This window comes from Triturus cristatus, chromosome 2_2 (assembly GCF_964204655.1).
Source record: "Triturus cristatus chromosome 2_2, aTriCri1.1, whole genome shotgun sequence".
Taxonomy (NCBI): Eukaryota; Metazoa; Chordata; class Amphibia; order Caudata; family Salamandridae; genus Triturus; species Triturus cristatus.
The window spans coordinates 1,143,191,884-1,143,480,241 of NC_140582.1; the positions used below are offsets into that span (position 1 = coordinate 1,143,191,884).

Consider the following 288,358-nt stretch of genomic DNA (forward strand, 5'->3'; position numbering starts at 1 on the left):
GACTATTAAAGTGTATGCTACCAAAATATTGAGTTTTAAATATTGTGCTACAAAAGAATCACAGCAAGAATATCAACTATAAAGATATTTTGAAATATATATACGGCAGTGTGGAGTCACTATACATAACTCCACACATATAAACCTTGACAGTATATACTTTTAAGGTATGCAGTCAACAAAAGTAAATCTATACTTTCTTACATATACTTGTCTTCACCCTATTCTGACAATATTTTAGCATGCAACCCCTTCAAGGCCCCTAACCTCACCAGCCCTAATCTTGACGTCAAGCAAAATACCAGCACAAGAGTATTATAAAGAGAAGCAAACAAGTCAAGAACAGGCAGTACTCCACAATTCACAAGTTTCCGGAAGAGATCTGTCATAAGGGAAATTTCCATGGAGCATCGGACCACTTGGCTAATTCAATGGAATGTATGATGCTTTGATTGACAACAGGGGCCATTTGACAGAATACGCCATGCTCCCTTTGTTTGCGCCAGTTCCCCCTCTCAAAAGATGTACCCTGCACAGACAAGGAGAGTGTAGCCTATTATATTGAATGTCCTGCCCCCAGGGCACTCCCCTATGAGGGTATGTCTGGGAGTCCATAGAACCCCCTTTCCATGCACCTCCTGACAGCTTGGTTGCCTCTGCACCCGCATCTATAATACGTTGTGGGCTCAGAGGCAAAGAGGTTTCCACATTTGCATGGGGCCACGCCCCCATGCAAATGAGAGAGCCCACTCTGGTGAAAGCGCCAACGCTATATTTGTGCCAGCACTATCTGTATTACAGAAAGGGCTGCACAAGCGTCAGCTGCCCTTTCTGTAATACCAAAGTTCCCCAGGGGCGTACCAAGCAGGTGCACATGCCCATTGCGCCCCTGGGGCACTTGCCATAATACGAACCTTGCTGACTCTCTGCCCAATACAAAAGGACTCTGGTCATTTGAGACAGGGAAGAAAAATGTGTTCTCTCGCTGATGGCCAATAGAGCTTTTCATAGCCAAACTGTCTGTCCTCACCAGAAGAGGAGGTCATTTAAGTTTCAGTGCAAAAGCATGAGTTATGATCCAAACTGCTTGCAACAATCTATAATTGAAAGACTGCCTAGCGTCCAGGAGAGACCACAGGTTCTGGGATGCAGAACTGCCCAAGGATGCTGCCCAAATATTCTTGCTGGTAATAGAATGGGAAGATGATGATCCACTACATGGTAGAATAATCACAGGAGTTATACCCATAGACCCAACTGAGATTGGGTAAATACTTGTAAATGCAACAATATCTCAGCAGGATATACTGAAATTATTTAAGAGGTATGTACAAGACATTACAAGGAAAAAAGAGAGGAAACTCAAAGTTATTTTTTCAGAAGCGCCAATTGGCGTCATATATTATAAATAGATCAGCAGAGCACAACAAGGTATAAAATACTCTGGCAACCCTCGTGAAAAAAGTGTACAAAGTGCTCGTGTAAGTGAAATAACGGCGCTAGTGACAACGTGGAAAAAACATCAACAGCCGGCGCAGGGAGGCAATTTGTGCAATACAAGGTTCAATTAACAATTTTCTGAGTAGTGAGATTGGTAATTTCTCTTTTTCAAATGAACCAAGTTCGTGTGCGCCAAGAGTGTTTAGGCTGATGGGTAATGGTCAACGGCGTTTCGATCCTGCCAATTTGAGGATCATCATCAGGACCTGGGTTGCTTACTTTGGGAGTGCTCTGAAAAGGAAGAATTAACGAATCAGAGCGGTGGTCACGAGATGTAAAAGGTGGGAGGGGAAAAGGGGAAGAGGGGAGGTGGGGGTAATTTGGGGAAAAGAGCGTGGGTAAATAATGCCAGGAGAGATGAGGCGAGTGAGGAAAGGAGGGCGGGGGTATTTAAGGGAACGAGCGTCGGCAAAAAATGCCAGGAGGGATGAGGCGAGTGAGGAAAGCGGGGGTGGAAAAAGAAAAAGGGGAAGGGGGGTGGGGTAGAAGGGAGAACAGGGGAAGAGGAAGGAAACAAGGCAGAAAAAGGAAAAAGATGCAAGGAAAAATGAACGGGTAGGGGCTGGGAGCCTACCTTGTGCCAGGGGAGAGGGCTAGTTGTACCTCAACCAGTGAATGGTGGGGTACAGAGTGCGGGGAGGAAAAATTCCTCGTGAAGCTGTGAAGATAGAAAAGTGCGAGGGATTAGGGAGAGAACGTGCCATTATTGAGGGAATGCCGGCGGCACTGAACGGTAGACTCACCGAGGTAATTAGAACTTCGCAGGAAAAAGCAACCGATGTGGGGCGAAGATCAGGCGGCGGCCTAAGAGAGGGACATAACGTTACCGGCTGTATGGAGGGGATAGGACTGGGAATGGTAAATTAACTATTAGAAGCATACCTGAGGCTGAGTGGAACAGCAGTCGAGGTTCTGGTCGCGTGTGCGAGTCAGCGATCCCAAGTCAGACCGGAGTGAATCCAGCGCGGGAGTAAGGATTAGAGGAGCCAATTACATGTGCACCATCTAGGTCGATTAGTGACAATGAGACGAGCAACGGAGCTGCCTTCATTTAGGCAGCTCCGTTGCTCGTCTCATTGTCACTAATCGACCTAGATGGTGCACATGTAATTGGCTCCTCTAATCCTTACTCCCGCGCTGGATTCACTCCGGTCTGACTTGGGATCGCTGACTCGCACACGCGACCAGAACCTCGACTGCTGTTCCACTCAGCCTCAGGTATGCTTCTAATAGTTAATTTACCATTCCCAGTCCTATCCCCTCCATACAGCCGGTAACGTTATGTCCCTCTCTTAGGCCGCCGCCTGATCTTCGCCCCACATCGGTTGCTTTTTCCTGCGAAGTTCTAATTACCTCGGTGAGTCTACCGTTCAGTGCCGCCGGCATTCCCTCAATAATGGCACGTTCTCTCCCTAATCTCTCGCACTTTTCTATCTTCACAGCTTCACGAGGAATTTTTCCTCCCCGCACTCTGTACCCCACCATTCACTGGTTGAGGTACAACTAGCCCTCTCCCCTGGCACAAGGTAGGCTCCCAGCCCCTACCCGTTCATTTTTCCTTGCATCTTTTTCCTTTTTCTGCCTTGTTTCCTTCCTCTTCCCCTGTTCTCCCTTCTACCCCACCCCCCTTCCCCTTTTTCTTTTTCCACCCCCGCTTTCCTCACTCGCCTCATCCCTCCTGGCATTTTTTGCCGACGCTCGTTCCCTTAAATACCCCCGCCCTCCTTTCCTCACTCGCCTCATCTCTCCTGGCATTATTTACCCACGCTCTTTTCCCCAAATTACCCCCACCTCCCCTCTTCCCCTTTTCCCCTCCCACCTTTTACATCTCGTGACCACCGCTCTGATTCGTTAATTCTTCCTTTTCAGAGCACTCCCAAAGTAAGCAACCCAGGTCCTGATGATGATCCTCAAATTGGCAGGATCGAAACGCCGTTGACCATTACCCATCAGCCTAAACACTCTTGGCGCACACGAACTTGGTTCATTTGAAAAAGAGAAATTACCAATCTCACTACTCAGAAAATTGTTAATTGAACCTTGTATTGCACAAATTGCCTCCCTGCGCCGGCTGTTGATGTTTTTTCCACGTTGTCACTAGCGCCGTTATTTCACTTACACGAGCACTTTGTACACTTTTTTCACGAGGGTTGCCAGAGTATTTTATACCTTGTTGTGCTCTGCTGATCTATTTATAATATATGACGCCAATTGGCGCTTCTGAAAAAATAACTTTGAGTTTCCTCTCTTTTTTCCTTGTAATGTCTTGTACATACCTCTTAAATAATTTCAATCGATCCACTACATGGGGCAGAGGATTTCTTCTCCAAACATCACTGAACGTCTATGATACCCTGTCCTCCTTGGCACTGTTTCAAATATTCCAGCACTAAGGGTTTCAGGTGTAGCCAGAACCAACGAACCACAAAGACACAGGCCTACATGTTCCCCTGTGACCTCTCAGAGTCAGAATCCATCTTCAACAGAGTTGTATTGAACTGGTCCTATGAACTAAACAGTCTGACATGCAATAAGTTAGGAATTCTTCTTGGTCCGAATACACCCAAAATCCTGGAGCAAGGGATAAACCAAATCTGTACTACTCTGAACCAAGTGGCATGAAGAAGTATGAGTTAGATTGTCATCCAGAAAATAGTTTTTAGGGGTCAGGAAGGGGGAGGGAGTTGGGGCTGTTTTCAGGGCTCGGGTTGTTTTTAGGGCTTAGGGGGAGAAGGGTGGTCTGGTAGTTTCTAGGGCTCATGGGGGGGGGGGTCAGGTAGTTTTTAGGGGTCAGGAGGGGGATGGGGTAGTTTTTAGGGCTCAAGGTAGTGTTTAGGGCTCGGGAGGGTCAGGGTAATTTTTAGGGCTCGGGGGGGGGCAGGGTCGTTTTTGGGGCTCGGAGTAGTGTTTAGGGCTCAGGGGTGGGGGCTGGTGTGTGATTTTTACCACACATGCCTTTACCACAAAATTGCGTGGTATAGGCATGCGTTGTTCAGATGCATTAGTTGCTCGGGCAGTGTTGTAGAGGCACCTATGGTTTAGCCATGCATGCCTCTGTCATACAACCGTGGCCATATCATAGGATCCAGCACAGTTGTGAATACCTTCTAGCTAAATCCAAGCCAAAGAGCAGGACTCAGAATTGGTACTACAAAGTGCAGCAAGTGCTAATGAAGAGGAGTCATAGGGACATGAACGTAGGGATATTTCAGATTTATGGAGGTCAAGAATTCACCTAAGATTTCACCTAGAGCCTCCACCTCAGATATAATTCAGATTGGGCCCCTTCTGACATAAGGACATAAGAACCAACTCTGTTTTAAGTAGGCTACGACTCTATTTTCTTTATTTTTGCAGACTCATCCACATGTCTGTCTTTGACAAAGATGTGTTTCCTTATCTTTCCGAGAATCGGTGAAAGTGTGAAGTTATTTAGCTAAAGACACCAACAAGACACCTGATGTGACATCAGTTTAGAACAAGTGCCTTGTTATCTCAATTTCACGGTCAAACCAGAATAGCCAAAACAACGTAGTCTCAATTGTCATATTTTATTTATTTTATTTTTATGTTTAGAAGAATGTTTCTTAGATTAGCATCTTGACGCTCCTTGGTTATATCAAACGCTCCTAAAGTGATGTTGGAAATTCCATATTAGATCAGATATTGCATAAAATGACTGTTACTTGTCAGGAGAGGTCCTTCGGCCTCAGATTATCGAGAGCAAGACACTGCCAGAGACAACCTCACCTGCCAAAGATGCACCTGTATCGCACTTTCTACTGAAAGCGTATATCGAGCCTGTGTCCGGGAGTTGCTGATGCGACGAGTGTTTTCCTCGAGTCTCGATAATTACAGCACTTTGCTGTAAATAGGTATGCAGTCGGTTCAGCTTTCCTAAGAAAATCTAGATGCAAATTACTCTACCCAATGCTTTCTGAGCATAGCACTAGGTTTTAGAGTTTTACATTTTTATTGGATTACATTTTAACTAGGGGTAGACAGTAAACTCCGCTCCGGCGGCAGAGTTCACAGAAGTTTGCCTATTGGAGTTCCAGGAAAACCCTGCAAACTGCTGCATGGCAGAGTTTTACTTGCATGTGGCTCGCCAACATTAAGTTGCAGAGTGCGAGTGAGAAACATTAAGAGCAATAGCGAGTCCCAGTATGATTTCTCATCGCGGGCGGTCGTGGTAGGTCTCTACCGTTCGCATTAAGAATGCTGCCTCTATAGTAGAAAATCTACTCAAGTGCAAGAAAGAAGCAGCACCTTCTGGTGTGGCACGTGGTGCTATTCATGCTCTTTTTATTGCATGGAACAAGCTCCCAGTGCTGAAAATCAGCTGAGCAGCGCGATGTGCCGAAATTTCGCCGCTCACTGAACTCCACAGAGTTTTTATGTAATTCAGCGAGTTCCACCCATCCCTAATTTTAAGCATGGTAGAAATGTTCATTTTATTCTCGTTATTCGCAACATGCAATTGTACTGTTGATAGGATCCTGCGTGGTTATTTTAGATGTGCTGAGGCAACTTTGAAATAAACATGCTTTTCGGTTAATGCGCCCTTTTCTTAGTGCAGTTTTGTGTGTGAGGTATTGAACAGAATGAAAAAGATTTGTTTTTAATCACCACGGTGTCACTGGATCTCTGCTTAGGGACTGGTAGTAACCCAAAAGCATTGGTGGCACTTCAACTATGTACTGGGTGGAGTTCTGCAGGGCTACAAAAACCTGTCTATCACATTCACTCGGCTCATCCATATGTATGAAAACAAACCTTGTAGGGTTGTGCCTGGGACTCAGTTTACACAACACTACTGGGGTTACCAACCAATCAAAATTACTGCGTACCTTGGAATCATGACCATACAGTCCTAATATAATCTATGCAGCAACAATCTTAAAAAGCCTGTGCTTCTGCCTCATGTTCACAGTGCTAGTAGCATTGCAAATCCTGCTGGATAAAAATACAAAGACCCAAAATATTATTTTCAAGCTCTCAAAAAACCTCTTACCTCCTGGTGCTGAAAGTACTGCTGCTTCTGAACTTGATTTCAATGACTGAAAGATTGCTCATCAATCTCCCTTTTAGTCTCCACGCCTCATTAAAGAAGTTAGCTACCCATACAGTCACATCTCGCTAATTACCTGTCATGACCTTGGGCTGCGGCTCTAGGGGCACCACCAACATGCGAAAAGTTCCAGGCAGGTGTATACATCGGTTCTGTGGCAAGATGCATTATTCCATCCCACCATTGGCCCGTTATTGGTGGTTATGTTTTCGATCTGCCCATCCTAGGAAATGTCGCTGAATGCTGCTGTGAGTTGCGCTCCCAGAGACTATGGCGCATCAGAGACTTGTGCAAAAACAACAGTTGATGGACAGAATGCAGAACAATGTCATACATTCACCCCAGTACAGAGATATTGGCCTAAATCCATCTTGTTTTGCTCACCATGCCATTCCAGTTTGAACCCAGCCATATGCAAATCTGTCTTGACCCTGTGCCTCATGGGAACAGTCCAGCCCGAACTGCCAAGTCAGGTCCTCCCTGGACTGGAAACAAGCATCCTAGGACCGGTTTCGGGGTTTCACCCCTCTTCAGCCAGGATAGCTTGATTCTAGTGGCATGGAGAGCACGGGACCCACGTCTGGGCATACCCGTCCCACTCGGGGTGACAAATGCAAAAACAACAGTTGATGGACAGAATGCAGAACAATGTCATACATTCACCCCAGTACAGAGATCTGGGCCTAAATCCATCGTTTTTTTGCTCACCTTGCCATTCCAGTTTAAACCCAGCCATTTGCAAATCCGTCTTGACCCTGTGCCTCATGGGAACAGTCCAGCCCGAACTGCCAAGCCAGGTCCTCCCTGGACTGGAAACAAGCATCCTATTACAAAGACATTTGGTTCAGGACTATGGCAGGCAGAAGTATCACCAATATGTATAATTAACAGACATAGCATCACTTAGAATGCTGAAGCTATATGTTCGAACTGCTCCTTGTTATGCTCTCAATAGTGAGCTGTTATGTTTAAAAGCTCATTATGTTTCCTCCTTTTTGTGTCCTTATTTTCTGTGAAACTGTAGAAACATTGCCGGTTTTGTTTTGGTCACGCCCCATACAACGCCACGCACCCAAGAATGTTTCTGACAACGTGGCATCCATCTTGGGCGGGTCTCCCCTATAAAAGGAGACCACGCCCTGAACTACGCGCTCGTTATTCTCCAGCCTTACCGGAGCGAGGAGTTTGTTGCTGTCTCGGCGACTTCCTGGGTTCCGATTGGGATTGCCCCAGCGGTGAGCGGAGTTCAGTGCAAGCGCAGCAAGGCAGCTAAAGGGACGTTCCCAACTGAATATGGGTAAGAGCATCCTTTACTGCATTTCAGGAATCAAAACGCTTAGTTATTCTTGGGAGCCTTATGGTCACGATGATCTTTGAACTCTGGGCAGTAAAAAATCTAGTGCTTACCTGATTATTGGTTTATCCGGATTAATGAGGATAATATTGGGACAAATTCAGTTTTTGAACTATTGGAACAAAGAAAGACATTCATGTAAAAAGCTCCATAGCAGGTCCCGCATGTCATTTCATTATTAGAGACAAGCCAACTGAGAAAATCACTAAAAAGACTCTAAGGAAGTATCATTAAAATTCCTCTCTAAACTATTAAAATAGAACACACTATTCTATTAATTCAGTGTGCTTAAAGTTCTTATGTGTTCTGTTCATAGCTTAAAATACAATCTTCCTGGCTGAGCAGTAGGGACGGAACAGGTGAATATGTATATATAGATCTATCCAAGTGAAATCAAAGCATATAGGTGTTATCAGTAAACCAGTCTTAACATATTTTATATTCTTGGAAACAAAGAACAGTGGATAAGCTATAAGGACCTGCACATCAACCTCGGTTTTAGAACATAATTATGGTAAAGTTAGTATGGCAAAGAGTATAGGGTGCTAAACAGTGTTAAATACTTATCCACCAGAAGTATCACAAGTGTTGGGATCACCATTGACTCCCAATCAACAATATCAAAACAAAAAACACTGTAGCACACCACACTAGATTGTAGATTTAGTGTAACCAACTTAATTTGATTCACGTCGAGTTGGTAACAATTGGCTTTTATTCCTTGTTCATAAAGATATAATCATTTTCAATTCACAGCCAGCCGACGCGCGTTTCGCCCAATGGGCTTTCTCAAGGCTGCAAAGATCATATATAACAGTCAGCATTTAATGATTCATATAACATATGCAAATCAGTTAAAAATGCATTCATTAATACATATTTGTCTCTATACAAATTCATACAAAACCACATTTTTGCAAGAGAATATAAACGTAGAGTTATAGACGATACTATGTACAAGCAGTATCACAGTGATATATATTATACCACAAACATGAAAACACAGATATTAACACAACAATATCCTAAAATGCCGGAAATAGACACCACCAGAAAGAAAAATTAGTCAAACACCATTACAGTAAACCTTAACAACATTTCTCCTTAGGTGATGAATAAATATTGATTCAGTGAACCTAGTGTGTCACCCATTGCATTTCTTTTTAACCGAAAAGGGTGAAAGAATTATAGAAATTATATCCATGAGGGCAAGTATGTCTCACCTCCAATACGAAACAGTACTACTTCTAAAAGGATTTCTTCACACATCCACGTTTAAAAAATATAAGTAATAGTGATTCTGCAGGAAAAGTTAAAGGAGTATTTATATTAGAATATTCACTGGGCAGAAAGCCATGGAAAAATATATGGCACTGCCGTACGTCCAAAGATATATAATAAACCGGTACCTATCCGTTCTGAATATGTGATATAGTCGAGTATCCAGTAAATCCCAAATCAAGTAATTGTAAGAAGAGTCTTCTTGTCAAAAATAGACTGCAGAAGTCACATTCGGTCCATGATAAGTCCAAGCTGTTGGGGGAATATAGCAATATCTCCATTTGTCTCTGAATGATAATAAAATCCCATCTAGGTTAGCCATTATAAGTTGGAACATCATACAGTATGATATTAACATCCTAGCGCATATTTTACGCAATTTATGTCCTTCACCAAGTATTGATAGAATTTGAAAAGGATATGTGATATTATCTTGATAAAAACGATAAGCGTATAGCGTGACCGTATTCAAATTGGTCACCATGGATTAGTAAGACCTTGTCCAGGTTAACCATTATGAGTGAAAGCCTCGACAGGCACACGATTATTAAAAGGCCACTCTTATTATCTAACTCATGGACTTAAAGTGTAACACACTCATACCAAGGATGCAATCATAATACAATTTCGAGGATGTTAGTAATACCGTTCTAAATAGAAGATGAATGCGCGTAATCATATCGTATCACCGTCCCTCATTTTGGGTTGTCAGAAAATTATTTATGTGATAAGAGTAAAATTCAGCTTATACTATCGTCTATCTTTTAAAAAGGATTTTAAATCTCACACTTCATATTATGAAGGGAATTTCAACTATCCAGAATGATGCAGGACACAAAACCTCTGTTTTAGACTTGAAATACAAGTCATATCGATAGAGTATCTCTTACCTTACGTATCAAGTCAAAGTCGTGTTGTTTCCGGGTTGTTGCGAGTTGGCGTTCTGATCTCGCGCCATTTAACAAATAGCAGCCATTCCCAAACCCCGAGAGGGAAAAGGGACTGAGGACTCAGTTTTGGAAAAAGAATCCGTTTTTGGTGGCCATCTTGAAGCGTGCAGAGTGAACAGGTTAAGCAATTATGAGCATATGAGTTGCACCATATTGCTGAGAATAAATGGCAAGAGTTGCGAAACCCGAGCCCAAAAAGAATTTTAAGCGAAAAAATATTTCAAATCGGAAGCTGGTAGAACGCATTGTTTAATATATCCAACATATACAGAACCAATCTTAATAGTATTTGCTACAAGCGAGAATAAACAGAAACCACCCGGCCGGTCAGAAGTATAGTAACCAAGCGTATCTGCTTGTTGATACAAAAACGCCAAAAAACCTCATGGTCCTTTCATTGGTAATTTATGCCAATACATCAATATATAGATATCGGGATGTAATTAATACCTCATATATCATGCACAAATAATGTGCATGAACAGAATCACCTGCAAAGTACTCTAGTTGGCGCATGGAACGCGTAATGGATTCAGTCGTAAACGATATTCCTTGAAAAGAGTAGCAAAGACATAGATTGATTAGTCACTAGATAATCATTTGAAGTGAATAGAGATGCCCTGTATATGAATATATGTTTTTTATGAATGTAGTAGGGATGCAGCATGCAATAGACAACATTTGTGCACGTGGAATTATCCAATAGGCAAGTTCACTTGATAAAACATATAGATGTAATAAATCCCACAGTATAGTTACAAGTTGACATCATAAAAATTCAAACATTTCCTTGTCGATGTTAATTCCCTGTTCCACCGCTCTCAAATTAATTATCCATTTGCTTAACATTTGCCGTAATTTATTAGTTCTACTACCCCCTCTCTTATTGGCAGACACGGATTCTAAGCCATGGAAACCCAGTTTGATCATTTCTGTCTGATTATGCATAGTATTGAAATGTGACGCTAGGGGATACTGCCTGTTGTTATTGCGTATCGCCCTTATGTGTTCTTGTATTCTTTCCTTTAGTGTCCTGATAGTGCTGCCTATATAGATCTTATTACAAATACATTTAATACAGTAAATTACATATTTTGTATTACAATTTATAAATTAATTCACTGTATACGTTTTTCCTGTGTTGTATTTGAAAGTTTTGGTTTTGTTCATTGCAAAACAACAAACACAGCAGGAGCCACATTTATAAAAACCTTTTGGTTTCACAGATAACCAGGTATTGGTCGTGTTCATTGGAATAAAACTAGGACATAATGTTTGTCTCAGAGTTGTTCCTCTTTCAAACGTGATGTTCGGTTTGTGCCCAATTACGTCTAGAATGTCTTTATCATCCGTAAGTAATTGCCAGTGTTTGTTGAGTATTTTGAAAAGATCCGTACTAGCTGTTGAGTACGGTGTAATAAATCTAATTTTTCTACTGGTCTGTGTTTTAGTTCTTTTAGTTGTGTTGCCCTTTAAGAGAACTTTTCTATCAAGTTTGTCAATTTTGTTACGTGCCCTTTTGATATCCACATTACTGTAACCTCTGTTTACAAATCTCTTTTCTACAGCATTTAGTTCTTCAAACAACTTTTCTGTGTCACTGCAGTTTCGTTTGATTCTTATCATTTCACCCATCGGAATTGATTTTATCTGTGATGGAGGGTGTGCACTGGCCGCATGAAGTGTTGCATTACAAGCAGTCTTTTTTCTAAAAGGTATCGACTGCAATTTGCCCTTCTCTACTACTATTGTTATGTCTAAGAAATCGATCCTGGATGTACTTTGTTCTTTTGTGAAACTTAAATTGAATGGATTATCATTGATATAACAGAAAAATTCTTCCAATTCAACCCTTGTTCCTGACCAGAACATCTATATAATGACACTCCAACCATCCCTTGTATATATGGTTTACTTAAAATGCAACACAACTAAAAGAACTAAAACACAGACCAGTAGAAAAATTAGATTTATTACACCGTACTCAACAGCTAGTATGGATCTTTTCAAAATACTCAACAAACACTGGCAATTACTTACAGATGATAAAGACATTCTAGACGTAATTGGGCACAAACCGAACATCACGTTTGAAAGAGGAACAACTCTGAGACAAACATTGTGTCCTAGTTTTATTCCAATGAACACGACCAATACCTGGTTATCTGTGAAACCAAAAGGTTTTTATAAATGTGGCTCCTGCTGTGTTTGTTGTTTTGCAATGAACAAAACCAAAACTTTCAAATACAACACAGGAAGAACGTATACAGTGAATGAATTTATAAATTGTAATACAAAATATGTAATTTACTGTATTAAATGTATTTGTAATAAGATCTATATAGGCAGCACTATCAGGACACTAAAGGAAAGAATACAAGAACACATCAGGGCGATACGCAATAACAACATGCAGTATCCCCTAGCGTCACATTTCAATACTATGCATAATCAGACAGAAATGATCAAACTGGGTTTCCATGGCTTAGAATCCGTGTCTGCCAATAAGAGAGGGGGTAGTAGAACTAATAAATTACGGCAAATGGAAAGCAAATGGATAATTAATTTGAGAGCGGTGGAACAGGGAATTAACATCGACAAGGAAATGTTTGAATTTTTATGATGTCAACTTGTAACTATACTGTGGGATTTATTACATCTATATGTTTTATCAAGTGAACTTGCCTATTGGATAATTCCACGTGCACGAATTTTGTCTATTGCATGCTGCATCCCTACTACATTCATAAAAAACATATATTCATATACAGGGCATCTCTATTCACTTCAAATGATTATCTGGTGACTAATCAATCTATGTCTTTGCTACTCTTTTCAAGGAATATTGTTTACGACTGAATCCATTACGCGTTCCATGCGCCAACTAGAGTACTTTGCAGGTGATTCTGTTCATGCACATTATTTGTGCATGATACATGAGGTATTATTTACATCCCGATATCTATATATTGATGTATTGGCATAAATTACCAATGAAAGGACCATGAGGTTTTTTGGCGTTTTTGTATCAACAAGCAGATACGCTTGGTTACTATACTTCTGACTGGCCGGGTGGTTTCTGTGTATTCTCGCTTGTAGCAAATACTATTAAGATTGGTTCTGTATATGTTGGATATATTAAACAATGCGTTCTACCAGCTTCCGATTTGAAATATTTTTTCGCTTAACATTCTTTTTGGGCTCGGGTTTCGCAACTCTTGCCATTTATTCTCAGCAATATGGTGCAACTCATATGCTCATAATTGCTTAACCTGTTCACTCTGCACGCATCAAGATGGCCACCAAAAACGGATTCTTTTTCCAAAACTGAGTCCTCAGTCCCTTTTCCCTCTCGGGGTTTGGGAATGGCTGCTATTTGTTAAATGGCGCGAGATCAAAACGCCAACTCGCAACAACCCGTAAACAACACAACTTTGACTTGATACGTAAGGTAAGAGATACTCTATCGATATGACTTGTATTTCAAGTCTAAAACAGAGTTTTTGTGTCCTGCATCATTCTGGATAGTTAAAATTCCCTTTATAATATGGAGTGTGAGATTGAAAATCCTTTTTAAAAGATAGACGATAGTATAAGCTGAATTTTACTCTTATCACATAAAAATTTTTCTGACAACCCAAAATGAGGGACGGTGATACGATATGATTACGCGCATTCATCTTCTATTTAGAACGGTATTACTAACATCCTCGAAATTGTATTATTATGCCATCCTTGGTATGAGTGTGTTACACTTTAAGTCCATGAGTTAGATAATAAGAGTGGCCTTTTAATAATCGTGTGCCTGTCGAGGCTTTCACTCATAATGGTTAACCTGGACAAGGTCTTACTAATGCATGGTGACCAATTTGAATACGGTCACGCTATACGCTTATCGTTTTTATCAAGATAATATCACATATCCTTTTCAAATTCTATCAATACTTGGTGACGGACATAAATTGCATAAAATATGGCAATGGATGTTAATATCATACTGTATGATGTTCCAACTTATAATGGCTAACCTAGATGGGATTTTATTATCATTCAGAGACAAATGGAGATATTGTTATATTCCCCCAACAGCTTGGACTTATCATGGTCCGAATGTGACTTCTGCAGTCTATTTTTGACAATAAGACTCTTCTTACAATTACTTGATTTGGGATTTACTGGATACTCGACTATATCACATATTCAGAACGGATAAGGTACCAGTTTATTTTATATCTTTGGACGTACGGCAGTGCCATATATTTTTCCGTGGCTTTCTGCCCAGTGATTATTCTAATATAAATACTCCTTTAACTTTTCCTGCAGAATCACTATGACTTATATTTTTTAAACGTGGATGTGTGAAGAAATCCTTTTAGAAGTAGTACTGTTTCGTATTGGAGGTGAGACATACTTGCCCTCATGGATATAATTTCTATAATTCTTTCACCCTTTTCGGTTCAAAAGAAATGCAATGGGTGACACACTAGGTTCACTGAATCAATATGTATTCATCACCTAAGGAGAAATGTTGTTAAGGTTTACTGTAATGGTGTTTGACTAATTTTTCTTTCTGATGGTGGTCTATTTCCGGAATATTAGGATATTGTTGTGTTAATATCTGTGTTTTCATGTTTGTGGTATAATATATATCACTGTGATACTGCTTGTACATAGTATCGTCTATAACTCTACGTTTATATTCTCTTGCAAAAATGTGGTTTTATATGAATTTGTATAGAGACAAATATGTATTAATGAATGCATTTTTAACTGATTTGCATATGTTATATGAAGCATTAAATGCTGACTGTTATATATGATCTTTGCAGCCTTGAGAAAGCCCATTGGGCGAAACGCGCGTCGGCTGGCTGTGAATTGAAAATGATTATATCTTTATGAACAAGGAATAAAAGCCAATTGTTACCAACTCGACGTGAATCAAATTAAGTTGGTTACACTAGATCTACAATCTAGTGTGGTGTGCTACAGTATTTTTTTGGTTTGATATTTTATATTCTTATTACAGGTCTCCTTCCCCGCAGTTCCTTTCCCAACACCCTTTCCCCCACCTGGCCACTCTAATGCTCTGTGTGATAATCATAAACAGAGATTGGAGCTGCCTGGAGGTGGACCCTTCTAGCATCGTGCAAGCCCTGAGGAACATCGTCCTGACATTGCCATAGACTTGTAATAAAATTGCTTCTTCAGTCTTTTCTTTGTTCCAGCTCCTTTAAGCATGTTCTTTAGTTTGCATTATTTTTGGGCCTAGTGTAATGGGCATAAAGGGATTAAAGGCCAGGGGCCGTATTACAGAAAGTGCCCCGGGGAAGCAATAGGTAGGTGCGCCTGCTTTGTGCACCCTTGGGGCACTTTGGTATTACAGAAGAGGCAGCAGACACTTGTGCGGCCCCTTCTGCAATTCAGATGGTGCTGAAGCACATGTAGTGCCAAGGTGATCTCAAAAGGGCATTCCCTCATTTGCATGGGGTTGAGGCCCCATGCAAATGAGGGAATCTCTTTGCCTCTGCCCCCGCAAACAGGCAAAGAAGCTCTCAGGAGATGCACTAAAAGTGCACCACAAAAAGTTGGTGCACTGTTAGTGCAGCCCCTGAAGGCAGCCTTCTAGAGGGAGGAAAGGGATTTCCATGGTCCCCCCAGACACCCCATTGCAGGCAGGTGCAGTTACTCACTGCAACCGCCTGTAAAAGGTTCTCTAATCCTGGTTGCCACCTGCATAGTAATAAAACACTGAGTGGCTTTGAAGCAGCTGCTCCGTATTTCACATGGGCAGCACAAGCTCAATGCTGCCCTAGGGGCAGTGCATTCACTATAATAGGACTCACTTTTCCTGTTTGCACACGGCGCACCTAGTTGAAGGTGCAAACAGGGAAAACTCACAGTGGATGTGATAAGGCCTCAGATGTACAAAGCATTTTCGTGGTTGCAAGTGCTCCAACTCAGTTACGACTTGTAAAATATTTTTTTTGCAATTTACTAAACCCATTTTGTGATCCAGTAACAGGTTACTAAACTACAAAATGGGTTTAGAAAGGCATAATTGATATTTGGAAGGGGGATGTTTAGGGCTTCCCTTCCAAATAGTGATTCATTATAGTATGCATCAGTGTTTTGAAACTGAAATTCAGTAACAAAAACATTACAATTTTAACGACTTTTAACATGGGGGGTAAGTCATTCACAAACTGTAAAAATACTTTGTAGCGCAGTAAGCAGTGGTCCACGGGACCATTTTCAACTCTCAAACGACATACCCAATAAAGGCACTGTCCATCCCAGTACTTAAAAAACAGAAAGTACTTTAATCACACGGTTTTATACAAACCTACACTCTCCAATAGTCATATACTTAATTATTATTTCTGGGGTCTAATTCCCTCAGGCACTACAGCCACCTGCTCCTCCCTTGCCCTCCAAGGGTTCGCACCAAGTAGTGGGTCCCCTATGCTTTAAGTGTGATTAGGAGTAGAATAAATTAAGCTCAGTTGCTGTCCCAATCACAGACAGTTCCCTAGATACACTGCCTAACCTCTTCACTGCCACGGTGGTCTGGATCGTTGCGATCCCAGTCGCAACAGGTGTAGACCAGAGCTCAGCGATTCACAGTCCTTAAATGGTACAGTCTCGACCAGGTCGTAGGTAGGCACAGTCCCAGTGGGTACTCCTCAATCTGCAGCTGTAGCACACATCCAGGTCACACTATTCCTCAGACTGCACCGTCAGTATTGCTCTGATATTCAATAATTCAGCAGTTGCAGCCCCGACTAAGCCTTCAGCAATCACACAATTGTGGTATTGCAATTCCTGCCTGGATTGTCATGCAAGCGCGCTGATCAAGATGGCCACCTCCCGCTGAGCTGCAGCGGAGTGTGCCCGTTTTCGACGATCATGCTGTAATTAAGGCTTGCTTTACAAGTTTAAAGAAAGAAAGAGATTTCTTATCGCGAGTTCTCTCTGGACATTACCTTTTTGTGCCTTTTCTAGAAGTTTTTCTGGATCAATGTGAGGTGAGCTGCTCTCTGGTGTCTTAGGAGCTGGTACTGCAGAATTTCCTGTCAGGAGGGCGGAGTGACCTCCAGGCAAGGGCGCGGCTGAGGCCTAGCCAATTTCCACAGTTGATTTTAGCTGCTGCACAGTCCTTATTTAGACAGTATTTTACTCCTGTCTACCTATTACTCACGTCATATTGCATGTAGCTTGCTCCTTTATTTTCACATATATTTAATATTTGAATATGGATGGCAAGAATTTGGCCAAGAACTACCAGTGGTGACTCCCAGATCGGCAGATAACATTATTTGAATACTGTATAATAGGGAATATTAAAATGGGGGGGGGGGGTCACAGAGAACTTAGCATGGGCTCAAAAGAGCTGAGGGGGCCCGGGACCAAGGCTTGATATTCGTATGCTATCAGCACTGGGTGGGGGGACCTCGGGGGGGCGGGAGGACATCGCTCTTCATCAAAGTGAGCACATGTCCCGTCACTACCTGAACTTTGGCCAATAGTTACAGCCTCACGTGACTGCACAGTTTGGATGTGGGAAGAGACTCTCACTTGTCCTTGGGAGGGGAAGTTGGGGTGCGTATAAAATTTTAAGTTGGGGACACCGCTGGCAGTCAGAGATGGAATCGATAATAGTTAGTGATAGTCGCATCGGTCTGCATCAATTCTTGGAGGACCGTGGTGATGAGATAGATAGGAAGAAGGGGAAATAAGTAGCAATAATTAAAATAATGGCATATAACCGGTTATCTTGGAATGTCCGGGGCATGCACTACATGCACAAGCGTTACAAAATATTTTCACACCTAAACAGACGTGGGATTCACATTGCAATGCTGCAGGAGACCCGCCTCTGAGGGCGCTACACTACACCAGAGATGGAGAGGACAGGCATTTTATACCTCGTTCTCGGCAATCGCGAGGGGGGTGCTAATCTAGGTACAGGCAGGGGTTCCTTTCCATTACACAGGACACAAGGTTGACCCTGAGAGCAGATACTTGATAGTTACAGGTAGGTTGGATGGTCAGGATGTGACACTGATCAATATATATGGACCGAACACTGACCAAGTTGCCTTCCTGGAGAAGATGTCTGGTGTTTTAGCACCTCACATGACTGGCTCGATCGTCATGGGGGCGAGACTTTAACTGCGTAGCGAATCGGGAATTAGACCAATCCCACCCACCGATCCGGGATTCCCCAGTACATAGAACACCTAGGGCCTTTAGAGAATGGCAAGCCACACGGGGTTGGTGGACACGTGGAGGCGCACACATCCACTAAACAAAGAATACTCCCACCTCTCACATGCCCATGAACTACACGTACGACTGGACACCTTCCTATGTTCGCCTGACATGCACGCCATGATACAGGGAGTGGAGTACCCGACACATACAATATTGGACCACAATCCAATCCTGACGAGACAACAGTGGGGAGCACAGCACTAACCCATCCCTACTTGGTGCCTCACACCCGAAGCACTGGAGGATCAGGTGTTCCTCCAAGAGATCAAGGGACATATCACATCCTATTTTACTGACCATGCCCACTTCACTGACTCCATGTTGACGGAATAGGAAGCCTTTAAGGCTGTGATCAGGGGAAGGTGCATGGCAACATCTATTGGGGTACGGCAGACATTACTTACGGACGAGGAAAGGGCAGACCAAGCCTTAAGGGAGATAGAGGTACGACGCCCTGAACAACCCGAGCTCCGACAGGAACTCCTGGATGCGAAAGAGGAAGAAGCAGTTCAGGAGGAGCGGTTGAGGCGCTTCGACTATAAAACGTACATGGACCGGATTCATGCGGAAAGGGATTAGGCAGGCAGATTGCTGGCGTGGCTTGCCAACCTGACCCATAGAGGGAATAATATCATAGAGATAGCTGACCAGACGGGATACCCCCTGTCTATGCAGGCTGAAATAAACAACAGATTCCACAACTGTATAAGAGCTCTGGGCCCCAGGGGGAGGGGGAGATAATGGAATACCTGCCTGAGCACCCCCTCCATACACTGTCAGAGGAGGAGGCAGACCAATTAGGAGCGGACATCTCGGAGCGAGAGATCAGAGTAGCCATTAAAGAATTAGTGAGCGGGAAGACCCTGGGCACAGATGGACACCCTAAGGAGTTCTACGTTTCTTATGTGGAGGAGCTGGCTCCTAGGCTAGTAGTGTTATATGCAGCGGCCAGGGAGGAGGGAATCCTGCCAAAGACAACCTGAGAAGCAGTGGTGATTCCGCTACTTAAACCTGATAAGCGCAAAATTACTAGTACGTGGAAGGCACCATACGGCCCTAGCATCCATAGATGGAGAGAAATGGGTGGTCTGCGAGGGCAGAGTCTTGCTCAGGAACGCGAGACGGGGCCTGGGTAAAACTGAGAGAGCTCAGGCGTGGGAGGCACTGTTGGAAGAGATGAAACGTAATGACCAGGGATCCGGATCCACCACCCCTAAATTGCCCTCACGACAGGGGAGCCCCTTGAGAAATGGCCAAGAGGGGGGGAATAGAACAAGAACGTGAGGAGGCAGGTGGGGGGGAGTTCGGTAAACTTGGGGAGGGTAGTTGCCTGCATGCATGATCCAGCAGAAATGAACCAGAATAAAGCATGTACACAGATGTATGTAACATACAAGAAACATGTAAAACAATGTGAATTGATGAAATGCAATGTATAGATATGATAAAAGGCTGGTAATGAAGTAAATTAAAGGAAATAAAATATGTTTCTAAAAATATGGATGGCAAGAATTCCTGAACTAGGTCTACTAAACGAAAACAAAATATTTCTCCTCCACCAGTAAAGTCTAAATTGGTGGATATTAACTCCTTCGGTGCTCATGACGGCTCCCGGCCGTCATGAGTCACAGTAGAAGTGTGCTCATGACGGCCGGGTGCCGTCAGAACGTTGCCGCTCCGCCCACGCGTGGTTAATTCCCCGCGGGAGAATTATTCAGTTGGCAGGGTTCTGACGGCTCCCGGCCGTCATGAGCACACGCCCACCATGATTTATGACAGCCGGGAGCCGTCATGAGTACCTGAGCGCCACTCCCAACTCCGCCCTTCGCACCGCAGCGAAATTCGCGCTGCGGTGAAGGGGTTAATGAGCCTTGATTATACACTTTGTGGAGGAGTTACAAGCTGTACATTCAAACACAGACAATACTGAAGCGGAGCTTAAAAATCTACGTAAAGATATGGCTGGTCTTTCCATTAAAATCTCTGACAATGCTATTAAAATTCAGGACAACAAACCTAAAATTGACCATCTTAAACCTATTGCAGCTAACATAGCACCAATGAATAACTTCCTCCTGGATTTGGAAAATCGCAATCTACAATAGAATCTGCAAATTTTGTATTTACCGGAAGAAGTCGAAGACAATGGCTGCAGGTTATATTTATAAAACGTAATATCTAGTCTTTTACGCATAAAATTTCCTGAAAAATTTGAGATGGATATGGTGCAAAGACTCTCTACTCACCGCAACCGAAGAAAAGATAAGCATCGTCAAATGATATTAAAAGTTTTACGTCATCACCATTTCGTTTTGATACGCACGGCTGCCAGAGACATTCCTTTTTTAATGGTCTTTGGGAATACAATTTTTATTCTTCATAACTTTGTTAAAGATACTGTCAACATTCACCAGGAATTTGCAGATCTTCGTCCCAGGCTGAGAATTGCTGATTATACATATGGTTTATTTGATGCGTCCACTATGCGAATCTGGAAAGATAGGTCTTCTAAGTCTTTTCAACACCTGAGGATCTTTGTTGCTTTTTGAATCTACAGTCACAGTCTTCCATAGAAACAAATGCGACGGCTACCAGACCTTAATGACATTTGAATTTCTGTTGTTAGCATTTTGATTAGAGTATCTTATAAGGGCATGATGAGCAAGGTCATTCTTGGCATGCATGTATGGATTCAAGAGTACTTTATAAATTTCTATGTTGTTTAGTCGTTATTTTTGGTGTCAGTTTGTGTCCTTTGGTTCTTTTCTGTCTTGGTGTTAGAGCTACAATTCTTTTCTCATTCTAACTCATCTATCCTTTTAACTATCTTTAACTTTTTTTCAGAATGTCGAGCGTTAACAGTATTAAAATAGTTTCATTTAATGTTAAAGGTTTGCGGCACCCTGTTAAACGCACTAAGGTTTTAGATCATTTAGCTAGGCATAAAGCAGATATATGCTTACTTCAGGAAACTCATATAGATGATAAAGTTTTATCCTACATGAATAAACAAGCATTTTCAATGCAATAGGTCTTGCATTATTAAAGTTTGAGCTGTTGGCATTGCTAATAATAATGCAACACCAATAGCAGCTCAAAGATTCAGTAATGTGAGACCTATTGCATTGCAATTGTTTTTTTTTTTAATAGCACGAACTTGAGTGAAAGGTGTGTATTTATGTTGCATTGAGTACAGTGTAATTATGTGTTGTGTTATTATGTGGCACAGAGTGGTATTGTGTGGAGTGTATTTATCTTGCATTAAGTAGAGAGTAATTATGTGACGTGCAATTATGTAGTACTGAGTGGTATGTGTAGTGTATTTATGTTGTATTGAATACAGTGTAATTATGTGATGTGTAATCACACAACCACACTCACACACAACCACACACACAAGCACACAACCACACACAACCACACACACAACCACACACACCTCATTATCCATTCCTACCTTTTTGGAAGAAGATGTTGCACTCAAATGATGTACTTGACGATCGTTTAATTAATTCTCCCTTCCCTTATTTTATTCCCTTAAGATTAAATGAAAAGAAAATTGTTGTTTGTTCATTGTACAGTGCATTAACCCCATTTCACAGGTTGAGTGACACTATATAAAATGTAAAATAAAAAAAATTGCACTGGCTGACTACTACTAGTTTTTGGCTCCCCAAACGCCAAAAGCAGCCTGGTCTTCATGTGATTTACAGAAAGGTAATTCCCTTGAGATTATGTGTTTAGAGTCGGTACAGACTTCCTTGAGTAAGCCTGACGCGACATTAAAAAAAAAAAAAGCATAGTGCAATTATTAGGCACGCATTGTTTACCTTGAAACAGCGTAAATATTTGACGCACATTTTCATTTTCTTTACCTTGTAACTGCCTTCATTTATTTTACCTTGTAAAGAAGTAAATATTTGCCGCGCATTTTCATTTACTTTGCCTTGTAACCGCTATTTTACCTTGTAACCGCGTAAAGATTAGCCACACATTCCTCCCAATTAAGCAACAAACTGTATTGCAGCCGCAAAGCCACAAATAAAGTGATCGCAAAACTGAAAGCAAAGCCACAAGATGTATTTGTTTTACTGTCTGTTTCTTCTCTCATAGTGTATTCATCTTTCTCTTAGTTTGTGCGTTTCTATCTCTCTCTCAGTCTATCTGTGTCTCTGTCTTTGTATATGCTCCTCTGTGCCCGTCATGCTCCACTATATGTGTCTACCTATTTGTGTACACTGTATTTGCGTGTATATATCAAACTCTATATGTGCCTTTTAGTGTTTATAAGTTTCTGTCTTTATCTCTGCCTCTGTTCCTCTTTGTCTATCTGTCTCAGTTTCTAGCTTTGTGTATGTGCCTTTGTTTCTGTATATCTCTTTTCTCGTTAATCTCCTTTTCTATATGTGGGTATGTCTGTTTTCCTGTACCTAGGTCTAGCTTTGTGTATTTCTGTCTATAACTCCATTTGTAAGCAAGCGCCATTTTAGATTAGGGGAATCGGGTAACGGAAAGAGAAAGAACTCTATCCAAAATCACACGTTTTCAGTCCAGTCAGAAAGTATGACTTAGCCCCAAACGAGTCCTTGTTTTGGAGCTAAGCAGATACAGTCAATTATTTCAGTAAGCCTGACGCGACATTAGAAAAAGAGAAGTATAGTGCAATTATTAGGCACGCATTGTTTACCTTGTAACCGTGTAAATATTTGCCGCGCATTTTTCATTGTTTTTACCTTGTAACCGTCTTCATTTATTTTAGCTTGTAACGAAGTAAATATTTGCCGCACATTTTCATTTACTTTGCCTTGCAACCGCCTTCATTTATTTTACCTTGTAACCGCGTAAAGATTAGCCACGCATTCCTCTCAATTAAGCAATAAACTGTATTGCAGCCGCAAAGCCACAAGTAAAGTAATTGCAAAACTGAAAGCAAAGCCACAAGTAAAGAGATTGCGAAACCGAAAGCAATCGCTTTTGGAAGCAGAGACAGCCGCCAATGGTGCGCGCGAGTGCCACAGCCAGCCATATGCTTTCAATTATCGCACCTGTGTCTGGGCACGATAATTGAAACCAGACAGGCTTTAGTGCGCGTAACAAACATCAATAGGCCGTGGGCGGAGCGATGCGCCCGCCTTTGGCCTATTGCGTGCTCTGTCTAAAAAATACAGCCACTAAAAGCCCAATAATAGAAGACAAAACAAAAAACACACGCATGAGCGTGTACGATTCCAGGGTCCATTTCTGAACCCTGGACAAAAGGACTCTCGCTGCGTGAGCACTGCTACGCAGTGCAACGCTAGGCGCGAGACCTAAAAATGGGTAGGGGCTATTATTTAATCTCTGGATCTCAATAGGAAAAATGGGGGGCGATTCTTTTAGCAAAACAATTACATGTTAAGGTTTTACATAAACGTTCTGATTCAGAGGGTCTCTTCCTTATAACCAATATTAAAATCGACAATAAGGTTTTCCACCTAATCAATGTATATGGGTCTAAAAATGAAGATCCTGATTTTTGGCCCAGATTTACTTCAGAGGTTCTAAAATTGGGTAGTGTTTCTCTGATCATTGGAGGAAAATGTAATCATCTTTCTGATCCATTGCTAAAAAGAATCTCCCAATCTGAATTTCATCCTCCAAAAGCGTTTTTCTCTCTCAAATCCTTCTTTAAAACTACCAAAATGGTAGATGTCTGAGCCTACAGATAAACAGTTTACTTTTTTCTCTAACCCTCATAATTCCTATTCTCGATTGGATTATTTCTTAATTTCTCGAAGTCTAATATCCTCAATTTCTAATCCCACTATTCAGAAAATAGATATTTTTGACCAAGCTCTAATATGCATGTTATCTGACGACCCCTGGCAACATGGTCAAGGTCGCTGGCGCATGAATACCAATATTGTTCTTAATGACAAAAATAAACCAAAACTTTTGTCTGCAATTCAGGAGTAGTTTTCATTCAATCCTGAAGACTAATCGATGGGACGCATTTGAAGCATATATTAGAGGAGAAACTATTTCCATTATAGCGCATGAAAATAAGTTATTTAATACTAAAATTTAAGATTTGGATAAACCGAAAGCTAAATTTGAACGTCTATATATCACCTCTAAAAACCTCCAATACAAGTTAAAATTACAGAAACTTCGTTATGAACTGAATTCTATTTTAAGCAATAGAGCTGACATTCAAATCTCTAAAAACAAATCTAAATTTTGTTTAAGTGCCAATAGATCTAGAAGACTTTTAGCTAACTATCTCAATATAAAAAAAGATAAAAATCAAATTAATGCTATTAACTCTCCAAATGGTTCAATTGATTTATCTCCCGATTATATAATTAAGGAATTTATTAAACATTATTCGGAGTTATATAAGAAATCCCCCTCTAATGATACAGTACATATTGATACATTTTTGGAAGGCTGTGGTTTACCTAAAATCTCACAAGCTGATAAGATCTAAATTGGATCTTCCTATTACTTTAGAGGAAATAATTTCAGCTATGAAAGGTGGAACAACCGACTTGTCTTCCATGGACTGACCACTCACTTGTCCCTTTTACATGGTCTGTTCACAAGTCACCTCTTCCATCTCTCAGTGTAAAGACCGCTAGAAATTGGGCTAGACTCCCAGTAGAGTCTTGGGCTAATAGTCTTATCACTTCTCGCCCCCTCCCCAACGTGGATCCCTGCACGGTCAATCAGGAATATGTAGACTGGATTTCGAAATTTTTGGAGGCTGCACTTCCTCTCCGTAAAATCACCACGAAGCGCCCACAAAAAACTGCTCCCTGGTTCTCTAAGGAACTCAGGGATTTAAAACGGCATTGCAGGAGAATAGAAAGACGGTGGCGTCTGGATTACTCCCCAGACGACAACATCCATTATAGAGAAGCCATTAGGGCATATAAAGAGGAGATAAAAGCTGCCCAAACCACCTACTTCTCCTCACAAATCATGCAGGCCAAATCGAAACCCAAAGAAATTTTTCAAATTGTAAAATCTACTCTTCGTTTTCTACCTTGGATCCCCGCCCCACCACCCCTACATGGCCAGGCCCGGGGCCGACTTCCCCCCAACCCACGGTAATTCTGGATCATTTTCCCCCGCTAGAACCAGATTCTCTGGAAACCCTGGCTCGGCTAGTAAAATCAGGTTCCCCATGTGACCCAGCTCCACCAGAGGTAATTTTCTCGGTAAGGCAGGCTATTCTCCCCGTTATTTGTAACCTTCTTAATGCCTCCATTACCTCTGGCATAGTCCCACTCCCCTGGAAGCAGGCTATGGTGCGTGCTTTACTGAAGAAACCCAATCTTGATCCCGGTGACTTCTGTAGCTACCGCCCCATTTCCCTGCTCCCCTGGGTGTCCAAAATCCTGGAGAAGCATATCAACACTCACCTGGTGGACTTTCTGGAAAACAACCAGCTGTTGGATACAACTCAAACGGGCTTTAGACCGAAACACGGGACGGAGACTGCCTTATTAGCCGTCACCGAGGAAGCCAGGAGAATCCTGGATCGAGGGGGATCAGTGGCAGTGGTCCTCCTCGATCTGAGTGCAGCGTTCGACACGGTCTGTCACGATACGCTGTTAAGCCGCTTTTCGGACGTCGGAATCTCGGGTAGGGCAATACTCTGGCTCAAATCTTTTTTGAGCAACAGGTCCGTCCAGATTTTCGAGGGAAATACGGTCTCCTCCAGTAAACCTCTGAGCTGTGGGGTTCCGCAGGGCTCTTCTTTAAGCCCTGCGTTATTCAACATCTATATGAGACCACTGGCTGAGGTTGTTAGTCCGTTTGGCATTAAGGTCATCTCTTATGCGGACGATACCCAGCTAGTGGTCTCCTTGGCACAGGAGGATGGTCAATCTGCACAAACAGGCCTGAGGAACTGTTTTGAGGAAGTAAAAAGCTGGATGACGACATCCTCCCTTAAGCTTAACGGGGACAAAACTGAGCTGATGCTCATGGGCCCCGCAGCTCCCATGTTTTTTGACCCCTTGCCTAGGTACCCCTCCAGTTCCCAAGGATAATATCAAAAGCTTGGGGGTGTGGCTGGACAGATCCCTAACCTTTGACTCCCAAGCCATCAGGCTCTCTGCAACCTTCTTAGGATGCTGAAAAAAGTGCTCCCACTCCTACCCATGGAGGCCAAGCAGGAGGCTGTTCAATGTCTGATCCAGTCTCAACTGGATTTTAACAACGCCCTTTATCTTGGTGCCCCCATTATACACTGCGCAAGCTGCAGATCGTCCAAAACTGTGCGGCTCGCGCATTGCTCCAGCTGCCTCGGAGAGTCTCAGCCAAACCGGGGCTGAGTAGTCTCCACTGGCTCCCGGTTCGGCAAAGAATTGCCTTCAAGGCACTGTGCATAACCCACCAAGCCTTCTGGCACACAGGTCCGGTTATTAGCCGTGACCTTATTTCACAGTACCTTCCTAGGAGACACCTTCGCTCCAGCCAGTCCTTTCTAGTCACAGTTCCCAGAATCAGGAGAGCCAGGGCGGGGGGGTAGGATGTTCTCCTACAATGCCGCCAAGACTTGGAACCTCCTCCCCCTTCAACTCAGGTCGAACCCTAATCTGCTTTCCTTCCGCAAGCAATTAAAGACGTTTCTTTTCAACGTCCATGACCAAACCCTTGGCTGACCGCCTCTGACTAATTACTATACTCTCTAGGCAGCGCTTGGACGCCCCAGGGCAGCAATTCGCGCTTTATAATTTCACGTTTCATTTCATTTCATGAAATCACTGAAGTTAAACAAATCTCCAGGCCCAGATGGCATTTCTTCGGAATTTTATAAGGAATTTTCATATCACCTTTCATCGCACCTGCTTTCTTTGTTTTCTTATTTTAGTAATACAGGGTCTACTTCAGGGTTGTTCACTGAAGCTCTGATTATTGTCCTCCCGAAACCGGATAAAGACCCTTTTCTGGTTACAAATAAATGTCCTATTACTTTAATAAATCAAGTATGTAAACTGTATGCTAAAATTATTGCGACTAGATTAGCTTATATTATGTGGACCAGTCTGGCTTTATGATAAATAGACATTCGACAATTAATACTAGACTATTATTTCCTGCAATTGATGCTGGATCATTATTGCTGTTTCCAGCTGGAGTTCTAGCATTAGATGCAGAAAAGGCTTTTGATAAAATTTGTTGGCAATACCTTTTTCGCACCTTGTCTACTTTCAATTTTGGTTCTTTGCTTTTAAGATTTCAGCTCTCTACTCTAGTCCATCTGCCGAAGTTTTTATTAATGGTACTCTCCCCCAGAGGTTTCTCCTTTTTTAGAGGAACTAGGCAAGGCTGCCCATTGTCTCCCTTACTTTTTCTTATTGCAATCGAACACCTATTAAATACTATTGGAAATTGCATAGAAATTGAAGGCCTTCAGTTAAACAAAATGGCCGCTCGTTGAGTGCGCTCCGCTGGCTGGGTTGTGAATCCTGAAATTATCCTGCTAATACGTGTGCTGCCGGGCCCAGGACCGACACCCCTAGTTTGTTGACGTATGGCGGAATTGAATGATGCCAAGCTCGGCTGAAACGGAAGCTCTGAGGCGGACCGCTGCGACGGCCTGCCACCGCTGATCCTGTTCCCTGGGAGGGTCCGGGGCTGAGGACCTGCAAATCGAGACCACGGCTGTGGTGTGCATCCCAGGTCGCGTCCCGCCCACATACACAGACTCGCACCGCGAGGACAAATATAGCAGCCGGAGGCACGGCTGTCACTTTGAGGTGCGGAGCGGCTTGTGGGACCTGAATGGGGGACTCGACCCGCCGATCTACATCTAGTGCGGCATCGGGAGTGGAATTCCACTGAGCGCGCACGGAGGACGGCCGGCGCCATTTTGAGGCCCTGGCCCGCTGTGCTCCCGGAGCGGGTTGCGGGGCGGCTCGGAGTCTCGGCGCTTCGATCCTGCGTCCCACCACTGCACACGCTTGGAACCTTTCTGACAAGCTGAAGCTGAACATGAGGGGGTGAGTCGGTGGTGTGTTCTCGCACCCAGATATACCTGCTACAATGAGGGCGGTGCGGTTGTGGCTGCTGGCGGGGCGGCCCCGACGAGACCTTGCGGGGGTGAGTGCCATCTGTGGGGGAGAAGGAGGACGGGGGTGAGTGCCATCTGTGGGGGAGAAGGAGGACGCCCCCTGTGAGTCCTGACAGAGGCAGCTGGATGTCACTGATCGCCCCTGAGGAGGTGTGGAGGCTGATTTCCTTAACGCCCAGCTCTTCACATTGCTGGCGTGGATTGGGATGCATTTCTGACACTCTGTGGGGGCTTGAAGGAGTTGTGGCTTGTTGCTGAGGGGACCTAACACCATCGATTGTGCACCTGGCGATCTGTGCTAGCTCAAGGCTCGCTGTGCCGGATTGTTGCCCTCCTTCTATTTGACTGCAAATGCGCTGCTGACTGGAGCTGGGCGCTACCTATTGTAGAAGGTGAGACTGATATCTGTGATGCTGGGCTCCACTGGATAATACACTGCTACTGGCGCTGGTGCCTGCTGGGTGCTTGAGCAGACCTCGGAGCTGTGGTGGGACGAAGGCGCAAACTTGTGGGCGGTGAAGCTTGTATCGCTCTTTTTACCCTACATGTGGCGCTGCTCCTGCTCTTTCGCACGGCTGCCCCTGGGTGTTCACTCCTTACCTGGGTATTGATTACTCTCTGGCAGCGTGCTTCCCGGTGTCGCTGTTGAGGAGGGTTGCCAGCCGTGAGAGTTCCACGCGGGAGGAGAAGCGGTGAGCAACGCTTATGAGGTAGATTGTGGTGGGTCTACACTGTGCTGGGTGGCTTGCAAGAAGGCGGCAGCATAGCTACTTTTGCTAGTTGAGGGGGCGGCCTTGGCACTAGCGGAGCGGAGAAACTGGGTACCTTGTTCTGCTTCTCCCCAGTAGAATATATAGATCTGTTGTCTCTACATCATGAGCAAGCGGGATGCGAAGCAGGCAAAGATTACTTCTGATAAACGTTCCACTCGCCAAAATGAACCTCCTTCAAATGCCCACTCGGTGGACCATCAGGACTCGCAGGCGGAGGATCAGGGTGAGGATCTACGCACCCTCATGTTGGAAATGCGCTCAAGTTTACGCACCATTGATTCGAAGCTGGATAACCTGTCTGCGCAACTGGATTCAGTCAAAACTCAAGTGACAGTGCACGAAACTCGCTTAGACGTCTTAGAAAACCGACAAACTGAATTTCAGGTGGAAACCAAAGAACAGTTATTGCATATGGATAAACTCTTGGGGGTCATTAGGGACAAGAACGATGACTTAGAGGTGAGGTCACGTAGGAACAATCTGCACATGACGGGCATTCCGGAAACAACTGCTATGGCCAAAATGGAGGCCTTTGTAACAGACTTACTCCACGAGCTGTTTGATCCTCATTTATCACCTGTATTCGTAGTTGAAAGAGCGCACAGATCCTTGGGCCCCAGACCTCCGGTGGGGGGCGCCGCCCCGGCCGATCTTGGCCAAGCTGTTGAACTACCAAGATCGAGATACTATCCTGCGTGTGGCGAGGGAAAAGGGGCAGGTGACACACAAAGGTAACACCATTTCATTCTATCTGGACTTCACGCCGGCGGTGCAGGCGAGAATTCCTGCCGGCCAAGCGTCTCCTTCTACAGGCGCAAATTCCTTATTCCCTGCTCTACCCTGCCAAACTGAAAGTTTCGCATGATGGAACTGCGCACTATTTTACTGATGCGAAATCTGCTTTGAAATTTGCTAAACATGTCGGTGGGAGGAAGAATAGGGACTCTCGAGGAGCCGTATCAGTGATAATGATTAACTTGGCCGTCATTAAGCCCGCAGCGCCTTGAGACGGTGACGTCGTGATGTGCACTCCGGGGGTAGCCTATGCACATGCTGTTGTGGGCTTTGATATATGTAACACTTTGGCGTCAGGTTAATTGGGGTTGTTGGGATGGGCCTGTAATGCATGCTGCATAACTCCCAGCCACCCTGTGAGAGCAGGGGTAATTGCTGGTGCCACTACGCCCTCATGGGGAGTTCCCCTTTTTCATATGGACGATTGTTATGCTTTATGCTGTTTTGGGGGGGTATTCTGCAACCTGATTGGGGGGTTGGAGTGGGGTGGTGGGTAGGGGTTATTTTGTTTCATGCCGGTATGATCACAGTACACTTGTACGCATTCACAGCTTATGTTAGGGAGTCATTGGGCTTCGGACGTCCACACAACACTAATTGGTACATTACAGACAGATTCACGCTGCAATCTTAAACTTTTTAACATGGAACATTAGAGGGTTGAATGATGGCAGGAAGGCCCGACTTGTGCATGCTTACCTATCTAGACATAATATCGATGTATGTTTCTTGCAAGAGACACACTTAAATGTGGTACCGTCGCAGAGGTTAAAACATAGTAGGTGGGGACATGTATACTCGGCTATCTATTCCAATTATGCTAGAGGGGTGGCTGTGTTGGTCAGGAAAGGGTTGAATTGGCATGAGGGTGGGATGTATAGGGATTCCGAGGGACGCTTTGTTATATTACATGGGGTCTGGGGGGGGGATCTCCTTGGTACTGGTGGCCATTTACGGTCCAAATACTGACTCTCCCGATTTTTTCCAGGATATATGGTCTAGAATTGTAATGACTGGCTCCGACACAATATTGTGGGGTGGGGATTTTAATGCAATCCTAGATGATGTTATGGACAGAAAAGGTGCAGCCCGTTCGTTACACCCGACTGCTACTGCTGCTCTGAAGAATATTATTGTGGAGGGTCAGTTGGTGGACATTTGGCGCAACAGGCACCCCCTGGTGCGGGAAGGTACCTGTATATCCGACCACCACAGTGCTTGGTCCCGCTTGGACTACTGGCTGTGGCTGCATGGACTGCGGGGATTTCTCACTTGCCGCGTACCTTATCAGATCATGCCCCTTGCTTACTGCGGTTGTCCCTCCCGGGGTCACTCCCTCGGGCGTTTGTGTGGCGCCTTCCGCCGCATGCCCTGATGGATGACGCCTTCAGCGAGGAGATCAGGGCGTACATTGTTGACTATTTTGGTAATAATACGGGCTCGGTGACCACTGAAGCCTCCCTTTGGGAGGTATTTAAAGTGGTGATTAGAGGCCAATGTATCGCTCCCCAAGCGGGAGTGTTGAAAGCTCTCCGGGGCACGCTGCTAACACTGGAATCCCAAATCAAACAGCTTGAGGAACAATTTTGCTCCACAAATGAGCCCCGCATTACCAAAACCCTGAAAGATAAACTGTTGGGAGTTTGCGGAAGAGGGCCAAAGAGAGGTAACATTTTTGGGAAAGTATGCGGAGGCGCGGAGGTATGGTGAAGGGGATAGACCAGGGTGTACATTGGCTGGGATGCTTAGGCCGTCTAGATCGGCCACATTTATCCATGCCATACGGACCCCGCAGGGAGAACTTGTTAGGGGTCAGGACTCAGGACAATGTCTTGACTGAGTTTATTGCATATTATTCCAGTTTATATACTACACGGCAAGGATCACACACTGAGGAGCTGAAGGGCTTCCTTGAATCATTGGCTCTTGTCTGGTTTAACAATAATCATAGAACATATATGGACCTTTCGTATACAGTGGCAGATGTAGCACAAGTAATTAAAAGCTTGCCCCTGGGTAAAGCCCCGGGTCCGGACGGCCTAACTACGGCCTTTTATAAAGCCTATGTTGAAGAAATGGCACCCAGACTGCTAGTGGTCTACGGAGAGGCATTGGAGGAGGCGATATTACCTCCATCCATGAGGGAAGCAATTATTATTACTCTCCTTAAGCCCGGGAAGTCAGAGGAGGAATTGGACTCCTATCGGCCGTTGTCCATGATAAACGTGGATGTCAAGATCCTTGCCAAGTTAATTGCTAATCAATTGCAACCTCTGCTGCCGATGGTAGCACTTCCAGATCAATCGGGATTTATTCCGGGGAGGTCCACTTCCCATAATTTAAGGACAATTTTCTCGGTGTTACACTACTTACACCCTGACGTGAGAGCTGCGGTTGTCTTTTTAGACGCCACTAAGGCGTTCGATACGCTTGAATGGCCGTATCTATTCTCGATTTTGGGGAGTATGGGATTTAGCCCGTTATTAATACAGAGCGTACGGCTGCTATACACATTGCCTAGTGCACGAATACAGGTAAATGGCCTGCTTTCTGATCCGTTCCCAATTTCGCGGGGCACAAGACAGGGGTGCCTGCTGTCCTCTTCGCAATTGCGATGGAGCCACTGGCGGCCCGCATCCGGCAACACCATACTGCAAGGGGCATTGGATTCAGCTCTAGAAGCTTACTTATTGCGTTATACGCAGATGATGTCACCCTTTATATTACTAACCCAGAGGAGAACCTAGACCCCCTTTTGAGAGAATTCATCTGGTTTGGTGGACTGTCTGGTGTTTTTATCAATTGGGCCAAATCAGTGGTTTTTCCGCTGACAGATGGCACCCCACTCGTGACATCGGAATTCCCTGTGAGGTGGGAGGCTGATGAGGTTAAATACCTAGGGATTTTGGATAAGTCGTGACACGCAGGAAGTGTGGAGATTAAACTACGGGCGAGCGGTCACAGTGTAAGAAGATAAGGTTAAAGTGTGGTCTAAGCTGCCACTGTCGTTGGCTGGCAGGATTGCTCTGACCAAAATGGTAATCTTACCAAAATTCCTGTATCTATTTGTGAATATTCCGATCCCCCTCACTCTGCAATTTTTCAAATCCCTGAAGTCTCTGCTGGTCTCTTTGGCATGGGAGGGTGGCCAGGCTAGAGCCTCCTGGCACCTGCTGACCCTTCCGCTAAAGCAGGGTGGCCTGGGCGCACCGGACATGCAGCTGTACGCGCTTTGTGCGCAGGCACAATTCTTGCATTTCTGGGAGCACCCGACCCCCTTCCAGCAACACGTGGCGGTAGAGACCGCTGCCATGGCCCCCATCCCACTTAAAGTGGCACTATACCAAGCAGCCAGCCGCCCCCGAGGTGACATAGATTCTGCTGGAGCACTGTGTTGGGCGTGGGAGGAGCAAAAATACCGGTGCTGTTTGCTCCCTCGATTCCTTTGATGCATAATCCTATGCTACCATGCATACGAGACAGTATTAGTAGATCGGGGGCTCAGGAGATGAACCTTATAACCTTTGCTGATTTATACCCTGGGGATGAATTTAGACCTCCTCCCGAGGCGACTGAGGGTAAGCCGGTGACAGTTGCGGAACTTTTTCTGTACCACAGAGTGCGTGCAGCATGTCGGTCCTTATGGGATGGCTTCCCAAGGGTGCCGCCGCAGCTACCTGCAATGGAGAACCTACTGAAAACTCTGTCTCCTCGTAAACTCATTACATGCTTGTACACACGCATGCAAGAAACTGCCCCACTGGTGGTTCCTCTGTCCCTCAAAAACTGGAATGCAGAACTTGGGACACCCCTGAATGCTGCGCAGTGGGATTTCTGCTGTCGGCAACTAACGGAACTCTCACCAAACTACAAACTGAGGCTGATTCATTTTAAGTATTTGCATAGGTTTTATAGAACACCAGTTAGCCTCTATCGAATGGGTCTACGTGACACTGATAATTGCTGGCGTTGCGGTCGCAATTCGGCTGCATTTTTGCATATAGTATGGGACTGCCCCAGGATTGCCGGGTTTTGGGCGTTAGTCTTTGATACCATAAATTCTATCCTGAATGTATCGCTGGCCCCCTCCCCTGTCCTGGGACTCTTGGGATATGTCAAAGACACACCACCTAAATTGCGCAAGCTGCTTGCACTTCTGCTATTGTTCGCAAAAAGACAAGTTGCGATCCATTGGGGCAGAAGACGAGTGCCTGACATTAAAGAGTGGATTTGTGATGTCACATATGGGCATACACAACTGGGTATATTCTGGGAATTGATGCCGCTGTCTTCCAGACCCCGAGATATATGGGAGCCATTTCTGGCATGGCTCCAAAGACAGCAGGAGCTGACTGTTGAGGTGGCCGAAGTAGACACTCAGGGTGTGACACTGCCGGATGGTGGTCGTGCCCCGCTGACGCCTCCAAGCCCCACCCATGAGGCGTAGACACTAAGTGACAAAGATGGGAAAGGTCTGCACGGGTTGCGTATTCGGCCCTCTCTGAGATATTGTAATGAAGCCTGCTCTTACTATCGTTGTAATTGTTATTTACAACCCTGTCTGAGCAAAGGTTGCATGCTGATTCCTTTGTTGGGGGTGGGCTACTGAAGCATATGTCTTTATTATGATTTGCGTATTTGTAAGACTGTGAATTTTTTTTTAGCTCCTATATTGATCTCTCTCTGCTGGCTGTTTGTATTGTATGGTGTTTTTGTTGTTTTGAAAATGCCAATCCAAAAAACAAAGATCCCATTAAAACATCCGCCTATGCTGAAGATATTCTTTTATATATTGCTAACGCAGACTCTTCCATAGCTCCATTATTGAATTTAATTGATGTGTACGCTAAGATTTCAGGTTACATGCTTAAAACTACCAAAACTGAATTTTTCTTTTAAATATTCATTGTTCACCTGATATGCTCACTAATAAAGATATTGTTTTGCAAAAAGATAAACTTAAATATCTAGGCATATTATTTACTAAACATAAAACAATCGCTGACTTTGAATTTTGATTCTACTTTGGCTTATATTAAAGATAAACTTCAAAAGTGGTCCTCCTTGTGTTTATCTTGGTGTGGAAGATTGGATGCAGTTAAAATGATTATGGCTCCTAAACTGTTTTATCTTTTTTCAATGATAACTATTCAACACCCTCTTAAATGTTATAAGACCATTGACAAATATTTTTCAAAATGTATTGGATACAAGCCCCTCAGTAAACCAGTTTGGCAACTGGTTTCCCCTCTCTGCTTCCTGTGCCAACCTATCTCAACAATGGGTTAAGCTCTCCTCCTTGGTGTTACACAGTTTCCCTTCAAAGGTAGCTTCACCTTTGAAGCCTGCCTTTTGGGGCCAACACCAGAGTGGTTTCCTGCAGAAGGGAGATGACCCCTCCCTGGCCGGCAATCCCTCATTGCTCTTCTTCCTGAGAGTCATTGGCACATCTTTTCAGGAGGGCAGAAAGCGGTCTAGTGGAGCAGTCTAACAGGCAACAGAGCAGCAGCTTTGCTAAAACTGCACACCTCAACAAGTTACATTAATTTCGACTTGAGATACAAGTTAGGCTTAATGTAATGAGTTGCTTGATACCTTGGAGTACACACTTTGGTAGCATCGTTAAGGAGTCAGTTCAGCTGAGCAGTCAGCAAGCAACCCCGTATTCGCCAATTGAGCAACCAAACCTTTCCACTGTAAAAATTGTTGTTTTGCGTGCTTTACTGTCATGACAGGCAACGTACATGTCCTGCACCCTGCATTTAGGGCTCTGTAGACCTGCTGAGGGGTGGCTGTCACAAATGTCCATGGGGAAGTGGTGACTTTGCCATTACTTTCAATGGCAAAGTTGGGCTAGCAGTGTACGACTGCTCTACCAGTATGCAGTCTGCAGTGGTGGACTGGAGGACTTGTTTTAACTGGGGGACCTCCAGGGTGGCACATACAGTCCTGCAAGCCCTGGGGTACCCTTCTAACTTAATTGCCCTGGGTACCAGAGTACCATTTACAAGGGACTTACAGGTAAGTTAGGCATTTTCAATTGGGTACCACCAATTCACCATAAACTCTGGAGTCAGGCCACTGGCACTGAGGTCTGGTAAGCAGGACTCAGTGCACTCACAGAGTCAAAAACCAGCAGCATCAGTCGAAAAACCTGGGGGTGACCTAACAAAAAGAGGCATTTCATTACAAATAGCAACTATCCTCGGGGCAACCCCCTCTAGTATAGGGTGCATCATGGCCTTAGGACAGTCATGCCTCCCACTATGTACATTTCATACAATGCAGTCCTAACTCTGCTATATGATCATACCAAGTGTTGCAAAATTATTATTCCTTGCACAGAGGTTGAGAATGACTAAACAGATAAATATTGATATCGCATATTCAGTTCACCTGCACTATGGTGAACAAGACATAGAAAGGCAGTCAGGAGAAATAGAGTGGAACACAACTGTTTCTAAATGCCTCAACATATACAATGGACACCATTCAATGCAGTATTATATTATTTTCGCAGTTACGAACTTTCTGAATTATCTACATATGTCCAACTCGGACTGCACTCCAGGATAAGGTTTCTGAGAGTACTATTGAACAGGATTTTATCAGATAAAAAGAAAACAATAATTGTAACCAGAAGACACACAGTTGTGCTATTAAAAGTGCTGTCAATGGTTAATACAGCGATACCAAAGGAGATGATGGACGGAGTGTTGAACAATGCAAACACTCAGCCCCAGTCAACTGATCTGGGTTTAATCCATCATCATTCTTTAGCTCACTCCACCACCCCAGTTCAGATATGGCCATATGCAAATCAGTCTGACCCTGTGCCTCATGGGAACAGTCCAGCCCGAATTGCCAAGCCATGTCTTCCCTGGACCGAAAACAAGCATCCTGGGACCGGTTTTCGGGTTCATATCCCTCATCAGCCAGGCTATCTTGAATCCAGTGGCAAAGTGAGCAAGGGACCCACGTCTGGGCATAACCTGCCAACTTAGGGCGAACAAAGCGATACCAAAGGGGATGATGGGCAGAGCGTTTGAGCAAATTAAACACTCACCCCCAGTCAACTGATCTGGGTTTAATCCATCATCATTCTTTAGCTCACTCCACCACCCCAGTTCAGACATGGCCATATGCAAATCAGTCTGACCCTGTGCCTCATGGGAACAGTCCAGCCCGAACTGCCAAGCCATGTCTTCCCTGGACCGGAAACAAGCATCCTGGGACCGGTTTCTGGCTAATCAGCCGTCATCAGCCAGGCTAGCTAGCAGTTCGGGCTGGACTGTTCCCATGAGGCACAGGGTCAGACTGATTCGCATATGGCCATGTCTGAATTGGGGTGGCGGAGTGAGCTAAAGAATGATGATGGACTAAACCCAGATCAGTTGACTGGGGGGTGAGTGCTTGCAATGTTCAACACTCTGTCCATCATCCCCTTTGGTTTTGCTTTGTTCGCCCTAAGTTGGCAGGGTATGCCCAGACATGGGTCCCTTGCTCACTTTGCCACTGAATTCAAGCTAGCCTGGCTGATGACGGCTGATTAGCCAGAAACCAGTCCCAGGATGCTTGTTTCCGGTCCAGGGAAGACATGGCTTGGCAGTATGGGCTGGACTGTTCCCATGAGGCACAGGGTCAGACTGATATGCATATGGCCATGTCTGAACTGGGGTGGCGGAGTGAGCTAAGGAATGATGATGGATTAAACCCATATCAGTTGACTGGGGGTGAGTGCTTGCAATGTTCAACACTCCGTCCATCATCCCCTTTGGTTTTGCTTTGTTCGCCCTAAGTTGGCAGGGTATGCCCAGAAGTGGATCCCTTGCTCACTTTGCCACTGGATTCAAGCTAGCCTGGCTGATGACGGCTGATTAGCCAGAAACCGGTCCCAGGATGCTTGTTTCCGGTCCGGGGAAGACATGGCTTGGCAGTTAGGGCCGGACTGTTCCATGAGGCACAGGGTCAGACTGATTTGCATATGACCATGTCTGAACTGGGGTGGTGGAGTGAGCTAAAGAATGATGATGGATTAAACCCAGATCAGTTGACTGGGGGTGAGTACTTGCAATGTTCAACACTCCGTCCATTATTCCCTTTGGTTTTGCAACGGTTAATACAGGACATGGATAATTTTGCTAATTTTAGTATTGCAGTATACCATGGACATCTGGAGCTTCACAAACTACCACCTAAGCAAGGTTGTGATACTGCCCAATTGTTTCTAGCAAACTAGGAGTTCTGTTTTGACTTCTTTGAGGAAGGCGCCAAGTCTGCCATCCTACTCATGCCTCGTATGTTGGCACATTCCACTCTCATTGTTGTGGTCAAATTGTCAAGACAGCTACCAGTGGTGTGGATAGCACATCTTGTTTATGAACCCACAACATTGATCCTAATGCCCTGAACTACTTTGGCATTGGTGCCCCTTCCTTTGCCATGATTACATTTTGCGGTACAAAAGGGGGTGGTGATGGACGGAGCATCAGAACCAATCAAACACTCACACCCAGTCAACAGATCTGGGTTTGATCCATCACCGTTCTTTAGCCCACTCTGCCACCCCAGTTCAGGCATGGCCATATGCAGATCAGTCTGACCCTGTGCCTCATGGGAACAGTCCAGCCCGAACTGCCAAGCCATGCTTTTCCTGGACCGGAAACAAGCTTCCTAGGACCGGTTTCTGGCATTTCAGCAGTCTTCAGCCAAGCTTGCTTGAATCCAGTGGCAAAGTGAGCAAGGGACTCACGTCTGAGCATACCCTGCCAACTTATGGCGAACAAAGCGGTACAAAAGGGGGTGGTGATGGACGGAGCATCAGAACCAATCAAACACTCACACCCAGTCAACAGATCTGGGTTTGATCCATCACCGTTCTTTAGCCCACTCTGCCACCCCAGTTCAGGCATGGCCATATGCAGATCAGTCTGACCCTGTGCCTCATGGGAACAGTCCAGCCCGAACTGCCAAGCCATGCTTTCCCTGGACCGGAAACAAGCTTCCTAGGACCGGTTTCTGGCATTTCAGCCGTCTTCAGCCAAGCTTGCTTGAATCCAGTGGCAAAGTGAGCAAGGGACTCACGTCTGAGCATACCCTGCCAACTTATGGCGAACAAAGCGGTACAAAAGGGGGTGGTGATGGACGGAGCATCAGAACCAATCAAACACTCACACCCAGTCAACAGATCTGGGTTTGATCCATCACCGTTCTTTAGCCCACTCTGCCACCCCAGTTCAGGCATGGCCATATGCAGATCAGTCTGACCCTGTGCCTCATGGGAACAGTCCAGCCCGAACTGCCAAGCCATGCTTTCCCTGGACCGGAAACAAGCTTCCTAGGACCGGTTTCTGGCATTTCAGCCGTCTTCAGCCAAGCTTGCTTGAATCCAGTGGCAAAGTGAGCAAGGGACTCACGTCTGAGCATACCCTGCCAACTTATGGCGAACAAAGCGGTACAAAAGGGGGTGGTGATGGACGGAGCATCAGAACCAATCAAACACTCACACCCAGTCAACAGATCTGGGTTTGATCCATCACCGTTCTTTAGCCCACTCTGCCACCCCAGTTCAGGCATGGCCATATGCAGATCAGTCTGACCCTGTGCCTCATGGGAACAGTCCAGCCCGAACTGCCAAGACATGCTTTCCCTGGACCGGAAACAAGCTTCCTAGGACCGGTTTCTGGCATTTCAGCCGTCTTCAGCCAAGCTTGCTTGAATCCAGTGGCAAAGTGAGCAAGGGACTCACGTCTGAGCATACCCTGCCAACTTATGGCGAACAAAGCGGTACAAAAGGGGGTGGTGATGCACGGAGCATCAGAACCAATCAAACACTCACACCCAGTCAACAGATCTGGGTTTGATCCATCACCATTCTTTAGCCCACTCTGCCACCCCAGTTCAGGCATGGCCATATGCAGATCAGTCTGACCCTGTGCCTCATGGGAACAGTCCAGCCCGAACTGCCAAGCCATGCTTTCCCTGGACCGGAAACAAGCTTCCTAGGACCGGTTTCTGGCATTTCAGCCGTCTTCAGCCAAGCTTGCTTGAATCCAGTGGCAAAGTGAGCAAGGGACTCACGTCTGAGCATACCCTGCCAACTTATGGCGAACAAAGCGGTACAAAAGGGGGTGGTGATGGACGGAGCATCAGAACCAATCAAACACTCACACCCAGTCAACAGATCTGGGTTTGATCCATCACCGTTCTTTAGCCCACTCTGCCACCCCAGTTCAGGCATGGCCATATGCAGATCAGTCTGACCCTGTGCCTTATGGGAACAGTCCAGCCCGAACTGCCAAGCCATGCTTTCCCTGGACCGGAAACAAGCTTCCTAGGACCGGTTTCTGGCATTTCAGCCGTCTTCAGCCAAGCTTGCTTGAATCCAGTGGCAAAGTGAGCAAGGGACTCACGTCTGAGCATACCCTGCCAACTTATGACGAACAAAGCGGTACAAAAGGGGGTGGTGATGGACGGAGCATCAGAACCAATCAAACACTCACACCCAGTCAACAGATCTGGGTTTGATCCATCACCGCTCTTTAGCCCACTCTGCCACCCCAGTTCAGGCATGGCCATATGCAGATCAGTCTGACCCTGTGCCTTATGGGAACAGTCCAGCCCGAACTGCCAAGCCATGCTTTCCCTGGACCGGAAACAAGCTTCCTAGGACCGGTTTCTGGCATTTCAGCCGTCTTCAGCCAAGCTTGCTTGAATCCAGTGGCAAAGTGAGCAAGGGACTCACGTCTGAGCATACCCTGCCAACTTATGGCGAACAAAGCGGTACAAAAGGGGGTGGTGATGGACGGAGCATCAGAACCAATCAAACACTCACACCCAGTCAACAGATCTGGGTTTGATCCATCACCGTTCTTTAGCCCACTCTGCCACCCCAGTTCAGGCATGGCCATATGCAGATCAGTCTGACCCTGTGCCTTATGGGAACAGTCCAGCCCGAACTGCCAAGCCATGCTTTCCCTGGACCGGAAACAAGCTTCCTAGGACCGGTTTCTGGCATTTCAGCCGTCTTCAGCCAAGCTTGCTTGAATCCAGTGGCAAAGTGAGCAAGGGACTCACGTCTGAGCATACCCTGCCAACTTATGACGAACAAAGCGGTACAAAAGGGGGTGGTGATGGACGGAGCATCAGAACCAATCAAACACTCACACCCAGTCAACAGATCTGGGTTTGATCCATCACCGCTCTTTAGCCCACTCTGCCACCCCAGTTCAGGCATGGCCATATGCAGATCAGTCTGACCCTGTGCCTTATGGGAACAGTCCAGCCCGAACTGCCAAGCCATGCTTTCCCTGGACCGGAAACAAGCTTCCTAGGACCGGTTTCTGGCATTTCAGCCGTCTTCAGCCAAGCTTGCTTGAATCCAGTGGCAAAGTGAGCAAGGGACTCACGTCTGAGCATACCCTGCCAACTTATGGCGAACAAAGCGGTACAAAAGGGGGTGGTGATGGACGGAGCATCAGAACCAATCAAACACTCACACCCAGTCAACAGATCTGGGTTTGATCCATCACCGCTCTTTAGCCCACTCTGCCACCCCAGTTCAGGCATGGCCATATGCAGATCAGTCTGACCCTGTGCCTCATGGAACAGTCCAGCCCGAACTGCCAAGCCATGCTTTCCCTGGACCGGAAACAAGCTTCCTAGGACCGGTTTCTGGCATTTCAGCCGTCTTCAGCCAAGCTTGCTTGAATCCAGTGGCAAAGTGAGCAAGGGACTCACGTCTGAGCATACCCTGCCAACTTATGGCGAACAAAGCGGTACAAAAGGGGGTGGTGATGGACGGAGCATCAGAACCAATCAAACACTCACACCCAGTCAACAGATCTGGGTTTGATCCATCCCCGTTCTTTAGCCCACTCTGCCACCCCAGTTCAGGCATGGCCATATGCAGATCAGTCTGACCCTGTGCCTCATGGGAACAGTCCAGCCCGAACTGCCAAGCCATGCTTTCCCTGGACCGGAAACAAGCTTCCTAGGACCGGTATCTGGCATTTCAGCCGTCTTCAGCCAAGCTTGCTTGAATCCAGTGGCAAAGTGAGCAAGGGACTCACGTCTGAGCATACCCTGCCAACTTATGGCGAACAAAGCGGTACAAAAGGGGGTGGTGATGGACGGAGCATCAGAACCAATCAAACACTCACACCCAGTCAACAGATCTGGGTTTGATCCATCACCGTTCTTTAGCCCACTCTGCCACCCCAGTTCAGGCATGGCCATATGCAGATCAGTCTGACCCTGTGCCTCATGGGAACAGTCCAGCCCAAACTGCCAAGCCATGCTTTCCCTGGACCGGAAACAAGCTTCCTAGGACCGGTATCTGGCATTTCAGCCGTCTTCAGCCAAGCTTGCTTGAATCCAGTGGCAAAGTGAGCAAGGGACTCACATCTGAGCATACCCTGCCAACTTATGGCGAACAAAGCGGTACAAAAGGGGGTGGTGATGGACGGAGCATCAGAGCCAATCAAACACTCACACCCAGTCAACAGATCTGGGTTTGATCCATCACCGTTCTTTAGCCCACTCTGCCACCCCAGTTCAGGCATGGCCATATGCAGATCAGTCTGACCCTGTGCCTCATGGGAACAGTCCAGCCCGAACTGCCAAGCCATGCTTTCCCTGGACCGGAAACAAGCTTCCTAGGACCGGTTTCTGGCATTTCAGCCGTCTTCAGCCAAGCTTGCTTGAATCCAGTGGCAAAGTGACCAAGGGACTCACGTCTGAGCATACCCTGCCAACTTATGGCGAACAAAGCGGTACAAAAGGGGGTGGTGATGGACGGAGCATCAGAACCAATCAAACACTCACACCCAGTCAACAGATCTGGGTTTGATCCATCACCGTTCTTTAGCCCACTCTGCCACCCCAGTTCAGGCATGGCCATATGCAGATCAGTCTGACCCTGTGCCTCATGGGAACAGTCCAGCCCGAACTGCCAAGCCATGCTTTCCCTGGACCGGAAACAAGCTTCCTAGGACCGGTGGGCTAAAGAACGGTGATGGATCAAACCCAGATCTGTTGACTGGGTGTGAGTGTTTGATTGGCTCTGATGCTCCGTCCATCACCACCCCCTTTTGTACCGCTTTCTTCGCCATTAGTTGGCAGGGTATGCTCAGACGTTGAGTCCCTTGCTCACTTTGCCACTGGATTCAAGCAAACCTGGCTGAAGACGGCTGAAATGCCAGAAACCGGTCCTAGGAAGCTTGTTTCCCGTCCAGGGAAGGCATGGCTTGGCAGTTCGGGCTGGACTGTTCCCATGAGGCACAGGGTCAGACTGATTTGCATATGGCCATGTCTGAACTGGGGTGGCAGAGTGGGCTAAAGAACGGTGATGGATCAAACCCAGATCTGTTGACTGGGTGTGAGTGTTTGATTGGCTCTGATGCTCCGTCCATCACCACCCCCTTTTGTACCGCTTTCTTCGCCATTAGTTGGCAGGGTATGCTCAGACGTTGAGTCCCTTGCTCACTTTGCCACTGGATTCAAGCAAACCTGGCTGAAGACGGCTGAAATGCCAGAAACCGGTCCTAGGAAGCTTGTTTCCCGTCCAGGGAAGGCATGGCTTGGCAGTTCGGGCTGGACTGTTCCCATGAGGCACAGGGTCAGACTGATTTGCATATGGCCATGTCTGAACTGGGGTGGCAGAGTGGGCTAAAGAATGGTGATGGATCAAACCCAGATCTGTTGACTGGGTGTGAGTGTTTGATTGGCTCTGATGCTCCGTCCATCACCACCCCCTTTTGTAATGATTACATTTTGAGCATAAGGTGCATCAGACATCTTGGGAGAGGAGCAGGGAGTGTAGCAAGGAATAATAAAACGTGTGTTTGTATCACTTCACTTCTTGGGGTATCTTTGCACCTGATGACAGATGTTTATTGCTATCCAAATGAAAGGTTCTCATTTTGTTGGCCTCTTAATGGTGAATGGCTTAGTGGATCAGTCGAGATTTGAACCTGTGACAGTGAAGCCAAATACAGATCCCTGGAGTGGATTCATTAGTCCACTGAGCCACCAGACCCAGCATCTCCAGCTGTTTGCATCTAGTGGAAGTGGAACTGGGGCAGCTAGAGTGAAGGCTTGTATGTTGGGGTGACTTATTCCATAACAGCCTATGGTGTGCTAGCCTGTCAGCTATTTTGCCAGAATGAGCAAGGTTGAGCATGCAAATTCAAATGAATGACATATTGTGATACATATTGTACATGCACCTTTAATATTAATGACTTGGAGTGATGCACGTTATATGCCTTGATTAACAAATATATGAGTTGCAGCTCGCTCCTACGAGCTGAACTGTGTTGAGGTCATAGACACGTGGATCGTATTGTTGACTAATGACGCCTGGACATATGGTGGTAGACAGACATGTTCGTAGCACAAATGATGAAGGTATGGTATCAGTAACCAGTAAAAGGGTGGCCAAGCTCATCGTGTGTGTTGATTAAAAGGGCGGACTGGGACAGAAAATAGGCCTGGACACCAAAATAAAAGTGGCCCCAATTAGTGAATTAGAAAGCTAAAAAAGTGGCCCATGTTTGCAAACTGGGGAAGTTTTGAACTTGCTAATACAAGCTGTACAAGTGTTTTGCAAGGTATGGAAAACTGCATGGATTTGAGCTTAATGCAAACTATGTTGGTTGAATATCACGAAAATCAACAGTATAAACCTGCCCAGCAGACTATAAAACAGGCTGGCGAACACCCAAAAACTTGCCCCACACAGTAGCCTGCAAGACCAGCCAGTTGGGCACTGTGTAATTGCCCCATGGGCCAGTCTCAACCTGGTTGGCTGGCTGTGCAATTGATTATTTTGGACAAATGTTCACCTTTTCTACGCTATGCATTACTGCACCGACCAGTGTGCTACCCACCAGTCACTGAGGACGGATGAGACCATTTGTGACGTGAACCTTCATCTTTATTGGCGTTCCTTCATTTGATTGCTCTCTTTAAGTATGATGTTCCCGCCATACCACCTATTCTGTCCTACATCATATGTGGGCGATGTCCTGAAAACTCACTTGTGTCTGGATACAGAACTGACTGAATGCTTCCCGGGTGTCCCTTTTGTGTGCATCGAAACGCAAGCCCTCTCTCTCAGTGTGGAATACTGGAAATACATGACCTGTGACAGGTCCTTTCTAGGACGCGTTTCAGTGGAACACCCGAAAAAACGTGACGTGACAGGCAATTTCTTGCTAACAATGCTGTACACCGAAAAAGCAGCGGAGACTTCAACCAGTAAAACAAGACCATGTCAAATTATCAGAAAGAGGAAACGTGTTTTGTTTATTTTCCATCAATCCGTTCTGGTCTTGGGTGATTCCAACAGCCAACTCCGGCTTATAAAGGGTGGTATATTAGAACAGCTGGCATGTGAAATTATTTGTTTATTTGGCAACTCCCTAAAGCCCTCATACATTCCAGAGTTACTTAGTGACAGGAAGGAGAATAACGAGGTAATACTGCTAGAGTAAAATCACTGAAGGTTAAGACCAGAGGCAGATTTTGAGGAGTTTTCAGATGTCATGTGGAGCTAGAAGGGTGTGGAATTCCACACAGTAGGGCAGGTGCACCAAGGACATTGGGACAAAAACTTGTTGTCCAGAAATCAATACTGCTGCTATTGACCCAGAATCTCATGTTTATCTGCGCTAAGTTCGATTCAACACCTACCCACCCAGTCTCTCTCCTCAATTAAGCACCGTTTGAAGATACGGGCAGGAGAACCGATCTCCCGCGCCCCCCACTCAAATTAGAGGGGTTCTGGTTGCTACCTGCTTGTTTGAGGAGTGTGGTTGGATCTAGGCATTAAAAAGGTGTGGTGAGAGACCCGAGTGGCACCACAACTTGCAGGATATGTGCACAGTTTAAACCAGGGCACCGGCAGGGTACGCTCCGCCAGAAATTAGCAGACTGCGTTTATCCCAAGACTCTGCTGCCAGCAATAATACCTTATGGCCGACTGTGCCAAATGCAGCAGAAATGAAAGATGTGCTGCTCTTCGCCGAGCTGCAGAGTGGGCCAAAAACTCGGTAGATGAATGTTAAATGAACTGCTGTTTTCTTTTTTTTAAAGAAAATTGTATTTCTAATGATTTGGTTTTCATATACAGCTTAATACCACGTGCCTGTATTTATGTCCCAAGCGTACCTAACAGGTGACATTTCCCTTGCCACGACTCAAAATCATAACCTCCGGCTCATAGGAGATGCATTTAACTCCGAGTCATCTTGCCAGCCGTGATCACCACTCACACTTCAGAGGAGACCTTCTTTGAAACTCGGCTCCCAGTACAGACAATTCATGATCAGACGACAATTATTGATGCAGTGCATGTTTTGTATGCATTTGTTTCTAATTTGTGTCAAACATGCTTTGAAAGTTAATCCTACATTTAGCTCCAGGGTTTGGAATGTGAGAAATTGAATGATAAAAACACCACCTTCGACGAAAAACTAACGAATAGCATAGTATGGTCGCTAAACATGTAATCTATGACTTTGCCACTAGAGGGCACTGTACACAGTACCAAATGTATGTAAAGTCTGAGTGTCTTCAAAAGTATCACCGGACTGTTAAGGAAATAAACGCGAACTCTATAAATGCAAACTTTAAGTCAGATTAAATTTAAGAACAGAACTGTGATACTCTGTTATCCGATTCTGTTTATCCACATGGACAGACAATGTGTGTATAAAACTGGTATTTGTCACGTCGAAGCATTAAACAAAGTGGTGGAACAGCTGAATCGAGACTTTATTTTATGAAAAAGCATGAATCATTATACCTATTTCCAGAGTAACGATATTTAAGAAAGTATTTCTTGTTCGCGGCTAAGCAAAATTATGATGCAAAAGCTGCAGCAGCGATTTAAAAATATGAATTGTCATCCTATATTATAAGGTTGTTCATAATGTAACTAGTCAGTAAAAGTTGGTAGGTAAATTCTGGTGAGAAATTACACGTGACAAATTTTCCTTGTAACATTTTTGCACTCTCTGTTAATTGAGTTCAGTTAAAAGCATTTGTGCTGCAAAACTGAGTGGACTAGAATGCAAATGAAGGGTTTATGCCCGTCTATATGTAGTATTTGTAGTGAACAGACCTAGAAAAAGAGACAGCGGAGCATTGTACAGGGTTAAAGGTAAAGGTAGTCAATGGGTGAGTAGAGGGAAAGCCGCACTCAGAGTGGAGGTCGTCGGTAATAGGCTTGAGATAAAGGGGTACATGCATCAAGCACCTTACTGATCACAAACGGGCCGATTTTCCCGTTTGCGACTTGAAAAATGCCTTTTCCGATGCATGTACCTTTTTGCATTCGCAAAATAGGTATTCGCAATTTTTTGCGATTGCCTAAATTGCGAATGCTTTTAGGGAATCGCAATTTGCGATTCCCTATTTGAGATGCACATAGCATTTCCTAAATGCGAGTGTGCATTTAGGAAACGTTAATTACCATCAACTTGTAGTTGATGATAATTTGTGCTTGCATTGGAAAATGCAAAAAAAATAGGCATTTTTTCAATGCGCTATGTAGCACACAGGTGCCCTTAGGGCATGTATGTGCTACACATTAGCATACTTACCTTTTTTGGGGGGTGTCTCAGGGGGGCCTTAGGCCCCCCAGGCACTCTTGGTTTTGCATTTGCAAATTGCGAATACCAATTGGGTAATCGCAAATTGCGAATGCATTCTCATTCATTCCTATGGGCCCATAGGAATGAATGGGAGTGTATTCCCTAATAGCGATTTATAATTTGCAAATCGCTATTAGGAAATGTTAAGGATTTGCAAGATTAATTGCAAATCCTTCATGCAAAAGTCATTTCCGATTACCAAATGGCCTAGTCCTCAAAATTCCCCATTTGGTAATCACAATTGATTACCTTGATGCATGTGCCTAATATTGTTATTTAAAAAGGTGCGTCTTCAGCTCTTTCCTAAAATGCCCCGAAAGTTGGGGCAGTTTCATGGGTACATGGATGCTGTTTCTGATTCTAGTTGCGTAGGGGGAGAAGAGTTGGCCTAATGGCTAGGGCGGTCAACCTCAAAACTGGGAAACCGGTTTCGTATCTCGGCAAGGACGTTCAACATCCTGTGATTCTGGGCAAATCACCTAATCTCCCCGTGCCTAACAAAAATGAATGTGTCCGCATGTAACTTAACCAGTGCACACGTAAAGCGCTCTGATACCAGATACCTTCGGGTCAAGTATGCGCTATATAAAACTCTGTTTAAAAAGAAAAACGGAGAAGGCCTTGTTTTTTTCTTTTTTGAACTTCTCCAGTTCGATGGTGGCTTGCCTGCTGATGTGCCAAGAGTCACCAGAGGTGTGGAGTTTGACAGCTAGATACGTATACAAATAAGTATTGGATGAAATGTGTGAGTTAATCTCAGCCACTGGTAATTACTCGAGACAGCATCCTAACCCATCGTAATTTTACATCCACCATGCCACCTCGGTTCGGTTCCAGCCAAATGCAAACCAGTCTTGCCCTGTTCCAATAGGAACAATCCAACCTAAACTGCCAGGCCAGGTCCTCTCTGAACTATAACACAAGCAACTCAGAACTGTGTGTGCACTGATTGAGGCTCCTCAGTCAAGCATAGCTTGGCTCCAGTGGCCCATTGAGCACGGGACCCACATCTGGGCATACCTGTCGCACTTAGGACGTCATAGTTAAACATACAAAAATTGATGGATGGGATGCTTTCATTAATCTAGGCCAATGGAAATTGCTCAAGCTGCATCCTAATTCATTACTATTTTGCAGATCTTGCCACCTTGGTTTGGACCCTGCCACATAAAAATCAGTCTCAACCCTGCTCCACTAGGAAGATTCCAGCCCAAACTGTCACGTCAGGGGCTCCCTGAAACCAGAACACAAGCAACCCAAGATCGGTAAACTAAACTATTACAAAACAAATGATGAAAAAAAAGGTGAATGAAACACTCCCATAGAGGAAGCAACATGGAGAGCTGGATAGGCAGAGCGGAAGAAACTTAAAGGGAGGACAGTACAAAGGATAGAGAGAAAGAAAAAAAAAAGTAGCTCCCCGAATGTAAACAAGGTCAGCAATGGAAGGATGCTGGTCAACCAATCAGAACACTAAGACCGAAATTCTCCTGGACGGGATATGCACATGAATAGGGAAGAAAGGCATCCAATCATGATGAAGAGGCTTACCCAAAACCCCTTATATGTATATTGGAAACAACAGGTCTGGCCAATAGAGAGCTACAATTGCCTGTAACTGACCTAAAAAGGTTGGCAAATTGTTTGTTAGCACTGATATTCATGGCACAAGAGCTTAAGGAAGTACAGGCAGAAACATTTGTAATGAGAATAACATTTAAGGCAGAAGTCACAGCACTAGAACTTGGGTCTCCTGCTTCCATAGAACTCCAAGCCAAGGTAGAATGATAATATGGTCTTTTATATGGTTCATGTTCCTCCATTGTTGTGAAGTTTTATACTTTTGATGGGCTGTCACATAGCAGGATCCGACAACCTGCTGGCGGGGAGATAGTAAAATCCAAGTAACCTGAATAACATTTTCTATTGTGATAGTTAAATGTATGCGATTAACTAGCTGAAGGAAACTGAGCAATTCTGCACATTTTGGGTCCAACCAAAGTCTCCTTCCAGTCTTATTTACATATATTGTATGGAAAGAAGTGCCTTTGAAGGGAATGCGTCAATGATACACACATTGGAAGCTGAAGGTCTCTGCCAACCTGCTAATAAGTACATATTGAGTTGTATGGATTTGCCCGCTATGCATCTGCGTGAGCCGGTCACGGCTCATGCCACCGGCTGCGTCTCCGCTCGGGTATCAGGCGTGAGGTTGATCAGGCTGTTGCTTGCTTGGGCCAGCTCAGTGATGGAGACTCGGCCTCTCTGCCGGATGAACTGAGCCACTGCAGTCAGCTCCTCCGGCGTGATGTAGATGAACTTCCCCCGGTCATCAATGACACCTGCAAAGACATGGGTCAGTGAGCCAAACACGTTAACAATGAAAAATTACCCTTCTGGTATGCATGACAAGTTCTTACTATGCTTTTGTACATCTCGCTATCCGGGAACCAGTCTTCCGCGTGTAAGTTGGACTGTCTCCTTGAATCTGGTGTTTGCATTTTCACCTTCAATGCCTCTCGCCTGCATGGTAACACCCACAGTGGACTAAACAGTCACCTGACAGCCTCAGACCCCACCCCTCATGAAAGTGCTCTTCATGTCTCCAACCCTCCTGTGACTATTCCCATGATTCACACCTGTGCACCTAGGAGTCAAATCTCATCCCTTCACCCCCTACATGATACCAAGCCCTTGGGCCCCAGCTGTCTTACCTCACAACACTGACCCCTTCTCTCTGGTCTGGACCGGTGACTACAACTCGCGCCTGTGACCCTAACCCATGAGTCTGCTGCCTGGTGAGCCGGCCCTTGCCACTTACCATACCAAATTAACCACCTCACAGCGGGTCTACAGTTTTACATCAACTGAAACACCCTCCAGCCCTGCTTGAGATTTCCAATCCAAAAGAAAAACTCAAAAACAACACAGACTGATTGCACCACTGGCAACACGGTTTTCTCCCCAGGATTGAAGTTCCATGGTGTTTTGTCTTGTCCTCTCTCACTCCTTAACGTACCATGAAATGTTGCGGGCCTCACCGGCTCCAACATTTGAGCAGTATTCTATTTCAGATGCTAAAGCAAACAACCACTGCTATACAATATAGCTTTTTTTTTTTAATGTAATGTCATACATGCTATTTCCAATTTACATAGGCCGTTCTACTCTTTTCATCATCCTCTATCTCTAGTGGCTCTCAATCCATAAACCTAGCTTTCCACAGGTGCTTGCCTTAATTGTTAGACGTGCCCAGGACTCTCCCATCCAGCAACTCATCCCTGACATTTACCATGGCACAAACACAGTTACTACCACCAGGATTAAGATTCTCAGACTTCTCAGTTCCTTCTGGACAACCCTTCACTTGACATCTAGACCACGAGATTTGGTACACTCACAAAGACTTCAAACACCACATCCTCTAACATGAAAGCATCACAATGAACCCGGCCTTACCCTGAACATCAGTGTCACACAGTAGGACGTATTGTCCTAACTTCACATTATTTGAAACACACTCTGTCTTGTTAGCATCCACTGTCTTATCACCCATGAACGTTATGGTGGAAGAGTTGTGTGGGATGCAGCAGTAACCAAACCAAGTCATACATTGTGCACGTTTCTGCTGTACTACGGACGTTTTTGAATCTTTTATGACCCAAATGATCATTTCACCAATCCTAATCACCTCAGTGGGATCCCTGACCGGTCATTGCCAGATTCTAGGCCATCATCTGCTGATTTCCCTCCGGCTTTCCATTCTAATGGTCTTTCGTTGTACTTAACATACCTGTTAATGTACCATCAGCGAGCAGGTCCTGTATCCTGTTAATAGCGTCCTGTTGAATCAAGAAGATTAAAAATGATGATGTCACTTATTAACTAGTGCAGGCTACTCAAAAGCACGCACAAATATACATCCACAATGCGCACTTGCTGTCTTGTTCAGCACCCACTCTCCGACGCCCCCAACACTCCTGCTGCAAACAATAACAAGAAAAAAACACTCCTTTTCCTAATGATCTTGATTAGGTTCCTAAAGGAACTTCAAACTAGAGGTGCCTGAATGGGTTGTTTTGATGGTGCGCTAAGAAGAGGGACGCCTCCGCCATTGTTACGTGCCAATCGAGACTCCTACTGCTAGTTGAAATCTAGTGTGCCAGGCAACTTCCCAAAGTAACAACTCACTCTTTGCTGCCTGAACTCTCCAAAATTCAACTGGCACTATAGAACCCGCGAGCTACATACAGAACCCCATAGAATCTTACTCTTAAACATCTTTAAAATAAAATGATTTCCCCAAAAGATTGAAAACAAGATAGAGAAGTCATCTCTGGGGACAGAAAACTTTGCAAAAGACAGAGACCTCAATAACTATAGTCCTCTCACCGGCTGCTTCATTGGTGGCGAAGACCATCAACAGCTACATAGCAAATCAACTGTATAAGCTCATCATGAAAACAACCACTTTGGGGAATACACTTCTGTCTTCAGCACCAAAAAATGTCCATGTAATTAAAATAAAGGCTCTGACAGGTATGCTATCAAAGTTTACCATCAAAATCTACTTGTATGAGGATCACATTCTGCATCAAAATATCAGCTGAACAAATTCACAGGGAAAAAAAATTAAAATAGACACTCTCACTTCAAATTCATTTCAGAAAAAAACATAGGAGCTGATTGTGGTGGCGATCCGCCTGCCATCGTAACCTGATTTACCCACTATCAGATTACAATGGCAGTGGGTAACGCGGTGGACAGAAAGTCCGTCCATAGCTTTTCCGCCGGTCGCCAATTGCTATGATTGCGGGCGGGCGGAGCTGGGGCACATATATGGTGGCGGTGCCTGGCAGGCACCGCCATCCATATTATGATGTTTGGCTTTTAAGGCCTTTCCATGACAGCGATGCCGCCATGGAAAGGCTGGCGGGGATTTGCTTTGGGGGCCCATTGCAGGCCCCCTGGGGGGAGGGGACTGCACCTAGGGAGTAGCTATGGTACCCCCCTATATTGCCATGCACAAGGTGGCAGGCACCGCGCGGTAGCACCCGCCAGCAGCACCCGCCGCAATGTTAAAATGCCTGATGGGACCGCCACGGTGGCAGTGTCATCATAATTGGGGTGGCGGGACCGCCCGTCTGCCACGCTAGGGTGGCGGGCGGACTTAAGTCCACCCATCATTCTAATCACCCCCATAGACTTTGCTTCTTGCATCAATGAACTCTAAAACAAAAGTATAATATCCCCTGATGGCAGTCATTACACAGCTCAAGGGCCTCCCTCTGGCAAACCATGGCTCAACCATATTACTTGAGCTTAAACAGAGCAACACTGGCTGCCAGGCGATGCAGGGCACATTTGGAAAAAGTATTTCTTGACAAGCACCACCATCCGCCTGGAAACCTCCAAATACCAGCAAGAAAAAGTACAATCTCAGCTGCCACTCGGGCACTTTCCAGAAAAGAACTAATCTTGGAAACCTCTTCATCAAGAAAGAATAGATCATCATTCAAACTTTCTTAGGCAGCGCCCATAAATTTGGAACACTTCTCTTCTACCCTTTAAAGAGCCCCATACTCCATTATTTACAAAATATCTCATTGACCTGAAGCTCTAAAAGATACCTCACTCATGACCTATAACTTGGCCAATATACTGACCAAATACTTCAGCCATGTTTTTATCTGTGCTCACGCTCCATGGCCTTGCAGCCTCTCTGCACAGGCCATTCCATGGGCACTACTAACAAAAGGGCCATATTAAACTCCTGACAGTAACCGTTAGAAACCTCAACTCTAGAGAGTAATGCATATGGACTACCACCAGCAATCCCTACTGTTACGAGGGTTCTATTAGATCTTTAACAAAGAAAGGAGTAAGTAGGATTAGTGCGATTGTGAAAGAAATTAATTAACACAAAATAGACGCGAGTGCAGGAGAAGAAAAACATAGAATATGTAGTGCGAATAAGGCGTGGAGAATTGTGGGAAAAGAAAATCTTTAAGAGCAAAGCTAATCATTTGTAAGCATGTGAATATTAGTATGAAAAGTGAAATCATGGGCCAAAACAGACGCAAGGGGGCACAATAAAGAGCGGGGGAAGGAGTAGCATGGTGCAGTCTCATAAACCTCTGCAGAAGGACAAGAATGTGATTGGAAGGAAATCTAAGAGTCCATAAAGACACTCAGCAAATAAATAAAAAATTGCATCACCAGCGGTTTGTTTGGTCTAAACTTTATAGGTTTACCTGTGCCCTTAATCCAAAATGTGAACCCAAGTCCTCCAGAAGAACGACCTTTGTGTTCTGAAAAAACAACAAATAAATAAACAAATAAGTACATGTCCGGCTATAAAATGGAAGCTTTGCAAAAACGTCACATGGCTCTGAAACACAAATGCCTGAAATGAATGAGTACCTGTGAGTCATGAGCCTAAAAGTGTCACTATAGTGTATGTCATAAGGGTAATGGCTATTGCAGGTGTGTGTTTTCCTTTAAAAGACTGTGTACTAGCATAGAGTTGTGTGTAGCAGGAGAAGAAATGTTGTATTCTTTACAATGTTATTGTTGCCACCAGCGTCTCCACCGACAGCTTGGATTCTCAGGGTAGGCATGCGGACGCCTGCATACCTGCTGTGGCTGGACTGTGGCCGGGAGAACTACCCAGCCCGGCCCAAGAGCTATCTCTGCCATCTTCATTCCCACCCTCCCCATTCACAAACCTGGAGACAAGCAATAATGAACGTTAAAAGGAAGACATAAATAGAGAGTGAACAATACAGAGGTAATGTTGGAAAGGAGATAAGGCAAAAGAGTTTCAGAGGTAATTAGGAGACCTCAAAGACATGCATAAGGAAGAAAGAAAACAAAGGTGAAGGACCTCAGAGACACAAATAAGAAAGAGAAAAACGGGAATGGAAGAGAGATCACCAAGACACAGATATGAGATAAAGTGAGGTAACAGACTTGGAAGACAGATTTCAAATATGTATCAGAGACAGAAGCAGAGATAAAAGAGATCTCAGGGACATAAACGAGAGAATGAGAGGAAACAGATGAGAGACAAATAGAGAAAAGAGAGGAGAGAATCAAATACATATAAAAGAGACAGCAAAGACACATATGAAAGAAAGCGACAAAACAGAGATCCAAGAAAGACTGCTAAGTTATTAAATCATGAGAAAGAGAGAGAATATGATCAGGACGAAAGGACACATGAGAACCTGCACAATGGCTTGAGCTTAAACCTTCTAGTAAGGAATACAAGGCAACACTCGGAAGAAGAGCTAGACCACAGAGCCAGATGCCACACAATCCCTTTGTGAATTCCTGGCAGGCAGGAAAACTACATTTATGACCAAATTCATCTATGTGAATATGCCCCATATATTTCAAATTAATAGCAATGCAGGATAAACACCCCACCTCGCTCCCCTTCCGCCACTCCACAAAGTCATCTTCAAGACTATTCCAGAGATATGGGCGAAATAGTTAGATAATCAACACTGAAAAGTGCTTCTACTTTTGTAATTGTTTAAGAGTTTTACAAAGTGATGCATGCTTCTTTTAGTCACCTCATATATTAGGTAATAGGCTTTGGAGTTGGAAAGTTTGTAGTGTTCATCAATCATGAAACAATCGGTGTTTTCTAGTCGGATAAAGCAACCAACTTATTTAGGACAACTTTATAAACCAAGCAGCCAGTTTTGAACTCCCACCACACCCTGGGAAAGGAAGGGAGTGAAGCTTGCACACGGTGGGATAAATATGATGATTATCTTCATGTGCCCGTGTAAATGTGCTACCATGTGACATGCTGCTCCCAGAAGGCACCAGAAAGTCTGTGGAAGAAACTCAAAATTAGACGGCACCAATTAATAAATGACCTTGTTGAACTCCGATGGAGGGGTCAAATTATTTAGCAATTTTGTGTTGGTCTCCAAAGGTCCTTAAAAAAAGCAGCGAAAAAGTGTCAGACTCGTGCATAAGTTAAAACAGTTAGCGATTGAGACAGAAGTCACTAGTTCAATAAATTGCATTTTATTACGTATCTCAGATTATGTAATGAGCCTTTAGCTCATGTAGAAAGAAGTCACCACCATAGTGACCCCTGCATTGGTTGATCTCATTCCCCCTTCTTTCCAGATCAGTGGGATGTCTAAACTAGCAGGCCATGTCACAGAGATATTTCTGGCCTGAGCAAAATTGAATTAAGACTATTGAACCCCAAGCACACACATAGCTTCATCACACCCAGGCCTTGCCTCCCAGTAGAAACGTTAGCACAGCGTGCGGCTAGTGCTTATGTGCAACTCCACTCCCCATTTCCAGACTCATGGGATAACTAGTAGTATCTCCACCTGACCCGGGAAGAAGAAAAGCAATCACACTCTCTCCAACCGGCCACTGCATGTAAAACACAACCACATCCACGCTTCATACAGGGCCGGCTTTAGCGCTGGTGTCACCCTGTGCGACAATGTCTCTTGGCGCCCCCCAATGACCACCTCTGCCACGGATTCCCTCACTAGCACCCTTTAACAGTGCCTCTCAAGTCTCCATAACCACTGTCACTCAGATTAATTTAGTTTTATAGCACCACTCATACCAGTGTAAGGTGTGAGAGCACTTTACATCACACACACATTGCACAGAGACAATCATATGTGTGTAAATCAGTGTATAGGAAATGTTACAGCAGACAGTACTACAAGGGGTTGTGTAGGAGTGACATGTCATCGATACTGGTAGTTCTTATTCAGGAAAGGCACGAATTCAGAATTTAAAATGTAATATCATTCTTAAGGGTTCTTTTTCATAATAAGAATGGTTTTCTACCCAAATGAACCCTTTTCACAAGATTAGGATAATGAAAGACTGGGAAAAAAAACATATAGCTCTAAAATATACCTTGCAGTTTGCAGCAGCTCTAGGGCGACAGTTAACAGCTCAATGTTCTATATTAGGATTTTGACTTCTAAAGGACAAGGGACAAAAGGAGCTCTCTCACAAAAGCAGTAACCCACTGACCTATTTACATTATATGCAATCGTTATCTGCATGGTACACGTTCTTAGCAGCAGGCATTTTAACCCTCTGCGCTACCTTAGGATGAATCAAAACTTCCACTAGACAAACCTCTGGTCTCTTTCCAGGAAGACGATTTATCAAGGGACTTCTCTTGACATTTTAATTGATGTCTGAAAGTTGCTGGAGGAGGGAACAAGGTAGCAGGTGCTTATAAAACGATAATACACATTTTCCGAAATGCTGCCCCGCCCCAAGTCAACGCCCGGTGCGGTCGCAGCGATCGCACCGCCCTAGAGCTGGCCCTGCTTCAGTAATACATTGCATGAGGTGTCAATACTATTGGTTATCCAGTAAAACAATGTGGAATTGAGATTAGGATAGAGATTTCATACCTCTGACTGTGGGCCCAATCAATCCTGCCTGGGATAGCCAACTGTCGGACTCAAGGGAGAGGGGCTGCTTGTTATGAGGGAAGAGAGCAGAGAAGTGTAAATCCAAGAGTGCATTGAGGAGGAAGGACTTCAGGGGGAGTGCTAGAGGGGCAGAATTAGATCCCCAAAAGAAAATGTTTCTGTTCCAGGAAGTAGAGAAGCCTTACCATGTACAAGGAGAAACAAAACACTCCTCCCAGATATTGTGCAGGCTGACAAGCAGGGAGTCACATCCTGGAACAGACCAGATCCTTCAGGAGGTGTGCGAAGACCCAAGTCAAAGATGGAAAAACACGTGATGCCCATGGGGGGGACCGGAGTACTGAGGGTCTTGCTCAGAGAATATAGCCATATTTTGTGATGAGCAGAACATTATTATTATTATTATATATGAATTTGTTAAGCGCGCAGCTACCCAAGGGTTTCCCGGCGCTGGAAGCACAGAAGTAAGGAGAGCGAGCAAAAGTGCAAAGAGCAGGTTACAAGGAGAACAGCCAGGTTTTTACTCCTTTGCGGAACTTAAGATAGCATGTTTCAGACCGCAAAAGTGAAGGGAAGCGAATTCCAGAGCGAGGGCGCCAAATAAGCAAAGGAGCGCCCACCAACTCTAGCACGCTTAAAACGGGGAACAGAGAATCTGCACTGAGAGGAGGATCTGAGAGTGCGGGAGGGACAATACTGATGAACTAAGGTGGATAAGTAGTGAGGGGATTTTCCAGCTTTAATACGGTGCATAAAGCATAAGGCTATGAATTTGGACCTAGATTCTATGCGTAGCCAATGCAGGCTGCGCAGAGAGGAGGAAACAGACGTGGTTCTAGGCAAATTACATAGTAAGCGGGCAGCCATATTCTGGACCACTTGAAGCTTATGGGAGACCTCCTTGCCGGCACCCAGGAGTAAAACATTACCATAGTCCAACCGCGATGTCGCTAAGGCATGGACCACTGACTTCTGGGTGTCGAGAGGAAGCATCCATGTGATCTTTCTCAGCCACCTGATGATAGTAGTACAGGTGGCTGCGACTTTCACCACATGTTGCCTCATAGATAACTGATTGTCAAAGAGGACCCCGAGATTACGTGCTGTAGTTACTGGGACCGGCAAAGGTCCCATTTGCTGAGGCCAATGTTTCGGGCCCCACAGAGTGGAGTCTGGCCCGAACAGGAGCAGCTCCGTTTTGTCGCCATTTAGCTTCAATTTGTGAGTCAGCATCCAAATGGCGATGTCAGTGAGCCCAGCACGAAGAGAGGAAGAAGGAGAATGCTGATTGGAAGAAAGGGAAAAGATGATTTGAGTATCATCTGCGTATGAGAAGATAGATAGTCCAGATTGTTCAGCAAGGAAAGCAAGGGGTCTGACGTAAAGATTAAAAAACAGAGGACTAAGAATAGAACCCTGGGGGACACCATACGGGGCGTTATGCACAGTGGACACCGAAGAAGGGGAGTAAACCTGAAAAGTGCGATCCGAAAGAAAATTAGAAATCCAAGCAAGTGCGGAACCACAGATCCCGACAGACCTCAAGGCAGAAAGAAGAATGGTATGGGAGACGGAGTCAAAAGCCGCGCTCAAATCCAAAAGGATGAGTGCCACCGTCTCCCCCCTATCCACCTGATGTCTGACTGTCTCCGTGACTCCCAGAAGGGTAGACTCAGTAGAAAAGCCCGCACGAAAACGTGATTGGGAAGGGTGGAAAACATTTGCTGATTCCATGTGAGTAGTTAGGTGACGATTAACATGCTTCTCTAACACCTTCGAGAGGCAAGGAAGTAAGGAGATGGGTCGAAAATTGGCTGGGTTGCTGAGGTCAGCATTAGCTTTTTTCAAGAGTGGGACAACCATCGCATGCTTCCAAACGTTGGGAACAGTTGCCTCAATGAGAGAAGCATTCAGGAGAGTCAAGATATAATCAAGTGGAATGGGGGCTAACGTACAAAGAATCTGTGAGGGCATGGGGTCCAAAGGAGAGCCAGATTTAATCTCTGCCACCAGTTTTTGGAAGGTGGGCATAGAAATGAGTTCCCACTTATCTAAAAGGGGAGATGGGGACTGAACAGGATCACACTGAGGGGGTAGTTGGTCATGATTCTGTACGGATAAGCTAGATAGAGCAAATGATGCAACTCCAAAGCCCACATAGATGTTGTTGATTTTCTGCGTAAAGAAGTCCGCCAAGGAATTACATTGAGTGCTATCCAGACAAGGGGCTTTGGGAGCACAAGACATACCCGATAATTCCTGAACTGCTTTAAAAAGAGCTTTGGGGGGATTCTGAGCTTTCAGTATCGTGTTGTTGACATGATTAGCCCTGGCAGTATTGCATAGAGCGTGATATTTATGTAATGCAAGTTTATAGTTTTCTTTTTCTGCAGGAGAATAATTTAACCTCCAGGTACGCTCCAGTTTTTTGCAGCGGGACGTCTCTATTTTTAATTGTTCAGTAAACCAAGGGGCAGGGGGTGAAGAAAATGTTGCTTACATTTATAGACTGGGAGGCAAAGGTCAATTGCAGAAGTAAGCCAGGTGCTCATTGTCCCAACATCGTCCGTAGAAATGCTAGAAGGATGAGGCATGGTCTTTTCAAGAAGGTTATTGAGGCGCTCCACATTGAGTCTTTGCCAATTTCTACGGATTCTAAGGGAATGAGGGTTGTCAAAAGGGCAGGTTGCATCCGCCATCTTAATGAGGAATTCTACAATGAAATGGTCGGACCAAATAATCAGTCTGGGGGGTAGGCAGGTTACAGTATTCAAACTAGTAAAAATTGGATCTAATAGATTGCCGCCTTTATGAGTTGGACCGATGTTCAGAAGGCTTAAATTAAGGGCGGCAAAATCCTGTATAAGATGAGCGCTAGTAGAGCATAGGGTGTCGTTAAGATGGATATTCAAATCACCTAGTAACAGGAAATTATTAGATTCCAACAAAAGAGGAGCAATGAGCTCAGGAAGAGCAGCTGCCCATGCACTAGCCGCCCCAGGTGGGCGATACAAAAAGGCACCGGACAATGTAAAATTAGGGGATAGTAACAATTTAAAACTACCTGCTTCACAGTTAGGGATACTAAGATATTCCCACTTACAGGAGTAACACCTCTTGTAAATAATAGCAATGCCCCCTCCATCCCTGAGAGTTCTGTTCCGTCCCACAAATGTGTATTCATCGGGGAGTGCAGTGGCAATGTCTGGTCCAGAGCAGTCCTTAAGCCAAGTCTCAGTTAGAAACAAGGCCGATGGCCTGGACGATGTAAGGAGGTCAAATACATCCCTTTTGTGCTTAGGCAAAGATCTACAATGTAAGCTAATAAAGCTAAGGTCAGGAAGAAGGTCGGAAGGGTGAGCAGTCATAGGGGGGGGGATGATATTCCAAAAGGAGGAAGAGGAGATGCACAGCTCCGAGGGGAGGGATATAGGAGTCAGAGCAGATAAAGGGCAGGACACAGGGGCGTCATAGCAGCACAAACGGGAACAATGACTACCAAGTGACGGCCGTAGGCTATATAGAAAAGAGCGGGAATAAGTCAGTCTGGGGATCGTGGAATCAGAAACAGGGGGGGTGGCCCTAGGTCCCGTCTGGGCGCGGACGGGCGCAGACGGGCTTGCCTTTGGCGCGCCTATGGCGCGCCGCCGGCGCGCCCGCTGCGCGTTCGCACCATGCCCCTCTTTAGTAGCGTGAGGGAAGCAGAGACTAGACTGCACCCTGCACTACCACCAAAATGGCGGTCGGGCGAGCGGGAAGGAACGTGGAGCGAGGGACAAGAGTAGCAGAAGGTGAGTGCACAATAATACCACAAGTAATTTTAAAAGCTATGTTAGAATACGAGCGTTATTGCGGGAACACAGTACAGTACAATTATAAAAGAAATAAAAGGCAAATTTAAGAGCAAGTTTTAAATCATGTAACCACACTTAAAAAACTCAGCAGCTCACGATACTGAATAGCGCAAAACGACTGACTCCCGGCTCAAGCCTCAGGAGTATACGCCGCCACCATCAGTAAGTAAGTAAGTAAAGGGTTTTAAAGCACACGAATGCCGGGGCGTCTTGGCGCTAGAGGAAGCAAGAAAGAGCAGAGGTCGAGAGTCAGGAGAAGCTCGATAACTATGAGGGGAGAAAAAGCCATGTTTTGACCCGTCTCCTGAACTGAGACCTGGATGGGATTAGCCTAATGTTGAAGGGAAGTTTGTTCCAGAGCTTAGATGCCATGAATCAGATACATCTGCCTCCCCTTCTGGTTTTATTCACTCTAGGAACATGGGCCAAGGATTTGTTGGCGGATCTTAACATCCGACGGGGGCCATGCCATTGGAATAATTTGTGGTATTCAATAGGCCCACCCCCAAATAGGGCTTTGTGAACCAGGCGGAGTGCCTTGAATTCAGTTCTCTGTTTGACTGGGAGCCAGTGTAGAGTTCTAATGGCACCAGAAATGTGACTATATTTAGGAATGTTTAACAGAGTTCGTGCCGCTGCTTTCTGTAGGGATTAGAGTTTCGAGAGCTGGCGTTTGTCAATGCCTAGGTACAGAGCATTACAGTAATCTAGGCGGGAAAGAACAAGGGCCACTATGACTGTTTTCCTCAAGTCCACTGGTAAAAAAGGTAGGATTTTACATAGCAGCTTTAAAAGGAAATAGCAGGCAGATGTAAGCTGATTGATCTGACCTGAGAAATTGAGCTGGGCGATGCATAGAAAGCCGAGGATTCTTACTTTAGTAGCAGGGGTAGGACAAAGTCCTGTTGCTGCTGGCCACCAAGCTTGGTACCAGATTGGTGGGCCACTCACTATCTGCCTGACTGGACATCACATAAGTATTGGCAAAGGGAGCTGCATACACCAATGTGTGATGCTTTGTTCTATGACACACTTACTAGATGGCATATTTTGATAAATCAATGTTGTGCACGGTGCCAGAAAAGGGGCCAGAGACATCAATTAGCTGATACTGGTTTCTGTTTGTAACTAGCCCTAAAGAGTTCTGGTTTGGGATGGTGTCTTGAAAGCCTATCCAAAAAGAGCAGTTCGTTTCGGCTGAGATTACATCCCTTGCTAATTTTGTACCTGTAGATTTAGGCACCTCCCTTGCAGATCTGAAAGGACTGGGGGGATCTAAAAGATGGACAGATGGAGAGGACGGTTCTCTATCCCTGCCACCGAATGCTTACTTCTGAGGCTGAACTAAATTTGATTCCATCAAACCTGCTCAATTGATGTTAAACATTTCAAAACTTTTGTTTTAAATTTACCTTCATTACGTCAACTATTGCACACAAACAACGCTTATGATAAAGAAACAAACCATGTACCGTACCATTTATACATTGCACGTGGATACATCAGGAAAATATTGCCGACAATAAGGATGCAGAAATATGAGATACAGTGAAATTACGATACCAAATGAACAAAATAAATAACACCTTAGAGAAAAAAACACAAAAATTATCAAAATGTGATCAAATATCCAAAATATAAGTTAAGATCGCGTGTAAAATATTTTTGCTACATTTCACTTACTGTTGAATCTCAGAAATTAAATGTTTTAGATTAAAGTCAAGGAAACTTGAGCTGTTCAGTAGATTATCTTGTCACCACAAAGATTTACAAACCAACAACAATATTTGCATATAGATTAAATGTTTTACTCACATACTGGGTATACGACTTCTGCAGAGAACATATGTCCATTATATAGGATTCTGTGTCGACATATACAACAATTTAGTTTAGAATAGCCTTTGATATTAAACCTCTTGACACAGTTCCGCTGTGGAAATAACCTAACCATTCCATTCATGTTACTTCACTTTGTATGAATACAGTTTTTACTAAAAAGATGAATAAGTGTCATAATTTCTCACTTGGGACTAACAACACCCACATAATTCCTCTCAGTAGGACATGATCTACGCTACTAGTGACCTTTGAGATATAAAAAAAGGGCTCTTAATCAGGAGGAACTAATTACAGATTTCATCCGTACAATCTGAGATAGGCTTTGAAGTGGTCAGGCCATTATACCAACAGTGGTAACATGCGCTCAAATCTCAGGGCCAATCGTGTTCACAAGCGAGTGACACTGGATCCGACACAGGAGCTGGAGAGACATTGATGCTTGGTCAGTAAGGACTTGCTGGTTGTGCCGGTAGAAGCAGCCAAGCTGGAGAACTGACAACTATGGACCGAAGACATGAGGAAAAACCAGTCCATGGAATTCAGTTCTCTGAGCCGGGAAATGCTATAGATCGGTCCTCGTTGGAACGCGCAGTGAAATCGGAGAACTAGGTTTAGGAAACCTTGAACTGTGATCTTCAACATGATGGGAAAATAATTCCGTTAGAGCCTTGTTTGTCAGCAAATCATGTGCGGGTTTGTCCTTTGTTTGGTTTACACTGGAAGACTGGGAATGGTCCAGTTTGATACATACCAATTGAGTACCTTCTCCGAAATTGATCAAGCCTAGGCTTAGCTTCTAATTCAGGTTGTAGGCTCAGTTGGCCCAGCACCAATGTCCCACCTTCAACAATCTATTCCTTCTAACAGACCCTAAGGTGGAGTAGACCCCAAAACTCATCAAGTACCATGAATTGAGAGAAGACTTTTCTCATTTATCCCAATTCCTAGCAGCTGCCCGGATATATTTAGCTGTTGCTTAGCTGTCCAATCCTGGGTGACTTTTCCCTCTCTGGACCATAATATCAACAACACTGAAGGTTTCTGCCACTCTTATGGGACTACCATGCTATCATGTGTTACTAAGACTAAGGAATACATAATTTCTTTCCAACATGGTACTCCTAGCTCCCCGAGAATTATGATGTACCGCCATTGTTCTGAGACTAATGCATATTTACAATTGTTCTCTTCTTTATGCCGCTGTGCAAAATGGTGGCTCGAATCTTGCTCTGTATCATGTACGGTTACGAAAGCCCATGATGGTCAATCACACCTCAAATGTCCGTGTTACTTTGTCATGCACTTTCTGCTTGATCTGGATCTCTAAAGAGTTCTTACAACCTCTGGGGTTAGTAGCACCATATCATAAACTTGACATACATAAATAAGTCAAAATAAATACATAACTACTTTTGGTCTTCAAGTGTACCATTGACCAGTGTGGGGTTCTTTGGATTTCCTGGGGACTCTGAAGTTTCAGGGCTCTTGTGACTAAGGTCCTGTAGCATGACATGAAAGCCATTTCTGTCCTTTTTGCGTTCTCACCGCAGACAGGGCAGCTCGTATATGATATTCCATACAGCCAGCCCTTGCTGAAGGCTGCATGGCTCTCATAGCAGTCCCAGTTGCTTTCCTCTCGTTTTGTGTTACAGCAGCCCACAGGAGCTTTTTGGTTTTGCGTTGGTAGATCTGTAATTCTTTCAGCTCCGAATGCAGCATCGCAAACAGAGCCACGTTTTAAACACCAGCAGTTTGCTGCCTTTCAGTCACTAGAAAACTGCAGCTGACATGTGGAGGATAAATTGACCTTGTAAGACTAATATTAACAAGCACTGGCAACACCAATTGTTCTTGCTTGTACGTGAAAGGTACGCAAGACTGATTAGCATTGCCAACGGTTGTTGGAAATGCTGTGGCAATATCTCTTCTGGGCATTACAACACAATTTAGTAAATCTCCTTGCTGACCATCTTGAATCCATATGGCTCTAGTGGGATTATGGTCCTGTGGTGTGCCAGGATAAAAGGGACACTTACTTTTTTGAGATGCAAGCAAGGACTCTGGTTACATGCAGACATAACTGCATTTCAGGGCAAATCTCACTAAAGGGGAGAGAGTTGGTCCCTTGCCTCATATTCTCTCATGTTTCCGAGGTGGAGTGTTCCACTGTGGCTACAAAGGTACAAGGGTGAAGGAGAATTGCAGACATGTATCTTGAGGAGTATAAAAAGAATATGCACCAGGTCTCCCTCCAAAAGGTAAGTGCCTCTTACCTTCATTGAGGCCTCTGAAAAGGGGTGGGTGGGGAACCAGATTCAGCCACATTGTGAATAGAGGGTCAGGTGAGAGAAGTGAACTGCAGAGTGGCCAGAAAAAGAAAGGCAATTAAGACCCACTGGCGAGAAGAAACTCATGCAAGATATGGTATGGAGGGAGTAAGACATTCCCTTAGGGATAAAGAAAGGCATGCGGAGCTTGACGCACTGGGAGAGGGAAAGCAGTGAGGGACTTAAGCCCAGATACAAGGATGGGAGAGATTGTGAAAAACAGTGGAGTCGACTGGGAGACCTGGAGAGAGAGCGCGCAAGAGAGATAGAGAGAGAGAGAAGAGCAAAGAAGAAAGAGGAAGAGAAAGAAAGGGAGACAGTAAGTCCAGAAGAAAAAAAAAAAGGTGACAGGAGAAGGGCAAAGATGGTGTACTAATGGTGTACTAATATGGTTAATAATATGGTGTTTAAAGTCAGAGTTTAATGGCACTGCATACCACTTCTGCAGTGACTTTAAGGAGTGCTTATCTTTTTATACCCTGGTGTTATCTTATATTCTAGAACAAAGGGTCATAACATGAGGCTAGATGAATAGGTGTGGACTGGCGAAGAGTGGCATATGCGCATCTGCTTCATGAAACACTTAGTAAAGGTTACCAAGAGCAGAGGAGACAAATAAAAACTAGTTTTAGGCACATAAGTGAGCAATATAAACTGTAAAATAAAGAAGGACAGGTGATAAAGTATACCTTAATCTAGGTGACTGAAGGACATCTTTTCAGGGATGCAAAAATAAACCCAGGAATGTTCATGCTGCAACATTTGTGCATGTAGACTTTTCACTAGGTTCATTCAACTTTTTAATGACTGACCAACTACTTTTGCAGGTAAGCTCACCAAACGTGGTCCCAAAACTTTCTCTTTTACTAATGTGTACATTTTGAAATTCTTTCAAAATGGCAGAATTTCTCCATTTGCGAATGCTCAGCACACATACAATTCCATCCGCGCTGTTTCCTTGATATATGAAGTTGACACTAAACACGCAAAGCAAAAATTCTGTTTATCAATCTATGTTAAACGTAGGTGCACACAATTTTTGTGACTCATGGCTCCTTTGATTACATATATATTTAGCTTCCTGAAATGCTATTATAATAAAATGTTTTTGAAAGCGGATGTTGTGGTGCTTTAATGCTAAACGTGGCCGTTAGCTGGTCATGGCAAAATGTACTGTGCTTGGAAGAGAAGCGCACTGGAGAGTCACACTTTCTGTACTCACTACACGTTCTGAGGTACGTGGGCTGCAACCTATTGCACATACTGTTCCATCCTCCCACCAAACTCACTAAATAAGGGTCCCGCCTCCATGTGATTACTGAGAACAGGAGTTGTCATGCAAGTGCAAAGCACAAGAATGACTTTTTGATATAAGGATAATGTATATGTGGTTTAAATGTTGACATTTAGCTAGAATTCTACTTTGAGCGTGTGAATTAATGTACACATATCACTCATTGGTATACTGCAATGTTATCCATCGGAGCTGTATTTCATTCATCTATTTCGTGTTCTTAAACTCTGTAGGCCCCTCTGAAACCCACATGGTTACGTCCAGGCTATTCAGAACAAGAATACATCAAATAAATTGAGAGGTACTGATGAGAGGGCAATCTCGGCACGTGCAGTGGCACACCGCGTGTGGCTGTCAGAGGAGATGTACACAACTCCACACCAATCTGCACATGAGAAATAACTTTAAATGAAATTCAGAATTTTGCATTAACGCTGGCTGATGGCACAGCTGTATACAAGGCATAGCATTAAAAAATTATTTAAAATATAGATAGGGAAGGGTTTGACTCCACCCAGATATTTCTCTCTCTCAATTCATGCTTTTAAGTATGAAGGACTGTTTTAAAATCTGAAAAGTACACTCAATCATCAAGATGCACGTCACATTCAATTCGTTATCTCCTACTCACACTTTATACAGAAACCAATTCTTTTTAGCTTCTTTTTGCCAGCATTGCCAAGCTAATATGACAAGCTTTAAAGTCATAGGCAGGACTCATGCATGCAACTCATGTACTAGCATTTGTGAATGCCTGCATTTATATGCTTTGGCATATAAAAGCCAGACATTGTCTTTTCCAATGCTTGTTTTGTAGGTACTACACATCGTGCAGAAGCTGCTTCAGTGCTCATAGAACTTTAGGGTGCACCACAGTTGGTGCACAGCAGTCGACAGGCCACCAGTCGGGGTACATGCGGGTAGAAAGCGTCCATCCACTATTTTCAAAGAGTTGACGCCGTCCATCCTGCCAAGATGTTGGGCCCCACTAAAATATGCTGACCTGACTCGGTGTCATTTTATTCAGCAGCTCCTGCAAGTTGTCTGCTTTCGTTTCCAAGCAGCAAACTTGCAGGTAGTGAGAGGGCTTTGTTATTTTAAATTTGAGCTGGGACCAAAACAAAGGCCAAAGTTAAGGGGCTATCAGGCTCCTTTTGTTAAGAGTATCCTGCCTGGGAGCAGTCTAGAGCATCACACCTAGGTGTAAAATGCAGTGGAGGGGAAACAAAGGTATACAGCTGGTTATTACTTCACAAGTACCTAAGAGAGCCATGGTTTTGACTTTGTTCAGTACCCGTTTACGAGATGGGTATGCACTGTAAGGAAGTGCGATGTGTTGGTCAATCCCAGTATTTACATAAATAATTTAAATGTCATTATTTTGTGTTATTTATTTTATAGTGTTACTCATCCCAATGCAGGGTGTAAGAGTGCTTCACATCACGCATACACATTATACATTGACAATGAATCATATAAGTGTGCAAATCGATATGCAAGATGTGTTACATAATAGAGTACATATTACAAGGTGTGGGAGTAACACGTCCTTCCTAGCTCACTGTGCTATATTAGAAGGATTACAATTTATGAACTGCATGTAACAAAGGGATTTATGTGTTGAAAACACTAACTTGAGAAGAAGGTTCCCTTTTGTGTAACTTTCTTAAGTGGAGTATAAGTTTGCTAATAAGGAGGCTAAGAAGATGCACTAGGCACTGATGTGAACATTTGAATAGCCCTGTCTAAATATTGTTTAAAAACTGAACATTTTCTTAATGTGTACAGAGAAATGACTGCTTTTATTTTATACAATCAAATGTTATACAATCGTTAAAATCATACATGTATTAAAAAATATATTACACACATTTTCATCATAATTATTAGATTTCTTGAAAAAAACTTTTTATACTCACACAAATCAATACATCTTTTATAATATAACTTATATGTTTAATAATATTGTGTCCTGAAGAAGCCGGGTGAACCAATCCAAGTACCACCAAAACGCCACATCAACAGTAATTTTCTTGATCAAATGTTATGCTGGTACTTTTTTTAACCAAATGTTTTTATGAACTGTTTTTTATGAATAATTTTAAATAGTGTCTGCATGTGTTTTAATTGTTGGGCAAGAAGAGATGTATTGATTTGTGTGAGTCTAAAAGGTTTTTACAAGAAATATATTACTAACAGTGAAAATGTGTGTAACAGATTTTTAAATACATATGTATCAGTGCCTGATGCATCTTCATAGCCTCTTGATTAGGAAATGTATACTCCGCTAGAGTAAGTTGCACAAAAGGGAACCCTCTTCTGAGATTCATGTCTACTCTGTCTCTTTGGGCAGTTAAGGGTGACTCTCCTTGTTTTGTGAAGTTCAAAACAGTAACCCACTTACCTAGCTACACAAAATAGAAATCTGTCATCTGTATGTTAGATGATGTGCTTCGCAGGAAACACATTAACTCTCTGTGCTACTTTTCAAAACTGAGATTAGACAAAACACAAATCTCTCCAGTGAAAGCATTAACATCCAGTGTTTATCTTACCATTATTATTGTTCCCGGACATTAACTGGGCACACAAAGCTCTTTGCAGCGGGTGCCTTAACCCCATGAGATGTTTTGAAGTGCACACTTTGTAACCAATCAAGCAAAACAGATTTACTGCCACGTTACTACTTAGTTACTCCTTAATGGCAATTTCTTTATGACAGAGTTTTAAAAACATAAATGTACAAATTGAGGCCCAGATTTGGCATCTTAGCTGCATCCATTTTTGACACAACCCTGAACCAAAATTGCATTTGTAAAATCTCGTAATGCACTCAAACGTACTCATTATAGACCTACTAAACATGTGAGGTGTTCAGATCTGATGTCACTTCTTGTGAATTCACTTTATGCGAGATCATGGGTAGTGATGCCACTTTCTGTGATTTCACTGTGATGCCGTGCTGTGATGTCACACAAAATAAGGTCATTTGCCTACCATCTAACTTGGTTAGTCCCCCTCACTTCTTTTGTTAGGACCTGTGCCCTGAGAGTCAATGAGCACACCACATAAACTGAGCGGCTAATTTCTGAATGGACGTGTACTTTACTCTGCTGGTCAGTCAACGTATTTAGAGGAACAAGAATCAAAAACATCAGACGGGATCTAAACCTGGGTGGGATCAGCATATTGAAACTAAAGTTTCGCTGAACAACCATGTACACTAGATCTAGACAAGAGAGCATCATTTCCCATAAAATCCAGAAGAGGTACACCAGGGTCGTGCGTGCAGTGCCTATTTTCCTGAGAGCTTTTGACAATTATATTTAAAGGGATCTCAGCAGTCAGACAGGGAAATACTGGTACAGCAGCTAAAAACCATGCTTCATGCCTACCCCAAAAAGACTAAATTGCATGCAGGATTCAAAAAATTTTGTAAGTGGTATTAATGTGAGCATAAAAAATCACTTCGATTCACAGGGACCAGGAGTGGTGTAAAGGTTTAACTATAAATGCAGAAAATCCACTGACCTGGAGTGCTGGCCACAAATGCTAGCTTAAGGTTAGGGATGAGACTTTTTATGTTTCCCCTGACGTACAGTGACGTACTCTAACACACAAGTGTGAGGGTATACAGATACTTCTTGCATGTGGAAACTCGGGTCAATTTCTTCCTCTAAAAAGGCTTATTCATTGCTTACTCAAGGTGAGAAAGTGAAGGACACCCTTTCACAAGTGGTTGTAGGGGAATGAGTTTCTTCATGAGAAATAACGTGTGCATAATGTATGGATCAATACGTATGTGGAATTTCCCACTTGATGGACAGTCTGCATGTGTTAAATGATACTCTGTGAATATTTCAGGGTATCTACAACGGCCATGGATTTACAGGTGTGTTCCTGGGACATTGTGAGTATTTAAAAAGTTGAAACTCTGCTCCAAACATTTTGCTTTGTAAATTCTTGTTTTGCAATACTTTCCATATTTTGCCATCATACCTTAAAAATTAATGAGCGTTATTATGTGTTTAAGTGTTAGTACACAATATCGACGACCATGTAAACAAAGGCTACCTGGGCGCTACTGCTCATATAAATTTAGTGCCAGCTATTATCCACTTAACGTACATTCTGAGCCATAAGCTATACTTCTGTTTATTGACATCAGGGTGCGAAATATTTACTCTTTTAAGAAATATGTCCGGCCTCCTTTAGTGGATTTCCCCTTCATTCCCACCACCTTCCTGCTGTTGAATGCAGCTTTGTCCTTCTGGCCCAAAGGAGGAAATGCCCTTAATATCAAGCTGTGCCCTCAGACTTTACAAATCGAGCTTGATAAGAGGATCTCAGGTCCCGGGGGAGAGAAATCTCTCGAGCTCACAATCAAGATTATCTAAAGGGAAAAAAATCTGTACGTTTTATGGCCAACTTGTGCCAAAATGAGCAACATTTCCCTTATATTGATAGACTATCGTGCCAGCAGATAAGAAGAGAATTACTAAGATTAAGAACTATGTTAACCCTTGCTATGCAACCAACGGGGTAAAAAAAGCAATTATTGACAGAAAAGGGAAATGTGTTTGTATTCTGGGAACTACGTGTGATATATTACATATTTTATTGGACAGTCAGGTGTTGGATATACGGAAAGTGTTTTTATGCCCAATTTTCAAAAAGTATGGTATTAAAAATAGGGTACAAGCAGTGGATCTTCTAACTGAAATGCGTGATTTAGAGATAGCTTGTGCTATGAGGATGTTCATCCAAAAAGTTACAAAAATTCTTAAATATGAACAGAACTGAAATACTTGTTTAAAAAAATATTAACAGATATACAGTACTTTGTACGGAATGATGGAAAGATTAATGAATTTTAAATGTTTGAATTCTATGATAGATTTTATTCAAGATATGAGATTTTAAAAGTCTGTATTTATGGAGATTTTAAATGTTTAAGGACTAACTAGTCCAAATAAACTTTTGTTTTGACAGACTTATCTTAATATCTTCTATACGGTGGGTGCGGAAGGCCGCTTTCTTCTGCAGAGCCATGCAGACTGAGGATCTAACAACCATACTTGTTCCAAAATAATGTAGACCTGTTCAGAGCATGTCCTCAAAGTTTTTTAAAGGGGAGAAGAGTAAGACCCTAACCTCCACTTTTTCCACAGTGCAGTAGATTAGACAAAGTCCTGACCCAGTTCTCCTCCGAGTCTGTAGGGAAGGTGGCTTCCCGCTTATTCCATGTGAGGCTGACAGCCCATGGATTTTGGTATTCAAACCTTGCAGTTTGGCAGAATGCAACATTACTTTTTGGCTGCAACAAAGCCAATGGGAAATTATTCTTTTAAAATATACAAACCTCACAAATAAATCTTTGGAGGAAAACACTTATTTACTATTGGGCTATGCAATTATAACGCTTACAATGACTTGATATGAAACGAAATTATACAATTATAATTCCTTAAAAAATAAAAAAAATAATAATGTGAAATCTCTTACCTTTATGTAATTGATAAATTCTGTAAGGAAGCTTCGGGACTAGAGAAGGCAAATGAAAAAAAAAGGAAAACTATCAACACACATCCCAAAAATATTTTACTCACTAAAAGAGCAGCACTGGTCCAGTTCCGTTTTAATATACCCCAAATGAGTGAAACATCAAAACATCAACAAGACTCAATGTCTGAGCTAAGCATAACAGACATTTCTCAAGTGTCATCTCTTCTAAATACTTCACATCAATTTTAAGGGTTTAGCACCGAGGCCATACACTTTAATAACGCAGGGATGGACACAAATGGCTGTTCTGGATTTCAAGGCTGGTTCCGGGGTGTACTCTAGTCACACCTATAGATGATTACTGTGCATACTGGCCACTGTTTTAGATTCACATGTATTATGCATTACTGCCCTCTGCTCAGGGTATTAACAGTGAATGGAGTTCACTGAGGTTAATTTCCCACTGCACAAGCCAAGAAGGGGGCACATAATGGGAGTAAAGGTAGAGCATAGTTTAACCTGACAGCATGTAGGCATAAGCCATTAGTCACTATGCCCCTATCTCTTGCAATATTAGCAAATAAAAACACTGCCTGCTTGATGCCCATGCTACTGGACCTAGTGTGCAGGCAAACTAGTAGCTAGTTGCTGCTTTCTAAGCAATGTGACTGCTTGAAATTAAAAAATTTCAAACATGCATATTATTTTGATGTATACACACAATATATATATAGATATATATATGTGTGTGTATATATATATATATATATATATATATATTTCTATATTTTTTATTGAAGAAAACATGTGTATTAATCATCCATTTAATTTCTTTATTAGTTTAGGAAAGGTGAATTTTCCTTCAAATGATATGAGACGTATGAATTATGGGAAATATTACAAATATTACACTGTGAACCCCTAGTTTCTGTGAAATACAAATACATATACATACGTTTCCAAACAAACACATTTCTTTTGTTTTGGAAAGATGAATTTTCCTGCAAATATATACATATGTATATTTACTTGTACTTCACTGAAAAAAGGGCTTCAAGGTGTAATATTTGTTACAGATATAGAATAGATTATGTTATTAGTACCTTAAAATACTGCTTTCTATTTAACATTTTACTAATAATACACATTGTTGCATGGCAACATATTTTAACTATTATCAAAATGATATATTCTCCAACAAAAACACACATTTCATAAAACATGGGCCGGCACGCCTGCATCCTCAGGCAAGCAATGAAAAATAAAAAGGAAATGGAGGATGGCACATACATTCCACAAATGTTTCTGCAGGGTCTGTAGAGTTCTAAAATAATTTAATAAAACGTGTAATATAAAAATACATACATAACTAAAATTAAAATATATGATATGGTCCTATGTTCCCATATCCGGTTCAGGCAAACTTTTTAAACCACTCGTCCCCAGAGCCCCTAAATGAGCGAATAAAACAACTGTTAGTTACACAGTTAGCCGTTATGTACCCTAATTTTATTGGCAGATGTGTAAAGTGTACTACTGTATTGTCGAATGTAAGGAGGGCAGTGGCTCGAGAGGGGCAAAGCCACGTCCCTCCCTCTACAATAGTGATAAATAGCACGTTAATAATCTGCATATATGGTTTATGATATGGCATTTTCCTGCCTTTTGTTTTAACAAAAAGGTACCCAACTAAAACCACGGTTTAAGGGGTAACATTTGCGTGGTGAGATAAAAAGCACATTGCAGAATCTTCCTGACTATTCGAGAAGCAGGTTCCATAGGCACAGACATTGTTGCATGCAATCTTTGGAGCAATAAACAGTCTTTTTCTCACGTCAGTTTTGCTTTAGGGTGCACAGCAGTAATAAATACATAAATGTATGTTTATTAGTACAGTATAAATGCATTATACTATACATTGATACTACCATAGCTATGGTGAGGATTTTTCAAAACAACATTTTTTTTCGGTTTGTACCATTTGATAATTTTGCATGAACTTTCCATTCAGATTGTGCAAATCTCAGGGTTTCTGCCGCCGAACTTTATGCAGATCCGTCCCAAGGGAAGACCGCAAAGAAAGCGGGTGGAGAGTAACTGGGGGGAGTTTCAAAATGTTTATTTTTCAAATGCACTGTCCTCCGATGAACAGCGACGATACACAGGTCTCCCACGAACTAACCCTTTAAAGCCCTCGGGCAGCTCTGTGCAACGTTTATTTCTCAAAAATAACTGAACGATTGCACCCCTCTAGGGAAAGTTAAAGTTTCATTACGAATTTTGGTAAATTTCATTCCGTGATTTTTGTTGTAGCAGAGAACCAAGTTTCCAATGGAAATTATCGGTGAAAATACAAAAATGCTGATCCACTCTCACACCTCTCTCTCGGATGAAAGCACAAATCCAGGCACGCTGAAAAATGGTTAATTATAAACATTGAATAGTTTGAAACGAATACGGATTTACTATAGCAGAATATTCTAGCCATAATTACACAGTGGCTATTGCCATTACAACTATAAAACTGCTACAACTAAAAATAAAAACTCTCAAATTTGGATTACGCACTTTGAAATCCCACAACGTATTAATGTTTTGGGGATTCACGAGTTCTACGGAAGTCGTAGATTTCTTTGCACCCGCATAATGGTAAAGTATATACAACTGCCAGTTTATAGTTTAGATTATAGTACAAATGCTCTTTTTTTGTGGAAATAACTTTCCATATGGAGATTTTTCTTAATATATTTTACTGAAGGTTTCAAAAATACTTGGCATATGTGTAGACTTACTGACACATTTTTTGCCATCCAGGCCCTCACTTAGGAGCATGTTGGAAGGGTAAAATAGTTATAGAATATGTGCGGGAAGTACATCGAGTGATATTATTGTATCAAAAAGTTCGTATTACCACTTCACTCCATGTGAAATCTGTCCCGGGAGCCCCTGCAGAAACCTGTGGCTCACTTCGCCCTTTAAATATGAAACAACCTGAAAGCAACGTACGATGGCAACGAGTCTGGCCCACTATCAATGTAAGCCTAACAGGACGAGCGAAAAATGTGTGGGGGAAAAAAATGTGGGAATTATTTTAAGAAAGGGAAACATTTTATCTTCCACTCTACTGAAGTCCCTTCTCTCATACCTGGAAGAACCACTGCTCATAGACCCCTCCCTAAAAGTAAGACCACAGAAAATCCACACCCTAGCGGATGTGATCTGTGGACCTAAATACACACAAATCCCGCATTTACACCGCACCCGCCTGTCAAGCAGGACTTCTCCCGTGCCTACAGTAAGATAGACAAAGGATTCAAGGACAGCGATAGTCTTCTCATACTAGTAAACATTTGGCAGTTCCCAAATCACTCAGGCGCAGGTGGCCCTGGAACACCCTCCTAATCACGCACATAACTCAAACAGGACCATCTTCCCCTGAATTTTGGGCAACAACGATGCAAATTCATTGTGAAGCATTTTGCACAAAAAGTAACGCAGCAAACTTATTTTGCAGAGTGACAGAGTAATAATCTCATGTTCTAAGGTTAAATGCGTTAAAGAAATTCACTTTTATATTTTATTTTGAAGACACCTTATCATATTGTAATATTTGTTGCATTATTTACATGCCAAACATTTTTAAAAATCGTCTCGTGCACGCGCTTTTAGATAAAGACAAGACCCTTGCTCGATAACGCATTACCGCCCCCACCTCTATCAGAAGCAGACAACATCTGGCGGCAGCTGGAGCAGGCCTACCTCCTCCTCGGTCAGGCCCTCGTCGAGGCCCTCCTCCTCCACCACAAAGCCCTCCTTCAGCTTGAGGTACTCCTCGTGCTCGCGCTGCGCCTTCTCCTCGCGCGCCGCCTCCTCGTCCTCCTCCTGCAGAAGCAAAGCACATTGTCATTCCTGCCATAAACCGGTTGAAACACATACATTCATATTGTTTTTTGGGCCGTGATTCTAAATAAGGAGAAAAAAACACAACGTCATTGCTTCTGAAACGCCAGGAGAGCCCACTCGGGAAGCTGCCGGTGAGACTGCTGCCCCACGGAGAGAGTGCACCTCAGTGACTGCAGCCCGCACAGAGAGGGAGCTTCTTATATAGGAAGCTGCTGCCCCGCTCTGACCACAGACCCGTTCATCGAAAGTAGCGCTCAGCGCTTCAAGGGCATTTCTGACAAGAAGTCCGCAGACTTCAAAACATGGCCTGGCGCACGTGCTGTGCGCAGTTGTACACTAACTCGCTAAAACGCAGCCCACCAGAAACTAAAACTTATTTAAAACCCCAACCTGCAGCAGTACCAGTTAGCGCCGAGCGGTCAGATTCTGCCGGCACACTGGCTTGTAAAGAAGTCACAAGGTCAAAAGGGTTCAGCTGGTCATGGCCCGCGCACATAGATGCTTAAATTACACCCATGAAGTAACGTACACCCTTCCCACAAGGACATACAGAGCAACACTCACTGCATCACGCTTAGAGACACTAACTCATACAGAGCACCATGCATGCAGTCACCCAGGCGCAGACACACAACAGGTCTACTGGCAGCGCTACAGACGGCAGATAGAAGATGCAAGCTCAATGCACACACAGCATCACACTTACAAACACCTACACACACAGAGCACCATGCATGCAGTCACCCACGCGTAGACACACAACAGGCCTACTGGCAGCGCTACGGACGGCAGATAGAAGATGCAAGCTCAATGCACACACAGCATCACACTTACAAACACCTACACACACAGAGCACCATGCATGCAGTCACCCACGCGTAGACACACAACAGGCCTACTGGCAGCGCTACGGACGGCAGATAGAAGATGCAAGCTCAATGCACACAGCATCATACTTACAAACACCTACACACACAGAGCACCATGCATGCAGTCACCCACGCGTAGACACACAACAGGCCTACTGGCAGCGCTACGGACGGCAGATAGAAGATGCAAGCTCAATGCACACAGCATCATACTTACAAACACCTACACACACAGAGCACCATGCATGCAGTCACCCAGGCGCAGACACAGAACAGGCCTACTGGCAGCGCTACGGACGGCAGATAGAAGATGCAAGCTCAGTGCGCACACAGCATCACACTTACAAACACCGACACACACAGAGCACCATGCATGCAATCACCCACACGTAGACACACAACAGGCCTACGGGTAGAGCCACAGATGACACACATAAGATGGAAGCTCAATGCACACACATAACGTTAAAATTAGAGACACCTACACATACAGAGTACCATGCATGCAATCACCCACGCGTGGACACACAATAGGCCTACGGGCAGAGCTACAGACGGCAGACATAAGATGCAAGCTCAGTGTAGACACACATTACACTCAGAGGCATCAACACAAACAGAGCACTCCTACGTCGCAGCAAAGGCCTGGAACAAGCTCCCAGTCAACATCAGACGCTCCCCCACTCTGCATACCTTCAGGAAGAGCCTCAAGACCTGGCTCTTCAACTGATCCGGAGCTGCACCTCCCCCCGCTCCCTCCCCCAGCGCCTTGGGACACTCACGGGTGAGTAGCGCGCTTTAAAAAACCCGATTGATTGATTGAGTGCACCATGTTTGCAGTTACCCATAGATAGACACACAACAGGACAGCAGGCAGAGCTACAGATGGCAGACAGAAGATGCAAGCTCAATGCACACGCAGCATCACACTTACAGACACCTTCACATACAAAGCATTATAGGTGCAATCACCCAGGCATACACACACAGCAGACAAGCAGGCAGAGTTACAGACTCCATCAATACACAGCATCACACTTAGAGACACCAACGCAAACTGAGCACCATACACGCAGTCACCCAAAGGGACATGGGGAACTGTAACCCCAAACTTCAGACAGAAATGCAACACCTTACCAATCAGGCCACAAGTCACCGTGTGTTGTCTTTCACATGTGAGTACTTTGGGAACATTTGGGTGTAGCAGGATCCCAGGAGTAGATTGCATTTTTTAGGGAATTCCTCAATAGTCAATTTCACACAAGCATAGGTGTATGACTATGGGGGTTATTCAAAAATTTTGCAGTGTGTTTGGTACTACTACAATAATATTTCAACAAGTACTGCAAAATGCTATTCACAAACCTACATGCCTCTCCTGTTTTTGGTATGCAGAGATCTCCATCCCGGGTAGTGGAGGTCTCCGCACATGTAGGTGTACATTTTAGTAGTAAATGTAGGAGGAACCGGGTCAGTGGCTGCTTGGAGTAAGTCCAGCACCACACATGGCTTCTCATAAGCAATCCAACACATTACCGTAGAAAATAATAGAGACCGGGAAGATAACACTCTTGTAGAATGTAATGTTGCAAAAAATATATATATATATAAATTACACATGTGAATACTTTTTAATAGTTAAAAATGAAATCACTTTGCAATCGTTTTTAAATTAAATAAAATATACAATTTGTTTAAAATGTATTAAAAAACTTTTAGACTTCAAAAATAAAATTCATTTAATTAGAAATAAAGAAATGTTTTAATAAAATTTGCTACATGAAAACGAAATACAATTACAGTTAAGGTTGGTTTTTAAAACAACATTTTAAATAATGATTATAAATTAAATAAATATATTTGATTAATTTGATTATTTACTAAACAATTAATTTGACAGGTTAATGTGCTGAAACATTTAATTTTTTTTCATTCTAGGTTAATAATTATTTAAAGTTTCCTTATAATTTTATTCTACAGTTAACATTTTTAAATATTATTATTATAATTATTACATTCTATTATTTTTCCACTGTAATTTACCATAGGGAAATCGCTGCACCAGTGGCGGAGACCTCTGCCCATGTGTGAAAAGTTACTAGTACCAACTTTAAACTTGTATTTCCTGTTCTAGTAGGACCCATGCCCAGTTTTGAGGGTATGGAAACAAGTTCACATGTGAAAATTTAAGTTAGTGAATAGGCCTCCATATATGCAAGTTTTTGTCATTCAACCCAGCTGTTTTCTGAATTGGGTCCACAGAGGATAATTTGCAAAACCTTCTACAGCTGCAAAGTTTGGAGGGATTCCAGGTCCTTAAAGAGTATAAGCCAGTTGCACTAGTGCGAGAAATTGGGCTGTTGGTTGACTGAGGTGTGAGCCCTTCTCAGGCAACAGCCACATTCCTTGTCAGGGTGAATCACAAAATTAATTAAATTCACCTGTGCGTAACCCTCCGGTAGCCTGGCACAAAAGCAGTCAGGCTTAAGTTAGAGAAAATGTGTAAAGTATTTATGCAGCACACAAACAGTAATAAAGTAAAAAAATAGCACAAGAAAAATACCCCACCAATTTAGAAAAATAGAGTAAAATTTTATAAATTATTTGACACCAAAATGACAAAAATCCAATCAGTAGAACCAGAAATATGAAATTTTAAAGGTTTTGAAGAAAAGTAGTGCTTAGAAGCAAGAAGCGCCAATAGCGTTTATCTGTTTGCGGTGGACCAGATCCAAGTAACAAGTTTAGGCTGACTGTGAACGAGTGTGGGCCAGATATATTACTGAGTTCAGCCCACTGACAAAAGTGCCGTTTGTACTGGGTGTCAAGATGCGAAGTCATGCATTGGCCTGCGCTATGTTGGTGTTGAGAAGCCATTGACGGGAGCTGCAATGCAAGGTCAGATGTTGAGATGCATCGAGCTGAGTCGGTGCCCATGACACCACCGAACAAGACCTGTGATGTCGGATTCGATATGAGTCGCATAGCATCGAGGTTGATGAAGCGGCTGGAGCTGCGAGGACTTGTGTTGGCATGTGACAAGCAGGGCCGTTTGTTACCGTCTGGATGAGTCTTACTGTGTCAGTGCTTGCGAGGCCGCCAAACAGATGCTTTGATGCGCGCTCCGATGTCAAGATCTTTTGAGAGGTTTAGAGCTGGGCCAGTTGTCAGCGTCGAGATGCATCACGCTGGGTCGGTGCTTGCGGAGCTGCCGAACCGAAGCTGCGATGTGTAGTCCTGTGTCAAGTTGCATTGGAGCCTGCGGTGTCCCTGTAAGCTCAAACCAGAAGGTCAATAGACTGACCCTTGGAGACACTATAGAGGTTCTGGGTCCAAATAGACAGGCTGGCCTCCGCAGAGTAGTCCACAGCTGTAGAAGAGTCATTGAGCAGCAAAGCAGGCCTTAGGCAGCAGAGCAGTCCTTCGTAAGCAAGGCTGACTTCACACAGCTGGGCAGTCCTTTTTCTGTGGAGTTCTCAGATCAAGAAGTGATATGGACAGTGGGTCTGAGGATCCCCTGCGTATACCTGTTGCCCACTTTGAAGTGGAAGAAGCTTCTGGAGTTTCCCCTTACAGAGGTCTTTGGAATATCTTGCCTCCCTGCCTTGGTAACAGTCTGGGGGCACAATAGACTAATGAGGAGTCCTTTGTGTGTGAGCTGAGCCAGTGCCTTTGTGGTAGGTGAAAGCCCCCTCCCCATCCTTCTAGAGATGGCCCATACAGGCACACCTAGTCTGTCTATTGCAACACTCTCTAGGAACAATACACAAAGGGCAACTACCAACCACACCTAGTCATATGACCCAGGGTCAGACTGTTAGCACCAAATTATTAGAACAAGGAAATTATAACTTTCTAAAAGTAAAGTAAACAAAAGTGTGATGGATGGAATGCTTGAATTGATCTCAGCCACTGGTAATTACTCGGGCAGCATCCCAATCTATCGTTATTTCGCACACCATGTCACCTCGGTGTGGACCCAGCAATATGCAAATCAGTCTTCTGCTCTAATCGGACCAGATCAGCCGATCTGCCAAACCAGATCTTCCCTAAACCGGAACACAAGCAACCCTGGACCGGTTTCGCCCTCATTTGTTAACAGCTGGGTCCAAATTGAAGTGGCATAGTGTGCAAAATAATGATGGTTTGGCAGTGGCTGAGATTAATTCAAGCATTCCTTCCATCACTGTTTTGTATGCTTATTGTGTCACCCTAAGTGGTATCGGTATGCCCAGACGCGGTTCTTGTGCAGACTGTCACTGGAACCAAGCTGTACCCGGCTGATAAGCCCATACCTAGGATGAAACCGGTCCTGGGTTGCGTGTGTTCCAGTTCCGGGAGGACCTGGCTTGGCAGTTCAGGCAGACTGTTCCTACTGGAGCAGGGCCAAAACTGTTTGCATATAGCTGGGTCTAAACTGAGGGGGCATAGTGTGCAAAATAACGATGGATTGAGATGCAGCTTGAGTTATTACCATTGGCTGAGATTAATTCAAGCATTCCATCCTTCACTGTTTTGTTTACTTAACTTTCTAAAAGTGGCATTTTCAGAATTGTGACTTAAAATCCAACTTTGAAGTCAAAGAAGTGTTTAAATTACAATTCCTCAGATACCAACCATGACTTTCCTGTTTGCTCCTAATCGAAAGTTAGCACTTAGTAAATGTAATAAGGTAACCCAATGTTATCCAATGAGAGAGGTAGGCCTTACAATAGTGAAAAACAAATTTGAGGATGTTTCCCTACCAGGATGTGTAAAACTTAAAAATGCAAGCCCAACTTTTGAATACATTGCACCCTGACCTACTGGCTGTTTAGGGCCTACCCTATGGGCGACTTGTACATATTAAAAAGAAGGGGTTAAGCCTGGCAAAAGGTTAATCTAGCCAGGTCGAAATGGCAGTTTAAAACTGCACACATAGGCTGCAGTAGTAGGCCTGCGACAGGTTTAAAAGGGCACTTAAGTGGGTAGCACACTCAATGCTGCAGGCCCACTAGTAGCATTTAATTTACAGGGCCTGGGTGCATGAAGTACCATTTTATCCAGGTTTTACAGGCACATTAAATGGGCCAATTGGGTGTAAGCCATTTTCACCATGTTCAAAGGCGAGAGCACAAGCACCTTAGCACTCGTTGGCAGTTGTTAGGTACACAGAGTCCTAATGCCAAAAAAAACGAATTCAGGAAAAACAGGAGGAGTAAGGCAAAATGTTTGAGGGAAGATCACCATAAGCTTGAACGGTCTAACAACTAGTGGGTAAGGTCATCAACTGCACAGCTTGTTTGCAGAAGTACTTCATTCTGCATTACCTAAAATCTAATGTGCTCTATTTTCAACATGATCCTCTCATTTTAAATTTCTTAAATATGACTTCTAGTGATTCAAGTTTATTTTCACTGTTTCTGTTTTTAAGTCTGGAGTTAGGTTACATATTTTACCTTTTAATAAAAGTATTGAGTATACATACTGACACGGGTTTTCAGTCAGCGCTCTTCGTCCATTGTTCGGTTGTAGTGTTAATCATATTTTCCGTACGGCCAAAATAGAATACAGCTTGAGATACAGGGTCAGTCCACTCCAGCCATAGGCATACCTGATTGGGAGCGACATCTTTCTGCTATTGCACAGCATTCACATGCGACTATAAGAACCTCCATTCAGTGCAGGGACTAATGGTGCAATGTATGCTTTTACATAAAAATAACAGCTATAACTTGGCTCTTAAACAATATTTGTTTTTATACAGTGTTTGCATTCATACAAAAACCGCTCACAAAAAGAAATGATGGCAAAGCCAAAAGTTCAGCAGTCAACATTAAACCTATTGGCTGTGCCAATGCTTGTTTTAATTTGCTGAAAATGTAACTGTTGCATCCTGCTTCGATTGCACTTAAATTAAACACTTGTTTCATTGCTGCTGGGTTAATTAACTTACACGCAGCAGTCCACAGTAGTACTATACACACGTAGAAGAAGCGTGGTATAGAAGGATCATAGATACAAAAAGTAATAGGTTTTAGCACAATCTGGATTGCTTTAAAGCTCTTAGATGTCGGTGAACTTGTTACACGTTCAAAAGTAAACATATTATGAGCCTTACAAAGGCTGGCTCGCAATTTAAGCTCACAGATAGTGACTTATGAGATTTCTTTGCAGCTTTAGGATGGTGGCTTTTTTTCTGAAGGTTGTGCCAAGATGGACAGAAGTAATACATGTATAACATCTTTTAAAAAACATTACCCACAATAATTGAATGTTTTGTAGGAAAGAACGTTAGAATGCTTCATAGGAAAAAGAAACCCTTTATTTTAAGATGCCACATCAAGCAGGAATGAAACCCCATTCATGGCCCTACTGTCAAGTGTCGCACAAAAAGAGGACAAAAAAAGAGCCCCCCCCCCCCCCCTTCTGGATTCCACGTCGGTGGTATCGTCTCAATCAACGGGCAGTTATCATAAGAAGGAACTGTAGATGCTGGAAGTCGAGAGGGTTGGAGGGATTTTATAAGCTGGTATCTCTGTATGTCTCACGAACTCTTCATTGTCTCCAAAACAAAAGATACGTCAATACAGTGATGACGCGGTAATGACGTGTAAGGCGGAACATCTTCCTTTGCCTACTCCACTCAGCCCCGTCCTCACAACACTTGTTTTGCTGGGAACCACATATAAAGGGACCGATATAAATAATTAACAGTTGTGCATTTTTAGGCTTCGTAAACTCAAGAAAGACTGTCGTGCTATGTTAGGAGGACGTCTTGCTAGTTTCTGTCCAGTCATTTCAGAACCAGTGGTAGAACTAGTTACTAGAGCTTTTAGTCACTACCAGCTGGGCATTGCTTAAAAGAGATACACTTTCCGTGAGTGGACAGCAGCTCAAAACCAGAGAGGTGGGAAGATCTGTCATTCTCCATTGCTATTTCTCCACACTGAACCAACACATTAAAAACAAGGTCTCCTAGTGAAGGAGCCCGAAGAGAACTACACCAAGGATGAAGAACGCAACAGACGTGGCCTTCTGTCCCCGCTGCCTTGTGTGGGCAGCCACATCATACCGCTGCTACCAGTAAAACCTCAGTTTCAGACTCCTCCTCTGAATACTTTAGCAACATGTGCTGTGCCCACCCCCAACAGCAAAGGTCGAGTCTAAACAAACCCATGCACAACAAGCATTTGCAATGCAATAGGTCTCGCATTTATAAGAGTTTGAGCTATTGGCATTGTAAAATTACAATGCCTTTTATTTACGCTTTGGCTTTAAAACAAATAAAAGGCATTGTCATTTACAATGTCAGTAGCATAAACTTGCATAAAAGCAGTGTGTGGAGTGCAGCAGTGTGCGGCGTGCAGCAGTGTGAGGCGTGCAGCAGTGTGAGGCGTGCAGCAGTGTGAGGCGTGCAGCAGTGTTTCGTGTAGCAGTGAGCGGCGTGCAGCAGTGTGTAATGCAGCAGTGTGCGCAGCAGTGTGTGGCGTGTGGTAGTGTGCGGCGTGCAGCAGTGTGCGGCGTGCAGCAGTGTGTGGCGTGCAGCAGTGTGTGGCGTGGTTTGTAAACAACAAGAAAAGCGGACATCAAAGAAAGGGTGGGAGGAAACGAGCATATGGGGTGTGAGTTATAACGAAAGTTAATTGTTGTAAGAGGGGATGCAGGAAGTGAGGCCGAGCGCGTGCTGGCGAAAGCAGTCTGCTGCTTTCAAGTCCGATGCCAGATGCCAGCTTCGCGCTTGAATGCCTCACATGCACTGGCCATAAACCGCATTCCTAAGGTCGTGTGCCCCTTACTAAATCTCTCTGAATGTGTGAGGCGGCGCACGCGCAGGAAGTAGCTAGTGGCAAATGGAATGCGCGTGGTTGTGCGTGTAACCGCCACCCGATCCGCCTGGGAAGCCTTTGGGAGCATTTTTTGAAGCCCCTACATAAGTCTCGCTGGGCGATCGCTTACGCGATAGCCAGGCGAGACCTAAAAACGGAAAAAGACACAGGAAGGTATATCTTGTGGCCCATTAGAGGCTCATGTCTGACCAGGTCAATGACCCGGTATACCATCCCACTGCAACGTGCAGGATATTTAATGTCCTTCAAGAAAGAGACGAGTTTGAGCACTACCCCTACTGAAGATCCCATTCTAAAGACCAACAACGACCTTTTTAACCAGCTAGATCACGGTATGTGACAGTTTTACAAGTCACTTCTTTGGCATGCCCTCAGGTCAGGAAATAGTAACAGAAGTGGAATACACCTAATGCAGGCAGGCAGGTGTTTATTTGGTGCAATATTGTGGAACAAAAGGACAAAAAAATGTGCGCATAAAATTCTAGTATAACAAGAAAATTAGCCTACTTAATTCACCTGGACTTAAAATAACAATGGGCCAGTGGATAAAAGGTAACTTTTCTGAATGATCCCCACCACTGACAATTCTTCCACATTCATTTAACAACAACACAGCACATAATGGTGCCCAATGAGTGCCCTGGGATCTTTGATGTTCATGTATGTTACCCTTGAAGGAATGCTGCTGTTTGGTACCGATTAGACATGGACTGTTCACCCAAGGGCGTCCAGTGAACCAACTACAAGTCTGGCCTCAGCACCCATCTACAGCAGATTAAATCATAGCAGAAACAAGCTTGGATTGTAGTTCATCTTAAATCATGATTGTACATTAATAATTCTATTCTATCATTACCAATGCATAAAGCCATTTGTACCGGAAGGTCCCTTTATTTATTTACCAGCACAAAGTAGGCACAAAAGGCGATCTTGCAATCGTAAGCCCATTTATTGATGCAGATAATCACCAGATACTGGTGTAATACGGCACATGAGTAAATCCTGCGCCATAGGTGGAGAAGCGGTTTTCCAGAGCTGAGATTCCCTGGAAAGTTTGAGAGCACCCACATATTCAACGGTATGTTGGGATACACAGTCCTTTTTCAACTCATTGCCAACCCAAACAATTGGAGTCGGTATAGGGGAAGAGTTTTGTCATGGGAAAAAAAATATTTTCCCCATCGTGGAAAAGTTTAGGGAAACACATTTCTTAATGTGCAAGACTACACTATATACAATGGCACACACAAACATGCCTCCACATAGTCTAAAGTTGGGACTGACAAACGTATTCGGGCAGTACGCTTGGATACCTGTGGCTGACCAGGAGAACATGTTGAAAGGTTTTCAATTAATGCATCCTGGTGCCCTAGCTCCCAACAGATGTCGGCGACTAATCTGAGAACAACGGATGTGCATGACTACTTTGAGTTTAGTTGAGCTCAGTACTGCAGCTCTCAGCCATAGTGTTTTGATTGCTAATAAAGATCTGAACGTCAGAAAATTTGAATTCCGTTTCTTTAATTATTAGTGATAAAAAGCAGGAACAGCATTTGTCCATCTCTAAAGCTTCTGTGGCTAATAAGAGTGTTAACAAGGGGGAATATTTTCTATTAAGAGTGGCATCAGAAGTTACAAATATACTTCCCGCATGGTTGGTTAGGGGCGACATACCTGGGAAACCCACAAGATACTGTCATAACTGGCCTTCAACCACAGATAATGTTTAGCGCAGTTGAAATTATTCTCAAAATGTTGAGGATTGGTTAAAAAATAAAAAAATCATATAGTGACCACTGCCTTTTCACCACAAGACTGGATTCGTGGGCCTCCCTGCCGAGAATCTGACAGTAGCAGAAGGGTTCATGTAGGTTGTAAAGAGTTGAGTGGTAAACAGTAGCGGCGTGTATGACTTGGGGTAGTTTAGAAATAGCTGTTAAACAGATGTAGTATGTGAACGATCAAAACAGAGGCTGGTTTTGTGAGCTTCAGGGACGTATTATGTTGGCAGACACGGAAGGCAGCACTTCCATATGGTTAAGCTTGGCCAATCTTCAAACGAACTCAGACATGGCAATTATTTTTACAGTGGTGGTACATGGCATGGGACGTAGTCCAAAAGAGTACTTCAAAGATCACCTCAGAGGAAGCGTCCTGGACTCAACAGCGGGATCTACCTTGCCTCAACAGCAGGAGCATGTATATCTTTCAAAGCAGGGAAGCTCTGGACAGAGTGACATTTCAGTGTAGACTGTTATCAAACAACACAGGCACTAGAAATCATATTTTATAGAGAACATACAAAGCACCTCACAACTATCATATTAGTGACTCGACTAGCTGCACTCCAGAGTTTGGAGTCCTCTGAACATGCAATTATGGTTATTACAACCTGTGAAAAAAATGGTTAAAAAAAAGACGCAAAGAAATTTACCTGATTAATAGTAAAAGTTAACTTTTGGAAGATAAAAAGGGTGTGTTCAAAGAATTATATAATTCTCTTGATACACAAGTCGGGTCCTGGCGGAAGACGGTAACCCCGTCTGTGCACATGTCTGTGACGCCTGTACGCCAGAGAGGGGCAATTCTGACTGCTGGTGTTGTTGCCTGGACGATCCATTGGTACCGTTGCCCGTGACCACCAGATGCCAGGAGGGGGCTACTAGGACAGTTGGGGCCCTCGCCCATATCGGAGGAGTTCCTCTGACCAGAAGTGGAACTCAGGAGCAATACCAGAAGGTGCCCTGCAGCATCACTGGTGCTTCACCACCTTACGGTAAGTTTGTGAGCGTGAGTGAAATTTGGCATTTCTAAGCTCGTTTTCCGGTCACTAAGAGGACATCCAGTGAGATTTCTCCAACGCTGGCAGTCGCGACTATTCGCAGTCATAAAAGCTGCTTCTCGATTCGAAAATCAACTTGAGCGACAGCAAGATCAACTTGAGTAGCTATCCCCCTCTGGCCCACAAAGTGGTGCAGTTTGCGCCTATTATTCAGTGCGAAACGGGCCCCTGGCGCTAAATCACGATGCAAGCAGCATAACATGCCTATTTCCGCACACTGCCGGAACTCCACGGAATCTCGCAGAGTTTTATGTAAAATTCTCCAAGTTATGCCCACACCTAAGGTACCGAGCCTAACTACTCAAGGCCCGCAGTAAGACAAGCCACGGGAGAAGAGGAGTAAAACCCCCACAACCCTAACGGTTGGGCCCATAACCCCTGCTTGCCTCATGGCCGTCCAAAAGGGGTCGTCACAATGCTATTTACAAAAAATATTGTGTGCTTTCTATTTTCATTGGATACCATTTTCTATGCAAGATCTCTCCTTTATCTACACTAACTGAGAAACTTGGAACTTCAGTGGACTTTTCATACAGTTATTGAAATACTTAGACATCATTTAAGTGTACTTTTAAAAGTGCCTATAAGTACAGAAAAAGCTAAGTATTTCCTGAGCCCCACCAAACACTCCCACAGAACAGCCACAACTACACGATTAGGTGCCGCTAATGTTGCTAAATATTAGTTTGTAAACTCTTAAAAACAACATGAAAACCTTTCCCTATCAGCCAGCCCAAGGAGGAGAGAGGTCAACATAATTTATCAGTTAAGTTACTCATAGTGACAGTGGCATAAATGTAGCTTGCCTGTCTTGCAAAATGTATACATTAATGGAACACAAATGCCTTCTACTCCTCGGCCTAGTTCCCTGTAGTTCTGTTGGTCGCAAACATCTCTGTTTAGGACATTTGGATGCCGCCTTCAGATCACCTCTCAGGAGCAGCGACAGCATTTAGGTCACTCTTTGCCATGGAAGAGTGTAGATTAAGATTGCGTTAACAAGACTAGAAGCAATGACTGGGATGTCCGCTTGATATGCAATGTTCCCAACAGAAATAATCAATAGCAAGAAATACTGTGAAAGACTATTTAATATTCGACAAGGCTATTAGGATATGAATAATTAGTTCATAACAGGAATATTGTGGCTGTCACTAAGCCTTTCCATAAGCCACAATATATCCAATACAAATATGGCACACAAGAATTCTGTATCAGGACAAATAATGTATTTGCCAAATAGCTTCCACCAGGAATCTTGTGTATAGAAGAATAATGCAATCATGGAGTCAGTGACATAAAAAAAGAATGCTCACACTGATGGAGCTAGGTGCACACTGGACAGAGAGCTTGTGTGGAGAGAGAGAGAGAGAGAGAGAGAGAGAGAGAGAGAGAGAGAGAGAGAGAGAGAGAGAGAGAGAGAGAGAGAGAGCGAGAGAGAGAGAGAGAGAGAGCGAGAGAGAGAGAGCGAGAGAGTGAGAGACATGGTCACAGGAAAGGAGGAGAGATAGGAGTGTTAACAGGGCAGAGCGGCTTTAGCACGAGTATTTTAGGAGCTCAAGCACATTGACGCTGAGATGTGACACTTCAGCAGTAATCCTGTTAGTCCTCTTTTAAAAGCCGCACGAGAAGTTGGCAAGGAGATGTGGGAGCACACCCTAAGGGGGAGCGAGATAGGGTTTAGTCTTTCTTAGTATACTCATACAGCCTCCCATCCTTCTGCAAACTATGACAGCACCTCTGGTGGGACAAGAATTGGTTCTTCCACTCTGGTCAAACTCGGATTTGCTCACCTAGCTTGCCATGCAGTGTAGTAGCACGGGTGCCACACGCTGCTCTGCTGCTGGCCAAGCCCCTGTGCAGCAGGCGAACACCCACAACCGTACTCCTGTCCTCTTTCCTTTGGTATCCATCACAGTTCTTCTGTGGTAGCAAGGGATAGTTGCCTGACACAGTTCTTCTGTAGCCCACAGCCGCTGCTGCTCTATGGTAGGCTGCAAGCCGGAAGGACTAAACTACTGACTCACTTCCTTCCAAAATCCCTGCGTATTCATGAATAGAAATAAGTATTTTAAGAGAGCAAAGCCTGCTTCAGTTTACTCACCCACATAACGCTGCTTGGTTCTGCTGAGCGTTTACTTTGTAAATTGTAACCCCATACCCTCTTTGATTAGTGTCCATCCCTTCACTCCTTTACATGTTCAAGCGAGAACTAAAAACCCTCCTGTTCAAACAACACATTATTTCCATAACTGCCCACTCATGTTCATGGTGATGCTTACTCTCACTGCTCTCACTGTAGTATTTCAATTGTTCCCTCTCCCCTTCCCTATACACGTTTGCACTATTTGACAAAAATAGGTTTTTTGTAAATATTGTAAAGACTGCCTTTATTCTTTAGATGAGGAAACCTCCTACTTTACCACGCATTTTTAAGGTGTGGCCTTTGAAAACATTTTAGCTGTGTAACCAGATTCATGGCTTGCTAAAATTATATACTCATAAATGTATAGGAAGAAATATAGTAAGGCTTAGGGTCAGAGGTCTTCATCAATTCCCGGTTAAATTGTCATTCATATTTAGCTTTCCTCCTCACCGCATGCACGGCCAATGGGTGAGCCACGTATGCCACTGGCTCCCCTCCCTGAGAGCGACTGCGATGTACCTGGGCACATTTGCCTTCAAAGCAGTCCCCATTCACAGCTAGGGCTGGTGGGTGGGTCAATGTGATCTTTTGTAAAAGAAAAAAATATTTTGTTTTTACAAACCTTATGTTTTTATTTTGTTGCGAGGGCGCCTTCAGCACTCCACACTGTCAGTGAACCACTCGCCTACCTCTGCATCCTGCACAGGTTGCTTTTATACTTCATAAGTATTTACACTTACAAAATGGGGCTGGCCATCTGGGAATGGTAAAACAATGAAGTATGATAAAAAAACATTCAAAGATGGCAACCCATGCAAAAGCGTGCACAGGCAGCCATCCTTCAACATTTTCTTTAAAATATATTGTTCTTTACTGTATCAAGATGGTCAAAACATTGCTTTCAACAAGTTGCCTATTGTAAAACTAATAATAAAGTAGGGCCACAAAAACCATTCTAAGATGGCTGCCTGTGCACCTGCATGGCCATCTTCGAACATTGATTGCATACTTCATGAATCTTTAACATTCTAGGTTGATTGACACGTTGCTTCCAAATCGGCCAACCATCATGGAAAGTTAAACTATAATAAAATATGCCTAAAACATTCCAATATGGTCACCTGAGGGTGTGCGCACACTGGGATGTTTGGCATCTAGGAATGGTTGTTGCCATATTTTTTATTTGATTACCGTTCCAAGAACCCATCAGTCATCTTAAAAGAGTAAACTAATAACATAGTAAGTCCAGCAAAACAAGCATTGGTAAAGCTGTTAAGTCTGTGACATGCCATTGAAGGACAGACCTATTGTCTTTAGTTCTGATTCTTACAGTATAAAATTGTTCATTTTCATCTTAACCTCAATCCTAGCCTACACCTTTTCTTAATTATGTTTTTGCAAATAAGTGATACTATGTTTGTTTTAATCTACGTACATTGACTTCTGGCACAATTTTAAGTGGTACAGGAACATGCATAAAATCGACTTCACATCCATGCTGATGTTAAAGTGACATTTGGTAAGTCTGTCAATCGCTCTGCGGTCAGGTTCTAAATAGTGCGATACAGTTTGACACTTCCTCTCAGAAGAGCTTAAGATGGGATGGACCGCTTAAAAAATTAAAAACCTTAGCGCTGCACTTTCTGATTGGCTGGTCTCCTCTGCATAGCAATGCTCTGGGGATTTCCCTTTTGCTTCAGGAGTTTTCTGATGGGGAAATGGTTCACCAACTGACACCTTATCAGTGAGAGAGAACTTCCTCTTGCATTGCAAAATAGAGAGCTTAACATCGTTGCATGCAGGCCCGCTGAATATAGCATACATAGGTCTTGCTGTGCACAGGGCCTAGACATTATTTCGAGGACAAATTTGTTTTGATTTTCCTCAATTTTCCATACAAGTATTCTATAGCTAGAGTAGTGTTTATTCGCCATATACAAATAAAAACAAAAGGATTAATATTTAAGCCTGCAGACAATTCGGTCTAGCATACAACTGCATTAGAAATGCCTTTTTTCTCTTGCACAAACTTTAATTTTGTTATCAGGCGAACCAGGAGACAGACTAAAAAGATATTTTTTATAAACACAGAATAACGAATTTGATGATTCTTTAGTAACAATTTTAAACCAAATCCTTCTAGGCACACTATATAAAAATAAACAAAGTAAAAAGAGATCAACAAAGTACTTCCCTTTGCGCCTGAATTTCCAACATCTCATACAAGTCTTCTAGTCTCTGTAGGAACCTTACCAGTTAACCTCCAAGAGGAAATAAAACTGAACAGTAAGCACCAGATTATGTATAACTATTTAAAGTTAAAATATCTTGCTAGGTAATGTTTTAGGAGTGAATGCAAATGAGGTCTGTTGACATCTGGGAAACTTAAAAAAAAAAACCTTGATAAAACTAAAAATGCAAGATACTTAAAAATGTAAAAGTTTAGGAAGTATTATATTCTATCTTAGCTCATATATGGTATGATAAAACAATCAGTAACTTAAACGGCACATATCTATGTGCAGTCGTTTTACAAAAATAAAACACCATGGTTAACAGAACTGACATCTATGAAACTGCGGTTTCACCGATTCCTGAACATGAATCCAAATGTCTGACAAATAGATTTCACTGAAAATACATACACACAGTTAATCAAGAACTCTAAGCTGCTGCTGTTGCAATTGCACCTTGAATATGACGTCGGGAGATGAGATAATTAAGAAGCAACAGAATACAGAGAGTAAATGTTCTATAACATTTTGGAAATGTTTCTGTACTTTGAAGGTTGACTAGTTAATAAAAAAAGGAGGATAGTGATCATTCGAGTTCTAGATCTAACAAGTTCTGTCTTTAGATAATTTAACTTTGTAGCCATGCATTTCATTTTAGAAGCAATGATGTGGGAAGATTTATTACACAGCAAATAAAATGCAAAGTATTATCCATCCAACGTAATAGTAGCTTCTTGCTGGATTTACCCTACTTCTACATGTAGAATTCTGGTAAAGTAGATGGAAATATGGAATTTTATGAGAAACGATCTTGAAAAGGTACTTGGGGCTTTCTGGATGTATACACAAAAAATATCAGAGGATGGAAAAGGAACAGAGGCAGAACCTAAATCAGACGGGTTGGGGTGGTATAGCAGCAGGACCCTCCAGTTAGTTAATTTAAGTTAATTTATGATGTACGGAGCTGGATTTGGTCAGGGAATTGATGTGGGACTACTAGATAATTCAAGAGGTTGAGCTGGTGAAAGAAGCGTGAAAAGGTGGCCTTTCGTGCTGCAGCTGTGAATGCTCTCCGCACAACAGGATCCTCTCTACTCACTTGTGGCACGCATTCTGGAGGAGCACCTGCATGCCACTTCATTACCTGCCTTAATAGAAAGAAGAGATCTAATTCGTTTTATCACTTCTTATAATTTCTGCAAATGCTGCGGGTAAATTTGATACCAAACAGCACCCTACCTTAGATATATTCGTACACACTCTAGCAATTGGCTCTTCTAGGTGGTTTAGAAGTTTGGCTTTCCTTCCCAGGCACTGTATTCCCTTAAGGTTTCTGTACACTGCTCCTCCACTAGCAGTATGCTCTTGTTCTCTGCTTAGGAAGTTCTTCATCACTGGGAACACAGCTTCTAATCGGTTTTCTTCACGGAATCCCACGCCTGAATTTAAGTGCATTACTGAGTTCGATATTACTCTGGAGCTAATGCTATAACTGGCAAAATACTATTTATGGAAAACATATGTTAGATATTCCTGAAGAAGGCTCAAAGCCTCTGACGAGCCTTTTAAGTCTCTGCTACAGTTCACAGGTGGAATTTCACTTTTCCATGCCATTGGTGTATTTCCAGCACAATATATTATGGACTTACTAGGAGGCTAAATATGTTAATTTCGGAAGCAGACTACAAAGGCTTTGCCCATTCATCCTTTCATGATGTACGTGCTTTTGAAGGAATGGAAGGATCCTGACCACATTCTGATACCTCGCTTTTCAAGAAATTGAAGGATCCTGACCACATTCTGTAGCCTCGCTTCATGTCAAAACTGTACCATTTGCGAGACATGGAGGATACCATTCTGGAGTCTGTTCATGTTGACCCGATTGTGGCCAGTCTGGTGGGACGTCCAACCATGGCTGAAGATAATGTCCTGAATGATGGTGCGAATAAGAAGATTGATTCTTCTTTGAAGAAGGTCTATGCAGGACCACATCTCGCCATCTGTTCTTGATTGTATGGTGCATAAGTTGCCCAATCTTTCTATCTGATTCCAAGACTTTGTTCTCCAATATGCAGGAAGGTAGTCAATGTCCTGAATTGTTGGAATCCATGGAATATCAGGCTGAGTTCCTCTCTGATATTGCATTTGACTCTGTCCATGCTTCAGTTCTGTCCTGTGGTGCCTCCATTGCTGCGAGGCGAAATGTATTGCTGAAGGGTTGGAACACTGATGCGGCCCAAAGAGCCATGGCTTTGCGATTAACATTTACTGGTCCTCGTCTTTTTGGTAAAGACCTTGAGGAGAAGTTGCACAGGATGTTCAAGGAACTGAAGCATTCCTTGGCTTTTCGACATCAGCAGCATCGTACGGCATCATTCTTTCTACGGCTAAGTCTTATTGGCAACCTTCTCTTCGGCACAGGAATTCATTCAGGAACCAGAAGGGCTCTGGGAAGGTTTTACAGCAGAAGTTTCAGAAGAAACCTCCTCCCGATGCGGGTTCTGGGAATCAGCATTACACCGCCTTCCAGCTTGGTCCTGCTGGGGGATGCCAGAGGTTGGTGGGAGGTTATATGGCATGATGTCTCTCGACGATGGACCAGTGGGTCCTGGATCGGAGTTACCAAATCTAGTTAAATTCCCCTCCTCTTGCATCAGGCAGGGTGCAGACTCTGCTTCCAAAGGAGGAATCGCGACGGCGTGCCCTGTTGGCCGGGGTTCAGCTTGTATTTCGGAAAAAGGCCTGCTCCTTGGTCGAAGTGGGGTCAGGGGAATTATTCGGTCATCTTTCTGGTGCCGAAGGTCACAGGGGGCTTCTGGAATGTGATCAATCTCAGTCCCCTGAAAAGGTTTGTCAAAAAAATGTCCTTCAAGATGGAGACCCTGCAGCATGTGATCCCATTGATTCAGGTCGGCTGGGTGATGTCTACCTTAGATCTTCAGGATGCTTATCTGCATGTTCCTGTGGCCTTGGGGTTCCAGCGGTTTCTGCAGTTTTACCTGAGGGGTTATCATTGGCAGTGTTGTGTTCTTCCTTTCGGACTGCGTTCCTCTCCCAGGGTCTTTACCAAGGTGGTGACTCCCTGTTAGAAATGGGGGTCTCTAGTTGGCACCTTTGTAAAAATAGGGACCCTTGCTTCTAGTCAGGGTAAAGGGATACACTCTTAAAATAACCACTTCTCACCCCCTTGGTAGCTTGGCACAAGCAGGCAGGCTTATATCAGAGGCAGTGTGTAAAGCATTTGGGAACACATACAGCAATACAATGATAACACTACAAATGGACACCACAACAGTTTAGAAAAATAGTAAATCTTTATCTAAACCAACAAGACCAAATACGATAAAAATCCAACATACAATACTCTTGGAAAAATAGTACTAGTGCAAAATAACCTTTAAATTGCAGAAAAACCAATAAAACCCAGTTCTTTCGACTCGGTAACTCCTCCTGGGGCTACCACGATACTGAATATGACAGAGTCTAACAATTGTAGCCGACCGCCTCGATACGGCCCAGCTAAAGTGTCGACAGACTCAGACACCGTACCTTTCTTGTTGCGACCAACAAGTCAGTGCGAGTCGGGCGGGGCAAACGTCACGATCGCGTTGTGAAACTGAGCATTGCAGCCGACGATGTCCTCACGATTCGGTGCAGGCAGCAGCTCGTTGACGGAGTCGGTGAGACCAGGGCTTGCGTTGAAGGGGTTGACGATGCTCGTTGCGGTGCAGGCAGGTCACGGTGCGGCGACGGAGCCTGTTCGGGTCGGGCAGTGACTGAGTCGGTGACGTCCTTGCAGCATGTAGTGAAGCGTTGCGGAGTGCATGCCCACAGTGTGCAGTGTAATCAGCGGCTCGTTGACGGAGTTGGTGAGACCAGGTTTGCGTTGCGAAGCGAGGTGTTGCTCTCGGCGGTGCTTTCAGGACACGGAATGCTGTGACGGACTCGATGACAGAGTCAGTTATCCTTTTCTTCTGCGGAGATGATCAGAGACTGTGCCCACAGACACAGAGAGGTCTTTGCTGTTCCTGAGACCTCTAGAATAGGAGGCAAGCTCAGTTCAAACCCTTGGAGATCTTTTCTTCACGCAGGGGGACAATGCAAGCAGCAAAGTCCTTTTCTCCTTTCCTTGGCAGCAAGTAGCCACTGCAGGCCAACCCCATACAGCACACAGCACCAGGGCAGTATTCCGCCTCATCTTCTCCGGCTCTTCTCCTTGGCAAAGGTTCCTCTTGATTTTCCAGAAGTGATATAAATATTAGGGCCCAGACCCCAGAACTTTAGACCACAAAATCCTTTGTTCTCTCAAGGCAGAGAGTGTCTGTACCCAGCCAAAACCAGTTCTGTCTTCACTGGTACAGCTTCCTGGCAGGAGGTGGAGACAGCATTGTTTAAGGCAAACCAGGCCCATGCAGGTGAAAGGAAATCTCCTCCCCCTACTCTAAATGTGGCCCAGGTCTATTCAGCCCAGACCGACTGATAAGACTTCTGGAGCCAAAGCCCTCTCCAGCCCCCTGTCATTTAAAAGCCAGACATTCAATGCACAAACCTAGTAGAGGCACACTGGGTGGTTAGGCAAGAAAATACCTACTTTCTAAAAGAGGTTTTTTCAAACACAGAATGTAAAAATCACCCTCACTAAAGGATGCATTTTAACTTTCTTCAGGCATACTAAACTTTATTTTTCTACCTTGTTCCCAGAGCCAGTTATTTTATTTAAATATATTTTTATTGGCAATTTAAAAGTATATACAGAATCCATCAAGACCTGTATTCATGAGACATGCTATCAAACATATTTCTTAATCCAACGTATACCAAATAATATTCTTTGCCTACAAAGAAACAATTATCCAATTCACATGACAGCGTGCAATCTCATTACATTATATCGCCATATTCTGTTACAGCCTGGATAACAAAAAGAATACAGTAAACAATAAACAACTCCCCCCCACCCTTCCTTCTCTTCATGCAAATCAATGCAAGTCGGCTCGCTGAGATCACCAGTAGTTCTAACATACTTATGTTAATCCGTTAAGGGCTTGCCTGTCTGGGCGTCCGCCTGTGTTATCCTCCTGGGTGCTGTCCCCCCCGCCCCTATGCTGGTTGGACTGTCACTGACCTGTTTGTATGTCTGTTATCATGGATGCCCAAGCTAGTCTATCATCCTCTGCCTTTTCATCCTTCCTCACGAATCTCATCCGGACCAGCTCTGCATTCGTTCCCAGGGCCAGTTATGTTTATAAGATGTTATTAACAAACTCTCCATTCTGTCCTATGGGAACAGGTAGCCTTGCAATAGTGAAAAACGAAATTGGCAGTATTTCACGATCAGGACATGCCACACACATCAGGGCCTGACCTACCTTTCACATACAATGCACCCTGCCCACAGGTGCCCCTTGGGCCTACCTTAGGGGTGACTAATATGTAGAAAAGGGAAGGTTTAGGGACTGGCAAGTGTGTGCATTTGCCAAGTCGACATGGCAGTTGCACAGGCTCTGCAATGGCAGGCCAGAGTTACATTTTACGGGCTGCTTCTGTGGGTGGCACAACCAGTGCTGCAGTCTTTGATTTACAGGCCCTGGGCATACACAGTGCACTGTACCAGGGTCTGACAAGTAAATCAAATATGCCAATCCTGGAATCACTAATCCATAACATCAATTTACAGTGGGAGCACATGGCGGTACAAAAGGGGGTGGTGATGGACGGAGCATCAGAACCAATCAAACACTCACACCCAGTCAACAGATCTGGGTTTGATCCATCACCGTTCTTTAGCCCACTCTGCCACCCCAGTTCAGACATGGCCATATGCAAATCAGTCTGACCCTGTGCCTCATGGGAACAATCCAGCCCGAACTGCCAAGCCATGCCTTCCCTGGACCGGAAACAAGCTTCCTGGGACCGGTTTCTGGAATTTCAGCCGTCTTCAGCCAGGCTTGCTTGAATCCAGTGGCAAAGTGAGCAAGGGGCTCACGTCTGAGCATACCCTGCCAACTTATGGCGAACAAAGCGGTACAAAAGGGGGTGGTGATGGACGGAGCATCAGAACCAATCAAACACTCACACCCAGTCAACAGATCTTGGCAGTTCGGGCTGGACTGTTCCCATGAGGCACAGGGTCAAGACTGATTTGCATATGGCTGGGTTCAAACTGTAACGGCATGGTGAGCAAAAAAACGATGGATTTAGGCCCAGATCTCTGTACTGGGGTGAATGTATGACATTGTTCTGCATTCTGTCCATCAATTGTTGTTTTTGCATTTGTCACCCCGAGTGGGAAGGGTATGCCCAGACGTGAGTCCCTTGCTCTCCATGCCACTGGAATCAAGCTATCCTGGCTGAAGAGGGGTGAAACCCCGAAACCGGTCCTAGGATGCTTGTTTCCAGTCCAGGGAGGACCTGGCTTGGCAGCTCGGGCTGGACTGTTCCCATGAGGCACAGGGTCAAGACTGATTTGCATATGGCTGGGTTCAAACTGGAACGGCATGGTGAGCAAAAAAACGATGGATTTAGGCCCAGATCTCTGTACTGGGGTGAGTGTATGACATTGTTCTGCATTCTGTCCATCAATTGTTGTTTTTGCATTTGTCACCCCGAGTGGGAAGGGTATGCCCAGACGTGGGTCCCTTGCTCTCCATGCCACTGGAATCAAGCTATCCTGGCTGAAGAGGGGTGAAACCCCGACACCGGTCCTAGGATGCTTGTTTCCAGTCCAGGGAGGACCTGGCTTGGCAGTTCGGGCTGGACTGTTCCCATGAGGCACAGGGTCAAGACTGATTTGCATATGGCTAGGTTCAAACTGGAACGGCATGGTGAGCAAAAAAACGATGGATTTAGGCCCAGATCTCTGTACTGGGGTGAATGTATGACATTGTTCTGCATTCTGTCCATCAATTGTTGTTTTTGCATTTGTCACCCCGAGTGGGAAGGGTATGCCCAGACGTGGGTCCCTTGCTCTCCATGCCACTGGAATCAAGCTATCCTGGCTGAAGAGGGGTGAAACCCCGAAACCGGTCCTAGGATGTTTGTTTCCAGTCCAGGGAGGACCTGGCTTGGCAGTTCGGGCTGGACTGTTCACATGAGGCACAAGGTCAAGACTGATTTGCATATGGTTGGGTTCAAACTGGAACGGCATGGTGAGCAAAAAAACGATGGATTTAGGCCCAGATCTCTCTACTGGGGTGAATGTATGACATTGTTCTGTATTCTGTCCATCAATTGTTGTTTTTGCATTTGTCACTCCGAGTGGGAAGGGTATGCCCAGACGTGGGTCCCTTGCTCTCCATGCCACTGGAATCAAGCTATCCTGGCTGAAGAGGGGTGAAACCCCGAAACCGGTCCTAGGATGCTTGTTTCCAGTCCAGGGAGGACCTGCCTTGGCAGTTCGGGCTGAACTGTTCCCATGAGGCACAGGGTCAAGACTGATTTGCATATGGCTGGGTTCAAACTGGAACGGCATGGTGAGCAAAAAAACGATGGATTTAGGCCCATATCTCTGTACTGGGGTGAATGTATGACATTGTTCTGCATTCTGTCCATCAATTGTTGTTTTTGCATTTGTCACCCCGAGTGGGAAGGGTATGCCCAGACGTGGGTCCCTTGCTCTCCATGCCACTGGAATCAAGCTATCCTGGCTGAAGAGGGGTGAAACCCCGAAACCGGTCCTAGGATGCTTGTTTCCAGTCCAGGGAGGACCTGGCTTGGCAGTTCGGGCTGGACTGTTCCCATGAGGCACAGGGTCAAGACTGATTTGCATATGGCTGGGTTCAAACTGGAACGGCATGGTGAGCAAAAAAACGATGGATTTAGGCCCAGATCTCTGTACTGGGGTGAATGTATGACATTGTTCTGCATTCTGTCCATCAGTTGTTGTTTTTGCAGTGGGAGCACATGCACTTTGGCACTGAACAGCAGTGGCAAAGTGCCCAAAGCATCTAGACCAGCAAAACGGAGTCTAACACACAGCAAAAACACAGGAGGCAAAAGAATGCAGGGGAGACCCACGCCAACGGTGCCAGGTCTAAAACAATGCTTGAGGCTCACCATCACCTCCTGGGGGTGTCTGTGTTTCCCTACCTGGATGACTGGCTTCTGCAGGCACCCTCTGCCCTGGTGATGTCTCAGCATCTGGATTTGACCATTTGTACGCTAGAAAGCCACAGGTTTCTCCTAAATGTGTCAGAATGCCATCTTCATCCTGCCACTGGAGGTCTTTTATAGGGGCAGAATTTGATTCTGTTTTGGGCAAGGTGTTCCTGCCTCCTTCAAGGACCCTGCTTCTACAGCCGTTGTTGGGGAGACTTATCTAAAACTCCCCTGCTTCAGTGGTTGGAGGTGCAGAGTCACACAGCAGCCTCGGTGTTCACTCTCCCGTTGGCCAGGTTGCATCTTCACAAAGGTTCCCAGGTCCAGTTAGCTAAGGGGGTTGTTCAGCTGAGAACTGAGTGTATTTTTACGCGCAACAGGGGATTCCCTTTTTAGGACGGTTCCCCTCACACACCAGAGGTGTCATGCTTCATCATAGGGGTGCCTCCTCACTTGAGAGACCTAGTCTCATTAATAATATCACAACAAAGGTTCCCGGGTCCAGTTAGCTAAGGGGGTTGTTCAGCGGAGAGCTGAGTGTACTTTTAAGCGCAACAGGGGATTTCCTTTTTAGGACGGTTCCCCTCACACACCAGATGTGTCATGCTTCATCATAGGGGTGCCTCCTCACTTGAGAGACCTAGTCTCTACGTGGGCTACAACCCCCTCGCTGCGAGGGAGGAGCTCAGGAATGTTTTATTACGAAGTCAGCAGGTGTACTAACACCCTATGTGAGCCTGGTGTGTTGTGAGATCGTGCAGTGCTGTAATGTGAGTGATTTAAAACTAACTACAGGATTAGCTCTGCTGCAACTTTTATTCCGCTACCCGGTGTCAGGATTAAAAACAGAATCTTGCTGGTAACACAGGTGCCGACATTAGAAGCTTCTGTGTTGTATCAAGACCAACATGTTTCAGCCTACAGACCTATACAAAGTGTCGCGGCCTTCTTCAGGGTCAATGATATAGCTATCTGCCAATAGAAACGTGTGAGCTACGTGAAAAAAACTAGAAAAACACGTGCAACAAATAATGGTGTAATACTGAACAAGTAAGTTTTAGCCTGTTCAGTATGTTCAACGCACAACCTATGATGGATACATAAAACACATCATATCAAGAATTGTGTACCGTTATTAAACAATCAAAACGGGCTGATAATCAAGCACGAGCACAATTTACATGGATACTCCCCATCAAGTACTACATTGAGACACATTCCCATTTTAGACCAATGCGTAAGGTAATGAGATGAGCGACTCACCAATTTTGATTGTGCAGTTCACCACCTCTGGCCCGGCTTATTAGCCAAAAGGTACATGCGCCAAAACCTAATGGAAAAGGTTTGAGGCATTAGGAAATTAAGAAATCCCAAGGGAGGGAAAACACGCCATAGTTCAAAGTGTCAACGTCAGGCAAAAGAGGGGGGAAAAGGGATGCAGGATGCCAACTGATTTGTCGTCAAAGAACTGGAGTCTAGAAGGGTGTGCGACATGGGCTCCACAGTGATAGTGCGCAAGGATGAGGGCCAGCTGCTGTCAAGTGTCCTCCTGTAAATGACTAGGGAGCTATGGCAGTTAGGAGGGCAGCATGAGAGATAGAGCTCTGTTTAGGCAAACCCCAGGGGAGAGAAGATGAGGTCCGCTCCGTTGTGTTAATGGAGTTGGAGCCGGGCGGGCGATAGTGCGTGCTGCTGGAGAACGTACGGGGGACATCGCCAGCTACGTGGTCTGTCCTGGTGGGAGAGCAGTCTGGAGCTGGACATATGCCTGAAAGCACGTTGCAAGCAGGCAAACGGCTGTGGGCTGATGTTCATGAGATACGTGAGGGGGAGAAAGACCGCCAGCTGCGTGGTCTTTGCTAAGTGAAAAGCTGAGGGCCTGGTAGAAGAGCAGTCTAGACCTGGATATGTGCCAGGAAGCGTGCTGCAAGCAGGCAAACGGCTGTGGGCTGATGTCTGTGGGATTTATCAGCAGGTAACAGCATGAATGTGAGGGGGAGGAAGACCGCCAGTTGCGTGGTCTTTGCAAGGTGAAAAGCTAAGGGCCTGCGGGGCACCATGTGGGGTGCCGGCGGGTATGCAGGTGGTGAGTGCAGGCAACTGGCATGCTGCCGGAGCCGGCCTAGATACAGCAAAAAGGCAGAGCAGTCACTTACCGCAGGCGGTGGGGTCCGGAACCTCCCGGCGCTCGTCCAGGGGCAGGATAAAAATAGGATCACAAACCCTAGCCTTAAATACAGTGGCTCATGGGTTAGAGGAGAGCCAAATGCAGCGCATCTGGAGCTTCTGCGACCAGAACAGGAAACGGTGTCGCGATGAGAGTTGTAGTTCTGGCGCGACCAGGTGGAACTAGAAAAATGCCCGTCGTGCCAGAAGGGAAATTGCAGTTATGCGGGTAAATGTTGGGAACATACAAAGGCAATCTCTGTCAAGAGTCAGTGATGGAACCCCATGAATCCCTGTGCTGCCCCGCAAGGTGAGGGGCGTGTGGCCAGCAGTGGGTAATGTCGTAGGGACCGGAGAAGGTCCAAAGGTGTGCGAGGATGTGTCTCTGCATGTGTCCCCGGGTGGCCCGCAAGTGTGGACTGGGACATGAACATAATCTGACCGGTGCGTGCAACTCGTGGGGAGGTCGAGTTGATGGGGGGCAGGGCCGACAAGAGGAAGAAGCCCCATGGGTGGGCATCAGCAGGAAGAATGGCTACACATGCCAGGACCAGGAAGACCAAGCGGTCCTCTCCTGAAATATGGCGCTGAGTAGAGGCAGTGGAGCCTGGTGGGTCTCAGGAGAGCGCCAGCCACGGGATGTCATCATTAAGCCCCATGTTTGCAGTGTCCTGCCTGTACACCCATCTCTGCTCCAGCCTGAGAAGTTTCACAGTCAGTCCAGGAGTGATTGCCGTGAGATTGGGTTTGTCAAGAACGGTCCAACTGAGGGAGTCAGCGCTGTGTTTCATGTCAAAAAAATGTTTTGTTAATTTCGTGATCTGTTTTGCACACCTAATTGTGCTTTTATGTTCGAGAATCCTTGTGCGTACCTTTCTAGTGGTCACCCCTACATATCTGAGGCCACAAGGGCAAGTAATGAGGTAGACCACCCTCTCGCTGTTGCAGTTAGTGTGTTCTGTTAAGACCCAGGGTCTGGAGGTGCCTAGATCTATGCTTTTGTGTTCTCACTTGTGTTTGCGCAGACAGCATATGAACCGCAAGGTTAGTGGCCCTGGACATTGGGTAAATCCCATAGGGTGTTGGGTCTGGGTGTATTTGTGACTGGGGGTCTAGTATGGATGAGGGTGCCTTTCAAGTTCCGACCCCTTTTAAATGCAAACAGTGGTTTCTCCAAGGTAAGTTTCCCTTATTCAATACATTCCAATAGTGTAATGTGGTCTTTTTCACTACATTAGATAGTGTGCTAAAAGAGTTGACTCACACCAATTTGGACGGCGATTGTTTGGCACAAGGCTGTTAAAGTGACACTTATCTGTTATTGTTCAAAGCCCGTTTGGACGATTTTCTAATGAAGTTGGATGGACAGTGTCTGTCTCGGAGGTTACTCTGTAGTTGGGCAGCATGCTTGTTGTACTGGTCTATGCTGGAACAGTTGGGTCGTAATTGCAAGAACTGCCTGTATGGCAGATTGTCCCGCAACGATTTGGGATGGTAACTCTCATATTGGAGTAAGGCGTTGCGGGCCATAAGATAGAGTTTGATTTCCAAAGTTCCACCGGCTGGGTAGATCGAAAGGTCAAGGAACGCCAATTTCTCCTTGCTATATTCGCATGTAAGTAGTAGATGGTAGTTTCTACTGTTCAGCCATTCGTGCAAGAGGTGAATCGTGTCGTCTCCTCGCCAGACTCACATAGGGTGTCACATAGGCTCATATAGGGTGTTAGTACACCTGCTGACCTCGTAATAAAACCAGGCTCACATAGGGTGTTAGTACACCTGCTGACCTCGTAATAAAACATCCCTGAGCTCCTCCCTCGCAGCGAGGGGTTTGTAGCCTGCGTAGAGACTAGGTCTCTCAAGTGAGGAGGCACCCCTATGATGAAGCATGACACCCCTGGTGTGTGAGGGGAACCGTCCTAAAAAGGAAATCCCCTGTTGCGCGTAAAAGTACACTCAGCTCTCCGCTGAACAACCCCCTTAGCTAACTGGACCCGGGAACCTTTGTTGTGATATTATTAATGAGTGGGGAGCCGGTTCCCGCTGGTCCTTAAACCTCCTCAAGCCCCCTTTGTGTGACTTACAGGTTGCATCTTCGCCTCTTGCTTTGGCATCTTCACTCCTTGGAAGTACCTGTGTGTCGGAGGCGGTGCACAGTCTGCAGCGGTGGATGGGCTCTTCTAATCTCTCCCACGGTGTGTGGTTGCATCCCGCTCTGCCTGTGGTGCTGACAACGGATGCCAGGGCGTTGGGTTGGGGTGCAACTCGGAGTCACGAATAACTTGCCTATTTTTAAAATATTTTTAAAATCTTGCACTTACTTTTGTTCCTGGCACCTCCAGGTCTTGTCCCTTGGGCCGACCGCACAGCGGATTTAACGCTGCAGTGGAATCACCTACAACTACAAACAATTCCTGCCGCCATTGACGGCGAGCTGCGAGGCCACGCCCACTCTGAGGCCACGCCCCCCGTCCTTTCTCCCCCTTCATAACATGTGCATTCACCGGACGCGCAGCGGACGGGCGCAGCGGGCGCGCCGTTTGCGCGCCGAAGGGGCGCATAAGGCAAGCCCGTCTTCGCCCGTCATCGCCAGGACATCGCCTCTCGCCAGTCCCCCTGGCCGACCCTCACAGGAATCCTGTCTTTACGACAGAGATCACCTCATTGCCTTGAACCCTGGGCGGAGCTGTGCGGACATTACAGGTACTCTTGGTCATACGCGCCTCCAATGTAAGTCCTGCCTCTTCACTACAGCTAGCCCCCGCCCTACTCGACGAGATCGTGACTCGCCACAACCTACCCCCCTCACGATCTTCCAACTCAATGTTAAGTCACTCACTAAACACCACCTCGAGGTCAACTCTCTCATTCTGGATGAAAACCCCGACATCCTCTTCCTTTGTGAAACATGGCTACGTGATGGTACTTCTGCCATACCCAACCTCACACTTCCAGACGATTTCCATATGTCGACTTTGAATCGAGATACGCGAGGTGGAGGCATCGCTGTAATCTACAAAAAATAATTTTCTTGCACTTTCACTAAGGAAGATCTTCCGGGAAGTGAATGTGCACTTTGCGCTGACAGGCCTCTATATCTATCGCCCACCTGGATCGGCATCTAAATTTATTGAAGCCCTTCTTGAAACAGCAAACTCACTAGTGACTAAATCCGCTAACTTCACCATATTGGGTGACCTCAACCTTCATCTTGATATATCCAGCGATACCACTATCAAAAACTTCCTCACAGACCTTTCGGCCCTACAACTTAACTCTCTTATCCAGGCCCCAACACACTCAGCTGGCCATACTCTTGATCCGGTATTTACTAATATCCAGGAAATCACGTCTGAGATGCCTGTACCGATAGGATGGACAGACCACTACCTTATTAAACTGACTATACCAGTCATTGAACTAGCGCATAAAACCCAACCAACCCGCCGCCTAAAAAGACCGTGGCATAAGCTATCCACTAGTGACTTCCACGCTACCCTCGGTGAATTCCATCAGGAGGCCGACCAGGACATTAACATGACCTATGGCGCTTTCAACGACTGGATCACGGGAGGACTAGACTCTCTCATTCCTGCCAAATGGACTAAAGGGCGCACCTCACCCTCCAATCCATGGTACAACAACACCCTTAAACTCATGCGTAAGGACTGTAAAAAAGCAGAACGCCTCTGGAGAAAGGAATACAACAATGGGGAAAAATCCAACTATCAAAACTAAAAATATACCATAAAGCCATTCGCGCAGCACGCGCCGCCTTTTACACAGACCAAATTAACTCGAGCCCCAACCCAGCCAAAATAGTTTTCAAACTGGTTCAAGAACTGCAGAGCAGCAGGTCTCCTTCCCCCAGCATCTCGTCCGCGCAACAATGCGAAGACCTCGCCACGTACTTTGTAGAGAAGGTTCAAAAAATCTACAGATCTTTCCCTCAACACTCCCCCAATCCTACCAACCCCATTAATCCCACCTCCAACTGTACCACCTTAACTTACATCCCAGAAATCTCTTACGATGAACTTACAAAATTGTGTAGAAAGGTTAAATCTGGCTCCCCTGCAGATCCCATGAGGCCCACTCAATTTCTGGACTCACTCAACTTTTTCCTGCCTTCCATAGCTGCCATATTAAATCTTTCCTTCTCCTCTGCTAGGGTCCCGACTGCCTGGAAACAAGCCTGGGTCTCACCCATTATCAAAAAACTCACCCTGGACACTTCTAAACCGGAATATTTCCGACCTATCTCTCTGCTCCCATTGCTATCTAAACTTGCAGAGGCCATGTAAATAGCGTCCTAACCAAACACATGGACCAAAATAATATCCTGGACCCATCGCAAAATGGGTTCAGACCAGGCCACAGCACGGAGTCTGCTCTCCTGGCAACATCCGAACATCTCTGGACGATTTTAGATTCCGGTCAAAGTGCTGCGCTGATTCTCCTTGATCTCAGCGCAGCCTTTGACACGGTATCCCACGACATCCTTCTTAATCGTCTGGAGACGGTTGGAGTCTCCGGCCTTGCTCTGACATGGTTCGGCTCCTTCCTCAAAGACAGATCCTTCCGAGTGTCAGCCCCCCCATTCTTATCCAAACCTCACTCCATCGCTCAGGGAGTTCCACAAGGCTCTGCACTAAGCCCTTCCCTCTTCAACCTTTATGTGCAACCACTTGCAGCAGTGGGCAAAGAGTGGGGCCTGACACTAGTGTCGTACGCCGACGACACACAGCTGGCCATCACCCTTACGGAAGGTCCTTCCATCTTGGCCTTTAGATTCAGGGATGGTCTTGCTACAGTGGCCCGTTGGATGACGGATAACTGCCTACAGCTTAACGCCGGGAAAACGGAAGTGCTACTCCTGGGCAAAAACACCAGCCACTGGAATGAGCACTGGTGGCCTTCATCCTTAGGCTCCATTCCTCCTCCCAAGTCCCTAGTAAAAAATCTGGGTGTCTGGATGGATGCCTCACTATCAGACCCACACTAAGAAAGTGGCCGCCACCTGTATTGGCTTGCTGAGGAGTCTCAGCCCCATACTTGGCTTTTTCGATGCTAAAGTCCGCCAACTCATCATCCAAGCGACAATCCTCTCTCGCTTGGACTACGCCAATGTTCTCCTCCTAGGCGCTAACAAAAGTGAAATAGCAAGACTGCAACGCGTGCAAAACGTTGCGGCAAGAGCCCTGGTCGGCCTCCCCCGCAGATACTCGGCCTGAGCCACTATCTGCAAATTGCACTGGCTACCCGTCGACTCCAGAATTCAGTTCAAGACACTTATCATGACCTTCAAAATCCTCAAACTTGGAAGCCCTCTACTGCTACGTCCTCTTCTCACCCCCTATGTTCCGCGACGCGATCTTCGATCTTCTAACCAGCACTTACTGAGCGTTCCCCGCTCAAAGCTTTGTCACGTTGGCGGCCGCTCCTTTAGGGTTTTAGGAGCCAAGCTCTGGATGCCTTACCTCTAAACATCCGTTCCCTAGAAAACCTTTCCACTTTCCGGAAGGCCATTAAAACTCACCTGTTCCCCTCTCTCTAGCTCTCCTCTCTCCCCGACTACCTAGCTCTGGTAGGGCTTCTGTGGCTTCTATAGCGCCGGGACGCCTCTTCGCTGGGGCAGCTGTTTGCGCTCTACCAAAACCTTAGAATAGAATAGTCAGTGAACCGTACAGGCTCATTGGCAAGGCTCGGAGTCCCACTGGTCCTCCAACTGGAAAGAACGGTCTGCTGTGGAGCAGGCCCATCGGTACTTACAGGGTCGTCTGTTGAGTTGCAATGTTTCTGGTGAGGTCCAAGAAACACTGACTGTCACTTACATAAATCATCAGGGCAGTACTCACAGTCAGTCTTTGAATCTTGTGGCCTGTGCTATTGCAGGTTGGGCAGAGTTTCATCTTCAGGCCATTTCAGCTCAGCACATCTCGGGCTTGGACAATGTGATGGCAGGTGCACTGAGTCGCAGGTTTCCGTCCTCTCTGGCTTTTCGGTCCATCTCCCAGAGTGTTCTGGTTGATTTGTTCGGGACTCCCAAAGTGGATTTGTTTGCTTCCAGGCCCAATGCTTTCCTGCCCCCATTTTGTTCCTGGACTTGGGAGCGGGGGCATGGGGTGTGGAGGCCTTGTCCCTGACGTGGCCCACTTGGTTACTGGATGCCTTCCCTCCTTTTCCCCTCATCCCTTGCCTTTCTGTTGAAGGTTCAGAATGTGGGGGCTCAGGTGGTGGCTTTGTTGCCTTAATGGCCCAGGAGGACTTGGTTCCTGTTGTTGTTGAGTCTGGCGGTGGGTCCTTCATGGAACCTGCCATGGTGCCCATCTTCCCTGAGATCTTTCAATCCTCTCCTGCTGGTCCCCCGCACCTTAGCAGTCTGGAGGTTGAACAGCAGTCTCAAGGTGGCCGGGGTTTGCAGGACCAAATTATTTCTGTGATGCAGGCCTCCCGTAGGATGTCTACTTTGTCCTCTTATTCAAAACATTGGTCTTCTTTCAACTCCTGGTTTTCTGGTCATGGGCTGTCCTCTACTTCTTGTTCTGTCTCTGAGATCATGCAGTTCTTTTTGGATGGGTTCCATAAGAGTTATGCTTTGTCTACCCTGAAGGACCAGTGGGCGGCTGTCCAGGCTTTCAGAGATCTGGGTTCCTTGTCCTCATCAGATGTTGGTGTCCCAGTTGTTCCGGAGCTTTCCTCTCTCCTCTCCTGTTGTTTGTTCTTCGGTGTCTGCATGGGATCTTTCTCTGGTCCCGCAAGCTCTACAGTCCTCTCCATTTGAGCCTTGGTCATCTGTTGATCTCAAATTCTTGTCTTTTAAGGTGGCTTTTCTGGTCGCTATCACCTCGACTTGGAGGTTGGGGGAGCTTTCTGCTTTGCGTGGTTCTCCCCACTTTTTTGAGGTTTGTGGACAATGCTGTGATTTTACATTTGGATCCTGATTTTCTGCAGAAAGTGCGTTCTAAATTTCATGCTTCTCAGGAGTTGGTCTTGCCTTCTTCCTATCCTTTCCCTGATGATCAGTCGTTGCACACTCTGGATGTTAAGCGTGCTTTTACCATGTACGTGGACAGGTTGGCTGCTTTTCGCTCTTCTGGCAGTCGGTTTGTGACTTTTGGGCTGGCTGGTCGTGGGAAGGTTGCCTCTTGGCTTACCCTGGGTCTTTGGATCAAGTCCGTTATCGCCTTGGCTTATCAGGGCTCTGGTCTCTCTTGTCCTTCGGGTGTGCAGGCTTGTTCCACGAGAGGTGTCTCAGCTTCTTGGGCTGCCTTTCATGCGGTGTCTTTGGAGGAGATCTGTCATGCGGGGACTTGGGCTTCTGAGTCTACCTTTATTAAGCAATACAGGATGAATTGCCCTCTGACTGACCATTTGAATTTTGGGTGTGGTGTTTTGGTGCTATGGAGCCTGTTGCTCCTCGTCGATTCTTTCATTATACCATTAAACATTTCACTGTGGTGCGCTTCTCTCCTGTGTGCTGTCTGGTTTGTTTTTCGACCAGTGTTCCAAAGGCCTTCCCTTGGGGGTTTGCTTTGGTATACCTCATATGTAATGACTGGGTCGAGGCCGAGGGACGTTGAGGTAATGTTATGATTACTTACCGGTAATCCTCATTACTCTTAGTCCTTCTCGCCCTCGACCCAGTCATATTTCCCACCCACCCTCCCTGTGTCAGGCCTTTGTTGTGCTTGGTATGTCAGGAAGTGCTTTGTGCTGGCTATGGTATTATAGCCCCGGCAGGATGCTGGGTGGAGCCATAAAGCATTTCCTGCTTTGTTTCCTGTCAAGTGGAATATAACCTCATGTGTAATGACTTGGTCGAGGACGAGTAGGACAAAGAATAATGAGGATTACCAGTAAGCAATCATAACAGTATTTAGCATTCAGGCTAAATGGGAGTATATACCAGGATTCAGTAGATGAAACCAAGAAAGGCCTGCAAATTAGTGTTTTTGTTGAGAGTTTAGGGAACTCCAAGAGAAACAGATAAGTGGTGCACGGATGACGATCAGGTGTATGCCATGCAAATGATGGCTGCTGCTGATGATTATGCCATGCAAATGATGGCTGCTGCCGATGATGGCTGCTGCTTTAAAGAACACATTATGAATCACAGAATGCATAGGGAGTGAACGCATAAAGAGGCTGCCGTGGACAATCTGTTGAGCAGCCATGCTGCTGCATTCTGGGCCAGTCGGCAGCGTTGCTTCCTCTTCAGGAGCAGTTGAGTCCACGCCCTGCCACCTGAGGTCTGCGACAGTCACAGTAAAACATGAGCAATAAATGCTCCATATTTACTATAGGCCGAGTCTGTGCTGCAACTTTGTTGTTCTGTAGTGCACGAAAATAGCCCACCTCTTCCTTGCACTGCTCAGTGAGCGAGTGTATTTCAGGCTGGGCAAATATTTAGGCATGGCCAAAAACACATGTGCACTTTGAAATCTGTGAACTGGCACTGTACAGGTATACTGTCATGGCAGCCCCCATTCTAATACAAAGCCCTATGCGTAGCTCATAGGGCACTCCAAACAAAAGGCCCTACTATCCTCAGAGCTCTGGTAACCCATTATACAGCAAATAGATTCCTCTGCTCCATCAAAGCCCGCCTGCTCACCGTTCCATTTATAAAAAGAGCAAGAAGTGGAGGGTGGTCCTTTGGATACACGCTGGCCAAATTATGGCACACCCTCGCCCTTACAATGAGACTTACTGACAATGAACTCAATTTCTAGAAACTTCTAAAAATGTGGCTATTTGATGACTAATCTGCCCCGTTCACTTTGGTGGGCTCTGTGTCGCGTTGCCAGCATTGGGATGCCTACGGGTCACTGTGCGCATAGACTAGAATATACTGATTCTAATGTTTTTTTTGCAAAAACTTCTAATTGCTTTTCAGTACACATTCTACCTTTATTCTTCTGCAATGAACATGAAAGAACAAAACACCAAAGACTTAAGCAGTCTGTGGGAAGGGTGATGGTATGATTAATTCCATGTAATCCATAAATACCTTCTGCTGTACATTAAAATGATACTGCAGTCAACTCGCAGTCAAATTATATTTTTAAAGAACTTGGCCTTTGGCCTTGCTCCTATACATTGTCATGGAACTCCTCTGACTTGCAATATCCTTATAATATAAAGCAGGGGCACTTTATCACATATATTACATTGACTTGCTGCTTTTCCCAAATGGATCAAAACCCACAAGCTTAAGTAATCGGAGATGGCATGATGAGCAAAACAAAAGCGATGGGTTGGAATGCTACCATGAGGGATTCCAGTAGGTAGACAAATTGCAAAAATTTCTCCTTTCAACTTTTGTGTTTTTGATGTAAAGTTCTAAGTGGTTATGGTTATACCCAGACAGGGTATAACCTTAGCCAGAAGTCCTGTGATCACACCCCCACAGGAACCAAGCCTCAACTAACTGAAGAGGCCCAAGTAGACTGAAACAGGTCATGGGTTGCTTGTGTTCTTGTTCACAGAGGACCTGGCTTGGCTGCTACGGATGGACTGTTTCTACTCGAGGCGCACCATGGCCGGTTTGCATATGGCATCATGGGCCAAACAAAAGGTGGGTTGGGAAGCTACCCTAGCGATTGCCAGTGGTTAGAAAAATTACAAACACTCCTCCCATCACCTCTTGTGTGTTTTGATGTTGACCACCGACAAGACTGAGATACGCAAGAGGCAACCAGGCTACTGATCAAATTCCCTTCTCACCACTGGACTCTGGATCTTGTCCTCCTGTGACAACTCATGTTTACATTTCTGCCAGACATCTCTGTTCATTGGATGCAATCTCTCTTATCAAACTTCATTTTTGCTGCAGTCGTTTTGGAGGATTTGCTTTTTATGTTCAAGCTCCTCGCCTATAAAATCTCCTTCATTGGATCCAATGTCTGTCCTATTGTATAACTTTCAGGAAAGCTATTAGGACAGGGTTGTATTCTTAACCTGCAGTACTATGTCTCCTGGCTAACAGTTGGGGAGAAGTGGCCTAATTAGGAGGAAATGTGGCGAAATGGCTAGAGCAGCTGACCTTGCAACAGGGGAGCTAGGCTCAATTCCCACCCCGGCGTTATATCCTGTGATTCTGAACAAATCATTTAATCTACCCGTGCTCCCCAAAAACAAAAAAACTTAATGTAATCTGGTGCTCGTATAAAGTACTCTAATGCCCTTGGGTCAAACTCCTGCCATATAAAACTATAAAAAGAAGTTTAAATCCTAGCGCTAAGAGACCTACTGGTGGTAGTGCACTCGATGAAATTTAATCTGCACCATCACCTAACAGTGTAGCAATTCTGGTAAACTCCGCAGGTAAGCAGTCAGACAAAACTTCTAAAAATGGTGGGTTAAGCCTAATTAGGCCAGAAATGAAAATAATCTGATATCACTGATACATACTGAAATTCCTAAATAAATCCATAAATATATTTTGTAATCTTGCTGAACAGAGAAATGCAATTTGCCTTTTTTATCACAAACATTCATGCTACAACTCCACCACCACTAAAGCTGCAAAAGGGTATCATGAAATATAACTATTTTGGGACAGTCTGATAGTTTGAAAAGCAAACCAAGGATCACTTTTTAAATTGAGGAGGCTTTGCATAAATAGGTTCCTAAGAGTCAAGTGGAAGGATTAATCATCACTTGCAATTTCAAAGGGATCAGAGCAGACATGACATTTTGGTTAAGCACAAGATAGCAGGCTGTGGAGGTGGGACAAAACCACAAAAATGGTCTAGTCAGAAGGAGTGGGCAAGAAAGCTACAGAGACACTGCAGTAACAGAATGCGTTGGTGGCATGTTTGATGACACATAGCAGGTGAGGCTTGGATGTTGCATGGGCACTGTACAATTAAATGGGGCTCATGTACAGAAATGAATCACTGCTGGCATGTTCGCAGTACGGACTGATTGCCAAGTATGTTAATGGTTTCCAGATCATCCTGCGTATACCCGAGGATTGCAAAGGAATGTAATCAAGCTCAGATGATGCACAGGATATAGGTCTCAATTATGTCAAGTGGTCAGGACTTTGCTTGGTACACTCTTACGCTACCATTTCCTCTTAATAATGATGGGACAGGCTTGTTTTCCTTGCTCTTTGACCCGAGGTCTTGCCTGTGAGAGGGCATGCGCTCTCCCTTGCGAGAGATATTGTATGCTAGAAGGGGCTTGGAGCCTGCCCATTGCTTACCATTTGTGGTAAGCTTCATTGTCACTTTCATTTGCTGCCTCCAAATTTGGCAGAGTTTGCCAGCTTCACTTACTCTTCTTCCGTCTGGAGCATGGACCAAGTACTGATGGCTTCATCTTGATTTTGTCCTTCCCTGTTATCCATGTTGCTTCTTTACTCTCATCCCTCAAGCCACCTTGTCAGTGTTGCTTCTTCTCTTCCATTCCCACCCCCGTCGTCCATGTTGCCTCTTCACTTCCACCCTCATCCTACCGTTATTTGTGGTGCTTCTTCCCTCACACCCTACCAGTGTCTGTATTGGACCCCTTCCATCCCACCCCCACCACCCCCTCTCACATAAGGTGAGAACTAACTTTGCCAATGCTTTTTGTTGCCTGCAGCACTTCAGAGCTTGGTGTATTTTCTTTATCAGCAGGAAGCACTATTGAGTCTACAAGCAGATATAGAAAATGTGGGTACTTGTGTCATTTGTACTGGAAATAGGGAGGGCTTGGGGATCTGTGAACTTATACAGAGGAGCGGTTTTTACCGGTTGTTCTAGTTATGTCAGAACACCACCCATCTTAAATTTCCTTATTGTGCACTATGCATATAATGGCAAGTCACAATTTCTTCTTCTACAATGATGCAGTCTTTAGTTTTTGTGCGTTTTGCTTGTATGTTACACAGCACTGAGCACAAAGACACTCTCTTATTACACCCTAGATGATCAATTTTTGCCTTGAAGGACTGATCAAAACAGCTGGTATGCCCAATTGTGCAAAAAGATGGTTTCCTCCTACGAAATAGACAGGACTCAATTTTAACTGAAAGTACGTCCTCGCAGTTTAACATATCTTCTGCTGGGTCCCACGGGCATCTGCAATCACATAACTGCTTCTCAATTTTCATCTGTTCTTACACAACATCTTACTTTAAGAGGCAAAGTCTTCAATCACTGTACTGATGACTGGCTTTACTACACTACTACCTGGCACTTAAACAACAATTTTAAAAAAATGAGGGCCTCAGTCAACACGGTTATCCCTAGCAGTCATTGCAACTTTATTCATTCAACATTATCAGTAAGCTGTTATTTGGACTAAGAATTCATGTATGCAGTTGCATTCATGCCGCTATTAAAAAGGATTCAGAAATACCACAAAGATTACTAGAGTACTCCCTCTGTCAGATAATTTAAGTGTCAGAAGTGTCCATTCATTGTCTGACTTTGGCAATTCCCAAAACTTCCAGGTCGCCGTGGACCACAACGGATGCATGCTACTTGGCAGCATGTATGAATGCTGTTGGAAAAATGTCACTATGGGATGAGCCATGCGCAGCTGAGCTAAGTGAACTGCAGTGCCATGGTGCTACCTCCTCTGGCATCAGAAGCTAAGGTAGAAGTGCTGCAGGAGCTTCCTATGCAGTAAGGTGCAACATGCATCCCAGCCCCACCTTTCTAGTTCCAGGTGATAACTCTGTGGTGATGACTAACAGTCGTGCCTGGCCACCTAATGCCCCATGAAGGTGCCCGCTATAGAAGCCAAATGGGTGCCTGCTGTTTTTTTTCACAAGACTCTTGATCAAATTGTGAATACACTAGAGGGGAGAGAAAGGAATGCATCAACATTGCATCTACTAATGGAACAGGTCTAAAGGTGAAGGTACAGTTCTTCAGGCTCTGTGGTAGGGCAGTACCTCAGAAGATAATATTTTGAGGAGCTATGTGGAGGTAACTTAAAATACAGTGAGATGTGGTGCTCCATTCGCAGGTCTCCCACTACTAACTGCTCTCTGCATACCTCCCACACTACCTTGAAGGACACCTGTCTGGAAATCTTGTCCTGATTGAAAAGTAACATTTCAGACCGATGTGGTGAAGAATGACAAAAGGTCCCGGGCATAAAAGAACAAGTGCTCCAGCATTTGGTTCCACCCGAAAGGAGTGCTAAAGTTTTTGCAGAATGTTATGGTTTTTCTTACACCTGTAGTTACAGGTATGTTCTTTTTGGATCTTGAACTGTACAAATATGTTTTTCAAGTACTAGGCCTGTTCCTCACTTAGCAATTCTATGGCAAGACATAGCCTTCTACTTGTCCTGTTTGCTGCTCTTAGGCATATATCCTACCCACCCTAAACCAATGAACCCACCTTTTAACCCATGCATAAATAACTCCTACCTGAACCTGTGTGCTGCCTGCCAACCACTAATCCCGTATGCTAACTGCCAATCCCGAGCATCAGAAGCGAGTGCCCGTCCCCGAGCCTGTCCACAGCCCACCTCTGATACTGTGTGCTACCACCCTACCCTACCCTACGCCTGCATGCTATCACTCCACCTGTAATCTTATGTGCTACCCCTCTATCCCTGAGCTTGTGTGCCACTGGCCCACCGCTAATGATTGGCAGCCCACCTCCCTGAGTGCTAACATCTCACCACCGAGCCTGTGTCCTGCCATCCCACCTAGAGTCTTTGTGCTAACTGGCTGTTCTGGAGCCAGTATGCTACTCTTTCACCACCATGGGCTACTTGGTCATCTTATACCATTAAAATATTTAGTTTCATTAAGTTACCTAGTCCTGGCCCATTGCCCGCTTGCATTTGCACTCATGATCAGTTTAATCCAATTGTAATACATTTTAACTGTTGTATCTATTCTGTTGGTGAAAAACTTCATAACTAAGCCAAAGAAAACAAACCTTCACTTGATCCTCTCCCATCCACAATTCAAATCCAGAGTGCACTGAACCCCTCTTAAGAACATTCTGAAAATAAAGTCCTTCCATCAATTTACAGTCTTATAAAATAGGATGCCCGTTTCCAAAATCCAAAAGCCCCATCTGGTAGCAAATTAGCGTCCCTTCTAGGCCTTATAAAATGGAACACCTGCTCTCTGTAAGTTAGGGGTAAAGACAGCCCAACTTTAAGAAAACACTTTAAACCATTCTATTTGAAAACCTCATCCCTTCATAATAAATTTTTGTACAGACTTATTTTTTGGGGCCATACGCTTAAGGGCTTTGATGCTCAAGGGTTTAGTAGAACTTTAGAAATTATAGATCTATAACTTTGTAAACTTTTAAGGTCTAAACTTTTCATACAGCAGTTCCTTGACTGCACACATTGTGCCCTTGTGCTAAGCCCTAAATAAGGGATGCACATTTGCAGGGTATAAAGGCAAACAAAGGAATAACACCTGTCTGGACTGATATGTTTTTTCCATGCTTTCCGCCCACTAACATTAAACAACGATGGTGGGGGGCGCTAGAGGGCGCACTGTGGAATGGGTGCACGCTAGTGCTGCTCCGCCGGTCGGGGACACGATCCTGCAAAAGACTGCTGCATTTGGTGAATCCTGCTGCGCAATAAACAAAACATTGCAAATCGGAACCACTGCACACCATAATACTGGCATCGAATGTACATGATATTGTGCCATCGCTGAATAATTCGACTCGAAAGGTGAGCCCCCCTGCCTCTTTGACTTAAACAAGACGACGGAGACGTGCACCGCGGCATAGGCGAAAGTGAAAGTAATCTGCGGCTTCATTGTAAGCGAGATAACAGAGCCATTACGAATTGTCCGGCGCGCTCCTATCGCTGAAGAAAGACGGTTTGGAGGTGAGCCTATGACTGCGATCCTGCTACAGTTCATAAACCTGGGTACACGCATTGGCAGAAAGTGGCGGCGGCCTGTGGCGTTGAGGGGCAGTAACGACCTGCCACGCCACTGCTTTGGGGAACGTTATATTGCTCCATTTATCGCTCTGTGTGACGATAGAGCGGAGACGTTAAGATATGGGGAGTAATGTTATGACCAACGATATTCGCACCGGCACCCGGGCTGCTCTGTCAAGCGATCACTAGACGACGCTGGTGGCTCTTGGTTCCACATGTGATCATCCGACACACAACGTAATGCTGCGACCATAGGATCTATATTAAACTCACGGACAGCAACCTGGTAAGCTCCCAGCCCTGCAGGTGCATTTGGAGGCAGCCCTCACTGCCTCACTTGCGTACAGCGGTGATAATTGTACGACACTGCCCTGCATTCCTACAGACATAAGAAGTGCCTGTTGCCGCCATAGTCTCGCAGTGCCTATCATCAGCGTCCCCCGAGTGCATTTCTCATATGATACCGCCACAAGGGCTTATTAAGCAGTTTTACACAGGCACCTAGATCCGGAGCCTGAATCGGGATACACTGCGAACTTTGTAAGTGCTACCAAGGGATTTAATTATTGTAAGTGCGTCACAGGGAAAGAAGGCGAACATTTCTCATATTCTCCAAACAGTATACTATATACGATGCAGTTTGTGCAACAGACCCATATCAGATCGATCACATTTTGCAGGCCACACGTCTTGTGTAGAACGCCACGGTGAGTGCAGCCAGTCTGCGAATCCGTGCTAAGACAATATCAATTGCCACCCAAGAGACAGCGAGATACAGCAGCATATAAAACGGTGCAAGGTAAAGACTACACAACCTATACATTGGCGCAACATCAAATATCGAACTCAATTCACCTTGCAGAAGAACCACTATCATGGGTAAATCAGACAAACAGCAGCCAAAACTATCTGTTGACACCCGACGCACCTCCAAACAAACAATGGCACACTCGCACACTGAGTTAGTCGGAACACGCTCAGCAATCTAAGATGGATGCCGCCTTGCACGCCATACAACAGAGTCTACAAGCTATTAATGGTAAGCTCAACTCACTCACGCAGAGAGTAGACAACATGTCCTCCAAGCTTGATAAACAGGGCGAAAGATTGACCGAAGTGGAAGTGCGTATATCAGCGGTCGAAGATGAATCCAGCAGGACGAGGTGCAAATGCACAGAAATTGAAACGATCTTGGAAGTCATCAAACTGAAAAATTAAGATTTAGAAGCGAGATCTCGCCGCAATAATGTGCGCATGATGGGGATTCCAGAAAGCACCAACACAGGAAGATTAGAAATGTATGTGGAGGACATGCTGCGAGACATTTTTGGAGCAGAAGATTATTCTACCGTGCTTATCATTGAACGGGCCCATCGGTCGCTTGCACCCATGCCACCACCTGGAGCACTACCGAGACCTATTATCTCTGGAGTGCTTAATTACATGAATAGAGATGCGATCTTACGCATGGCAAGGGAGAAACGACAAATAACCTACAAACTTAATAGTGTGTCCTTCTAACCTGATTTTACAACAGCAGTGGCAGGCGGCACATAAGGATTTTAACTCAGAAAAAAGAAATTGAGAGACATGGGAATTGAATATGCAATGTTGTACCCGGCGAGTCTACGCGTCACTCATGATGGGCGAACGAAAATTGTATCCACACCAAAAGCAGTGCAGGACTTCATAAAAAAAAACTCTCTCTAGCTGTAAAGCATAGAGTGGTGGGAACTCTGATCCAGTCTCGGACTAATAAAACTGAAGATGGTGGTAATGTATATGATATGCTATGTAACTGAAGTTGTCAAAAGTGACTACGTTTTCTTTTCTCCATATAACTGTAACAGATCTTGTCCTTTGCAAAGTGGAGGATATGTTACCTTTGTACAGCTTACTGGATGTACAGACACTGAGACTCATCCTATCTACAGTCATATTGCCTGCTGGATGGTGGTGGACATCGGACACTTTGCTACTAGTAGTGAGCAACGGCATATAGCATATGTATTCACGTGAATAATCAAGTGTTATATTATGGTGCAATTTTATTTTCCGCTCTCCCTTTCTGCTTGCACTTTGGAGAGCATATATAGAATGTTGAAGATATATATGTAGTGACTAGCCCGTTATATGGTACTGTTACCCGATATAACAGGTTAGGATTTCGACAGTTCCTGAATAGCTGGTTCGAAGTGACATATTGCTGATATGCTTGCTGATATTCTTATATGGTTGAGCAGGTTTTATAATACGGTATATTTGTACGATATAGCACAATGTTATATATGCTATGAGGTACGTTAGCTTCTAAACCGGCTGTTATATTCTATGTTCAATGTTAAGCATGAAATCATCACCTGCTCCCAGGAATCACAATGATAACCAAGAAGCTATTTTATGAAACTTGGGGTGATAGAGAATCATTTCCTCCTGATCGATCACCTGTTTCTTATGAAGGACGGAAAATTGATCTCTTAGGTTTCATTGAAGATTTCTTAATTTTCAAGGGGAGAAAAATCAGGGGGAAAATGTATGTAGCGGTCAAGGGCTTGAACATCCTAGGGTGGTTTCACCAGGGCCTTTTTGGCATGATCTTAAAACCAGGAACTAAAGAGCAGGTCATGTTAGTCACATGTGAGGAAGAGTGTACTAAGTGGAAAAATGAATTTCCTTCTGTTTTTAGTAACAATCTGGGTACAATTGCAGGATTCAAACATAAAATAATTGTTAAAGATGGAGCTATCTCTGTCAAGCATAAGCTCAGAGGGGTTCCTTTTAGTATACGAGAAGATCTCAACAAAGAACTTCTATCACTTTGTGATAAAGGAATTATTGAGCCCACAGAGTCCTCTCTCTGGTTGTCACCCCTTGTTGTTGCTCGAAAAAGGGATGGGCAGCTGTGTGTGTGTGTGTGGACCTCAGGTCCCTCAACAAAGAGATCTGGGTTGATTCCTACCCTTTGCCTAGAATATCTGACCTGTTCACATGTCTCAAAGGTGCTTGTGTGTTCTCAAAATTAGATTAGGCTAGGGCCTATCATCAAATAGAATTGCATCCTGACTCATGTGCTTTAACTGGGTTTGTGTCCCCTCTTGGTACGCTTCGGTATCGGAAAATGCCATTTGGGTTAGCCTCCGCGGCGTCAGTGTTCCAGAGAGTTATGCAAAACATGTTAAGGGGTGTTGAAGGAGTCATTGTCTTTCAAGACGATGTTCTTATTTATGCCAAAGATAACGATTCACATGACGCTATTATCAGACATGTTCTTGAAATTTTCAAGAAATATGGGGTTGTACTTAAAACTGAAAAGTGTAAGTTTTCCTGTAGAGAGATAGAATATCTTGGACACTTGTTAGCTCACGAGGGTATTAAGCCTAGGCAAGGTCTGATTGATGCTATTTTGGAAGCCCCAGTGCCGAAAGACAAGACAGGAGTTAAATCTTTATTAGGTCTTCTAGAATACTACTCTAGATTTATTCCTAATTATGCATCAATAGTTAGACCTATTAGCAATCTACTCAAGTTTTCAAGAACATTTTTGTGGTGTGCGGTATGTGATCAGGCATTTAAGGATGTTAAGAATGTGTTAAAAGAAAGTGATGCTCTTACTCCATTTGATCCTGATCTACCATGCTGTATAACTGTAGATGCTAGTCAGAGAGGATTGGGTGCTATGCTTACTCAACAGAATGGTAATGTAGAAAATACTGTTGCATTTGCTTCAAGAGTGCTCAGGAGTGCTGAAACACAGTATTCTTTAATTGAGAAGGAACTACTTGCTTGTTTGTGGGCTATAGACAAATATCGACCTTATGTATGGGGAAGACGTTTCAATTTGCTAACTGATCACAAGCCTTTAGATCCTATATTGTCCTCTGGCCCTAGTAAGTGTTGTACTCCAAGGATTACGAGAATGGTTAGCAAACTTCTTCAACATCAATTTGAAGTTTTCCACATTTCTGGGGGTAAAAATACTAGAGCTGATTTCTTATCTTGTTTTCCTCAGAGCAGTGGACATTGTGAAGGAACCAGTTTTCAAGTCTTAAACGATGAAGATAATGAAGATTGTTTTGTGGCCTCACTAGATATTCCTATTCTTGCAGTTGGTTCTGAATCTGATTGGAGGGCAGCATTGTTGGGAGATTGTCTTCTTCAAGAGGTATGCAGGCTTGTTAGAAATGGGTGGCCCAAGGAGAAATCTTTGCCTACAACTCTACAACCTTATTGGAAGGTTGAGTCTGAAATTTCTGTAGGAGATGGTCTTTGAGGCTCAACATTATCAAAGAGGCTCATGAGGGACATTTGGGGATCACTCTCACTAAACGACGAGTCCGTCAAGACTTTTGGTGGCCTAGTATGGATGTTGAGATTTCTACAATGGTTGAGAACTGTCCGGTGTGTCAAACATCAGAAAAAACATTGAAAGTGACCACACCACCTTTACGCCCTATTGAATGTCCTTCGGGTCCATGGATTAAAATAGGTATTGACATCATGGGACCTTACGAGATTCTTCCTCTGGGAATGAAGTACATTTTATAGGTGATGGACTATACATCAAAGTGGCCGGAAATTAAAGGAGTCAGGGAGGCTAATTATTCTAGTGTCGTCAAGTTTCTCAAGGACATATTTTTGAGGGAAGGGTTTCCACAGTTCCTAGTTTCTGATAATGGGACCCAATTTTTATGTGAAGAATTTCAATCTTTTCTAACGCTAAGTGGCATTAAACCTCTCAAGAGCTCACTTTATCATCCACAAACCAATGGCCTTGTCGAGAGAATGAATAGGGTTGTAGGTGAGTGTGTCAAGTGGGCGGTGAATGGGAAACATGATGTATACAAGTCTCTTGAAAGTATGTTGTGGTTTTATAGGACCACACCACATTCATCTACAAAAGTTTCTCCCTTTGAGATACTAAGGGGTAGGAAAGCGAATACCAGTTTCCGACCAGGATGGATGGGTAAATGGGTAGAATCTTTGTTTGATGTTGATGCTCTTATGGAAAAAGTCAAGGTCAATTTTGATGTGGCACAGGGAAAAGAGAAAATGTGGTTTGACAACAAGAAAAGTGTTAAATTTGTTGCTCTTTCTGTGGATGATTTGGTACGCATTAAGTATCCTGTGCACTCCAAAAAAGGGTATTGTAAATTCGGAAATCCTGTCAAGGTCATTCGGATTTACAATAACGCTGCCCAGGTTGAAGGGGGTTGTTGGTGGAATTTGTCTAGACTAATTAAAACAAGATCTTGTCCTATATCTAAAGATTCAAGTTTGACAAGTAAAGTTAACACCACTTCCAAGCGTTCTGCTGGACAACGTAGAAAGAGTTCTAGAGTCCGTGTTATTCCTCACAGGTTTTGTGATTAAGAATTTATTTAGGTTTTTAGTATATTGTACTATAGGATGTGTTTTGTTTTGTAGTTAGTTTATTTGTTTAGGAGAAAAGGAGGTATGTTATATTCTATGTTCAATGTTAAGCATGAATTGTCACCTGCTCCCAGCTGAAGGTGTTTATGTGATGTCACCTCCTCCTGATGTCATAGTTGGAATGTTATGATTCAACTGAAGGAGACTGACTGATGATGAAGGTGGTTGGCAGTTCAAGAACTGTGTAGTTATCCACATCAATAAATTCACTTTCATACATCCTGCTCCTGAGTGAATTACTACACCGGCATAACATATAGGCCTTGATTTTTGAAAATCTAAACAGTTTATTGTGCCCATACTTGATGCAAATATTACACCAACCTTATCAAATATAACCCGACCACATCCGTATCGCTCCCCGAAACCGTTAGTGCGCTAGCACTGTTGTTTACAAGGGTATGGCATTGGCATGATTGGGATGCCAAATTGGTGGGGGGTATAAGGGTAGGTTTACTGTTTATTACGGGCTTATACAAACAGAGTACACCACAAAAAGTGTCATAACACATAACTGTTTAGGTGGAACCATGGTTTTGACGTACATTGCACTCCGCAGACTTAAGCGGAACAGATATTTCCCATCCAACTAAATATATCTCCAGTTAGAGTATTGAGACTAAATTGTGATCCTGGAACATTAGAGGCTTAAATAACCCAAAGAAAATAAAACAAGTGTTAGCATATCTCGATCGTCACCAAATTAATATAGTGCTGTTACAGGAATCCTACCTTGCAAAAACAACCAAATGTCCATTGCGCAGTAAATGGGCTGAGACCGTTATAATGCCCTCGTATTCCAACTATTCACGAGGTGTCATTTTGTTGGTGAAAAAGGGTGTACAATTCCACATAGATCAAACCATAACAGATGATCAAGGGCGATGTATCATTATCACGGGACATATTCAGGGGCACCGGGTTGGACTAATGAACATATATGGGCCGAACATAGATGATCCCGAGTTTTTCCAAAATATATAGCAAACATTAGAGAATTACCCAACATCAACATAATATGGGGTGGCGACTTAAACCTATCCCTCGAGGAGGAATTAGATAGATCAGGGACTACTAAAGAACCACATAAGCGGGCAGTACAAGTAGTAAAAGATGGTATGGTGGAATTTAAAATGGTAGATATTTGGCGCCTAGCAACCCACACCATAAGGAAGCTACACACCATTCCACGATACACAACAGTTGGTCGCGCATAGACTACAGGCTTGCAACTGAGACGGTCGCCACATGGACTAAAGACATACAACACCTGCCGAAAACACTATCTGACCACAAACCTGTTCTCCTGGTTCTTGAACCTCCTTACTATGTCCCACCACCATATATATGGAGATTTAATGCTAAGGCGCTCTTAGACTCCTCATATAATACATCCATTGGAAAAGCCATGGAGGTATATTTGACATTGAACCAGCCCTCAGTCAATGATCCTAGCCTACTATGGGAGGCCTTTAAGGTAACCATACGTGGCGTATGTATTTAGCACAACTGCGGGCATTTTGAAAGACCTACGTCAACAACTCACTCAACGCGAAACAAAGCTTAAGGCCCTAGAGCAGGAATTTGAGCGTACTCAAAATCTGGTCTTGTTAGGTGAGATCAGGAATGTTATGTCCGAATACCAAGATTTTGCCGACGAAGAACTCAAATACATCTCTAAGCGTAGTATTGCCCGTACTTACGGAGAGGGGGTAGACCAGGACGGTTATTAGCATACAAAACCTGTACCGGATGTGCCACACACGATGTACTTAAGATTAAAGATCGTCAAGACAATTTACACTATGACATGGCAGGTATACTACAAGCATTTATGGATACATACGGTGATATATACGCCTCACGTGATACTGCTACTTCACCAGAAATCCTACAATACCTTGAAGATATTGCAATAGCATGGCTCTCGGATGCCCAAAGGGAGTATCTATCACAAGCTATCAAAGTAGAAGAAATCACAACAGTGATTAAAACGCTGCCCAATGGTAAAGCGCCCGGACCAGACGGCTTTACCAGCAAATTTTATAAAGAGTACGTTGACCTAATAGCCCAACATCTTGTAGAAATGTATGGGGACGCACATGAAAAGCAGGTGCTGCCACCTACATTAAGAGAGGCTATGATTATAGCTCTTTTAAAGCCTGATAAAGATCCAGAATACTGAGAATCTTATAGGCAACTATCGCTGATAAACACAGAAACTAAAATATTAGCCAAACTGATTGCCAGTCGACTTCAACCATTGATGCCTAATATTATACTACCGGATCAATCAGGATTCATACCCCACCGATCTACAGCCCATAACATTCATACCCTTTTTGCGTTATCCCCTCAACTAAACTCAGAGATGTAAGCGGCTGCTGTCTTACTAGACGCAGCTAAAGCGTTTGATTCTGTCGACTGAACATACCTGTTCACGGTATTACACAAAATGGGGCTACCCCCTATCTTCCTGCAATGGATTAAAATATTAGACACAGCACCCGTCGCGAGAATACGGATAAATCAATATGTCTCAGATACGATACAGATTACAAGTGGCACTCGGCAAGGCTGCCTATTATTGCCACTCCTATTTTCCATCACATTGGAACCAGTGGCGTGTAAAGTAAGACAATGCCCTACAATTTCCACAACGCCCGATAAATATTTCACTATACGCAGATGACATGGTGCTGTATGTCCGTGACCCCAATGTTAATCTATCCTCCCTAATTCAGGAATATATTAAATTTGGAAGGCATTCGGGACTTCAAATAAAGTGGAGTAAATCGACAATTATCCCTTTAACAGACAATACCAGACCCTATCCGGCGGAATTCCCGTTGGAATGGCAGACCGATCCGATTAAGTATCTGGGGATTTTGGTATCACCGAGACCCTGAGGTGGTTATATGTGTGAATTATGGAACAGCCATAAGTAAACTAGAGGAGAAGGTGGAGAGATGGGTTAAATTGCCACTCTCTCTAGCAGATAGCATGGCCGTTGTTAATATGGTCATATTGCCTAAATTTCTCTACCTCTTCAATAATATTCCCATCACACCACCGAAAGCCGTGTTTCATAAATTACTAACCACTGTTAGCATACTTATATGGGCCGGTAAACAAGCACGCATTAAAATACACACTCAGACATTACCCTTTTCAAAAGGCGGTTTTAAAGTTCCAGATTTTTTACTTTACTATCTATGTGCACAAGCGCAATATGTGTACTACTGGTACCATCCAATTCGTTATTTACCGCACATGGCGGTTGAGGATGGTGATGCATATCCAATACCATTACACAATGTACTACCACCCTTATGCGCCCATATCAGCAGGCACGAGATCAACACAATTCGCACTACGAAACTAGCATGGCAAAATATGGGAAACTTGGCTCATAAGCTGCTACTGTATGCACCAGCCTTGCCATTGCAGCACCACCCAGATCTGTCGGTCACCCAAGAGAAGGTGGGAATGGAATTGCTCCAGAGTGAAGGAATAGACACAACGGAAGATGTTTACAAAGACGGCACATTCATAGATGCCGATAATCTTGAATATATCAGCAATCAAACACTACTTTTTAAATGTACATATCGTAGACTGCGAGGTGCCGTTAAAACTCTATACCCCTCATTTCCAAATGAACTTCCCACCTTACAAGCACTGCAAATGATTATTACAAATCCACATAATATACAGCTCGTTACGAAGCTATATGCGTTACTGCAGGCAGATATTGGTGGCATGGAGTCTAAAGCATTAGATAGATGGAATAAACAATTGGACACGCACCTTACCGAGGAGGAATGGTCTACCTGCTGCTCCCTGATCGATATGCTCACTCCTAAAGGCAACTTGTGCATTATTCACTATAAATATTTACATCAAAATTATTATACACCACTCAAGTTACATAAATATGGGTTCTGACCTGATGCACAATGCCAAAGATGTGGTACTGATAATGCTGGCTTTCTTCACTTAGCGTGGCAGTGCCTCCATATAAGGTCATATTGGGAAAATGTTACGAAAATGTTTAGTGAAATGTTGGAAACACCGATAGACTGCACAATTCGGACATGTTTACTGGGGTTAGTGACCAATTTAAAATCTCTCAAACGTAAATTTTGTATCATTGCGTTGCTATTAGCTGAAAGTAGGGTTTCAATGCATTGGGAGGCAAACGATATCCCAGTGTTAAACAGTGGCTTCGAGATATGGCATACTGTAGATACACCTTACAGACCTATGAGGAGGAACTTCCTACTGAATCTAAGCCACAAAACTTTTGGATAACCCTGACTGACTATCTTCAAGCTCACCAATGTGTAATTGCATCACCTAAGGAATTTGCTATTGTGGACTGACTGGATACACTATGAAACTCTGTAATGTACTGTATTGATACTCATGATGCCTTATTTTATTCCTGTATTGTTTTTGTATGTTTTATATGTATATAATAACTTAATAAAAAAATTAAAAAAACATTAAACAACAATGGTGAATTAAAAATTAGTGTTTTATGGTCTTTACCATCTACAGAAAGACTGGAAGAGACACGCTGCCCACTGCGTCTCTGGGCAGGTTGTTCAGAGAGATCAGTATACTGAACACTGCAATAAATCTGACTTTTCTGCATGGTTATCCCAGATTTCTTATCTTTTTCTGGAACTTATATTATCTTGTATTAAAATTGTATGCACTGTGACACTCCTATTCATTGCCACAGTGTGTGCGCGCTCTGGCCCTATAGTAGTGCCCGTAAAATTTAACGTTCCTGTAATGTCACATAGGATGTGGAAAAAATTTACCAGTGGCATAGTAGTTAAATGTCATAAGTGGAACGCAATATGAATTTACATCATCCACATACACGACGAAAATATATGTCTGTCAGTGTCAGGTTGGACTGCAGTTTAAATGCACTGACTTGGTCATTTAGGAAAAAATTTGTATACATTAATAAGTTACTCCTAAAGTGTACCTTGTCAGCCCACAAAGAATGGTGCCTAGTATAGGAAAAAGTTGAACACCATATACTTAAGTCTACCCTCACAGTGGCAGAAGACCTAAAAGCTATTTTATTGTGTTGGTCCGGCTACTTTTTTTGCATGAACTGGCCTAGATGCAATTAAAATATTTAATTTCATATCTCTGCTAATAGAAAGATGCAAGCAAAGTCCTTCAAAGCTATTTCTTAATATCCAAAACTGATTTTATGGTGAATTCAGATGGTTGACTACTTCAGTGGAAACCTTAGGCAGAACTGTCTTAGAACCAGTTCTGTAAATCATCACACCTCCAGAGTTCTGTGCCTGCCAGAGATAACGACTTTGGCTCAAAAGACAACGCATGCCTCCGAGCTGAGGAAGGACAGGAAGGTGCTGACTGCAGACCAGCTAGCAGGGATTAGCTGTTTAGGAGTGGGCAGGAACAGTTTGCAGAACAAAAGGACAGACGACTCAGCACTACCTCTTCTGACTTGACAAAGCCAGGGAGGGTTTCTCCTTCTCATTCGAAGGATCCTCTTAAACAGCCAGTGTCCAGTTACAGTGGAGGTGGGGGCAATTCAAACCCTGTCAGAGGGAGAAGAGCTAATCTAACTAGAAGAGTGGCCAAACAGCTAAAGATAGGGCTGCCCATCAGAAAGGTTCTACTATATTAAAACAGAGGCTCCTAGGTACTTTTCTACAGAGACAAATAGGAAGTGCTTCAAGTGGAGGTTGGAGGACTATGAGAAAATAGATAGAACTGGGTCGTGGAATTTCTCCAATCACCCCCTAGTGAACAGGAAAATCTAGCACCTCAGCCACCACCTTCCTAGACTTCTTGGACTTGGGAAGACTACTCCTGAAAAAAAGGCCCCAATGGAAGAAGAATCTGCTGGAAGAAGAGGATGCACTCAAAAATCCAAGGACTCCTATTGGCACCCAAGGCCTGGAACTGCTCTCCAAGCATTAAGTAGTTGGCCTCCTGTTTGTCTGCTACAGCAATATAAAGAGCAATAGGACTCCTGAATTTAAGAGAGTGCTGCTGACCATGAGAACTGGACCCTGCACGAGCTCTGCCCGCAGAGAGACCTGGTGCCTAGAAGCACTAGAAGTATACCTAAGGATATAGGGGCTGCAGGATTGACCAGAAGGACATTTCCCAGCTCCACCTTTGGAAGACTGGGACAAGGGGCAGAGGCTCGCCCAGGAAAGCAGCACCCTTGGCAGGCAAAAAACTTAGGTTGGTCATGCTTTTTGCTGTATTAAAAAGACATTCAGAAGGTCCTCATGGCAAAAGGCATCTAGCCTTGTGTGAAATTCTTGTCTGCTACAGCTTCCAGCCTTGCCCCACTGGCAGACTTCGACTTTCAAAATGTGACTACATTTGAATGTAAAACCTTGGACTGGGTTGAGGCAGCACATCTGTCTGACCCATGAAGCCCTCTCGTCAGCTCTGAAATCCAGCTGTGTCTCACTCCGAGAGCCGGGTGCTAAAACCAAGAGCTTCAGTGGGAGCCAAACAAGGACATATCGGACTTTGAGAGACCATCCTCAGACACAGCCGTGGACATTGCCCTACTGGAAGATTATGAGGAATTAAGTCTGAAGGTAAAAACTCTAACCAGGATTACTTGCTTCGAATATCCAACCTCTGTAATCGTGCCTGGGTTCCACTCGATCACGAATTGTTGTTTTCAATGGTGCTTTACTTTCTTTAGGATCTTTTGCCATGAACTTTAAAATTAATCTCTAGTTCCCCTTAACCTAGTTTAACGATCGTGCCATCTTTTTGCAGATTCATTTTTTTCTGTTGTTCTAGTTTAGTTTGAGATTCGTAATAAACAGTATGCCTTACATTAACATTGTTAGTACTGATTGAACGAAGCACACGCTCTCTGAAGACTGTCTGCTACTTGCACCATGGCTACCAAGGGTTGAGCAGAGATGCCCTCGGAATAATCGGACCTAACCAGAATGTGGTTAATAAATTGGTTGGGGGTCACCATTCCCAAATTAATACCTCAATTTCTGTTCTTCTAATATGGAACGTTTATTTCCTTTTTCAGTTACAAACTACTCTACATGGTTTCTTACGGGCTGCCAGAAATACCTACAAGCCTCATCTCTAAAAAATTTGAAAATGTTCACATTTAAATGCTTTTTCTTCCAATCTTTTGTTGAAGGCGGACCACATTAACATTTTTCACGAAATCAGTTATTCACGTTGTTTTTAATCTGTTGATACTCGACTTGCTGCAGTAAACATGAATAGATAAATAATGAAACAGATCTGTAAAGTGCAACCGATAGACAGAAGAGGCCCTGACACCAACCGTGGAGCATCCTTGTGCTAAGCAAACATCATCTCTGGTATCTTAAAAAGAAAAGATAATTCGCTGCTCTGTTTCTGATGCCTTTTTTAAATCATCAGTGCTTTTAGTCTCCACTTTCAAAATCCAGCCTTATTTACATGTCTGCCCTTTTATGTCTCTAATTGAAGGCAATACATTTCTTTATTCTGGGAATGCTAATTTTTTTACGGGGTTCTTCTATCAGGTGAGTGTGTTTTACCTTACCTTTGGGGAGTTGTTGCAGCGGCATCACCTCCTACATGCATGAAAATACAAACGGTTACTTGAGCCCCCCAGTCCTTTCAAGACGTTAACTTAAACAGGATGACTAATTGTTGGTTGCATAACCTTTAGCAGCTCTGCTTTTCAATCTTCTCATGATCTGTGTAGGAGTGCAGGAACTTGATGAGCTCCAACCACAAGGTTTCGGGTTAGCCTAAGATATTATAAATACAAATACTCTTCGAAATAAAATCAGGCTGAAAGAAAGAGGGCGAGCAAATGATACTTTTCGCCAAACTTAAAAAAAATAAAAAAGAAAAAGAAAGAAAGAAAAGTTGGTGGCGCTTGTAGAATTCCATGGTGGATGGTGGCTATGTTTAAGCAGTTTTTTGGGCCACCAGATTATCAGCACCTGCCAACGGTAAAACTTCCAATATTAGAAAAAAAATCTAACCTACTGGTCTAGGAAAATCCTACAACACGGCTGGAATGGAAGCCTACCTGTTTCGCTTCCTCCAGGCGTACCCGCTCCTCCTCCATACGCCTTTCCTCCTCCCTTTTGGACTCAAGCTTTTTCCGTTCTTCACGCTCTGCTTCTTCCGCCTGAAATAAAAACACACTCACTCAAAGCACCAGTATACCTTTTACCCACATGTGCTTCTCCTTGTAGCATAGGGCATGTGAATACATGCTGTAATTGTGTTTCTGACACTCAACAAGAGAACACAGCTAACTGGCTAGTGCGGGACACTCACAGAGCGGCTGACCTAGATTGAGTCCATGTTCTTTGCTAGAGATTGGTCTCAAAAGTAAGAACATACTCTGGTAAGCAGCACTGTTTTCCAAAACTTTAAATACCAAGAACAACCGAATACATAGTTACCTTGGTTAAAATAACTATTTAACACACAAAAGTAGTTAGTTATCCTTTTAGCGTAGTGTTTAAAAAAACACAGGCAGATTAGATGGTTTTATATATATATATTTATATATATATACACACACACACACACGTTTATTTTTTTTTTCACCCCTTATGTGACAGCCGTATTCACTATGTAGCACACAAACACAAATTTCCTACTTTGTACATATAAAGATTCAACACGTTCGTTTTTAAGAAATGTGTGCATCGCATAAACAGCTTCATATATTATTAATATAATGCGAATATAATTATTATTGTTAACTAAGACAAAAGTTGTCGCAAAACACCTATCCCAAAAAATTAAGAAGGGGTGAAGGGTGACGGACCTGTCACCCAAATATCAATTCCATAAGGCATATTGAATCCTAAAATATCTGAATAATGCCACATAGTGAACACGGGCGTCAAATAAGAGGGATATTCTACAATTAGGTACAATATATTCATAAAAATTAGCTGTTCAGAATATGTGCCTTTTGCCTGTTCATCTGGTTCGGGACATATATGAGCCACGTCTGCTTCCTGTTAAAGCCAGACAGTTCCTCAAGGCGCTCTATGACACATATCATTGCATCATACCACGCCAGCTCACTTATCGAATGACTGGCGGCGGAAATGATAGGCGATCTTGCTGACCAAGGCCAGGATGTTATCTTTTACCAAAAATCTACAGATATCATAGATGAACATTTAATGTGGGCACAGCGTCTGTATCCACAAGTCTCTTCTCTTTAGTTATTATTTATTTTCACCTCAATCGTTTAATTGTCCTTGTGCTATTTTCTTACACTATTTTCATGGGCTTCCTAGGTTCCAGAAATGTGGTCTTTGAGTGCTTAAAGGTTCATCTATTGAAAGAAAATGCTTGAAAATATTGCTTGGAATAAATAGAATTATCTTACCTCTCTTTGAGCTTTTCTTGCCTGTTTTTCCTCTAGTTTCTTCTGCTTTTTAGCTCCAATTTTTCCAGACACCTGAGTCTCTGGGGCATCATCTCTTTCTTCTTGCTCTACAATGTTTGATATATGAGAGGGCTAATTTAACTTTATGCATCCTTTATTAATAATAGCAAATTTATATTACTTTAACTATGCTATTTTAATTGAACATTTCAGTAAAAAAAATATTTATACATAAAACATGAAGGAAAACATGGGTAACGCCTTTACTGAAGGAAGAGGATATGTCCAACTGATAGTGAACATAATTATGCCATGTGGCGCTTGCAGACCATTATTTTCTTTTCTTTTTATGAGCAGGAGCCTGTGTTTTGTGCCATCTTATTAAAGTGTCACCTGCCCTAGCAGCTAGCCACACTCATTTAATAATACCCACGCGTTTATATTCTTCAGTTGGTGCATTCTGGCTGATAAGAAAAATCCATTGCCATTGTTAAACTTTATTTCGGCCCCAAAGGCCATAAAAGCAACATAAGATATTACAATTTACAGTTAAAAATAACCAAATCAGTTCACAGTTGTAAAATATTACATAGAAACATTCATACAATACAAGAGGAAAATATTTAGGCTTTCGAGTTAGTTACAAATATTTCCTACGTTTTATCCACATGACATTGAGAAACCGTGAAACTGCAAAGACTATTGGAGGTTGGGTGTCATACTTCAGAACTCTCAGAGCTTTTTCGCACTCTCTGAATCCCAGGTTGTTACATATAGGCTTGACCCAACGTTTTCTTTGTAGATGGTATATAGGACAAAAAAAGAAAACGTGTTTTTCGTCCTCCAGTCTATAGCCACAAGCCGGGCAGGCAGTAGTATTGTTTACATCCCACCTGGAGGTGAAAGACCTGAGCGGAAGACTGCCCATTCTCAGTTGGCAGTAAAGCTTCCTAGCAGCCGGGGGGCAAATCAAGTCTAAAAATTCCTCTCTCCTATAATTATCTTTGATTTGTAGGAACTCGACCGTCAGCCTACCGATATCAGAACACTCGTGGAGACGCATGAGGTGATAATTTCTGAACTGTTCGGCCAGTTTTGTTTTTGATAAGGCCGAGCATGAAGCCTCCGGAGAGGCCCATAAGTCAGGTAGGCCAATCTTGGTACAGGTATCCCTAACAAATCTCAACCAGGGAATATTCTTGCTTTTAATTAGGGGCCAAACCCCCTTGAATTCCTCCCGATAAGAACCCAACTCTGCGTTAGACCAGAGTCTCTTCCAGTATATCAGTGGACGCAGTGTTACCGCCTCTTCCATGGGTATCAACCAACAATCCAACCTGTTAGGGACCCACGGGGAGCTAGGGGGCAGACCCAACAGACTCCTCACAAAGAAATTTTCGGTCCCGATCAGGCTATGTATTCTAGAATGAACCCACAATTCTGCTCCATAAGTGGAGGCTGCTCTTACTTGGGTCCTGAAGATTTCTATTGCTGGTGCCACTGGTTTGGAAACCGAACCTCTAAAGAGTTGGGAAATTCCCCCAGTGGTTTGGGCAAGTTTTAACACCGAGTTAGCAATTTGTCCCCCCCATCCAAAGTTTTCTTGTAGTATGATCCCCAGATATCCGAACGTTGTTACCCGCTCAAGGTGAACACCATTCAGTACTGGGTTTGGCCATGTGTGCTTGGGGGGGTTAAGAATCATAAATTTAGTTTTAGCTAAATTAATCTCCAGGCCTCTTTCTGGCTGATAAGAAAAATCAATTTCACTTGGTTGATCACAAAACTATTTTCTTCTTTGACCTGACAATTTGAAGGGATGATGAATTTACACTTCCTCTTCAACAACCATGCTGGACATGTGTCACAGCCACACAATACAGAGACCTTGATTACACGTGGCCTGGAATAAATCCTATTACCCCGCCCTGGAGTTAGTTACCGGGGTCAGATAATTGTGGAGCAGGGAAATAAAAGGAATTACAAGTTTCTGGAAAATAAAATACAGAAATTGGTGTTTATGTAACAATTTCTTTATTTTCACACCTTCCTTCACATTGAGATTTCAGCTGCATTCAGAAGCTGAAATTCCTTGAGTGAAAAATAAAAACACATCAAGGGCGCATTGGAATTTGTGGACCACTTGTAAAGCAGCCCGGGTTGGGAGAGATCCTACAAGACCAACGCATGCTACTATTTGCACAGACAAGAAATGATTTATAGTTGTCCCTTTCATAGTGTTACGGCTAGTATGATATATCATCTCTAAAAGTATTTAAAACATTTGTAATTGCATCTGTCAGTTCTAGGTTGAAGTCGGGGCTCTGAATCTGGTGTAGGAGTTCTGGATTATGGTTCCAACTATAACTAAAGGATTTCAGTAGCTTTCCTTCTTTCATTCTCAACCATAAGTAAACGTTAATCATGGATATTTCAGTGAATTTCGAAGATTTTTTTAACATATGTTAATGTGTCATAACCAAAGCTACCCTGAACGTCATTTTAAACTTCGTTATTGCAGTGAATTTGGGGGGTTTCGATCATGTACCTAATGCAACTGTCCCTTCACCCAGCCAACACCAGGCAGCCAGCTGCCGCAGCGCACGGCCTTTGGCGGTGCACACTGTGGGCTGGACACAGAGACTTGTCTGTGGCCTGCCCTGCCCACAACACTGTGTGAGGTCCAACTCCCCTGGCGGTGCACAGTGGGGGTTGGACACAGAGACTGGTCTGCGGCCTGGCCCGGCCCACAACACTGTGTGGGCTCCAACTCCCCTGGCGGTGCACAGTGGGGGTTGGACACAGAGACTTGTCTGTGGCCTGGCCCTGCCCACAACACTGTGTGGGATCCAACTCCCCTGGCGGTGCACAGTGGGGGTTGGACACAGGGACTAGTCTGCGGCCTGGCCCGGCCCACAACACTGTGTGGAATCCAACTCCCCTGGCGGTGCACAGTGGGGGTTGGACACAGACTGGTCTGCGGCCTGGCCCGGTCCACAACACTGTGTGGGCTCCAACTCCCCTGGCGGTGCACAGTGGGGGTTGGACACAGAGACTGGTCTGCGGCCTGGCCCGGCCCACAACACTGTGTGGGCTCCAACTCCCCTGGCGGTGCACAGTGGGGGTTGGACACAGAGACTTGTCTGTGGCCTGGCCCTGCCCACAACACTGTGTGGGATCCAACTCCCCTGGCGGTGCACAGTGGGGGTTGGACACAGGGACTAGTCTGCGGCCTGGCCCGGCCCACAACACTGTGTGGAATCCAACTCCCCTGGCGGTGCACAGTGGGGGTTGGACACAGACTGGTCTGCGGCCTGGCCCGGTCCACAACACTGTGTGGGCTCCAACTCCCCTGGCGGTGCACAGTGTGGGTTGGACACAGAGACTGGTCTGCGGCCTGGCCCGGCCAACAACCCTGTGTGGGCTCCAACTCCCCTGCACGCTGCTCTTCGCATTGCATGGCAGAGGGGGGCTGCAAAGCTTGGCCTTCAGCTAAATTAGTTGCCCAGCCTTCCATGGCAGCCAATCCCCTCTGCACGCTGACTTCAGTGCCGCGCACTGTACAGAATCATTTCTCTTCCTTTTTTTCCATAATTCACAAATATGTGCAGCTTGATAGAGATCTATTTACACGATATGCAGCCAGTCCCTGTACCCAGCCCCCTCAGACACACATTATAGTGTCTGGCTGACAGCCATGTTTTTTTCTTTTTTATGAAGCACTGGATGAAACTGGTGAATCGGATTCAGACCTGATTTGCTAGTCACTGACATCACAAAGTGTTTGCCGATTCTGGCCCTCGCGATAGCTTTTCGCTGGCGAGCCACATGCGATTTCCAGCTTTTATTTTTCTTTCCTGGGCCAAGAATTCTTCACAACTCTGGGTAACCATGAGAACTCCCAAAGGGCCGCTTCCCTCTGGGGTAGCCCCTAATGGGTATTGACATTTTTTGTTCACAGCACATAACTTGTGAGTGTCAAATATAGCAATCTGACAAATTTCGTGCAAATCCATCAATGGGATCAAAAGTTATAGGCAAATCAAAAAGTGCCTCTTCAATGGAAAGTGCGTCTACAGTGCCCACCTCCGCTGCGCGCGGCCACTTCAAACATTCATGGACATAAACAACGCTGCCTTCTTTCCTTGAACAAAGAAATGTCAATAAACTTGGACATTTCGCAAATCACTTATGTATTATTCAACAAACAAGGTATACTTTCTTCATGACTTCCCCAGTGGAGCCCACCACAACAGCAGTGGTTTCGGTGGCATCTCGACTGACGTGTTAGATTGTGAATTGTGGGCCGTGCTGTCACCGAAACAAGGCGAGACCCCGGTTATAGATTTGTGGTGCTTTTGGAAAGTCTGTCTCTGTCTTTGAGCACGAGTCACAGTGAATATTGTAAATCTCCACCTTAAAGGAGGAATACAGTTTTTAAAGGAATTATTACATATTGTGGGCATAGGGGCTGGAGGGAGGGGTGCGGTGGTAAAGCAGCAACCCCCTCCCCAAATAAAACATGCTGCAATTCGGGTGGTGAATGGACATTAAAGAGGCCTTGAAATGCTGTCTTTATCACGTCATATTTACGTCAAACGTCAGGTCACGTGTCTGCCAAATTGGTTCTTTTTCGGAAAACTGGCGTTCACCTTATTTCTCTGACTGCAAAGCGAGAGGATTTTATAAAGGTGCCCCGGGTGTCAATCTTGCTGGGGGGCAGGAAGCGGAAGGAAAGGCTGTAGGGTGTCATTTTTTTCAAAACCACAACATGAAAATACCTGTAAATTATCTATCGACATATTTCAAAATATCAGCCATTAGGAAAGCATAAATAAAGCACATTTTTGGGTCATTCTGGAACGTGATGGAGACAAAGATCTGTTTATGCTCAAAACAAATCAGGACACTTCTTCCCTTGGTGATGCACGAATGATAATTATTTACCGAACCCCGATTTCCACCCATCATCGTGTGCGCTGTATCGTTCTAATAATAAAACTGCAGGTCTGTGCACACTGAGCGCCAGTTGAACTGAAACTCTGCCGTCTGCAAAGGACCGCGCGCTCCCTCACCAGGGCTCCCAAGGGCACCACCGGCTCCCCCCCCCCCCCCCCCCCCCCCGCCTCCCTCCTCGCGATGTCCTGCCGAAAGGAGAGCCTCATTTGCTAAACTTGCTCTTTGTGTGACACTTGGATCTTTCACTAACTTCATGCCTTCAGTGAAGTTATACTTAAGGCAGCACCCCCCCCTCTGAACTGTGTCCACCCCAACTGAGGGTGGGGGCGCCCTGTCCAACCTGAAGGATTTTCACTGGGCAGTGTTTGATAGAAGACATCTTTGTGCCTTTAAACCGGGTACACCCGGGTAGGATTGGTCGAAAACCATGCAGGAGAACAGCAACCGCCGATGACACCTGGATTCATGATATCATTGATGATAGTAAAGGAGGCGAACTGGGGCTTCGGAAATCATGATTTACAGCGCACGGAAACCCCGGGGGGTAAATGCGGTTTGTTTCTAGTATGAATATCGGAGTGTGCGCAGGACGTCACTGTGAAAGGAGCGCAGTAACTCACTCTCTGGACATGCGTCATATTACATCTATTTTCAAATACAGTTTATAATGATATAATAAATATTCCATTCTGTAAAAGTCCAAACTGTGACCTGACCCGCACTCTTCTCCTAAATCAGGTTTCCATTATTTAAAGACAGCCCCCGCCGTGCAGCGCGGCTCGTGTTCTCCAAACCCTCGTGGCTCCTTCCTTCGCGGAGGGGTGTATAGATTCGACAAAGCTCGGATCATCCTTGCATTTATTATCGTGTGCATTAAGAGAGGGCCACTAACAGAAGACGGCAACACTACCATTAATTAGCCTGCTAGACTGTCGGCCTGGCCATGGCCAATATGATTTTTTTTCATTTTTAGAGTTGTATTCTAGTCCAAGATCATTCGAGCGCTGACATCAGAACCACAGACTCTGTTACACATGTTTACCCCAGATCACACAATGTTGGGCCGCGACAGGGATCCGACCCTCGTTACCCAGGTGGCAAAGCTGGCCGATCTAGGCACTACCACCTCAAGAGATGCTTTCATGGAGTCTCATCCGCGCCCCACCCTCGCTCCCCTCAGTTGGGGGTCCCGGTGTCGGCCCACACTACAGCTGCTCTCAAAGGCCCCGTTAGTTGCACGAGTTTCCTTTTCTAAACCCAACAACTTTGGTGAAAGAAACCACACAACCCAAGGCGCCTACACACTGTCTGGGTTTGTCTGCCTGACCACATTTTCACTGGTGAATTGAGTTGTTCTGAGCATAAACACGTTCTCCTTCGGCACGGATATTGCAATATGCCCTATATTGCAACCCATTTTCAACAAAATAATGCGCGACGACAGTTTCAAATTAAAACAAAAAACAGCTATGCTCCCCACCCCAAGTTTTCCATGTCTAACGCTCAGGAACAATGACTCGAACAGAAAAGATCTCACGAACACCTTAGTACATGAAATACATATTATAGTTAATATGTTTATAACCGACGTGTAACAAGATTCAAGAGGCTCGGCCAATGAAGATATACGTCACAGATCTGGGGTGAAAAGGGAAATTAGTGTTTCCAAGTCATCGATCTAAATGTTCCAGTAGAACAGAGAAAGACAACCCGCCTTACTCAGTGTGCATTAAAATGTATCCTGCCGCATAACTCTGCTGAGCATGCGCAGTTGATCATCTCTGTGACTACTGACGGCTATCACTTAGCATTTTTGTAAGGAACAGTGGTCCCATTCAAACAGAGTAAAGTAACATGCCGCAATTAGTACAATTAAAAATTGGGTTTTATGTTTAAAGACAGTGCAAAAATACTAGTCAATTACAATTAAATAGTAAAGGAGAAAATAACAGAACAGTGAGTGAGTTTTGGTGGCAGGGTAAAAGGAAATCAGCCGATTTCCGGCACCCAGGCAAGTGATTAAAAGGTGACTTTTTTGTGCACGAAAGTAAGCATTAACAAAAAGTCAGTATGGCATTTCATACTCCAACATTTGAGATAAAGATACAATGGAGTTTAGAAATGGTTGTCGACGACGTTTCGATCCCTGTGCGGATAATGGGATCTCTTCAGGACAGGAGGATGACAAGATTACCTGGGGGGTAACCTGGGTAGGAGGGGAGAGAAAATTAAAAGGTTGCAGAAGTAGGAGGAAAAGTAAAAACATAGGTGCGTGGGGGGGTTATAAAGGAGGAGCAGGTGGTTGGGTGGAAGAAGAAGAGTAAAGAGTGCGAATAGTGAATCCTAAGGTAAAAAAGGACTACGAAGTCTAACGAGAAAGACAGGAAGACAGGTGCATCCCAGTAGTAGTGAATAACCAGCCAGTGAACGGGAGAGGGGAGTGGTGCAGAGGAAAAGGTGACAGAGTAAGAAATGAGAGAACTTACGATGTCAAAAGTAAGGAAGGGGGTCCAATAATTGCCACACAAGGTGGGGAAGGTCTGAGGCGCAAAAGCGTCCGGCGGGAGGGTGTTGACGGGGTCAGAACCTCGTTCGGAGTAATAAGTCCCGTGATTGCGGGAAAATTGGTCGTGAAGGATCTGCGGGGAAGCGGAAGGTAAACTGAGAAATTGGACGGGTGGGGGGAGCTTCGAGCATGAGGCAGGGGGTGCTGCGAAAGCTTACCAGGTAGGTCGTGGAGATCCAAATTGCGGAGTGCCGAATCGCAGGGAAAAGCTGGTCAGATGCGGGCGAGTGCGGGTTCGGAGCCACGGAGGGCGTTGGAATCAGGAAGGAAGTCCCGAGCGAGCCAGGTGTTCCGAGGTCGAGGCGTGTTAATAGCGCGGATTACCTACGGGAAGGAGTAAGGGGTGAGCATGGTAGAGGAGGTAGGGGGCTGCAGGACACGGTCTAAGGAGGGCGGCGAGGACTTACCGAATGAGGACGCGGGGACCCAGGATAAGAGTTCCAGCAGAGCCGTGGAAGTACGGGATGTGAAGGCTCGTGGAGTGCGAGCGATGGGAGGGCCTAACTCAGACAGGGGTAGAAATAGTGACGCCCAGTAGTAGCGAGAGAAAAGGGACAGTCAGAGCAGGCGAGAGCGGCGGCCATGATGGAAGGATAGGCATTAACCATGTTAGGTGTGCTAAAGGGAGGAGTGGAGCGACAGAGAGTTAACAAGAAGGGGAAGTGTGAAAGCGGAGGGGAAGGGAAGAGATGAAGAGCCGGAGTAGGTGCAGCTCGGTGCCAGGATCAAGAGTTAATGGGAGCCAGCAAGGGGGTGAGAAGGGATCGGTGTAGGAGAGAGGTGGGAGAAGTGAAAGGGATCAGAATAAGGAGAGTAGTATAAAAATTAATTTAAGAATTAGAAAAAGGTAGGGGGAGGAAGGAATTGGGTACAGTTGGCATGGAAAAATTTAGGAAACAGGCTCAATATACAGAATTGGGTACATTTGGCATGGAAAATTTAGGAAACACGCTCAATATACAGCACAATTAAAAATTGCAAGGGTTATAAAGTAAGTTGGACCAGTCCTCAAGTCGGTTCAGTCCTGTATGATGGCTATCAGAGCGGATTATCCATTTTAGTTCCTCCTTGTTGAGGACAGCCGCTATGTTCATGTTCCTCGTAGACTGTACGATCACGCTGATAACCTGCCATGTCATGTCGTCCTCAGTGTGATTAAGTTGCGTGAAATGTTCGATAAGAGGTGCATTAGCGGTCTTACAGCGGATTTTGCTTCTATGTTGGCAAATCAGGACTCTGATCTTCTGCGTTGTTTGACCCACATAGATCAGATTACAAGGGCAGGTTATGGCATATATAACATTATTAGTGTTACAATTAGAAAAGTTACTCAGGGTGATGTTAATGTTCCCATGCACAAATGTTTTGGTGTCCAATGTGAGACAACAAACGCTGCAACTAGTACATTTGAAGTGGCCTACCAGGGGTGGTAGATTGCAGAAGGTTCTGAGGGTGGGGTCTCTTTATTTCTGGTAGTGCGGCCCTGGCTAGATGGTCCTTAATGCTCTTGTTCTTTTTGAAAGCAAAAAGGGGGCGTTCTATTTTGAGATTGCCAGCATTTAGTGTAGGCCAATGCCTATTGATACATTTTTTCACCACGTTGGAAATCGGTGTGAATGTGGTGACACACACAAGTTTGTCTTTATTTTTCTTATCTTTGGGAGTGGGTAGAATCTCCCTTGGGCAGTACCAGGCTCTCTTTAGCGATCTCTTCACTAGTTTGTGTGGGTAGCCTCTATTGGTCAATTTCTTAAGTAGCAGGTTGGCTTCAGAAAAATAATCTTGTTTAAAGAAGCAGTTTCGCCGTATACGCAAAAATTGTGAGTAGGGAAGTGAGTCGCGAAGGGCTCTGGGGTGGTGGCTGCTATATGACAAAAGAGTGTTTTTCTCGGTGGGTTTTCGGTAAAGGGTGGTGTATAGACCCCCATTGTGAGCAATGATGGAAAGATCCAAAAATGCTATCTGTTCTTTGCTACTGTTGACAGTAAATTTCAGACCATTGCTGTGATGAGTAAGCCAGATATGGAATTGGGAGAGGTGGTCTGTATTACTGTTCCAGATACGAAAAATATCATCGATGTAGCGTTTCCATTCTAAGATGTGGGGCCTGAAGGGGTTGTGGGGCGATAGTATTATGTTTGTTTCTAGCCAATCCATGTAGAGTATCGCAAAATTTGGAGCAAAAACTTAGACCGTGTCCTGCGGCCCCCTACCTCCTCTACCATGCTCACCCCTTACTCCTTCCCGTAGGTAATCCGCGTTATTAACACGCCTCGACCTCGGAACACCCGGCTCGCTCGGGACTTCCTTCCTGATTCCAACACCCTCTGTGGCTCCGAACCCGCACTCGCCCGCATCCGACGAGCTTTTCCCTGCGATTCGGCACTCCGCAATTTGGATCTCCACGACCTACCTTGTAAGCTTTCGCAGCACCCCCTGCCTCATGCTCGAAGCTCCCTCCACCCGTCCAACTTCTCAGTTTACCTTCCGCTTCCCCGCAGATCCTTCACAACCAATTTTCCCGCAATCACAGGACTTATTACTCCGAACGAGGTTCTGACCCCGTCAACACCCTCCCGCCGGACGCTTTTGCGCCTCAGACCTTCCCCACCTTGTGTGGCAATTATTGGATCCCCTTCCTTACTTTTGACTTCGTAAGTTCTCTCATTTCTTACTCTGTCACCTTTTCCTCTGCACCACTTCCCTCTCCCGTTCACTGGCTGGTTATTCACTACTACTGGGATGCACCTGTCTTCCTGTCTCTCGTTAGACTTCGTAGTCCTTTTTTACCTTAGGATTCACTATTCACACTCTTTACTCTTCTTCTTCCACCCAACCACCTGCTCCCCCTTTATAGCCCCCCCGCACCTATGTTTTTACCTTTCCTCCTACTTCCGCAACCTTTTAATTTTCTCTCCCCTCCCACCCAGGCTACCCCCCAGGTAATCTTGTCATCCTCCTGTCCTGAAGAGATCACATTATCCGCACAGGGATCGAAACGTCGTCGACAACCATTTCTAAACTCCATTGTATCTTTATCTCAAATGTTGGAGTATGAAATGCCTTACTGACTTTTTGTTAATGCTTACTTTCGTGCACAAAAAAGTCACCTTTTAATCACTTGCCTGGGTGCCGGAAATCGGCTGATTTCCTTTTACCCTGCCAACAAAACTCACTCACTGTTCTGTTATTTTCTCCTTTACTAATTAATTGTAATTGACTAGTATTTTTGCACTGTCTTTAAACATAAAACCCAATTTTTCATTGTACTAATTGCGGCATGTTACTTTACTCTGTTTGAATGGGACCACTGTTCCTTACAAAAATGTACCTACCCTCGGTCCCTTCTGACTCCTTGGGTCTCCTTGTCTCTTTAACTCGGCTATCACTTAGCAGTCCGTTCCATTTTTGCCTCCCAGACTTGCCCACATTGTACTGTATTGTAATTGCATTTATATAACGCTTACTACCCCTGACGAGGCGTCAAAGCGCTTTTTCGGTGAGTAGCAAGCTACTCCAGAATCCATAAAGGATTAGTGGTGAATTAGTATAGTGAAATATGAAATTAATTTGAGCGGTGGATATGTTAGTCTGTTATTTGGATTGAGAAGGATAGTGGAGGGAAAGAAGAGGGAAAAAGGTTTGGATTTATATAGCGCTTGCTACCCATGATGAGGTGTTGAAGCGCTTATTAGGCGAGTAGAACGCTACTCTGAAACCTATTAAGGATTAGTGGTGAATTAATATAGTGAAATATTGAAATATTAAATTAATTTGAGTGGTGGACATGTTAGTCTGTTATTTGGATTGACATGCTCCACTGAAAATGTTTCATTCAATTCACAGTGTTCATTCTTGACCGCAAGATCTTATCACCTTTTTAGATTCCCCCTTGTGCACCTATCTCTGCAGTTATGCGCCAGTCAATGTCTGTGCACCAAGTCTGGCGTGGCTGGGCTCCCACTTTTATGTGTCTCTTCGTGCCAACACTACTCAAAACCCCTTCCTTCGCCCATGCCACCAGCAAGTGTGACAGCTCTTGCTCTAAGAAAAGCCAGCTAATACCAGCTAGGCGCAGCAGCTCTATAGAGAAATATCAGCTAAACAAACAAGCACTGGCAAAGCCAATAGTTCTTGCCTTTTACAAGTGAAAGCTTCTTCACTGACTGACAATTTTGTGTGAGGGAAGGGGTCGTGTGGCTCGGTGAGTGTGTGAAGTGTGAAAATTTGATCAGTTGGAGGGATGAATGAGTGCATGGATCAATGAGTGACAGAGAACATGGCAAAGTAAATGCCTGTGTGAAAGGTTGATTAAAGAGTGCATAGCTGGATGAGTAAGGGGACATACACAGACATGTTATAGCAATCTTACAGGGTAAGGGCTCAGAGAGCAGTCGTGAAAATGTTATTAAAACCAACAATTGTCACCAATATTTAATATCAAAACACGAAATTGCGAAACATTTCAAAGTAGATTTTATTCACACTGAATATCTACACAAAATACTGAAACACTGATATTGTAATTAAGTTAAGTAATGTATATTTAAGAAATGCAGGAAGGTGGAGTATTATGTGGTGAGGCTGGTTAGGCTTCACTATGCAATAAGACCCCATAGAGGGTCCTTGGATTCACAATAATACATCGTTAGCTCAGTCATGGTAGTGAGGCACAGAGCAGTTAGGCTTTACTAGAGGAACATTTGTTAAGCATGTCAGAGTACCAACTTGAGTGATAAATAATTGACAACTCGAGAGAAAAACCGACACCAATTTATACAAAATAAAGCAGATTTTTATGTAAATATAGACACCAAAATGACATCATACAGATGATTATAACTGGAGTTATAGATTTTAGAATCAAAATTAAATCAGTGCAAAATATCAATGCAGAACTTTATCACTGCTGTCAATGGAAAATACTGCTAGTGATAATCGGTCACTTGCAGGGGGAGTTAAGTGGAACCCAAGGAGGGTTAAGGTGATGCGGGTCCCAGGACCAGGCTACGACAGTCAGTTCGATTTTACCTGACTCTTGAAGCCTGGGTGCAGAGTAGTCTTGGCTGTCCGAGGTGCTGAACGGGAACCACGAGGAGCTGTTTTACCACTTACACGGTGCTGGTGGGGAAGAGGGTGAAAAATATTGATAGCGAAACAGCTGCTGATGTCGGATGAAGGTTTTACGGGGTTCCCTCGAGATGCAGCATCGAATACAGTTGCTGGTTGCCGGACAGGTAACCATTAACCCTTGGCAGCGGTAAGCACAGCAGAAAGTTATTTCGACATCCGGAGGTCCGGGGGAACACAGTTATCTACTTTTGGGCGATCCCTCTGAGGGCCTGATGGCCAGCGATCTTTTGGTACTGGTGCACTGTTTTTACCTTTGGTTGGAGGGGACTAATACCACTAGTCTAGGGGAGACTGGTGATGCCTTTGGCTCTCAAAAGGGTCCCTCTATCTGGGGGTACCAGGATTTGGTCCTGGACGAGTAGCAGTCGTGACTCAGGTGCAGAGTATCACACCTTTGCTTTGTGGAGGTCCAGTTGTCACAGACACGGGTCTCTTCTTTGCACTCTTGCAAGTCAGATCGGAACTGAGGTTCGGGAGCCAGTGGTGGCCCTTAAATCCTAGATGTAGTGGTGTTAAGGGTGTGGGTGCAAGTGGCCAATGGGAAACTAGCCCCAGAGGGTAATCTGCCCCTGAAGTGACCATATCTGGGATGGGTGTCAACTTTTCTACCCAGAACCCTCTATTCTACCACTTTTAAAAATAGCAGAAGTGTTCCTCAGCTGTATGGACCAGGTACCCACCCTAGAGGTGGGGCTAGACACTTGGGGGTGTACACCTCTTGACTACATAATTTTCCCACCTGCATGAGTGCAAATGTGCCTGGGGCAGGGGGATGGCAGGCTAGATGAATATATGAGGCAGTTAAAGCTTTGAAGCTCACTGCCTTGATGTGCCACTTCACTAACCATCCTGTCAGGGAGGGAGGTGTGACCTCCTTCCCGTCCAAGCCACTGTTTCTGACTCCTGGGAGAGTTCACACCTCATGGCAGGGGATCAGATTCCCATCTTGGCAGCAGGAGCTGCGGGCTGCCAGCCAGAGCACAGGAATGGCTGGGGCAACCAGGTAGCCACCTGGGTGCATGCCACGTCCCCGATAAGAGATTCGCGTTAGGGGTGTGGACGCATGTTGTTTGATACCTAACATGACATATTTAGGCGGTAACATAATGGAGCTGTAAACCTCTGGATTGCCCAGGAGGCATCCCATGTTATCCTATGGATAGCCTATAATTTATAGTGTCCTTTAATGGAAAGGACCACTATACGGACATATAAGATTGCCCTCATATGTCCTATCCCTGAATATATTGCACCCTGCCACCCGGGCTGAGGAGGCCTTCCTTAGGGGTGACTGACATATTAAAGATAGTTCTTTGACCTTGCCACAGATGGTGTTAGGACGAAGTCTAATTCGGGCAGTTTGCACTGCTCTTGCAGTCTTCAATAGCAGGCCTGCTGTTAGTACATTACATGGGTGACTAAGGGAGGCACAAACACTGCTTCAGGCCCTGGTGATACATTTAACATCCCTGCTCTGGGTACCACCAATACCATATACTAGGGACGAGATTTACAAGGGGATTAAAGTCCTTGCCAATCGGAGTTACCAATTCACATATATCAGTTTTAGGGAGAGAGCACTGTCACTGGGGCCTGTTTAGCAGGCTTCAGTGCACTGTCGGAGTCAAAAAACAGTATCTAGTAGTCCAAAGGGGGGCAAAAAGTGGGGGAACATTTGCAAAAAGAACTGTTTTTTTAACACAACCCGCGCCCCGCCAGCCAACACGTCCAGGAGACTCAGCCCAACCCAGATAGGGTTTTCATGACTTGTCAGTGAAGAAAAATGTAAAGAAAACTGGCTGAACTAATGCAGGTCCTACTCTGCCTCACATCCTTCTGTCAAGGGCACTCCCGCCGGGCAGTTGACCCATCTAAACAGTAACAGGAACCAATCTAAACTGGACCTTAACTACAGCTCTGTGTTTACCTTCCTCCCCTTTTCCTTTGAGTAGTGAGGTGCTCACCTCTTCTAACCCTATCTTAGCTAGGGCAACACCTAGCTTACCCACAGAGGTCATCCAACACTTGAGCAACACCACCATCACCAGCATAACTTACATTTGGCCATGGGGTCTGTCTCCCATGCCAAGCACAGTGCTGTCATGAAGGTTAGCACCCAACAGAGGTAACTGACAGCTGCCAGTGTCTAGAAGCATATCCTGAGCACTCCACTGACCGGTCAATGAGCTACCTTACGGGCAACTGTGAGTTGTTGGAACCTCCCTAGCTGTTCAGTGTGGATGCTGACACATCCTATGACAGACACCCTTCTTCCACTTCTCCTTCTGTCAGCTCAGGCGGAACACCCTGATTCTGAACATCTGTCTGACTTTTTAGGACTTCTTGGGGGAGGCCTCACCAGTGCCAACTTTGGGGTTCTCCCTTACTGGGGTAGAATGCCCTTGGCTGACTGGATCTCCAGGTAAGACTGGCTTCCATTCTTTCTCTTACTTGTTTTCCCTTTCTGTTGGGGCCATAGTCTCCTAACTTTAGGTACAGGATGTCTAGGATGTTTGGGCTGGGCTGGGCAGCGCCCTGGGCGTCCGCCCGTTCTGGTATCAGACCAATCTCTGGGAGGTCATTGCCTAGGATACAAGCTATGGAAAGGTCAAGACTAGCCCCCTATGCCACATACAGTTATATCCGCTCCTTCTAGGGGCACTAAAGCTACAGGCCTGGTTGTGACTTCCCCTGGGACTACCCCTACTTTTCATGTTTCCCCTGGCATATACTAATCTGGGGACAATAACCTGTCACCCACTATGGTATGACTGGCACTGGTGCCTCTCAGGGTAGGGATTCCATTCACCTGAATGGGGGTGAAAGGGCTTACTACCACCCTCAGGGATCACCAGCGTACCATGTGGACCATTCTCCCAGTTTAAAGCCAAGAGGACTTCCTCGTCTGAGGTGTCCTCCCCAATGGCTCCACTGGCCAGCCGAGTGCTAACCAGCCTTTTACAGGATTCATCCCTTCTGTGGTGCCCTGCCTGCTGGCAGTCAAAGCACAGCCTATTGTAAGAGTTTATTTAGCCCTGGGTACCCCATACTTTATTTGCCTGAGGTAGGGTGGGTTTTATTCGCCTCCTTTTCAGGGTTGTGGGGTAATGAGGGAGACTCTTTGGTGGTCTTACCACCTCCCTCCTTTACCGATTGTGGGCCTAGACACCACCCCCTTTCTGAGCTCCCATTCCCTGGGTTTTTATGGGCATTTTTGGCCCTACCAACTCATCAGCCATCTTGCTTAACTCTCTAGAGCTAGAAAGATCTGAATCTACCAAATGCTGGTGTAACTTTTCTGCGGTACAGTTAGTTAAAATGTGCTCCTTAATAATTAAATTATACAGCCAATCATAAGTATCCACCACATTGCCTTTCATCCAGCCTTCGAGTGCTTTGACTGAAGAGACCACGCATGTCTGGTTTTGTCCTTTATGAGTGTCCCTAAACTTCAATCTGTATTCCTCTGTGGTGGGTCCAAATCCTTCCATCAAGGTCTCTGTCATATGCTGACAGGACTCAGTCATATCCTCATTAAGGGTTAGAAGTCTATCTATGCCCTTCACGGAGAATAACTCCAACAGTAGAGAGCTCCAGTGCTGGTGACTTATCCTCATTTTACAGGGCCTCTCAAAGGCTGCAACCCATTTGTCAATATCCTCACCATCCCTAAACTTGGCGATGATCCGTTTGGGGATCTTAGGGTGGAAAGATTCCTCTTTTTCCCTTTTACAATTGTGCATGGCTGTTTACTGCCCGCCTCTCTAAACTGCTGGGCATTGCTTGGTCTGGGGTGGGACCTCGTCCCCCAGACATCTGAGGCAAGGCAGGGTCCGGGAGGCGACGCGCTGAAAGTCATTTGTTGTGTCCCGCAGAGCAGAATGTGCCCGGTTGAAGACCAGGCCAAGAGCTTGGTCCATCTGCGCCGGTCCGCGGCCAGAAGAGGCTGGGTTAGGCCCACTCTCTTGGTGCCTGCAGCAGCAATTACAGTGGGTGGATCTTGCCATACTGGCAACGCAGATTTCAATATGTTTTTTATTTAATTTGATTGAGCCCTCTACAGTGGTCAACAACTTATAGAAGATACAGGCAACATAAATACATCAAATATAGGGCCACTTGGGAGCAGGACAATTAATCAAGATCTAAATCGGACCATGCCTCATTCCCATCAGAGAGACTCTGAGCTTGCCTCCTGCAGCTTGCCCCTACATTCTGGTCCTGGCTGGAGTTTCCCCCCCTCAGACGTGACCAAATGGAATCTTGGGAACAGCTACGCAACCGAACTGCTCACTGGCTTGGCAAACAAGCACTTTAATCTGAGGGGCACAAATTCAATCATTATGGTGTGGAGGGTGGGATGTTCAAATAAGGATATCGATGGGGACTGCATTGTGATACATTTTCGAAATCCCTTTCGTGTAAAAAACATATTGAAGATGCAATAGGTTAGTGATTGTAATGCAACTACAATTTTTTCACTTCTCCTAGGATATTTCTATAAACCAAGAATGATGAATGTCCCTTCTTGCCAACCGGACCCACTTAAGTTCAGGCCCCCATTGATATGTCAGAATAGGTTTTCTGCCCTGCGCCATCTTGTTGATGTAGAGTGACTGGGAGCTATACCTGATGATAGTAAGGAAATAACATCCACCTGTAAAGTGACACCATTCAAACCTGCTACCCCATCGCTCCCACGAGAAGCTCTTGGCCTGTGTGATGCTGTATTGAAGAAACTAAACTGGACTGTGGCAGGGCTTCATTCTAAGATCACTCAACCTGAGTGGCAAACTTTTAGAAGGCATTATGATATTGTTATGCTCCAGGAAACCTAGGTTACCCAGACAAGAGAAATTGATGGTTTCCAGTGTCACAGTATTCCGGCAACTCCCCCCCGTTTTGGTCGTGCATCAGGGGGTTTAGCCAATTGGATGAACCTATCACCCGGTGGCTGTGCCAGGGCCCTTGAGACTTCCAATAATAGCTTTCAAAATGTGAGGTATTAAAGGGCCTTGACTTTGTATCTAGTTAATTTTTATAATAATGATTTTATCAATACTAAATTCCAAGTTTTATTTGATCATATAAATTCGCTGCTAAGTAGTGTTGTTTATAAAGGGCATTAGGACCACCTTTGCTTAGCAGGAGATTTGAATGAATTAACCCCGCAGATTATTCTACCTAGCGCTGCTTTAAGAGCTTTGGCAAGCTTCGACCCTAAAGGCTTAGAGCCGATGACCTATCTGGCCTACCATCATTTAAATAATGTAATGGAAGTGGCAGGTGTAAAAGATCCTACAGCACCTAACTATAGGAGCAGAGGCTGTTCCTCCAAAATTATTTCGTTATCTCAACTAACTTGATAGAGCTTACATTCGGGGAGCATAATCCTATTGAAGTAGCACTTTTAATGCCACCAAAGCCACAATTCAGAGTGGATAGTGGAGGAAGTAATGTCCAACCATCAACGAATAACCCAAGATTGGTGTGGAGACTTCAGGAGCCAGACTAAGTTTTTATTCAAATAATTAAAGAAAATGTAGGGCTGGTCAAGGCTGGTTTAGTAGAAGAAAATACAGAACATCAGGTGGTAGGAGCTGTTAATAACCTTTGTATTAATATAAGAAAAGCCCTATTAAAAACCATCTCTACCTGCATCCAACAAGCCCAGGTGGTTCAACCATGAATGCTCAGTGGCTAACCGTTTATTGCGCAGGGCTCTTGCTGTGAAACCCAGGGTTCCCTCGGCGGTGGCCACCCTACGAAGACAATACAAAGAGGTTACCTCTAGGTGGCGGAGGGCAGTGTTAGCGCAACAATGGGATTCGCTTGTATTGGTGACAAACAAGAAGAATAATAAACTCTTTTGTGCAGCCGTATTGGATATGAGACGAATGAACTAAACTGTGAACACAATTAGTTGCCATATCCCCAGCGAGACTTGCATGCCGCTACTGAACTCTTCCTAGTCATTAATAATCGCCCAGGTAACCTTGAGTGAAGCAGAAGATGCCAGCAATTTGAGCATTAGTGGCAAAGCCCCTCGCCCGGATGGTGTACCAATTGATCTTAAAGTGTAGCCCCGAATTCTGGTCCCCATTATTAATGAACGTATTTAACAATCTTGCCAACTCTCCATTACCTAGCTCCTGGACAACTTCCGTCATTATACCTATTTTCAACAAGGTGAACTATCTCAGCCGGGGTGTTACAAGCCCATACCCATAACTGACGCAACAGTTAACATTTTAGGGTGCATCCTGTAGAACAGAATTAAGGAGTGAATACAGGACGAGCCTATTTTGTATCCTTGCCTGTATGGGTTTAGAAACCAGTTTGGAACAGTTGAGCAATGTCTGAATTTGAGTCTGAGTATAGGAAACTATACTGTTGCCAAACAATCCCCTTTATATCTGGCATTTATGGACCTGACCTCAGCGTTTGACTGTGCCAATCGCTCAAAGTTATGGTAAATCTTCCTTTCTTGCAGAATGGATGAAGCACTTGGGCACGTTTTTAGCATATCTGCACAGGTGTATGAAAGCCAGAATTAGCACTTATCGAGAGGTTTCTGACGATGTAGGGGGTGGGGTGAGATTAGGGAGAGTATTAGCCCCACTTTTAGATATTAATAAGCTCCACCCTTTATTAACCACTATCCCCCTGACGTCCCAAAAGTTAAAGGCTTGTTTCTCCCTTTCCTCCTATATGTGGTATGTGGATGACGCAGGGCTGATAGCCTAGAGTGTGAAAAGGGACTCTCAATTCCATGGCTGGCAGGTGTGTAGTCAACCTTTCGAAAGATCAGTCTGCAACATGTTTTTACGGATCTTGGGGTTAATACTAATGTAAATAAAAGACATGTGCAGAAAGCTTTATATAATCTTGATTGCTCCACAAGAATGAATAAAGTAAGGGGGAAGTCAAGTGTGGCAGCTTACATGAACAGAGTCGCAGAAAGTCCACCTACTATCTACCTCTTTAGAGCGAGTGGCCACTGTTTCGTTTCAGGACAGGCACAGTAAAATATTGGGAGTGCTTCCCGCTGGGCTTCCAGATGGATCTTGATGCGAGTCCCTGCCCCTGTGATGGGATATCTGGGCAGTCCATGAGGCATTTTGCACTTTTTTTGCTAATTTTATACCAGATATACAAAGCACTTTTCACTACTGCTCACTAAAAAGGCGTAATACCAGGGATTTTAGGGCTGCCTTCAGCTTTTTGCTACAATTGCCAGACGATGAGAGGAGTTTACATGCAGGCTCTTTCTTTTTTTTTTTTTTTTTTTAAAACCTTTATTTCTTCAAGAGTCTGGACACAGCTATTCAGCCGACAACCCGGAGGTTCGGCAGCTTCGATAGAGAAGGACAAAGAAGCGTCCACATTGCATTAAAGGAGCAGTGAAAAGATTCCATTTTTAAATAAACACAAACACACAACAAACCCCAGCAAGGCAAGAACACTGAATGCCCATGGTGATAGCCCCCCAGGGGAGGCCGGACCCCAATCATCTAACAGTCACAGTACTGTGATAAGAGGAAGAAGGGGGACAGCAGAGGCCCAAGAAGTCAATTAACCATCACATCTTATATACTGAGCTGGAAAGAATGTCAAGAAGAAAGCTGTTCCTCGGGGGGATCCAAATCAGGGGCAAGACATATTCCCCCCCTGTATTGATTCCACCGCCCCCAGATGGCGTGCCACTTCCGAGGGCGGCCTCTAGCGCAATATACTGTCTTTTCCCTGAGCATACTCCAGTCCATATTTTCTTTCCACGCGGTCAATGTGGGGGGTCCCACGGAGCCCCACAATCGCGCGATATCTCTCTTAGCGACCATGTTACCCAGAGTCACCCATTGGGTCTGTGCCTCATCGTGATCAGTGGGCCCCCAGACATTCAGGAGACAACACCGCGCTTCCGGCTGCATAGCAATGCCCGTCACCTCCCCCATCACTGCATGGACTCTCCTCCAGAATTCCGTGATGACACCACATTCCCAAATGATATGCAGGAAAGTACCCACCATACCACATCCCCTCCTACATAGGCCTTCCTCAGAGAATCCCATATGAACCAGCCTTGGCCCCGTCACATACACTCGATGCAGTATTTTTAGCTGCACCAGCCTCAGACGCGACGGGATCGCAACCTCCTTGGGAGAGGAAACAGCAGACTGCCAATCCTCGTCATCCAACTCGAGTCCATCCCTAGTCCACTGGTCCCGCAGCCCCAGAAGCATATCCGCCCGGACATTTATCAATTTCTTGTAGATGAGCGAGATCGTGCTCTCAGGCATATGGCCATCAAGGATCCGGTCCTCCAAAGGAGAGGACTCGGGCACCTTCTCACCCTCCATGAGGACTGACCGGAGGGCATGACGCACCTGAACATAGCGGAAAAACTCGGATGTCCCCAGCTCATACTCCTTCTGCAACTCTTCAAAGGACTTCACCCTCCCCTTAATCAGCACATCTCCGACCCTGGAGATGCCGATCAAGTCCCATTTATCAAAACCTTTTGTATGCCAAAGCCTACCCAATCTTTCAGATTCAAACAGCGGGGTAGCGAGGGTGAGCCTATCCTTCCAACCCAGCGAGTCAGTTGCCATCTTCCACACACGCACCGCCACCCCAGTGGGCCCCGTGAGGGACGAGTCCAGGGACCGCGAGTACAACGCCCTGTGATAGTTACCACCACGCAGCAACCACCTATCCATGGCATAACCAGGGCTGAGGGCAGGGCCATAGAGACCATGATTAATCGCGCTCAGCTGGGTGGCCCAATAGTAGCGTTGGATGTCTGGAAGCGCAATACCTCCATCATACCATGGAAGCGTCAACTTAGCAATTGCTATTCGCGGCCGCCCGTCCCACAACAACGTTCGTTGGAGGCTTTCGATCTCCCGAAAGTAGTTGGCCGGTACCCAATCTAGAGTATTCTGCAATGCGTAGAGGAACCGGGGAAGAGACATCATTTTGAACAAGGCAGCGCGCCCAACGAGGGAGAGCGGCAGCCTCCGCCAGCCTTCTACATCCCGCCGCAGGCGCGCTAGGGGGGGGGAGCAGGTTCCTCTCATACCGCAAAGCGGAGTCCGTGGAGATAAAGATCCCCAGATACACGAAGCCCCGCTGAGCGATCTGGATCGAGCAAGTTCGCGGGATCGGTGGAACCTCGCCACTCAGAACATATAAATACGATTTACTCCAGTTGATGACGAGACCCGAATTCCTACCGAAGGATGCAAGAACGTCACAGACCACTATAAGTGATTTCTTGGGCGAGGCAAGATACAACAGGATGTCATCAGCATATAGCGAAATGCGGTCCTCGTGTTCGGGCGACCATCTAAGTCCCCGTATATCCGGGTGCCAGCGTATCCACGCTGCCAGCGGCTCAAGGGCGAGGGCGAACAACAATGGCGACAGGGGGCAACCTTGCCGAGTGCCCCTCCCAAGCTGAAACAGAGTCGACGCCCGGCCATTTACCACCACACTCGCAAGGGGTCCCTCATACAGCAACCTCACCCAGCTCACAAAACCATGGCCAAAGCCGAACTTGGCCAGCACAGCCCACAAATATGCCCATTCCACCGTATCAAAGGCCATCGTGGCATCGAGAGACGCCACAACAGCTGGTTCACGCAGCGTGCCCGCCCTGGCGATTACACCATGAAGGCGCCGAAGGTTTAACGCAGTGTTACGATGCGGAATAAAACCGGATTGATCCGGGTGGATCAGGTCTCCAAGTACCCTGATCAATCGGGCCGCAAGGATTTTAGCCAGAATCTTCGGCTCGGCGTTAAGGAGTGAGATAGGCCTATATGAGGCACACTTATCTCGGGGTTTACCATCTTTGTGTATAACAACAATTGTCGCCAGTCGCTGATCCAACGGGAGGGTCCCACTCCCCCGCGCCTCCACGAACATGGCGCGCAGGTGAGGGGCAACCCTATCCGGAAACAGCTTATACAGGTCAATTGGCAAGCCATTCGGGCCCGAGGCCTTGCCCGAGTTCAGCGCGCGGATAGCTCCCGCCACCTCATCGACCATTATGTCTCCATCCAGATCATCCCTATCTACGTCAGAAAGACAGGGCAAAGCGATATCACGCAAGAGGTCACGCGAGTCCTCGGGCGGCCTATCCGACACTGAGGCATAGACCATACGGAAATAGTCTGTGAAGCACTGTACAATCCTCTCAGGTTCCACAATCACCTCTCCCCCCTCTCCCGTCAACTCCGGCACTACTCTATTAACCCGTTCTTTTTTGTCCAGCCAAGCTAGGAGTTTCCCGGCCTTGTCACCAATATCATACAGGCGGCCCTGCTGTTCCCTACTGAGGGTCTTAGCGGCATTCGTCACCAGGTCCTTATACTTGGCTTGCTTCAAGCTCAGCTCATGCAGTGAGGCCTCTGTAACCTCCTCCTCTAGCGCTCCCTCCAAAGCCACGATCTCCTCCTCAACCTGCATAACCTCGCCATCTCTCCGCCGCTTGGCCGCCACTACAAGGGAGAGGGCCTCCCCTCGCAGCACGGTCTTAAATGCTTCCCACAGCGACACTGCCGAGTCCACGGATCCCTGATTGTCCTTGAAAAAATTATCAACTGCCTTCACCAGTGCGCTGCGCATCTTGGGGTCTCGGAAGTACCAAGGGTTAATAGGAGCCACCCTTCCCCCTCCTTCACGGCCGACATCCAGCCTGACCCACACTGGCGAATGGTCCGATATACCACGCGCCATGTGCCTGGCCTCGGACACCATTGAGGCGTGCGCAGCCAGAGTGAGCAGGTAATCAATCCTAGAGAGGCTACCATGCGCTCCGGAGTGGAAGGTGTATTGGCTCTGTGTGGGGTGCCGGAGCCTCCAGCAGTCTATCAGGCCAAGTGTGTCTAAAAAGTCTGGAAGCCACTTCTGAGCCCCCCCTGTGTCTCTGGGCGGGTATCTATCCAGCAGCACAGAGCCGACAGCATTGAAATCACCCCCCACCACAAGCATACCCCCCGGGAGATCCAGCAAGGCCCTACCCAGATCTGTAAACGTGGAGGCCTGCAGGGCCGGCGGGACATAAACCGAAACTAAAACCAAAGTTCTTCCTTCCCACCGCCCCGCCACCGCCACAAACCTCCCCCTATCGTCAACAATGGTGGAGTCCACCTCAAATGGTAGCGAGGCTCTGACTAGGATGCCCACACCCCTGGACCCAGAGGAGAATCCCGAATGAGCTATGAATTTATAACCCTTCCTATTAAGAGCATAGCACGTGTTACCTATGAGGTGCGTCTCCTGCAGTAGGGCGACATCCGGCAATGACCGTTTCAAGAATTGCAAAACAATCCCGCGCTTAATGCGATCCCCCAAACCATTAACATTCCAGCTAATAACACTTAAACCCCTACCCCCCATCCCCAAACGTAAGGAGGCCCACCCCACACCCGAAGAGCCACCATGGAACAGTCCTGAAAATAATCAATACGCCTTGCAGAAACGAACCCCCCAACAACAAACCCAAAATCCCAACTATCCCCCCCACCCTGCACCCCTGCTGCAGCTTACAAAGCCCCCCCAACTTGCAGTGTGCCTGTCGCCCTACCAAACCCAAAATCTACAAAAAGTACCCTAAGGGAGGAAAGAGCTCCCCTCGTCCTCCCACAACCCTCCGTATTTACTGCATTCTGTTCAAGTCATTAGCTAGAGTCAAATCGAGTCAGTCCGGTTCCGAAGACATCAACCTTGTTCATCCCGGCCACTGTCCCCGTCTGCGGCAGTGTCCTCTCCCGTCCGTCGTCGGGGCAGAGCGTCCAGCCATTCATCGGCCATGACAGGCGACTCAAAGAAGAATGTTCGGTCTTCGTACACCACACTTAGTCTGGCAGGGAAGAGCATGGCATATTTCAGTTCCCTCTCCCGAAGCCGCCTCTTCACCCCCAGGAAGCCCTGCCTCTGCCTCTGCACCTGCTGGGTGAAGTCAGGATAGAAATTCACCGACGCGTTCTGGAAGGGGACCGGGCCCGTCACCCTCGATGCTTGCAGGATAGCGTCCCGATCTCGAAAATGAAAGAGCCGGGCGACAATCGGCCTCGGTGGGGCTCCCACCTTGGGCCTACCACCCGGCACTCTATGGGCCCTCTCAACTGCGAAAAACTTCCCAAGACCCTTAGGCTGCAGATGGTTAAGCACCAAGTCCTCCACTAGCAGGTCTACAGAAGTCTCGTCCGAGGACTCCGGGACCCCGATAACGCGCACGTTGTTGCGCCTGGCCCGGCTCTCAAAGTCCTCCAGCCGACGGGCGACGAGATCACTCTCGGTCCGCAACTTACGGACCTCGGTCTGTAGTTCCGAGACATCATCAGCGAGGCCCGTGGTCTTGAGGTCCAGGGTTTTAACTCGTTCATTTGTTTTGCCCAAATCCGCGCGGATCAGATTAACGTCCACCAAGATGGTATCCACTTTGTGCGCCAGGGCATCAAACTGTCTCCCAATCGAAGTCTGCAGCCCTTCGAGCGCGCCCATGACATCCTGGAGCGAGAGCTCCGGGGCCAAGGGTGAGGCAGTCTTCTGTGCATCCGGCGACTGGCTCGGTCCACCTCTTCTGCTGGGCATAGCGGTCCATATTATTGGCCTGAGTATAGGCTCCCCGCCTGGTGGCCTTAGGCTTCAAACGATCCACCTCTGCTTTGCCCGACATGGTTGGCTCAAGCAGGTCGGTTCAAACAGGACGACCCTCTCTCAGCGAAAGGAGTCAGGAGTGCTCAGTCCTGCGATGGGCCGCCAGAGTGGCGTGCAGAGCGTCCAAATGATAATAAAGCAGCCGAGAGCACTCCCTGGGCAGGGCAAACAAAGGGCGAGAAAGTGAAAGTGAAAGGATGGGGACCTCCGTCCGGTAGTTCACACCTTGCCTGGCCGCTGTTGTTCAATTAGAGGTCGGGCATCCTGCCAACTCTAGCCCCTGGCATCCCTCGGAGATAGGCCTCAATCTTCCGCCATGCATAACTCCGGTTCCCGGTGGGCGATCCGATTGCGGGTAGCATCAATCGCCTCCCTGACAAGTCATCTGCACGATGCCATTTATGCAAACAGGATTAGAGACAGGATAGTCGACGGAGGGCACGAGGGTCTCGGGAGCTCAAAGCTCACGCGGCCATCTTGGTCAAGCGCTAGGCTCCTCCCAGGCTCTTTCTTGAGATCGGCTATCCAGGCCTGTAGCACAATGTACTCCGAACAAGTTAGCTCCAACGCATGGAATGTGTTATGTTAATGCTGAACTGGATTAGCTTTATTTTTCTTTTAGGAAATGTATTTTTATGATGTATTTTTATATGTTTTAACATGTGTGTATTGTTTTCTTTATTCGGAGGCACATGGCATCCATAAAAGAAAGTTATTATGACTATGAACTGCTGCTACCATCTTTGGGCTTCAAGCCCTTCTTGACCCTTCACTCTTCACGGGCTAGTTTCCTTTCCTGAAGCTTTCTCTTCTCTAGTGAGAGGAGGCCAAGCTCTTCCTCAAGGCTTGCTACCGCCTTACCAGTAGGGGGGTCTACTACAATTACTTCTGTCACTTCCCACTGGTGAAGTGGGTCTGGAAAATGGTGGAGAGCGTGGGTCTTCATCTTCTTCCTCCATCATGGTCAGTCTGGGGCAGTGCACCATTCTCACCCTCTTCCGAGTCTTCTTTTGAGGAATGACCCTTCCCCTCTTGCCTTTTTCTCTCATAGGAGCTGAGGGCCCTTTCCAGGTCTTCCTTTTCAGCTGTAGATCTGCAGCTAATGCCTCTAGCTTTGCGCAACACCCTTAGAGCACTGATCTTCAGGGCTGGGATAACTGACAGGTCAAGAGTCATGTCAACCTCCATTGTGCTTAACCTTTTACCTGAAAGTTTAGACCTTTTTACAACATTTTTTTTTTAAAGTTAAAACCTTTTCCTAACTCTGTAGGTCTTTTTGATACTATTGGAATGGCGACCTACACAGGGCCCTGAAATTCCCATTGTACAAACAAATTTAAAAAAATAAAAAAATATCTTTTTGGGTCTAAAGTCAATAGTGGATCGCACATGCAAAAATCACTTATGACCAAGTGGTACTGCGAAACACAAGTCAAGGAACCCACCGCTGTAACACCAATGTAGGAAGGTGGAGAATTATGTAGTGAGGCTGGTTATGCTACACTATTCAATACTCTCACAGACCCCAAAGATGGTCCTTGGATTCATAATAATAAATACTTAGTTCAGTCCTGGTAAAGAGGCAAAGAGCAGTCAGGCTTTACTAGAGGAACGTGTTATGTTATGTTAAGGGGATATATAAAGCTCAGAGCTGCCTCAAAAATGAGGAGTTTCCCAGCGCTAGACCTCGAAGATGGATAAGCTGCCTGACGTGAAAGGGCAGGCATTAGATGGAGAAGAGAGCAGAGCCAAAGGGGATGATGGACGGAGTGTTGAACAATGCAAGCACTCACCCCCAGTCAACTGATCTGGGTTTAATCCATCACCGTTCTTTAGCTCACTCCGCCACCCCAGTTCAGACATGGCCATATGCAAATCAGTCTGACCCTGTGCCTCATGGGAACAGTCCAGCCCGAACTGCCAAGCCATGGCTTCCCTAGACTGGAAACAAACATCCTGCGACCGGTTTCTGGCTAATCAGCCGTCATCAGCCAGGCTAGCTTGAATCCAGTGGCAAAGTGAGCAAGAGACCCACGTCTGGGCATACCCTGCCAACTTAGGGCGAACAAAGCAGAACCAAAGAGGATGATGGACGGAGTGTTGAACAATGCAAGCATATAACCACAATGTAAGGGGGGGACGTGGAGCAGTTTTAGAAAGAGAGGTCCTGTACCGATGCTCCAAAGGTTAAGCACGAACACTGGAAGTGGTATCAGTTCCTAAAGGCGAAAGGGAGTATGAAGTCTGGCTGTCCAAGTCGGTACTGCATCTAGTGAGGAGTGTGTCCAAAAAGCAAGTCCTAGGGTGTGTGAAGAGTAGGGTAGTGGTACTCCTGAGCGGGTAATCGTTGTGCCCTCACACACCCTTGCAGGTGCAAAGCATCATCATTGGGCACTGCTCCTCGTGGGGGTGGCGCCGCAGTCCCTCACGGGCCCTCCTCGAGGGCGCTCTGTTGGAGATCATTTTAGGAGTCGCCGCAGTTGTGCCTGTGGGTTGGGTGAAGAGTGGTGAGATAAAATGGCCCGTTGGTACCCTTGTGGTTTTATTCGTGGGTCCTCAGGGTCAGATTAAAAATAAATCGGGGATGGAGGTGCAGGTCGCGCTGAAATGAGTAGGGGGAGGGACAAATACTGTCCTGCTGCTCTCAACCCGTATGTGAGTCTAAAATGAAATAGTAAGTGTATTGTGGGTGGTCGACATGTTTCGCGCTGCCCGTGGTCCCTAACGGATCCCTTAGCGCTTCATCAGGACCTTTGTGAGGAAAAAAAGGGGGGGAAACAAAGGGGGATCAGGGAGAAAGACACCCTATATTCCCTTACTACAGTGTGACAAGTGAGTGTCACGGTAACTTATAAGTGGGCACATCTTAATCGTGTCCCATGTTCGGAGCCCTCCCTTTTATTTAAAAAGGTTTCTGCGGCGGAACCCCATCAGGATGGGAAGGGTAAAGTGTCTCCCCTCTGGTGCAGTCTGGAAACCGGATCTTCCTCCTGGGCGACCCGTGTGACACTCACTTGTCACACAGTAGTAAGGGAATATAGGGTGTCTTTCTCCCTGATCCCCCTTTGTTTCTCCCCCTTTTTTTCCTCACAAAGGTCCTGATGAAGCGCTAAGGGATCTGTTAGGGACCACGGGCAGCGCGAAACATGTCGACCACCCACAATACACTTACTATTTAATTTTAGACTCACATACGGGTTGAGAGCAGCGGGACAGTATTTTTCCCTCCCTCTACCGATTTCAGCGCGACCTGCGCCTCCAACCCCGATTTATTTTTAATCTGACCCTGAGGACCCACGAATAAAACCACAAGGGTACAAACGGGCCATTTTATTTCACCACTCTTCACCCAACCCACACACCCACATGCACAACTGCGGCGACTCCTAAAAAGATCTCCAACAGAGCGCCCTCGAGGAGGGCCCGTGAGGGACTGCAGCGCCACCCCCACAAGGAGCAGTGCCCAATGATGATGCTTTGCACCCGCAAGGGTGCGTGAGGGCACAACGATTACCCGCACAGGAGTACCACTACCCTACTCTTCACACACCTTAGGACTTGCTTTTTGGAGACACTCATCACTAGATGCAGTACCGACTTGGACAGCCAGACTTCCTACTCCCTTTCGCTTTTAGGAACAATGCAAGCACTCATCCCCAGTCAACTGATCTGGGTTTAATCCATCATCATTCTTTAGCTCACTCCGCCACCCCAGTTCAGACATGGCCATATGCAAATCAGTCTGACCCTGTGCCTCATGGGAACAGTCCAGCCCAACTGCCAAGCCAGGTCCTCCCTGGACTGGAAACAAGCTTCCTAGGACCGGTTTCTGGCATTTCAGCCGTCTTCAGCCAGGCTTGCTTTAATCCAGTGGCAAAGTGAGCAAGGGACTCACGTCTGAGCATACCCTGCCAACTTATGGCGAACAAAGCGGTACAAAAGGGGGTGGTGAAGGACGGAGCATCAGAACCAATCAAACACTCACACCCAGTCAACAGATCTGGGTTTGATCCATCACCGTTCTTTTGCCCACTCCGCCACCCCAGTTCAGGCATGGCCATATGCAAATCAGTCTGACCCTGTGCCTCATGGGATCAGATCAGTTGACTGGGGGCGAGTGCTCACTCGCCTACTCTCTTACAATGCACGTGCTCTGCAGGGAGTTATGCAAACCTTTATTTCCTAAGCTTTTAGCTTCATATTATGCAGATCTGTAGTTGCTTTCTTACTTTCACGGTCTTTTCACCTTCTCCTCGTTGCTGAACGCTGATTCGGTGACTCGTTTTGATGCAGACAAAGCGAATATATCGGTTTGGGAACTATGATGCAGCGTCACCTCTTCAAGACCCGGATGATGCAAGCTGCCCCATTATGTTTCTCTCCATGATTAACTCGTATCACCGATGTCTGGTAATAACTGAGAGCGCTCCGGCATGCACCCGGATTACGAAATAAATAAATAACCACTGGGTGGGGGGGGGGGCTATTCTAAATTGTTGAACTCTACCCTGAAAATAATCAACCCTTCCACTCCAGCTTTGTAGGTTCAACTTTAACGGTGCTTGAGCCACAGAACACAAGTCATCATTTTCAAAGATCTACACGAATGACTTGAAATACATTCCTCAGGTACAACTAAAAAGATGCGCTCCTGACGCCCACTTTCTCCTTCTTCGTTAATTACTAATCTTGCATTTAGAGACAGTAGGCGGAACGAAAGCTACAGAATGTGTAACTGCAAGAGACTTGTACCCCCAGCCCCCGCCCCCCCACATAACACGGATTGTATCTGAGCTGCGATGGCGGCCCGTTTTATGAGCAGAGATATTTTTTGCTCAGTGATTAACTCTGGATAAAACTCTGTTCGGATGGAACTGAACCACTTTCCGCCAGCCAAATGTGTTCGTAAATGTGCACTTCAATGTGGGTTTGGTAAAGACTGACGTCTGCAAAAAATGTATCAGCCTTGTATCTATATGAATGAGGTATAATTGGGCTTATCAGCCAATTTACTCTTGTATATTATCAGTATTTATTGACTTTTTTATTGACTATCAATAAAGCATTTACTTATTTGACCTTCATATACTGTAAGTAGTGTAAGATACAACTATAATGCTCTTCTCTCAATAAAGAGCATTTACCCGTTTCATTTGGCCCCTTCAGCTGGCGTGTTTTGTACTGGAGTTTAGTAATACAAAAAAATGCTCATTTAAAAATAAAATTTATAAAAGGAAAAAGTTAAGCATACATTAGGGGGAACAAACTGGACAGTCAATTATGGGAAAGCCCCTTTTTTAGTGATTGGTCTTTAGGGGCCCGCACTGCGTTCCCTCGGACCCCAGTACCGGCTAAAGCCAGGCGCAGTGGTAACAAGCTGGCAGGATTTGGAAGGCGATGGGTGACCAGCTCGCTTTACTGCCTTATCACAAGCCCCAGAGAAAGGTTATTCGACTACTAATCCAGAAAACAGGAGGATGCTGCAAAACGTCAGTCAGAGTGCACAAGAAAAAAAAACCCTAAACGAGTTGAGGGGCGCATGGGTGCACACGCTGGTAGGGCTCGGGTGAATCAGTTAATATATGCATGCGTCTCGCTGAATGTGGCGGGTAATCTTGGGTACTGTCCCCTTGGTACCCGTTATCGTCTTCCTTCGGTATTCGAAGTTCATTGTTTCAGGGTAGCTCTTCTCTTAAAAGACTAAAAGCTCAGATGATGTCTTACCGTTGTGTGGCACAGCGTGTTAAACACCCCGGCACTAGCCTGGCTACGCTCCAGTTAGCCATCACATTCCTCTTAAAATGTGCGAATAACTCCTCCACGTTTTATCTTTTCCAAAAGTTGCAGTTTCCCACACCTCCGTTTCTGGCTTACATGGATCCGTCGCTACATTACGCACCAGGAGACTAATCGGAACAACGAGAGACCTGGAAAGCTATGTTTTTTCCCTCAAAATTGGGTTGACTTCTCTATCAACGCGTTTTTTTTTTTTGCTTTAACCCGCAGACAGAATCTGTACTTGATCGCCATCTAGTGTTCATAAAACGATTTAACATTAATGTGAGTGCAAAGTGGAGAAGTGATTTTAGGAGCAAAGTAAAGCGGGGCGCGGTGGTACGGTACATAACGTGCATACGAGAACAGTGCATTTTAATTAAATAACCATTTTATTCTGTCGATAGTGGCATCTGATAATGTAAAAAAAAAAGGGGGAAATTGTGTCATAAAATATTATTCTGATTCGCGCTGTGTCAAGACAAAATTATACAAGGCATTAACTAACACCCGGAGCAGTGAACTTTCAATGAAATCATGAATATGTTTGTTCATTTCAATCAATCAATCAAGAAAGCTTTATTCGATTTTGAGATTAAAATCATAAAAGCGTACGTCAGAATATTCATACATATATATATAAAGATAAAAATTCTAAAAATGATTTGATTATACATAGTCAAAGTCAATCGGTATAGTCCCCTGTTAATGAAAAGTTCATCGAATTACAAAAGAATCCAGTTAAGATTAGTACATTGAGCTCCGAAACTTAACAGCCAGCTTTAAAAAGCTTGTTAATGCGATGATAGTACATTCATTGTCCAGCTGTAATAACCTAATCATAGCCAACCTACAAGTACGTAATCCCCAGGACTTTAAAAGTGGTTTCAGAAATGCCCCCCTGGGCAGCTGATAGAATTTACAAAAGAGGACGCAATGAATGTTGGATTGAGCAGAGGTATCATCACAGGGGCAGGGTGGGAGTTCATTCGACCAGGAGTTGCAAAAAGGGAAAGCAATCATACGATAGAAATTTCCGAATCTAAGGCGAGTGAGAAGCATTCGGGCATAACAAGAAGGCTGAGTTAATAAATAGTTTTGGAGGCCTTCTTGCATGGTTATTTTTTGGTAGTTGAGAACTGTATTTTTTATTTTTTCCAGATTCCATCTTTTAGTTATAAGATGGTTTAAAGCCAGCTCTCTTAAGGTCTTCCTAGAGACCGATTCCATGGTTGAAGGCTCCATAAAAAACTCAGGGTGGCCAAGGTCAGTCATCATATTTTTTACATATGTGAGCCATTTTATGTTGGTTACTCCGTCGAGATTGAGACAATCAGTAATCAAGTCTCTGTTAAGTTTGGTCTCCGGAGTAATCCAAATCTTATGCCACAAGAGTATAGGCGCAATTTTAATAATATCTAGAATATACAGCAGGCCCAATTCAATGTGTATAAAATAGGTCGATGTAGATTTTGAAACTCCTAATAAGTAGCACAAGAATTGATTTTCAGTTTTTTGTAATAGTTGTGCATTTTCAATACCCCAGAGACCAGCTCCATAGGTGGCAGTAGAAATACATTTGGCCTTGTAAAGAACAATCAGCTCTTTCACTGGTCTGCCACCTAATTTAGCTGAGAACTGTTTTAGCGCGCCAATAGCTCGGATGAGGGCCAAATTTCTAGCGTTTATCGCTGTGTGCCAATTTCCCCTCCGGTCAAAATGTATTCCTAGGTAGGAGAAGTTGTCCGTGGTCTCGATTCTGCTGTTATCTAAAAAGATTGAACAGGGCAATTTCTTTGTTCCCGGACCACAAGCCATCGTGTATGTTTTTGCAATGTTAATTTTTAACCCTCGTTCATTCATATAAGTTGCGAACTTCAAGACAGCCCTCTGTAGGCCTATCTTGTTCCGAGACATAATGGCGGCATCATCAGCATAGAGGAGTATTGGGGTCGGAGCTCCTAAAATTTTTGGATAGTCATGCTGTGATTCTGTTAGATATTGGCCAATAGAGTTTATGTATAGGGTAAAAAGAAGGGGGGCTAAAATGCACCCCTGTCGTACCCCTCTCTTAATAGAGAATTTATCAGAGCACTCGCCTTTGTTTCCGTAACGGACTCTAGCACCTGCATCACGATACAGAGTTCTAATAAATACTAGGATATTAGAATCTAAGCCCATTTCAGATAATATGGACCATAGTAGCTCATGATTCACGCAATCAAATGCGGAACTCAGGTCCACGAATGTAACAAAAAGGTTTCCCTTTTTTGCCTGCGTATATTTAGATAAAACTAAGGCCAAGTTTAAACTCTGTTCTATGGTCCCTTTTCCTGGACTGAAACCATACTGTAAATGGGATAATACATTATTTTCCTCTGCCCAAAGTTGAATTCTGTTTAAAATTGCCCTCGCTGCTACCTTCATTAAAGCATCTAAAAGTGAAATTGGGCGGTAGCAGGTTGGGACATTTCTGTCTCCTTTTTTAAAAATTGGGACGACTATAGCTTCAGACCAGGATGGTGGGAGCCCATGTCGATTAAAATTATTTAAAACATTCGTTAACAGGGGAGCCCAAAGGTCGATTTCTGCCTTGTAGACATCCATCGGGACGCCGTCGGGGCCGGGGGCTTTACCTGAAGGGCTGTCTTTAATTGCTTTAGTAATCTCCATGCAATTGAAGGAAATCCCTATTGGGAATATAATCGGTAGAATTGTGAGTGGTTGAATAATAACTCCGTCAATCAGGGGGTAACCATAATTAAGGTTTCCTAAGTTGTCATATAAGTTTTTAAAGTGATCTACCCAAATTTCCCCGTTTATAGCCATGTCTATAACATCGGTCTGGTTTTGCTGTAAATAAGGAGCGTTGACCGCTTTCCAGAAAGCTGTATTGTCCCTAGATTTGGATGCTGCAATTAAGGCCGACCAGGCCTCTTTCTTTAAAGTCTGTTTCCTGGTTTTTATGGCCAAATAATACAGTTTTCTAGCTTTACTAATCTCAGCAGGTGATTTGATGATTTCATGCAGGGCCCTTTTTAGGTTTTGAAGAGCTTTAGTGCAGTTTTTGTCAAACCAACCATGGCCTATTTTAGTGTTAGGTTGACGCTCTTTTGTTAATAATTTTTTCAGTTCAGATTGGATTTTTAAGAAGGGAGTCAAGAGTACTGATGACTCCTCTGTTTCTGTTAGACAGGCTAATATATCGGGTAGGCTAGTTCCCATTAAGGTATGTAAAAGAACGGCAGGGTCAACCCTGTCCCATTTTATAGAATAGCCATTTTTTGTGGCTAAGTTTATATTGAGATGGTATTTAGGTATAACTACAGGGATCTCCTGAATCGTTCTAATTTTAAGATTAAAAACAATTGGGTAGTGATCACTGAAGAAAACATTAAGTGTTTCCCAGGAGATGACGAATCCTTCATTGGGTGGAGATAGGAGAGTAAAATCAATAGTCGAATTGCATCCCCGCCCGTGAAAGGTTGGTTTAAAGGGGGTATTTGGGGTGCAAAGTTCGTTGATAAAAGACAGGTTAAAATGAAAAAGCATGTAATTAAGAGTGTCGCCCAGTTTTGAATGAGCAAAATGTGTAGGGTTGTCGTCCTTATGTTTACCAAGGCCGCAAATGCCTTTGGAAACATGTGGGCAAATAGTACAATTAAAGTCGCCCAACCAGATCAACACCGACTCACCCTTTCTGTGGGTCTTAATAGCATTGACACTCGTCATGAGATTATCGATCTGGCTTTCTAGATTGCTACTGGGGATATTATTATAAAAATTTATGAGGGTTAGAGATCTTTCCCGCCCCCAACTAACATTTAAAATCTGGTAATACTCAGTGAATGTATGTCTCAGTACCTTAATGCCCTGCGTTATTAAAACATAAGTGCTCAGACCTCCTTTATTTCTCCCCTGAGAGGTTATTTGTGCAGGAGCATGGAAGGTCTGGTAACCTGGAATGTGGAGTTCATCTATAGCCCACGTTTCCTGGAGGCAGATAAAGCTATAACATGTAACTATGTCTAGCCACGGTTGGTGTGATATTTTATTAGAAAGGCCTGCAACGTTCCATGAGATGATGTTATCAGCATCCCCTATTTCCCTCATAACAAGAGCATTTTTATTTTCAGCTCTGATTTTTAAGGTTTGGGGGAGAGGGGAGCTGAGAGGTATTAAACGGTCACAGTTGGAAGTAGTCGTAGGGTATAAATTATCACCACTGGCTTGTGGCTGATCAATAGGTGCCACACAGTTTAGGATTCCCGTATTACAAATATTAACAATATCCGTTCCAGGATATGAGGTTGCAGCATGGGTGTTAGAAGTCAAGATGGGAGCTCCACGTAGGTCAGACTCCAGGCTAGGTTCTATCTGTCAATCAGGGTCTTCCAGATCTGTAAGTGCCTCAAAGCGGTTTGTGACTGATATAGGCCAGGTTGAATACTGTGGTAAGCTATGAATGTGCTGATGTTGGTGAAGAAGAGGCCTGTCTGGAAAGGGTGAAAAAGAAGGAGAAACCTTCCAGCGACTAGGGTTTCTAGGATGTTGAAACAAAGGAACAGTATTAATAGGTCTTGAGTAATGGGGCGCTACAACTGATCTTGTATGTCTAGGCGGCCTACGAATAGAACTGTTCCCTTGAAGAGTAAGGAGGGATTGGGGATAAAAGTAGCTCAAAACCCGTGTTGATATTCCTTCTACTCCTCTTTCTAGGAACCAGTCCGCTATGTAAGTGACTACTTTCTGATCTTTAAAATTTATAGTCACAATGTCACCTTCTATATCTTTAGGCCTACACCCAAGCCAGGTCAGCCTTCGCACAAATAGGATCTCACCATTAAGATCTGAGGGCAGAGGTCTGTTCTTACTTAACCAGTATATTACTTTGTGTTTAAGTTCCACAAACCCCTCCTTCTTTCCTGGACTTAATTTTGGCACACCCGTAAGTATAATAACATATGGAGCAGATTCGGGTGGTAAGTCAATATATTCGTCCATTCTATCAGAAAACTGTCGTGAGTTTGGCTCCCCGGAAATTCTGGTGTTTTTTCCTTCTAGTGTTTTTTGCGGGGCTACTTTTTCCCTCTCTTCTGAGGAAGTAGGCGCAATTTCGGAGACAGCTGAAATGGCTGGAGGCTGAGTGTTTGTGTCATTAGACAGTGCTGCATCTCTTCCGGGGGTCATAACTGGTTGTTTCCTCTGGTCAGCAGTTGTTTGAAAAATAACCAGATCCTTCAATAAGGAACCATTTGAGGAAGTTACAGTTGTTAGAGTGTCTAATTGCTCGGCTAGCCGTTTTGTTCTCTCATAGAGAGGTAAAAGAAGTGACTTCACGAGTTGTTCAAGTCTCTGGAATAGACAGTCATTGGGGTCGCGGGCAGAAGGAGGCATAGTGTCTTTGCATTTTGAAGAGCCGGGGGATAACCTCGGCGCTTTGGAGCAGCTACCTATTGTTCCTGCACCGCCCCTCTTTCTTTTCAGAGTTGCCACAAGTCTGGGTTGTTTAGGGGAAATCTTTTTCCTAATAGGCCTTGGTTTTATTTTTGGAGGCGTATTCGGTAGATCCCCTTCCATAGCGTGGAGTGGGGAAGTCATCGCACCTGTGTTAATGGTGATTAAGTCCCGCTGAGAGTCTGTTGTCAGCGGCAGATCCTGAAGAAGTAGCGGAATGCCCGGGTCGCTAATTGAGGCAGAAATATTTACCAGTTTGTGTGTTACAGGTGAGGGAGACGGAATCAACTGTATAGAACCCAGAGAGGAACGTTTATCAGAGAGTAAACCATGGGACAGACGACGTTCCGTGTCCGCTATTTCATTGTCCAACTTAGAAACAGCTTTGGCCAGAAAGTGGTCAAGGGTCCCTTTCCGTGGGCCTCCCAAGAGTGTAGTCTTGCCTTTGGATGGCTGTATAGGCGAAGTTATAGGCATACTTAAAATATGGGCACAAGCAGTGGAGAGGTACAAATATACGCGTACTGTAAACACAAAGACTGCAAAGTTCGAAATATAGTGTTTACCGCAAACTGTGTGGGAAGATATGTAAAATATCTTACTTGTAACTGCCAAATGGGGTGGCCCAGCCCGGCCTCTTCCGGCCCCGGACGGCCACAGACGGTCCCGCCCTTGTCCCGGGCTTAGCCCGGCACTGCCCGCGCGCGGTCCCGCGACGCGGGTATCACGGCGATCTTTTAAGTGCCTCCCTTGCGCCAAACCAGCGTCGGCGGGTCCTCAGCCGCTGGGGGTTGTGGGGGATGTAGTCGCGTCCCCGCTCCGCGGCCGCAGGTGGTGGTAGCGGCGGCGGGGGACGAGAAAGCAGCAAAAGTGAAGAGTCTCGCTGGGCAAGGTAAGTTACAATCCCTCAATACGCAGTCCACAACGCTACTCTGAGCCCGCTCCGTCGGTATCCCGGCGATCTTTTAAGCGCCTCCCTGGCGCCAAACCAGCGTCGGCGGGTCCTCAGCCGCTGGGGGTTGTGGGGGATGTAGTCGCGTCCCCGCTCCGCGGCCGCAGGTGGTGGTAGCGGCGGCGGGGGACGAGAAAGCAGCAAAAGTGAAGAGTCTCGCTGGGCAAGGTAAGTTACAATCCCTCAATACGCAGTCCACAACGCTACTCTGTTTGTTCATTTATTAATAACACATGTTGGGTCTGACGTCCTATCTGAAGCCTACAGCAAACAACAGAAAAGAGATCTCAGTAGATTTGTTAAACCGTACAGAATACAGATATACACACCTTCAACGTCTTCCTCCACCTGCTGAGCCCGTCTCCGGGCGATGACGCGGTTCATGTTCCGGCGCCTGGGCATCCCTTCGCCACGCTCTTCCACCTGCGGCCGAGGCCTCGCCACAGGTGCAGCCGCATTCTGCTGACGTTCCGGCTCATCTAAAATAAAACATACAGCCATTTACTGAACGCGGACTCAGTCACAGACCAGAAGCACAGAATCCAGTGTGCCAACAAAGCTACCATTCCCCCATCCTTAGCTTACGGTGGCGGCTGGTAGATTTTAAAAGTGGTAAGGCGCGAATTTTAAATCGGATTTGTAGCGCATCAGTTAAAACTGGAAGCGAGAGGAGGGGACCGGGCTAGGATTTCTAGAAAATACACAAGAAACTAGACAAGATATCTCAGGGTAATGGTCTGTTTACAAACTGCCTCAGAGCCCGAGTACAAACAGGCACACTCAAACACAACTGATCTGTTAATGTACTACCTCGCCGAAGCTTTACCGCATAAATCAACAAGGAGAGACGCTGGGTCAATGTACAAGCAAACCCAATACTGATAGCTAAAGATAGATCAATTCATAGATCCCTTGTGTCATCTGTGAGGAACCTTGGAAGGATGGGATTCCGAGTCTGCTTTTCCCAAATTCGAACTTGTGCTCTCCACATCATTGCAAAGGTCAGCGCAATATGTTAACTCGCTGAACCATCTTGCTTATTTGGCTTAAATGTCTCTGCACTTAAAATCCCATTCTGCTATTGAGCATTTCCACAAACATTTATTTTGCAGATATGAATCTAGCCGATTCAAAGGTACTTATGTCCACCAATTTGTCTCTGCTCTGTCAATCTAGTGTTCAGTTCCCTCGCTGCACCATTTGTAGGCAGTTTTTACATGTACATATGCAGGTGCAAAAACAACAGTTGATGGACAGAATGCAGAACAATGTCATACATTCACCCCAGTACAGAGATCTGGGCCTAAATCCATCGTTTTTTTGCTTACCATGCCATTCCAGTTTGAACCCAGCCATACGCAAATCAGTCTTGACCCTGTGCCTCATGGGAACAGTCCAGCCCGAACTGCCAAGCCAGGTCCTCCCTGGACTGGAAACAAGCATCCTAGGACCGATTTCGGGGTTTCACCCCTCTTCAGCCAGGATAGCTTGATTCCAGTGGCATGGAGAGCACGGGACTCACGTCTGAGCATACCCGTCCCACTCGGGGTGACAAATGCAAAAACAACAGTTGATGGATAGAATGCAAAACAATGTCATACATACACCCCAGTACAGAGATCTGCAGAAGTGAACACACGTTTGACTTTTTTCCAAGCACCATTCAGCCTTGCTTTCCCAATTCCAGGAATATTTTAAAATGGGGGTCAGTTGCCCAATTAGTCTGCAACGGCCGGTTTCCAAGGAAGGCTCCTTCACACCCTGATGGGTGCGAACAAACATTGGTCCCTTCTCTAAAGATGGCTGAAGGCAAGCGCTACTTTTATTCTCATGAAGTCCTTGGTATTGCGGACTAGCATTTCACGCGGCAAAAGATCTCGTTTCCTTGGTACTGGAACGTGAACCTCAGGGAATATGCTGTGCTACAACGGCGGCAGCCTTTCCTGCAAGCCTTTTACCAGTTTGTTCTCTTTTTTTAGTTTCTCTTAACTAGATCATTTTCATCCTCTCCATCATCATGTGTTACTTCTTCTCACCACTTGTCAGACCGCCCATTATCTTTCCTTCTTGTAGTTTTTGTTCTATCTCATTTGCCTCTTTTCTTCAGCTGCTGTCCCCAGCATCTTGCTTCCCCTTTCCCGTCATCTTCTGTTAAATTACTCCTCTTCTGCGGCTCCACACATTCGATCCTTTCCCTTGTCGCCCACCCCTCTCTCCACCACTCTCTTCAGAGACAGCTCACTGGTAGTGTCCTCCCCACCAGGCCTGCCCTAAAGCGCTTGGATACCCTCACGGGTGATTTGCCGCGCCCCACAACTTCACATAACATAACTACATAACAGAAAGAAAATGCAAGAGACAGAAGAAAGGGAACATGAATATGAGACTGTAGAGGAGGCTGGCGAGCACGCAGCATTCCCCAGTAAATACCACTACCCACCTTCAAAGGGTTAATGAGCCCTGCTGGGACTGTGAGCTGTGGGCAGGTGTATGACTGTGTTCAATGTGTGTTCACTAAAGAAACAACTTGCTGTGCACCACGTTTATCCTTACAATGTCTGCCTCCAAACCCTTTGTGACAAATCTCTCCTCTAGGTGCATTTCCTTCTGAATGCCAGATCATGTTTGTATTGTATGCGGAGCCTCTTCTAAACCTCGGATTTGAGCCTCAACCGCGCCTGTTAATGTGGCCCTTAGAATAAACCTCTGCATGAAGCAACGCATCAAATCAATTGTTATGCAGCTCTGACTGTTGTGCAAATCTCATTCATTGCACAGAGTGGACCTCTCTGTTACGCTCACTGTGTTTGAGTGGGCCCCAAAAACAACTATGGCAATGGGAGTGAAAACATTACATTATGGCTGATTAAGTACAATCAGAAACGTTCAAAGACGGGTGAGGCACCTACAATGAAAAGGATGCAGTACTATGGAGGAAGATTTCAATTCCTATGGACTCACATATCTCCTTTTCAATGAATTGTAATTGCATCTGTATAGCGCTTACTACCCCGGATGACCCCCCCCCCCCCACCAATCAATTATCCAGTGCCCTGATGCATTGCACTGATTTTAGGAGCTTGAAGGATCCACCTCCTCCAGGGTTTATTATCCCACAAATTGTACCAGGGTGTTTTTAATTTGATTTTAATGTGAAGAATTACACAGTGTAAAAAGAACAGTGCCGCCAGGGAGCTTTACACAGAGACAAGAAAAAAGGGTTAAAGGGTGACTGTGCAAACAGAAAATGAGAAATAAGAATGAGATTGCAGAAAACGGATACAATCCTTTTTAATCTCAAAATACATATGATACTATTATCACAGCTACAACTACAGCTACAGCTATTGCGTCCAGGACCTTCCTGACGTTGCAGTACTTCATAGATGTTAGAATTAGACAAACTGCCCTTTCAAAATATTAACTATAGCATATCCTAAAAAAAGGACACGTATTAAGTTATTTAATAAACAACATAGGTTTTTAATTCGCCACAGGTGAGTTTTCGGTTTAGTTCAAAAGGGTCATATGTGCAAGAGGCCTCCTTAGCTATCTATACATTGAAAGGATGTCCATTCTAAAACTACTATTGGACGTAGCATTTGCCACCAAGACTCGCACCAATAAGAGGGGTTTAATTATCAATAGTTCTTGTTTTCCCATTACATGCTGTTGTAGGCAGAATTGTCGACCTGCAGGTGCAATAAAATGCAGAAGCAAACAGGGAGAATTCAGTCTTCAGCTAGAAGAGACCTACACAAACCTACCACTTCCGCTTCTTGAGAGAGCCCCTTATAAATATGCAAATTCTAGAACGTGCAGAGAAAGAGGCCTGGGTGGCAAAAAAAACAACTAGTCAGTGCAAAGGCTTCAAGGCCATGCCTGCCTGTCTCTCTGGGATGCACCATACGCCACATCCCTCCATCAGCCGCTCCATGTATTCACAGGGGCATATTATCAAGGACGGCGTTCTGGTGTGAACCTGGGCTTCTATTGGAATTCTCCAGGGCATATTATCAAGCCCATTATTGCCGCTTTAGCGGCAGTTTTCTGCCGCTAAACCGGTGATAATTTTAACGTCGTCCTTGCTAATGTGCCCCACAATTTTGTTCGGGATGGGGAATGCAGGCCAGGGACCTACAGGGACAGGACAAACATACACACACAAGTGCCGATATAAACACGTGTAACTCATACACGCATTCACCCATGCTCAAAATTCAACACTTGCACCCACACACACATGCAGTCCCGTTCAAGCATACTCATAAGGATTCTCATACTGGCAGACTCAAACAGCTACACATAGACACGTGTTCTCACACGCGGACCCCCGACAATATGGACACTCCCTCACCAACTCACATGTTTATCACACAAGGCAATGCTCACAAAGTTTGTTCAAAGCAAAACAATATTCATTCACAAAATCCTCAGCACATGTCTGTAGAGTGATATTAACTATCAATGCAAGTATACACAAATTATAAACACAGGTTTCAGAAATCTTCTCATTCTTTTCTTTCTGATCAGCAAACACGTGTTTCGTCGCACAAACTGGGAAATCGTCCTGCGACTTTCTCAAGGCTGAGTAAACAATGGCCATTGTGACACCATATATTCAGTTAACTTCTGATTTATTTCAAATATAGAACGATAATATACACAGCCTTGTAGGATTTCTCCTGTATATATTTTGAAGCATGACACTTAGGCCTTATAATTGGAAACACAAAAGAATACAATGCGTGTACTATTTATTCCACGTTACTTCATGGCTTCAAACCCCCTAATTAATAACAATTGTTTGAGTACACACAACGCTTACTGCCACAGATTCCAAGCGCTGAGCCGCTAGCGTAGTTAATTGTTTTTGACAACATCTTTAAGCACACTTTAAAACACTTGCTTCCACTGGTCTCCTACGTGATGCTAGGACCAGGCCTTCGTGGCGAATTCACCTGGAGCAGCCTGAGCTTAGAAACACTCGCCTACTGCGTATATGGTCTTCGCGTTGGTAATTGTAACCCTCATTTTCTCTTGCAGTAGTAATCTGAGAGCACTGTGCAAGCACATAACAGCTGTTCAGGCTCTCTTCTCCCTCAACCGATAGGCAGACAGACAGACATCCATCCATCCATCCATCTATCTTGGGACTCCGCATACGACCTCTGTGATTCTTGCTCCAGGATTCCGCCTCCTTCAAATTGCCCAACAGTATAAACAAGCAGGAGTTTTTTTTTCTTTTCACAAGCAATAGCTCAACCATTCAACCAATCACTTGTAGAACGCAGCAAATCACCTGTGAGGGTCTTGAGGCGCTGGAGCTGTTCACTGCTTCAAAGAGCTGATTAATAAAACAACCAGGTCTTTAGCTCTCTTCTGAATTGTGATAGTGAGGTCCTGGGGTGCAGGGGGAGGTTGTTACAAGCCTTATACCAGGTGCGAGAATCAGAGTCCTCTGTTGGCTCGCCGGATTTGTGGTTTGTCTGTGATGGAGAGGGAGGCTGAACGGAGGAGTCTGGGCAGTTGGTGGAAGGTTAGGAGTTTGTCAATGTATGCTGGTCTTTCGTTTTGCCTGGCCTTGTAGATGTGGGTGAGCATCTTGAACTAGCATCTCTTCTGAATCGGGAGCCAGTACAGTTTCTTAAGGTAGGGTGTGATGTGGGTTCTTCTGGGGAGGTCGAGAATGAGTCTTGCACTGAGTTCTTCATTGTTTGGAGTCTCTTCAGGAGGCATGCAGTGATTCCTACGTAGAACATGTTTCCGTAGTCCTGTCTGCTGGTGATGAGGGCCTGCGTGACGGTCCTTCTGGTGTTGACTGGAGCCACCTGATGATTTTTCAGAGCATGGGAAGGGTGTGAAAGCAAGTGGAAGAGACTGTGTTGACTAGTTTCTGCATGTATAGCTTGTTGTTCAGGATAATGCCGAGGTTGCTGGTGTGGGCTGTTGGTTTGGGGGGTGTAGCAAGCTACGTGGGCCACCATGAGTCATTCCACTGCAAGGAGTTGTTCCCAAAGATGATAACTTCTGTTTTTCCGAGTTGAGTTTGAGACAGTTATCCTTCATCTAGTTGGTGACGTTTCTCATGCATCTGTGGAAGTTAGCTTTTTTAGTGGAGGGACATTTGGACAGAGATAATAAGCTGTGTGTCATAGGCGTAGGAGATGATGTTGAGTCAGTGTGATCTGACGGTGTCGGCCGGGGGGTCATATAGGTTTTGAAGAGGCATAGGCAGAGGGACGAACCTTGGGGGACTCCACAAACGATCTTCTTAGGCTCTGGGGGGAGATGGATCCTTTGGGTTCTGCCGGTGAGGTACCGGGCGATCCATTTGAGGGCGTTTCCTTGAATTCGGATGTTGTGGAGTCTTATCAGGATGTGGTGGGAGACTGTGTTAAATGCGGTGAATAGGTCCAGGAGGATGAGTGCTGCTGTTTCTCCATGGTCTAGAAGGGTTCTGATGTCGTCGATGGCTGCAATCAGGGCTGTCTCAGTGCTGTGGTTAGCTTGGAATCGGGATTGGAAGGGGTCCAGGATGTTGTTGTCTTACAGGTGTTGGGTGAGTCTCTGGCTGATCGCTTTCTCAAGAAAGTTTACTGGGTAGGGGGAGCAGTGAGTTGGGCCGGTAGTTCTTCAAATCGGCAGGTTTTACAGATGTTTTTTTCAGGAGGGGTATCACTTCAGCATGTTTCAAGTCGTCGGGGAAGGAGGCTGCGGTGATGGAGGTGTTCAGGACCTTCCTGAGCTTGTCGCCGATGGTCTCGCTTCCGAGGTTGACTACGTGGTGGGGGCATGGATCTGTTAGTGCCCCAGAGTGTCTTGGGTAATGAGGGGTTCCCTGTGGGTGAAAAGGTGTTCAGGGTTTGTGGTCATGGGTGTGAGCTGGTTGATGCTGTCTGCGGTGGAGGGTTGGTGATTGAGGTTTTCGTAGATGGCTGTAATCTTGTCATGGAAGAAGTCTGCAAGGTTTTGGGACAGTTCCTGGGAGGGAGTGATGTCATTCTCGGTGCTGAGGGATTGGTGAACTCCATCACGATGGCAAAGAGTTGTGTGCTGTGGTTTGCACTGGCTTTGATGTGGCCTGCTAGGGAGTTCTTCTTGGTTTCTTTCAGGAGGCGGTGGTACTGGCGGAGAGCGGTTCCATAGTCGGAAGTTGCATTTGGTGGATTGCAATTCCTAGGCTGTCTTGGCGTGGCGATGGGATCGGCGCACTTTGTGATCCACAAAGCGAGGTACTTTGCTGCTTGTTCGGGGTCCTGGGTAGAGTCTGGGAAGTGAGAGCGAAGCGTGTCCATGCCAGGACTAGCTTTTGCTTGTTCGAGCCTGGAACACGAGCTCCTGTCCCATCAGATGCCAGAATGGGGCTGGAGGTGACCCCTCCTCCTCTATCTTGCCTTCTGACAGGATAAAGGGATGAAGAGTGACAAGCCCCATGAAGCCTCATAGCAGACATAATGCGCTGCCCAAGGCAAGTGCTTCATGTCTGCTATGTCTTGTGAGTGTGGGCTGAAGAAGCCTCCGCCTGATACATGCACAGTTCGAAAGGGACAGTGGAGCCCACTTTGTTCCTGGCATGATGTTACATTTTAATTTGAAAATAGACAACAGACAATCGTTTTCCTGTAAAAGTGCTACATCGTGCCCGCAGATAACTGGAGATGAAGCAGGCCTGGGCCATTTATTAGTGGGTTGACGCTCCTGCGCCGCCTATGGGTGAACAGCCACTGCTAAGTCATGCCTCCGTCTCTTAAAACATTGAGCATCTAGGTCCGTTGATACAGAATAAGATTAAAAAGAATAGTATGAAAAGCGTGAGCGCGTAGGAATAGAGCAAGGACGGCAAAGAGGATGGACCAATTATAAGAGCATAATCAAAAGAGGCAAAATCAAAGGAGGCAAAAATCTAATCCCAGTCCCTCCTGGAAACTGCTTCATGCTACTCGTCGACCATCTCACCCTTGCACACACCATCAAATCGCAAATGGGATCAGTCAGTTTTCGACCTGTCCCTCTCTGCAGGGCAACACCCAAACGTTTTGCCTTAATCCCTCCTGTTTCTGAACCAGTTTTTGTCGGCTTTCGGGACTCTGTGCACTTTACCACTGCTTGCCAGTACTTAGGTGTCCGTGCCATCTCCTTTAAGCATGGTAAAATTGGCTTACACCAAATTGGCATATTTAATTTACTTATATGACCCTAGTAAATAGTACTACATATACCCAGAGCCTGTATATTAAATGTTACTTAAGCCAACACAAAGAGATAATGGAAGGAGAACTGAAAAGTTTCAGACACTCACCCCCAGTCACAGATCTGGGTTGAATCCATCATCATTCTTTGGCTCACTTCGTCACCCCAGTTCAGACCCAGCCATATGCAAATCAGTCTTGTTCCTAAATTAAATGCTACTAACAGGCCTGCAGCACTTATTGTGCCACCTACTCAAGCCCTGTAAAAAATGTCTCAGGCCTGCCATTGCAGCCTGTGTGAGCAGTTTTAAACTGCCATTTCGACCAGGCAAAATAAACGTTGCCAGGCCCAAACCTTCCTTTTTAATACATATGCCACCCTTAGGAACATCCCATATGGTAGGATGCATTGCATCTAAAATGTTGGACATGTTTATTTTAAGGTGTACATGTCTTGCTAGTGGAAAACTTTCAAATCCATTTTTTGTTATTGCAAGGCTTACCTCTCCCGTTGGATAACATTGGGATTTCTTAATACATTTGATAAGTGATAACTTTTGTTTGGGAAAAGGTAGGAATATCAGACTTGGTGTCTGAGGAGTTGTAATTTAAAACCCTCTTTAATGGTAAAGTCTGATTGTAAGGCATAATTCTGTAAATGGCACTTTTAGAAAGTTAGCATTTTCTTGGCCTAACCATTTGGTTCCTGCAGCCTGTTTCCTGGGTCACATGTCTAGGTGTAGGTGGCAGTTGACTTTTGTGCATTCCTACCAGACAGCCACAGAATAGAGGGACGGAATGTTGGGAGGATGGATCAGCCAAAGCAGGATGGGAAGGGGGGGCCGAAGCTGTGCACAGCCTTCCCTGCCCTTCAAAGACACTGCCTCAGTTCACACACAAAGAAATTGAAACTAGCCTATTGTGACTGCAGAAAGACTGGGGCCAGGACAGGGAGGCAGGAAATTCCAAACACCTTTGGTGGGGAGAAACTCCAGAAGCTTTTCCCCATTTAAAAGCTAGCATCAGGTATAGACGTAGGACGCTCAGACCCACACTTCAGTTCACTTCTGAACCTGCAAAATGACTCTTAGAGGACTGCCCTGCTGCCTGTTGCCTGATGTGTACTTCGGAGGTCTGCCCTGCTGCACCAAGAGGACTGCCATGCTGCCTGAAGCTGGCCTTGTGCCCTCAGAGGGCTGCCCTGTGTTTGGGCCATGCTTTTCTGCTTGCACCCAGGACTACCCGACTGACTTCAAGGGTTAGATGGCTGGCCTCCTGCTCAGAGCCTCAGGGACAGAAAAGCTCCAACTATCTTGGACCTGCACCTGGACCAAGCCTAAGTGAGTCCTGAGCCTCCAAGTGGTGCATCACCAGTACTGGACCCTTAAAGTGGGGTTAAACGACGTGCTGTGACAGCCTAACTGAAGGTTTCACCAAATCCAGTGTAAAGCCCTGCAAAATAATGCCGCCCAGACAGCGCACCAAGGACAATAGGTACAATTGTCAGTGAGCCAAACTTGGTCCTGTGCCCACCCTCTGCTCCATCGCGTTGGCCTGAATTTGTGACCTTGTCCCGGTCCAGTGTGACCAGATACCCTACTTGCAGCCTTCTTTGCGGTTTTCCTTATTTCCTCATTCAAATGACAACTGTGCTCATCGAATTGATAATTCGAAGCCACAAAGTATTAATCATTTTTATAATGAGACCAAGCATGTAGGAAATGTTCAAGGAAAAGCAAACGGTCCAGAGATTCTGGTTCTGGATGTGAATTCCTGAAAATACCAGAGGAACTTTGCTCAAGGCTCTGGATCTTTCCAGCCTCATATTAACTAGTGAGGATAGGGGTGTAAGCAATTGTTCCTCCCTTCCAAATGGTATGTTTTAGCCAATAGGATAATTCCTTTTTATGATATAGCACAGTAGTCCAGGTTGATTTGAGTGAGGAATAGTTATTTTATTTTCATTCACCGCTTTACAGATCAAGTTCACTCATTTTTGCTACTTTAGTGGAAAGTTTTTAAGAAGCGGAACACCCGACACGTGTTTCGCCCTATGTGCAAGTTGAGCCAGGGCTTTCTCAAGGCTAATCATGATGTTCAAAGAAACATAAAGTCTGACGAGAGTTGAATACATTTCAAATTGCTTCAGGGTAACATATAAAAACATCAAAAATTCAGCATTTGCAAAGTGGGAAATGTGCCTTTTCTGCACAGTCACCCCAGACTTTTTGCCTTTTGCTGGACCCTAACTAGTACTAAATGGCCTGTCCTACTGTTTTCAACATAATTAAATTTGTATGCTCATAATTGGCATATTAACATTACCTACAAGTCCTTAGTCTAAGCTGCAAAGTGTACCCAAGGCATGCATGTTAAATATCACCAGTGGGCTGCAGCACCTTTTGCGTCATTCACTGCAGGGCAAAGTAAACCATGTTTACAGGCCTGCTAGTGTAGCCTGACTGTAGCAGTGCAAAAACTGTAATTTGACCTGCCAAAATAAACCCTTTTGATTGGTCAAAACCTTGCTTTTAAATATTAATAAGTCATCTCTATGTAGGCTTCGTAGCCCACAAGGCAGGCTGCATGGGCATGGTATTTAAAAGTAAGACATGTAGAAATTTAAAGTTAACATGTCCTAACAGGCATTTCTTGTACATCCAGCTGTCTGGTAGCTGAAGAATGCTGTGTTTCCCCTACCAGACATCTGTCTCTGGATTTATTTTATGTACAATTGCTGCTTCAAACTCTATTTTAGTGTTAGATGTGGTCGGACACTAGAATTACCATAGTACACTTCTCACACTCATACCCAGCCCTCAAAGCCCAAGTTTAATGTGGCAGAAGAATTTCACCCTCTTGAGTGGGTAAGGTTGGCCTGGGAAATGTTACTCCATTGCTTATGGAGTCTTTCCCACACAATAGCTTATGCTAGGAATAAAAATGTCATCTCGAGGCACCTTGTTCAGAACGCTCCTGGACCTCAGGAAGATCAGAAAAGGACTGGACCTAGTGTCTGTAACATGACCAGAGCCCTGAAGGACTGAGCCTGTTCCCTCCTGTATCTTGGATGGACAAACAAGTAGACTGCAAGGCTTATAAGCTGGCCTTCCTGTTCAAGCTAGAGGGATACAACAAGCTGCAAGAGGTCTTTCCTGAAACTGCACAGCTGACCAGTGGCAAGGAATCTGCTGGTGGCCTCTGCCTGACCCCCCATGAGTATCTTCCTTGAGGTACTCATGGGCTTAAAAAGGCTACTCCAGTGGTGGATTGGGACTTGAAGAACAAAAGTCAGAAGGCAAAATCTTTGGCCAGGACAAACCTGCTTGGTGTATCCAACCCGCACTCCATCGTGGTCAGCATCAAATTGAACCTAGGTCTCGGTCTACTACAAAAATTGACTATCATTGGCACTTTATAATTCTTGGTGCTATTCTTACCTAAATCTTTAAAAATTCATATCTCTGGCTCCCTTTATTAGGTTTTTGTCATTTTGTTTATTGAACTTTATTCTACGTTTCTAATTTGGGTTGAAGTTTGTATTGTTTTGCATTTTTACTTCATTCATGTTTTGATACTGTGTAAATACTTTACACACTGCTTAAATTAAGCCTTACTGCTCTGTACCATTGCTACCAGGAGGTGAGCTCAGGTTAAATTAGTGACTCTGAGGGTTGACCCTGACAACAGCTGTGATTATTCTTTGAAGCGGGTAGTCACCCACCCCAAATGACAATCCAATTTCTTACAAGTCCTATGGAGATATCATCCAAAACAAGAATCAAAGGTTGCACCCCCACACACATTCTAAATGACACAATTACTTTTGGAGAAGGTGAGGCAAAAAATGCTGTAATGCAGACCAAAGTGATTTTGTCAAATAACAAGAGACTGACTCACATTATCAAAATGGTTCAAAAAGATGATGCAATCTTTAAAAAACAAACCCAAGTAGATGACAATGAAGCAGCTAATCAGCACACTGATTATTCTATTCTAAGATTCTTGTAAACTGCATGGCTACCTGAGGCTTCCCAGCGCTAGAACAGCAATCATAACAGCCAGCTTGGCACAAGAGAAAAATTTGTTACTATAAAGACAAGTTTTCAGGGCCTTACGAAAAGAGTTCGTTAGTCAACTGATTTAGTTCAAGTGGAAGTTCGGAGGCCGAATGGGACCGTGAAGGGCCTCCCGATTGAGATCCACAGATCTTAGCAACCCATAGCAAGTGTGCTTAAGAGAATCTCAGACACCTCCCAGGAATGTATTGGGTGGCTAACGATCTTAGCAAAAGTAGACATCTCTTTTGAAGTGATCTTTGCAAAATACATAAGGCTTAAATTGCACTCGCTGTTCCATTGGGAGTCAGTGTAGATCTTTCAAGACCTATTTTGCAGATTGATGCCTTGGGAGGCTCATAAGTAGCCACACAGCGGCATTTAGAGTGACCTGCAGCATTTTGATCACATATTGGGGCGAACCAAGATATAAGGTATTACCATAATCAAGGCATGAGATAATGACAGCCTGATCAATCTTCTGGCAAAAAAAGAGAAGAATTAGAATCTTTCTTAGCAGTCTCAGGACACCAAAGCAATTAGCAGCAAGCTTTTTCGCTTGGGAGTATATTATGAGGCAGGTATCCAGCCACATCCCAAGACCCTTTATCACACATTTGGGCTGGGAAGCCTACCCAGCTACTCCGGCACAAGGATGGGGACTCTATTGCTGAAATTGTTACCTAATAGCATGACCTCAGTCTTGTCTTCATTAAGCCTCAGTTTACAGTTAGCCATCCATCTGGCTACTTCCTGAAGGCATGGGACCAGACTCAGGCGACTTGAGCTGGAATCGGGGAAAATTAAAATTACTAGCTGAATGTCATCAGCACATGAGACCAATGACAACTCATATGAACACACAATTTCAGCTAGAGGGTATATATAAAGATTAAACATGGTGGGACTGAGGGGAAACCCTTGCGGCAACCCACAGCACAAAGGGAGACTGTCAGAGTAACAGGATTGATCTAAAACCTGGAACGTTCTATTCTACAAAAGGGAGGAAAGCCATTTCAGTGCACGGCTATTGATATCCACTTTTGATATCTGATGGATAAGTGTGGCAAGATCTACCATATTGAAGGCGGCATTGAAATCTAAAAGGATAATGGCTGCCGAACCTTCTTGATCCAAAAGTCTTCTTAATTCCTCGACCACTGCCAGCAAAGCTGTTTCTGTGCTATGCTGTGGTCTGAACCCCATTCGAGTGGGGTGGAGGATTTCGCTGGACTCAAGGAAGGCAGAAAGATGTTTGTTGACATGTCTTTCCAGGACCTTTGAGGCTCCTGGTAACAGGGAGATCGGTGTGGAGTTACTCAGGCAAACGGGGTCAATACCGGGATTTTTAAAAAGTGGTTTAACCACCGCATACTTCCATTGTGGGGGAACCTGGCAGCTAACGAGGGAGCAATTAAGCAAGTCCATCAAGGTTGGGGAAATACTATCAGCCCCCTGACAAAAAATATGAAGGGGAACATGGTCAAGAGGGGAGCCTCATTTTTTTTGCCCTTAGGAGATATGTAAGGAGGTGCACAGTGAGATTAGAAAAGACCATGAGAGTCTCTTCTGACTGCACTAGAGGGGGCTTTCTACCCGAGGAGTCCTCAATGTTTAAACAGTAGGGGAAGGAGGAGTAGATGTCCAATATCTTCTTTTGAAAGAGAGCCAAATAAGTGAAGTGCTTTATCGGAGCTATGGAACTGAGCCAGCTGATTTAGGCTCCATGATGTCTTTGAGGATCTGAAAGATCTCTTGAGGGGAGTTAGAGGAGTGCTCAAGTATTCTTAAGAGTCCTGATAATGATCCTTCTAGCTTTCTAAAGGATAGAGACATCGACTAGTTCTATGGACCCAATCTGATTGTACATAAGAATAAAATGGGAAGTGTTGTTCTTACTTGATACACACCCTTGATCGCATACTGTCACAGTGTGAATCACTTGTATGAGAGCCCGAGAATGTTTCTCACCACACCCACAAGGTGCTGTCATATATTTCTTTATAGACAATTGAATAAATTGAGAATTTGATATATTTGTATATTGTTTGTGATATCTATGGTCTTGAACTGCTGTTTTTTAAACCCAGGTGAATAATATGAGGCAGTAGGGGGCCCCTTTTCGCAGGTCAGTCCCTGGCTGTCTACATCAAAGTAGAGACTTGACTCTGAACACATCTCTGCGCTTCCTCCCAGCTCACGTGAATCACCTTAGCTCCCTACAGGCTGGTTCAAAGATGTTTGGAGGGGTAGGGGTATTGATGTGTGGGGGCAGGGGCTCAGAGGTAGGTGTGGGGCAAGACAGGCTAAATGGGTGCTGAAAACAGCAACTGCAGCACTTTAAAAACAATGAGAAACACTTCAAACCGAATCCCTGGAGCCAAGGTAGAGGGGAGATGCTGTTTGCAGGAATTTCACGGAGACAATTCTTTTCGCCTCTCATAAGGCTTGTGCCCAGCTCTCCCATGCCTATAGCCGGTCCTCAGTGGTTCTCACAGACCACATGGCGACAGTTCCCCCACAGGATCAAAACAAACACCTTCCAAGTTCGAACCCTACACGGTCTAGCCCATGAAGGCAACTGCTTCGGATAAGGGTAATACAGTATCACGCATCAGGCGTTAGTATAACGCATTTCAGTGTGGTTGTCCGCATTACCGCACTGAAATGCAAACTCACGCATTATAGCGCCTCTCAGCTACTCAAAGGCGAGTGGTGCTATAATGCACTGTGACCAACACTGAAAGCTGCAGTAGCAGCACGATACGCGCTGCTCTCTGCTGGTTTGAGGGCTGGCGTATTTGCTGCTACAATGTTACTAACAACTCCGCCACACGGCACAGTAACATCAGGAGGAACCAATGGCTGGCTATTATGGACACAGTGTGAGTCTGAGTTTGTTAGATTCACTTTAACAGGCGGGTGTGCACGGTGTCTGTCAGTTCCCTCCTACCGCACGTGGGAGCACGAGCCAGGGTGCATTTGAAATTATTGGTAGCTGCCATACTGGCTGACTCTCAAGCTTACAACTGCGACGTTACCCTCACAGTTAAAACAAATGGCATTGCCTCCAGTCCAAACTCACGTGGATCCGGCGTCTTGTGTTGTTTTTCCGGGGCCAGCGGCAGGTCATTGGTGTAATAATGAGGTATCATGCTGTGCGCTGTGACAGTTGTCCAGTGACAGTGCTCGCCCCTGTGTGGTGCCATGCAGGTTTTGCGAGTCACGTGCGACCATTGTTGTAACGTACACCAACCAGGCTCACAGGAGGTAGTCCGTTGGAGGAATTACTGCCGCTGCTGAGGAGGACACAAAAACAGTGCCAGAGAGAGCCCTAGTTAGAGGGGTAAGTGTTGTGGACTCTCCGGCTGGCACGGATGGCAGGCAGGCTAACAGCACGCAGCACTACCAGAAAGAATACAGCACTTCTGAGTGATGACAGATGCTGCTTGGCTCTGGTGACGTCTGCTCAGGCACACTCTTCAACTGAGACTGGCTGTTGCAACCTGTGCCCCCTTGGTCCCCTTCACAGCCAACTTAAGAGTTTAGCCCCAAGACTAAACCAATTCGAAGTGGTGAAGCGCTCAGGCTGGTACATGCAGAAGCACTTGTTTACCGGCAGGTGAGTCTACAGGCTCTGTACAGTCCAGTTCAGTTGATCTCTGCAAAATTTGCTTATCAATACTAAGCAGCAATGCCAGTTAGTGCACGGCATTCCTTTCAGACTGAGCCCAGGAGTTTATTTGTTCACGCACAGGACGAATTATATTCATGTTGTAAGTGCAATAAATGATGTCTGGCCATTTCCAGCTCCGTGCAGCTGTAACCACAGAGGAACAGAAGTTTGTCCTTCTTGGCTCAGTAGTGGCTAGTTACTTTTATGTGCTACAGGGACCCAGTCTGACTGTAAGCACATGAATATGCAAATTGTTTAAAAACCGTATTACACACAGTATAAGCTAGCCTGCTTAAAAAATTGCAGACATTTAGAGTGCATTACAAAGCAAGTGTAACTTTTCACTTCATGGGGTTTACTCCAGTTGCAAGATATTTTTAGAACTTCTCGTGTATATTTTCTGATATTTCTCTTTCCATGCACCTCATTACGTGGTTTTACTCAGGGGAAAAATGGTAGTTAAATGTCATTCATAAGTCTACTAATACCATGGACATGCCACACATAGGCAAAAAACTTGGCTGGCTATTTTGCACACATGCAATTTGTCTCAGATTAGTGCCCTTCCATTTCTGGTTCTCTGCAGCAGTTTTAAAATAATCTTAGAGTTTATTTTTGCTCAAATGGGTGTAATTTCTGATAGTTATATGTTGCCCTCGTCTAAATTGCTTGATTTTGCTCGCAAGTAAGTGTTACTCGTCGTTGAAATGTCACTCATAATTACACTGAAATTATGAAAATGTCACACATAGCAATCTCAAACCTTTGCAGCTATGGTAATAAGCTCTATATAAACGTTGCACTATAGTACAAAACTTTGTTTTTCCCATTTTTGAGAAACTATTACTGAATAGAAAACAATTGTTCCAATATGGCCACCACGCTTACTATAAACAGTAGAGGGAAAGCTTGTCCTACGTCTGTTTTCTGAGTTCCTACTTTAAAGTACACGACTGTGCAAGAGAAAGACGTTGACTGCTAGCGCCTGTCGTAGTGCTCTCTCCGAGTTACATGCGCGCTTTATAGGTAAAAACGCAGGTCATGCTGCGTCGGCCTCTTACCTGTCTGCCCCTTGCCACGGCTTCGAGTAACGAAGAAGAGCAGCGCGGCCAGAATCAGCGCCGCTATGACATACAACACCGGCTCCATGCCTGCAGCGCACGTCACCGCTGTCACTGCTACGGGTGCTCACATAGATGTACGGGGTTGGCCTTGTACGTCAATAGACTGAGGCAGAAACCCATCAATGGACACAAAAGAAAGACGAGGTTCAGTGAGGCGTATTACGTCGGGCGCCATCTTGTTACATGGCTAGTTAACAGCTGTCTACTGTGAGCCACAAAGTTTATTTTACAGAAGCTTTGTAAGAGACGAGCTGCAATTAGATGCCTAGTAGTTATCAGACAATAAACGACTTTTCTGCAAAGTAGAGGACTTTTTAGAGCGCTATACGGACTGACTGAGTGTTGTACTTATAAGTTCTTTCTACACAGGGGAGCATTAAGAATGGACATTATTAGTTTTAAGAATCAATTTGAATATTAGGTGAAACATCTCTTCCATTCTATTGTGGGAAGAATATTCTCGAGTTTCTTGCTCTGTATTGTGAAGACGCTTCCAGGTAAGATTTAAAGCCTTTTATTGAGCTTTAAGAATGAGCCACCAACTCCTGCTGCCAGCCCACAGTTACTCACAAGCAAAACTGCCCAACAGAATGCAACCATGGAGACAGAATGAAAGCAGCACATGCAGCTTGTTTTGAAAGATCACAACACATCCCCCTTACAGAGGAAATAAAAACAAGGCAGAATAAAACAAGAACAACAAAAGAAACTAGAAAGTTAATTAACAACTTGCGCGAAAGTTACAAAACAGTGTAAATTTAAATACAACTATACCCAGTAGAAGTAATGCATTTATGAAAGAATTAAGACATTTCATAATCCTCATATCTTTTTGGAAGATGACGTGAACTAGGAGGGTGAGATGAAGAGTCTCTGTTGGGAAAGCCATCAGAAGCAAGGAAAACATCTGGACATGATGAAAACATAGATCTATCACCTTGAAACTTCACCAACCGAGACATACTCCATTTACCACCATCATGTACAGTGACAACATTCTTGTAAACTGCAACAATAACAAAAGGTCCCATGTAATCAGAAGCTACTTTCCTGTGCCAACGTGGTCTCTTGACAAGTACCCATTCTCCAACTTCCCATTTTACTACCTTGGTAGGTTTTTTTCATCAAATCTATGTTTATACGAGTCCTGATACAATTTGATCTTGTCACTCACCTCTTCCTCACTTAAAACATGACTTTCGATAGGAGGTAACCAATTAGGATTAAGCTTAGATGGAGCGGTCCTGCCACGCAATATTTGAAAAGGAGACCTTTGCAAAACGCAGTTCACAGTGGTGCGATGAGCCCACCATGTCTCTCTTAAAATTCCTTTTAAAGGCAGTCTCGACACCATAGCTCTCTGCACACATGCCTTGACTACTCTATTCATGCGTTCTGCCAATCCATTGGCTTGAGGCGAATATAGAGCAGTTCTCTGGTGCACTATACCATACTCAATCAAGCATTCATGCATTTCCTGTGAAACAAACTGGAGACCATTGTCTGTTACAATGTACTTGGGAACTCCTTCAGTGGCAAATTCATCTTTAAGAAAATCAATCACCACCCTAGTACTCACCGAACTGACACACCTAGTGGAGACCCATTTGGATGAATAATCCACTAAAAGGATCACAAATCTGTCACCAGGGACTAATAGCTCAAAAGGACCCATTACATCTAAACCCAGTTTAACCCATGGTTCCTTGGGGACATCAACAGGAGAAAGTGGAGGATTGTTGATGACTTGGGACTTATCACATGAACCACACTCAAAGCACTCTTTAACCACTTTCTCAACTTGTCCATTCTTGGCCACCAATATCTTTCTTGCAAGCGAGACTTAGTAAGACCTCTTCCTAAGTGTCCTCCATGAGCCAAATTAATCAACTTTGATCTAAGTCCTTCTGGAGGAATTACTCTTTCTCCCCGCATGAGTTGTCCATTGGAAAGGGTGAGTTCACACCTGACCGCCCAAAAAGGGAGTAAATCAGAGTCCATACTTTTGCTGTTTGGCCAACCTTCAACAACGAAATGTGTTTAAGTAGGAAACAAGGGATCTTCTAGTCTGGAACTCTCCCATTCACATTCAGGAATGGTAGACTCCTTAACCCAAGCAACACAGGAAGTATCATTGTCAATGAAGTTCTCAGTGTGCTCAATGGGTAATCTTGACAAACAATCAGCCACTTTGTTGGCCGTGCCAGGGAGATATTCCACAGAAAAGTTGTACTCTTCAAGACCTTCACTCCAAAGCTTCAGTCTAGGAGTGAGTCTTTCACTTTCAGTAGAGGAGAACACTTGCACTAAGGGCCGATGATCAGATCTAACCAAGAAAGGAATGCCCCATAAATAAAACTTGAAATGCTTGTTACCCCACACTATAGCCTAGGCATCCCTTTCAATGCAAGAGTACTGTTGTTCAGGTTTTTTTAAGGCTCTGGAGGCAAACACCACTACTTTTTCTTCTCCACCCTCCACTTGTGAAAGTACAGCCCCAAGACCACTCAAACTGGCATCAGTAGAGAGAATTGTTTTCTTCTTGGAGTCGAAATGACCCAAGGTAGGCATTTTTCCAATAGTTTGCTTGATAAGATTGAAGGCAGAGGCACACTCAGAGGACCACGCAAAATGCGCACCTTTTCTTAGTAACACTCTGATGGGTTCAACAATGGAGGTAAAGCCTTGAATGAATTTAGAATAAAATTCTACGAGACCCAGAAAGGACCTAACCTGCTCCTTGTCCGTTGGGGTTGTAGCATCAGTAATACTTTTAGCTAAATATAACTTTGGTTGAATGCCCTCCCCCGATATCACATGCCCTAAGTATGTTACAGAAGACACACCAATTTTACACTTCATACGATTGACGGTTAAACCACTATCAGCCAGTTTGCGAAGAGTGCTTCTCAAAGTTGCATCGTGCTCAAGATCATTCTTGCCATGAATTAAAATGTCATCCTGGAAAAACATGACATTGGGAACTCCTTTCATAACCAATTTCATTATCCGTTGGAAGCAGGCAGCCGCGGAGGCTAATCCAAACAGCATTCTGATAAATTGAAAGGCCCCCAGTGGTGTGAGGTGTCTGGAATCCGGATGGAGGGGAACTTGATGGTAGGGGGAAGATAAATCTAGAACACTAAAGACTTTTGCACCATCAAGTATGGTAATCGATTCAGAGATATTAGGAAGTGGTTGACGATCTACCCATTTCCATTTATTTAGGCTTCTCAAGTCCACACACATCCTAATACTCCTTCCTCCATCCTTAGGTGCCAAAACCACTGGGGCCAACCATTCTGAGGATTTGATTTCCTCAATGATATTGTGGGAAACTAATCTTTTTAGTTCACATTCAAGAGGTCCCAACATCATATTGGGAACCTTTCTGACTTTATGCACTACAGGTAAAACCCTTTCCTTGAGTATAATTCAGTGCTCAAAATTTTTAAGTAGACCTAAGTCATCAGAGAAAACTTGGGGAAACTCATCAAAGAACTTATTGGATGATACATCGTGGTCCACTAACATGACTTGTTCCGAAGGACATCTAGCATTGGGGTTCAAAATTATGCCCAAGTCTCTTTGGTGCCTCCATTCTAAGACGTTGTCAACACATTTTGCCACGTACATTTTTCCAATTGTCTCTCTACCCTTGTGTGAACCTCCATAACTTACAGGATTAATGTCAGGAGGAAACAGTTCGAGATCAGGAAAAGTCTTGTCCCAAATTTCATTCCCAATCATGGTAAATGGAGAACCTGAATCAGCCAAAACGGCAAACAATGTATCCCCAATCATCACGTTACATTCAGGCATATGAATATGCTCAGCATCTACCGCACCATCATTCCTTACACTTAACATTGTCGTTTTGGTTGAGACATTAGTTCCAACATTCTCATGTGTGACCTCAACAGTGCGTACCCTCCCTCCCGATTTGCATACTCTTGCATAATGGCCTTTGATTCCACATTTTAGACAAGTAGTATTTCTAGCATAACATTGAGGATAATTGGATTAATGATTGTTACTACCACATCTGTAACATTTCATTTTCGATAAGTCTGAAAATGTTCTTGGTTTAGGACCGCGGACAACTTTGGAAACACTATCCACAGATTCATGAGGATTACAAGATTCTTTTTGGGTTACTTCATGAATGCTGCTAGGTGTTGGAGTGTCATCGGAAGTAGTTTTCTGAGCTTTCATTTCTTTGACCCAACCAGACGTATTTTCCATTCCTTCAACAATGGCTACAGCTTCTTTGAGTGAATGATTTTTAGAAAGAAGTTTTTCTTGCACTCTGGAGCTGTTAGTGCATCTAACAAGTTGGTCATGAATCAGTGAGTCAGTTAGATCACCAAATTCGCAAGTGCGAGCAAGAGTTTTGAGTGACGCTACATAGTTGCCCACTTTTTCATTATGTTCCCGGACCCTCATGAAGAATTTGTGTCTTTCTAAAACAACATTGTTACGCAGTCCAAAATATTTTTCCAACTTTTTCATGGACATATCAAAGACATCTGAAGGTTCACCACTTCCTTCACCAATAGGAATTACGTCAATGCTTTCATAAATATTGTGTCCTTCAATCCCCAGGTCATGGAGGAGAATTGCGTGTTTCCTGTAAGCTGAAAATTACTCTCCACCAATTGCAACTAGATAAGAATCAAATAATAGCTTCCATCGTTTCCAGGGTAAAAGTGGTTCGCCTTTTTCACAGAGAAAAGGAGGTGGTTGACTCATGTTGGATGCAGTCATGGCGAGAGGAAAAGAAAGAAAAAAAATTATAATGTCCCCTTGACTTATTAGGTGAAAAGTACCATAGGTGAATAGTACTACAAATGTGCAGTTAAAGAAATAGAAACTGCTAACTGCATAGAGTGTGCTAAACAATTTCCAGATTTGTCGGTATTGAATTAATGTATGAGACAGACAAGCAATACCTTTTCTAGTTGGTCACTAGAAGACCGAGTCAATATAGTGTTAACCGTTTCCTTATTTGCCAACAGTTGCAGAATTTAGATTTTTCACAGCCTGCTGGTCAGAAAATCTGGATTTTATTAAAGACACAGAGGCTAACATTATGCAAATTCTCCTTTATTGCCACAGCTCAGCAGTAACAATGAAGAAAATACAGAACTTGTGAAGATTCTAGAAAAGGTATAAAGTCCATGAGCACACAGCCATCATCCTTCTTTGTCCGATGCTGCGAACCGAAAGAATAAAGTCAGTAAATCCAAACTTAAAAATATGACGTTGAAGGAGTCAGTTCCATTAACCAACATAGATATTCTTATTCTGAAAAAGAAGAAATATAGAAAAAGGTTAAAGATGAAACCCTCTGGGAGAGGCAATTAGAGGAGGGATAATATTAGCCTCCGTGTCTTTAGTAAAATCCCGATTTTCTGCCCAGCAGGCTGTGAAAAATCTAAATTTTATGGCATGACACGGAGGCCAACATTATGCAAGTTTAAAGTGAATTGAGAAGAACATTGTCAATCACATTGTTGATTGGTCTAAAATAACACTTTTTAAACATACTCTCATTAGACCAGTCAGCGGCTCTTAGAATATCTTGGAGCCCACCACCAAGCATAAAAGCTTTAGAAGCTGATGCACCTCTAAGAGAGTGAGCGCCAAAAATAGAAATGTCGACACCACATTCACTCATTACATCTTTCACCCATCTCGCGAGAGAGGGAGACGAAACTGGCTTATGAGGAGATTTATGAGAGATCAGGAGTTGTGTTTCAGTTCCTCTCAAGCTAATAGTTCTTTTTTCATATTCTTTAAGACATTTGACAACACACAAACTTTCGTTCTCATGACAGAAAGGATAGAAGATAGAGGAAGACATAGTTTTGGTCCTTTTTTTAATATAAAAACAAACTCCCTCTGGTTGATAAGCTCTGCTAGTAACATCTAAAGCTTTGACATCTGATGTACGTCTAAAGGACACCAAACAATGTAAGACAGTAAGCTTATAAGAAATCCATTTGAGAGAGAGAGAAGTATTATCATCCCATAAGGCTGTATATTTAGGGGTTGGAGGATTGAGAACCCGCATGCTTCTCATAATCTTTTTAGTTAAGAGAGATTGACCAACGGATACACCATCGATTAGGGAATGACCTGCAGCTATTGCTGACCTATAGACATTAACGGTTCTGTAGGAAAGACCAGAAACAAAGTTTTCCGATAGGAAATTGACTACGTGAACTAAATCAGCTGAAACGGGAACGAAATTTCGTTGAAGACACCAGCGAACCCATTTGTTCCATGCCAATCGATATGCCTTCCTTGTTCCAGGTGCCCAAGATTCAGATATGAGTCGGAAAGCATCGATCGAAAGGCCAGGGATCTCCCACTGTCGCCTGAAATCTTCCATGCCGTGAGGACTAAGATTCCTTGATCTAGTAGGGGATGAGATTCGCCTTGAGGACCCAGGAGAAGAAGACTGAAAGATGGAATTAGGATTGGGAAGTCTATGGTCATCTCCAAGATGACCGGGAACCATGCTTGAGACCTCCAGAGGGGGGTTACTACCACCATACTCTGAAGGTATCGGCGAGCGTGTAAGAGAAGGCGCGTAAGCATTACAAAAGGCGGGAAGGCATATGGTCTTAAGCCTTGCCAGTTCTGGAGGAAGGTATCCACCCCTGATGCCTGAGGGTCCGGCCTCCAACTGAAAAATTTCGCAATCTGAGTATTTAATCTGTCTGCGAAGAGGTCCGTCCCGAAGGGGCCTCAATGGTCTTGAATGATCAAGAATATTTCCCTGTTCAACCTCCAGTTGCTGGAATCCCTGAAATTTCTGGAGAACCAATCTGATACTCCGTTGCTCAAACCCGGAATGTGTTCTGCCGTGACTGACAGTCCCTTGTTCAAACAATAGTCCCACAAAACTTTCGCTATTTCGCTCAGACCTTTCGAACGTGGTCCCCCCTCATCTTGTTGACATTTTATCGCAGAGACATTGTCCATGCAGAGCAATATAGAGCATTTCATCGAATTCTGGGTACAGCTTCGAAACCGCAAAGGAACCAGCTAAAAGTTCCAGGCAGTTGATATGTAGATTCTTCTCCTTGCGTGTCCATCGCCCCCCTGTGAATCGGCTGGCGCAAGTTGCACCCCAACCCTCAAGACTCGCATCTGACTCTATTATCAAATCTGGGGTTTCCCCAAAGATGGCTTTGCCATTCCATGCTTCTGCATTTTTCAGCCACCAAGAGAGTTCTTTCCTCGAATCTAGGTCTAAGGAAGTCATCTGGGGGTAAGACAGACTCGATTTCAAAGCTTTCGCTTTGAGTCTCTGAAGGGCCCTGTAGTGGAGAGGGCCGGAAATATTTCCTGAATGGTTGAGGAGAGGAGACCTAGAATTCTTGCTAAAAGTCTCAAGGGGAAAAATTCAAGAGAGGGTATCTTTTTTAACTCCTTTCTGAGTTTCTTTATCTCTTCCTTTGGTAACTTTAATTCTCCAGAAATCGTGTTTACCATAAACCCCAGGAATTGAGAAGGGATAATGCAAGATTTCTTTGTATTTATGATGAACCCTAGATGTTCCAGAATGTGGATAGTAAGGTCCGTGTGGTGAGAAATTATTGTCTTGGACTGGGCCATGATAAGGATGTCGTCTAGATAGCTTATTAGTCTTACACCCCTTTCCCTTAGCCATGCCCTTTCCCAGAAGCACCAAGGGGCTTCTGATAGACCGAATGGAAGACTGCAGAATTCCCAGTGTTTTTTTCTCCCAGGTGAATTGGAGGAACTTCATGTGTGGGGGCCAGATGGGAATTGTCAGGTAGGTGTCTTTTAGGTCTAGGCGTGTTAGCCAGTCGCCTTTTCTCAGTACATCTCTTAAGAGATGTATTCCTTCCATCTTGAAGTGATGGTAGGATACCCAACTGTTCAGGCTTTTTAAGTTTATGACAGGTCTCTGTGTCTTGTCTTTCTTTTCGACCAAGAAAATATTGCTGATGAAACCTATTTGGGAGCTCTCTCTTATAGCCCCTTTGGCGAGGAGATCGTTGACTTCCTGAGACACAAGTTTTTTCTGTTTTTGGGAGAAGAATATTTCGTGGGGTGTTTCTGATTGGAAGGGAAGGTCTATAAAGTCTATTTTGTAACCTTTTACGGTTTGTAGGACCCACGGATCTTGGGTTATCAATGTCCAGTTGCCAGAGAAAAGGGCTAGTCTCCCTCCCACCTTTACAGGGGTATCTGAAGGGTCTGTCGATACACCTACCTGTTGAGAAAACTCTGCTCTTCCTTTCGCCTCTAAATGATCTTCCTCTATTGTGTTGTCTTTGAGGATAGAAGGTTTGGTTCCCGTAGAAAGATGATTGTTGGAACCTAGTTCCTCGTCCCAGAAAGGGTCTTGAGGAGGATTGTCCACGGCCGGGGAATCGACTCCGCATTCTCCTGGCCCGTCCAAAAATTCTGTCTTGGAAGACTTTTTTAATTTCGTGTTGTTGATACAGATCAGGGTGCACAAAATATCCCCACTTCCACGGATAGAGTAATTACACAGTTACACGCACATACACTCATCATACACTAGGGCCCATTTCACTAACATACGCTCAAATACTCTACCAGCACTGAACCTGTGGAAAGAAAACTCCTAAACACCCTGCATCTACATCGAGGTCGATAAGACCTGGTTATTGTAACTGTCCTGAAACATGATCTAAACAATCTATACAACAATAATCAAAATAGAGTACTCAATAATTGACAAGAAATAATAACCAACACCGTATTCAAAATTATAATGCTTTATCTAAAATTAGTCAAAGTAAATCAATCAGAATAAATCATTTTTCTCATAATTACCTATTCTAGCTAAATGTCAGAATGGGTCAGGACAGGTCTCTCAGTAGAAGTCTCTCGAGTCGCCGTCCTCACAACGTAGATCCTCACCAACGCAGGTTTGGGAAGAAAATGGCATAGTGGCAAAGACCCTCTCTAAGCTAACAATATTTATAGTATTTTAAACAAAAGAAAGCAACATAAAGTGTTCTTCGCGTCCGCTGAACCTCTGAGCAAAGCGAGAAGGAAAGGATGTAGCATCGCTACATTTGGAAAATCTCCGCTCAGGAAAATCACAAAAATAAAAAGACAGAACAGGAACCAAAAATAAAAAAGTATCTTTTAACATCCACATTTCCTCGGCGATGACACAATGAGCTCAGAGTTCTTTCTTTATGGCTCCTTTGTCTTCCAAGACTGTTCCGATGCATCTGGAAACTCGCCCAGAACTGCTGCTGTCCTCACGGAAAGTTTTAACCAGGCAAGGACTGTGGTCAGATGACTCAACCATATTCAGCAAGGCCGTCTCATCACAAATCACTCACTCGAGGCCAGGCTGCAAACGGCAGCCATTTTTCGTTAGGCCAAAATAGACCATCTTAATTAAAAGAGACAAAAACAACGTTACCACAGCATAGTGATTAAACAGTGTTAACCCCACTAATACCCTTATGTGTATGTAATTATCTAGCCTTTGCAACACAGAAAAGCATTAATTCAAAAGCGTTTTGTGCTTTAAAATAAACAGCACTCAGCAACATTTAAACGTGCACATTATTATTAATAGGCAACACATACGCATTCCCACGTGTAGTTCTCTCTTGTTAATACGTACATGTTGATAAGTAAAAAACACTTACACAAAACAAATAATTAGTAATTAATGATTATTAATTTTAATTATGACAAATAGACAAACCGGAGCTTAAAACCCAATAGATTTTCAACAGAAAATTCTGCTCCAGCAATCCCCCCTTTGGTGATTTTATCACCAAATAACCCCCCAAAAAAATGTAGTAAAATTTAATCCCAATTTTAGGAGAAATTGGAAATGTCTTTTTCTCCTTACACAATACTACACACCAGACACTCTTTCATCATCCCTCTTTGTTTCTAAATAGACACTCTCCCTCAATTCTTCTAATTCAATTTCTTGTGGTTCTCTTTTCAACCTTTTATTTCTCTTCTCATTATTTCTTTTAATTAATTTCTTTTTCCCTCCCCTGTTTTTACAACACAAACACACCAATCTAAGTATCAATAAAGCAACAATTATACAAGTTAAAGGAAACAATATCTTACCTATAATAGTACTACCTATCTTTGCAATAAAACTTAACAGCTATCACCTTATTAGCTAATTTAGTCCAGATACTTTCAGCTTCAAGTGGTACTAATTCTTCATGCAAATCAGTAATATTTTTGATATAGACCTTCAGGTCTTTGCTTTCGTCTGGAATGTAAGTGCAACAATGTTGAACTTTCAGCATTCCACAGACTCCACCCTCCTTGGCTAATAGAATATCAAGGGCAAGTCGATTTTGCATAGACATGGCACGTACGGCAATCAATTCCGTATTCACCAAAAGAAACCCTCCAGCGGTATTTGTCGATAAGCGATCCACCACTGTTGACAGTTTCCGAATTCCATAAGCATTCAAAGAAATTCCCACTGCTGGAATTAAAGCTCCAAAAATGTCACCTACTATTTCAGACCAAGTTTCTCTCTTGAAACGCATTAGTAAATTAATATGTTCTACATCTTCTATTCTATCTATATGAAAGATCTTTGGAAAGACCAGGCCCACATAACACGTGCCATACCAATGGTCAGGCAACCTGTAATAAGCCTTGTTCCCACAAACATAATACACTCCTGGAAAAATTGTATCTTCTCCACCTCTGAAACCCCATCCTGTTGCAATGAAGTATTTATCATGACATTCACTAGTCCCAACAAAATATGTATCATATTGAGATTTCCTTCTTGTAATGCACAGCTTACCCTTCTGTGGTGCATCTAGAGCTAAAGTTGGACTAGCCCCATTTCTCAATTCTTTTCCCATCTCAATGTCCCAAATTGTCTCACTCACTTTATATTTCCCTGCTTTCTCATGCACGCTCAATCTCCTTTCCTCCACCATATCTAGGAAAGCTTTCTCCTCTTCTTTCAGACTGCAAGTTAAATTATTCTTAAAAATGTAATCTAATGTTAATTCTTCTTTTTCAATAAAAATCTCACCAAAAATGTTAGCTTCTTTAGCTGGATTCAGCCTTTTGTTCATTGGCAAGTGCCCAAAAATACTATCTTTGTTAGACATCTCATAATCTATTTTCCCTAACAAATAAAAAACACTACTTAATACACTACAAGAAATTCCATACGTAGCTGGTAAATGATGATAAGTAACACCCTCTGAAACGGATGCAGGTAATTGCATACAAACGTAGCAATTCCTAACTTCCATTGTTTTCACATATTCATACAATAACTTTGAAAAAACATTACTAGAAAAATCATTAATTGACCTATCTTTATGTATGTAAGTATTACTAATTCTAGTCGGAACTACTTTTTGTGAACTCTTCTCTGTACTTGTCACATTCTCTGTATGTATCTCAAATGTACCTATTGTAACTCTAAAAGTAACTAATAAAGCTAAAACACCCCATAGTAGCATTAATAATCCAGTACAGCAGCAGCACATTTTACACCATCTTCCTAAAAAGGCACATCTACTTTGGTTATTCTCTATGTTAGCCATTTTACTACTTTGACCGTGTCTTTTGACTTAGCCTCTACTACTCCACTACTTGAAACTCTAAAATTCTGGATTATTTCAAACAATCAATTTCAGTTTCTTCTTCTTTTCACTTTCTCCAAGTGATTTCTTCTGTTCACTCAATTTGGATATTCATCACTCTTTACTTCATTTTCTTCAACATCAAATTGTATTAGATCTTCAACGATATCCTCAGTATCCGACTTTTCATCAATGTCAGTCAAGATCACTTTCAGGATTTCACCAGTATCTTCCTCAACCACTTCTCGTACGGTCTCCTCTGGATTTCCTTGACTTTCTGCCTCTTCACCTTCAGACGGTGCCACGTACGTCCATTCCGGCGACCTATACTTCTGGTTAGGTTTTCTTATCCTCTTGATCTCTTCTGGTTCTTTTGACACTTTTCTCTTTTCACCTCTTGTTGGATTTTGACTCGACACCTCATTCACTTGTTCAGCTTTCGAGTTATTTGCTCTTATCAGTCTATATCTCAGCCTCTTTATTCTGTTGTTAGGCCAAAGATCTCCTCTTACAACCTTTTTCGGTCTTGTTTCTGTATTATTTCTCTCTCCAATCCAAGTTCTCTTTCTCAGAACTCGACCCTCTGATTTCTCATTTTCACTTTCATCCGATTCTGTTTCAAATGCCTCTGGTTCTTCAGCAGTTTTCTTTCGCTCCACAGTCTTTTCCACCACTGTTTGAGACTTCCCTACATCTGTCCCTCCTCGGGTCTCCGACACGCAATCTTCTTGCTGTCTATTTGTCCCTTCACCTAGCTTGTCAAGAATGTTCCTTACACCTCCTCGGGGGTCTTCCGCAATCTGTCCCTCTCTATCTTCTTCTGACCCTGCTTCTTCAGGTACAATCTCAAGTGGTTCTTCGATCTCCTCCTCTGATTCAGGAGTCTCTGTGGAATTGCTCTTTTCTTTTTTTTTCTCTTCACTGCTTTTTGGAACTTCAGGCTCTCTCACAGAATCTGATCTCCTTTCTGAGATTCTCAATGGTTCTCTTGAAGCCTTTTCTGCTTCTTTTCTCACTGGTTCTGTATCTTCATCATCACTGGAATCTGACTCTTCAAAATACTCCTTACCAGTCCCATCCTTTGGGTTTGGAACTCTCAGAGTATGACTCGCATGTACCCAGTTTTTCACACCAGCACACTTTACTGCAGTTGTCGTAGTTAGAATGACTTGTCTCGGCCTTCCCCACCTTGGAACCAAGCAATTTCTTCTTCTGTGCACCTTAATCCTCACCCAGTCCCCTGGACTCAGATCATGAGCTTGCTTCTTCTCAAGTGTGGTAGCTTCTTCTCCAACCTGGTGAAACACAGAATGAACTGCGTCAGCCAGGCCTTTACAGTAATCCAATATCATGTCACCAGTTATTGTCATCAACTTATTGACAGGTACATATGCATGTCGCATTGCACGTCCCATTATGATTTCGTGCGGACTTAAACCAGTAGTTCTATCTGGAGTAGATCTAATAGTCATTAGCACTAGAGGCAAGACATCTGGCCATTTCATACCAGTGGCTAAACACATCTTACCAATCCTGTTCTTGATTGTGCCATTTATCTGCTCAACCACACCAGAAGCCTCTGGTCTGTATGCACAATGTAGCTTCTGCTGTATGCTCAATGCTTCACAAATCAAACTCATGAGTTCATTATAGAAGTGTCCACCTCTATCAGACTCAATCGTTACTGGAAACCCGTACCTAGGAATCAACTCTCTTAACAGTAATTTTGCCACTGTTATTCCATCATTTCTCCTAGTCGGATAGGCCTCTACCCATCTTGAGAACAAACAGACTACCACCAGAACATACCTTAGTCTGTTCACTTGGGGCATTTCAATGAAATCAATCTGCATTCTTGTAAAAGGACCTCCTTCTCTGCCTATAGTTCCCAGACTCACCACTGTCTTTTTCCCAGTGTTAAACTGCTGGCAAATCAAACATCTTTGACAGATGCTTTCAGCAATTGTCCTGAACTTTGCATTGTACCAGGTCTGCTTAAACGACCTGATCATCGCATCCCTTCCCAAATGTCCCTGTCCATGATACATTCTTGCCATTGTCGACAGTATGGAGTTCGGCATTACTGGTCTGCCATCCCTATAGACACAAACATGGTCTGTTTCCCTTGGGGCACAACCTGCCTTAATCCAGTCTTTCTTCTCTTCCTTTCCTGCCTCATCCTGCAACTGTTTCACTTCATCCCATGTCTCTAAGACATTAGTAAACATCACAGAACAAAAAGACATTTCACCCTCTCGTTCCGGATTAATGGATTGATTGTTTTTAGCGCAATATTGAGCAATGTCATTGGCATATCGATTGACAACTGTCACAAAATCATCTCCTTGTCCATGAGCAGCACACTTCACAACTGCTAACTCTTTAGGCAACTGTATCGCCTCAAGTAATTTTCCAATCACTTCAGCATTCTTTATTGGAGTCCCACTCGACGTCAAGAAACCTCTTTGCAGCCATAGTTGGCCAAAATCATGCACAACTCCAAATCCATACTGACTATCAGTCATCACAGTCGTTCTCAAATCTTTCCCAATTTCACAAGCTTTTGTCAATGCCACTAATTCAGCAACTTGCGCAGATATCACTCCTTTCAATGGTGATGCTTCCATAACCTCTGAAACTTTGCACACTGCATATGCTGCACATAGCACACCCTCATCATTCCTCAGGCATGATCCATCCACAAACAACACATGATCACTCTCATGCAAGGGAAGATCCCTTATGTCTGGTCTCGGTTTTGTACAGTAATCAAGCACATCCAAACAATTATGATCATCTTCTGTTTTCACACCCACATTTTCAATATCCGGCAACAATGTCGCTGGATTCACATTCACACATCTCTCAAGAGTCACATTTGATGCTCCCAGAATCACTTTCTCATATTTAGTCAGCCGACTATGTGACATGTACTGGGTTCTGCTTCTTGTCAAAAGAATTGCCACATTATGAGGTACGAATACCCTTACAGGATATCCCATTATGATTCCCTCACTCTGTTCCAGGCTTCTGCATGTTGCAGCCACAGATTTCAAACAACCTGGTAAACCTACAGCTACAGGGTCAAGTGTCGATGAGAAGTACGCAATAGGCCTCCTCAGCTGTCCATGCTTCTGAATTAACACAAAGTGCACAACCATTTCTCTCACTGCAGTACAACTCAAACTCCTTTTCATAGTCAGGCATACCCAAAGCTGGGGCTTCACACATTCTGCTTTTCAGCTCTTCAAATGCTGCCATTTGTTCTCCATCTAGTTCCAATGGGTCTGTCATCTCACTTTTTGTCAGCTTAATCAGTGGCTTTGCTATCAGAGAAAAATTAATTATCCACTGACGACAATAACCCACCATACCCAGGAACATTCTCACTTCCCTCTGGGTCTTTGGGGCCTTCATTCCCCTGATGATTTTGATCCTGTCATCAGTCACTTTTCTCAGACCTTTTTCAATATTGTGTCCAAGATAATGCACCTCTTTCTTGCAGAGTTGTAATTTGGCTGGAGATACTTTTAACCCTCCATCTGCCAGATGATTCAGTAAAGCTATAGTATCTACTTCACAAGCTTCACGTGTCTTTGATGCCACAAGTAGGTCATCAATATATTGCACTAGTACTGAGTTTTCGGGCATGATCAAGCTCTCCAATGATTTTTTCAATAACTGATTGAATATCGAAGGACTCTCTATATACCCCTGTGGGATACGACACCATGCTAAAATACGCTGGCCAAACCTAAATGCAAAAATCGGCTGGCTGTCATGATGCAATGGAATTGAAAAGAAAGCATGACACAAATCAATCACTGTATACCACTCAGCATCATGTGGAATCTGATACAAAATCACGGACGGATTTGGCACAATAGGACAACATGCCACCACAATTTGGTTAACTTTTCTCAAATCTTGTACAATCCTGAACTTCCCATTAGGTTTCTTTAGCCCCATTATCGGTGAATTACACGGGCTACTCAGTAGTTCTCTCAGAACTCCCTGCTGAATCATTTTCTCAATTATAGGAGTTATTCCTTCAATTATTTCTGGTGTCATTTTGTACTGAGGAATGTTAGGATAAGTAATTCCTTCTTTCACTGAAATTTTCACAGGATCTACATTATTCATCAATCCCACATCCTCTCCAGTAAAATCCCAAACTGTCCTTTTCACTGTGTCTCTCAGCTCTCGAGGCAAATCCTCCGGATCAAACACAGCAAATGCACCAACCATTTCACTCTCTCTATTTCCTAGAGTCATTCGGTACAAAACATCCTCATCTGGTGTCTCAAAAGCTATTCCATCCGGTGTACAGAAAATTGTACAGTTCATCTTACACAATAGATCCCTACCTAACAGGTTCACTGGACTAGTGTCACAGACAACAAATCTGTGCATGTCTGAAAATTTCCCTATTTGTACTCTTACTGGTTCAGTAAGACGTGTCCTGATTTGTGTATTGGCTACACCAACTACTTGGATTGCTTCATCCGAGAGAGGAAGATTTCTAGTATCTGTTGACCTGACAGTTGATCTTGTCGCACCTGTGTCTACCAAAAAAGTAACACTTTCTTCATTTATTTTCCCATCTACAAATGGTCCTGCCTGGTCTATTTCTAGAGTTGCACCAAGTATGCACTATTCCTCCTCTCTTCGGCACCGTCAATAATCACCCTCAGACTCACTCCCTTCATTCTTTAACAAGTACTGTTGTACCTGATTAGAACGCCTTGGTTTGTTTACCTGTTCATCATTGTAGAATCCTGAATCCTGATTATACTTTTGTGACCCTCTATTCTGCGGCAAGGGCGGTTTTGGCTCTTGACTCTGCTGTCTCACAACTTTCTGTTGTTGCTGCTGTTGATTATTTCCTTCGTTCTGCACCTGTTGATTTAAGGGTTTTCCTTCATTATTCACTAATGGTGGATTGGTACACTCAGATCTCCAATGTCCCAGTTGGCCACAGTTGTGACATGGGAACTTTTTTTTTGCTTCCTCAAGATTCCCCTTTCCTTTCCCTGCATACCTAGGTCTATTCCCTGCATTATTTCCTGCATTATTTGCCTGCTCCACTAACTGTGCTTCCTGTCTTTCCGCAACTTTCACTTGTGCCCACATTGCTTTTTTTCTTTCAGCTTTCTCTGTTTTGCTTCGATTTCATCACTGAAATATTTTGCATGTCTCAGAATCTCATCTATTTTCTAACTCTGCCAATCCACTGTGTGCTCACGAATTCTCTCACTAATCTCAGGTCTCAGGCCATATACAAATCTGTATACAAAATGACTCAAATCTTTGTCACCCAGGTGTTCATCTCCACTGAATTGTTTAAATGCCAGTATCAGCCTCTCGTAAAAAGCATGAACTGATTCTTTTGCTTCCTGTTGTGTTCGATCTATTTTAACCCAGTCTGTCTCTTTTGGAGGTACCTTACTCTTCAGGTATACCATCACCTGTTCATACTTTCTCATTACCTCTGGATCTGGTGCTCCTGTTCTCTGATCTCTTGGATATTCCTCAGTAGGCCAACTCACAACTATTTTACACTCAGTCCACAAGTCTGCTGGAACAATTATATCAAACAGACTATTCAGGTCAATCCACAGCACCTTTGACAATTCCACAAACCTATCTACCTGCCTATACCACTCGACGGGCTTTTCTCTCAATCGAGGGAAATCATTCGTAAATGATAAAATATCCTGTCTGGTCCATGGAACATGTACATATCCTCCTCCAGGTATTTCTCTCATTGGATAATTATCCACTGGTTTCTCCTTTTCTCTCACAGGAAATGCTGAATAAGTTCTATCTCCTGATTCTTCTCTTTTCTTGTACCACCTATCCTTCCACTTCTCTACATCACCCCATCTTCGCAATAATGCGACCATTTCTTTAATCTGTCCTGTTCTACCAGTACCATTCAGATTCTCAATGTCTTTGTCTGTGAAATCCATCCTGTAAGACTTCTGCAAAGCTTTCACTTTATCAATGTCAACTCCCTGTTCATTCGCTATTGCTCTCAACCTGTCATGTGTATTTCTCGCTCTCCAGGTGATATTTTTACACATAAACAACAGTTCACCTTCATGATGGTTTTTCAGAATTTCTGTTGGAACTGTCCCTGCAACAAGCTCTTCTAATTCTACACGTAACCTAGCCACATCAATTGCTTGTGAATCTTTATCCCTCTTTTGAAGAACCTTCATCCAATCATTCAAATCTTCAGCTGTTATTTCAGTAGTTTTTCTTACTGGAACCACTTTCTTTTGCGGTTCTAAAATCGGCATCCCTGAACAACTAGCTTCACTAGCATCCAGTCCTTCACTACATGTGTCATGTCTGGATTGTCTCAGATCACTACTTTCTGTCCTTCTTCCTGAATCTCCTGAGGGACCAGCTAAACTTGTTATCTTATTTCCAACATATGGAATCACCAAACCATTTTCACCTGTCCTCTGCTTGTCAAACACAGGCATAACCGGACCTATAGTTACAGGCACCGTAACAGCTTCCAGATTCTTTGTTAACTCCCTAATCTTTTCAGTCAGCTCTGTTGTAGTTCTGGCTAGTTCTCTTGTATTTTCGTCACCACCTCGATTCTCTCTCTCCCTGAAAGGATTACCACTTCTTAACTCAGGTGTCACATTTTCTGTCTCAATGATACGCACTGTATCTCTTATCGGAGAAACAACTGGTGTACTCTCGTATGGTTCTGGTCTATATGGAGGTGGTCTTTTGTAAATCATGTCATTCAAGACCTCATCCTCATACTCATTAACTCCATATCTTCTCACTTCTGCCTCAGGAACCTTTTCTGCTCCCTCTTCAACTGTTCTCATAGGATATAATCCCTCTGACATGCTAGCATCTCGCCATCTTTTCATTCGATCATGATGAGTTTCACGATCATGTCTCCTCCCAAACATGTACCTGTAATGTCCTCCAGACCTCTGCTTTTCTCGCTCATGTACTTCCTCTTCCCATTCCACTAAAGCCTCAAACTGTGTCGGCCTTGGTTTTGGGTCAAGACATAACATCTTTTCCCGTAAATTTCTCAACACGGCCAGATTAAATGAACCATGTTCTGGAAATGCTAGAACACCATCCTCTTTGGTATACCTAACCCAATTCTCCAACCATATACAGGTATGATACCCATATCTCGCAGCCATGAAGGATGCAGGTGTTTTCGCTGGAGGTAACAATTCACCCTCTCTCGTCTTAACATCTTTATCCTTGTCGAACCACCTTTTGATTTTTCCGAACAATGTTTTTTTCTTTTTCTCTTCTTGGTAATACATTTTATCGTTTACCAAATCTTTCTAATCCCTTCCGTATTACAAATATACAATACGATTTTTCAACCAATAACAGCGCGACTCACACTAACGCACCAATCCTGGAGCGTCTACGTCACTAGAATAGCTCTTCCAATCATTGCGCGGCTCACACCAACGCACCAATCCCAGCGCGAACACTATTCTGATCCAATATCCAATCAGAGCGCGGTCTGTTTGACGTCAGTAGTCGCTGCAGTCGCCTGTCTCCTGTCTCTTGTCACTCGTCTACCCCTCCTTTACAAAACTTCTCAGTAGACTTCGTGTCAAATTTCTACAAAATCTATTAGTTACAACATATAAACATCTCCATTGTCTGCTTCGCTAACCACAGAATAGTAAAGAAAATCTATTTCACAAGAATCCCGTTGACACAGTAGCACAGTTACTCTACTCTGCCCTTCTAACATGCATTCATTAACTGTTTCCTCTAGGACTTGTCCAAAGAGTCTTACAATCAACTAAATGCCCATACATACATTCACGCACATTCATACAAGAAAAAATATAGTACATACACACAGAATCCTGCTTCCCGAGAACAGCGAACAATCTGTCCCACTACAGAATGATAGCACACATCAACCAAGCAGTTTACCTCTGCCCAGTTCCTCAAACAAGCTCAGAGAATACCTATTACTTCTCCCGCGATAAGCTTTAACGGTGAACCTTACGGATCCCTGGGACTTAAGACCAGAGTTTCACAGATAACCTTCGCTACCATACACACTCCTTATATACCAGAAATATATTCTTAATAGTAACATACGACAATGTCACTGATTCCGAACCCAGACAATGTGACGCGCAACTTCAATTGTCACACGTTTTCCTACAATCCCGTCTTTCCCGAGAGCAGCATATACTTCCCTCTGCCCTACTACGGAACTGCTACTAGCTCCCAAGTTCCAGAAGCACTACATATAACTCAACATGACGACTCCAACATATAGTATTAGTACATATACCAACATCAATCAATAATCAATAATCAATAAGCTAATGTACAAGCAATCTAATCAGATCAAGACAATCATCAATAACCATCCTCTGCTACCAGGAAATTGATACAGATCAGGGTGCACAAAATATCCCCACTTCCACGGATAGAGTAATTACACAGTTACACGCACATACACTCATCATACACTAGGGCCCATTTCACTAACATACGCTCAAATACTCTACCAGCACTGAACCTGTGGAAAGAAAACTCCTAAACACCCTGCATCTACATCGAGGTCGATAAGACCTGGTTATTGTAACTGTCCTGAAACATGATCTAAACAATCTATACAACAATAATCAAAATAGAGTACTCAATAATTGACAAGAAATAATAACCAACACCGTATTCAAAATTATAATGCTTTATCTAAAATTAGTCAAAGTAAATCAATCAGAATAAATCATTTTTCTCATAATTACCTATTCTAGCTAAATGTCAGAATGGGTCAGGACAGGTCTCTCAGTAGAAGTCTCTCGAGTCGCCGTCCTCACAACGTAGATCCTCACCAACGCAGGTTTGGGAAGAAAATGGCAAAGTGGCAAAGACCCTCTCTAAGCTAACAATATTTATAGTATTTTAAACAAAAGAAAGCAACATAAAGTGTTCTTCGCGTCCGCTGAACCTCTGAGCAAAGCGAGAAGGAAAGGATGTAGCATCGCTACATTTGGAAAATCTCCGCTCAGGAAAATCACAAAAATAAAAAGACAGAACAGGAACCAAAAATAAAAAAGTATCTTTTAACATCCACATTTCCTCGGTGATGACACAATGAGCTCAGAGTTCTTTCTTTATGGCTCCTTTGTCTTCCAAGGCTGTTCCGATGCATCTGGAAACTCGCCCAGAACTGCTGCTGTCCTCACGGAAAGTTTTAACCAGGCAAGGACTGTGGTCAGATGACTCAACCATATTCAGCAAGGCCCTCTCATCACAAATCACTCACTCGAGGCCAGGCTGCAAACGGCAGCCATTTTTCGTTAGGCCAAAATAGACCATCTTAATTAAAAGAGACAAAAACAACGTTACCACAGCATAGTGATTAAACAGTGTTAACCCCACTAATACCCTTATGTGTATGTAATTATCTAGCCTTTGCAACACAGAAAAGCATTAATTCAAAAGCGTTTTGTGCTTTAAAATAAACAGCACTCAGCAACATTTAAACGTGCACATTATTATTAATAGGCAACACATACGCGTTCCCACGTGTAGTTCTCTCTTGTTAATACGTACATGTTGATAAGTAAAAAACACTTACACAAAACAAATAATTAGTAATTAATGATTATTAATTTTAATTATGACAAATAGACAAACCGGAGCTTAAAACCCAATAGATTTTCAACAGAAAATTCTGCTCCAGCATTGTGACTTTTGAATCGAGCTGAATGCTCCGACATATTTGGCCATGTCGCGGATGAAGTCTTCCCCGAATAGGAGTCCTTGTGAGGTGGGACCTGCCTCTTAGTTAGCCAATTCTATTAGTTTGGGATCAATTTTAAGGAGTATCACCTTCCTTCGTTCGTTTGAAATGGCAGTGTTCGCATTGCCAAGAAGGCAGATGGATCTTTGCACCCATTCTCGTAGTTCCTTGGGATCAATAGGAATACCCCCAACGTAGGCGTTTTCCGCCATGTCAAAGATTTTAGTTAGCGGGCCAATTAAATCAAGTAGGTGGTCTTGACATGACCTAAGACTTTTGTCTATTCCCTTCCTTGGGTCCTTTGCACCTTTAGCTATAAATGCAACGACCTTAGGTTCGAGTTCAGGTGTGTAAGCAATTTTGTCTGGAAGGGATGGGCGAGGGCATTCCGATCTTAACCTGGATCTGACTTCTTTAGGGATCTCCCTTCTTAGCCAGAAGCTAATATAGTCTGCTACATGTTGTGATGGTAGCCATTCGGGAGATCGGGGGTGTTTTATTAACAATGGATCGAACATATTGTCTCCAAAAGGGTCAGTGATACCCATTTTTGATCCTGAGGCCTTGTTTGCCTCGTCAGAATTTTCAATTGAATTGTCTTCTTGGACCTCAATGTCCGAATCAAAGGTTGATGAGCAGGAGAGATCTATCTCCGCTTCGTTTTGGTCATCGCTATCAATATGTATAGGGGTTTCTGGGCCTATCTCTTGCCCGTCTGTGATGTCCTCGGCATTATTCTGGTCACCGCCTTGGAAGCGAGATCGAGCCGATTTGGATGACACCTTTGTTCTGTTTGAGTTTAAACCAGGTTGTTCTGTTTCGGCTCTTTTCTTTGGGACCTTAACTGTCCCTTCTTTTGTGCTTAAATTATGCGCGCCTTTAGTAGAGGGCCATCCCTTCGTAAACATTTCAAACTTTTTGTTGATGGTGTCTTTACACTTTTTATTAATAAGTTCATTAAATGAATCCATGGCTTTATCCATGGCTTTTGAAACCATTAAATTTAATTTGGTTTCTAGTGAGGTATCAGGGTTGGAAGATATAATGTAGAAAAAAAGGGGGTGGTGAATAGTTGTATAAGACAAGTGAGAGAAAAAAACTTGTCTTTCCCCTTTAATCAAATTTATTAATTAATACATTTGGTAGTAAAAGATAATGTCTAAACAAGTAAGTCTATCCAACCCTACCTTTCTAGTATTAAACTTCCTCTTCTTTTCTGCCCTTTTTTTTTGTAGGGGTAATGTTTATAGGCGTTAAATCTGGTTTATAAGGTAAAAAATGCTAAAGTGGCTCCGTGCGCGCGTTATTCACTTATTCCCCATCGAGTTACAGCAGCAACTGTCAAGATTGCTGCTGTAACCAGGACAACCACGCATTGTTTACTGAGCGTGGCCGTTCCTAAGGTTAATTTCTTAAAGGGACGTTCCCTCCGCGGTACGGGATCAAGCGTAGACCGCGGAGGGGAAAAACGAGAGAAATTGAGGTGGCTGAGGACGGACTAAGTTAAGTCCGATGCAAGCGCTGAGGTCCTGTGTCGGGGGAAGGAGCGTGAGACGGGGCAAAGTAACGAGGATGGGTGAGACGCGTCCGGGTGAGAGCTCAGGTTCGCGTTGTGGGCGTTGCCAGGCAACCCGTGTTTCTCGCACGAGCCAAGTACTTGCGTCTATTTTAAAAGACGCCTGGTATACAAAAGAGCGTAAGGCTCATGAAATAATAATGAGTGATTAAGTAACAAACGCAAAATATCTCGGATGTAAGAGACGAGACCCAGACTAAATGGATAAAGTCATGAAAATAAATAGGAAAGTATATGAAAAGGGTGTTAAAACACATACAATAGGTAAAAGATATCACATAGTAGGGTCAATGGGACCCAGTCATGTGATAGAGAAAAGAATTTATATAAATCATTACACATATAATTGAATAAGCACGAATCAAAAGAGAGTACTTATCTTAATGAGCAGCAGCAACAAAGAAGGATGGCTGTGTGCTCATGGACTTTATACCTTTTCTATAATCTTCACAAGTTCTGTATTCTCTTCATTGAGGAGGATAAGCACGTCTCGAGCTATGTCTTGAGCTACTCACCACAGAAACCGGAGAAAAGCTTCAAAAATGTCCCAGATTGGCAAAAATCATCGGAATGGGACGGGAATCATCGGAGGTGGTTCGTCGATGGTGGCGGAACGACACTGCTTCACAGGTCTCACTACAACTTGTCGTGAGGTGAAGTCATCCGTGGGTTCGCCGATAATGGGGAGAGCTGGTGGCAACTTGTCCCCAGCAAGTTTCCTTCGTCGCCAGTATTGTGAAGACGCTTCCAAATAAGATTTAAAGCCTTTTATTGAGCTTGAAGAATGAGCCACCAACTCCTGCTGCCAGCCCACAGTTACTCCCAAGCAAACCTGCCCAACAGAATGCAACCATGGAGACAGAATGAAAGCAGCGCATGCAGCTTGTTTTGAAAGATCACAACACTCTGCCTCTCACTTATTTTGGTGAACTGGAAAGATTCAATTTTTAAACATGCCAATGTGTGACATTTCTGTGTTTCCACTTTGTAGTGTTCTTATGTGTGTATTTTGTGTGCCACCTTGAGTGACCCCTTATTGAATGTAGCAGAACATGAAAATATTGAAATCCTTTCAAAATATTTTACTTTACTTCGGGTGCTCCTACGTAGCTGCCAAGGTTTCAGATTGCTTATGTGTGACATTTTTATAATTTCAGTGCAATTATGAATGACATTCAACGACTATGAGTGACACTTTCTTGCAAACAAAAAATCAAGCAATGACAACAAGGGAAACATATACATTTTAGAAATTACATACATTCGAGCAACAAAAAACTATATGAAGATCTTAAAACTGTTGATAAGCACCAGAAATGGTAAGGCTCTAATGAGGTGCCCTTGTAATCTTATCGTACTGTTAAACAAATCTTGAAACTGAAGACTCTCGTGGAACAGCTGTAACGTCAGTGAAATTTCTGTTTGGTGAAACACCGGGGAGGGGTTGTGGTCCGTCGGCTAGACTGCCGACTTTGGTGCTGGAAACCAGGGTTCGAGCCTCGGGGTCGCGTCCACATCCTGTGATTCTGGGCAAATCACTTAATCTCCCTGTGACTGAATGTGTAATGTAAATACGGTGCTCGTGTAAAGCGCTCCAATACCTTCGGGTTGAGTTCGCGCTATATAAATATGCAACAAAAAACACTGTAGCCAGCCGCGAGCTGAGCCAGCCTCCAAGCCTGCCACAAGGACCATGCACTGCCAGCTAAGCTTGCACAGTCTGAAGGTGCTAAAAATGTCACCCCTAACTGTTTGAGTGCCTTTCTTTTATACATGAATTGCTGTCACCTCCACAATGCGCCTAGAGGTGACCGAGAAGCCACCCACTGTGCTTTACTAAAACACAAACACACAAAAATTGTCTCAGCGAGCAGCTATTATAAATACTAGAAGCTAGCAAACCCACTAGATCAAGAAGGAACAATAATATGGGCTTGTTTTTACTATGGACAGTGGACAAGATGAAAGGCTATGCTGGCTCCTTCGGAATTCAATTATATGACGCTCAGGTGCACTAGGATTCCAGCAGCAGGTGCATTAACCCCAAAGTATATCAGCATAAAAGACATGACTGGAAAGATTGCTCTCACCTGATGCGGGGCAGCTTCAGATATCTGCAGCAATAGCTGTTGTATAGGGAAAGACAGTCATTTTACAGTATATGCTAATGAATATTTACATGTTCTAACCCAAAATAATGGAAACAATAAAAATATGTGCATTTAAAGAGCCTCCTTCAGACCGCTGTCACACAAGAGGGTGGGTGCGTTTAATGGGGTGCTGGATGTTTTGGGACGGCTTAAGCACAGCCGAGCTTGGCCCATTACTGGGCCGCACATAGTTGTTTACATACACACCATGCAGCAGTCTCTGCATAACCTGGCTTGTGGCACCCATAGTCATACTGTCTGCACATCTCGCGACTTCCTTTTCTGGTTCCTCTGCCTCTCTACATGTTTTCCAATTTTTTAAGATTGCATGCCCTTGTATCCCAAGACAATTGAAAGGTAGGCAAGTGGGAAGGAAGTGCTATCAGGTTGTAATCTAAGAAATGTATATAGGTGAGCCACAAACTCTGTGACCTACAGTACCCTTTCACCATATGTGTACATTCTATGTGACTGTGTGCAGCACAGAAGTGTGATCCAGCGGAAACGGGCAAATTTACATATCCTCCCTATGTCATAGACTCGTCATCACATTTACTCATTCATACCTTCATTCATTGGTGGGCCCATGACACCAATACTCATACGTCTCACTCTCATCTGTGCACAGGAGGAAAAGAAGCGCTGGACATGGGGTGGTACCTTGTTACCTATCGGGAGTAATTCCTTTACATTATATACAATATATACATCTGTACCTATAGAATCCTAACTTTAACATCAAGGCACTCCACCACTTGGTCGATGGACCAATTAGTTGGACTGCTTGATGGTGATTTAGAACCAGCTAAAACATAATTAAAGGTTCGGAAACATTCGGTTAACTTTCAATACCTTATTAAAGAATCACAAACTCATTTCTTATTAATCCAATTTTAGTTTATCTAATTTAGTTCACTCTGCATTAGCATATTCAGGGTTACAGTTCAAATAATTCATCTATTTAAGAGACCTCCAATCTTTTGATCTTTAGCATAAAATTTTTCATAACATTTATATTTACCGAATTTTGAATATTGGCGACCTTCCGACCACCCCGAATATTATTCCAGTCTCTGCGACAATCTCCAGAATAACCCTTCAACCCACAGCAATAATCAAAACCCTTCAGATGGAATCGTCCTCTTGTATTCAAAGAAAACCCAGGTAAACCAGGAAATCTCCTTCAGCTTGGCGCAGTCCCAACGCCAAAGATGGTCATTCTAACGAATCAGCCAAAGAATGAATGAACCACTCTCTGCCAGATCATGGACTTTTTATACCTTTTTTTCTCCTTACTTTTAGGTCAATGTGCAACAATTTTATGGGTAGAAAGTGTTCTGATTGGCTAAATCAATTTCAACTTGCAAGTCTCCCAAATGTTCCCAGGTTTGCCTGTTTCCCATGAGACCGGGCATGACATTTCTCAATTATATTCTTTTTGGTAATTCACAGGCAAAAAGTTCCGAAGTAGCAACATGAAAGCCTTCTTGTACAGGTCCTTCATTGTCCCCTCGATCATTCGCACCATTCTCCGTTTTGGCAGTCCTCCATGTTCCTATCCTTGACAAGGAACACTCTGGTTCATATTGGAGGTCGCTTGGAGATCTCCAGAGCCATCCGATTCTGCGCAGTAAACATCGTGCTCACATGACGGTGTCATCTTCAGAACTCCATCTTAAGTACTGCGGCCTAGTAGGCCCGAATGCCAAATTAAGCAAAAACAAACATAACAGTAATTAAAATATAGAAATGAAGATTCTAATGTTTAAACCTACGCTAATCCCAATATATATTAGTATTTTCCTAGCTTGTAGCAATATTTAAAGCAATAATACTCACCATTCTGCAGCACTGGAAGCACAAACCATCACAAAAGCAACATGAATCGTGCAATTCTCTATTTCACCACATTCTAAGGTTAGTTTGCGTACCACACTAGCAGCCTCATGCATCAAGCCAAAATCCAGTCGGTAAAATACCGATTCGCTAATAGCTCCCGGTATTGAGTTAAAAATACCCAATCCCAATGCATCAACCCAAAAGCAAAATTCGCTATTTAAGGAATCCTTAAATAGCGATTCCTTAAATAGCGATAGCATTTAAGGAATCCCAAATTGAGATTCCTTAATTTAAGGAATCTCAATTTGGGATTCCTTAAATGCAATGCATGAAAGTTAAAAAATTAGCGAATTCGCTAATAGGGGGAGTAAATTACCATGAAGATGAACTGCATGGTAATTTGCTAAAAGTTTGAAAAATGCACTTTTGTGCATTTTTCAAAGTTTCATGTTGCGCACACACATGCCCTTAGAGCATGTGTGTGTGCAACATATGTGCACATATCAATTTCAGGGGTGCAATAGGGTGTCATTTTGACACCCTTGCACCCTTGAAATTGCATGAGCAATTTGCGAGAACCTACTGGTACACGCAATTTGCTCATGCAATCTCCAATTCATTCCTATGGGCCTGGAGGCCCATAGGAATGATTGGGATGGCATTCCTTAATTGCTACTCGCAATTTGCAAGTAGCAATTAAGGAAAGTTAAGGAATCGCTATTTGAATAGCGATTCCTACATGCATAGCCTTTTGCTATTTCTTATTAGCGATTCCTTATTTTTCGCTAATAAGGAATCGCAAATGGCATTGTTGATGCATGTGCCCCTTAATCAGTTAATTTGTGGTAAATTTTAATTACCTAGACTTAATTTATGCGGTAAAGTTCAATAAGAATAACTCAGTAAAAATAAGAGGCAGAATCCGTGGTATTTGAGGGTTTAAAAGGGGATTTATTCCTTACAAAGGAATTGGTTCGAACCAGGCAATCGGATTCCGTCACCACGAAGGTTCGGGAAGGGATCGAGCAATACTTTATTGACAGGTTGTCATATATATAGTCAATGCATTACAGTAAAGGCAAATGCAGGAGGCGTAACAGCTGAGAAAAGAGATAAGAATACACATACGTAATGAAAAAAAGGCGTTACACTAGGCGTGCATAAGGGCGTGTACTAGAAACGTCATTCTGAGGATGTCACAGGTGGGTGGATCCATAAGAGAATCCTGCAATGTCAGCAGAAATACATGGCAGAGGTGCGCGCACGGCAGCATGACGTGTGATTGACGTGTAACTGGAGGGTGAAGGGGACTTGACATTTAGCCCTACATGAGGAGACAGAAGTCTGGGATGTCAGAACAACCTAATCCCAAATCGTATCTAATATCTTGTGTTTAAGGAACTGTATTATCTGGAAGGAAAGGTCTCTCAGGCAGAGGCTATCCTATACTGACTTCTAGTGCGTGTATAAGTGTCTACGTGTCTACATGAGATGCGAGGGGGCATGGGCCTACCATGGTAACAGGAGCTATGAATTACTTGCACGGAGACAGTAAGGCCGGGCCCTTTGCTCTGCAGCTGAAGGATGTTTACCTAAACTACTAGACAGGAATGCATTTTCTCGAGGAGGGGAGCAGATAACTTGAAGGCTGAATACAGTCTTGGCAGGCAACAGGCCGGGCCAGGCACCGTTAGCCGCGCAGGAAGTAAGACAAAGGTCATGGATACAGATGCAGGTCCAGGCTGGAGCATTCAGAGGCAGAAAGCAGGAAAAGCTCGATGGCAGAATTCAGGGCCTAACTTGCCAGAGCTGAAAAACGTGAAAGGTACTCTATAAAAGACGGTGGCAAGGCATACTTAAGAACGGAATATTCGACCCATTCATGGTGGATCTGAAAGAGGACATGTTAACGTTGGACGCATATGTATTTGCGTCTTCATAGCTGGAAGTGGAGGGAACATACATGTACTTGTAGCATGTACATGGAGCCGTTGGGGTCTAAGATAGGGGACACAATTGATCATAAAAATTCATATTTCCTCATTCCCTCCTTGTCCCCTACGGACCCTTCATGAGATATCGATCCTCAGGAATCCATCAATCTGTTCATGTAACATCATTTGTTCTTCTTTCTTCTTCCGGGATTTTGAATGAGAACTTGAGTGTGGAATACATGATGTGGTACACAGGCCGCAAATCGCTGGTCCACATTGTAGACACAGGCAGCAACTGAATACTATGAGAAGGGCAATACCTAGGAAGGATAGGACTTTCCATCCCCAGGCTGACAACACGCTCCAGAACCAACCGGACCACGTCCAGGTGCCTGGATTCTGGTGTATCTGACTTGCAATCTTATGAAGACGAGTTATGGCTTTATATACTGATGGCGCGTTTTCTGGAATGAAAACACAGCAGCTTGATCCGATGACTCTACAGGCTCCGCCCCTATCGGCCAGGATGACGTCAAGGACAAGACGATTTTGGAGAACAACAATCCGCATCGCAGACTGCTCCTCTGTTAAGTTGCCTAGGGCAGAGGTGGTTTCATTCACTACTGCTTCAACGGTTCTGGTTAATCTGCGTATCAGTTTACTATTAGAGACAACACCTATGTAGGGGAAGAGACCTTTATTGAAGTCTGTGTATTGCTCCCATGCCGTTTCAGTGTAGTCGACAATCGGGAGATCTCTCTGGGGTCTATTGTGTACTAGATGGGTGTTTCTATGATAATCAGGAGGGGCTAGGAAAACAGGTGGCAGAAGGAATGCAATGTAACAGGTACCATCCCAATCTAGAGGTAAACGTATATATGCGGTATGACCACAAACGAAGTAGGAATGACGGGAAGCTCTAAATGTAGACTTGCCTTGATCACTGAATTCGATCACAGTAGTACATTTACTATGACCCAAGTGTACTGTACCATTCTTTCTTACACATAATTCACCTTTGACTGGTAATACGGACATAGCAGGCAAGACTGGTGCGGCTTCGGATTCAACATTCAGAATCATGAGGTTAAGTGTAAAGTTACCTAATCCATATACTTCATTTTCTAGATCAGTTCCTGTCCTTTTGGGAAGTCCCTCCTTGTTAGGATAGCAGGCTTTAAGCAAAACTAAGTTCAGGTTTCCCCATACCCAGTTGCTCTGGTAAACTACGGTATTTGAATCTAAGGAATTAATCAAACTAAACCATGCACCACAGGAACCATTGTGTGTGAATGGATATGGAAAGAGGGGCAGAACTCCCTTGTATTTCTGGTAGGGAGGGAGTCGGCCACATATCCAACAATTTGTAGCGTTGTTGGCCTGATGGGAGTGATGTAACATACTAATGAATGTGTTATTGCGCAGCGCAAGTCTGTAGGGCAACTCATGTGGAGGTAATTCGCTAAAAGAGTGTTCGGCAGTAACATCGGAAGCAGAATGTGCACGCTTGAAAATAGGGTAGTATATGTGCAACAGTATACTTGCAGCAATAATCAGAAGATTTAGAAAAAACATAATCAATAATGTCACTATACAGTGACTACGAAGTAATTTACAATAAGCACGTTTCTTGAGCTGTTTCTGTCTATCTTTCTCTCTGTTTCGGTCTAGAGGATACATGTCAGAGACTAATTTAACCGATTCACCTAGGAGAGGACTTAAACAATCAAATTGTCTGACTTGCTAGACCTTAGTTTCAGTTTATATTCCTGGGAAGCAGTTTTCTCGACCAGGGGGAGTTTTGAGTCAGTCTGTGGAGGAGGGTAGGGCTGAGAGTTCAAATCAGAAGGCAGTCCATGAAATTTCTTGATATGGCTCGAATGTAGCCAACCCTTGCGACCCTCAATCTTCACTGCTGTCCTCGTGGTCAGTAGTACTAAGTTCGGCGTTTGCCAGCGAGGCTCCAGCGGGCTCCTCCTGTCGAAATTTCTTAAGAAAACGAAATCTCCGGGAACCACTTCATGGGGCTTCACCTCGGTGTTGTCGGGAAAGGCTGCAGCTACCTGTGAACGGCAAGATTGTAGTGCAGACATCAAGGAAGCAAGGTAATCTGTCAGCATATTACAATCAACATCAGTGATTTTACGAGGTATAGGCGTCCCCCACATATTTGGTGGCCTACCGAAGACCACCTCGTACGGGGATAGCCCTGTTCGAGAATGTGCTATCATTCTCATGTAAAAGAGCGCAACTGGTAAAGCTACTATCCAGTCGACGCCTTTCTCTCTACAGATTTTAGAAAGTCGTATTTTCAGAGTCTGATTATGACGCTCCACGAGACCTGCTGCCTCGGGATGCCGGACACAGTGGAATTTCCATTGATAGCCTAACAGGAGTGAAATGTGTTTCATTAGCTCGGATGAGAATGGTTGACCATTATCTGAGTACACGATACGGGGCAGACCATACCGTGGGAAGAATTCACGAACTAGCTGCTTGGCAGTGGTCGGGGCTGTGTAATCTGAGACTGGATATGCTTCTGTCCAACGGGAAAGTGCGCATACAACTACGAGGACATATTTGAATCCTCGACAACGTTCCATCTGGATATAATCCATCTGGAGGACTTCAAAAGGGTGATCGGGAGGTTGAAATCCACCTTGCTCTACAGGAACGCCTTTACCTGGGTTGAACTGACAACAAATCATGCAAGTACGCACTTTCTGTTTGGCTGCAGCTCGTAAGTGTTTATTAAACCAAATGTTTCGAATACTGTCTAACATAGCTTTCTCTCCTAGATGTGCTGGACTATGTATTGTGTTAATGATAACTTGAACCATGGAGTCGGGGAGAAACCATGTAGATTTTCCCTTCGTCATCCATCCCTGATCTGTTTGGATCCCTCCTAGTTCAGTCCATTTCTTGATTTCCTCTGGTGTAGCATGTGTCTGTATGTCAATTACATCAAGGGCGGGATCCCTAACTGTCATGCAGTGTGTCGATGTTGGAACTATTGTCTTTGTCAAGTCAATTGCATGAGTCCGATTCTGTGCTGTTTGCTTAGCTGTTCGGTCTGCTAGGTCGTTACCCTGGGAAATGATATCGGTAATTTTTGTATGGGCCTTACACTTCATGATAGATATCGCAGTAGGTAGATGTATTGCATCTAACAGAGCTTGAATAAGGGGACCGTGTTGAATGTTGGCACCGTGAGAAGTTAAATAACCTCTCTCTCGCCAAAGGACTCCGAAGTCGTGTACAACTCCGAATGCATAACGTGAATCTGTGTATATGTTGACTCTTTTATTTTTGGCTTGAATACAGGCTTGTGTCAGAGCGATGAGCTCTGCTGCTTGAGCTGACAATGTGTCAATACAATTCGTTTCAATAACTTCGGTGTCTGTCGTGACTGCGTAAGCGGCCACTAACTCTCCTGTACTTGTTCTCATGCATGAACCATCCACATAAAGTGTCAGGTCTGGATCTGGTAATGGAATGTCTGTCAAGTCTTGTCTGGGTTTCGTCGTAATAGTAATGACTTCAATACAATCATGTGCCAATGGGTCTGTTCCACTTAATGGCAAAAGTGTGGCAGGATTTAATGTACTACAGCGTCTGATTTCTATGTGTGGATGGAACAATGTTAATTCATAACCTGTCAGTCGTGCTATAGTCAAGTGCTGAGTCTGAGTTCGGTTTAAAAGAACTTCCACGGAGTGTGGAACTTGCACTATCAATTGATGTCCTAATACTATGGAATCGCTTTGTCTGATCGCTAAAGCTGTCGCTGCGACTGATTTCAGGCACGTAGGCAGAGCCTGGGCTACTGGATCTAATGTGCTAGAAAAATAAGCACACGGTTTGTGTGAACCTGCTTGTTCCTGAGTGAGTACTGACAAGGCAGTACCTTCGCGTTCTGTGACAAAAAGTGTAAAAGGCTTACTGTAACATGGTGTCGCTAAAACAGGTGCTTGACATAAGGCTTTCTTTAAGTCTTCAAAAGCTTGTGTATGTTCCTGAGTCCAAGGGAGGACAGTCGAAGTCGCTGCCTCCTGGGTTGTCAACTGAATGAGTGGCTTTACTAGAAATGCATATTGGGGAATCCATTGCCTACAGTATGAAGTGAGACCTATGAAGGCCCGCACCTCCTTTTGTGTCTTGGGTGGTGGCATGTTTACAATTAACTGGATGCGGTCAGGTGTGAGCTGTCTCCCCCCTTTGGACAGCAAGTGCCCAAGGTACACAACTTGCTGAACACAGAATTGCAGCTTCGAAGGGGACACCTTGTGCCCCTTGTCGGCCAGGAAATGTAAAACCGTCAGTGATGCTTTTTCACATTCGGGCTCGCTTCGGGCGGTGATCAGCAGATCATCGACATACTGAAGCAGGGTAGTGTTAACAGGCATGTGGATACTGTCAAGTTGTCTTTTCAGTGCTTGGCTGTAGATGCTGGGGCTTTCTGTGAATCCTTGAGGTGCGCGTGCAAATTTGAAGCTTCGTCCATTTAAACAGAATCCGAACAAATATTGGCTTTCCGGATCGATTGGGACGCTAAAGAAGGCGTTCTTGAGGTCAATCACAGTAAATAACGTTGCTTCTGAATCAATAGCTGTTAATAATGAAGAGATATCTGGAACCACGGGATACTGTGGTAAAATGCATTTATTCAATTCGCGCAGATCAATAATTAATCGATAAACGGGGGGTGCTTTTGGATCAGTTCGTTTAAGAATTGGAATAATAGGAGAATTACATACATTGGAGTCGGTTTCCACAACCACTCCTTGTGCAATGAGCTCGTCAATGATTTGCAGCAAAGCCACTACAGCATCTGGAGGTAACTTGTATTGTCGAATTCGTGGTAATACCACTCCTGCTTTGAGTGTAACTCGATATGGTGTAATATGCATACAACCTACATCAGTGGGGCCTTGTGCCCATAAATGTGCAGGGACATTCTGTAACCGGTGATCCATGTCTCTAAATACATAGTGACCTTTAAAGTCACGCAAAAATAATCGTACCCCTTCTGGGGAACAACATATTACAGCTCCTAGAGCTTTCAGTGTCTTTATACCTAACAAGTTTTCTGGGCATGATTTTGTAAGCAATAAATCTGTAGTCCGTGTCAATGGACCAACTGCAAGAGGAAGAGGTTGCGATACTTCGTTAACAATAGGCTTTCCTGAAAATCCAAGGGAAACATTCTGTGAGCCTGAGAGGGGTACCCCTGGAACCTCGTCGTGACTTATAGTTGTTCTGCTTGCCCCTGTATCAATTAAAAACTTTCTGTCCTTCCCTAATACTTGACTATGTACATAAGGACCCTCTTGATCTACAGGAACCTCAATAAGGGGTAAGCCAACCTCCCTCTCTAGGCTGTTTCATGTGTATCGCTGATAATCGGGATAGTCATTTTGTGCATACTGGTACATCTGTTGTGTGGTGTTCTGTGTTGCGACACTAGGCTGTGGTTGTGGTACCGCTACGGTCTGTTGTGAAGCTGGCATAGGCTGTACATTCTGAGGTACTTGTGGTTGGATCTGATCCTGTCTAGGTGGACGTGGTCTCTCCTTGGTTTTACCCGTAGAGATATTATGTTTCAGAACTGCACAATCGTTTATATAATGACCTGGCTGTTTACAATAGTTACATGTCCCTTTAACAGGAACCGCTGAATTACTGGACTGTGTCGCACCCTTTTTATGACTGTCAGCTGGAACTGACTGGGCGACGAGCATTTTCATTTTCGTGTCTTTCATACGTCTTTGTTCGTGTTCTTGTTCTTCTCTAATTCTATTCTGATGGTACTGTAACATTTGTAACATTTGTGAAGGGGTATTAGCTTGCCAAGAGCTCTCTACTTTCAATACTCTGTTCTTAACCTGGGGCAAGGAATTCTCGACTAATTTTGTTACAAAAAGATGTGGATATGAATCGCTACTTGCTTTCAGGCCGCTATTAATACCAAAACATTTTTCAAATCGGGAATAAAAATCACTAGTGTCTTCATCGGGTTTCTGTTTGCAAGCTGAGATTGCACCCCAGTCTTCCTTTTTTGTGGTTAATAAACGTGGCAATACTTGCACTAATAATCCTGGTAATGCTTTAGTTTTGTCCCCAAGCCCTAGGCCTGCAGTTCGGGCATTTTCTTCATTTTCTAATGCTGCCCAATCAATCTTTTGTTCTCCCACCTCCCATTCTTTTTCTTTTAGTTTCTCGTAAATACCGGCAGGCAATAATACTTTTAATAATTTCATAATGTCAGGATAGGTATAATCACCCATGAGTAACATGTCTTTTATTTCACGGTGAAAACCTGCTGGATCTCTGTCATGGCTAGGCACTAACTTTTTCATTTCCAATAGTTCTATTTTAGTTATGGGCGTGTACACAAACACGCGTCTAAAAGTATTATCATCATTTCTAACTGGGTGCACTTCGCGTAAGGGATTCTGTCTGTCTATGTAATACATTTTTCTTTCCATGGAGGGAGCTGGATCAAGCTGTGGACACAAAAAGGCACTATATCTGTGCCGATATTCTAGAAGTACTTTAATTAGATCGGTACCTAGACCTCTCCATTTATTCATGAGTAGTTCTATCAGTATATCAGGTAGGGGTCGCCAAATGAAGGAACGGGCGGAAGGTTTGCAACAGAAGGAGGAGTATGTTGCTGCGGAAGTGGGGGCAGATTATCTCGGGGTCGAGCGCCGTTAGCAGGTGGTGTGCGTGGCGGCGGAGCATTAACATATTCGGGGGCTACATCGTCTAAATAGGAAGAAAGGAAAATGTCCTTTGCGGTCTTGGGGAGCAATTTAGTCGGAAGCAATGGAGGTGGCAGATCTTTCGGTACTTCCAGGGTGGCCTTAGGTAAACCCTCGGCCAGAAGAGGATACATACCATTCATAAGAGTGTTTCGTTGTCTGTCTACTTGTTCTGCTTTTGCTCGGATACCTTCCTCAATTAATACGTTTTCTCGGGCTTTGTCTGAATCTTCCCTACTTTTCTCTTCTTTTCTGAGTGCTTTCTCTGTGCGTCTATGCGATTCTTTACGCCATAATTCAATGGCATCTTTCTGTGACTGTCTGGCTTTCTTTTTCCATAATGCTTCTTCTACTCTCATGATGCAATCTGCATCCCATGTCCCAGCGGCGGGCCATCTCTGATTCTCTGCTAAATCCTTGGTGTAGTCCACCCACAAATCGAGATATAATACGGCATCTAGGCCATGTTTATGGTACATAAAGTACCCTGGAGTGTCCCTAGGTGGAATGGGAACGGCTTCCTCGAGTATCCCTTTTCTAGTTCTAATCTGTCTTAATTTTGAGAATAACGGCATCTTAAACCTTGCTACTTGATTCTTTCTCGGACTTGAACACAATTAAACACAGTACTGAAGATCGAACAATCACTCATACCACGACATTTAAAACATATTAAAACATTTTAAAACGAACAATAATAATTAGAATAAAACTAGCTAACTGCATAATACTAGATGTACTGCTAAACAGTACAGATACACTGCTAAAACAGTGCAGACCGGATCTGTGTACCCAAACCCGTCTTGACCGGCACAAACCAATGCGCACGTCTAGATGCGTCCCCAGCAACGGTACTCACCGGGAAGCACGGAACGGAACAGAAGGCCTCGGAAACTCTGGTCTGGACTAGACCAGACTGGACTCGACTCGACTCGTGACGTGGATACTTCGGAACTTCGGACCTGGTGGGCCTCTGTATACCTCGGATCTTGCTCTCTCAGCTAGGCTCTGGTCGGGATCCTCCGCACTCCTCACCGCCTCGTCTGGGTGTTGATCGCAGCCTCAGTCACCTCCGTTGGCCTGAGGGAGGTACAGGAAATCCTGCAGGTACGCGTAGTTGTCCGTCCGGCTGTGGCAGGAGACCGGGTCTGCAATGCACCTCCGGCGCGTGGGGTGGGGGAGGTGTCCCTATTCGGGCGCCAATTATGTGGTAAATTTTAATTACCTAGACTTAATTTATGCGGTAAAGTTCAATAAGAATAACTCAGTAAAAATAAGAGGCAGAATCCGTGGTATTTGAGGGTTTAAAAGGGGATTTATTCCTTACAAAGGAATTGGTTCGAACCAGGCAATCGGATTCCGTCACCACGAAGGTTCGGGAAGGGATCGAGCAATACTTTATTGACAGGTTGTCATATATATAGTCAATGCATTACAGTAAAGGCAAATGCAGGAGGCGTAACAGCTGAGAAAAGAGATAAGAATACACATACGTAATGAAAAAAAGGCGTTACACTAGGCGTGCATAAGGGCGTGTACTAGAAACGTCATTCTGAGGATGTCACAGGTGGGTGGATCCATAAGAGAATCCTGCAATGTCAGCAGAAATACATGGCAGAGGTGCGCGCACGGCAGCATGACGTGTGATTGACGTGTAACTGGAGGGTGAAGGGGACTTGACATTTAGCCCTACATGAGGAGACAGAAGTCTGGGATGTCAGAACAACCTAATCCCAAATCGTATCTAATATCTTGTGTTTAAGGAACTGTATTATCTGGAAGGAAAGGTCTCTCAGGCAGAGGCTATCCTATACTGACTTCTAGTGCGTGTATAAGTGTCTACGTGTCTACATGAGATGCGAGGGGGCATGGGCCTACCATGGTAACAGGAGCTATGAATTACTTGCACGGAGACAGTAAGGCCGGGCCCTTTGCTCTGCAGCTGAAGGATGTTTACCTAAACTACTAGACAGGAATGCATTTTCTCGAGGAGTGGAGCAGATAACTTGAAGGCTGAATACAGTCTTGGCAGGCAACAGGCCGGGCCAGGCACCGTTAGCCGCGCAGGAAGTAAGACAAAGGTCATGGATACAGATGCAGGTCCAGGCTGGAGCATTCAGAGGCAGAAAGCAGGAAAAGCTCGATGGCAGAATTCAGGGCCTAACTTGCCAGAGCTGAAAAAGGTGAAAGGTACTCTATAAAAGACGGTGGCAAGGCATACTTAAGAACGGAATATTCGACCCATTCATGGTGGATCTGAAAGAGGACATGTTAACGTTGGACGCATATGTATTTGCGTCTTCATAGCTGGAAGTGGAGGGAACATACATGTACTTGTAGCATGTACATGGAGCCGTTGGGGTCTAAGATAGGGGACACAATTGATCATAAAAATTCATATTTCCTCAAATTGTTTGCCATGCAATTAGCATTTTAGTCCCACGTGAATCTCGTGTTTATTAAGGTGCAAAGGTTGATTAGTCATGCCATTTCACACTAGTTAGTACAAGTTAATACGTAAAATGATTACGTAATTAATTTTATGCAAAATAGAGGAGGTATACAACATTTTGTATTACCTGCTCCATCAGTGCGTCACACTGAGTATATCGTTCGCTGCTTTGGTTCTTACAAGGCTTGTGTGCACTCATATTAACATTTGGATATAATACATTGCGTTGCTTTGTGCCTGATATTTAAAGGCCTTTGCAGTTGCCTTGTTTGTCCGTCATATTGGACTTCCTCAAAAGCAAACAATGCTGGCTCTGCGTGGTATTATAGAGGAGGAGAGCAGCCTGGGCAGGGTCACCCAAGGAGTGAAGGAAGGGCCCTTTATAGCACCGGGCTGGGAAGAGGAGACTCATCTTGCTGCGCTGGTAATATATATGGAGCCCGCTTAAATATTTATTCGAGCCAGTTTGATTTTCACATTGTGATGTCCCCAGTTGTCCTCTTAGTCCAAACCTCCTCAGCGTTTATTAATATTGCTTACGGCAAAGGACACATGACCGGCATAAGTCTCGGGGCACACCCCGAAGTGCGGCTGTGGTTTTACATCAGGGAGGGGCAGTGCACACTATTCTAAAGCCATGAAATATGTCCGGTGAAGTAACACTATAATGAAAAATCTAAAGGGAAAGAAACAAGGCTGAAGTGTCTTACCGACTCCGTCCGCTTCAATCCAATCATGTAGCACCCGAATTGCTTTCCCCTGCTCTACCGTGCTACACGCCTGAAAGCGTGGGATGAGGTTTCATAGTTTGAAATGAGGATACCATCGAGCATGGGGTTGTCGCATTATGTCACAGATACAAATAGACATCCATCACGTGTGAGACTGCCTGAATAGCAGCGCTCAGGCAGATAGCTGAGGCACTATAAATGCGTGACAATGCATTTCAGTGCGGTAATGTGGACCACCGCACTGAAATGAGTTAGTCTAACGCCTAATACGTGGTACTTGGCAGGGCTGCTAATTCTGTTTTTAATGCAAATAGCAAACTAAAGGTACCCAAATGAACCAGAACAATCATTAGTAAAGCCAGCAAGGCTCTCCTATGAGACAAGCTTTTGGCTTTATCATTGTGTTTTCAGCCATTTTGTACCGCACCACGACTGAAAGTAAAAACACAAAAGTAAAAGGGTACGGATGAGAGATGGCAGGAGGAATGGGGTGGGGGAAGAAATCAGCAGCAGCTCCTCCGCTAAGGCAAAGGAGTGTTGCCGCACTGCTGTCTGAGCAGTGTAAAAAAGGAAAAATATATTGGTAATAACTCAACGTTATCATTTTATTTTTAGTACGGGCTACCAGGGCCATGTTAGGATGGGACTGGGGTCACAGGGAGGAGGAGTGGTGGTGCACCATAAGTGCTCATGGCAGTTTGGACGGCCATCTTGGGCCGGCCGAAGAGACACACGCACTTAGCATTTCTCCACCTGAATGTGTAGCTGGGTGGAGAACTGTCCCAGGCTGCCACCCAGGCATGCCTGAGCGGCCAAACATGCCGCTCAGGCCAATCAAGACACTGCTGTCGTGCTGGTCACAGAAGCGTTGTGATTGGCTTAAGGGAGTATGGGAGCCTGTGTGCTTCCATGTTGCTGGAAGTCAGGAAGAGAAGAGGACAGAGGAGAAGCGGTGCCTGTTCACAGGTAAGTAATCTTTTTTTATTTTTTCAACCCACCACCCCCATTTCATAGGAATACATGATGTTACAACGAAACCATTACAACGCATGCTTTTACAACACAGTTTTTACCTCGCAACTACCATTACATCGCATGTTTTTACAACGCACGCCATTACAACGCATTTTTAAGAACTACCATTACAATGCATTCCATTACAACGCATACCATTACAACGCATAATACTTTTAGTGCAACAGTAGGACAAGTGTTGGATAGTGTGGGGGTAAAAATGACTATTCCCACTCTAGTAAGTGCAACAGTAGGGAAAGTGTTGGATAGAGTAGGGGTAAAAATTACTATTCCCACTCCAATGAGTGCAACAGGAGGGAAACTGTTGGATAGTGTAGGGGTAAAAATTACTATTCCCACTCCAGTGAGTGCAACCGTATGGAGAGTGTTGGATAGCGTAGGGGTAAAAATGACAACAAAAATGTTCCTCATATGACCTCTGTGTGAGAAGTTGGCCTGATGTATGATGTCACTAGTTCTAGTGTACACCTTATCAGTCCAAACAACCCTTATGGTGATTGGTTGTAAAGTCAACCTTATAGACCAGCTATCCTAATGCTAGCATGGACAAGAGCAGTCTTAGGCTAAACTCTGAATGGCATGTGAAGCCAGCTGTGATACCATATATAATCCCTTGAATACCAAATGAAAGGACACCACAACAGATATATATATAAAATAAAGTGTATTTATTCTAGTCAAACCCTCAGCACTCTTTATGAGATTAGAGGTAAGTACAACACAGTCTTATTTAAGCATACATTAAGTCACACAGGTAAGTAATACAGTTAGGCCCTAGGGGCCACGCAAACCATATACTAAAGAAGTGGTATAAGGACCACTGTCACGGAAATAGAATAGGCCTAGGCCTAGGGAATCGCTGGGGCTACACTACACTACCAACAGTTCAGATTCAGGTGCAGAGTGGAAACACTCACGCGTAATGCGTATAGTCGATAGAAATAGTACAGTTTTGAATTAAGCAGTTTAAGGACACTTCTGAAGCAGCTAGAGAGTCGAGACTCGGAAACTAGACCCTAGGATAGTCACTACCCTTGTGAGCACCGAAGTACCCAAGTTACCTAGCCCACGGGCTGCGGGTGCATAGGTGTGAACTTGCGTCGGGTTTCGTCGTGGACTTCTATGGATGCCTGAAGGAAAGTTGCTGACAGGCAGTCAGTGAAGAGTGTCCGGTGGATCCCAAGGCCGTGATCAAGAAGGAAGGGTACCTGCAAGCAGAAGGGACAGAATCAAGGTCACTAGCCAGTGACCACGTGGAACCAGGAAGGAACCAGGCGATGTCGTGAAGATTGCAGGTGAAGGGTGAAGCTTGTCGCTGCAGCCACGGGTACCAGGAGACGTCGAGGATGACCAGGACCACGAGGCGAGATGTCCCACGAAGGCTCTTGCTGTCGGCGGCGTCGAAGTCGAACTAGGACTCACCAAGCCTTGGCAAGCGGAACCCACGAAGAACGGAGGACTTGCTTCTGGTGCAGACCAGGAAGGTCTGGGGTGCTTCTCTTTTGCAAAGAAGCGGGAGCCAGTCTGGAGGAGCCAAACCAGCAGTGAAGATTTCAAGGTGTGTCGTCACAAAGGCCGCTAGCCAACGGGCAAGCAACCGGACAGACGCGGCAAGCAGGAAAATGCAGAAGGGCCCCACGCAGGACTCGTGGAGTGTGGGGGGCTGATCTTCGGTGCAGATGGTGCTTGGGGTTGGGGCTTCTCAATCCCCGGCGCACAACTTCGAGGGTGCCTCAGAGCTGCACTGGAAGATACTCGCCACTTTTCCCAGGTAGCCGGTCCCACGTCTCTCGTCGCCTCCACGGATCTCAGCTCGGCTGTGGATGTGGATCAGGGTCGGAGAAGTCTGGAAGTCAAGGCTCTGGTCGGGCTCTGCAGTCGGTCCCTCGTAGAACTTCAGCAAAGCAAAGGGTAGTCTCTTGATAGTGCCTGTTTGCACAGGGTAGCCACTCCTTGGCCACAAGGGAGATTCTTCAGTCTTCTTCTTTCATCGAATGTCGAAGGTCCAGAGTTTCTGTTCAAGTTGCAGGTTCAGGATAATCTAATCTCCTGGGGCCCAGCTACCACTCTTATACTAATCTGGGGGGCTGGGTTGCCTTCTAGGTCACGCCTTATGGGTGGGACCTGGGAGGGGGGTGGTTACACCCCCTTCCCTTTGTCCAGTTTCGCGCCAGGACTGGGGCTGGACTGCCCCAGCACCGGTTTGAACTGGACTATGCATGGAGCACCTTGTGTGCCCCAGGCAGTGTCTCGTTTCATTCATCCCTCCCTGCCCCAATACACTAAGGCCTGTCTGGGGTGGTGCCCGCACCTCCCAAGGCAGGAAACCTATTGTCCAAGCCTCCCTTGCCGGGATCACTCCCAGCAGCAGGAGGTCAGACTTGTGTCGTGGCAGCAGCATCCATTTTGTAATGCTGGGGCTCTGGTTAACTTTAACCGGGTAAGTAGGTTACAACATGTCTTCTCCCTCTAGAAGGGAGGGATAATATCCTCATCCCCAGAAATGGGATGGGGGTATTATTCCAAAGTGTTAGACACCTTACACGACATGTTTTGATACAGCCAAACCATAGTTACCATAACCGTTTAAGATTATAAGGCACTTTAAGAGTATATGGTAGGCTATGTCATAGAACAGCTATAAGGACATGGTTCCGAAAGCTACAGACAGGCTCAGCTCATGCTAGAGCACCATCTCACATGTTACCAAGCACTCTGCCTCCAGTATTGTTAAGGCCTGCCATAGGAGTGGCTGATAGGTACACATGTGTCTATATATAAATTAGGTATAGGAATGCTACACCTAAGCAAGGAGTGATTACACGACCTTGCCCCAGCTGAGTGATCAGCCAGTTGTGTCACAATGGAAGGCCAGGCCAGGGGTGGCATAATACATGCTGCAGCCCCTGGTAGGCCTAGGGTACACCTATGCCCTGGGTACCTAAGGTACACTGTACAGGGGCCAATAAGGTGATCCTATCCAAATGGGTTATGCACCTAAAGTACATAGTATCAATTTAGAGAGAGAACAGCAGGGCTGTGGGTCTGATTAGCAGGCCCACAGCCACATCTAAGTCGAAAACCAGTAAAGCAAAAGCAAAAAGTGGGGGTGAACATAGAAAGCAGACCCTACTCTCCTACACTCTGTAGCTACAGCGCCTCTCGACCTGGTCCACCTCTGGCGCATATAACTTGGTGGTTCTTAGTCTCAGCTGGTATTTTTTACGGGGAACACCCGTTTATACACCACTTGAGCTGACCCAGAGGGTTTAATCATTGGAACTTATCCTGTACCTTGATCTGATCTAATCTAATCACTGGGTGGATCATCCAACAAGTTCCAAAACAACCCAGTGTCTGGCCTCTCTCTATATACATTTACCCTCTGATCTAAAGCTCTGAAATATCTCACGGAATTCCACCAGGCATTCCAAGTAGGAGGAACCTCCTGGTGCCACAATTTGCAAATCTCTCTTCTGGCCAACAAAAACAAATAGAACACCGATTTGTGTTGTGGCCCAATCGGGTCTCGCACCCCACCCAACATAGATACAATGGCAAATAAAATAAGAGATGGGCTTACCTCCACAACAGCACCCATGACCCTACATCACTCCAAAATTCTTGTATCTTAGGGCAGGAGGCGAATACATGGATGCCATCTGCATTCTGGAAACCACATCTCCAACAACTAGTTTTTCCACCACCCTTCGTTCTGGATGCGTTGGAGCCGTTTCAGGAGTTTGGCCGGGGCTCCTGCGTAGAGTGCGTTGCCGTAGTCCAGTCTACTGCTGACGAGGGCCTGGGTGACCGTCCTTCTAGTCTCGGTGGGGATCCACTTGAAGATCCTGCGAAGCATGCGGAGGGTGTTGAAGCAGGAGGAGGAGACGGCATTGATCTGCTTTGTCATGGAGAGGGTGGAATCGAGGATGACCCCTAGGTTGCGTGCGTGATCGGTGGGTGTAGGGGGTGCTCCTAGTGTAGTCGGCCACCAAGAGTTGTCCCAGGCCGAGGGGGTGGATCCGAGGATGAGGACCTCCATGTTGTCTGAGTTCAGCTTCTGTCAGCTGTTTCTCATCCAGTCGGCGACGGCCTTCATTCCTTCGTGGAGGCTGGTTTTGGCGGTGTGGGGATCTTTGGTGTCGTCGGCGTAGCAGATGATGTTGAGGTCGTGCCGTCGTGCGACATGGGCGAGCGGTGCCATGTAGACGTTGAGTAGATTTCCCCTCATTACAGCGGTTTGCCATTCAGCGCCAAATCGCAGGTGGTGCTCAGGATGACGCTACCGCTATGCGCCTATACATAGTATTCTTCTGATATCAAGATATTTATCTCTGGATCTTATGTTTGGGGGTAATGAATTCCACCGTTTGGTTTCTTGAACAGTGAAAGATGTACTAACCATGTATTTTGTTTTCATGAATGCTGGGGCTTTGAGGCAAGGTGCCAATCTCGAGCGGAGATTCCTTTGTTGTATGTATTTGGTGATTTTATTCCTGATGAATAAATGACGCCTCCACTCTTGAAGCCGGTTAAAGACCGAAAGGCAGCAGGTGAAATTGCTTGTGACAGTCTTGGATGCAAAATCACAAGTATCTTTAATGAGCCTCGCCCTTGGAACTTGGTGATAAGTATATATCTGGTCCAAAGTTATCATATAGTGATCCCTCTGAACCAAGGGAATGATCCTCTATAAAGTTTCTATCTATCTTGCATGGAATCTTTCATATGAATTTTTTCAAACTTTCTATTATTCCATCACTAGCCCCTGCCCCCTCCCCCTTGACATCTTGGGGACCAGGAATGGAATCGAGTAGATACCCAATCCCCTCAGAGATGATACCCAATCCTCTCAGAGATGATACCCAATCCTCTCAGAGATGATGGTACTGGAATAATTACCTTCTTTTCTTGGAGTGCCTGCACCCCTGCCAGCAAGGCCACATTCTTCTCCGGACACCGAGGAACCTGAGTTGGAATTGTCTTTGTTTCAGATCAACTCAATTTGGTAACCATGCTTCACTATATTGAGAACTCAGGCATCTATGGTTGTTGTCATGCAAAAGTCCAGAAAATGATGAATCCTTCCCCTAATTGGCCAATCCTGCCTAACCACTTCCTGCGCCCCAGCACAGTCAGGAGCATTTATCAATGACATTTCCACTCTGATCCAGCTTTTTTGTGCATCGTCGGAAGAGCTTTGACTGCTTCCTGTCATAATTCTGCCTCCTTGAAGGAATTTCTATTTCGCAAGAAAGATGAAGAAGAACTAGATGATTTAGAAAGCTGTTTCCTTAAAGAGTAAAAATGGTTTCTCTCTTTAAAAATATTGTGCAATTTTTCCTCCAATAAGAACCAGTCTTTTACCCTCAAAAGCCATTCGCAATGCTGTAGCTCTTTGTTCTGCATTCTGTCCATCAACTGTTGTTTTTGCATTTGTCAGCCCGTGTGGGACGGGTATGCCCAGACGTGGGTCCCGTGCTCTCCATGCCACTGGAATCAAGCTATCCTGGCTGAAGAGGGGTGAAACCCCGAAACCGGTCCTAGGATGCTTGTTTCCAGTCCAGTGAGGACCTGGCTTGGCAGTTCGGGCTGGACTGTTCCCATGAGGCACAGGGTCAAGACTGATTTGCATGTGGCTGGGTTCAAACTGGAATGTCATGGTGAGCAAAAAACGATGGATTTAGGCCCAGATCTCTGTACTGGTGTGAATGTATGACATTGTTCTGCATTCTGTCCATCAACTGTTGTTTTTGCATTTGTCACCCCGAGTGGGAAGGGTATGCCCAGACGTGGGTCCCGTGCTCTCCGTGCCACTGGAATCAAGCTATACTGGTTGAAGAGGGCTGAAACCCAGAAACCGGTCCTAAGATGCTTGCTTCCAGTCCAGGGAGGACCTGGCTTGGCAGTTCGGGCTGGACTGTTCCCATGAGGCACAGGGTCAAGACTGATTTGCATATGGCTGGGTTCAAACTGGAATGGCATGGTGAGCAAAAAAACGATGGATTTAGGCCCAGATCTCTATACTGGGGTGAATGTATGACATTGTTCTGCATTCTGTCCATCAACTGTTGTTTTTGCAAGTAGCTCTTTGTGTAGCATCTGTGTGCCATTCCTTTCAAAACAAGTTACAGTGAGCCACCAAAGATACTCCACAGGCCAAAAGCTGAAGCCCTTACTGTGTCAATCTAAATATCCCACAGTAGTTCAATATACCTTCTGCCTCTTCCAACAAATCAGAAACATTCTGGTTCCCCTGAAGTGCCTTGAAAATGTCCTAAAGTCTGTTAACAAAGAATGTGTAGTGTATGAACTATATACTCCAGCTCATAATGCTAAAAGGACTCCGTAAAAAACATTTTAAGGGCACTATCTCCTTTTTTCTTAGCTGGATCCCTTAGGATATTCTCCTCAGCCACAGAGGATCTGCCCACTAAGTCTGCAACTACAGAGTTAACATGAATAGACTCAGGGCGAACACAAATTACCTCTTTTGTGTAATTTAGTGCTTGGGGCTCATACCTGAGTCAGCATTACAAAAGGTGCAACATGCAGCAAACGTATCTGCAAGGTCAGTGAGTACCCATTTTCTAGATGTCACAGGCCCTTTAGCAGTTATGGCAGCTAAATATGTTTCTCATTGCGCACCTCCAGGCCCAGTGCAAGTATTATATTTCAGACCAGGATAGATGCTCAGCAATCATCATGACAAGAAGCCACCAGTGACTGCCTGCTTTCACGAACCCCAATGTTTAGAAATGTGAACCATTCCCCATGGACTGTCAATAAATGGGTGCATCTCTTGTAGCTTGAACTGTGTTTCAACATTACTGGCAATCCGCAAATGTTGGTGCGAGAATCTCCCATGCATGGTATACCTAGTTATTGCCTGCCTAAGGGCCTGACTGCATGTATATCTTGCATCCTGAATTTTGTTTAAGCTCTAGCATCATGATAATCTAGCTTGTGCACAGAGACCTTGGTATTTCCTTAACTATGCTAGGTCCTGGTACTGTCCCGTGATTTGAAGGTACACACTAAAAATGCCCTCAAAGTGGACAGAGGACAGCTAATCCTGTCCTGTGTACAACATATAAAGCAGCTGTGTGAGCATACATTGTTTTGAGATTGATAGTGTAACCATACCGTTTTCTCTATGTTACTGAGAGTGTGGCCCACCTCCCCTCTTGTATAAAGGTCTGCTGTTATGTGAATGCTCAGAACCTTGCACTAGTCAGTCAAGTGTGTGTGTTGCATGTGTGTAGCAACGAGTAGTGAAGCCAATGGGATCCATTTTGGATACCCCTAGTTTGGCTCGGCAAAAGATGAAGGATGAGGACAGTTTTCCTAGACAGTGTAGGTGTATAGTCTACATATGTTTGGCTGGTCGGTGGAGATAAAGACAATACAGTGAGGAGGCTTGAGATAAGGCTTCACTTAGAAATTCCATGAGTAGTTTTGTTAGCAAGGAGCTTCTGATTGGTTCTTCCTCAGCACTGCCATTTGGTTGATATGGTAGGGATTGCATTTTCTGTTGTGTTAGGTCAGTAGGTTTCTAGCTCAGACCTGCCTTTTGGCTGTCTCTGATTACTGCTTCAAAAAGGCTGATACCAGACATATGCACAAACCTCACACTTCGCTATGCCCGCTTAGTTTGTGCTCCAGTTTGGATGCAGTCCCAGTGCTACCTGCTCTGAGAAGAATCTCTCTACACAAATGCTGTTGCAAGCAGCCTGAGAATGACACTTGAAAGGAAAACTGCCCCTAACAAGTTTTGAAGTTGGAGACTGTGGATCCACATTCAATGTCTACAAAATGTGAATAAAGGTGAGAGCAAACCTACCCCATTTTGTTTGCGCTACTAGTCATTCATGACCATGCAAGAGAATACTCCGCTGAGAATTAAAGTACTGCTGTGTGGTTAGGGCTGGTATCTCCCAGAGGTGACGGGACATCACCTGAAAACTGCACTCTCTTCTGCAAGACAACAGGGTCACCTTACTGCCTAGAAGGCTGTCTGCTGATAAATGAAAGGAGGTTTCCTAGCCTTGCAGGTAGAGAGATTCTCTATATGAGGAGAGGCCCAGTGGGTTCCAGGAACTGAGAGACTCCCAGAGAAGGCAGACTACCTGAGAGTGCACAGGCTCGATCAGGCATACAGCTGCTGTGGCGACTTTGGGGCCTGATCAGGGTGACTCAGTTGTGACTGCACTAGCCATGTCAGCGCAACAAATGAATTGTGGAGATTGACACTGCTTCTGAGCCTGATTGATGTTGTCACACTAACTGCTGAGGTTTCAAACTATTAAGGAGTCACCTGGGTGGGAATGCCATGAGGAAATCTAGTGGGTATAGTGCTGCATGGGAGAATCGTAGCCAGGATCACTGCCTGGTGTACTGGACTAAATTGTGTAGAATTTAGTACTACTGTGATGAAAAAGTACTTTATTTTCTTTAATAAAGACAAGCACTGGGCTGGATGTTGGCATTATTATGTCTGTCTGGTTAGTTGCTGAGTTCTGAACTCATGCATCCCCACATTACCTTCCTGAGAAGCCTGTGACTGCTCACTTTCGCTACCATGAGAGTCAAGTGCAGAAAGTGTTGTGCTTGGGCCAGTTTGCAGAGCCATAGTACGTCATAGTCTAGGACACCTGTGTCTGCCATGCAGCGCCCCAAGTGGAATGGAATGGAAAGACATTTGTAAAGTGCCTGGCTACCCGGGAGCGTCACAGCGCTGAGAACCGACACGCAGGAAGCAGAAGAGCTAGGGAAACAGAAAGGTCTACTATTGTTTACAGAAAACCAGATGATTGGGGACCATGCGAAGATGTAATGGCAGAGAGTTCCAGAGTTTGGCGGCATTATAAGAAAAGAGCCATCCACCCCTTCTGGCCTTCTTGATCCTGGGGACCTCGGCTAGATGCAGTTCGTCTGACCGAAGTTTCCTTTTCGCTTTATGAGGGCGGATCATGGCTGAGTTGATAGGAGGCCCAATCCCCTGCATCGATTTCTGTGCCAGGCACAAGGCCTTGAATCTAATACGTTTCTGCACTGGGAGCCAGTGGAGGGAGCGGAGTGCAGGTTTTGCCGATTGTCTGTTGGCGGCTTCAGTCAGAAGTCTGGTGGCACTGTTTTGAAGAGACTGCAGTTTGGAGACTACTGTAGTACCTAATTTTGGTGCATTCCCGTAGTCCAGTCTAGAAAGTATAAGTGATTGGACCAGTACTGTTTTTGCTTGGGAGGGAAGGAGAGGCAGGACTTTACGGGCCATTCTAAGCAGGCCATAGCAGAGGGCTGCCGTCTTCCTGGCCTGTGTCCTAAAGTTCAGGTCCTGGTCCAACCAGATGCCCAGGCTCTTAATTTCTGACTTCGGGACCGGAAGTGGCCCCATGCCAGCTGGCCACATGGAACTGGACTTAAAACTAAGGGGGTTGCCCAACATCATGATCTCGGTTTTACCGCCATTAAGCTTGAGCTAAGACGCATCCATCCAGTTCGAGACGTCCTCTAAACAAGTATAGAGGTCATTGGTTTTTTGATCTGCTTGGTTTAACTCAACCACCAGTGGCGTGTAATCGGCATAGGTAACCATCCGGATTCCAGAGGGGGCTACAATGGCTGCCAGAGGGGCCATATATACATTGAAAAGGTGTGTAGTCGAAGCCCTAAAAAGAGCAGTACTGTGCTCAAACCAGTGGTTCTTAACCTTTTGACTTCTATGGATCCCTACTAAATCATTACTTGAATCCAGGGACTCCCCCTGAGTCATTCTTGGTCTCCGGGCACCCTGACTTAAGCAATTTTGATAATTAGAAACTCAAAACAATGCATAAAATGTCATAAACAAGCAATCATCTAACAAATTGTGAAATATTATATTTAATGTTCAAACAAATATAATAAAATCCAAATTTTAATTTTAATGGGAAGGCTGGGACTTTTCTAAACCCAACTGATGCCACCCATCTTCTATATTATATTTTATTTAATGCATTTGCACTGTTCCCACATATCAATCTGAGTAGACCAACCTGATTTTAACCTCCATTTGCAAATTCCTTCACATTTACTTAGCATTTTACAATTCTCAATTTTACATTGTACTTCTTTATTTACCTGCACTTTACTAATCTGTGAACATTATTTAATTTTCCTCCACTGAGAGGGGATCGTGGACCCCTAGAAGTCCTTGGATCCCAGGTTCAGAGCTACTGTCCTAAACTATCAGTTTAGTGTGGGCTGGTAATATAAATGCATCAGTCCAGTGCTTATATTTCCACTAATCATCCATCTGAGCCTTAAACAGGTTGAACACCCTCTTCAGATGCCTATGATGTAGCTATTGTTACACCCAAGTAACTGCCCAACTTCAGGAAAATGGACGAATCACGTGTTGTTGTATAGCACTAAATAGTGCATGTGTTGTTTCTAAGTGCTATAAATAACTGATGAAGTGGCTCAGGGCAAAGGGGGGTGGCTGCAACCCAATGACAGTCAGGGCTCTTTCCGAGTCAGAGCAATACATTCTCCTGATGAGAAACACATTTGCCCGGATGGCCAGGTATGGAGTTGATGTCAGGGTTGGTGTTGCATAATGCACGCCGTGTGCTATAGGCCCATTAGCAATCAGTTCCGGGAAGAGACTCCAAGTAAACAAGCCCATCCCTCCAGGGTGGGCAATAGCAAAAGACTGCTGTCCAATGAAGAGTGCCTCACCCATATGACAATGTAGATTTTGTAGACAACATTATAGAAAGTCTGGATTCAATACAAGATATGGAAGCTCATATTATGCTTCTCTCATCTGTACTACTTAGCAACAGCAAGACATAACTCCAACAACATATCACTAAACAAAACTACAGCTCCCATGAAGGCTGTAGTAACCATAACAGCAGACTACAACCAATAGAAACACTCTTTCAGTCCGTAACATACATGAACATAAGTTCACCTTCCTCTTCTTTGTACGGCCACTTTTCCATAGCATTCTATCCATGCTTCATCCTTTAATGAAAAAACCACTGACTCTCCATTGTCCTCAACTTTTAAAATAAAACATCAAATAGTCACCCCTGGGCGAGAATGCCCAGAAAATCTACATTCTTTTTCAAGCCACAAAGGTTCCTATTATGCTACTTCAAAGCCTAATCAAAACATTAGAAACCATACCATCAATAGGCTTAAAGTAGAACTTCCTAAAGACTGAATACCCTGACACCTCCGCTGCTTTCATTATAACTCTGAAGTGTGTACCTAGCTGCGTGTGTGCCTATGGATCCACTAAAGCAAATTTCCACTCCTGTGCACTTAACTTACCCTTGGCCTACATGGTGATTGTGTTTAGCACTGGACAACATATGATACCTGCGTGTCAGGATGTTTGTGTGTCTGTGCCTGGTACAGAACATGGAGGCCTTTGGATTCCATTTTGAAAGCCCAGGGCCTGAAAAGGCTAGTGGAGTTGAAGACTGCAACCACCAGACAAGAAATGTGGATTACTGACATTCCTGAAAGATGGGGTGGGAACTCTAACTGATGGAGCATAGCATCCTCTGTGCAGTTAATGATCAGTGGAGCCTGGGCTCATTGTCAGTTAAAGGGTGGGTATGATTAAGTTGACACTGTAGGAACAGGGAAACATGAAATAGGGGAAGGCTAAGGCCTTTAAAATTTTATGAGGCTTATTTTAGTGGAGGCTGAAAGCCAGGCATAATCGTTGATTACTCCCTTGGCCTGCATTGTGTGTCAATCAAAATCGGAGCTACTCCTGCCGTGGCAGACTATCCCTTTGACAGTGCAGAGGAGAGGGACTTCAAAGAAGTTGACCACCACATCAGGAATATCAAATGAGCAGACACTAAGTAAAATCAAGGTCTGGATTGGGACTTTAAAGGTGGGAGCATAAGTTGTTCAACAGCACTGTTCTACAGTTGGGTTCAACTGGAGAGGAGATTACCAAGACTTCTAGTTGCTTGAACCAGGATTAGGTCCCAAGGTCTTCTAGTCTTACTGCTAGTTGAAGGTCCATCTTCCAAGAAGTCGAGACCACTTGCCTTGACCCTGGAGCACTAGTCTTCTGTATGCCTGCCAAGAACAGCGGATCCTGTGAGGAGGAGGAAAGCGCTTGGAGGGAGCGAGACCCAGGGAGATTCTTCAGAGGGGATCCCAGTGGACAAAGTGTGAGATGCCCGTCTGGTTAGGACCATTGCAGAAGTGTGGATCGACTGCCTGCTGTTGCATCAACTAGGGCTGTTGCATTTGTAGGAGTTTGGATCCGTGCCCCCTATACCAGGAGGGGGCGACCATGAAGCCTGGGCTGTCGCCCTTCTGAGAGCTGAGATTGGTGACCCCAGTGTGCTAGGAGGGGGCCATTGTGTAGCTATGGGAGTAACTCTTGTGAGAGCTGAGATTAGCAACTCCTGTGTGCTAGGAGTGAGCCACCATGGAACTAGGGCGTGCCCTTTGTGAGAGCTGAGATCAGTGACCCCCCCGACCCCTTTACGTGGGATGGGTCCATCCTGAAGCTAAAGCCATTGCCTATGTGCAAGCTGAAGTTGGCAACCCATGTGTGCGAGGAAGGGGGCTATTTAGAAGATAGGGCTGCCAGCCTTGTTAGCGCTGAAATCAGTGACCCCCCTCATGTGCTATGAGTGCACCACCATGTAGCTAGGTTGGTGCCCTTCTGAGAGCTGAGATCCGTGACCCCCATCGGCCAGGAGGAGGCCACCTTGAAGCTAGGGTAACCTCTTGTGTGATAGTTGAGATCGGTGACCCCCCCCCTCCCGTGTGTCAGGGTAGGCCCACTGTGAAGCTGGGGCTCTCGCTTGTGCATTCGCTGAAGTTGGCAACCCCCATGTGTAAGGAAGCAGGCCATTGTGAAGATAGGGCCATCACCCATCTCCATGTAAAGTCGGAGGCCATCCCCTCCAGGCTGCCGAGTGATGGCGGGCAACTGTAAAGATAAGTTTGTCGCTCATGTACGAGCCAAAGTTGGAGACACCTGTGCGACCAGTAGGGGGGCCACCATGAAGATCAGGCCATCACCGATGTGCAAACAGAAGTCAGTGACCCCGTATGCAAAGCGGGGGCAATGTTGAAGTTTGGACCTCGCCCTGGATCGTCATGCCAAGGATGCTGTAAAAAACACTGACCAATTGCTGCAGGACCCGAGTGAGGACTTCTGAAATCAATGCAGGCAATCTGTAGCCCCAAGAAGGCCTGATACATCACTGGGGAAGACTGCAAGAGGTTACAGGCTCACAGCATCTGAAGACTGGAGCCTGCAAAGAAGCACCCCAGTCCTGTGCTTGCTGGCTTCCATCAGGTCCGGTGAGACGGATCTAGGTCATCAAGCCCGGTGGGGACTTGCACGAACCAAGCACGTAGCCCTGCTAACATTGACTCCTAAGGCCAAACTTAGACTTTATTGCGTGAAGACTAATATGTTCCACATTTGGAAGTCACCCCCATTATCGAACAGGGAATAACCAACTGCAGTAGAAGGGAAAGAGGGATTTGGGGATTCCGCCCCAGACATTGCTAGCGCACCTTCCCAAAGCAAAATCTATCTCAACATGCAAAATCCAAGAACATCATGCACAGAACACTTATTTCGATAATGAGCAGCAAAGAAAACAGGGAAAGGAACTTAAGTTCATGGATGTTATGGACTGAATGAGTGTTTCTGTTGGTTGTAGTATGCTGTTTGTGTTTGCTACGCCACACATGGGAGCTGCCGTATTGTTCAGTCAAATATTGTTTGAGTTATTTGTTACTGCTGCTCAGTAGTACAGTTGAAAGAAGCATATAACAGGAGCCTCTATCTTGACATATAATCAGCATTTATTATCTTGTAGTAACCATAAGAGAAACCAGCACCTCAACAATGGGCTCCAGGCAACACTGACCAACCATGCATGACTATCATGTCCAAGCAGAAGCCAGGCTGAACAGCCATGAGCACTTACTAACTGTCTGCTCTCAGCTTATAATTAGCTGTGATAAAATCTTGAAACCTTGCAGTTAGGTGCCAAATGCTTTATTGGGACATGGAATGCGTAGCACTAGGCATGGTTGCTGGCTATATTTTTATGCCCAAGCCAGTAAAAAATAGGATAAAGCAGTGAAATCCGATATTTTTTACCTTTTGAAATAGAAACCCAAAGCAACAAAAAGTCACTTGAGAAGTAATTGAGAGCTTTGTACATGACTTCTAAATTATTATTAAAACAAACAAATCATATCACACTTCCACTGACATATTTTGCAAATATTTCACCAAGACTTTGAAGGTTTACCACCTCCAGTGGTAAATAAAACGTATTACAAAACACAGCCATTGTTAAATGTTATTCTATATGGGTCTAAAATATTTACATAAATCCGTAATTGACTACTTTGATATCAGAAAAATCAATAGTTTTGGAGGAATTGAAATTCAAAATAGTTGTGCCATTTAGTAAGCAATGCTGTCATCTTTCTCTCAGATTACAAGGCCACTTTTACAGCCAATAATTTGTATACTTAGCCTGAATGGTATATTATATTTTTCCTAAAATGCATTGAAAAATGAAGGTTATAAAACACAGTGAGGCCCATTCACAAACTGCATCTTGTCGAATATAAGTAGTACCATGGTATTACTACTTACATACTACAAAATGCTATTTACAAATCTATGGGTGGAGACCGACGACTCTGCCGCTCCTCTCTTTTTTGTGTGGGATTCTTTGGCATGGTGGCAGAAGTCTCATTAGTAAATGTGGAAGGGACAAGGGGGTGATTGGAAATGGGTAATACTTACTTATTGGAGCGTTTGACCTGGCATCTTTGGTGTGTTTTTTCCATGTCTTTTTTACTTCTGATCTGTTTTTCACTGTGTGGTGCATTTCATTTTTGCTGGTTTTATTACTTTCGGCACTTTACCACTGCTGACCCGTGCTAAAGTGCAAGTGCTCTGTGTGTAAGTTGTGACTGGTTATGCATGATTGGCTTATTTGATTTACTGGTAAGTCCCTAGTAAAGTGCACTGCATCTGCTGAGGGCCTGTAAATCAAAAGCTGCCAGTGGGTCTGCAGCACTAATTGTCCCACCTACATAAGTAACCCTGCATGCATTATATCAGGCCTGCCACTGGATTGTCTGTGTCTGCAGTTTTAAACTGCCATGTCAACCTGGTAAGTGCCCCCACTTGCGAGGGCCAAACCTCCCTTTTACTACATGTAGGCACCCCTAAGCAAGGCCCAAGGTAGCCCCATGGGCAGGGTCTAGTGTATGTGAAAGGTAGGACAAGCACTGGTGTGTTTTACATGTCCTGAAAGTGAAATACTGCTAATTTCGTTTTTCACTATTGCAAGAACTATCTCTCCCATTGTTTATCATTGTAGCTGCCTTGTAACCTCTTACAAGTGTGACTTCAAATTGGGAAGTGAGACTCACTTTAATACGCAAATCAGTCTTGACCCTGTGCCCAATGGGAACAGTCCAGCCCGTACTGCCAAGCCAGGTCCTCCCTGGACTGGAACCGGCATCCTAGGACCAGTTTTGGGGTTTCACGCCTCATTAGCCAGGATAGCTTGACTCCAGTGGCATACCCGTCCCTCTCAGGGTGACAAATGCAAAAAGAACAATTGATGGACAGAATGCAGAACATTGTGATACACTCACCCCAGTACAGAGATCTGGGCCTAAATCCATTGTTTTTTTGCTCACCATGCCATTCCAGTTTGAACCCAGACATATGCAAATCAGTCTTGACCCTGTGCCCAATGGGAACAGTCCATCCTGAACTGCCAGGCCAGGTCCTCTCTTCACTGGAACCATGCATCCTAGGTTTCGGGGTTTCATCTCTCATCAGCCAGGATATCTTGACTCCAGTGGCATGGAGAGCACGGGACCCACGTCTGGGCATACCCGTCCCACTCGGGGTGACAAATGCAAAAAGAACAATTGATGGACAGAATGCAGGACAATGTCATACATTCACCCCAGTACAGAGATCTGGGCCTAAATCCATCGTTTTATTTGCTCATTATGCCATTCCAGTTTGAACCCAGCCATATGCAAATCAATCTTTACCTTGTGCCCAATGGGAACAGTCCAGCCCGAACTGCTAGGCCAGGTCCTCCCTGGACTGGAACCAAGAATCCTAGGACCGGTTTCAGGGTTTCACCCCTCATCACCCAGGATAGATTGACTCCAGTGGCATGGAGAGCACGGGATCCACGTCTTGGCATACCCGTCCCACTCGGGGTGACAAATGCAAAAAGAACAATTGATGGAAAGAATGCAGAACAATGTCATACATTCACCCCAGTACAGAGATCTGGGCCTAAATCCATCGTTTTTTTTACTCACCATGCCATTCCAGTTTGAACCCAGCCATATGCAAATCAGTCTTTACCTTGTGCCCAATTGAACAGTCCAGCCCGAACTGCTAGGCCAAGGCCTCACTGGACTGGAACCAAGCATCCTAGGACCGGTTTCAGGGTTTCATCCCTCATCAGCCAGGATATCTTTACTCCTGTGACATGGAGAGCACGGGATCTATGTCTGGGCATACCTGTCCCTCTCGGGTGACAAATGCAAAAAGAACAATTGACGGACAGAATGCAGAACAATGTCATACATTCACCCCAGTACAGAGATCCGGGCCTAAATCCATTGTTTTTTGCTCACCATGCCATTCCAGTTTGAACCCAGACATATGCAAAATCAGTCTTGACCCTGTGCCCAATGGGAACAGTCCATCCTGAACTGCCAGGCCAGGTCCTCTCTTCACTGGAACCATGCATCCTAGGTTTCGGGGTTTCATCTCTCATCAGCCAGGATATCTTGACTCCAGTGGCATGGAGAGCACGGGACCCACGTCTGGGCATACCCGTCCCACTCGGGGTGACAAATGCAAAAAGAACAATTGATGGACAGAATGCAGGACAATGTCATACATTCACCCCAGTACAGAGATCTGGGCCTAAATCCATCGTTTTATTTGCTCATTATGCCATTCCAGTTTGAACCCAGCCATATGCAAATCAATCTTTACCTTGTGCCCAATGGGAACAGTCCAGCCCGAACTGCTAGGCCAGGTCCTCCCTGGACTGGAACCAAGAATCCTAGGACCGGTTTCAGGGTTTCACCCCTCATCACCCAGGATAGATTGACTCCAGTGGCATGGAGAGCACGGGATCCACGTCTTGGCATACCCGTCCCACTCGGGGTGACAAATGCAAAAAGAACAATTGATGGAAAGAATGCAGAACAATGTCATACATTCACCCCAGTACAGAGATCTGGGCCTAAATCCATCGTTTTTTTTACTCACCATGCCATTCCAGTTTGAACCCAGCCATATGCAAATCAGTCTTTACCTTGTGCCCAATTGAACAGTCCAGCCCGAACTGCTAGGCCAAGGCCTCACTGGACTGGAACCAAGCATCCTAGGACCGGTTTCAGGGTTTCATCCCTCATCAGCCAGGATATCTTTACTCCTGTGACATGGAGAGCACGGGATCTATGTCTGGGCATACCTGTCCCTCTCGGGTGACAAATGCAAAAAGAACAATTGACGGACAGAATGCAGAACAATGTCATACATTCACCCCAGTACAGAGATCCGGGCCTAAATCCATTGTTTTTTGCTCACCATGCCATTCCAGTTTGAACCCAGACATATGCAAAATCAGTCTTGACCCTGTGCCCAATGGGAACAGTCCAGCCGGAACTGCTAGGCCAGGTCCTCCCTGGACTGGAACCAAGCATCCTAGGACCAGTTGTGGGTTTTCTCCCCTCATCAGCCAGGATTGCTTGACTCCAGTGGCATGCAGAGCACGGGACCCATGTCTGGGCATACCCGTCCCACTCAGCCCGGCCTGGCTGATGAAGGGCGAAGCCCTGAAACCGGTTCCAGGATGCTTGTTTCCGGTCCAGGGAGGAGCTGGCTTGGCAGTTCGGGTTGGACTGTTTCCACAAGGAACAGGGTCAAGACTGATTTGCATATGGCTGGGTCCAAACTTGGGTGGTGTGGTGAGCAAAAGAAAGATGTATTTAACCCAGATCTTTGTGACTGGGGGTGAATGCTTGCATTGTCCAGCATTCTGTCCATCAATTGTTTCTTTTTCAAATGAGGCCCTAAGTGGGAAAGGTATGTACAGACGTGGGTCACGTGCACAATACACCACTGGATTCAAGCTAGCCTGGCTGATGAAGGGTGATGCCCTGAAACCGGTCCCAGGATGCTTGTTTCCGGTCCAGGGAGGACCTGGCTTAGCAGTTCGGGCTGGAGTGTTCCCACAAGGAACAGGGCCAAGACTGGTTTGCATATGACTGGGTCCAAACTGGGGTGGAGTGGTGAGCAAAAGAATGATGGATTTAACCCAGATCCTAGTGACTGGGGGTGAATGCTTGCATTGTCCAGCATTCCGTCCCTCAATTGTTTCTTTTGCATATGACGCCCTAAGTGGGAAGGGTATGCCCAGACGTGGGTCCCGTGCTCCCTGCACCACTGGATTCAAGCTAGCCTGGCTGATGAAGGGTGATGCCCTGAAAACGGTCCCAGGATGCTTATTTCCTGTCCAGGGAGTACTTGACTTGGCAGTTCAGGCTGAACTGTTCCCACAAGAAACAGGGTCAAGACTGATTTGCATATGGCTGGGTCCAAACTGGGGTGGTGTGGTGAGCAAAAGAATGATGGATTAAACCCAGATTGTTGCGACTGGGGGTGAATGCTTGCATTGTCCAGCATTCTGTTCATCAATTGTTTCATTTGCACTTTTAGAAAGTGGGCTTTTTCTTGCTGTACCATTCTGTGTCTCTGCCTGTGGAATCCATGTCTGTCAGTTGGGCTGTTTGTATATTCGCTCTAGACAGTCACACAACGGGAGCTGAGGTGTGCCCTGCATATGCTGATGGCCCATCACCAGGCTGATGGGTTTCCCTGAGCTTGAGTAGTGGGATGAGTTGTCACTGTCACCTGAATAGGGCTGTGCCTGTCCTCACACAATGCTGTCTTTACCCTCCATAGTGTGTCTGGAGCCAGGCCATGGAAAGGAAGGTCTGTGTGCACTACAAAGACTATCCTTTGAAGTGTGCCTACTTCAAAGGCACACACTGGTATAGGTACTGGAGCTGTGACCCCTCATTTGTAAAACACTTCTGGACCTAAATGAGATTCTGCCAAGAAGACCTGGAGAAGCTGTAGTAGGGAACTACCACTCTGCTTGTTGCTGTGTTGTGCTGGCCTACTGCTTGCTGCTCCTGTCTTGGGCAGTGAAAGGACTGGACTTTGTTTTTTCATCCTGCTTGCCACGGTTTTCCAAGGGCTTGTGTGTGTTCTTGCCTCCTGTTATGAAGTCTCTGGGCCATCAAAGACTTCACCTGTAGCCCCATAACTTCTCTGCTGGGAGTTTTGACCTGCTAAGTGGTGACAATTCCAGTTCTGAGCCCTTGGAGTTGACTTTGGTGCAAAAAGAGAAGAAACTCCACGCATCAATTCCCAGTGACCGTTTTTCTGACACAGCAGCACCGTGCAGTCGGGGAATCAACGCATCGCCACCGTGCGGCCGAAGAATCGATGCAGGACCTGCCATGCGGCTGAAAGATCGCCACAACCCGAGTCTTGAGCACCGTGTCTCCGACGTCCGAGACACCCGCTCCAACTCTGACTCAGGCCTTGCTGTGCGCCAGAAAGAATCGACACATTACCTGCCTAGCGGCTGGAAAAGCAACTCAGCGCCTGCTCCGCTGCATAGACCCAGCCCGTCTGGATTTTCCACACATTGCACCTGTGCGCCATGTTCTTCATCGACACAACCCGCAGTACAGAACCGAGGCTGCGTGTCCAGAAATCAAGGCTTTACTTCCCCCCGCAACAAGGAACTTATGCAACACTTCTCTTGCTGTGCAGAAAGAACTGATGCCTCCATTCCTCTAGGACTAAGGAACTGATGTATCGCTTCTGGTTCCTGGTGCCCCACCTCCTCTGTGACTGTTTTTTGTCTCTGATTTTGACGCATTAAAGGTACTTTGTGATAAAATAGACACATCCATAGATTTCTATGGACTATACTTGCTAAACCTTTTCAAAGTGATATCTTTGCTCGAGTATGTTGGATTTTTGTTGTTTTAGTCTTGTTTTACTTAGATAAAGATTGGTTATTAGTCTAAACTGATGTGCTGTCCATTTGCAGTGTTTTCACTGTGTTACTGTGTGTGTTTGTTCAAATGCTTTACATATTGCCTCTGTGATAAGCCTGACTGCTTGTTCCAAGCTACCAAGGGGTGAGCAGGGTTTATCCTGGGTGGGGAACTCCCTTTCTCTGCTAGAATAAGGTTCCCTAGTTGGACAGGGTGCAAGCCACTGCCAACTAAAGGCCCCCATTTCTAACATGGAGGGTATTTCAATTTAATTATAAGAAGTATTTAAAAGTCTTTATATTTAGATTATATGTTAAAATATTTTTTTAAGACTAATAACCATTAATAATTTACATGTGCAAACTTGCTAGTAGTAACTTAAACTTGTAAATTCTTTTTAAAGTCACTCAGCCACCAGGTTGGAGCGGTGGAGGCATATAAGTCTACACCGAGGTGAAAATCTACAGTCGCTAATGGTGAATAGCTAAAAAAGTGGAGGTACACCTAGGTGTAATTAGGAAAGAGACTGACAATGTTTGAATTTAATTTAGGCTACAAAAAATATAAATAATTCCAGGCTCCATGCTGGGACAAAGACTTGTGTTTCTCGTCTCCAGGAGAGAACCCAATGCTGTTTGGGTTTTTGCTTGGACTAAGCAAAATGCTAGACAGCGACTGGCTCCTTGCTTGGGCACAGACATTTGTGTCTGTGCCATAGCAAGGTGCCAGACACTGATATCTCTTTACCCAGTGAGGATCTAGAAACTATATTGATTTTTTTCTTATCCTAATTAAAAATCCTTTAAGCATCTGGCTCCTTGCTGAAGCACAAAAACATACGTGTGGCCCAAGGTTTATACAGTATCTAGGGAAATCTACCAACCCTAGACATTTCTGGACACCTGAAGGATTCCTAGGTGATGTCGGTTGTGTGGATGCCAACACTTTTTCTTTCCCAGGATTTGGCAGGAGCCGCTGGGTGCTAACCCAGCCCTAGACCAAGAGCACGGAAAGAAGGCACTAGGCAGGCATACACACAACAACAGCTGAAGTGTGGTCCCCGCAGAGCTGAGAGGCGGTGTGAGGTGGCAGATTTGGTGGGTTGTGGCGGAAGGGGGGGGGGGGGGGGGGGCATTATTATCGGGCAGTAGGAAACCGGCTCAGCGATTTGGTCAATCTGGGGTGGAATTGCCTGCTGTCCTATGTCCCATGAAAACCAGCAGAAATGTAGAGAAAGACAGTGACTGGAGGTGGGGGCATTTATGCCATTGAGTGACTGAGGGGGCGAGGTCTGATTATGCTGCTGAATTGAGGTCCTGTCAGATCCTGGTCGGTAAAAAGTAACAATAGCATAGGATCCGTGAGCAGGTGGGACTGAAGAAAGACAAGGCAAACACTGATAAGCAAGAATGCAGCAGGGTGCAGGGATGCATCCTCAGGGGTTTGAACTTCTGAGGCGTTTGTGACCCAAACGGGCCTCTGTCAAAAGTCAACTGTTGTGGAGGTTACAGAGACACTTTGAAGCAAGACTGGGCCTCTGCATCTGGAGCTGGTGGCAGCAGAACTTTCCAGCAGTGCCATGCCTGGGATGACATTGGTAGCGCTCAAGGGTGTGTGAGCTTCATCTTCATTTGTCGACTCAGGAAAAGACCCCCGGGCAAGGCAAGCTCTTTTCCTTTGTAACTCGGTCTACCCAGCTGTGCACACTGCAGAGACCTGAAGATGAAAGGGGGATCAAGCTGCAATGATCTAGAGAACTACACCCTGCTAAAAGGAGGATCTACAAGCCTGCCTGATAGATCTAAAACAAGACTTTCACAAGTCCTTGCAAGAGAGCCTCAACAGACTTTGTAGAGAACGGGGCTCTGACATTTCTGAAACTAAGCAGGATCTGATGACCCTAGGATTAAGAGTTGATGCAATGGAAATCTCCATTCAATCATTATCCAACATGAATCAAGTCATACAACCTCAATTTTATCCATATAAAATCAAATTAAGCAGCTCACAGATGTAACATCTTTCCAGCCAGGGCACCCGTAACTGACTACGCCACACACGGAGCTTGGTATCACGCATCTTTATTCGTCTGCGTTTAATTGCGAACCCAACATACTAAAGCAACCTTCACTACACTGTACTCCATTACATCATAGCTCTACGGAGTTCATCAGGAGCCAAAAGGGTTTCTTAATTGTTAACTCACAAGACACTAAAACAGAGAAATGTGACTGCATAGGAAACAGGTTTAGGGGAGACAATCTGAGAACCCAAAATCTAAAAGAAGGAGAAAAAGGAGAGAATATGGATAATTACCTCTAGGGGCTTTTCAGGGAGATTTTGAATAAAGATAAGGAGTTCCTCATAGTTCAAAAGAAAGCCCATAGAATGGGAAATCAATCAATCAATCAATCAATCAGTGACACTTATAGAGCGCGCTACATACCCGTAGGCTCTCAAGGCGCTGGGGGTGGGGGGGGGGGGGTGCCGCTACTGCTCGAACAGCCAGGTCTTCAGCTTCTTCCTGAAGGAGAGGTGGTCTTGGGTCAGGCGCAGGTCGGTCGGGAGGGAGTTCCAGGTTATGGCGGCCAGGTAGGAGAAGGATCTTCCTCCTGTAGTCGCTCTTCGGATGCGGGGGACGGTGGCGAGGGCGTGGTTGGCTGATCGGAGGTGGCGTTTGGGAGCGTAGAAGTTGAAGAAGAGGATAGACCTAAGAGCAAGACACAGAGACATTGTGACGAAGCTGTCATCCTACCAAATGAAAGAACTGACATTAACAGCGGTACGAATTCAGAAAAGCATGCTTTTTTGTGACAGCAAACTGATGGTACTTCACTTGGCACTCAAAATGCAGTGAACACATAGACTGTACTCCTCTGTGGTCGAAAATGCTCAACGGTATACACATACAATATAGATGTCTGACCCGGCAACGGATGATATCATACTCCCTTAGGCCTTGGCTTCCTCCACCTATAGTGAGTTTGTTTTACCAGGTAATTTGGGTTATCCATCTGCGTTGCCCTCTGTGTGTTATAATCGATCTCCTGTATTCACCTAAAGGCATCCAGTTCAATCACCTCAGGATTGGAGTGATGCAATTTAATTTTCTTCTTTTAGAGATGAGACGGGCAGTAGAATGGAGGACCGCTTCTTACGGTGCCATTCGTGTTTTATGGAGGACTGCGAGTAAAGCCTTACTTTATTTATTTCTGGTTACATCCATTGCTTAAATTAAAATCTTCAGACTGGATCTCGGTATGAAATTTCTGAGATGGTAGTTGGCCCACTTTGCGGTTGCCTCTGTATAGGTGTCCAGGCTGAGCTTTGAGTCTAAGTTGGCACCTCAGGACTGAGCTGATGAGATAGATTTAGATGCAGATCCCTCTTTGTTTAATAAGTGAATTGGTAGCTCACAGTTTTGTTTGGGTGAAAAAGAACTCGATTTTCTGAGAGTTGTGCTATGTTTATGATGTTACTTCTGAAATTAAATACAGTTTGTTACATGAGTTTGTCTAGAGGTTCAGCATAAGCTTGATTTAGAGGAGGGCCAATATAGAGGCTTGTGGCACACCAAAGGACATGCCGGAGGAATTTTGAAGTTGATTTGCCTACTTTCTCATATTGAAACCAGTTAATGCGGTCTTGTAACCAGTTCAGAGCATTGTCTTTGTGTGGGTGTTGGTTCCTTCCCATATATAAAAGAGAGGCCGATGATGATATTGTGAGCAAATTGGCGAGAACCTGCCAACTGTTCCCTGATGGTTGCTTACGTTAGGCACTCCCTATGTGTACTGCTAAGGGTGTTTTATAACTGCACTCTTTCTATCCTTCGGTACCAGACCTGTTTTTTCTATTGATATGTAACATACACACGGGGATGCTTTTCTAGATGTGCACTAGCGACAGCACAATCCTTGATATAGATGAAGTCGACCTTGAAACCCATACAAAAAGGATTTGATGTGTATGCCATACCAAGGATTTTTGTATAATATGATAAATAATGGCCTCCCAGACCAACTCTTCAGTACACCTCTGGACCTGTGGAAGACTCAGGAAGACTGCTGTGCTGCTGTGGAAGAAGGACTGCTTCTCCTTTGCCTTGTTGCCTGCTGCCCTGTTTCCTGACTGAAAGGACTTGACCTGCATCTTGATCCCAGGACAACCATAGTTACTTCAAGGGCAAGTTTACTTTCCTCCTGATCAGAGCCTCAGGGACAGGAAAGGCTCCAACCACCTCGAACCCAATACCTGGACTCAGTCTGCTGAGAGTCCTGCCCCTCAAGTGGTGCCAACCCAGACCTGAACCCTTGGTAGTGGGCCTAAAGGTGTTCTGCCAGCCCAGATGGGGTCCTGTGAGCAGAACCAATGCAGCGCGATGCATATCCTCGCAGTCACCTCGTAAACATTGCATCACAGCGCCTCCTACACGCAGGACTTTGCATCACAGCCCGCAGTCTCATTGGAACCGCCACTTCACAACGCATCCTTGACACAGGCCTTTGCCACGCAAGCCCTCATTGACGGAATCCTCAACGACAATGCAGGACTCCGCATTGCAGTCCCGCAGCTTCTTCTGAAGCGCTGGTCCAGTGTGTGATGCACCCTCATCAATGGCTTCCTCAACAATGATTCAGGGTGACACATCCTTGAAGTGGGATCTCTGAACTCACTGCAAACCAGGATTTAAGGTAATTTGTTCAGCGGGCCTAACTTGGTTCCTGTACCTGTCCCGCGCTCCATCAGGGGTGGCCTGAATGTGTGACTTCGACCCGGTCCAGCGCAACCAGATAACCACAGTTAGTGCTTTGTTCTTTTAGACACTATTTTCACTTAACTGTTTAAAATTGCAAATCTCAGGCTCTACTGATTGGATTTTTGCCATTTTGATTTCAAAAAAATATTTTATATTTTACTCTATTTTTCCATATATGTTTTGGATTTTTCTTGTGTGTTTCAATTGTTGAATAAATAATTTACACATTGCCTCTAGGTTAAGCCTGACTTCTTCTGCCGCACTACAGAGGGATAAGCACAAGTTAATTTGGGGTTTGCTTGTGACTTCACTTTAACAGAGATTGTGGTTGCTGCTTTAGTATGGTTTCACCCCTCAATCATTAACCCAGTTTCTAACACATATTGTGGAGTTCCTTTAACTCAAAGACCCTGGTTTTGAAGCTCAAATCCACGGACTTAGGCCATAACTACTCTTCCCAAAGGTGTAGTTTTCTCAACTTGCACAGCTGACCCGCAAGTTTGTACAAAAGCACCATCCAATTGTGCCCTAAATTATAATTCCCTTCATACACGATGGAGTACTGGCAACAAGTTGGGGCTGAACAGTAGTTCTTTGGCAGTGTTCTTCACTTACACATTTTTGACCAGTAGATTGGCCATTGTTTTGTTTTGCATTGTGTATTAGAAATTAAGTATAGGTTGTGGAACTGGATTCTATACTGCAGCCAGGAGGCCTCCATTGGGCCCTGTTTTATGACAATATTTCCCACTGGGTATTTTCAGCTGACGCTATTGATATACTGAAATATTTGTTAATCTGATAAACTTTTGCTGCAAATGATTGTGACCCCTCGTGCATTCATAATACCTTCCTTTTTTATGACCACTCGCCCTAAGGTAACACATAACTTTTATTTAGTTCCTCCCTCCATAAAATCTAAAGTTGCTCTTGAGAAATTAACTTTTCCTCTACTTTATTACATAAGAAAAAGCAGTAGGCAATCCATCTTTTTTCTGTTTTTTTGATGTTCCAAGCTCTGCTGTAATAACCTTTCCTAATGAAGATGCCCTTTGCACCACATGGAGTGTTCAGCTAGAGACACAATTACCTTTGTGGAGGGCCAGTCTGGGCAAAAACACACACTCGAATCACAGCACCATAAATTAATGCAGGAAATTAGACACCACAATCAAAAGCATACAATCAAGGATATTGATTAAGAAGGCAATTAAAGGCCCACATTAATGAGATCACTAGAGCAGACCAACAGGAAGCCATTTAATGTAGATAATTGGAATGGATGTAAAACAGTCTTGATGAATCTATTAGCTCCTGTATACTTATCTTCACAACTTCAACTTTATTGTTGGAAACTTCTACGGCTCTGGGGATTGGCACTGCAGTGGGGCCTGAAGAAAAAAAGGTCGCTCTTAAAAATTTGAGAGAATTTGCATATGGATTGCTCATTAAATGTTCATGCCAGAATTGGCTCTAACATTTGTCTTGTGTGATTAGAATATACCAAGCGCCTTCGGTGTATCATAGTACATTGCACTTCCGTACCTTTGGCTCCGCCAGATGGGCCAGCGTGAAAGGACTAGTGCGTGGACCATTTGTTGGTTGTGTCACTGCCCACTGAACCAAACAAGGCACACACATTTAGCCTTTCAAGCTGGGCCTTCTGGCAGAGTCAGATGTAGGAAGAAAGAACACATGGGGAACAATCATGATGGAATAACTGAGATAGGAAAAGGAAACTCAGTAGAGAAGGAAAGAATGAAAAAGAAAGGGAGAAAGAAGGAACAAAATAAAACAAGCTTGAAGGAAAGCAAAGAAAATAAAGAAAAGACAGAAGAAGAAAGTAAAACAAAGAAAAACACATAGTAAGAAAAAATGAAGGAAGAAAAGATTGAGAAAGGGAAAAAAGTAGTAAAAGAAAATGATCAAAATAAAGTAGAGTGGAAAAGAAAAGTAAATCCACTAGACGCAGGCATAAGCAAGGGAATGAAAAGACTGGACTATGACAGGATTGTCAAGATGAGTAGACGAAGGCAAACCTAAAAGAGACAAATGAGAAAGAAAATAGGAAAAAATGACAGAAAACAAGACTGAAAGAGAAGAGCAATGGAAAGTGTACAAATAAGGTGGATGGGAAGTGATACAGAAACAGCTGTTTGGGAACAATATGAGGGAAACGATGGAAGCAGAGATAGAGGTGAGAGACAGAATTAGAGTTTCAGGTAAGAGAGAAGGAAAAAATAGATGCAAGAAAAACTGAGAAATAGAAGTGATCAGATTCTTGAAAGAGGTAGAGTCAGAGGGAAACTTGGAGGCTGAAATAGCAGAGACTGAATGCATAATTTAGGCATTTTGATGACCCTAGAATAAGGTGGTCGTACTTGGAACTTTTTGAGTAAGCTAAGTAGTAATACTGTGGGCATTCTACGTCTTTTAGCTTAGGGTCTTGGCTTAGTGTGGCCCTCCTTGGCATATTGTGAGCTTGCAAGTTCCCACGCTGGCTTTTCTTGACATAATGTATGTGTGTTCTAGGCTTTATGGTGGCCCTGGTATAAGGCTGCTCTTTGTGGTATAGGGCATGCATTCTAAGCCTTATGGCTGCCACCCACTGCATAACGTTGGCCCTGACTCAATGTGACCTGTTGTACCTCCACTAAAACAATAAAATGTGTTTATTAAAAAAAAGTCATGTCATAATGTGATCATCCATATTATCAGCATCTTTTCAATGTTATGGACATACCTGGTATAGCTGTGGCTAAACTTGGCATCTATTGCCTCTACCGTTAGACCTTTGGGGAGTCCCTCTAGTGAATGATGGCGTATCCTGGCATGTGATTGGGACACGTAAGCATATTGGGCAGATTATATCCATGTGGGGGCAGTCGTACATGTGAAACTTAATGGCTTATTTGATCAAATATGCACAAGCTTTTGTTTAAACGAACTGAGCATATTTGCCCAAAACGCGTGAATCTGGGACATAGAACAACATGTGTCTGGAATAAAAATGTGTGTTTGGGGATAAAAACATTATATTATATTTTAAGCCTGATATTTGAATGTTACTGCTAATTTTATTTCCGTGGCAACAGATAGCACTTACCACTAAGCTGTTATTTTTGATCATTTTATTATTTATTTGTGAAAGGTTGTGTGATATTATTATCTGTACTTCTGTCTGAGCACAGATCCAGTAAAGTGGTGTAAATGTATGGCTTTGTTAACTGTCAGACTTTGTAAGATCTCAGCAACTTGACCAATAGACTCTAGTGTCTGGGCTTGTGAGATCTGTTTAACCCTAGGGCTAGCCTGATGTGCACATACTTGTTTATTTGCTAAGTAAAACCCTGTACTCTTGGGGTGGACCAAACTTTTCTGGCACTCCATGAATATGCTGAAATATTTTATGAGTGCTATAGCAAATCAGCCTTTTCCGCTTAGCCCCCCATATTTTTAACAATTTAAATGTGCTATTTTTAATGATGCTATGGCTGTGCACTGTAACACTTCCATTTAGTGCCACAGTGTGTGCCTGTGCTCTGCCTCTAAATCTGTACTGTCACATTGGTCTCACTAAACAAAAGCATTCAGCTTTCCAGTAAGACAATTGTAGTTTGGTGCAGAATTGCATTAAGGGTGTGGAAGTTAAATATCATATGTGGACTGCAGCATGCATTTACAACACCCCCCTCTTTGACAAAAATATATAGTTACAGAGAACACCTATATGTTCTGACTCGGTTGTAATTTTCAAATACGACCGAGATGCACGTCAAGGGAAAATGTCTTTGCCATGTAGGAAAACATGTTTTATATATTAACTAAATCACTCCCTAAAATATGCCTTGTAAGACCACTGGGCTGGATGTGAATGCAGCATACTACACATTGAGAATAGTATGTTGTCACAGTGAACAGTTACTCAAAAGCTGTTTTCACTGGGTAGGTAAAGCTGTCTTTTCCTAAACAGGCCTGGACATTACTAAAATCATTATCTATATATGACAATTATATAGCACTGATTGATATCTTTCACTTAGAATAAAAAAGTGAGTTCAATAATTGTAGAGTTTGATAACTTTATTGGAAAAGTAACCTTAAAAAAGTGTACTTTGTGCTTCCTGAGAGTAAACTGGCCCAGAAATGGTTTGGTTTCAGCCCTGCTCCACAGCCTCACCCTTGGCTGGCTTCTTAACACCCCTCTAAGAAGGCAATAGTTTGACCTCTGGGTGTAGGAAGGCAGGGGTTTTGCCAGCAACTGGTCACTTACCATGGATTAGCAATCTAGAAGGTGAACAAGCCAGATGGCAGAGCAAAGGGCATCTTTCTTAGCTCTCTCTTTGACTTGAAAATTCCAACTGAAGCTGTCTGGAAATGAACCATTGATTCAGAGAGCCACCATAGACTTTCAAGAGGAAAACCTGAATCCAAAAATGACAGAGGGGAGGGGCCTTCATTTTCATGTGGGATTAGTTAGGGGACAGATGACTGGGGCAATTTTAGTTGAGGGACTCTGGGAAGGTTTGCATTAAACCTAGATAAAAAAGAGCTGAACAATTAAGTATGAATTCTGTTAAAAAGTACTCTGGATTTGGTATAGGACCTGGACAGAAATACCTGGAGGGAAAGAAGATTGTGCTGGATTTTTCAGTATAGAAGTCTGAATATCCCCTGACTCCTGCTGGACCGCACCGATTAGAACTGCACTGCAAGAGTCAAAAGGTTTGTTGCTCTAAAGAACCTGCTAATCCCTTGAGACGCGACACTGGGAGAGTCTTAGCTGGGATGTGTTTGCTGCCTGGAAGCCTTCGAGAGGACCAGATGCTGCCAGAGAAAACCCGGGAGTGACTTTACCCAGATGAAGAACTGTTTTTGGACTCCTATCTGTAGTAGGAAGCAGGGGCAAATATGCTTTTCTCCTCCATGGAGTTGTGACTAGAGCCTCCCAGAAGAACATCAGAATATGTGCGAGCACTTACATGGAACAGTGTGGAAGATTACTCATGCTGCCTTTGACTTACTGGTAATTGTGAGGTAGGACAATTTGCTGGTAACTTTTCCTTGTTTTTGTTTCTGGTGCAAGAGTGTTGACTTGTAGTTATTTTGGGTAATGCGAATACATTGAAACTTTCCATTATTCCTATGAGCATTTGTTCACAATGTTTTATTCAAATTTTTAATATTCAAATCTCTGGTTTGAAACAGTTTGTGTCGTTTTGCATGAATAATTATTTCTCTATTTTTCTTAAATTGGTTTGTGAATTTTATGGTGCTGTTTTCTTGACTTCAAAGTTGCTGTACTACTTGAACTTAAAAAAAATTTCTGGGGGGATTCGACTTCTGCTTCCTCCACAGATACGAGGATTGGAGCATAACTTCTCTTAGAAATGTGCTGTCACCTATCCAGGTACTGGGGAGTGTAGCTCTCATCACTTTACTTGCTCAGTTGATGTCGTTCGTATTGTGGTTCACATTAAGAAGCAGTTTATTTTTGTGGCTCCTATATTAATTGTGAATCCTGGATTCCTGGAGGAAATCCACCAATATATTAAAGATATTGATAAAAAAGGGTATATCTCTCAAACTGTGGACCAAAGATCTGTGTCTTGAAGTGAGGACAGCCTGGCATTGCGTTCTAGCTATGCTCTCTCCTAGAAACGTCTGAATGTCCTCTTTGGTGAAACATAGCAGCTAGTATGACTATGTGGTTTACTAGCACACTATTGCACCTGGTTGTCTGATCGCGGTCAATATAACCCTTTTAGTCAGTTTCAAAAACACTACAATGGATAAGGCAGTAATTTATAGCATCTTAGGTCCTTACTGGTATCTTACAATGTATTCTACTTAACATCACAACTAAGTCCTGTAATGTCTTGTGTGTTAGAGATAACAGGACCCTTTTGGTTCCTGATGGACTCTGTAGAACAGTGACGTAAGTGCATGGGTGTGGGTGATAGAATTCTTAACGTAGAATGTTTGGTTAACGGTTACACGCTGATGAAGGAAGACAAGTAATACCAAGTCCTGTGTGTGGCGTGATCATTCGCTTGTACCCGGGCTGGGGTAGGACGCTACAAGTCCTAGGAAGATCTTCAAACTATGAGCCCCTATTTTCCATACAGCTGCAGCTGCATAACTCCAACAAGCTCTAGCTTCTCGACTCTAGCTGTAATCTACCAACACAGCTTTCATGTTGTCATAATTCTTAGGAGTGTGCATGTATTATCATATTTGATGACTTTTCAGGACCTTGTGTCAAACAAGCTTTGACATCCACAGCAGTATAAGAAGTGTCACCTGTAAAATAATTACAAAAAAATCAAAGTACCTATAAAATGACTACAGGTACAAAACCTTATAACACTAAATTTGTACCTAATGGTTTTCTTCTCGTTAGAGATTGTCACTGTAACAAATCAAGGCTGGCCACTTTCACCTTTACTCTTTGCTTGGACATTGGAACTACTGGCGGTTGCAGTCAGAGAAACCCCAGAGATTGCAAGGATCAAATGTGCTTTTCCATAAAGGAAACTCTTGATTCTCACTTGCTTGTAGAAACATTAGGGCATAGAATACATTCTCAAAACATTCATCCCGCTCTAGATGCACATCCAGTACTCAATTCATGCATTTCTTCTTAGTTTTGAAGGTACATATTTATGAAATATGTAGCTCTTAAAATTAACTAAACCTAGACATATTTCACATCTTTATTAACTTTTATGAGATAAGAGAAACATTATCTTGGAATCTAAGGGAAAGCATAGACTATAAAGATAATAGCTTTCCCAAAGATTCCCTATGTTTTCCCAAATGTCCCACTGTATTGCCCAACTGCAACATTTCTACAGGTTAACAAACTATTTAATTTTTGTGTGACTTTTAAAGATAATAACGTTAAATTCTCCTCATCTTCAAATTAGCACACTGAGAGGAAATGTTGTTTCTCTGTTGGTCGAAAAATATCATCAAGCATTTATGCTCCAGGAAATTAGAAGCTCAATAAATTGATAGGAGACGCAAAGTAGAAAAACATGCTTACCTTACAAAATATAAGACATATGCTTGAATAATATAGAGAAACCTTTTTCATGATAACATTTGTAAGAAAATTTAAACCTCTTGAGATAACCTCTTGTCATCTTTTCACTAAGACTTATTTTAACACCTTGTGGGCTCTGTCTCGCTCACACCTCACACCTTGTGCCCTGTCCTCACGAATGCCGCTGCTGGATTCTAACCGGCAGTTGGCGAGCGAGGTGCCATGGTTGGATGCGATCCTTTGTCACTCTAGTAATGAAGCTGAATCTAGATGTAGTGTTTCAAGGTCTTTATTCCTTAAGAGAGACTCTTAAACATGGTGCTTCCTTCACCAGTCGGCAAGCAACTGCAAGTGAATGGAACCCCATCACGGATGGCAATACATTTGGAATGTGGGTACAGGCATTCTGATTTTAAAGCGATAGATAATTGTACTGCAAGTAAAGTACAACACCCCCTTCCATTATCAATGCAAGTTAAAAACAGTAACGTAAAGGAAAAGATATGAAAATAATAAATACAAGATATTTTGACTATTCATTAACATGCGTAACTACCAAATACCAAGATATTTGAAAATGAAATAAAAAATTCTTATATTGTTAAATGTACTTTATCTTACAAAATCCTGAAGATACATAGGTGGCCTCCTTAGCCTGGGAATTCTGCTGACTATACTTCTATTTTTACAGTCAACATTTGGACCACTTTGGTTACCATTCCCACCATCCATTCTAGTACCATTCAAGTAGTGGTGGGCGGTAAACTCTGAGTTTGTCTCAATCTGCACTCCGCTTGGAGCGAAGAGTTCGTCAAAACTCTGCATTTCACAGTGTAACAGGGTTTACCATTACCTACCTCTTCTGGTGTACTTTTTAGATGCAATTATTCACCGTAATGTTTGGCTGCACTACTGCAGCTGCAACCAATCTCATCCTGCGACAATTGGTTAGCAAGAAAAAGAAGCAGCCTCCCCGACCAGGTACACAGAATAGGCACTGAACTGGCGCGAGACAAGAGTGCTGACTCCTGCAGCCCCCATGGCTCGCTTTAGAACGCGAAGCATGCTCCTCACCCCAGATACATAAGCACATAAACGGGGAGCGCTGCTGTAAAGAGGTACATTAAAGAAAATCAACTTGCCCAGCAAACACTGTGCATGGATGGGTGAGTAGTGTACCTGTCCCTTCTTCTTGACCCTCCTCTCTGCATCTTTCTCCCATCAGCCTGAGCCATAATACTCACCTCAGGGATCCATGTGTTGTTGGGTGATGGCGTTTGGGTGATATGGTCATCGTTGTGATGGGCAAGGGTGTTGCTGAAAGTATTCTTCCAAAGAATATGGCCGATATTGTGAGCATGCTGTTCCTCGCAAAGTTAGCACTCTGGCTATTTACTGGAGGTCTCAGATGGGAGCTGTTACATTTTATTTCATCCGCTCTCTATGTATAAAGTATGCATCATTGCCTGTTTGGTGTGTTAGGGCTCTACGCAAGCGCGGGTCGGAGACCAAACGTATCGTTGTGAGTCTGGTTAATTCTTCTCAGAGATTTTGAGGGTGGAATTAATGGGCTAGTGTACAGAAAAAAAATGACGGTGGTTGTGAGTGTAGCAAGGACCTAGCCAGGGGAGCATGCTGAAGGCAAACTTGCAGAGAAGGGGCGAAGTTTGGGATATATAGTGAGCCTAGGCGTGTGCAATGAGGAAGAGTCAGCAAAGAATATCTTGGGTACAGTGGAGCTGAACTCCGCGGAGTCTCACTGAGTTTTTTTATTACTCTGTGGAATTCCACATAGTGACACTCCACAAACTCTGCCCACCCCTACATTTGAGTTGACAACAATTCCCAAACCTTTCACAACCTCCTCATATCTCATCAACATAAAACCACTGCACCCTTCATTCTCATTATCATTCCTTACGTACCCTGATCTATCATATTTGGGACATCTCCTCAAATTCCTATGGTCACCATTAGTTAACACTACATGCCAGCTACATACATCCTTTACTTCAAAAGGCCCTCAAAATTTACTCAACCCACTGTTTACACGTCCAAATCTTATCTTGACCCAATCACTTGTCGCAATTCCAGTCCTGCAATTAATTACTGAGTGTTCATTGTTTGCCTGAACACCTCTTCCCTCAATCAAATATCGCATCCATTAGGGATTGAGCTTAGAAATGGATTACCTCCCCCCTCATCATACAAAAAGGAACATTCCCTGCGACTGAATTTTCTGTGGGTGTCATAAACCCAAAATAAGGGCCTGATTTAGAAGTCGGCGGATGGGAATACTCTGTCACAAATGTGACGGATATCCCGTCCGCCGTAGTATGATCACATTCTATCCTATGGGGATCGTAATACAGTATATCCGTCATGTTTGTGACGAAGTATTCCCTCCACCGACTTCTAAATCAGGCCCTAAGTCAGAGATTATATCCTCCACACTCAACCTGTTGGTTACCTCCAATTGTAATGCCCCTTTGATCTTGCGATTTGCTCTCTCCACAATTCCATTGGCCTGGAGATATATATAATTCAGTTTGTAAAAGCTTTCCCCACGAGAAAGTAAAAAATCTTTCATGTCCCCTGATGTTAATTGAGTACCATTATCAGTGGAAGCACTAATGGGAAACCCTCATCAAGCAAAAACATTACCACTCTCAGACGAACCGTCTGCTGATTAGAATGATCCAGCTAATTATAGGCCTATCTCCCTTCTCCCGGTCCTCTCTAAAGTTTTAGAGAAACATGCTAACAAAGCAATCTCAGAACGAATCTACGATGTTACATCGCGGTCTTCACACCGCGGTCCCTTTACAACGCAGGTAATACAATGCAAGTCGTTACAACGACATGCGGTGGAGGGCACTGGACTTAGGAATAGTATCATTTACAATTCCAACTACAGCCTACGTTACAGTAGGGAAGGTGTTGGAATAGTAAATCATACTATTCCTTAGCTTAGAGCGCCATCCAGCGCAAGTCATTGTAATGACTTGCGTTGTAATGCCCGCGTTGTTTGCAATGTGAAGACCGCCATGTAACCGATGTTTCCCTCTCAGAACATGTAGAAAACCACAATTTGCTTCATAAGTCCCAATCAGGTTTCAGGGCAAATTATCGGCCCTGTTGGAAGTGACATAGTACATTAGGGAAAAACTGGATCAGGGAGGTAGGGCCGTTCTGATATTACTTGACCTGTCGGTGGCTTTTGACATGGTTCCACATGAGAGACTTCTTGAGAGATTGAGGCACTTGGGCATAGGTGGGATGGCTCTGGACTGGATGACTTCTTTATTGAAAGACAAATATCAGGAAATTTGGATACCTCCTTTTTCATCCCCCATGCTTAGTATGAAGGTGGGAGTACCCCAGGGCTCCATACTTAGCCCCACGGTCTTCAATGTACATATGTCTCCCCTTGCATCCTTAGTAGAGGATTCAGGTGCCAAGAGGATATCCTACGCTGATGATACTCAAATGATTTTCACCTGCGAAAAAGGAACTGACTTTGATGGAGACAACATTAGATCCAGTCTCGCAAAGGTGTTCAATTAGCTCAAAGTGAATCAGTTGAAATGCAATTGATGAATCTGAGATTGTCTTTTTTAGCCAGCCAGTAGTGTGCAACTGGAGTTTATGGTGGCCGGAGGAGCTATCTCCACCCACCTTTCAGCCCAAACGTTGGTTAAAAATCTGGGTATCTTCATTGATAGTGCCCCCTCCAGGAGGTCCCAGGTTCAAGCAGTGGTCAGGTCCTGTTTTGGCATACTTTGTATGCTAAAAGAATTCCTTCCCCTTCTGTCATTAAACACCAGGAAGATAATGGTCCAGACCCTGGTGATGTCAAGACTATACTACTCTAATATCTTGTACCTGGGCCTCCCAGGCTATCTAATTCAATGCTTGCAAGTGGTGCAAAACGCCGCGGCCAGGGCGATCCTTAGACCCAAACCTAGGTCCCATATGACCTCCATCCTTAAAACTCTACATTGGTTGCGAATGAAAGAAAGGATCAAGTTCAAAGCTCTGGTGATATTTCAAAGCCCTTCATGGCCTAGGAGCAAGCTATCTCAACAAGTTCGTAAACCGCTATATTCCAGGGAAGACTTTAATATCCTCCTCTTCTGATCTCATCTGCACCCCTAAAGTCTGCTTGGCCCGCATGGGGAGCAGGTCTTTCAGATTTTTGGGTGCACAAGGGTGGAACAGATAACCAGCTACACTGAGAGCCACAACAGACCTGGCTATGTTTATGAAACATCTCAAAACTTGGCTTTAAAGGAATTAGTTGCACCACAGAATCCTGCCACATGCTCCCACTGCACGGAGAAACTTGTTGAGAAGCTGAGCGCTATTTTAAAATCCTGTCATTCATTCAAGGAAAACTTCACGTAAGGTATTTATAGTCAATCATGTAAAAAATGTGAGAAAGAAATGTTACCACCAACTGCTTCAAATGCACATCCACCATCACCATGGCAAACCTTCTACCATGGCCTAAGTTTCACATTGGACCTATGAAGTTCATGCAAACTCTGTGCCATGTTACTACGGGCTCATGAATGCTGCTTAGATCTGCTTGTACACCAACTTTCAATCTTTTCTCACTCTCTTTACACTCATCATATCATTCCCCCCAATCTACGATGTAGCTGTCCATTGCTGGCCACCAAATCTCCATTCTCTATCTTTTTTTTTGTAATGGTTTGTCACCTTTGTGGGCTATTTCGAATTGCCTCTTTCGTGCCTCACAAGGGGGTACAATACTATCCCCTTGCATAACCACTTTACCCTCCCCTTCAGATAGCTCATCAAGAATTTTACCAAAAGGCAGTAATGCAATTGGCATCATACTTTTTCTTCTACCCCCACTTCCTGACCATTTACGCAGAATCTTTTAACGCATCATCATTATTCATGGCACAAGACCATTCTGTTTCACTCACTGACCCACGACTCCAATGGATGACATCTTTTACACTTGCCACTGCACCTTCCTGCTCACTGTGAGTTACACCCTTCTCGTCCATATACTTCCAATCTACAGGCAGACATGACACAGTCCGCCTAAAAAGTTTCCACCCATGTATATATTTAATGCTGTAATTATATTCCTGCAAGCGCAAAGCTAGCCTGGCAAGTCTTGCTGAGGATTTCCCTGCCTCTCCAGGTGACAATATTTTCATGAGGGTTTGTGGTCCATACGCAGAAAGATGTGACACCCCCACACATACATACAAAGGTACTCCACCCCATGCCGCTGCTAGTGCCTCTCCTTTAATTATTGCATAATGATGTTCTGTCATTGTCAAGGTGCGCGAGGTGAAGGCTACAGTTTTCTCTTCGGACTCTTGCATTTGTGACAACACTGCCCCTATGCTGGAGGCACTTGCATCAACCGTGATTATAGATTTTTTCTTGTATCATATGGGACTAATATAGCCAGTATGCACATTTCATCCTTGCTATTTTGAAAACAATTTTGTTGCTCTTTGCCCCTCATGAGTTTCAGACCACCGACTTCTAAATCAGGCCCTAAATCAGAGATTATATCCTCCACACTCAACCTGTTGGTTACCTCCAATTTTAATGCCCATTTGAGCTTGCGATTTGCTCTCTCCACAATTCCATTGGCCTCGAGATATATATAATTCAGTTTGTAAAAGCATTCCCCACAAGAAAGTAAAAAGTCTTTCATGTCCCCTGATGTTAATTGGGTACCATTATCAGTGGAAGCACTAACGGGAAACCCTCATCAAGCAAAAACATTACCACTCTTAGAGGGACCGTCTGCTAATCAGAATGATCCAGCTAATTATAGGCCTATCTCCCTCCTCCGGGCCCTCTCTAAAGTTTAGAGAAACATACTAACAAAGCAATCTCAGAACGAATACACGATGTTACATCGCGGTCTTCACACCGCGATCCCTTTATAACGCAGGTAATACAATGCAAGTCGTTACAACGACCTGCGCTGGAGGGCACTGGACTTAGGGATAGTATGATTTACTATTCCAACTACAGCCTACGTTACAGTTTGGAAGGTGCTGGAATAATAAATCATACTATTCCTTAGCTTAGAGCGCCATCCAGCGCAAGTCATTGTAATGACTTGCATTGTAATGCCCGCGTTGTTTGCGATGTGAAGACCGCAATGTAACCGATGTTTCTCTCTCAGAACATGTAGAAAACCACAATTTGCTTCATAAGTCCCAATCAGGTTTCAGGGCAAATTATAGCACGGTGTCAGCCCTGTTGGAAGTGACATAGCACATTAAGGAAAAACTGGATCAGGAAGGTAGGGCCGTTCTGATATTACTTGACCGGTTGGTGACTTTTGACATGGCTTCACATGAGAGACTTCTTGAGAGATTGAGGCACTTGGGCATAGGTGGGACGGCTCAGGACTGGATGACTTCTTTATTGAAAGACAAATATCAGGAAATTTGGATACCTCCTTTTTCATCCCCCATGCTTAGTATGAAGGTAGGAGTACCCTAGGGCTCCATACGTAGCCCCACGGTCTTCAATGTACATATGTCTCCCCATGCATCCTTAGTAGAGGATTCAGGTGCCAAGAGGATATCCTACGCTGATGATACTCAAATGATTTTCACCTGCAAAAAAGTAACTGCCTTTGATGGAGACAACATTAGATCCAGTCTCGCAAAGGTGTTCAATTGGCGCAAAGTGAATCAGGTGAAATGCAATTGATGAATCAGAAATTGTCTGTTTTGGCCAGCCAGTAGTGAGCAACTGGAGTTTATGGTGGCAGAGCAGCTATCTCCACCCACCTTTCAGCCCAAACGTTGGTTAAAAATCTGGGTATCTTTATTGATAGTGCCCCCGCCAGGAGGTCCCAGGTTCAAGCAGTGGTCAGGTGCTGTTTTGGCATACTTTGTATGCTAAAAGAATTCCTTCCCCTTCTGTCATTAGACACCAGGAAGATAATGGTCCAGACCCTGGTGACGTCAAGACTATACTATTCTAATATCTTGTACCTGGGTCTACCAGGCTATCTCATTCAACGCTTGCAAGTGGTGCAAAACGCCGTGGCCAGGGCGATCCTTAGACCCAAACCTAGGTCCCATATGACCTCCATCCTTAAAACTCTACATTGGTTGCGAATGAAAGAAAGGATCAAGTTCAAAGCTCTGGTGATATTTCAAAACCCTTCATGGCCTAGGAGCAAGCTATCTCAACAAGTTCGTAAACCGCTATATTCCAGGGCAGACTTTAATATCCTCCTTTTCTGATCTCATCTGCACCCCTAAAGTCTGCTTGGCCCGCATGGGGAGCAGGTATTTTGGATTTTTGGGTGCACAAGGGTGGAAAAGATAACCAGCTACATTGAGAGCCACAACATACCTGGCTACTTTTATGAAACATCTAAAAACATGGCTTTAAAGGAATTAGTTGCACCACAGAATCCTGCCACATGCTCCCACTGTGCAGTGAAACTCTTGTTGAGAAGCTGAGCGCTATTTTAAAATCCTGTCATTCATTCACGTAAGGTATTTATAGTCATTCATGTAAAAAATGTGAGAAAGAAATGTTACCACCAATTGCTTCTAATGCACATCCACCATCACCGTGGCAAACCTTCTACCATGGTCTAAGTTTCACATTGGAACTATGAAGTTCATACAAACTCTGTGCCATGTTACTACGGGCTCATGAATGCTGCTTAGATCTGCTTGTACACCAACTTTCAAACTTTTCTCACTCTCTTTACACTCATCATATAATTCCCCCCAATCTACGATGTAGCTGTCCATTGCTGGCCACCAAATCTCCATTCTCAATCTTTTTTTTTGTAATGGTTTGTCGCCTTTGTGGGCTATTTCAAATAGCCTCTTTCGTGCCTCACCTGGGGGTACAATACTATCCTCTTGCATAACCACTTTACCCTCCACTTCAGATAGCTCATCAAGAAATTTGCCAAAAGGCAGTAATGCAATTGGCATCATACTTTTTCTTCTACCCCCACTTCCTGACCATTTACACAGATTCTTTTAACGCATCATCATTATTCATGACACAAGACCATTCTGTTTCACTCACTGACCCACGACTCCAATGGATGACATCTTTTACACTTGCCACTGCACCTTCCTGCTCACTGTGAGTTACACCCTTCTCGTCCATATACTATACTTCCAATCTACAGGCAGACATGACACAGTCCGCCTAAAACGTTTCCACCCATGTATATATTGAATGCTGTAATTATATTACTGCAAGCGCAAAGCTATCCTGGCAAGTCTTGCTGAGAATTTCCCTACCCCTCCAGGTGACAATATTTTCATGAGGGGTTTGTGGTCCATACGCAGAAAGATGTGACACCCCCACACATACGTTCAAAGGTACTCCACCCCATGCCGCTGCTAGTGCCTCCCCTTTAATTATTTCGTAATGATGTTCTGTCATTGTCAAGAGCGCGAAGTGAAGGCTACAGTTTTCTCTTCAGACTCTTGCATTTGTGACAACATTTGTGACAACACTGCCCCTATGCTGGAGGCACTTGCATCACAATTTTTGTCTTGATAAAGATGGAGTTATAAGATATCCATCGAAACGCGTTGACACTCTTTTGAAAACAACACAATCTGTGAAGGGGCTAAAGCCTATGAGTACCTAGCAAATAGAAAGGCACCGGGTTTTAGCCTGAGAAACTGCTTATCGCGGATGTGTGCTACTCAAATGACAGATTGTTCTTGTCTATTATCTGTACTCTCTTTTTAATGTAACTGTTGTTTATAAATTTGTAAAAAACATCTGTGACATTTGAATTGATGCCAGTTTTGAGGTGAATCACAGTGTTATGGATTATGTCTACCTTTTTTAAATCAATAAATAGATTTGTACTTTTTTATAAATTTAGGTGTCTAGATTATCTATCTGGGATATACAGTCATACTTCCCGTATATGTATGGTGCGCAACTGAATGAGTGGGATTTGGATCGAATGTAGATTATAGTTTCTATGGTCTCTATATGTTATAATATTGTCCAAAGGATACCCTTTTTTTGTAACCTGTTAAGATAACATTAATAATTAATTTCTTGGTATTTTATTTTCTGTTCTCTTTCTATTATCTTATTTCTCTAATAACTATTATTAACCTTTTTCTTTCTTTTCTTTTTCTTCTTTTATTTTACAGGTAATGAAGTAGGAGAAGGATTCCAGCAGGGAAGAAGAATTCAGGTAAGGATGTTCTCTGTAACTCTTTGGAGGCTAAACACTTTTATTTCTAGAAAAACTTTTCTATTAATAATTAACTTGTAAAGTCGTAAACTGTAAACTGTGTTGTCTTTTTTTTAAAATTCCCATAGGGTACTTGCTTGACTGGTAATTGAAGACAACTTGAAGAGATGAAGACGGGAGATCGGTAAGCTCACTTCGTAATTTTCGCTGCTTTAATTTCATCAAGGTACCGACGTGTAGAAGAAAACTAAACTACCGTAGAAGAAACGAAAATTCAAAACGCCTAATGACTCTTGTTCTAACGCGAACGCTGCTGAACACCTCAGATTCCCTCAATGGACTCGGTGAAGTGCGCGGTACTCAGAGCCAGCATGAGCCTCAGCTGTGTTCTAGGTCCCGCGCAAATCACCGGAAAACTGCAGCACTAACCTAAGCTCTGAACCACCATCTTGAAGCGCTGCCTTCTAACCAAGAAAATTCAGCGGGAGTGCCACCATGAATTTTGGGCAAGAGAGTGGTTGTAGCCCCCACAGACCGGCACCTCTGCGCGCTGAAGTTCCTGACAGTACCCCTCCGCAAGGAGGTTTCCCCAAGCTTCGCTTGAAAGGTCTTAATTATTCTCGGTGCATGAACGTTGGATGATGGTTCCCAGGATCTCTCCTCAGGACCACAACCCTTCCAGTTGATTAAATAGTACAGTTTCTTGTTCTTCCTCGCCATAATCAGTTTGGATTGGTTTTGAAAGAGTTTGGGGCCTAAGATGAGGTGAGGAACCTTTCAGTAAGGAAACGTGAAAGACAGGGTGAACTCATAGCTGTGTAGGAAGTTTTAACCTATAGGTCACTGGGTTAATTTTCTTTTCTACTTCAAAAGGACCTATGAAACTAGGTTGGAATTTCCGTTTCCCTTTAGTCTCAGATTCTTGGTGCTAAGCCAACCCTTGCTCCCGATTGAATAATCCTCTCCATGTTTTCTCTTTTTCTCTGCGTAAGTTCTTTTGACTTCTCTAATTTCTTTTTTGCTGCCTCTTGGGTGTCTTTTAAAAATTGCACGAAATCTTTAGCAGCCGCGACTGGAACCTCACTGGTGTGTATCATCAGATTGGGGTGTCAACCATAATTTAAATAGAATGGAGAATGACCTGTGGAACTGTTTTGGGAATTATTATGTGTAAATTCTGCGGCCCAGAGAAAGTCAGACCAATCTCCCTCCTGATCCAACAAAAACAATTGGAGGTACTGTTCTAGCTCCTGATTTACCCTCTCTGTCTGTCCGTCTGTCTCTGGGTGATAGCTAGTAGAGAATCTAGTTTCAATATGCAACCCTGTGGTGAAGTACTTCCAAAAATGGGACAAGAATTGGGTATCACGATCAGAGATTATGACCTTAGGGATTCCATGCAATCTCACCACATGCAAACCAAACTGTGTGGCCAATTCTTTAGCACCAGGGGTGTCTTTTAAAAGAACAAAGTGAGCCATCTTGGTCAACACATCCACAAATACCAGGATCGCGCTGTAACCCTGACTGGCAGGTAGACCTACAATTAGGTCCATGGTCACAGTGTGTCACGGGTAAGGGGGGTAGGCATTGGTTGTAACAGCCCTTGAGGTGACTGTCGTTTCGGTTTTCCCTGAGCACAGATCCCACAACCTAATACATATTCCTTGATATCTTTAGTCATCTTTGGCTACCAGAATTGCCTCTTAATCTTCAGTCTTATGTATTCCCTTGTGACTTGCCAAAGGGTGATCATGGCAATCATGCAAAATTTGTTCTTGTAAGTCCAAGGTAGGTATGAATAAAGCTCCACCATGATAGGGCAACTCATTTCGAATTTCTCGAGACGGGTCTGCCAAGACCCATTGTTGAAGCTCTTCTGGAGTAAAAGACTCTCGTACCTTCTCATCCAGAGTTTTGCTAGTAACCGCTCCCACAATTTTTGATTCAGGAATAATCTTTTGGTCGTCTATCACAAGCCTTTGTTCTTCTGTATCCCATCTGGATAGGGTGTCCGCCTTGCCATTCTTACTCCCAGGGCGGTAGGTGATCACAAAGTTGTAGTCCCAAAGTAGATAGACCATCTGAGTTGACGCTGAGTTAGAGTTCTCGCTGATTTAAGGAATTGCAGATTCTTATGGTCCGTAAATACTGTTACAGTATGTCGAGCTCCCATCATTAGTGTCTCCATTCCTTGAAGGCATCTTAAATAGCCAAAAGTTCTTTCTCCGTAATGGTATAATTGATCTCAGCCGGAAGTAGTTTTCCAGAGTGGTAAGCAACCGGATGTAGTTGACCAGTCTCCTTATGCCTCTGGGAAAGGACACCTCCAATAGCTTGGTCTGACATCTCTGTATCCACATAAAAAGGCCCCGTGGTATCCACATGAAGGAGGATGGGTGCCGAAGTAAAACTCTTTTTAAGGGACTGAAAAGTTGCTTCAGCCTCTTCTGACCAGGAAAAAGGAACACCTTTCCTTAGCAAGCGAGTTATTAGAATGACTTTTTGGGAAAAGTCTTGAATAAGTCTCCTGTAAAAATTTGCGAATCCAATAAATCGCTGTATCTCTTTTACAGTAGCAGGAGATGGCCGGTCCAAAACAGCCTTAATCTTTTTGGTATCCATGGTAATTCCCTCAGGAGACAGAACGAAGCCAAGAAAATCCACTGGGCGGACATGGAATGCGCATTTTTCAAGCTTGACATATAGGTTGTGCTACCGTAGCTTTTCTAAGAATCCTTTGACGTGCTCAAGATGTTCCCTTTCAGATGCAGAGTAAATCAAAATGTCATTAATATATACGATGTTACACTTGTCTATATATTGACTCAAACCGTTGTTTATAAAATACTGAAAGCTGCCGGAGCATTGCAAAGACCGTAGGGCATAACCTGATACTCGTACAAACCAAACTTGGTCCTGAACGCGGTCTTCCATTCATCACCCTCTCTGACTCGGATTAGATGGTAGGTTCCTCTACGGTCGAGTTTAGTGTGGATCTGGGCCCCTTCAACCTGATCCAGGAGTACAGAAATCAGAGGCAATGGATATCTGTTCTTGACTGTGATTCTGTTCAGGGCGCGGTAGTCAATACAAGTTCGAAGATCATCCTCTTCCTTCTTAGGAACACAAAATAACGGCGAGGAGACCAGGGACTGAGAAGGCCGGATGAAAACGTTCTTCAAATAGGTCTGGATATATTCTTTCAAATGAGCATCCTCCTTTTCTGTCAAAGCGTAGATTCTACTGCATGGAATTTTTGCTCCCGGTTCCAGCTCGATCTGGCAATCATAGGGTCTATGAGGAGGAAGTTTCTCAGCATTAACTTCACTGAACACATCCTCATAATCCCGATATATCTCTGGAACTTCTTCGGTACGAATTACGCACACTGATGCTCCATTCTCACACAGACAGGCAGCTAAACTAAACTCCTTCGCTTGATCCTTGTTGTGAAAACAAGACTCCTTGCAGTATTCGGAGTTCATCTTTCTTGATCAATCTTTTCTCCCAATCAATTTGAGGGTTGAGTTCCATTAACCATGGAAGTCCTAAGATCAATTGGAACTGTGGCGCATCAATTAAGTTAAACTGTATGTTCTCTTGATGACCATCTGGTAGAACAAGTTCCACCTCTTCAGTGTGACTAACAATTGGACCGGAGGAGAGGTTAGTACCATCAGCCGCCCTTACTGCTTCACTCTTTGTCTTTCGTATAGCTTGTAAACCTATACTAGAGCAAATTTTATGTCACAGAAATTTCCGGTATCTCCCGAGTCAGTCATCACCGAGATATCAGATTGGATAGAAGTTCTGTATTTCAAGGTTACTGGTAGGGTTAAATGCGGAGCAGAAGATTGTAGTGTGTTTGCCAACAAATGGGTCCCTGGAGTTGTGTTTTCTTTAGCATTCACCAGTCCAACCCCTCCTACTGGTGGTGCTGCAAGTTTTCCTTCGGTGAAATTTTGGGCTTCTTCGGACAGACCTTAACAAAGAGTCCACTGACCCCACAGTACATGCAAAGGTTATTGGCTCTCCTCTTCTCCTTTTCTTCCTTAGAAAGGGGTTCTCTTACCGCTCCAATCTGCATAGGTTCTACCATCTGAGTGCTCTCTGCTGACCTTGTTCCTTCTGATCTGATTCGGTCAAACCTAGGAACACTCGGGCGAAACTCCCTTCTTTTCTCGCCTTTCCGTTCAGACTGCCAATAATCCAATTCTAGGACCAAATCGATGAGGGCAGAGCCCTCTGTGGGTCGATTGGGAATTTGGGTCAGTTAGTCTTTCAAGCCCCTGTAAAATAATGCAGCTCTTTTAATTTTCTGGCCAATCCATCTCCACGATAAGCTTATTAAATTGCGCCAGGTACGCAACTAATTCTTTGTTTCCTTGCCTTAACTCCAGCAACTCATTGTCAGTGGCTTGAGACACTCTTCTCCGATCAAAGATCTGCAGGAATTCTTTTTTAAATTCGTCAAAATCGTACAGATAGCTGAATCTTTAGAGACCAGAGGCAAGGATCAGGCAGCTGCGTCTCCACTTAAGTACGAGAGAACAAAGGCAACCCGGGATTGTGCATCAGGGAAAGTGGCGGGCCGACACATGAAGTGTAAAAAGCATTGCGTAAGAAAAATCTGGGCCTTTTGAGGGTCACCACTAAAACGCTCTGGTGGAGCAAGCGGTATAACTGGGGACAAGGAGTGTATGTCTTGTGTAGTACTCTTAGAGTGTGGTAAAGGAGTGGCACTACTAGTTTGGGTATCCTGAGAAAGGGCTGATAAACAGGTGCCTGTGAAATACCCGTCCTTCCTGCTGGCTAAATCTATGGTTTCGCTCCTAGAGGCCAGTAAGTCTTGTCTTAGTGCTTTGTTCTCCTCTCTAACAGCTAACGATTCTTTTTGTATAGCTTCCAAAACTCCTCCTAAACTTCTTTAAATCAATTCCTTTGGCCATTCTGCTCAGGTGAGTCAAAATAATTTGTGGGCACTTCACTCTGTCAGAGAGTCTTAGTTGAAGTTTCCCAGGAACTTCATGGGAGCAGACTGGCAAGCTTTCCCCAATGCCTCTCCGAGTCTCCCTCCACGCACCAAAAGGTAATTCTGGTCCCGTGAAACAACCCCCAGGGGGAAAGGGGTATGGGACCGAGAAGAGACAGCTGGGTCTGGTGTCTTCCACAGCTACCTCAGCTAGTTTTTTCTGGTGCTGCTCACACTGTAACATACAAGCAAAAGATTACTAGGGTCAACCTTATTCACATACATCAATTAATTAAACAAGCGTGCCTTCTTCCTGGGTTTTTAGCTACCTACCCAAAGGAAACCAAGCTATTGCCTCTCTTCTAATTGATATTGTCGCCTTAGTACTATATCTACACTGTAGAGCTGTAGTAAGGTTGTATAACCTGGGGGAACAACCTTTACAACGCAACTTTTACAACGCACTACACTTACAACGCATTTTTTACAACGCAAAATCCATTACAACGCATTCCATTACAACGCATGACACTACAACGCATTTTTAAAAACTACCTTTACAACGCATTCCATTACAACGCATACTACCTTTACAACGCATACCATTACAACGCATAATATTACACTACACTATCCAACACTTACCCTACTGTTGCACCCCCTGGAGTTAGAATAGTAATTTTTACCCCTATACTATCCAACACTTACCCTACTGTTGCACCCCCTGGAGTTAGAATAGTAATTTTTACCCCTATACTATCCAACACTTACCCTACTGTTGCACCCCCTGGAGTTAGAATAGTAATTTTTTCCCCTATACTATCCAACACTTACCCTACTGTTGCACCCCCTGGAGTTAGAATAGTAATTTTTACCCCTATACTATCCAACACTTACCCTACTGTTGCACCCCCTGGAGTTAGAATAGTAATTTTTACCCCTATACTATCCAACACTTACCCTACTGTTGCACCCCCTGGAGTTAGAATGGTAATTTTTACCCCTATACTATCCAACACTTACCCTACTGTTGCACCCCCTGGAGTTAGAATAATATTTTTTACCCCTATACTATCCAACACTTACCCTACTGTTGCACCCCCTGGAGTTAGAAAAGTAATTTTTACCCCTATACTATCTAATACTTACCTTAAATGCAATTTAATATTATGCGTTGTAATGGTATGCGTTGTAAAGGTAGTATGCGTTGTAATGGAATGCGTTGTAAAGGTAGTTTTTAAAAATGCGTTGTAGTGTCATGCGTTGTAATGCAATGCGTTGTAATGGATTTTGCGTTGTAAAAAATGCGTTGTAAGTGCATGCGTTGTAAAAGTGTGCGTTGTAACGACATACATCCATAACCTGTTAAGATAACATTAACAATTAATTTCTTGTTATTTTATTTTCTATTCTCTTTCTATACTCTTATTTCTCTAATAACTATTATTAACCTTTTTCTTTCTTTTCTTTTTCTTCTTTTATTTTACAGGTAATGAAGTAGGAGAAGGATTCCAGCAGGGAAGAAGAATTCAGGTAAGGATTTTCTCTGTAACTCTTTTGAGGCTAAGCACTATTATTTCTAGAAAAACATTTCTATTAATAATTAACTTGTAAAATCTTTAACTGTGAACTCTTTTGTCTTTTTTTTTTATGCCCAAAGGTTACTTGCGTGACTGGTAATTGAAGACAACTTGAAGAGCTGAAGACGGGAGACCGGTAAGCTCACTTCGTAATTTTCATTGCTTTAATTTCATCCAGGTACCGACGCGTAGAAGAAAACTAAACTACTGTCGAAGAAACGAGAATTCAAACGCCTAACTACTCTTGTTCTAATACGAACACAGCAGAACACCTCTGATTCCCTCAACGGACTCCGTGAAGTGCGCGGTACTCAGAGCCACCACGAGCCTCAGCTATGCTCTAGGTGACGTGCAAATCAAAGTGTTATATCCTTTCTCTAACTTAGGTGCGTTACAGCCTTAGGATGTAGTTCTCTGCTCTGTGTTCTATCCTTGGTGACATCTAGTAGAATGTCCAGGGGTTGCCTAGTTGCTTGGGAGTTAGGTTCCCTGATTATTTGAAGAGGGTGGCTGGGGCGGTTGGAGATTGATGTGGATGCTGCCTTGATGTCCTTTTTGCTGTGTAGCTATTCTACAAATAAACTGGACTGAATTTGTCAGGAAAACTGCAGCGCTAACCTAAGCGCTGAACCACCATCTTGAAGCGCTGCCTTCTAACCAAGGCAGTCCAAGAAAATGCAGCGGTGTGCCTCCGTGAATTTTAGGCAAGAGAGTGGTCGTAGCCCCCACAGACTGGCACCCCTGTGCGCTGAAGTTGCTGACACCTGTCCAAGCAGGGACCACAATCCTAGTCAGGGTAAGCTAGATACACACTTTAAATTAACCTGTGCTCACCCTCTGGTAGCTTGGCACAGAGCAGGCAGGCCAATCTTGAGAGGCAATGTGTAAAGTATTTGTGCAGTGATATGGACTGGAAGGAAAATTTGTTTTAAAAATACCTAATTAGTGAGCTACTATTTTATTCCCGCCCCTAGCTGGTATGGTTAATGGTTAGAATCAGGGGTTAATACCAGGGAGAAACCTGACCTTAATAAGTTTGGTTCCCCTAGTCTGTGTCAACATGTGACGAGCTGTCCCCTACAAGCTCTTCATCAGGACTACACGGGGTCCAGCCCCGTGCGTACCACTCCTAATAAATCCTAAAATGAGGATACAGTGAAGTGCACACTTAATGTGTATACACAAAATACATATGGTTAATTAATGATGCTCCGTATCTGTAAAAGAAGAAGCAAAGAGATACATTAAAAACAACTGCTGCCCGCCAGACACGCTGGCAGGCAATATAAGCTTGTAAATTTTGGTTTGGTTTGGTGTGGACGGTGGCAGCGTCTACCCAAGCTGTTTGATGCGTTACAGGAGGCGTGAGTGAATTTGCGCGACACGTTTCTTACTGCTGAGGAATCATCAATTTTAATAGCACTAATCCTAATTTTAAAATAGGCCACAGGGCAGCGCAATATTGTTAATCCCCCCTCTACTTACCCGTATTGGCGGATAGGAAGTCTGGGCTCAGCTGACAGCCTGCACGCCTCGGTCCGACTCGGTGACTATCACCGTTGAGCGGAGGGCGGACAGGCAGACCCAGTCACTTCCGCTTTAGGGGCGGTTAGCGCTCTAGCTTCGGCGTCTCAGGACTACAAAGGGAGCGAGGAACGACTGGCTCTGACGGTTTGGTGTGGACGGTGGCAGCGTCTACCCAAGCTGTTTGATGCGTTACAGGAGGCGTGAGTGAATTTGCGCGACACGTTTCTTACTGCTGAGGAATCATCAATTTTAATAGCACTAATCCTAATTTTAAAATAGGCCACAGGGCAGCGCAATATTGTTAATCCCCCCTCTACTTACCCGTATTGGCCGATAGGAAGTCTGGGCTCAGCTGACAGCCTGCACGCCTCGGTCCGACTCGGTGACTATCACCGTTGAGCGGAGGGCGGACAGGCAGACCCAGTCACTTCCGCTTTAGGGGCGGTTAGCGCTCTAGCTTCGGCGTCTCAGGACTACAAAGGGTGCTCATCACTCTAAGCGCGCAGCGGTTGCGCGCAGGGGTGTGCCTAAGAACGCGCCTAAGACAAGCCAAAGAGAAGCCCGTCTGTGCCCGTCCGCGACTGGACGAGGCTAGGGGCTAGAGGTCATGGCCGCGAGTGTTGCCCAGCTGACTGCCTTCGCGAAACCTCTGGTAAGATACTCCTCAGTAGAGCTGTTGCGTAGCCGTAGGCCTGTACTTCAGGGCTGCACGGGAGGGGAAGGATGCCTACTGGAGGGTCCTTTTTCATGTCGGAAATGTCAATATCAAGCTTCTGCTGATCACTTGCAAATCGTACCGCATGAAACACCATTTATAATTACACTCCCACATGACTCCCGTAAGAGTCGTAATCTTCTCTGCAACATTAGATCGCTGTCTAAACATCATAGTGAAGTGTGGGATATGATTGCTTCAACTCAACCTGAACTTTGTTATCTGACAGAAACATGGCTAAAACCGCACTCTGTCCCAGCCATCACATTAGGGATCCCAGAGGGCTATAAAATAGCCAGACTTGACCGGCCTGCCAAGACAGGAGGAGGCATTGCCATTGTGTATAAAAATAATCTATTAGTAACCATCTTAGAGGAAATGAGTACCCCGGACTTAGAAATTCTTGTATTTAAAATCAGCTTTTCCAAGAAAATTTGCTATAAAGGGGCACTGGTTTATCGACCTCCCAGACCTTATACCAGCTTTAACATCTTGTTGCTGGAGATACTGGCCAGACACATTGACACTGAGAACGAGTTTTTACTTTTAGGAGACTTTAACATGCACTGTGACCTGAAGGATAATGCCGAGGCACAATCTTTACTAACTGACATGTCCGTGTTGGGATTAACTTTAATGAATACTGGTCCTACTCATTTGGCAGGACGTACTTTGGATCTCATCTTTTCAAACAAACCTAATACCCTGCTATGTGTCTCTTCCACTCAGGTCAATTGGACAGATCACTTTGTCCTGGAATTTTTTACCTTACATTCAGGTAAAGCCCCCCCCTCAGGCACAAGCCCTTCCTACTAGGCGTAGACCATGGCACAAGATTACTCCAGAAATATTTCAGGAACACTTTGCTGGATGCCCCATTTTTCCTGGAGAGAATGTTGATAAAGCATTGGACCGTTATAATCGGGCGATACTCCAGGTGGTAAACAGGATTGCTCCTATGAAAACCTATAAACCTCGTTTAGCCCGTAAACAAGAGGTATGGTTTACGGAACACCTGAGATCTCTTAAACAGCAGGTGAGGAAATTAGAAAAGGTGTGGAGATTGACCCATGACAACATGGATAAGAATCATTTTTGGGCAGCTCTTTCTAAATATCATAAGGAAATTCGTAATGCCCGGAAATCCCACATACAGGCCCTTCTTTTAGCTGCAGGAAATACCCCCAGGATCTTATATCAAACTTTACACTCATTTGTGAAACCAGCAGCTTGTGAAACTCTTGAATTAGCTTCACAACAACTCTGTAATGAAGTTGCTCAGTTTTTTACAAATAAAATAAATATGGTTCATGACGATATTTTAAATTCCTATCTACCCATCATTGATGACACTTCATCACTTGTGGAAAAGGAAAAAGAGATAGGAATCACGCATCTGCAATCCTTTTCCCCTATCTCCTTGATTGATACAGAATGTTATCTGGGTCAGATTAAAAGCGGAAGTCCCTCAGATATTATTCCAGCCAGAATCATCCCGATTGTAGGAAAAAGTCTGAGTCCACAGATTCAAAGTCTCATTAATCTTTCCCTGACTGAGGGGCAAGTTCCCAGGGAATGGAAAAAAGCGCTGCTAAGGCCCATTAGGAAAAACTCTTCCATTCCCTGGACTGACTTATCCAATCTGAGGCCCATCTCACTACTCCCTTTTTTAGGGAAGGTTATAGAGAAACATGTTAACAAGCAGGTTTCACAGTACATTGAACAGTTTGGCAAGCTTGACAGTTCTCAGTTTGGCTTTAGACCCAAACACAGTACTGAATCCGCTCTGCTATCGGTGACAGATGACCTTCACATGTATCAGGATCGAGGGTATTCGGCGATCCTGGTACTGTTGGATTTATCGGCGGCGTTCGATACAATATCTCACAATATCTTAATTGAACGTCTGACCGCAATTGGAATTGAGAGCACAGCGTTAACCTGGCTAAAGAGTTTTCTGTCTAACCGTACCCAAACTGTCAGCATGGGCACATTTCGGTCGACAGAAACTCATATCACCAAGGGGGTGCCACAGGGCTCTTGTCTAAGCCCTACCTTGTTCAACATCTATGTGGCACCCCTGGCCAGCATACTGAGAGACTTTGGGTTTGTCCCTGTCTCCTATGCTGACGATACGCAGCTCCTATTCCCTTTTAAACATCTTACCGACGAAGTGAGGGTGGCTTTCTCAGATGGCATGAAAGCAGTTGCAAATTGGATGAAGTCTAACTACCTCCAATGCAACGTAAATAAGACCGAAGTAATGCATTTTGGGGAGGTTAGAAATCTGTGGACTTCAGAGTGGTGGCCATGTGAGCTTGGTCAAGTACCTGAACCCAAATTGGTCGTAAAAAACCTAGGGGTCCGTCTTGATCGTGAGCTCACCTATAAACAACATGGCAACTGGGTTATCGGCCAATGCTTTCATGTTATTGGACTCTTACGCAAAGTGTTTCCACTATTACCTGATTCCACTAGAAAAACTCTGGTTCAGGCACTAGTGTTGAGTCGCCTGGATTACTGCAATGGACTCCTGCTGTCAGCCAACCAGGGAGTCCTAGCAAAACTCCAGGTGATACAAAACACCGCGGCAAGACTCGTGCTGAATGCCCCCCCAAGAACACCTTCTAAACCACTCCTTGACAAATTACACTGGCTCCCAGTTTGTAAAAGGATTACGTTTAAGACATGTTGTCTTATTCATAGAACCATACATGGTTCTGGACCCTCCTATTGGAAAGACAAATTCACTCCCTACAATCCCACTCGGCTTCTTAGGTCCAGTAGCCAACTTCGACTTAAAGTACCTACCATCAAGAGGAGCAGACAAGGTGGGAAAGCCTTGTCCGTGGTAGGCCCGACACTATGGAATACACTTCCTCTTGAGCTCAGGCAATGTTCTGAATTCTTGGTTTTTAGGAAAAAACTCAAAACGTTTCTATTTTAGTAATTCATCAACCGTTTCAGTTCTATACGCTGTATTGTGCTGAGCTGTTCCTTCCGTCTCCTGTAGCTGCCAACTTCTCATTCTCTTCTTCTTTTTCTGTGCGCAGAGATACTCTTATGCAAGAGTTGATTCTAGCGCGATATAAATCCATAAATAAAATAAATAAATAAAGAAATACATGCAGATCCTTACCAAGATCAATGCACTCGCATATAGTGGTTGCACTTAGGGTCTATGTTATGTGCTCATCTTGTGTGAAGTGAATGTGTCACACTCGATGCCGGTGAAAACACACGTAATGGAAACTAGTGAGAAAAGACACCACGTGACAAAACAACACGAAAAAAACATGTAGTATGCAATGACACGTACTTCTAGTTAGGCAATACTATTGCCTCATGGTTAATAAATGGGTAGAGGGGCTTGTAGTCACACCCTAGAAATGGAGATAAGACACTTATTTAGCCGTTTTTAGGTCTCGTCTGAGCCAGCGCATGCGCTGCTCTGGCGAGACATTTAGTAAGCGGCTTTTCGAAGTGCTACCAAAGCGGCCACCAGCTTGCAGTCACGCGCACAAGCACTCGCCACGCTCCGCCTCTGCAACGCTCCTCCCCCGCCGCGTCTCGCCATAATTGTAAACATATGATATATTTGCTTTCACTTTCGCGCGGCGGGCGCTCGCGCCCGCACCACTATGGAAGCCGGGCTTGTCTTGTGTCTATGATCGCGATCAGTTTCACTTTCACGGGCGGCCGCGCAGCATTTCTACCCTGCTTTTTTCCCTGTATGAATCAGGCCAGAAAACACATTCCACCAAAGCCCTAAAAGATACCTTGTCCCAGGAACACTATTGTTTCCGCTGTACATTTCAAAAGCTTCCTTATCCGATTTGCTAACACCATGGTGCTACAATGTAGAACACAGATTTTTTTTCCATGTATTTTCTATTTTATGTAGCGCGGACATGGGCCGAATGTATCAGAAGCTCTGAGCGCTTTACAACACTAGCAGGATACATGGGTTGCAGCGATTTCCAGTTACACTAATTTAACTCAGACGTTTACATCGAAAGATGCATGCAGGATTTACCTTATGAGACGATTTCCTCTAGTTTAGCCAATGAACAAAACCGGGACGCGCACTGCGCTTCTACTTCTTGTCCAAACAAATGAACGCCACCTTTAGACATTTCTATCTGTTTACTTTGTTTCACTCTTACACTTTTAACACCTATTGCATATGTTTGCTAAAAATAAGAAATACAAAAATATCACGTTTGCCAAGACCAGACCTGTTAGCTTTGCCAATGCTTCCTTTACTCATCTGACAAAGTCAGATATCTTGAGAAAGACCGATTGAATCATATCAGCCACACTTAGCAGTATTAAGCTGTACTTATTACCCGTAGTAATGTTGACGATTTAAGGCTGGCTTTTGGAACCATTAGTTTATATGGCCAATTCAACAAACCACAGGCCACAGAAGCCATGCTCTCAGGGACATGAATGAGGCTATCAGCTACAAGAGGCTCAAGGAGAAACAGCCTGCAATTTGATAACCTGTTTGCAATCCCAAGTGGCCGAGTCATTTGACCCCTTAAAGAAGCAGTTTATGTAATGGAGCGCCCGATGCGTCCTGCGCTGCAGCGGGCGCAGCCGTGATTCTGTTTACACAGATAAGGCTGCGTGAGTTTATCTCTGTAATGTTATGTTTTATTGTTATGAATATCAGGACCGGATTGCCTTCAGTCAAGAACATCTCCACCGCCTGCTTTATGGGACTTCGGTAATGGAAAGGAGGGGGTGGGGTGTGAACGACTCCCCAGTCCAAACGAGAGAGTGCACCGCGCAGAATTAAAGTGGGTGCCAGTCGCGCAGCATGGCAGTTTCCAAATTATATGACCATATCAAAATCAGTGAAATATGATCCGTTTGGGTTGCAATCTCCCGATTGCTATCTGGGATGTGTTTCTCTCCGCGGTTACTTATATAAATTGCCTAGATTTAAAGGGAACGCACCATGGTATAAAAAATGGCCGCTGTGTTGACTGCGGCAAAGCTGCATCCTCGTGCTCCCGCGAGAGCCACGTATGACTTCTGAAAGGCCAACCTAAATCTGCCACATTACCCGGGACACAATGTTTATGACATTTCCTCTCTATTTCTGTAAGGGATTCTGAGAATAGGCTAGTATTCAATGGGGCTGCGGAAACGTGGGCCAAAATTGTCACAGGGTTATGGTCTCAGTCGCACGAGTGTCGGCTATGTTTGTCACCTTTCTGAGAGAAAATGATATGCTAGTTGGTCACCCTCTGATGTTATGAAGGGACCAGGAGCTGGTACTAAATATTAGAATTTTAATAAAAACAATCTCCAGAATTTGTTTTTAAATTGGCAATTATATTTTCGTGCCTATAATCTTTTGGGATTAATTTAGAAGTTTTCAAAGTACTATTAAAGTGGTTTCGAGTTGAATTGGCTCTTGTTTTCATATTTAAAAGGGAGAAGGTACCTATTGTTGCTGACAAAGATTCATTAAAAAGCTTAGTATTGAATGAATTTAGGGCCTCCTCCAAAATACACACAGAGATTAGCCCACTACCTATTTAGTACTCAAAAGGAATTCGTATTAGTAGCGTATTGGATACACAGGACAGACTACACCCCTTTAAGGTGGCAGTCAAGCTAGAAGCAAAGGAGTCATCATTTAAGAAAAACATGTTGGCATTCTCTAAGTTAACAAGCATTAGCATAGTCAATATGTCTCGCTTTTGGGACTTTATATGTGTTTAGCCATGCAACAATGGATGTAGTTGCACCAAGGATATTGTGCTGCATAACTAAATACTTATAAGGTCCCAAAAGCGAGACCTATTGGCTATGCCAATGCTTGTTTGTTCTAATGATTAAAACTGGAGGATGGCAATTCCTCACCAGAGTACAGCAATACCTCCTTCTCTTTGTACTTACTTTGTCAAAGCACGCCTCTCGGTTCGTTACCTACTTCTGTCCCTGGAGACCTCATATTGATGTGTGTGTCTGCCGGGTTTCTATTTGAAGCAGTCGGCATGGGAGCGCCTTGTCATTCTGCTGACCTACTAGACCATGTATTACCAAACAAAATGTCCGCCTCCATTGGGAAAATGGCGCGGCCATCTTAGTAGTATACCGATCTATTACTTTACATTTAAAACTTATTCTAGGCAAACCCGTGGTAAAACAACTGGGGCGCTGTAAGGGCCCCCTGTAAGTTTTTACTCATATACTGTAGACCTTAGCTGTGAGTGTCCTTTTGGGGCATTACTCATGTTGACTCTTGATGTTCTACGACCACCCGGGTTGCGTACTCCGCTTATGTTGTCCAGGGCATTTCTGTTACGCCTCCGATGTACTGTGTACCCTCTGGTTCCCAGAGTCTTAGATACAATGCTTGCCCCTAGGCGGAGGATATAACCAGTCGGGGCTGGATCATCCGTAGCTCAAGAATAAGAATTATGCAGGTTATACCACTACACCGATGGTACTTAGGTGTGTGGTATATAATGAGTAGGGAAGTCAGGGAATGTTAGCTATTGTTAAGGTGTGGGTGTTGTTGAGTATGGGTAACAAATGCGGTTTGAATGTGATATGTAAGTAGAAAGTAAGATTGAAAGAGAGAGTGTTTTTTATTTTCGAATATGGCTGTTTGTTTTATAATATGTTCTATTCAATTTGTGTGGTATCTAAAAATTAAATAATTTTGAACCCCAAAATGTAGAAGTGTTCAAATAAATTCAAATTAAGCTAAAGAGTGCTTTTGGATGCTTTAGAATTTGTTCTAGGCTCTAGAAAAGTAATAGTTTGAGGAACTATGAGTATTGCCATTTTGTTGTGTTTTTGCTATATTAGGCTCAGCCTTACTGATTGGAGCCTGGACCCTGTGTTTGTTTTCTACATAATGTAGGTTGCATGGGCAAGTTATCTACTGTAGTGTTACAATGTGTTAGCTTAAGTAGTTCCCAACTCATCCTGTTATTGAATTACACTTTCTTATTAACGGTGGTAAGGTGGCACATGCTACAATTACCACATGAGTAATGGCCTGTGGGTGGTGTATTAGATACAAAAAGAGGGACAGAGGGGCTTTTTCCACTCACAGGCGAGTAGGAGGTCCAGCATAAACAAAAGCCCCAGATGCAAGAATTCTACTAAAATGAGCTATACTTGGCACTAAACGGCTATCACATAACTTATGTACTATTTACGTGATTTGTAGAACAAAACCAGTTTCACCATTGTTTGGTTCTAGTTATTATCTGAGCCCACACAGTTACTTTTTCGATACATTCTCCGTTCAAATGTGTAACCTTTTCCTGTCCAGTCCTACTTACTGAGGAACTTTCACTCATGCGCAGTCTACCGAGTACTGTTGATGTCTGGGCAGTTATTGAATAGGGTGAGTCATACCAACATGTTTTCTGCTGTTTTTAATTGGATTTCCACAGAGGTGAGTGGTCATGATAGCTCACTGTGGGGATCCACCACCAATTTCTTTTATGAGTTTTAACATGTCCTCTGACGCACCAGCGATCACCACCATTAAGTCTAAATTAGAGCTTTGAGTCAAATTGAAGGCTGTATCTCCAACTGTTATATGCATTACATACCTGTATGTTATTTTTCATAACCTTCCTTCTTTCCTTACAGGTAGCTCATGATCACCACAGGTATTATGGCTAAGAAATACTTAATTTACTACACACTTCAATACCAGTTGCTTTTATATGTAGATAGTTCTTTCCTTGTTATTTTTGGTCCTGATGAATCGCGAGTAATTCCACTCTATGCGAGAAACATGTTGACCCACATTCTTTAGCATAGGACACTCTAGTTCGAGACATTATACTCGGGCGAGTGCCATGTTCACACGTTTTTAATCAGGGTAGGAGGCCCCCAGAATAAAAATTAATTCCTCTCAGGCACTCCTAACCCTGTTTTAAATCACTAAAACACATCTACACTATCCTGGCCCCACACCCGCACTTCACCATACGGCAGTTGGATAGAAGATCTCCGACAAAGTGCCCCTTTTTAAGGGAGTCCGTTGGGTATTGCACTGCCGACCCGACGAGGAGCAGCCCATATGACGAAGCATGACACCTGAAAGGGTGTGTGAGGGCACCATAATCCAACATAAGGATTCCCAACCATGGACACATTGTGTACCTAGTTGGTTCCAGCCTTCTCTTTGACTTTACCGACTCTATTATAGAGGAACGGCATAAACTCTATTTTTTGTAATTCTATGGGTGGTGTACCCAAGACCGACTGATTCCTATCTCTGTTCGTTACTGATTTTTGGCGGGTATGCACCAAAATGTCTTTCAAATTCCTCCCCCTCTTGTGGGAGAACATCGGTTTTGGGATGTTGAGTTTTCCGCTGTTTAGAAAGCGCCAGTGTTTTTTGACTATCTTGGTGACGCGATCAGAGGCAATGTTAAAGATCATGATGCAGATAGGTCTTCTGTCTTTCTCGGTGTCCTGTTTTGGCTGTGTCTCAAGTAGGGCATCCCTGTGGTTATTGGCAGCTCTCTTTTTTGCTTTTGATACCAGACTTGCTGGGTATTTTCTTATTAGGAGTTTATCTGATAGCCTTTTGGCTAGTATTTTGAAGTCTCTGGTCTCAGTGCAATTTCTCCTCAGCCTGAGGAACTGGCCAAAGGAGAGATTCTCCTTTAAATGTCTTGGGTGGAATCTATCGTAAAGGAGTAAAGAGCTTTTTGCGGTGGGTTTTTCGTGTGTCTTTGTCATCAGGAACCCTTCCACTGCATAAATATTGAGGTCCAGGAATACCAACTGAGATCTACTCATGGTGTGAGTGAATCTGACAAAGATGTCTTGAAGATTCAACCAGGCCATAAATTCATCCACTCTGGACTCTTCACCCTCCCAAACCAGCATAATATCATTGATGTACCTTTTCCAAAGTATGATGTTTTGGAGATATGGGTTGGTGTCTGTCAGGATTTTGTGCTTCTCAAGGTGGTGCACGTATACTCCGGCCACACTTGGGGCGAATGTGCTGTCCATACTGGTCCCCTTTTGTTGACAGAACAAGGTGTTCTCAAAACGGAAAAAGTTCTTTGTCAGGGTCCACTTGCAGCACTCCAACACCAGAAGTCTTGGTGTGTGGTAAGTCCAGTTCTCTACATACAGGACCTCTTCAGTGATGTCTACAGTCTGGTGTACAGGCTTTCGACGTCCAACCCTATGAGGATGCTAGTTCCTGGGTTAAACTGCAAGTCTTTAGGAAGAAAAAGTACCGCCTTTGTGTCCTGTAGGTATGTGTTTGTTCCTTGTATCAGAGGACGTAAAAAGGCATCAGCAAATTTTGAAAGGGGTTCCAGTATGGATCCTATGCCGGAAACAATGGGTCATCTGGGCTGGTCCTCCAGTGACTTGTGTATTTTGGATATAGTGTAGAAATAAGGGGTTATCGGGTGGGGGGGGGGTGAAATTGGATTTCAGATGTAGGCCTGTGTCTCCATTTCTGGTGTCTGTTTTTGGCTTGTTATCAAAATGGACCTCTAGTTTGATCTTACGGATAAATAAGTTCAACTCGCAGCTCAGCTTGAATTTGTCCGGGCTCGGTGTGGGGACGAATCCTAAGCCTTTTTCCAGTACTCCCAGTTGGGTGGGTGATAGAGTTTTGCCCGTCAGATTGACCACTAGACTGGGTGGTTGCTGGTTGTAGGGTTGTTCACAGGGTCCATGCTCCTCGTTGTCATCCTTGTGGCTTTTAATGGGTACAACCACTGTACTTGCTATCCTCTTTTCATTCTTCCTCTCTGTGTCCCTTTGCCTCTTTCTAAAAAAGGACTCATTTGTCCTGGGTATTCTGGTTGTTGAGCCGAGTTCCAGTATGTGTAGGGTTGTTGTTAGAACTGTGGTGGGCCATAGAAGAAAGGGGGGGCAGGGAAGGGCGGAGGTCCTTGGAAGGTGGGCCATCCATGTCATTATCCGCCTTGGTTCCTCATCCTTCCACCTTAGTTACGCCTATTCTTGGAGGTCCCCTTCCTGTTGTATCCCGTATCGGAGCTGTCAGAACCGGTGTGTGATCCCTCTGTGTCAGTGTTGTAACCAGGGTTTCTACCTGTCGGGTTGTAGTCATCTCGAGTGTATGGGTAGACTCTCTCATGTGTGAAATTCTTTGAATCCTTCTTGAATTTCTGGTATTTTGTGTCTTTCAATGTTACTTCAAACTCGTTCATGGTTTTATTCAAGTCCTCAAGTCTTTTTTCAGCTCTGAGACTGATTGGAAAGATTTCAGGCGGACCTCAATGGTATGGATCTCATTCCTCATCTCTTGTGAGAGCCGTGCCGCTGTTTTTTATGATCAGTACCAATCAATCTCTGGTGCAATGCCACGAGATCAGGGACCAATCTTTCTTGAATGCCTTGTCCTGTTGGAAGATGAATGGTTTGTTGCGTACAATCAACCCACGGGGTGCAGCATTCACTCTCAGATATTCAGTCATCATGATCCCTTTGATCATGGTTTTGATCTGGTTCCTCTTGAGTTCTGTCAACTCATCCCAGCACTGGCCTGCTTCATTTGTGTCTGTATTGGGTGTCTCAGTGAATGGGGTCATGGATGATAGAATTCTGCTAGTGAAAAAGAGAGAAGAAGAAGACTGGTGTACTGTTTACTCAAGTCCATAGTGCTAGTATAATACTTGAAACTCCCACAAATGTTAAAGGCCGAGGAAGTTGGAGGATAGATACATACCACAAATGTTATGTCCTGTGCTTGCTAGTGCTACTGTGCCACTTGGTGTTGAATTAATTTTGTGTTACTGTTTTGCTAAGAGTATTGGTTTCAATAGTATTTTTTTCTTTCTTGATATAGCTCCTCCTTCCAAAGCAAAACCAACCAGGAAGGATTTGGCAGCCATGTACAAACTAAGGTTTGTTGAGAGATTAAGAAGAATGATAGACATGTTTACTTTGAATGGATGGATGCCTGGATGGTATTCATCATAGATAGCATAGGTGGAGACTGTCACTGGATGAAGAGTCTTAGTTTGAAGAGAATGTAAAAGAAACCGCGCCAGAGCACCAAAGCCGAGGAGAATATAAGTTGTATTTTTAGAATACTCCCCTGACTCACAGTAGTTTGCAAGCACAGCATATATATATTGTGTATGTATGTAGTTATCAAGCGCCTTCCTCCGACTCCGAGGACCACACCCTACCTATGTTAATTTATTTTCGACTGTGACAGTCAGCCTGCCATGGGTGGCCCATCGGCTGGTTACACAATCAATCAAAACAAAGAACCTCATGTTGTCCCATATATAAGCAATGAGCATTGGAACAGATATCATCTGACTTTTTGTAGTAGTCAGGGCAGGGGGAAAGTGAAATTGAGCAGTTGCCCTTGATGTAACAGAGTATGGCCAGTACCACCCGTAATAGAAAAATACCAACTTCCCCACCTGCAGACAGTAGTAAATAAAACTAACCTGAGTCTGCATCATGACTCAAGTATGTTTGTCTTAGGTGCAAGCTGACTGAGCTGGCATGCCGGCTACAACAAGGTTACGTAATTTCGCTAAACAAGAGAGAAGAAGACTGGTGTACTGTTTACTCGAGTCCATAGTGCCAGTATAATACCTGAAACTCCTACAAATGTTAGAGGCCGAGGAAGTGGGAGGATAGATACATACCACAAATGTTATGTCCTGTGCTTGCTAGTGCTACTGTGCCACTAGGTGTTGAATTAATTTTGTGTTACTGTTTTGCTAAGAGTATTGGTTTCAATAGTCTTTTTTTCTTTCTTGATATAGCTCCTCCTTCCAAAGCAAAACCAACCAGGAAGGATTTGGCAGCCATGGCACGGTGCCGGAAGCTGGAGGCCATCTGCAAGGAGTACCGGCAGCTGGTGGTTCTGGCAGAGGAGGAGGCGGCAGCTGCTGCAGCCTCCTCCAATGCCCCGTGCCCCAGCCAGGCCCCTACAGTGGTACGGCACCACGGTCAGGCAGCCACCTGCCGACGTTCAACATCCAGCACTGCTGCCACCCCCGTGGATGCAACTGCAGGGCATATGCGCGCCGCATGGTCCTCCGGAGTGCACGTCTAGAGGAGCAGGTAGAGGAGCTACAGAGGAGGATCAAGGTACTGGAGAAGGACAACATCAGAAGAGCCCGCCGAC

The 288,358-nt window shown here is 44.5% G+C and overlaps 1 protein-coding gene across 1 annotated transcript; it reads right to left on the reverse strand.

Moving 5' to 3' along the window:
• Positions 1-46,825: 46,825 nt before the first annotated feature.
• Positions 46,826-186,483, reverse strand: DDRGK1 (DDRGK domain containing 1). Its single transcript, XM_085642685.1, has 9 exons — positions 186,302-186,483; positions 169,644-169,793; positions 131,804-131,910; positions 130,475-130,576; positions 75,755-75,877; positions 71,996-72,034; positions 53,979-54,035; positions 51,518-51,566; positions 46,826-50,066 (listed from the first exon to the last, which is right to left on the reverse strand). The coding sequence occupies exons 1-9, from the start codon at positions 186,387-186,389 to the stop codon at positions 49,894-49,896; spliced, it is 888 nt and encodes a 295-aa protein (XP_085498811.1). The 5' UTR covers positions 186,390-186,483; the 3' UTR covers positions 46,826-49,893.
• Positions 186,484-288,358: the final 101,875 nt, after the last annotated feature.

Excerpts from the sequence above, each read along its gene's own strand:
- DDRGK1 (XM_085642685.1), bottom strand. The coding sequence starts at position 186,389 with ATGGAGCCGGTGTTGTATGTCATAGCGGCGCTGATTCTGGCCGCGCTG. Across the intron at positions 131,911-169,643 it reads GGTGGAGGAAGACGTTGAAG|AGCAAGAAGAAAGAGATGAT; the intron begins GTGTGTATATCT and ends CAAACATTGTAG. Across the intron at positions 130,577-131,803 it reads CAAGAAAAGCTCAAAGAGAG|GCGGAAGAAGCAGAGCGTGA; the intron begins GTAAGATAATTC and ends TTTTTATTTCAG.